Source organism: Lepeophtheirus salmonis, chromosome 1 (genome assembly GCF_016086655.4).
Source record: "Lepeophtheirus salmonis chromosome 1, UVic_Lsal_1.4, whole genome shotgun sequence".
NCBI lineage: Eukaryota > Metazoa > Arthropoda > Copepoda > Siphonostomatoida > Caligidae > Lepeophtheirus > Lepeophtheirus salmonis.
The window spans coordinates 26,293,174-26,581,531 of NC_052131.2; the positions used below are offsets into that span (position 1 = coordinate 26,293,174).

General features: G+C 31.1%; 3 protein-coding genes, 3 long non-coding RNA genes and 1 pseudogene across 12 annotated transcripts; 1 reads left to right on the plus strand and 6 right to left on the minus strand.

Annotated features, from left to right (window-relative positions):
- Positions 1-2,104: 2,104 nt before the first annotated feature.
- LOC139907610 (uncharacterized) lies at positions 2,105-3,610 on the minus strand. The gene is made up of 2 exons (XR_011784325.1): positions 2,819-3,610; positions 2,105-2,767 (listed from the first exon to the last, which is right to left on the minus strand). It is a non-coding gene; the product is annotated as an uncharacterized lncRNA (long non-coding RNA).
- Positions 3,611-11,315: 7,705 nt separating this feature from the next.
- On the plus strand, positions 11,316-20,782 carry LOC121121650 (integrator complex subunit 6 pseudogene; annotated as a pseudogene).
- A 7,199-nt stretch (positions 20,783-27,981) lies between these two features.
- LOC121121276 (neprilysin-1) lies at positions 27,982-34,861 on the minus strand. The gene is made up of 16 exons (XM_040716176.2): positions 34,726-34,861; positions 34,527-34,660; positions 34,321-34,452; positions 32,609-32,770; positions 32,453-32,533; positions 32,172-32,386; positions 31,917-32,117; positions 31,271-31,357; positions 31,073-31,211; positions 30,900-31,017; positions 30,298-30,493; positions 30,140-30,235; positions 29,984-30,090; positions 29,426-29,484; positions 29,291-29,342; positions 27,982-28,678 (listed from the first exon to the last, which is right to left on the minus strand). The coding sequence occupies exons 1-16, from the start codon at positions 34,737-34,739 to the stop codon at positions 28,129-28,131; spliced, it is 2,343 nt and encodes a 780-aa protein (XP_040572110.1). The 5' UTR covers positions 34,740-34,861; the 3' UTR covers positions 27,982-28,128.
- A 6,126-nt stretch (positions 34,862-40,987) lies between these two features.
- LOC121121287 (uncharacterized) lies at positions 40,988-42,239 on the minus strand. Its single transcript, XM_040716183.2, has 2 exons — positions 41,584-42,239; positions 40,988-41,504 (listed from the first exon to the last, which is right to left on the minus strand). The coding sequence occupies exons 1-2, from the start codon at positions 41,665-41,667 to the stop codon at positions 41,157-41,159; spliced, it is 432 nt and encodes a 143-aa protein (XP_040572117.1). The 5' UTR covers positions 41,668-42,239; the 3' UTR covers positions 40,988-41,156.
- A 1,389-nt stretch (positions 42,240-43,628) lies between these two features.
- Positions 43,629-45,219, minus strand: LOC121121304 (uncharacterized). Of its 2 annotated transcripts, none has more exons than XR_005865410.2 (3): positions 45,024-45,219; positions 44,573-44,963; positions 43,629-44,509 (listed from the first exon to the last, which is right to left on the minus strand). It is a non-coding gene; the product is annotated as an uncharacterized lncRNA (long non-coding RNA). The 2 variants fall into 2 exon arrangements; XR_011781244.1 differs by having other exon boundaries at positions 44,573-44,807; positions 44,872-45,219.
- Positions 45,220-74,259: 29,040 nt separating this feature from the next.
- On the minus strand, positions 74,260-74,731 carry LOC121121322 (uncharacterized). Its single transcript, XR_005865415.2, has 3 exons — positions 74,589-74,731; positions 74,417-74,529; positions 74,260-74,360 (listed from the first exon to the last, which is right to left on the minus strand). It is a non-coding gene; the product is annotated as an uncharacterized lncRNA (long non-coding RNA).
- Positions 74,732-76,351: 1,620 nt separating this feature from the next.
- LOC121121312 (diuretic hormone receptor) lies at positions 76,352-162,953 on the minus strand. Of its 6 annotated transcripts, none has more exons than XR_011781249.1 (13): positions 162,559-162,953; positions 131,920-132,112; positions 115,321-115,412; positions 115,145-115,252; positions 96,952-97,055; positions 91,526-91,617; positions 90,846-90,972; positions 88,070-88,308; positions 85,373-85,539; positions 77,809-77,921; positions 77,053-77,187; positions 76,790-76,891; positions 76,352-76,713 (listed from the first exon to the last, which is right to left on the minus strand). XR_011781249.1 is itself a non-coding variant. In XM_071890161.1 (13 exons), the coding sequence occupies exons 2-12, from the start codon at positions 132,036-132,038 to the stop codon at positions 76,856-76,858; spliced, it is 1,332 nt and encodes a 443-aa protein (XP_071746262.1). In that variant the 5' UTR covers positions 132,039-132,112; positions 162,559-162,953; the 3' UTR covers positions 76,352-76,713; positions 76,812-76,855. The 6 variants fall into 6 exon arrangements, 4 of the variants coding, with proteins under 4 accessions (XP_071746262.1, XP_071746257.1, XP_071746259.1 ...); XR_011781246.1 differs by having other exon boundaries at positions 76,790-77,008; XM_071890161.1 differs by having other exon boundaries at positions 76,812-76,891.
- Positions 162,954-288,358: the final 125,405 nt, after the last annotated feature.

Here is a 288,358-nt window from a genome sequence, read left to right on the forward strand (position 1 = left end):
GTATATTTAGGTAACAGAGGATTTAAGTTGAATGAACCTGACATGAGTCTGTTCAACAACTTATCTGACGATAACAACTCCAGCCTTAATTGATTCTTTACTATAGCCGCTTTTGTTGTTACAAGGGTACTATAGGAAAACGTGGGATGGGATGCTAAGTAATTAATTACCACATTCCCTGGCACGTTAGAGGGAGATTAATCCTCTCATAAATAAAACTTTTAAAAATGGTTAAATCCCAATGTATAAGTCCTCTTATTTGAGGAACGAACATAATAAAAAAAATAGGCGGGCATACATTTCAGCATGATTTTTTTCAACAGGGCTCTTTTGGGCGCACTTTTTACAGCACAGCTTCTTTTCAGCGTGCTGCTTTTCCGCATAGCTCTTTTTAGCGACATCAAAAGATTCCTTATTTACGTTGACTTTCTTGCATAAATGAATACATTAATACAATATTGATAACCTAAACTAAAGTTATATCTATTTTACATTACGTAATTTCCAAAATCTAGTCAAAGTATTCCAATTTTTTTTCCAATTTTAGCTAGAAAATAACAATATAATCCGTTTGAATTTATCAAAATTGCCGTTGTATTCCTAACATCAAAAGAAAAATAAACAAACAAAGTTAGATGGATCTTTCCTACGAAGCATTCGGTTATACTAGATTATCGTTTCCATTCTTAATAATTAATATAATTATTTTTGGAAATCTAGTCTTATGCCTTCTGATCATTGCTTCAACTTCATGTTCTGTTTAAGGGATCTTGTCTCCTTTAATGGATGGATCGTTTATTGTGCAGATACCCCTTCACATCAAGATCTTTGATAGTGACTTCTGATCTTGTAAATCATCGAACACATCAATTCCTCTAGATCTTGTAAGGAATCATCTTATACTTCTTTAAGAACTAAGGAGTTTCATAAACATACAGATTAATCGACTAAAAAACCCAGTGAGGACTACACACGGAATAATCATCCTCCATCCACAACTCATTCAATGAAATTATTGAGTCCATTCCTCCTTAAGTCAACTCTGATTCGTCTCTTACTCTAAGAAAACATTCATTGATAAGAGTCCTTCAGTGTCCTGAAATCATTCATATCTATCACATTGAAATAATTCCATTTATACGATGGAGTTTGTGATGTCCGGTCTATATGACTAATTATATAACCTGAACACTTCAAGGTCACCCTTGATTTCTTTATTACTTTTGAGTCTATTTTGTCATTGGAAAACATGTGAAATATAATTCCATTCCGTTATAGGTATTATTACATATAAATTGTTATTGGGAACTTTTAAGTGAATATGTATTTTTCAAAAAATATAAGTGACTTACGCATACTTCAATTGGAATATCTGAATGTCGTTGCAATTCCCGAACTTATTAAATTGGGAATCCTTTTCTAAACAGCTTCTCACCATATTGGAAAATTACTCCTACAAAGATCTAGGATCTCCACACTAAAACATTTACTATAGATAATAACTAAATAAAATATATTCCTCAAAATTTAATTCCCTATTTATGAGTTATCCGTTATTTTATTTTGTATATTATTGATTCCTTCAACTTTATTTTGATAGGAAAATACTATTTAATTATTGTGATTATAAACATACGAGTTATCAAAATTATTATTGGTATCAGTTGTAGAAATATTATATTGGTCTGTATATCAAACAATATGAGTATAGGTATGCTATAGAAAATTTTATTTCCTGAGTATCATTTAAATATTTGCAAAAATATATATCTCTAAAGAAATAGTAGTCAAAATCACAAACCCTACTTAAGATATCATATTCAGTTATGTTAGCAACATCATTATATTAAGCTCTATATTTATCATATTCAGCATAAATGACAAATTAAAATCTTATTATTGGTCTGTTTTTGACATGATCATTTCATGTTTATTACATAATATCCGAATATTTTTTGATTTTTGCTGATAGTTAAAGATTTGAGTTAGCACTATTTCATAATTATTCAAATTGAAAGCATAACAACAATTCAAAGTCTGAACCATGGAGACTATTTTTTTTGAAAAGCTAGGCATCCACCAAAGAGGATCCAGGCACTTGTGGCAGTCACCTCTACAGTGCCAACATCCATCAATCTGCAAATTATAAATGTACTCACGCGAGAAAATAGACTCCAAAACGTAGTTCTGCAACAATTATTATCAGGCTCTAATTCTTTAAGAAAGAAAAATCTATATAGGCGAATCACACTCGCACTAGAAAGATTAATTGAATTGAGGAATATATTACTAGTACTGGATTTTTTGCGAGGCTATGCATTTAATTTTAAAATGAATGTATAATAAATATAATTTAATATGTTTTTAATTTAAAAAAATAAGACTTTTGACATTCATTATATAATTAATTTTTGTGTTACTATAATATCATTTTGTAAATTAACTTTTGTTCTAATTTAGAAATGTAATTCTAAATCTATACCATTCCACAGCAAACATTTAATCCCAATTATTATTTTGACAATTTTCGGAATAGTTCATTTTTATACTAAGGAAGATAAATAAGTATATTGGGGCATTTAGGCTAAATTTACAATAAGAGCGCAAGGCTCTTGAGCACTTTTTTCAGAGAACAAGTTTAAGAAGTTTGTTTTGTATTAGAATATGCTTTTGACGAGTCTGTGTATGAGTATTCTTGAGTTATAAACAAATTCAACAAGAGTCAAAAGCATTCATTTTTCGACCATATTGTATCAATCACCAAATCCTAGAAGAGTCAGAATTAAAAAAAAAAATGAAGAGTTTAAGTATAATATACCGAAGTCAATAATCGAGATGAAAAGACTGAATGATACGATTGACTGAAGATAAAACTAAAGGAGTTTAGTGTTGGAGGAGATAATATAAGGCAAGTGTTACAGAATGAAGTACAGGGTCTCATCTTTTAACGTAACATCCCTTACATGCGGTGCACTCGAAAGATGTAAAATAATATAGAGTTTATTCTAATACACCATAGATCAACTAAATTCAGATAAGAGTTGAAGACGTCATGGATCTTCTTAGTCCACGGAGTTGACCATGGAGCCTTGTTCACTTCTTTTATTCCTTCAACACCTCACAAGGAGATTTGCCACAAACAAGACAGGAAGATAGATATAGAAACAATAAATATTATTCAATTGATGAATTAGGGTTCTTGGTTATGAGGATTTGCAATATTTACTAAGCTATTCTACTGAGGGTGGTAGATTAGGAAATACAGCACTTTTCAACTTGCCAAATAGTGAGGGAAAGACTGTTTCTCGTACAGGACTAATCTCTAGAACAAGATCTCCTCCACGAAGTATCAACTTCTTAGCATCTCACTTTGCGCTCCATTTCTCCTATTAAGATCTTGGGCGAGATTTAACTTCGAGCAGTCTCAGCACATTATAAGAGTAAAAGCTTTTCCGCTTTTCCAACACGTTGGTTCAACCCCCCTCTTTGGTCATTGCGTTGGGCAAGACTTCTCCGGTATAATAGGAGAGTCTATTTCAAGGCTCACTGCAGACATGCCATATACCAAGTAAATGGAATGCTACTCCGTATCTGATGACTCCATGCGTGCTTAGTTTCAGCATGTGGATAATATATTCTATTGTTATTGGACTACTAGTGATGACATGATCCTAACCTTTTGATTGAAAGTAATTCCAATATAATATAAATAAATGATACGCCAAAATGATACTACGCCAAATAGAAGCAAGCTAAAATGATCCGTGCTGAAAAGAGCCCCGCTAAAAAAATGCACGCCCAAAAAAGCGCGCCAAATGAGTGGACACGAAAAAAATAATATTAATTGCTCTAGAATCGAAACCTTGATTAAATAAAGGCCCCCCTAAATCAACCATGCTATCAAAATCCCTAATTCTGCGATGTTCTGAGTGTCAAGGCACAAGAGAATTCTCCTCGCCACCCCCAATCTTAGTGACTCACTCGACATCTCGTGCAACTGTAGGGACCATTTTGCCTCTGTTCACTCGGGAGTTATCAGAATTTCTAGGGGAGCAATATTGTTTTTTCTGTCTGCTAGTAGCTCTTGGAAGCAGTGCAACTGGAGGGAAGAAGTTAATCCTTCTTCTTCCACCTGATGGAAAACGCATCTAAATCCTCTGCATCTCTCATCCCAGATACGTAATTTGACTTTGTGTGGAAATCCTTTGACTCTAATAAATCCACTCCAGAAAATGTGGTTTTTATGTACCAAATACAGTATCATCGAATACAAGAGGAAAGCTGTGATTCCAACGATTTTGTTCTGGTAAAATGGATTATATAAAAAATGTGAATAAAATAACGAAAATTATGGACCTGCATGAGATCACTTATTCCATTGCCCATGAACTAAAAATCACCCAGAAAACCCTTTGGAACTATTAAAATCGGATAATTCTAACTATGTTAATTTTATTGTCAAATTAAAGCGAAAAATTGCTTATAACTTATTACTTCACATATTATATCCAGCAAAAATCATACTTAATTTACTATCTTACACGTTTTATTATAACCTATTATTATTCAATGATTGGTAGGAATCGTTTACAGCTTAAAATGAACTGATTCTTATTCAACCAATCAATATACAGAACAGTGATTAGGAGAATAGAAGAATAACATAGACAGATGATGACAATTACGCTGTATATTTTTATGTTAGCTAGCTAAAGCTCTTATATCTGACCCTTGACAATGTAATAGTTAATTTATTGTATATACTATACAAATAAAAGTGGATAACTATGAAATAACACATATTATTTAAAACATATTAGGGTCTGATATGTAATAAAACTGGGCATTAAAGGGATATATTTTTTATCGAAGGTGAAAGTTTAATTTATTTTATTTATCATCCCCATTTGGACATCCAAATACACAGTAATAGCTCAGCATTTTCTTTAATTCAAATGAATATACCCAGTGGTCCATTAAAATCTGAGCACTATTAATTTTAATTTTAATTAACAATATAATTTAGAAAAATTATACAAGAACTATCAATAGATTTGTTGGTTGAGCTCTCTAAATCATCATTAATCTAGCCACCCTTAGCGGCAATGGCAGCTTCAAAGTGGCGGTGAAAGATCTGACGCCTCCTGTGGATGTAGTCCTCTGACATGGGGTCCTACTGCTGACTCATAATATCTCCATCCTCAGTTTGACATTTTTGGCAGAGTACTTATTCCTCTCCAACTTTGAGGACTTGTTAGCGGCGTAGACAGTGGTCCTGATGACGCTTAATTGCTTGAGTTGCACAAATGGAAATTCATTGATAACGCTCAAGTGTCATTTTCTTGACTTGTATGTAAACTAGAAAACTCATATTTCTTTTATTTAGAAATGAATTGTTTATGCTTTAATATATCGAAATACGAGTGCGAATTAATTTCAATCACTCAACCTTCAGTAATTCTTGGATTAGTAAGTGCTCAAATTTCAATGGAACACCCGGTACATAACTTTTTTAATCAAAAGCACAGGGTGCATTCATTTGAACGGGAGCTATGTACTATTATTGTCTTAGACTATTTCAACCTCGAATATTTTAGATTAAATACATTTTGGCTAAAAGATATACCCCCCCCCCCATATGTGAGGTTTTTTTTTGGTTGAAAATGACATAATGTTTAATACTGTAAATCCATTAAATATTTGTTTTCTATGGGAAAAATTATGAAATTATGGCCCAAAATTCAAATGATGCATAAAATCAAAATCTTATTCTGTAATTAATTCGAACCACGGACAAAATATGCAATATATTAGTATTAAATATAACTACAAACACGACTTGGATTCGAATTGATGAAGTGCTAGCCACTCCTCCGTTATCAATTAATTATTCTTGGACATGATAAATTATTATTCATTCTTGAAAATACTTAAAGATTGATGAACAGGTATAATATGAGGCAAAATTCAACATTTGAAATAGCTCTGAATTTTTCAAATATTTTCCCCAAAAAAAACTTTTTAAGAATAACTATGAACGTTTTCGAAAAGCTGTGAATTTTTGATATTTTTTTTTCAAAAAAAAGTTTAATACTTGAATATTTTGCGGAAAAAAATGCACCTTTTGAAATTCAATTTTTGAACTTTTTTTCCAAAAAATTTAATTTTTCATTTATTTTTTCTAAAAAATCCACAAATCAAGCCTCCCTTCTTCCCCCCCAAAAATAATAAATATAACCCACCATCTGTACCTAATCTCTTTCTAAATATCTTAATTACGTAAAATAAAATTATTCGTGCATCGTTTTCTGTGTGTGTTTATATTCTATGTAAGTTAGGGTAAGAGAGAACGGTGACTTAACTATCCTATCACAATCAGACAAAAGATTGAAGATAATGAGCAAATCTTCTTCTTTTTCCCAATGTATCCAACTTCATCTCTATTGTGTGACTTAGTAGGTATGACAGTGTTTATAAGCCCCCACACAAAAGAAATATTACTACTCGTAAATACATATATTATGTATGTATTTACCATACAAGTACGGTTTTTTTCTTTTTCATTTATGGGGCCTAGATATATTTAAGTAAGTCAGGATTTATGGATTAGGTACATATAGTTATATTTACAAATTGTACATCCAGAAATATGTAAGGATATGTACATTAGAGCGGTTCGATTTTCAACTTTTTTCGAATTTTGATTACGGGTAATGTGGAAAAGGTGGTATATGGTATGCAAATGCCCTATGCAGAATTGCATTTTCCTAAGTGGGCATCTTTAGGTCCCACATCCTGATCAAATTATTTAAGAAAAGGGAGAAACTCTTTGCTTATTCCATTTAGATAAAAAAAACAAAAACATTTTGAGTTTTTTTTTGAATAAAATAACATTGTTAGAAATTAAAAAGTGTTGAAAAAGTTTTTTTATAAAATGTTCATATGGAACCAAACAAGAGAAAAAAGTTTGGGAAATTTGATGATCCACATATAGGGAGTATCCATTTGTTTACCTTCTCCGAAAGGAAAGATCAAATTTTTCTTTTGATATTCTTTCTTTTTCCTCCTATAGAGTAGCTTCAGACAAAAAACAAAACAAAACTTTATGAATGTTTTTTTATAGGTTAAAATAATGTCTATCATAATTAAAATGCGCAAAATAATGATTAATGTTATATTTTAATCTTTATTGACGAAATAAAGAACTTTTGCTCCTTTTAAACTTTGAACGAGATGTGATACCTTAAGACGTCATTGTAAGAAAAGGAAATTTTACATAAGCTATTTTCTAACCACATGACGACTTTTCGGAAATAGTCGTCATCGAAATTCGAAAAAAGCTGAAAATCCAAACGGTCTAATATGCATACTATGTATATTTGTAGATCCTGGTCATTGAGATGATGTTTCTATTTTGAAGAAAAGATAAATATATACTTCTTACTTATAGTCTCTGAATAAGGGAACATTGAGAATCAAATTAATTGTTCTCTTGATGTTTTTCATTTTAGATCCTACACATTATATATGTAGTACACATTTTGTCCGTTTCCAGATCTTTATTTACCTATTAAAGTAATATATTCAGTCTATATCTCTGGTTGCATAGCACATATAATTAGACCTGTACAAAATATAAAGTGTCGCTATACAAAAAAAACCCGAAAATGAACGTGATTACCGAAAGAGATAAAATGCATAGAGCGATGTTGTGAAGAAGAAGTTGACGCCGTCTTTACTGATACAAATTTTAGTGGTAATAAATAGGGCGATAGGGTGCATGGAAAATTGCCAGTTCGAATATTTCCCGTCATTCTACAATACCTCGGCCAAAAACATGTTTTGTGTAATGGCAGGACCACCATGCAAGTTAAAAATCACCACCGTTGCTTCAGAAAGCATTTAGTCTCCCTCTAAATACTTAAAATAAACCCCAGGCCCATGGACCGATATAAGCTAGGGCAAAGACACAAAGAAGGTTAATAACCATGGATCCGGGGTTCCTTTTGAAGTATTTGGAGTGGATTTTGTGAAGTGTTGGTGGTGATTTTTAACTGGTCCACAGGGCCTCTACAACAGATCCGGTTGTACAATTTCTACAGGTTACAGCTGAAACAGGGCTTATTGAAGTTATTAAGAAGCACTACTCCAGTAAGTCCTTGGGCCTCTTCTTGTCGCTCAAGCAGGCTGTGTCTCTTTTCGGACGAGAAGATCTCCGTGGAAGGCAAGGTGTAACATGAACAACAAGTAACTTGCGTATGATCCCGAGGACGTGATTCTTATAGACAAAAATAAGTAACTGGCATTGTGCACGTCTGGTTCGTCTTCATCCAGGAGAGGGTGAGGGGCGTGTCAAGCCACACTTAAAGCTGGGATTGTATAGCCTCTCAACTCCTACATCTGCAGCTTGAATAAATGTTCCCAACAAGAGTGATCGCCTTAACGTGGGCTCCCTGAGTCAACACAATCAATCTTCCTCTCCTCTTTCTTCACCTATTTTGGACAATCAATATAGGTTTAAAATTGGTTCAGAACCAACAATTCTCATAAAATGTGTCATGTAGGATTTAAATCCAATCATCTTTTGAGGGATGTCACACTTGGTAAATGAAATAACTTCTTTTCCATATAAGTCCTGCTTGAGAGGTTATTTAAAGCAAGGCCCTTAATAATGTCTTCCTTTTCCCACCGTGTCTTAGATTTTTCCTTAGCTATGAGCATGTTTGTTTGAGAAGGTGTGAACCATTTAAGGAGTTCTTTTCTCACGAGTTGTTTAATACTCTTTTTTGACTTGAATCTTACATTTGCCTTCTTTTACAGATTGAGGGATTCTGTAAGAGATTGCACCTGGTTCTGCAACACTTTGATTTTGTTTTTGAGCAGCTTACTCTGAAAATCCTTGATGGTCTGGGATCTGGTAGTTGCCATTTCAGGTTTAACTTCAACACTCTTGGTTTTGTCAAAAATTGAATCTTCTTTGGATTTAGTTTCAACTTCTCTCATGACTTGATGAAGTATTTCTCTCCTCTGTCTCTTAGCCAATCTTTCACATCTTTCATCCTCACGAGGATTAGGATCTCCATCATCCACCACAGAGTTGAACAGTTTCAAACTTGGAATGTCATCCTTCTTTGGTTTTTTCCCAGCGGCCTTTCCCAACAATTCATTCTTCAAGGCTCTCTCATAATTTTGATCAGTAAAATGACTGGAACAGACTTGGGGAAACCCAGGCATATTGTCATTCCTTCTGCAAACTTGTATCCATATGTCACGAAAATGAGAGTCCTTAGGGAATCCAAAGTATGTAATTCCATTTGGAGAATTGCATGAAGCAACGGCAGAAATAGTTTTTTATTCTTCCTTTCCATTTTTACTGGCATTGATTACATATGTTAATTAAATATATATTGTATAACTATTACTGCTATTGAAACGGCTTTGCCGTTTCGATGACGTAACTGATTTTTGCACGAACAAATGGCGCACAAACACGAACGACACATCATAACTATATTATCATTGTTCTGATGGTATTAAGATATTTTTGAAATCTGCAATCAAAACATTGTTTTTCTTTACTTTTATATTTTCAGTATTAATGGATTCAGCTATATTATTTGGGGATTCTCTTTCACTATCTAGCCAATTATTTAAAAAAATATCAAATAACCATAGGTATTTTTATGAAATCAAATTTTTTGAAAAAATTTCAAAATTTAAACTCCAAAAATCCAAAGATATCCACAAAAAAATTCACAATTATTCACAAAAAATTAAAATTTTTGTAAAATAATGTCAACTATTAAATGTATTTTTTAAATAATTCAAAACTATTATTCACGGAAGAAAGTTTCTAATTTTGAATTATTTGCAAAAATTTCAAATATTATTAAATTTTTAGCCTGGAAAAAAAATCTAATCATTAGAAACAAAATCAATGATGGGGTGATGGGGCCTGCAGCATCTCCAGTTCTCAAAATGGCCGACATTAACAATACTGACGTTACATGAATGTAAAGGTAAATATGACGAGGAACAAGAAATAATGTGACAAAACTAAAAAGTGTTGTAAGGGTGAATGTGCGCGCTATTGGTATCTCTTGATGGGTTGTCCTTTTCCTTGTAGAACCTAAATAGTTAACATAACCAATTAATGCTCAATACTTCAACTGTCACTCCCTGATATTGCTATTCATTACTTCATCTAATAAATTAAGTTGATATGATTAAAATCATGGGCTAATGCATATACATTTGAGTGGTTTAATTTTCAACTTTTTCCCAATTTCCATTACGAATACCAGATTATATATATATATTTTTATTTTTTTTTGGGGAGGGACTTGGTTTTTTGATTCTTTAAAAAAAAATCAATTAATTAAATTAAAAAAAAAATAATTGACATATTAAATTTTTTAAATGTTAATCTAAAAAAAAAATTCAATATATTTCAAAAGTCTACAGTTATTAAAAAAAACTACATTTTTTGGAACACAATTTTTTTTTAGAAATTTACAGCTGTTTAAAAGGAATAAAAACTTTTGGAAAAATAAATTAAATTCAAATATTTAATTTCTTAGTAAAAAAAAAAAAAAACTTAATTCAGGATGAGGACTACTGTCCCTCCAGTCCACATCCTACGTTTACCTATGCCATATTGCATTGTACTACGAGGTCATAATTTAAGTCGATTTAATTATGGAAAAAAAACAACTAACTGTTTACTTAATGAATATATATACTAAAAATACATGTTTAGTTATGTTGCATAAAATAACATTGTCGCATTTTCTTAACCTATAAAAAGTGTGTAAAAAGTTTTTTTTCTTAAGTTGTACTATGGAACAAAAAATGAAAAAAAATTAGTAACTAGATAATACACGTTACGGCTGCATTCTTTTTTTGTATATTTTCAGAAAAGAAATATCAAAATTATCTTTTATTAGTTGGAAAACAAAACCCCCCTAATATACATAATATTTAAATTAGAGTCGCAATACCTCGCTAAAACACAAATACCCCCATGTATTTCGTTGTCAGCAGTGGATTCTCTTGTCTCACTTGATACGTCATGGCTGTTTCATAATTTATTATTTTTTATAAATAAATAAAGTTGTAAGCCACTGTTTCCCAAAAGGACAGGAATAAATTTTTTTGTTGATCCTTCGCAGTCGTTGGAAATATTGCCCCATTTATTATTTTATTAAGAAATTTCGACTATAGTTTACTAATATAAATGTATATTTTTAATGTAATATTACGGAGCAATATTACATTTATAATACAGAATCGAATAAAATACTTTAGAGGATTTTAATATTATTAGATAAATATATGTCATTTATTTTAAGCCTTGTGAATATGACAAATGATAGTCTAGGAGTACTTAATAGATAGCTAGCATTTGCTATGATTGACATATTTGTCCAATTCCAGATTATTTCGAGCTCTTTTTTCTGGTTCTTTTTGGAGGAAAGGTTGTGTAAAGACGTGTTAGAGTCACGCATATGATATCATGTGTTTTAATAAGTGTAAAAAATGATAAGGCTCACCTGCTCTTATATTGACCCATGATGGCAGATGTTGCCAAAGTTGCAAACATGAATAAGGATAGATATACTCTCCTTGCAAATATGTGGAGTTGATTATATTCTAATAATAATAATCAATAACTTTCAATGGTAACTTGCTCGTGTAAATCATGTACGAAAGGGCTAGAAACGGCAGATATATGTATACAACCAATTAGTTATGGTTGTATACATATATAAATACATATTTTGCAGATGGAAATTACAGTTACATCATTAAAAAAGGAACAGCGGTTGATATCCTTCTTCTATTTTTTTCAAATGAATTTATGTTTATCCTTTATTAGCAGGCACGTCCACAGGTGGAGGCCCTGTGTCTGCCTCACTCAATTAAGGAGTTTTTGCTGTTTACTAGATAATTTAATTTTTGAAATTTTTCTCCAAAAAATTTAATTTTTGTGATAAGCTGAAAATGTTAGATTTTTTTTACAAAATATTCAATTTTTGAGAATATATATAGATTTTTGAATTTTTTTCCAAAATTTTTCTTTTTTTTTGCGAATAATTGTGGATTTTTGAAATTTTTCTGATAATTTTTTTTTGTGAACTATCCGAAAAGTTTTGAAATTTTTTTTATGAACAGCTGTCGATTTAAAAAAAAAAATCAAAATTTTTTATTTTTTGAGAATAACTATGGATTTTTAAAAAAAATTTGGATTTATTTTATTTTTTTAGAATAACTAGATTTTTAAATTTTTTTTTCCAAAAATTTAATTTTTTGTGGATAGATATGAAAGTAAAATTCTGGTCTCTAGGTATGAAGTGAAGCTTCCTATTGGTCTAGAGACTTTTAGCCGATAGACACTAGAGTTGATGAGATGCCGATAATTGTGTTTTTGGTTGATACTTTTGCATCAATAGAGCAGAAGGTGTTATGTCTCTGTTCGTTTTTCTCCTTGCTGGACGTGGTTAAAGGAGCCGTGGAGTTCTTTGTGAAGATGCGGTAAAAATGTTCCAATTCTCATGGGGATCGCTATATGTAACTCACGTTTCTAAGATTATGCCAGGAATATCAAAGCGGGCTGGAAAGAGAATTTTGAAACCTTAATGAGTGAATGAAAGAAATTGGAAGGGTCTAGGATGACAACAATGGGCTCAGTCTTGAAGTAGGTCTTCGACATTCTCAAAATGAACCTAATACAAACAGGGATAGATATGTTACTTGGAACCTGTCGTCCTCATTGTCATATCAGACAGAGGGGGGGAACTCACGACTCAAACACTGCTCATACAGAGCTCAACTTGCCTTTTCCTTGCGATCAAAGGTTGTATGCTCTTGTTAATAGTCTAATAGACGCTATGTGTGAAGTTACGGGTGGACGTTCCTATGTGGTTACTTCACATAGAGTTGAGTTCTTCACCAATGCATTGATAGTTAAGTTCAAAAACTGCTGTCTAGAATGGTTGTCCATTTCAAAAAATGGGTCCTGATCCATCTATTCTCAATAAACATATTGTTAATTATGCAAAAGTTTTAACTTCTTCTAATGAAAATAATAGTAATATTATCCCTTATACACCCAATCATATCTTATCTCCGTCGAATATTAATTGGCATAACTGTAGAAGGCTTATTTAATTTCCTAAATCTACACAAAAACGATTTACGCTTGGTTTTTGACCGTTTCCGGAGTCATTTTTTCCCGATAGAAATTCCCCTACGCTTATTAAAAATTCCGTGTATCCGAATGTTAAATTTACTTGTAGTAGCCAGGAACCCATGACAATCACCAAATTACCGTTCGATAAGTATGAAATTGAACCTAGTCCGCTAACCATATATATTCCGGTCAGAAACAGCCTAAAATATCTTGGCAAGTATTCATTCGGGGTTCTGGAAGGGAGTTATTCAAGATAAAGGATATCTTTTTGGTCATTTGAAAGCATCTACTAATTTATTGACTGCTAATTTATCAGTAACTACCCCATACTTCTACAATATTAGAATAGCTATTTTGTCATCATGGATCAAAACCTAGGAATGAGTGGAAACACGAGTTTCATAATTACATAATAACAATGCCTACTTACTATGCTGGATCACTGAGGAAAGCCCTCCTAAGGATGGGAGCAGGAAATCTCGCGATATCTCTTATACAAGATAGTTTAGATAATTGTTTAAGTATTAGAGTAACTACCTATCTCAAAAGACACAAAAATCAAGCTAAGTTAGAGTATGATAAAACCCTAAGTTCTTCTTCTCTTCCGAGAAAAGGAATCGTACCTCGATCCCCTTTGAGGAAAGAATTGTTGTTCTCTAGTTTCCCTCAATATAAAGTTGTTCACTCTCAAGCAATCGATAGATTTTCTGGTTATACTTTAGAATGCAAGGAGACTAAAACATGTCATTACAATAGTTGTATAAATTCATTGGGAAATAGAAAATGGGAAATTCAAAATGAGTTGATGATGACTCTAAACATTCATTACCAATTGGGATAATGGAAAATTATCAAGACTTTCTAAAACGTATGCCTATTCCACTTAGAGAAGTCGAACATAATCCAATTCGGCAACACAAGTCTGGAAATCCTTTTAAAATAAGCAAAACTATTATTTTAGATGAGGTATTTCATGAATTTGTTCCGAACAGAATGGAACTTCTGTTCATTCAGGAAGAATAAATCAATTAACTAATACGAAATGTTTAATTGATTTTAGCAATTCGCATATTCCTAAAAAGTTTAAAAAGGGGGCCCTTCCCCGAGATTTTATTTATCGAGTTCCTTCACATTCAGCCCTTCTCCCTACAAATGAATGATCCGAAATTTAGAGTTAGGAAATCAATCGCTCTGGATACAGGAAGTTTTAAGGGATTTAGTTTTTCCTACCAACTCTGCGATTAATTCTTTAGTTATTCCCTCAAATCATGTTTACAATACAACTGCTCCACAGATGGTTGTAAAACTACCCAAACATTCTGATCCACCTCAACTGTCAATGCCGGAAGATACTTTGATTGCATCAGTAATTCTAAAAGACGGTTTATGAACAGAAATTGAGCTCTCGTGTAATGCAATTGAAGGTTCCAAAGTAAGGTTTAAGATTAAAAAAGATTTTGGTGATACTCCTGATTCCAATATTTTTGAGAGTCCTGCAATAAACTAGATGTCGTGAGGAATTAAATAGCCCGTACGGCAGTGGTGAATCTCAATTATCTTGTTAGATCCTTTATTAGATTTAAATGAGGATGGAAAGCAATTAATTAGACTTAATATTCAAGAACTTTGGAACATCAAATTGAGAAATCAAAACATACATTGAATAATTTTATTCAGAAGTGAAGCGTCCTGATAAAAATCATGATGGGATTTATAGGGTACTTAAAAAAGAGCTGGATGGGCCATCACAAATATGAAAATATTATATTAAAAAAAATGATTGAAGAAGCATTTAGGTTTAAGAAGCAATACCTTGCAGAATATCTTTTGTTAAATGTGGATGAATTAGTTAGAACTTGAGATGTTATTTCATTAAATCAAGAGAATATGTTTATCATTGAAAAAATTTATAAGTATATTTATATTATGTAGGTATGGGAAATAACACGTGTTTTAAACTATAGAATGATAGATTGGGCATTATTCTTCTATTTAATTTCTGTCTATTGTTATTCATATTTTTGCAAGAAAATTTATTATGAAAGTTTAAAAGCAATGTGGATATTTGATTTTTTTTTTCAAAAAAATGATCAGAACATTGACAGTTGAATATAATTATAAATCAACTGGATCAAATAAAACATTCTGAATCATACCCATAGTGTCATATTTTATGCAATTGTTAAAATGAGCGAATTACTTCATATAATAAATATGGCTGCTTGTAAAAATTTTAGTACAGACAAAATAAGAAGGAGTTTATTGTATTGTATTATGGAACGGGGTTTCTGTCACCCTATTTACGGTTATGGTACACCATCACTCATAATTAATCTGGGTGACGGATGCTACAGGCCCTCTTCTCGATATGCGGCAAAAAATAAAGATAAGTCAAGGGGTTGACCTCCGGACTGTATGATGGACACACTCTCTTGTCCCAATTTTCGCAGTGTAAGCAAGAGCCTATCTTGATTAAATACGATGTTGACTTCCGAGAAATTTGCTCGGGCCCAAGGGAACAGGTTGGTCTTGAAAACGTTGATTTATATTGCTGATGTGAGCCATATCAAAGGCGTCCTTGATAGCATATTCAGTATTAATTAATTTTTTTTCCAAATATTATTTTTGATTTATTTTATCACCACCAGTTTCCCTCATGATCAGTTGTCTAACTATGTTTAAATTAAATTTTGACACTCCATACCAGTACTTTCTAGTACTTGTTCCTCTAGCAATACAATTTAGGGCTGATCTCTACTATTTGTGTCATTTCATTCAAAGGTCAGTAAAGTCTTTTTTATCGTTTGAGTATACCAAGTGGTTCGTTAATATACAATATGGTTTTATTCAAAAATAAAAATAAGGATTATTTTCTTCCGTATCATTTGAAAATGGAACTTATGTTAAACTTTTCAAATTCGGCAAGATGGTTTTAAAATTGGAACCTCTGAATTTTTTTGGAAATAGAGAACGTCGTAAAAAAACAAAAAAAACATATCAAGGTCACAAAATGTGTCTTTTTTCTGAAAATTGGCAACCACGAGTATCGAGATGTTGTTAAATTTTTGTTGTAAAAAATGACTGAAACTTTGATGAGCAACTGTTAACAGATGCTAGATTGATGTGACTATCTGTTCCAGTAATTTTGGACAACAAATATTTAATGACAGCTTGATACTCGATTTTATGCCTTTTTACAAAAACAGTCGTATTAACTCACTCAAACAACTGTTAGGTAACAACTGCACGACAAAAAATATCTGGCGCCCAGAAACTTTTTTTGTCGGCTGGAAGTATTGTTTAATTATTATTTGAAGTTATGATGTTATCTAATATATTTTACTTTTTAGAAGATGCTCATTCGAATAAGGAAGATGGAGTTTTGTTAGCCCACTAATTTGTTTATTCGAGTTCAAATATGATGATGTTTAGTTTGCGTTATTTTTTCATATATAATTTATGTAAATATATTTTTTTTAAATTAAACTATGGAGTCCAATTTCCAACCAGAGTCAATAATAGACTATTGCATCTTAAATTATACATTTACTATTCATTATTATGATAACAAGTAATAAATCATAAATTTGTAATTGAAAACTCTTCTTCTATTTGGTCTTTGCTAGGATATTCAAAAAGGAAAAATCTAGAAATAAAATACTTTATTCTTTCCCCCCAGCAATTTTAGTGTGTTTCATCAATCATCCCTCTGTTATATCCAGATATAAATATTATATGTCCACAAAAGAGGGAGCGGAGCGGGTTTTTGCGGTTCGTATTATTTATAATTAAGTGTGATAATTTTGGTAAGAATAGAAAAGCGTGCAAGGAGAAGAGAAGAAATACTTATGGCATCATTGATTAAATAATATACATCTTCTTCTGTCAATCTAGAACGTTATCATTTCCGTCTTTATTATTCAATATTAATATAATATTAGATGGTGATAGTCGATAGAGAACTGAATAAAATGCGTATTTGTTGTTTACGGCTACATATATTTAATTGGTAACAAAAACCTTCAGTCTTTCTTCAGTCTCTGAAATCGGAGACAAGAATGTTGCTAATACTTTTTTCAGCAAAATTTGTAATCATTGGATACCTTCCAAATTAATGAGATAAGGACAACCCAAAAATAACCATCTTAAGGAACAAACAAACCTGACATCATGGACCGCCGTCGAGTGTCTGTAGTTTCGTAATATTCATAATTGGAGTTAATTATATGACTTGTATACAGTTCCAAATTCCTTTTGTGAATGTGGATTTTACGGTGTTGTTCTACTTTGAACATTTTCAGGACTATAGTTCCATAATTAAAAAGACAGCACGAAAAAAATCTAAATCCTCGTCAGTGATATTCTATATATATCTATATTAACATAACTAATATATACATACAAAATAGGTTGAGTGATATTGAAATAACATAACATTCCGAGAATACAACTATATACATACATAAATATGCTTCATGCCCCTTTTCTTTTATGATAACAATTAATCTATTAACTTTAAGATAAATTTTATCATACATTATTTATATTTACATCAAATCTTACAGATCTATCAAGTTTAATAAACCTGCTGTTTCTTATAAGAATCTTGCCATTTTTCAGCCATATCTTTTAAGTTTTGACATTACTTTTTCAACAACATACTAACTCTGTTTTGTATTCTTACTTTTACTCCCATTTAAATAGTGTCTTGATTTCTTGTTTTTCGGCTGTGGTATAAATCTCGCTTTTTTATCATTTTGTTTCTCCTCTTCTCTCACTCTACATTGGTCAAGGATTTTGAATTTTCTAAGTTTGAAATAATTGTCAGCACAACGGATCGAATATTACTTCTGCTGCGCTTCTTCCATGGTCTTTTGGTGTGTTCTTCCATTCCAATATTGCTCTTGGAAACAATTTTTCGTTGATGTTCCCGGTCTTCTTAATAAGAGTCTTCATAGCTTTTACGCATACTATGAATTTTTTATGAATAGTAATATAAATATGAATAGTAAAATATTAGAAATTTTTCTTCCAAAAATTTATTATTTGAAATTTTTTTCTAAAACATTTCTTTTTTTGTAAACAACACAGGATGTTTGAAATTTTTTCCAAAAATAGTAATTTTAAGATTTTTTTTAATGCCAAAAACCAAGCCCGCCCCTGCCTAAAATATATATATAATCCTGTGGACGCCCTTGTTTAAGAATTGAGACCCAGATGAGATCAAGACTTCCAAAAATTAGTCTCGATATTCATCAGTAGTCTAGAGCAATATATTTACAAGTACGCAATTCTGTCATTCTCACTTGTCGATCCTTCAAGAGAAACAGGAAAGCCCCCTGGACGATTACTTCAGAGTAAATTAGTTATGATAAAAAAGAGGGAGTGCTCTAATCTTTTTTCTCCGCCACGTATTACGTTGCTCCAACAACTGATCGGTAAGAAGCTTCGTTACGCGTAACACGCAATCCATCTTTTAAATCATAAAAATGATGACATATTATTTAAGACATTACAAAAAATTTACCCTAATAATGGTCCAGAGGGTTTAAACTATATTAACATTGCAAAAGCTCAAGAAAAAGTTGCAATATACAGCTTCATTTAATAACTTAAAAGGACCTCCGAATTGACTTCCACGTTTTGGGACAAAAATGACTCCTGTAATTAATAGATAATTTTTATAACCTAAAAAAACTTGAATGTTTTTTATTCATTAGGGAAGAAAATATATAAAAAAAATGTTATAGAGAATCAGTTTTTATGAGATGAAGCAGTTTGTAGTCTCTATTAAATAGAGAATACAGGTTTTATGGCAATTTGAGGCAAAATTAAACCCTTCCAGCTAACAAAGAAGAAATTTAAAAACATTTGGAAGATGGAATAATTTTATATTCATTGTTGAAAAAAATTTATAAGTTGATTGACAGAATCAATTTTAATTACATGAAGAAGGTTTTAGTCGCTAATAAATAGTAAGACTATCTTTTTATCTCCAAAGTGGTTTGCACGTTTTTGGCTAAAAAAAACCTTTTAATTAATGGATAATTTTAATTTTATATGTAAGGATGATGGAACATTTTTCTATTCATTAGTGAAAAAAATATATAAATTGATAGACAGAATCAGTTTTTATGAGATGAAGAAGTTTGTAAGTGCTATAAATTATGAAAGGAGTGTCATGTTTGTGTTAACCCTTTACGTTTACTAAAACTCGTACAATTTACATCTGGGAAAGGGTAGGTTCCGTTATTGAAACTACGACAGTCCTAAATGAAGAAAGACATAATTTGAATGCCAAGATGATAATTAAACTCCGTGTGTCGTGTTTAAGACCGGATTAAGCCTGGCCTAACGCCAGTCTTAAGAAACCAGTTCCTAGTAGGTCCGATTCAAGGAAAAGATGGATTTAATTTTTGATCACGAATCTCCAGATTTTTCAGTGAAGATCCAATGCATTTTTGATATGTATGCAATAAGGACTTCTCTCCTTCTCTCTTTCTTTTTTTATTAATTATATTATCATGTTGATAGGATCTGTTCTATGTATATATGTAAAGTACCTTTTATCTGGTTGTATAAATAACCCGTCACCTTTCATATATGTAGAGTAGTATGCAGACCTGAATATTATATCTCCTCAAAAGCGTGAGCGGCTTTTACCAGTTGGTAATCCTTATAATACTAGAAGCTGTCATAATTATTTTTTTATTCTTGAGGAGAAACCATATCAAAATTTATAATCATGAATCATGTATAAATAAGTCACGTGTAACTATGAACTACTTATTGATTATTTTAAAAACGTGGAAAACTCCATCGTGATGAAGTTTGAGATAAAGTATTGACTTTAGATTTGGTTTAGTACGTACAATAATTCATTACATCTCCTGAGTTCAATAAAGATAGAAATAGTAAATAGAAAACGTAAATTCACTACTGCCAAGTTCCCCTCCCACCAGTACCTACCACCATACGTTAGGGATCTTGGCTTCTTGGCTTAAAGTAGTGAAATACTATTTCCATGCACTTAAATTCAGTCAAATAGTATATTAATGGTATGGATAAAAATAATGATGCAAAAAAAAAAAAAAAAAAAAGAAGGTAAAAGATGCTTTGAAGAATGAGTCCCTTGTCTTAGAAATAATGTTTATTCAAGACAATTTGCATCCAATACAAGTAGCCATTAAAGCATTGGAAAAGAGATTACCGCTACTCACAAGTGTAAATGTCGTTGAAAATCGATCCCTAGATATCACACTTGAACATTTAAAAGCTAAATGTCTGGAGGTAAAAGAGAAAAACAAAGGATACATGGAATTGAGAGAATTGGCACCTGTATGTATTTTTTAAAATTAAAGTAATAATTTTTAATTATTTGTTAATATTATATATATATAAAGGTTATGGAGTCATTCAACAATCTTCATAGTAAATTTCAATGTTCCATTTGATTATAATATTCTTGACGTGAGCATATGACAGACAAGATTTTTTGTCATATTTATGTACGACATCACGCGGAAACCCCCCTTGGAATCAAGTTTAAGGATAGAAGTGTTTTTGTATTTTAAAAATTTGATATCGTGATTGATGGTTTCTGGTGCAAATTTTCTAAATTTGATGTATCCTTATCGCCTGCAGACGTTATTTTGGAAAGGTTCAGGTGTAATATCGTGGCATATATTTTCTACGATAGTTACACTTGGGTGTAGCAATAATTTCTCTTTCTAAGCTTTATTGGTTACCAGGATAGGATTTAAATTGTGTTGAATAAACATTATTTTTAACAAAAGTAGATCGTTCTCCAAAAATCTTTTTTTTTTTAAATTGCATCATTGTTTCCATACATAGCATTAGTATACTCTTTAACTGAATTGAAGTACTTGGCGTAGTAGTCAGTTGTTTTAGAACATCTGAGTTGAAAAAAATATAATCACTTCAGAGATGATAGTGTTTGTATTTAAAAAAATAAAACAGGACATAGCGTTGCTATTCTGTTCAAACTATGAGCAAGACTAAAGATATGCCACATAATTGGAAAATGTTGTTTAAGGTTTACCGCTGCTTATATTTAATTGGTAACAAAAACCTTCAGTCTTTCTTCAGTCTCTGAAATCGGAGACAAGAATGTTGCTAATACTTTTTTCAGCAAAATTTGTAATCATTGGATACCTTCCAAATTAATGAGATAAGGACAACACAAAAATAACCATCTTAAGGAGCAAAAAACCTTGCAGTCATGAACCGCTGTTGAGTGTCTGTAGTTTCGTCCAATGCAAGAAATATATCCTTCCCCTCAAGTTTTTTTAAAATCTTGATCATCACTACTTTACTATGAGACTCCATTGACTAGGTGATGGAGAAGCGAGAGGGAATTAATTTTCCAGAGTAAATTTCCATAAACTTAACAAAATTTAGATGATTAACAATATAGCGTGAAATATTGCAGGACACAATCATTTTGGTTATAACTTCTGTAAAATTGGAATATTCATAATTGAAGTTAATTATACGACTTGTATAAAATTCCAAATTCCTTTTGTGAATGTGTGTTTTATTGTGTTGTTCTACTTTGAACATCTTCTGAACTATAATTACAAAGATGGCATGCCAAAAATTTAGAATCCTCGTCATAATTCCATATATTTTTACATAAATTATGAGTGATCAAATAATATTTATCAATTAATTTACCCTTTAAAAGTTATTATATAGATATTAAATACTTTTGAAATACAATATTGTTAATTAATTTTATATTTTAAACAAATTATACTTTCTTCAATGGAAAATGAACTAATATTTAACTTGTAAGTACATTGAAAAGTGCCTTTGAATAAAAACAATTGATTTTTGGTTTTTTTTTGAAAATATATGTATTAGTGGCATTATATGATAATATTTTTTTTTTCTCCATCGTAAAGGAAGATTACAAACTATCAAATTAACATAAAATAGCTTTCAAAATTACAAATAAAGTGTAATGGAGCAAATAAAAGTGAAAATGGACTATTAAAGATTTATTTTTCTAGTATTGATTAAAGTTTTCAAAAAAAATTTTAACCAGGCATTAGCACTTTCAATCTTTATTACTGTGCAATATGAAAGTAAATTGTCTTAATTTTTAACCTGTCCTTTTTTTCAATAACTATCATTATTTGTATAGAGAGAGTTGTATTCATAAACTCGATTTTCATATTTTACAAGTCCATTGCAGGTATTTAAAAATATCATCTTTTGCACAGTACTATATCCTGTAATTCATGAAAATGTCATTCAATTCTATTGATGATTAAGAAAGTTAAGGATACAAAAGCGTGCAAGGAAGAGGAAATAAATACTTATGGTCCATTGACTATAATAATAAATATCTTCCTCTATCAAGAACGTTATCAATTCCCACCTTCATTATTCAATATTAATATAATATTAGATAGTTTAGATAAAGAACTGAATAAAATGCATAAAATAACGTCTCCTTCGGTCTAGATTTCTGGAAATGGAGGCTCAGGAATTTGGAAATACTTACCGGACGAGAAACAGATGGCTTGTCAGATTTGTCTATATAAATGTCCCCCGTCCAGAATTAAACGCCACTCATTACCTCACCTCAAATCAGGAGCATGGATATTCATCTAAAAAATCAAGTTAATGATGAATACATCAAGTCAGACATCAACTCTGATCTCACAAAGATTGGATGTAATATACCCTTATCCATTGCTTATCATCCTATGTCTAAAAAATTTATAGAGAAATACACGGGTAAAACCATCCCTTTCTGAAGAACCATCATTAAATTAATGGAGGATGTTGGTAATGATGTCATTTATAGAAATACCTCCATTGTAAATTGTGAAGTTAAGATAACTTTCACCCTGTTTAGAGTCAGTCACACCAAATTACGAAGTGGAACTCTGAATTTTGTACTATGTAAGAGTAAGTATTTTTTTTTTTAAAATCTAATAATAAAATATGATTCTATTTTAGCTAAAATTATCAAGAATTATGATACACAGCTCATTAAATGGCAAAAACAAGTGCTTAAATGGTCATAGCAACAGGGGTAGTTACATTGGGTGTAGCCTTATAATTAGCAATTGTGTGTATCCTTCATGACAATAGTATGTTGTTACACAAGTATAAATAACGGGGGGAAATCTTTTTTGATGCCCTTAATAAGGAGTAATATCGCCGGACATTACTACATAATTAGCTTCTGCACTAAATCTTTACGATGGATTTAATTCCAACATTTCTTTTATTAGTATATTTATTGTCTAATTTTATGATTTTGACATTTAATTTATTATAAATAATTAGTTAGATCTCATCGGTAGAGATATATCTATCCTGTGCACAATTGTATATAGCAACTTCCACATGAAGAAAAGGGGTGATTATCTTTTTGATTAAACTCCACGTCTCGCTTGTGTTTTGCAACCCAAAGTTATGATATATTTAACTGGATTCCGATGTCAGAACAAGAAAATATTATTTGGATCAATCTATTATTTCAATATTCTGTATATATGATTTATTGTTATTAGTTATATGATTCCAATTGTTTAATTTTGTATATTTAACATAAATGTATGATGGTATATTTTTGATTATGTAGATTATATTTAATTAAAGCCTTCTTTTTTAAACTTGGAACTTCAAATATATTTCGAAATACTCTACTTTGTCGTTTCATTAGCTATTATTCTGAGAAAAAGGTTAATAATGAATTACAATTTCATGGAGTGTGACGTTATAAAATCTACAGTAAAGGATAAAAAACGTCTAAGTCAATTATACGTAGTCTATCTTCATTAAACATTTTGCTAATAAATACTTTCGTTATACCCTCAAAAGTCATAATAAAGCAGGCAGATGATAATCACATCAGTATTTGAAACAATAATACCAAAAGTTACAAATTCTACAGAATTATCAACTTTGGTAATCAATGCCTTTGGAGTAAAAATGGAAAGGAAGAATCAAAAACTATTTCTTCCGTTGCTTCATGCAATTCTCCAAATGGAATTACATACTTTGGATTCCCTAAGGATTCTCATTTTCGTGACATATGGATACAATTTTGCAGAAGGAATGACAATATGCCTCAGTTTCCCCAAGTCTGTTCCAGTCATTTTACTGATCAAAATTACGAAAGATCCTTGAAGAATGAATTGTTGGGAAAGGCCGCTGGGAAAAAACTAAGGAAGGATGACATTCCAAGTTTGAAACTGTTCAACTCTGTGGTGGATGATGGAGATCCTAATCCTCGTGAGGATGAAAGATGTGAAAGATTGGCTAAGAGATAGAGGAGAGAAATACTTCATCAAGTCATGAGAGAAGTTGAAACTAAATCCAAAGAAGATTCCATTTTTGACAAAACCAGGAGTGTTGAAGTTAAACCTGAAATGACAACTACCGGATCCCAGACCGTCAAGGATTTTCAGAAGTTGCTGAAAAAAAAAAATCAAAGTGTTGCAGAACCAGATGCAATCTCTTACAGAATCCCTCAATCTGTAAAAGAAGGCAAATGTAAGATTCAAGTCAAAAAAGAGTATTAAACAACTCGTGAGAAAAGAACTCCTTAAATGGTTCACACCTTCTCAAACAAACATGCTCATAGCTAAGGACAAATCTAAGACACGGTGGGAAAAGGAAGACATTATTAAGGGCCTTGCTTTAAATAACCTCTCAAGCAGGACTTATATGGAAAAGAAGTTATTTCATTTACCAAGTGTGACATCCTTCAAAAGATGGATTAAAGATTTTGAAACACTTCTGGAGTACAAAGAAATATATTAAAAGTTATTGAAAAACAAGTTGAACTCAGTAAGGAGCCAAACTATGAATATGGTGTCCTGTGTTTTGATGAAATGTCCAAAGAAGTGAGTATTTGTCAAAGAAATGAGTAAATATTTGATATCAAAGCAGAGTCTCTGGTACTCATTCCATTATCTTACTAAATGAAAACAGCAAATTTATTTATCATTGCAGATTTTTTTAATTTTACAGCTTAACTATTTTATCATGATAACAGCAACTACATACTTTAATATTACTACAGCCATGTAAAAAATAGAATAAGGTAACAATAGTTTTTTTATTGTATTTCATTATCTTCTCTTCTATTCAACTATTTCCTATTCAAATGCAAAACTTTTATTGTATTGAATTAGAATTTTTTTGTTCATCTTTCAGGTTTATCAGAACAAGAACATTTCATTCTATAAAGTACTTAAACTTTCTCAAAGAAGCTAAAGACTGCAAAATTAAAGCAAGACACACAAAGAAATTTACTCATTACTAAGTCCTACTCATATATCATTTAATTAACTCTCCTCTCAGCACATAACTAAATCTGACAAGTTATTTATTGTATTTAATTGTTCATACTATTATACCATTATATGTCTACAATTTTGTTGTAATTTGATTTTCATTTGTGAACGAACGTAAGTTTCTTTTTTTTTTTTAAATATGTATATTATATTAAATGATCGAAATTTGCCGTTTCGATGACGTCACAAAACAATTTTTTCCTTTTTGCGTTTTCAACGCTGCGAGAAGAGGTCCTGCTTAATACTGCTAAACTTATTAACTACTTTTTTAATAAAATAATGTATTACTTCTTAGCACAAACAATAATTCCTATTTGTACATTTTTTAACTTTTACTTCATAAGGATATCTTAACATGAAAATCCAGAACAGTCCGGAAGAGTTATCCAGACAGATTAATTTTTTGGTTAATATTTACTTTAATAAAACAGTGTTTGATACCTTATAACCCGTGATTTCTTCTGTTTTTAGATTTAAGAGCCCGCAATTAAAATGGGTGCTATTTTGATCTTTCAAAAAATTATTTAATATCTTGCTAAACAAATAACACTTACGTTAATTTAAAAAAAAAACAAAAAGAAAAAAATATATATTTAAACGTAAATTGTTCCGTTTTTAAAATTTTTTACGTATAAAAACCTGTGCTCCTAACTATTCTTCTAATAATAAATGTTAAGTATTATTTTTCGAAAAAAACGACAATTTTCAAAACTTTAAACAAAAAGTCCGAGGGTCTAGAGTGTATTTAGAACCCTGAAAAAAAAATTTTCTTTCTTCTCACATGTCGAAGTGTGGGAAAAAATAAGGAAACCTAACAAAACTTAATAAGGTGTTTTTTTAATAATTGTAATATAAATTATTTTTCTTTGTATATCTGGCGTTGTATATATCTGATTTGTTTAAATCAGATGGTGTAAGAAAGATAACATTTCTTATTAAATAATTTCTTGATACAGAGACCCTTTCCTCATTCTATGGGCTAAATAACACGAATAAATGAAGGGTTTAGTTAGCGATAGTTCCAAAACTTACATGTTGTTGCATACTGTTATCTATAATTATATTGCCCCATATCGGCTTTTCAAATTAAACCTATTAATTTACCATCCTCATATCGTAACAATAAATTTTGGCTACGTTAATTATAATTTACAGCACATCCAAAGGGTAAACAAGAATGATTTAGTCATAGAAATCGACTAAAAACTGTCAATTTATACAAATCAAATATTTTTTGAAATCGAAAAAAAAAAAAAATGATTAAATTGGAAAATCTTTTGGGAAGAACAATTTTTAAAACACCCTTCAAATATCTCAATATATCAACAACATATGTATCAAAAACAGAACAGTCTACTATACAAACTATGGGTGCCAGGATAATTTTATATTTAAATGTATAGGGTTTTTTTGGATAAAAAATTTAACAAAATGTCAAAAATCCCACAAAAAAATTCAAATATTTATTTTTTACTCTGCTTCATAATTTACCCTATTGACCTTTTTTTCAAGAAAATAAAATTAAAATTTTGTACCCCTATTTTCGGTTTTAATTTTTGATCCTTACCAAAGCAATTCCATTTTTATCCAGACTAAAACAGACCTACCAAACTACAAAAAGCTACAGAACTTTTATTCTACCCCCCTTGTATATATCCTCTGCAAATATATATTTATTTTTGATGATAGAACAAAATAATGACTCAAAAAAGATGCATTCCTTTGTCGAATAAATTAAGTAACATTTGATATCCACTACAAAATGGATTTAATACATAATCTTCAATAAAGATAAATTATTGTTTTTTACTCGAAAATCTAATATTTGAAATTTAATTTAATTTTTTTAATTCTTTGCAAAAATTTAATTATCTGTGAATAGCTATGGATTTTGGAATTTTTTCTCTATTTCTTTTCCAAAAATTATATATTTGAAATTTAATTTTCGTGAAATGCTTGGATTTTTTTGAGAAATAGGAATGGATTTTTGAAATTTTTGTTAAGAAATAGCTATATGTGAACTTATATATGTTTGAATTTCTTAGCTTTACCATTTCGTTGAAGTTTACAACAACCTGAGGAGTGAATTTACTTTTCTACTACTAGTAAGCTATCATTGCTATATACCCAACGGGATTGAACATTTGCGTATGCTCATAAAAGACGAAAAGTAACTCAGAATTTAAACAACACAACAAGTCCTCAAAGGGTTTAGTGGACTCGTAGTAGAATTCAGGATCAACATCGGAGTAAGTATTGCCTTTTTTTATAATTTCTCCCACTCCCCCTTCCTCACAGCTGCTTGTAGCTCATCCCATGAAACACAATGACAGCTATAGCTGATTTCATCATCAAAATTCTTCAAATTGTGTTGTCATGTTGATTCTCGTTTTTTAGTAACATAGCCAAAAGGCTTCTGAATAGCATTACTGCAATATGAACGGATTTGAAATATGAATAAATCTTTATTTTTATTTTTAAAAACAGAAGAAATAAAGAGCGATACAATTGTGATAGTGCTTATCACTCAACCTTTTAGACAAAATTATGTGTACATATTGTTAAGAATACTCTCCAATTACAAGACTTGTATTACCAAAGGACACAACTATTTTCTCCATTATTCATAGGATCACTCGGCTTACAGTTAAAGGCTTTGGAAAAAGACTTAGAGTTTGAAACGGGCCCCCAGGATCTAAACTTTCCAGGGGAATGAGGATCACTTAAAATTTGATTTTGTAGACTTGCTTTCGTCTTGACTTGACACCAAGTTTGAGAATAAGCGATAAAAAACATTTGCTCAGAAGTATATTTCTCCAATTCAGGGAGTTTTGGTTCATCATTATTCGAATTGACCCATTTTTTATAGGCTCGGAAAGATTCACGAAGTCCTCCATTATCCGCAATGTTTTCTCCTTGAGTTAAAACTCCATTCACATAAGTTTCTTCACTTATTTCTGGTACATTAAAGGCGCTATACTGCTCAATTATACATTCTTTTTCCTTCTGGAATGCTTCAAGCGAATTATCTGACCACCATTTCACTAAATTTCCATTATTATCATACTGACTTCCTTGATCATCGAAGCCGTGAGTAATTTCATGACCAATGACGACACCAATGCTACCAAAGTTCAAGTACCTGATGAAGAAGAAATATCATATTTAATATGGGGTATGTGTATATGGTTGAAATGGTTCCCAAAACTTTTGAAAGTTTTTTAATACTCCTTAATATGTATATATATATATCGATTTGTAAAGTGTCAAGAATATTTATCTGTCTGTTTTTGAAAAAGTTGATATATCATTTCGAATTTTTTTATCTGGTGTTCCAGGAAAAAATGAGCTGCAATAAGTTGAGAATCACTAAAAGTTTGAAAAGTGTTTAATCATTTAAAAATATTACATTATTATTAAATGATGTTAAAGTTTAAATAAAAAATATTTCGATATATATTTTCGTATGTATTGTGTATGTGAAATTACTCAATTTCTGCTAAAATAATTTTTTTATAGAATATTATGACGTCACATGGACTTTGTTAAAAAATAAGTTTTTTAAAACTACACATAATATCTCATATATATTGTCACTCAAAAACTTTTACTTATTGCAACTCAAGAGCTGTTTAAATATGGATATTTAAACTGTCAGATAAATTTTAGGAATATTAAGCAGCTTTTTATAGTTTTGAGACCGATTTTGAGTTAAAGTTATGATGGTAGAAGACTGTATATAGATATAACTTACATGGGATTGCTGGATTCGAAAAAAGGATACTGAAGGATTCCGGCCGGGAAGGCTTAAAAAAAATAAAATAATAATAATGGAAAAAGGGAGCACTTAAAGCAGCAGCATTGTTATACTTATATGAAATTTACTTACTGATAGAGTTCCTCATGGGTGAGTAGACAGCATTGACAACTGCGGGATGCAGAGGCCACCTAATATATAATTTCAAGACAATTATATTTATGAAGTTTTAATATACATTTATTGCAGTCAAAGGCGTCTCCAGGGAGTAGACTGGAGAAGCTGTACCCCCCCCCCAATTAAGGATATTCCCCCATTTAATTTTCCTAAAAATTTAATTCTTTGTAAACAGTTGTGATAATTTAAGTTTGACTAAATAGCTGTTAATTTTTGATTTTTTTTTCAAAACGTTTAAGATTTGAAATTCTTTTCCAAAAATTAAATTTTTCAACTTTTTTTCCAAAAAATATAAATTTCTCTGAATAATTATGCCTGTGTGTTGTTTTTTTTCCAAATTTTTAACCTGTTTGGGAAAAGCTTTTGCATTTGAAAATAAAATTTAAAACATTTTAATTTTTGTACTAAAAAAAAATAATCGAAAAACGAAGCCCCTCCCCCCTAAAACTGGATTGTATATATAATCCAGGGAACACCCCTTGGTATAGGTACAGAATCAAAGAATCCTCTTACGCATTTTTATCCGGTTTTGAGTTAATTTCAGAGAAGGAAGTCAAGGATTCGAATTGTCTAACTTTCTTTATGTTTTCTAAAAGGGTTTTTGGTTTTAATTCATCAAGCTAAGAAAGAAATATGGATAAGAAAAATCGATGCATAACCACGTCTTACCTCTTTGTACTTTTTTTCTATCTCTGATTCCGTTTTGAGCCAGTCTGGATATCCAAGGGACTGGACCATAGAATCCACCTTCTCCTTTGCTTTGTTCTGTAATGAAACTCATTATTAGATTCTTAACAAACACCTTTATAAACTTTAAAAAGAAAAACCTGGGTTCCTTTATCCATCCAGGAGGACTCCGCCACAAGTTCCTTAAATGAAGATTTTAAGCCCCCAACCATTTTTTCCACTTCGTTCTTGGAATCATCATCGAACTTCTTCCGAATATATTCATAGGCAACAGCAAAGCCGAGTCCACCCATTCCATCAAAGGGAGCAGCGACTCTTTTTGCACATATATTATCCCTTAAAAAAAAATCAAAACTTCGTGAATAGTTCATCTTCATATGTATTTATTTATGGAAATGGGTGCCCGCGTTGTCGGCATTAATAGAGGGGAATAGAAACAAAGAATGAAGGTAGAAGAAGAATTACTTAGAAAGAGATGTAGAAAGAGACAGAGGGCAAAGATAAGAAAGACGGCGAAAAAGAGATATATATATTAAGAGAGAAGGGAAAGTAGGTTTTATTTCGGTCAAAAACACCAAAAACACTTGATGGTCTCAGAGGGGGAAAAAATATATAAGGAACATGTTTGGTTATTTTGTATGTGTACTGGCTAAATTTCCGACTGTTTTTTATTCCATGTGTCATAACACCAAAAACAGACATTGAGATATCCATAAAACGTACAGAAGAAATATATCCTTACCTTAAAACTTCTTTTGTTATGCCCATAGCATCTTTTAAAAATGTTTTATAATGCTCTCTCATCTCATCTGGTCCATTGGGTAAGGTTTGAAGAAGTATTCTCCAGTGTATGTAATTATCTAAATTAGAAAACAATATGAATACATAGAATTTATCATTAGTTCAACCAATTACATATGATTTTATCATCTGTTTCATCCAAAAGTTCATTTAACTTTCCAAAATAATCAGGCTGTACCACAATGATTTGTTCATTTTCTGCAATTGGATTGTCACCCTTTAGAAGCTCATTGAAATAGTTTTTCCATTTAATCTTTTGAAAATATAAATCAATCAAAATTGTCATAAGACTTAGGGATTTTGAGATTTTACCTGGGTATATGATTTCATAATTTCCGCCAAACTCATTGGATTATACATAGCAGTAGAATTTCGACGTTGATCTTCTGGTACCATGATCTTGAAGGTTAAAAAATAATTTGTATTATTTGTTTATAGGTGGGTTCATGGCTTGCTGCGTTTGATATACATATTTAGCAGTTTTTCCGGGTAATTATTTTTTAAAAAGCTACTTTTCTTTTATGACTAAAAATCTCACTTTTTCGATTTTAAAGAAATATGACGTCATACAAAAGGGAGATATAATTTAGGGGTAAAAATATTTATTTTTGAAAGACTAAGTATTCAAATATTAAAAGTATCATGTTTCTTCGATAATTGGAAATTCCTTTTGCAACAGTCTGGGCATTTCTTCAAAGTTATTTTCTTTTCAACTTTATTTTCGTGGAAGCATCCATAATGAACGAATTACCTCTGAAGTGGTCCTCCTTTTTATGACGTCATTCAAAATTAATATTTAAAAAAGTGAGTCGCTGTTAAAAGTCTCTTGTCTATGTAACTAATGTTATGTTACTAAGGGGTTTTTTAATTTATAAAGAAACCCCTTAAAATAATAATGAATGAAAAGAGAAAAAACTGGCTCCTTATGTAGGTATATGTTATAAATTAAATTCCTTACCCCGGCAATTGATTTTTCAAATTGAAACATTGATTCTAAATCCTTATTCAATTTATCATCGTCGGGCTTATTAATGTCTAAGTATTTAAAAAGAGTCTTTGCCGTGCTGGATTGAAGAGTCCGGTATGCCTTTATGATTTCCTTATATTTTTCTGAATCTACAAAATTGATTCTTAAAAGTCCTAAACTTGCCTGATCCATCTGAAACATAGAATAATAATTGAAATTTTGACTTTTTTACTCGTTTGACATTACATATAATATATGTTTGGCAGTATTCTGAGCATCTAGATATACATAGCTTTGAATGAGGATACCCTCGTTGTAGTCATACAGCACTCTCCCTAATGCAAGTTCTTTTGATTTTTCTTCCGAATTCCATTGAGAGTTGAGAATAGGGTATCCTCCTAATGCTCCTTTATTTCCAAATATCGTTTTGTACTGTTTTTTTCCTTCATCATTTATAGAACCTTAATAAGTTTGATTGAAAGGTTTCGTTAAAAGAAAAAAAAATCAATAAAGTCAATTCTAATTACTCATGTCAATGCAGGACTTGTAATAGCTTCTAGCCTTCTTGACTACCTCAGGGACATCATCATTATTTGCCTCGAGAATTTCTATGAAAAATTGGTAAAAAAAAAAAAAAAGATTTATAAACAATGCTGTCTGTGTATTCCCATTCTTGAGATTACCTAGAGTGGTAGTCATAATATCATTACTCAAGTCCGCAAATATGCTCATATCTGATTGTCCATCTGGGTTTGTATTATCTTTTACATATTTTCCACACGTAAATTCGTAAAAATCCTCACATGGGGATACATTTACATCCATTTTACTTATGATACTTTTGGCTATGGATTGGAGAGTATTGGGAATAGTTAGAGAGAAGGTCTTGTAATGGGTTATTAGTAGAGGTGTAAATAAAAACTACATGCCTGTTTGCGTAAAATGATAATATCTACACTACACTATAGAAAGGGTATTATTTTCTTATTCGCTGTTCCTATCATGTGACTGCTCTACTCAAAATTGTTAAGAAAACAAAATTAAAAAAATAAATGCCATAAAAACGGCCGATTTTGATTGATTTCATATTATTTTCGCATTCCATGAGTTGGTTAAATTACGTGAAATATAGAGATACAATAATGTTCCTGGGATTTTTAAAAATCCCTTTTGAGTTTACGACTAAGTACTTAATAAATAATTTATAAACAATGTTATTAAAATAAGCTTGTATGCCCTATATTCAAATTAATTTATTTTTATTTGACTACTGTGAATAAATTTATATCAAATTCTTTCCTGAATATTATTGTAACCATATTTAAGCAACTTAACCAGGTTATTTCTAACTTTTATGTGAGATACTTATACAGAAACTTTGAGGAGATGGACGCTCGATTCTGGAATAATTTCTCCCATGAGCCCATAAAGTGTTTTGGCATATTAGTTTTGAGTACACGTACTCACTGGTTTCCCCCAAAATCCACCAATTTTTTTTAATCACTTTGCTACAATTGTGTGAGAACTCAACGATTTTCCATGGACAATTTTTTTTTCCAATTAAATTATTTATTAGGGATTCTAATGTAATGGTTGATGTAATGAATGGACAATATGGGAGGGGATGTTTCGCTTTGGTCTTTGATGAAGCTCTCCTAAGAGTTAAAATTATCTCAACCTAGTGGGTAAAATTCCAGCGATATAACTATTCCACTGAGGTCCATCCCGTACATTCATAACCTTCTTGAAACTGATGAAACGTTGAATGATGTAGTACTAAATGCATTGTTCATTTCCCGCAAAAATATTATATTTTTGCACAAATTTATAATTTTCTATCATATAATCAGATAATTAAAAATAGGGGAAACACACTCAATGACGTCATAAAACAGAGACGTCCGTAAAAGATACAAAAAATAAAGGAACTTTTGATTTTAACTAGAAAATATAACATTAAAAAAAATCAAAAACTAAATATTTGAAATTTTCAAAGATAAAATTTAATAAAATTTTATCTTTGAAATTTTATTCAAAAAAAAAAAAAAAAAAATCCCCCCCTCCCTATAAAACCCTGTAGACGCCTTTGTGAAGTATTTTCAAGTTCTTTAAGAACCGAAAAGTTGACCTCAATGGGACTGAACCACGTTCACTGTTGAGGAACGACACCACACCAATTACAGGCATGTAAATGACGTCAAAAGTAAAAGTGTTATGCTAGATATTAAGTTTTGTCACTTCTTCTTTTTAACCTCCAGCAGTACTCTTGCATAATGATTTAGAACTCTTGAGTGATGAAGTTATGAAGATTACGAAGTGATAATATGTTTGATTATTTTACGCACAATAGTATTTAGTTTATATTTACATCTCTATGTAGTTATCATTTTCTTACCTGAAGTTTTACAAACTTCTGTAGTGCATACTTCAGTTGTATCACCGTCTCCATCTCCGTCTCCATCTCCGTCTCCGTCTCCACCGTCTAATTCTTGTTCAATAGTTTTTAATCTTGTTTTAATTTCTTCTCCTAGTCAAATTAGAGAGTACATATAATATGATCCAAAATTTATATTTTTAAATGTAAGAACAAAGAATAATTACTAGCGTCTGAAGACAAGGATACTTCATCTGAAATTGTATTCTTATTGGTGATGGATATAGAAAGGGATGCTATGATCAAAACTCCAAAGGCTCCGAATAACAAAAGTAAAACTTTTGATGACTTAATGAATCCTCTGATATGCAAAAAAAAAAAAAAAAAATTAAAAAAATGAAGTTGTTGCAATAAATCTTAACTCACAAACCGCTCTCCATGTTGATTAAGAGACTTAACTTATCCCCTCTCAACTCTTGTTTAAGTCACAAGCAACTAACATAAAGAATCTTGGAATAATCTTTAATTACAACATTATCTTTATCCATACCTTGATAAGGATATGCTTACCCATTTATCTTTTTACATTAGAGCGGTTTGATGTTCAGCTTTTTTCAACTTTCGATTACGGGTAGTAAGGAAAAGTTGTCATATTGTATGAAAAATACCCATACAAATTTGAAGGAAGTTCCTGCAAGGCCATTTTTAAGTCGCATATCTCGATCAAATTATGAAAAAAGGTAATACTTTTTACTTAGTGAATTGAAATACTAAAAATACATTTTGAGCTATTTGGTATAAATTAGTTTTGATTGATACTTTTTCTAACATATAAAATATATTTTATAAGTTTTTTTATAAAATGTTCATATGGAGCAAAATAAGAGAAAAAAGTTTGGGAAATTTGATGATCCACATATAGGGCGCATCTATTTTTTTACAATCCCCGAAAGGAAAGATCAAATTTTTCTTTTGATATTCTTTCTTTTTTTATAGGTTAGAATAATATCATCTGTCATAGTTAAAATGCGCACAATAATGATTAATGCTGTATTTTAATCTTTATTGACGAAATAAAGAACTTTTGCTCCTTTTAATTTTAAAATTTGAACGAAATGTGATACCTTAAGACGTCACTCTAAGAAATCTATGAAATTTTCCATAAGTTATTTTCTAATCACATGACAACTTTTCCGAAATAGTCGTAATCGAAATTCGAAAAAAGGTAAAAACACACCGCCCTAATATACATATGTATGTTTATATGTAGAGTCAATATTGAACTTAACTCGTTGTTTCAGAAACTATAACCAAAGCTATAATATAATTTTGATAAACTACAATATTTCATTCCCTACTAAAGATTGTACTTAGTCAAGATAATTCACTATTTTTTTTTGTTAAATAATTATTTTAAAAGAAGAAATCAACAAGCTCCTCCTCAAATATATTTCATAATTAAATATTGAAGAAACTTCGAGTCAAATTAGTATTTATAGGGTTGTACATTCAAAGTATTTTTAGTCTGCAAGTTTCTGCTGTTGTTGTTGACGACCCTTTATTAGGATAAATATTCTTTCATTCTTGCAAAGGGAGCATTGAAGTATAGCATCAAACCAGGAGCGTGGTTGCTCATGACCCCCTGAGAGTATCACTGATGAGTTATGAGTGGTAATCCTAGTGGGAATCAGAGTGGGACTTGGATATATTTCCTTCTACTCTCATCTCTACTTATAGTTAAACGAATGAAACATCCTCAAGACGTCGACAAGGGGTGGATTGGAGGGGCTATAGATCTTTTCCTCCCCGAGTTACGGATTTTTTCTGTATAAGTATTTTTTTTTTGGGTGGTATCAAGTTTTTGTTTTGCCAAAATAGTGGTAAATGTATATTTGTCAAGGATTCCTATTCTTAGTACGTCGATTAAAACGATTATCTCTAAATTGGAGTCTGAAACCCAGAAGATTTTTGGGGAGCAAGTCAATATAAAAACAGAAGCTTTCATTGAGGCTCAACTCCCAAAAATTCAGTCTCCGTTGAATTTATTTTCGACTCGTGATATAACCTTGATAACAGACAAGTTTTTGGTATTTCAAGCACCGCACATTCCTGCATTGCTAGCATTCAATGGAATACCAGAAGGCTTGGTCTTTTCCAACCGTATTCTTGACGTTATAAACAAAGATATGTATGTTGATATTCTTGTGTCAGGAGATAAATCTAAGGAGGATGCTGAATGTTTGGTTCATGAGTTGAACAAGATTAATTTAAAGGGGAACTTTAAATTAAGAAAATGCTAAACTAACGTTCCTTCTGTTGTTGGGAATTTAGATAAAAAAGTTATTGAATAATGAAAAAAGGAGCTAGTTAGTAGAAAAACTAAGGCATTAAGTTATATATGGGACCCCAAGGGTGATTGCTTATCTATTTGTCTGAATTTATGGAAAGATGATACTTATCCTACAAAACGTATTGTTTTGTCTGTCTCAGTTAAATGTTTTAATCCACACGGATAATTTTCTCTCATATTTTTTCTGGAAGGTTAATTTTCAGGATGCTTGGAAGTTACAGTTGGGGTGGGATGAGGCCTTGCCAGATAAACTAGCATATAGGTGGAAGTGTTGGAGGGAAGATTAGCATATTTTAAAGAAATATTCGTTCTCGGTATCAGATGTAGGTGTGAGAGATAATTATGTTCAAAATGAATTTTGTATTTTTTGTGTCACATCCACTAAAGGATGAGGTGCAGTTTTGTATTTAAAATGTGTTTTTCTTGATCGTAAGATCAAAATCCACCTCTTCGTATTATGTACGTAAGTCAAACCTTTGAAGGATATGACTGACTATCACTCGAATGAAGCATCACGCCGCGTTATTAGCATTGTGCATGGTTACCCATTTTACTTCTATTACTCCAGCCACTATGGCTGTTCATCTTGATCTGTCTACTATTTATAACACACTCAATCTAAATTAAGCAGTCATCTTACTGTTCATGTGAAAGCTTTATATTCCTAAATTGCCTATAAAATATGCTTTTCCTCAATTTAATCGTAGACTCCCGAGCCCTTCCCTGATTAGGAGCCCTAAGAGGAATAAACTTAAACTCAGTGCCTTCATGACTTCATCCAAGTCGTAATTATCGTTGAGTATCCTACGAAATTTCTGCTATTATCACTTCAAATGATCTTAAAAATGTCCTTAAGACAGTTATGACTTTCTGCGAAAAGCAATAAAAAAAATTATGTGCTCAAGGATCTTGACCACTCATGATGCACATCACTAGTGGCCTTATTTACAAACAGACAAATATATGACTGGTTAATAACAGGTCATGGTGCTCTATGTTAGAATTGGTACGTCATAATCAAAAAATACACGAGAAAAAGCTGGTTCCCTAGAAGTCCTACATTCTGCTAAATTGCCCACCTTTTGTGGAATCGGAAGTGATAGAACAGTACGACATTTTATGCAGTTACGAAATTGAAAATAAACAGCCCTCCTACCTTTGATAATCCAAAAATGACTTCTTAAAGGAGCCAAAACTGTTGATGAGCTGGCGTAGAATAATTTTATGTGTTGATAGTTAGCTAATAGAAAACACAAGGGAGACTTATTCAATAAAATTAATGAATGGTTAGTATTAAAGGGAATATAAATAGCTGCATGTAATCTCCCACCGACACACATAATTTCTTGGTTATCATCCAAAACTGGATCTAATGAACAAATACTGTCCTTGGATGGCAGAGATTTACCAGACTTATCTGACTTGTATTCAACAGGAAAAAATTGTCTTTGTTGATGTCTAACCAAGAAAATCGTTGCCTTGTGTTATTCCAATGCTGTCAATGGGCCATCAACTTTTTGCCTTCAAAATTTCCACTGAATAAAACATATGATCTACGCAACAGATCTCGTAAGTTCATTATAGTGGGAAAATATTAAACTAATAGGCCTATTGCATCACAGTCGTCACTAATTGTACATAATAATAATAAAAACATTTATTGCTACACTTCAAATAAAACATGCAATAAGTACGGGCACATGTAAAAATAACTTTAACTTTTGGTGCCGTCGCAATAGTTTGCCAGATTAGGTATCTGTCCGTCCTGAACGAGTTATAGGGATGGGGCATTGTTCAGCCAGCCACCGATATCAGAATTCATTAAAAAACTGGAGAGGCTAGATGTCCTTGAAAAGGCTGAATATTGTCGCAAAGCTGTGTCCTCTCAATAATAAATTTAGGGCATTCATAAACAAGATGAAGTGGTTCTTCATCTCTTCAACCACATCCACGACATAGTGGGCTAACTTCATGGTGCATAAGATGATAGTGTCGGCGTAAATAATTGTGCCCTGAGCAAAACTAGATGGAAAACTTTTCGTTTTGAGATGACGCCATTTGTTAATGCTCTCATCGTAGGTATTGACGATGCAATGCCCACTGATAAACTGAACCAAGGAGTTCAGTTTTACTTTCGAAAAATCAAAGAAATACTTCCACCTCCCAAGTATAACTCTTGGGAGTATTGAACGGCTTTGACGGCGATAGTCAAGGTTCGACCAAAGTGTCTACCATTTGTCTATGTAATGGGTAGATACCTTCTCCCTAAGAGATTACGACGGGATTTCAACAATTCGAGTAAAAGTTTGATCCAGAGCTCTAGCTTTGGCTAGGGTATCAGCCACCTCATATCCATTGTCATTACTGTGACCTCTTACCAAGTAGAGGGAGAGAAGGACCTCACTAGCTTACGACCTTAAAAAGATTTTTCGTATCTCCGACAAGATAACTTTTTGTCTCTATCGCTCGCAATGCTGCAATTGCTGGTTGAGAGTATGAACAGATATAAAATCCTCTAGGCCCCCGTTTCTCACGATTGTCTTTAATCCAAGAAAGAGTATCTTTCATGGCAAGCGTCTTGGCATGGAAATTAGTATTTTGAGGAGTGAGGGTTATGGAGGTTTATCCCACAACTTGATCACCTTTAGTGATTACAAATTTTGAACCAAAGCCTGAGTCGCTCTTCGATCCATCTGAGAATATATGAGTTTGGTATGTAGATCAGCCATTCTTCTTTCGAAGTCATCTGTAACATTAAAAAAATTTAGGTTAAAAAAAAAAATTCCAAATATCTGGATGAGTAAAAAAAAGGAATGTCTTTTGATATGCCCAAAATCTTTCCATAGTTTTTGGTTTAAAGGGCACATGTCAATAAGTGTTTTGATTTCTTTTCCACCCTGCTGTTCTATTCCTGATATGCATTGAAATTAATTTCTTCTTTCATAGGCTCATCAAATGCCAAGTAAATGGGTTGCTTCCATTGATGCGAAAGATCATGAGCGAATACCACTTGCATTTGCTTAAATGGGCCGATTGCTACTTCTAAAGAATGACTATGTTTAATTGTTTCAGTAATTTTAAGTTAGTGAAAAGATGATATAGTTAAATCGAAATTGTTCATACATTTATTTGCAGAAAAGTTTTTTCATTACTTCAAGGCTGTTCCATAGGAATCCGATATCTAATTTGAAATCTTTAATCCAATTCGATAATGTAAAGGGAGTGGGCATACACTTGAGTTTTTTCTGCCTCAGAAACTTATAAGCCCTCAGATAATAAGTAGAAGGCTGTCTATGATTTCATCTTGAGAAAAATTTCCTGGGCGATTTGTCTTCCCCATCATGAAATTAACCTGAAATCTACTATGGCCTTTCTCTAAAAGGAAATCTTTTACTAATTTTTTTGTATTTATTTTTTTCCCTCTCTTTTCCTGCATCAAAATGTTTGAAGATTTTGAAGTTTTACTTCAGTAGTCCTTGATAAAAAAATAGATTTCTCAATTGTAGATTCAATATTTTTTTCTCCTTTGGTTCATCAATTAACTGTATGATTGTCTCTGGTTCTTCCAGAAAATTCTATTTCTGGATAAGATTCCATCTCTTTGAAGTTAATTGATTCTTCCATAGTGGGCGATTTGGTATTGTAATATACCACAGAATCTTGAAAAAATTCTAATGGATCACTTTTAAAAGACCTTTTAAAGAATTAATTGATGGTACAGCTTCAAGTTTTAGCCTCCTTTTCAATGATTTTTGTGAAGTCATTCCCTCTCTTTAACTTGAATAAGTAAATTTATCATCAGTAAAATGCTTGCACCAAATTCTTGATGTCTTTGGTTTATACGACTTTTTTAATTATTACAAATCAATCAAAGTCTGTCGAAGGTGATGATTGGATGGGAATAAATGGTAGGAAGTATCAATTGGATTTGGTTAATAAAGGATGGCACAAGATCTTGTCAAGTATTTCAGTCATTCCGTAAATGGATCAGATTTAGAATCATGAAGGGGATCTTCTGTCTCTAAGATACTTTTTGATAAGTTTGAGGGACTCATTATCACACTGTTTACTATACTATTTATTAAGTTCGGATATTTAATATTACAATTTAAGATTGAAATTTGCCAAGTGAAATTATATAAGTATAGATTTAGAATTAGATATATATATATATATATGACGTCATAGAATTAGGCGTGTGTATGAATAAAAATTTCATTAAAAACGCGTCTCTGACCTACTTTGTCTCTTAAGTATCTTGCATACACCTATTGATCTCCATTACCTCTCTCAACCTTTATTCCTTAAATAATCAAAAGAATTATTGACGTTTTAAAATAAAATTCTGTATCTTTTTTTATTTTTTTATGCACTACACTGTAAATTAATTCAGTAATACTGTAATTGATTACTCAAGTTTTGTCGGAGTTTCCAAGAAATAAATTATAATTAGGATACAACGTGCTAAAGTGAAAAAAGAAATTTCACAAGGAGTCATTTCGCCCATTTATCTAGGAATGGGAACTAGACCCGGATGTTTAAATATGTAGGAGGGATGTTTATAGCTTCCAGATCTTCGAGATGCTGCCCTTCTCACAGCCTCATTATTGTTGTAGTTTAGAATAATATCCACCGCCTCGGGTCGTTTGACAAGAGCTAAAAGTAGTCGATCGTCTAGTTTGATACGTCCATTTGTATCAATATCATTCCTGGAGGGAACGTAGTCTCCAGTCACTCGCAGATAGTTGACTAGAACATGGGTCAGTTCCGGATGTTGTACAAGGATTTGAATGACACGTGAGTCGATGCTCAGATTTGCCGAGGAAGAAGGAGAACTATAGATGGGCCTTGCTGCCTGAAGAAACGAGAGAAAAAGGATGTACAAATAGACATCAAAGAACTAATTTTACACTTTACTTTTCGTAAAACCTTACACCAAAGATCCCTGGAGAGTTCAATAGGAGGAATAAGGCCGTGGCTCCAGCCAAAAGGCGCCCTGCAATCCCTTTGTTATTCATAGCAGGCTTGTTTTAGCACCACTCTGTCATAGAAAGTGTAGTCGATGTTTGAGTGAAATTGAATTCTAAAGGAACTTGGAAAAGTAGAAATATTCACTCTTCTAATATATATTTGTTTGCGATTCTTCTAATTTTGAGTTAGTAAGTGACTGAATAACGTAATATAAGATGGAAAATTACTTCTTTAAAAAAATCTAATAAAAGAAATGAAAATAAGGGCTCCGAACGCTCCTTTCGCTTCAAGATATTTCTCTCCCGCCTATTATGTATATATATAAAATACATATCAGGACAATTAAGGATATGATGATGAAAACAGACTTATGTCTGTTTTCATTATGTACCTGGTTGTTATATAGTAGCATTTCTATTCTCATATATGTACCTATATACTACCTACATATAATTTTGAGCATGTCTTTAACCCTCAAAATATGCCTTTATAACCTGCTGCAACTGTCTTCTATACAATAAGGTTACACCATACACAGAATACAAAATTACTTTCTCAAAAGTTACTTGAAGACCTTGAAAAATCTTCCATATAAGTACATTAAGGTCAATTCTTAATATAATTTACTAGGTTTGGGAATCCATTTTTTGAGGGATCGAACGATTAATCCACCCCCCCCTCCTCCTAGTTTAGCCTGGAACAGTCATGTAGTAGTAAAATTCAGTTTCAATCACTCTCACTAAATGCAAATTAGTTTTGTTTCGTTAAGAATTGACTCGACTCCATCAATTAGGAATGGAGAAAAGGTACTAAATGAAGTAATGTTCGCCCTTTTATTAATTTATAGTCAGTGAATCACTTTCAGTGTGTACTGTGTGCCTTAATTACCCAATTTTTTCGTGAACTATTGCCGCGAATTTGTAGTTCCTTACTGATCACTAATTATCTAAAATAATAATTAACTATGTTATTGTGTATTTTGTTATAAAGTCGTATTATACATATGTCTGATTTGCCTCCTCAGAGTTTAAAAGAACTACAGAGGAAAAATTGATTCATTATAAAAATGAGTTGCAGCGCTACAAAGCTCAAAACATTGGTCCCCAAGGCTTAGTGATAAAAATCAAGTCAACATAGTTTTTTTTTTAAATATGGAAATCGTCTCAGTATTTGAGTCGATGTGAAAAATGCGCATATCAAAGGAATATCATATTTTGTTTTTTTCAACATCGGACTAGAAAAAATCCCTTTAGACCGAACCAGAAAATTCGGTCTCTAACCAAGTCACAACACTAATTCTTATACCACCATCCGTTGTCGCAAGTCCATTGGCTTATCATAACAGTAGTGCCAAAGGTGATGATGGTGCTGGAATGAAAGTGAGAGTAAAAAAAGGTAAATATGTAAGTATGTACGTCATTTATTCAAGAAACGATTTCTTTAAAATATACATATTAGTATTACTACATACACTGGAAAGACCGTACCAGCAGTAGGTTTACCCTCTGTGTCGTTGTTCCGCCTGTTAAAATGTATTAAGTACAACAAAGTAATTTTACGAGTAGGCAGAAATGAATAAAAAACAACAAAAAATTCTAAGAGTTTTAGCTGAAATGATAGCAGGTATTAGCTGTTAAAAACGAATGCAAGTTTGCCTGTTGATATAGAAGGTTTTCACTGACACCATAGTAGTCCATCTGACAGGAATTGCTTTTACTGCAAACCGTGAATTCCTGCTGAGTAGCAGGGCATTAAAAATTGCAGACCTGTATTACTTTCAGTTATTTTGAACTGCATCCGCACAGGTAGTTCCTGTATTTCTTACCAAATTTGGTTTTCCGCTGGACACTATATTTTATTAATTTACAAATACGTATATAAAAAACTATTTACAAATCCGGCCTGAAGCACCTCTCCAATTTATTAAATTCCTTAAGTAAGTTTATGACTTTTTTTTGATAATTTTACTTGCACAAAGTTTATATTCTTGGTAAAAAAACACAATGTATAAATTCTAACACACCTTTATTAGGGAGCATTTTTTGTACTCTGATTCTATCCTGAAAATAAAGACTACAAATTAAATATGCATATCACAAAAAACACACTGCAATTTGATTAAAACTTTCAATCCCACTCACTGGAGATCGCTGGCTCCCCCAAAACCATACAAAAGTTCGTGATTTGATTCCTTCCCACCCAATTTGGACTCCACAACCAGGCGTATTTCTTGTATTACATACTTCAGTGTGCTGCAATCTCTGAAATCATGTGTTATTATCTTTTGTTTACAACCTTCCTTGCAGATTGCCCGGTCGTCCTTGAAGAGCCTTTCTGTGAAAAGAACCGAGACGAGATACGGTATTTCAAGTACATGTGTTTTGGTGTAAGGATAGGATCCCAAACACGCTTGATGAAGTCTTGAACTTTTTCTGTTGTTTCACTTGCAGCCTCTTTAAATTTAAAGGGGTATCCGTCTTTTTTCCTTTTTGAATTAAAGGAGTATGGTTGGAGTTGATTCTTCAGCATCACTGATACAGGATGAACCCTCTTGCATTTAACACATCTTCTACTGTCACTAACCCAAAAATATTTTTCAGGTAGATATATGGTCATCAGCTCATTTCCTTCGATTGGAGCCCCTAAGCCTAGCCCATATGCTCTTCGGGATTCAATCGGAACGCTATTCATTACTCTTATTGGCGACCACTGTAAACGATCCGGGTACTTTTTACATTCAGTTTCTAGTGTCGCCCTCTTCCACGAGAGCTCTTGTTTATGTTTCTACAAGTCTTTGAACATCTTCGAAGCAAGCCTTTTCTGCAGATGATACATCTCGATGCACCTTCAGAAGGCCCACTTATCAAGCTTTACCAATCCATCGTAAGCCTATGTCAATATATCAACAGATTACAAAGAAGTCGTATTTGGAATGACAACTGGAATTTATACCTGAGGGGCAATGGTGTTTTATGCTGCTATATTAGTGGGGTTATCCCAATGAGATCACTGCGTTCCATCTTTTGACTAATGCCCAGTACATTTAATCCTGGTAGGTCTTCTCGAAGAACATCTGAACCAGAATATATTTAGATACAGAAATCTTGGTCTTATTCACAACAATTACTACTTGTCACAGTTAAAAATTGTCAGGATGCCTTTGTGACATTGACAAATAGCTACAGACCTTATAAAAAGTCCTGGAATGAAAAAGAGAAAACAAGGGGGGAATGTAAGCTTTATGTACTTACTGTTTCAGGATTCGTGTTTCGAGATTTGTACCAAAACTTGTTTGTACGTCATGATGTTGGGAAACATTTTTACTGGTTTCTCCCTTATGCCTCTTACATGAATAGTTAAGAAGGTTACAATACGTCTGTTTGATTATGTTAAATTATCTTACGTGCATGTATCTTGGGTAGTTATCTCTTTTGTTTTCTGACTTCTCCACTCGAGAGTAGAACTTCATTATGAGCAATAGCCTTCAAAACCTTAGTTACTGTCAGCATCCAGTCAGTATTTTGCCATCAAACACTAATGTGGACATGAATTCATCAAATCCACAAAGACCAATTGTAGTACCGATAGACATAATGAGGACTAAACGTTTGGTAACATAAATATTTTAATTGTAAAAAGGTCTAACAATTCACTTGGTTCCCGGATTTTATGGGGCCAGTGGACTATATGGAAACAGTTTTGTATCTATATATTTGCTGTCTCCATATGATCCAAAACTGGACTATATGGAGATAGCAGATTATAAAAGTACTTCAACTTGTTCGTACTCTTAGTAATATTAGCATGATATAGAAGAGCTATATAAGCAGATTCTGACCAACAGATTTGCATACTAGATTAATGATTTGATGAGTACAATTTGTGAAGGTATCAAAGTTGTAATTCAAATACTGACAATGTCCATCCAACACGATTTCCTAAATACGCCTAACTTGATACTCCTTCCTTAACCACAATACCGTGATCGTGCTTCCGTTTTTCCTACCACTACGAATGTAGAGTACACGACTGTGAAGAACTTTCTCCATATTGTCCACTGTCCCCATAAAGTCCCTGAGGGGACTTTATAGAGAAAGTGATTTGATTGGTTGTCCCCATATAGTCCACTGTTTCCATTTAATCCGACTACCAATTCACTTACCCTTCTGGTGGATGAACGACTGGTAGCGATTCCATGCTTATAACACACTTTACAAAGCTATATATAAATTATATATAGTGTGTATAATATAATATACAGAGCGTAAATCATGCTATACATTCACAATCTTTGTATATAGTATAAGAAGTGCGAAAAGAAACACAGAGTTTTATACATCATGACTGCATGCAGTTGTAGCTGCTCTGTGTAATGGTAATATAATACTACAGGAATTATATGCCTCTTCCCAATAACGACTTGTAACAACAACAAGTAAGACTGGCTGTGAGACCTACATTTGTTGATTCTTACATTTGTGTAGTTTTAACAAAATTGTTTGTTTATTCATTAATTTAGGGATTCAGAATTTAAATTTAATTTCTAGAATATAATTTTAATAATTTGTTGAGGTTGGATTTATTATTATAAATCTGCAGCTATTTTAAAAATTTGTGACTCCAAATCATATAAAAATATACATATTCGCTGTGTTTTGAACCGACTTCTTGAGAAAATACGTGTGACTCTTCTGACTCCCCACTCACTCATCAGCCGTAATTATTACTTTGTGGAAATTAAATATGACTAGTTTAGAAAACCCTTTAACATATATCTAATTTGATTTTGGGTGTATACATCAAGTCAATTTTTTAGACAAAAACAATGTTTGAAGATTTCAAATGTTATCTCTAAATGGAAGAGTTGCTTAAAATACCACGTGATATTGATTGTAAATTACAACTACGACATGTATGATATCTAAATAATTGTACAAAAATCATATAGGTTTACCAAGTGGAATATTTAACGAAAAAAACGTTTTCACCACACCAGGTTGCGTGATTGGAGCTTGTGCTCCTCTGAATAGTATTAGAATTTAAAAATTATTGACAGACGAGACATGATGACTGAAATAAAAAGTAAAGAAAAACTATTTATATTAATTATATTCAGGATTCACGTAACTTTGATAAAAAAATATAGAATTGATGTATTTTTGCTTTGAAATAACGTTTATAATTTTTTGGAAAAATAATTATAATTCTGATACAATGAACTATGGTTTAAACTAATAGTTTAATTATCTGATTTATTCTAAGGAAAAATACATAACACTGTCCGAAACGATGACTTGTATTATAATATATATATATATATCATATTTATAATCTTGGTCAAGAATGTGATAACAATGAACTGCACCAAAGATAAAAAAACGCATATACAGAATTTTAGACGAATCAGAATTAGAGATAAGAAAAAACATTCTTGATTGATATACATGATTTATCTTTCCCTAAGAGTATCTTTAGTACTACATAGTATAAATATTATAGAATGGGTAAATTAAGTGACTGAAGTCCAAATTTGTTTGACTACGCCATCTAGCGAACAAAAAAGAATGTTTTTTTTGTAAATAAATATAGATATCAACCTTGGATTATTATGTATTTTGTTGTCTGCTGTTTATTCCCTCGTCTGGCTTGATACGTCATAATTCATTCGTTTAGATTAATAAACGAGGTAATAAGTTATTCTATACTTATTCTCCGTTTTGATAAGAACATGAATACAATTTCTTGTTGATTCCTCGTCGTTTATGTAATATCAATGAATTCTTAGACTTCACAGAATATATATATCGGCCATATGAATAAATTTTGACTATCGTACACAAATACAAATGTATAACAACGATTTTAATGAAATATTACAAAGCAATATTTTAGTCACAGATAAAATAAAATACAATGTAGGTTTTATAATATGTAATTAATTTTAAAAATGGTAAAAAAATAAAATGACTTTGAGTAGATTAGAGTTAAGGATCAAAAACGGAGATATTCCTGCATAGATATGTCCTTGCTAGATATGAAGTGGAGTTTGTGTATATTATCCTCATTTTATAGATTCCCGTAGCTAATAAAACGCCATGACAGCTAAGTTGCTCTCCTCTCAAACACTCTTCGCATTGTCAGGCTTACCAGATGATCTTTGGTTTCTTCCCCCCCATATCTATCATGCCTGTACAGTGTACTGTACGTCTTTAATTTCCAAGAACTTTGCATATTATTTCAATCTTCAAACCTCAAAAATTATCTTTTTGAAAATAAAGAGGCTCTGTTTTTCAACTGTTACTTAAGTAATTTTCGTGCTTCCAAAATTTAATTTATCATTCTACCTATTCTTTTTGAAAAAGAAATAAAAAAAACTTTTTAAATCACATAATCCTTTTTTCTATGGGCTAACTGTTGAAATTTGAAGATTATAATAGAAAATAAATTATCTATTGGTCCTTTCCAAAATTACACCCGTAGTTTAATATAATGGGTAACCCTCCTTAGGGGTTATCTCCCAGATCCAGTTTAGAATTAATTGTTCTGGGTTTTTGCGATTATTCTCTTAGGAAATTCTTCATTTAATTATTTAATAATATAAGCTTTTGTTGATTATATATCATTCATTCAATTAAAACGTTAAATCCTAAACATAAAAGAATCAATCCGTTTAAAGTGATGACTAATGCAAATCTTGAAGAAAATGGGGTACATAACAAAAATCATATATCTGGTTCTAGGAAAGTGGGCGAATTTTTTTTTTGGTTTATGGACAATTTGTCGAATTTGTCATTTCGACGAAAGTCCATTTGGGACATTTGACATAAGTGATTGTATTACCTAATAGTATGATGAATTGGTATTATTCATATGCTATACATGGAGGGGGGGATCAAATTGTCGCCAAAATATTTTTCCACAAAAAACAACACAAAATATACATTTTTTAACTTTTTTATTGAAAATTAAAACTATGACGAGCATATAGGTATAGAGTATCCATTAATTCAATATAATCACCGTTGGCATCAATAACGGCCTCAATACGGCCTCTGAACCGGCCGCAGGCTCTTCTGACCATCTCACTGTCCGTGTTGACGAATACCTCCTTGATAGAGTCCATCAGGCTGGCCTTGGTGCTATGGGGATATCTGTTGGTATGTCTCTCGACATAGTCCCAGACAAAATAGTCGAAAGGATTAAGGTCGGGAGAGTTACACCCAGGGCCTGTCTCCGGCCTTCATGGACCTGGTAGGGTCATCTTCAACCATCTTCTTCACCTTGTCGACAAAGTCGGTGTCCCTGACCTTCCTGTCGGCGCCCTCTTGATGGTGGCATCAACATCCCAGGTGTCCTCTAGCTTCTTACGGATACGCTGAACAGTCTGTAAATTCACTCCTAAGGTTGGAGCAATCGTTGAATTGGAGATTTCACCTCCATTATTAACCAATGCCATGACTATGGCGGACCTCGAAAGCTCCTCGTTCCACTTATAGCTCTTTATCTCCTCATATGAAGACGGCATGATGCTAACTGAACTACGTATCGTCAGCTGACGAAAATAGCTTTCCTATTTGGTAACCGGTTTTTTATTTGATAATGTCGTCTTCAAGTTATCAAGGGTTAAAGTAGGCGACAATCTGATCCCCGCTCCCTGCATATATAATGTCAAAATAATGAGGTAAAAAAATCAACATTGCTACGTCAACAATTTGAAGAATGTTTTGGAGAAGAGAAAGAATAATGCTTATGACGTTTCATTAGATCAGCTTCAATCACTTGTGACATGAGGGGAAGGGGAAAAGGATATAAACAACGGCATTATCTAGAATTACTCAGATGTCGATCCCAATTCTACTCTGAGTTCAATAAAGACTTACAATTATAACTATGCAACAAATCCTCAGGGTTTTATGAACACAAACGAATGCCAATCAGGGTTTGAACATTATTGAATATATTTAGGAAAGGATGTTCACTTCTCAGAAATTAAATAATAATGAAAAACTTCGAAGGAAAATAAAATTAATTCTTCAGACTATCAATTTTTACTGATTTTTGTGATACAAGGAATTCAAAAGATCAGTACTAAAAAAAACAACAACAATCTAATTACACTATGCGCAATGATATATCTAGACGTCCGTCTTGAATGAAAACAAAGTACTTCCGAATTTCTCTCTGGCTTTAGGTAACACTTTCTTATCACAAATTTCAATTTAAACATTTGTATTTAGCCTCTCCTTCCTCTCAACAAAAATGGGAGGACATACTCCATAACACCCAAGACCTTGTTATCAGCTGGATTTTTTTGTACTGAAGACATGTCTTACTGAAGCTGAGACATAGTCAGGTTTTCTGGTTGTTACGTAGCGGTTGTTCTGCTTATTCACAGGGGCATCAACGCTTGAAAAAATTTTCATCAGAAAAGAGCAAAAATTTGCCATAATTTTTGTTGACCTTGAGAAAATATAGAATTACTTTGTTCTTTCCAACCATTTCCGTTTGCTCACTTCGGTGATAAAATTGCTTGTTGTGATCCTCCGTAATTTTGCACTGATGTCATTCCAGTTTGAGGATGAGAAGGAAAGGTCTATACAATTTTGTATATACATTGCTAATTACAAGATATCAATACTGACTTGTTATATCAATATCCTTATGACCTCCCTTCAGGGAGATCAATGACGTTCATATTGTAAATGTATATATCTTCAATTTGTTGTCATGTAAAAAACAATGGATTAGGAATCTTGCATACGGATCATACGGACACCTGAATGAAGTTATTGTGTAGGATGAATGCAATAATACATACATGTTAATTGCAATAGTGGTCTGTTATCAAGTATCAAGAAAAGTGTATCTATTTAATTGCATGTAAAACTAGAATAGGCACTCGGTAGATTGGTAAACCCCTGCCTAAAAAAATTGAATCATGAATCTTAATCCGTTTTAAAGTTATAGTCGATTATGCATTTTGTACGTTATGTCTTACCTCTCAAAATTTACTGTGACTTTATATAATCTTCGTACCAAGTTTAATTAAAATCGATCCGTGTCTTGTAATATTGGTGACTAACAAACAAATAATGTCAAAAACATAGCCTGTTTTTAGCTGCCTTGCAGAAGTAATAATCCACCTTCGATCATCAACAGATGCCCCATACACAAGAGCAATTTATTCTTTTATTCGGACTCAAAAAGTTTGGGTACAAACGAAAAATAAATCTACTTTATCCGAGCTTACTTGTACAATTTGTAAATTGGGAGATCAAAGATAAAGGAAGAATTTAAATCCATTATATTTCACCAATGTCTATGAATCAATGCCAGGATTGTATGTAAAAAGATCAGGAAGACTTTCATCCTGAGTCAACCTATTTCTTTCTTTCACAAAATGGCGGATAGGAACCTACTTGAGAGTTACAATTCCAAAGAAGGATTAAAGAGATTAAATTTTACTCTTTGTTCATTGCTCAGACCCGCGTTTACCATTTTATTGTGGGATACAACGGTATAACACTCCTAATATCTGTTACTATATGTTATAACACTTAAATAAGTCCAATTTTATGTTAGAATTGTAATTTTTTGGGAGAGTAATGGCCCTCATGTGCTCCCTGTCCCTAGGACTACCTTTGCTCCTCATTATGATTAACCTGAATCATTTCATTCAGCGATAAACGGTCTTCTCAATTACTAATAAAAAAGGAATTTTTATTTTATACTCGGTTAAAATAGGACTCGTATCGGTTGTTTAAGCGAATACATGCATACACTTTGGACTTGAATTTGGCTCTTGCTCCTCACTCATTCACTATGAAAAACCTTTATAGCATAACTATAACAGAGTAGAAAGTTAAATCGAGAATAAATTAATTCTTTTTGAAGAAATCAAGGAGGAAAATGTCAACTATGAAAAAATTCTAATCCGAAAAGATCTTGAAAGTCGACGATTTTTGTATGTTAATAACAATATCTTTGACCTTTTTAGGCAATTGGCTTCCATTTTTCAGTCAGGTAAAGAATAGGAGAGAAAACATAGGACCTCCAAGCTCAATAATGTGATGACGTGTATTAATTGCCTTAAATCCTAACTCTTTTGCGATTGAGTTATATTGGACCTTTTACATCTCTTTGCGTCATACTAAAACCCTCTTCCTAAGTTATCGGTGATAATTTCTCATACGACAAAGGAAAGGTTCAACAATACCCGTCAATAATGATAGATTTATGAAAAATACATTTGTAAAAAGCCAATATATGCTAGGAATTTCCGCATAAAGTAGTATCAAACACTGCAGATTTTATATAACACTGTTGAAGGAATTAATCTGACTCCTTGTATAGTTCTGTGTATTCCGTTCGTATCTTGTTTTTTTTTATTTTTTTTATTATGATAATGAATTATAAAAAATTAAGATATTGAGTTGAAGAAGAATTTTTGTAGTTGTTGATGGATTCACTCAGACAACACATTTATATTCCTACAATAAAAGTATATAATTTTGTTTAGGGGAGTTTCCCAAAAGTGTTCGACTTGAAACTTTTTTTTTTACTTGCAATTAAAAAGGTTGCTTAATCCAGCACACGTTGAATTGAGATATATCTACAATGTGTTTATATTTAATTACAGAGAATCATATAATACAATAAACTGGACAAAATTGAATTGAATAATAAGGTGAAAAATTTGAGTACTTTTAAAGTGAAATTTTTAATTAATTAGTTATAGTAAAAATGAAGGTTGAATATCCAGTAGAAGAGGTCAAAAACAATTATGCAGATTATGAAAACATTTTTACAATATACGTTTGCAATGTAAATTAATAGATATTTTTTCATTCGTGTTTTATACATGGAGAAACTTAGCTCAATGATCACTTCAATTATGAAAACGACAAACGGCATTGTGATTGAAAAGAAAAACCAATAGTCGATCATCTTCTTGAATGCTGTCAGTGGTAAATATGAATACACAGTTTGATAGAGTGCGTTCATAACGATCATGATTGTAAGAGTAATCATGATGATAACATCAAACCTGCCTGGTGGGAAGTAAAGAGTGATGATAATTAGAGCTTCCAAAAAAAGAGTTGGTCATATGTTGTCCAAAAGATATTATAAAACAATATCTTTAGTGTAATCTGAACAACTCCTACGCCATTATCTGTTGACTCAAACTTTAGACCAGAAAATTCATACTGCAATAAATGAATTGGCTCAAATCTTGTGGAAATGTTCACAATCAATTCAACCTTCATCTTGATGTCAAGAGGGATCACAATAAAGAGTTTACAGGTTTGTGTGTCAAATGGATAATTTCGGTAATTAAAAGTACAAAAAAATTCAAATTATTTTCGATGCGGTAAATCAAGTCTACATCTATGCCATTAAATTCTTTTTCATCTTCAACATCATCACAATCTTTCAAGTCATCGCAGACACTACTGAGGGGGGTACATTTGGGTATGTTACATGTAAATTGATTTACTGTACACTAAAAAAAATAGAAAAAAAATGAATAGGATTTTACGGGAAATTTATCTATAGGCAGTGCCAGTTTTATGGATGGGGTCTTAGGTCACGGGCGTCCTTGGTCATAAGTAACAATGGGATTTTTGGTAAGTGCAAAGAAAAATCTAGCGCGTGACTTACGGGTAAAGAAAAAACTAGGCATAGCGATTAAAAATGGAAAAACGGTTGTGCTCTTTCTTCCTTTTTGATCATTATTTAACACGGCGTTACATCACTAACAATAAATACCAGGTTTATTTATTTCACCTATCGATTCCCTCGTCTCACTTGATAGGTCATTGATATTTTATAATTTATAATTTTGATAAATAAACCAAGTACAAAATTTACTCTACTAATGATTCGTTTCCAAAAGGACATAAATATATAAAGGGTTCGGAAGCAAAACGTAGACTGTTAATAAATGCTAATTAAATCCTTTTTAAATAAGTAAACAAAACTGAACATTTCTCAAATCTTTCATCATGATTGAGCAAGAAGCAAAAAGACAGAGAATCTTAGACCTTCTGGATACCAAAATTGAGGTGGCAGAGATTATGGACATTGTGAAGTGCTCCATATATGAAAAAGGATGGAAAATACCTCTCAAGGAAAGAAGGAAGTGGGGGACACAACTTGAAAAATTATTCTGAGTTTTAGGGGGACCTGAAGAAGAACATTAAGGTGGACCCACAAAATCCATGAATCGCCTCTCTAACAAATTTGACGTGGACGAGGGAACAATCACGATGGCTGTGAAGTAGGACTTGGGGTTGTCCTCTTACACAAGGACCCCACACCACCTTTTGACGTACACTCTGAAAATAAGGAGACTGCAGAGGCGCAAAAAAAGTTCGTGCGTGTATCAAGGCAAATGGATCCACAGTAAAAAATTTATCTGACGAGTAGATTTTCACAGTGGACCAGGTCTACAGCCGTCGGAACCACCGTTGGCTTGGGGGATCAACAGGGGAGATTAGGGGGGTGTTCCATATTGCCATGGCTGACGGCCACCTACCCAGAGGACAACTATGTGTGTAACCAAGATGGTGCACCCTCACACAAATCGGCCAAATGTCAGCAGTTCTGCACTTTGGAGAGGGAGACTAACCCCACATCTCCCCGAACGTCGACTCCCTGAAGGCCGCCATTATGAAGGAGGGGAACAACTTGTCGGAGAAGTTCATCATCAAATCCTGCAAGGCTTTTCACGGCCGTATGGAGGCTGTGATTGCTGTTGAGGGCGGCCATATTGAGTGTACATGTTCAAAAAGGTCGTGTCTCAAAGTTTTGGTTAAAAAAAGCTCAAAATTATTTATCAAAAAATAAAATTATTCACATCTTTCTAAAATCAGTAATTCAGTCCACGTTTTGGCTCCAAACAAGGTTTATATATCGGCCAGTTTATTATTTCCATCAAGACGTTTTGTCTATCATATAGAATACAAATTTATAGCTAGGCTTGAAATAAAATATCAAAAAGCAATATTAGTTGAAAAAATTTAATTATCTAATTATATTTAAATAATTTTTTTTTTTTGATATTTCCTTAACCCCCCCAAATATAATCTCGCTCTTGGTTAAAGACGAAGAGTAATACTCAGAGTAGAATTAAGGATTGCATCAGAGCGATTCCTGACTACATATGTCCTTGCTAGTTACGGAGTTAGATTTGTGATTATTTTCTTCCGCTCATAGCTGCTTACAGCTGATATAATAAAACTTTATGACAGCTAAAGTGTTTTCCTCCCAAAAATTATTCAAATACTCAAATCTGTTGGTAATTTGGCCATTGTTTCCATCTATAGAATTATTATTGAATACATGTTGAGAGTTGCTCAGAGCTTAACAAAAACTAACTCATTAATCGTTAACATTAGGTGCCTGCCTTCTATAGTTTTGATAGTTTTCTATAGATATAAACCCATAGAGGTTTAGTAAATTCCAAAAATGCTGACTGGCAAATCATTTTTATCTAATGATTGTGACATAATGCCTTTTAGCACAAGTATGTAAATACATATTTAAAAAAAAATGTTTTTGAGTAATAATATTTTCTTGATTCCATCTAAATCGCATTTTCGTAATGTGTTAATGCTACTGCAAGTTTTGGGTCCCACTCTGTAGATGATCCCCCTTTTTGTACCCCCTGCTGCAAGACTTCTTATGCACGCACACGAGTTTGACTCTTGAACGCTTTTCTTTCGCTAAATTTAATATTCTTTAAGAGTGTACTATGATTAGAGATGTGAAAAGTCGTTGAAATCCTCGAGAGAGAACATTAGAAAAAAATATATATGTTGATAACCTGCAAGATATTAATTCTCTTATTAATTACTAATCCCCCAACCCCTTTACCAAGTGGCGAAATCAAGACACCGTAAACAGTATTTGTACAAAGTAGTTGTCTAACTCGTCGAACCTTCTTGTCCTCTCAGTACCTTAACTGACAAAACGCTATGAAAAAATTTGTAAAAACATATGAAACTTCTGGATTTTTATTATTACCTGCTATTAATTATTATTTGACAACATATATATTTAGAGACATACAGAAACAAATGTATATTAAATGTATACAAAATTTGCTTTAAATCATACAATATTCAACTGTGGAAAATTAATTTAAACAGCTTGATGAAAAATCTGTATCTTATTGTATAGCAACGGTAGTACCTGACATTGACCGTAGTCAGACAAGTTTTGCTTTAATAATATTGGATATAACTCCCTACGAAATCATTGGTGTTATTCTCTGTTTTCGTAAACAAACTCAAACGAAACTACTCAATACTTATACTTGTTCTCTCTTGAAGAAGGAAACAGAAGTTATAGGAGTTTGGTAAAAACAAATTATGATGGTATGGCTGATCAGTACTTTAGTCTCTATAGTGCTAACTAACAAAAAATCAAGGTTAATAGAAATACTTGGTAAGACCTTCATGTAATTCGGCTTGCTAGAATATTTAACCTGATGTGTTGTACAGACTGCGGGTCCAGACAGTCGGATTTTGACAAAACACACAACCGCTTATAGTCTATGACATCACTATTGCTAGAATTTTCAATTTAATGTATTGTACCGAGTGCTGGGAAAGAAAAACATATTTTGAGTTAACACACAACCACTCATCTACTATGACGACAATATTAAAAGCGTGGTGGAAGTCCAACATCAGTCGTATCACCTTATGGTATAACCTTGTATATTTTTTAACCTTGCAAAAAGGGTGCTCCCTGTAAGCTACATATAAAACAATTACAAGAGTTAATTCATTTTTACATACCAGTGTTTATATTTTATTCAAATCTCAACATATAAGACTGTAAGTACACATGAAATATAATTTAGGATTGGATTTGGGAATAGCTGCTTCTTATATGATTTTGGATGAAAAAAATGAATTACTACTACAGAAAATAGAATTTTCTACATTTAAAATAACATTACGGAAAATACCTTAATTCTATTTAAAAACATATATTCTTTTAAAGGGTGATGTTAGAGCACCCATGACTGATTAAATAATGAAGAAAAAATAGCAAATGCTCAACCATTTTTCCTTTTCTAACCCCTAAAATTGGTTTTTTCTTTACACACATCCCACCTATATTGATGACCTACAGGGGGTTCTTACTTATTGGGATTTTCGGAATGAGAAAAATCTGCATTATATCAAATCCACCCTACACGGGGACGTTTACTACTAAAATCCGTGGAATGGGAGAAGTTATTTTAAAAAGTCCACTTTTTACTTTTTTTTTTTTTTTTTTTTTGTATGGTTAGAACAATAAAAATAGTTTATTCATCATAAATTATTTAAAATAAGGGTTATACAAGACAGGATACTTTTAAAATATATATAGCAAAATTAAATCTTAATCGGGTATTTACTTGATTTTGAATCCGTTCATTTTAATGCTATAAAAATTACATACATGATCGGAACTTCCCCAATATTTATTCAGGAACCTTTTTAATTGCGAGTTTGTATGTTAAGTAATAATAAAAAATTTTAAGTCTATGTATCCAATAAAATACTTAGAGTACATTCCCCGTATGCAAAGTTGTACAAATATGAATATATAGGCATGTAATGAACGAACTCATCAACAACTACCTTAAAATTCTTGTTTACCTCAATTTAATGATTTAAAAAAATAATTATAATCATAATTTAAAAAAGGCGATATGGGGGGAATATACAGGAAGACTATACGGGGAGTCAGAATAATTCCAAACCCTGTATTATGCTAAATCCCCGGTTTTGGAAATGCATTCTAGAGGGACCTACTGACCATCCTTACCTTTATTGTATCACACAGCCTTTACTATAAAATAGAAAATAGGCCAAAAATTAGCAAAATAAGTCAATCATACCAAATCCTATTTATCTCCTTTGCGCTTCCAGTCAATCACTTTCGTATTATTTCTTCAAAAAATTTAATATGAATTGCATATATATATAATATTCAAGGTTGTGCAGGAAAACGTTGTATCGAGAGATGGGTTGTGAAATACGTCAATTACTTTATATTTTCAATGAATAATTCAAAAAATAATGCTTTCAAAACATGTAGTAGACAAGGTTTATGCCAAACTTTCTTCACTCTATATGGCCACGTTCATTATCAATCACAGCCTTTACACGTCACATGAAGGGCAAGTAGGAGTTGATAAAAAAATCATCTAACAAGTTGGCCCATGCAGCCAGTATAGTAGTCTAACATTTAAATATTAAAAAATTAGTCTTTTTGCCAATATGTATGGACAAATATATATCAAATGGTCTTTTTTCAAACTTTGGTTTGTAGCATTGGGATAAGTTTAAAATTTATTATTTCTTTTATATATAAAAGAAATAATTTACAATTGAGGAAGCCTATTACTGTGTCCCCCAACCATGATTATATTTTTTGTACCTAGATACTTCTTCTTTATCTTTCATGAATTATATTACAATATATTTATAAATATATTTTTTCATACATTATATTATTAATTTTTCAAAGTTATGGAATTGTAAACTTAATTCAAAGCATAGCAGAAATTTTATATACAAAGTCTAAAATATCAATAAATTTAGGAGTCTTCATACTTCTAAATTTATATAGCATGCTTGTTTTGTTTATAGTTGTAGAATAAATAATCTCTTGATGGGTGCCAATATAGATAAAACGAAAATGATTTGCCTCTAATGTAACTCTGTATTTATTATACAATATCTCTGACACTCGACTCCTTATCCGTTCAGTACCCTTACATTTTGAGAAAAAATGTTCCGGGATCTCTTTTTTAATTTTACCAAAAATATATTGTCTCTTCTCCAGACTTTTCCATAAAATATTTCCACAGGTTAAATTATTTTTATTGTTCTGTAAATGAACCAATGCGTGTAAAAGTGCAGTATTTTACAATTTATTGCATGCAATATCCCCCAAAAGTATTTTCGCCCATAGATAACCCTTTATTGTTTATTGATCTTATAAACGTGTTTTTGTAGATTCAAGGATCTGTAATCTTCGAAACAGTCAATTTCCCAATCCTTTGACCTAATCCTAATGACCTCTACCAACGAAGTTGGACGGAAGCTATGTTTTGCTTCTTTTTTTTTTAAGTCTCCAGGATTACCACCAAAGTTTCAAAACGATTTTGATCAAACTTGGTGCCAGGATTAGGTATGGTCATACCAAGAGTTCATATTATTTTGAGAAGTCAAGGTTACACAAAAGATAAAAGTTTCATAATCGACCATAAATTTGGAACAAATTTAGATTCATAATTAAATTTGATTGTAAGTGGAGTTTTTACGCTTTACCGAGTGCCCATTCTAGCTTAAAAATGTGTTTCGTGGGAAATTAGTAACTCTATTAGTTAGTTCCCAACAACTATGGGATGATTAATAGATCATTATTGATTAAAAAGTAAGTTAGAATATAATTGCTGTTAAACAAATGCTAATTCGATTTGAACACATCAACGTTGCTTAGAATACTTTTTTGCTGTGGATGATAAGAAAAACAACAGCTGTCCGCAAATAGTGGGCTGGAGAGCTGTAGCCCCAAAAAAAAAAAAAAGAAAGAAAATTAAGAATTTTTTCTTTTTACTAGAAAATTAAATATTCAAAAAAATATTTAAATAGTTCATTATTTGAAATTTAGTTGAATTTTTGAAATTTTTTATCGAAAAAATTTAGTTTTCTTTGACTTCCTATGGATTTTGTAAATTTTTCTACAAAATTTAATATTTTGAGAATAGTTTTGTTTAAAAATTTTGATCAAAAAATTAATTTTTATAGATAGCTGTGAATTTTTGAAATTTTTTTCCAAAAAAAATCAATTTTTCAATTTGTTTCTACAAAAAAACAAAAACAAAAAAAAACTCCAAAACCCAGCCTTCCGGCCCATTATAGTCTTAAAGACAACTCTGTGTTATTGATGTATCGGCAAATCAAAGAAAATTTCCCGGAAAAGAGAAATCCTAATACTTATATTAAATATTATGATAACAACAATGTTATCTTTTATTTAGGCAGGTAAAATATAGATAAGTAAATATATTCTAGAACATTTTTCTTCATACATATATATATAGGTTAATTTCGTCATATTGACAAACATACATATTATGTGGAAATTATATCATTCATTTGAGTCAATTTATGTACCTTTCGACATCAGTCCTCCTCCAAGGTACATATTACGAGTATATGTATTATAAATAATGCATTGAAGATTATTACTTTCAATCCCCTAATTGGATCATAATCCCCCTTTGAACTGCATTGATTCATTTGAAAATTTATATCTAATACAACCCAGGGCCTTCTAAACGGGATCGCCTGGAGGGGCTGTAGCCCCTTCCCCAAATAAAGGAATGTTTTCTTTTTACTGGAATTTTTTTCCCCAAAACTTAATTTTTTTGTCAATAGCTATGGATTTTTGATTTTTTTCGCATAAAATTTCAACTCCCCCCCCCCAAATAAAAGAATATATATTCCTTGGGACGCCCCTGCAAACTGATGCATAATGAGAATTGACATTTTTGTGAGGGAAAAAAGTGCGTTCGTTTAATAGCATGGGATGACTGGTGAGTAAATGTGAGATTTCTGTAAGAGAGCCAGGAGAAGGGGAGAGCAAGGAATGGGTACTACTCAATTAAGACCCTTTTTATTTTCAGCTGTCTGTTATATATTTTATGTTAGAATATGTATTACTGCGTTAATAACGAGAACCTTTTACATTTAAAATAACATTTGCGGAGGGAAAATATTATAAATATATATATTTTATTTTTAAAACACCTTACACCAAAGATAGCCAATAATACACATTTCAGTTACACCATGAAGTTATATTTTATAATAATAATAATAAAAAAAAGGAAAAAAGTACATGCAACAACTGTTTTTTCCTTTTCTTATTTGTAAAGGTTTTTTTTTCTATTACAAGCTTGGCAACTCTATACTTAATATATGCCCCACTGGTATTTAAAAGTATGGTATTTATAAATTGAACATGATAATCCTGACACTTTGAAAAATATTTTTTGGAGGAAAGGAGTCTAGTTGTCTTGACTTTTTATTAGATCAACTCCAAACAGTCGTAAGAGGAAGGAAATACAGCCAAACCCCACTACGTGTTTAGTAAGGTCATTTAGGATCGATTACTAAAGTATACGAAGAGTCCAACAAGGACTTATACTTATAACTCTTGAGGAACCCCTTATTGTTACTCTTCGTCTTTCAAGAGCAGAAGGACTAATTATTACTTATTACTTAGATGTTCTGTCTTGGATAAATAATTAATAATGATAATAGATTTTGAAAAGAAAGAATCATGTTCAGATTACCAACTAAAAAGATTCTCCCGCTTTATAGGACATGCTTTATAATCTCTAGTGAGTTGATATTTTTATAAGTAATAAAAGAGTACGAGGAGAAGGCTGATTAAAGAATAAACTGGTCTTGGTATTGTGGCGTATTTCGCCAAAAAAAAAAAAAAATACTTAGCAAATTATTAACTTTGCTTTGCTAGAGGGAGATCATTCAAGATCAAAGAATATGTGAACTCATATTCTTTGATCTCCATTGGGTCAGGACCTTTGAATGTTAGCATACAACATCAATTCAACCCTGGAGATTATATATATTCTATCTTCAGACACTCATTGTAATTTGGAACATGTGTCATTGAGCCAATCTTCAAGTGTCTGGTCTCAGTTAAACTATTTTTGACTGAAGTAACTTTGGAGCATTCATAAAACATATGAGAGGACTTCTCAGTTTCATTCTTGCCTAAGGAACACATTCTATCTTTAATTTGTCTAGGATTTGTTTGTAAATTGTAATATATTAGTGTTTTCTTCCCCCTTGTTCTCTTCTCTTATTTTCTTGTATATATATACAATATGTGTAAAGTACAGTCTTTTACCTCGTTTTAAGTATAAATAGTCGTGTATTTTATGTATTTGTCAGAGTAGGTTTATGTAATAATAATAATATAGATGTTCTTATAAAAAAGACTTGTATTATTCCTCCACGCCTTTCCTTCTACTCCCTTCTCTCGGTCGTCTTGGATCTCTCCACCTTATAAATAGTTTGTGTCTCCTCAACTTCGTCCAGACGCAACATAAATATGGATGAGGTTGCCATTTAGTCATTTTTGACGGGAATATTTTTTTAAATAATTCATAAGAAGATGGATTCTATAACATTCTCCAAGTTCAATCTTTTGATTTGTCTTTTGAAAAGTAGTATTGGATATTTGAATGGCTGTGGTGTTTATGACCGCTTAGATTTCGAAGTTTGTAATGACTTCCTGACGGAGTTTTCATTGGACTTGACAATAAATAATTTTTTTTTGATCCTGAGTGACAACATGAAGCTATCCCTTTGAGAACAGAAAAGTACACCCAAAAAATTTGTTATGGGTAGGTAACCAATCATTCTTCGGATCCATCATGAAATTATTATTTAATTTATAATCGTTTTCCTGTTTAGCAAACATATTTTATCTATATCAAATACACGTATATTTACATAGGGCATTAAATTTTTCTAATGAAGACAAATATATCCATGGACAAATAATTGAACAACAACTTATCAGTCAATATATTACTAAATAGTCTTGAAAGTTCGCACACTTTGAAATAGGGAGGGGAATGACCCATCATAAAACGTCATATTCAGGGCTTGTATATTGTATTTACGCCTTCAGCACGTAAAGTTGAAATAATTTATAGTTCAAAAATAGTTATTCCCAGTCATGGGTTAAACTATACAAATGGATGAAGCAGCCCAAAAAAAAAAAAAAATACATTAGTAGTCATAAAGAATACAGCAATGTGTACCAAATATATCATTGAAATTGATAACTCAACAACTTTTCTAGAAATCAGACCAATAATAAAGGCACACATCATTTGTAACACATTAACAGTTATAAAAACCTGAAAAAACTTATCTTTAATATATACTAAAAAATAAATATAATATTTATTTCAATTTTGATATAGGTATTTGATGAGTAATACAATCTTTCTTATCAAAGTTTTTCCACTCATTCATTTGCTGTAAATAAAAATCAAATTGAAGTTCTTAAATTTTTTTAGTATACTTTTTGAGATGATATTTATTTTCTGTGACAAAATGTGTCACTAATACAGACAGCGTTTTCCAAGAATTATTTGCTTATTTAAAAAGATATCATATTTTCAAAATCAACATACGCTGATGTAATGAATATTTGAGTTATATTCATTGAAAGTTGATATAGACTCCTGGCTATTAGGGAACAATATCTACCAGAACTATCGAAATAATTGCAACATATAGCTTATTTTATTTAACTTAATTATATTTTGGCACATCCCTGTAATTTTCTGCTGAAAATATATGAAAATCTTTCCGTGAGCGTCGTCTAACTTAATCATAAATGCAGCCTTCTTCAATCTCAATGACGGCCTCTAGGGGTTTCCTTTGGGCTCTACAGCTATTGATGATTATTTCCTCAGTTATTGCGGCCTACAACTTCTCGACTGAGGTCTTCAAAGAATACATTATTAAATTTTACTTTACAGGGCGAACAAGCTTTCTATGCCACCACATTGGCTTGCTTTGTTAGGCAAACGTAGGATTTTTTGAGCTGATTTTTTTTAAAAAATAGTTAGTTCAAACCTGCACCAGTTGGAAAAAAATAGAACCAATTGACGAGTTATTTGTCCCAAATGTTTAGAAAAGACACAAAGTCCTACTTGGAATCTGTACCAGGAGCGACGACATAAAAATAATTCGAACTCTACGACTCAGTGAGACGTTCGTACGCAAGGTTATGTGGGAATTTGAGCCCTTTAAAGGTCATGTGGAGGCAAAAAATCTCAAATGTCTCCAAGAAAGTTTTAATTCCTTTATTTAGCCTGACTTTTGACCGCCAAACTCTCCTGATCTGAATTCAATGAATTTTGATATGTGTAGGGAGCGTCGGAGGACAAATCAACCGACCCCCTGCAACGCCAAAGACGACCTTATCAATCGGATAAATAAGAAATTCCAGGCAAAGGCCTGCTCACGCTTTCGCCCTAGTATATGGACTGTAGTTGATGCTGGAGGTGGTTATAATAAAATAAGTCAAACTTTCAGAATCTGATTTTATTCATTTTGCGGCAGAGATAGTTTGCACATCCTGTATATATATGTATTATTACCCTGAAATATATAATAACATTTTTTTATAATTATATTTCCACAAAATTACTTTTATTTACTTCAAATATCACTGTTTATCATTGATGCTAAGTCTTATTATATTCAAAAATAGATTTGATGGAGTTGTATCAAGGTTTATTAGAAATTTGTCTATTTCATGTAACATAAGTATTCAAAAAAAAAAGAATCCAAGAATGGTTTCCTACAATTTAAACCGTGTGCTCTATAAAATTTTTGCGCTAACCTTTTAAAAAGGTCCCTATATTTTAAAATAATTGATTGAGATTAAATATTCATAAATTTGTCTAAATTAAATAATATTATATTATTAATGAGTATTTGTATTAAACAAGACAAATCTTAAACTCTTACATAATTTTATTTATATCAAACAAAACAAATATTAAGCTGTTACATAATGTGTATTTACTTCAAATTAAACAAATCTTTAGTTGTTATGTAGATATTTCCAAAATTAATAAAACATACATTTAAAGCAATTAATAGATAATTTCTTATTAAATACGTATTAATATGATTGGGAATTAATTTATTGTTCTTATCATATAAGGAATAAACAAGGGCCCTTCGACTAAAATCGATAGATATATTGATAGCAGTTATTTCTTATCATCATATCAATAAGTAGGTATAACTAACATATATTGCAAATTATTTACACAGCTGTGAATTAATAGCACACAAAATTAGTTAAAAATATGAGGATTTAATCTGTTAGTATAAACAAGTTTATAGATTGATAATGCAATCTTTATGTAAGGATCTGATTCATGAATACTTTGTCATTTAAAATAGAGAGATAAAGTTAAATAAATGAATCCAATGTAGTTTATTTTCAAGTAAATCGTTTGCCCACACGTCTTCTTGTTATTCAAATATCCCAATTTCAACTATCCGCTGGGGTTGTCCCCAATTTCAAGATAGAAAGAGATATTATCACTTCTTACAATGAGTCAAATAATCGACTTAATTATTTTTAATTTCGGAAATTGACTCAATGCAACCATGGCCAAAAAATAATAATAATAACTTCCAGCTAAGATTTTTACATAATACTCATTTTTTTTATATGACTGTTTTTTTTGGAAATATATTCAGTATACCTCAGGGAGCACAATAATTAATTATGTAAATCAGGTGTGTGTTTTTAACTGGCCCGTTAATTTGTAATTGGTAGTATCAAGAAGGAATTTTCTTTTCGTATGCCCTGAGAATTTGTTGAAGAGTTATAATTGTAAGTCCTTGTTGGACTTAGAGTATAATTTTGGGATTAAAATCGGAGTAATTCTAGCAAATATCCTTTTTTATCTCCTTTTCTCCTTCCTCTCTTGACTCTTCAACTGACTGTAACTCATCTAATTAAACGTCATGAACATGATTATTTCTCTTCTCCAAAACATTCTTCAAATTGTTTGGGTTAGCATGTTGGTTTTTGGTTTCTTTTTTAAACTGCTCATTTTACACAGGATTTTCATCATTGACTATAATATTCCCTATATAACCAGAGCCATTGTTAGTGAATATCTTTCTTTAGAGTGCAGCTAGTGAGCTGGATAAAAAAGAGACCCTATTTTTTTTTAATATAATTACATGATAAACAGGGGTTGAAGGGTTATCATAGTTACGTCATAAGATTTTATATATTTTTGTAACCATTCCATTTGCAATCCTAAATATCAATTAAAATGCTAAATATTCTTATAGGTGTATAAAACATATGACATGGAGAAAAATGAATCCTTATTTAATAACAATCTTAACAACATGTGCTTTGAGTTTCAACAAGATTTAATTTGTTATCTTTATAGATAAAACATTTCAATTTTTTTCTTTCTATATAATTTTCACTTCTTTATTGCGAATTTGGAGAATGAAATTAGTGTTAGTACCCATCAGTTTTTTTTATGTGGTTTCGTGTATTATAGAATTTTTTGTAGCTACCGTTGTATTTCTCACGGTGTTACCCCGTTAACACAAAAATACCCTATGTATTCCGTTGTCAGCAACTCTCTTCTGACCTGATACGTCATGGCTATTTCATAATTTATTATTTGTGATAAATAAACAAAGTAATAAATTATCAGGGGCTTCTTCAGGATTATATATGGGGAGGGCCTTCATTTTTATTATTTAAAAAAAAAAAAAAATTATAAAAAAATATTGTGAAAAAAATTTATGAGCATACATAAAAGTTGGGCGATAAAATGTAGATTCAAGGAAATTACAATCACTTTTATGAAATTCGGGGTGTATAATATCCCACTTCACTTATGGTCTGTAGGATTATATATTTATATATATTTATTTTTAATATGAAAATATGTTTTTTGGAAAAAAATTTAAAAAAAATTAAGTCAAGAATATTCCCTTTTTCATTACAAATTAAATAAAATCTACAGTTATTTACAAAAGAAATTCAATATTAAATTATTTGGAAAATAATTTAACAAATCTACAGCTACTCAACGAAAATTAAATTTTCTTGTGAAAAAAACAAAAATTCCTTATTTTTTTTTTTTTTTTTTTGGGGGGCTATCCTCTGCGGACACCCCTTTATGAAGAGTTAAAATATCAATATCAAACCCTTTAATGTTTTTAATCAATTTTTATTACCTCCGCCAACGAAGCAAAACAGAGGTTATGTTTTTGCCTCATTTTTTTTTGTTAGTTAGTTTTGATCTAACTTGGTAAAAATATTATATATCAGTCACAGTTAGAGGCCATTAAATTTTTAGAGGTGAAAGCCAAAAGGTAAGCAAACAACACTTAAAAAATACATAATCTACTCATACTTTTTCAACAAATTGATAATTCAATTTGATTTTAGGGGGAGGTTTTGCTCTCTCCCAAATATCCATTCTAATTATCTTTTATTTTCATCTATTGATATAGGGCTTTTAACGTGAAATAGGGCTCTAAATATTAATTTTACACTAAAACTTTGATTTTAGAAAAAATTCCAAGAGCTCTGATTTCCTTTGTATACATCGGATTTCACAACTGAGAATCGTAGTTTAAAATAAATTCATAATTCCATCAAACTTCCACTATTTTACCCGACCTATTCCATGCCGAGGAATATGCTGAGGTCCATGCTGGTTCTGAATAATCATACGGTTATGTATTCTCAAGACTTCTCTTCTCGTTTTATAGTAGGCAAATTCCGGACCATTATCGTCTGAGATTTCTTCAGGAACTCGTAATGTTGTAAAGAAAATTCTCAAACCTGTCAAAAATTCATTTACTCCTTTAGAATCAGATGAACCCGATACGTCTGTCCATCTCAACAATCTATCTGCGACCACAATGTAGTTGTTACCTCCGTCATCTCAAAAGTCGGGAACAATGCCTTCGAATGGTGTACCTGGGACAATGGAAAGTATAAGTGGACATCTAGGCTGTGAAGGTGCAATAGAGTTGCATGAATTACATAAGTTACTCATACACCTAATATAATTTGTTATTCATAGCCAAGGCACACCTGATGCCGTATGAACCACGTGTATTATCTTCAGCACTTCTTGCGATGTGGTTCTGGTACAATCACTTTGTCGTTGTACATAATCACGTCACAGATTTCATACAAAGACTTCCAAATAGGTTTGTATTCTATTCTATTCTTGAGCAGATCATCTTTCCGAACTCCATCCTCTATCATTATCAGCAATATATGAAAAACGATATTACATCTGCAATATGGACCAAAGCATATTGAAAATGTCAAACTTGGATATTAAGGTTCGCTGTTTAAGTTTAAACAAGGGCATATTTGAAATATCATCCAGAGTTCGATCTCCTAATAGCTTAACCAGTGGCTTATGGTACGTTGCAAGCACAAATTTGTCTTTACTCTCTATTGATATGCAAAGTAAATCAGCACAATCGATATTCATTTTTTCCTCATTCACTGCCATGATCTAGCACTTTTATAAGGTCTTGCAGCCGTAACCCAGTTTTTGAAAAAATCTTATCGTCCCCAAAGGCAAAGTTGAACCCCGTGTCAGCTATTGCATGGTCCACTCATTTATTTATACTACGAGGTGGGCTTTTAATGTATTACAATTAGAAATCTCCAGTATGAGAGCCTCTTCTTATATAATTCGAAATATTACATTTTTTGAAAAAGTTCCAAAATATTTTTTTTTTACAAACAAATCGACAACTAGAGTTTAAAAAAAAAAAAAATGAAAAAAATCATCCAAATTTAAGTATATTACTGGCATACGTTAACTGTTTCTGAGTTTTCATGTACGCATGATGGGTTTCCCCTGTTTTTCCCATTCCTTCTTCCCCCCTCCTCCCACACAACCCAACTAGCGTGCGCGTACGTACGTATATAGTGGTTGTATTTGGAAGGCTAAGTAGAAAAATAAATACAAAAAGAAAGACACACTTCAGCAGCCATAACCAAAGATGATAATCTTTTAAGAAAAACACGAGAAAAGGGAAAAAAAAGGGGGGGGGGGTAAGACATATGGTATCATTGTTTAAAATACTGATGTGATTATCAGCTGCCTGCTTTATTATAATTTTTGAGGGTATAACGAAAGTATCTATTAGGAAAATGTTTAATGAAGATATACTACGTATAATTGACTTAGACGTTTTTTATCCGTTACGGTAGATTTGAAAACGTCACATTCCATGAAATTGTAATTTATTATGAACCATATTCGCAGAATAATAACTAATGTAACAACAAAGTCGAGTATTTTGAAATATTTCTGCCAATACTTGCAGAAACTACTATGAGCCCCCACCATCCCCCAATTCTATCCCGAATGTTAGGAGTGTTTTGGGTACCGCCGGGTTACAAAACAGGAAACAACACACATTTGAAGCATATGGATTAGACTTTCGACCCAGTTCTAAGACTCCTCTACGTAGTTTATGATGACTCAAACTATGAGTATTATAATAATGGTAGAATCTTTATTTTCAGAGATATTTCGATGTAAAAAAGAATTAAAGTTATTTAAAATGATTAAATGCACTTTGAAGAGGTTGCGCGGTGTTACCAAAATAAGTTACGTAAATTTAAAATTATTAGATTGTATGCTATGAAACCAACTTAAACCAAACCGATCAAACCATGAGTTTAGGCATTAGTAAGAACAAATTACGAATTGTTTTGTGTCACAAGAATTCAAAGGTCTTCTTCAGGTCAAAGCTTCTGACCAATATTAAAACTCCTCCAAAAATGATCAAACTTTTATAAAAAAAATGTATTTCTACAACTTATTTTAAAAATTTGCTTGTTTGTTGTTCGTGAATTTTTAAAATAAGTAGTAGGAATAAAATTTTTTCTATAAAATTGAGGTCATCTAGCGTAGCAGATAGCACGTTTTGAGTATTTTCCTATATATTTATTCTTTCTTTTACTCCAGTATTATTTTTAAAAAAAACCCAATGAAACAATGAAGTATATATGAACATTTGGGCTATAAATTGTATTTTCTATTATAAACTTCTAACGGTTTTACATAAATAAATTCAAAAGTTAGTATAACTTTTAAAAAAGTCGATACAATGCATTAAATTATCTAGATGTACTCATCTTGAGCTAAGATTTTAAAGTCTGACGTTTGAACTTTTATAGATAATTTTGACCTTCAATTATTAGTAATCTTTGGTGTATTTTCAGTTCATCTGCTGTTACTCTGGCTGCTTGAGTAGTTGTTCCAACACATTTTAAAACGTTTTGTTAATGACAAGGGTTGTTATGTAGATCCAAATTTTCTCCTTCCACACAGTTCAGAAGTTCTTCATTCGTTATGTCAAAGGTTAATGGAGGCTCTGTTAGAAAACTTTTTGGAATTGTAGATAAGTTTATTAACTCCAAATAACTATTTGCATTTAAGTTCAAGGGATCCTTGGGTCGTATATATTGCTTTATTGATCTCGCATCGGTTCTTTTATTTCCTTTATGATGATGTTGACGACATTCCTTCTGATATATTTACCCAGATCAAATAGAACATTTAAAATTATATTTTCGGTTTATGGTAAGAATGAAATTACTTTGAATGAAGTTTCAGCAACAAATTTTTCCATTTTTGTTAGAGGTTTATTTGCTTGACTTGAAGCAAAGAAGAAGTGTTTAGAACCACACTTAATATGAGGATACTCCTTTATTTGAAAAATGGTGGAGTATTCAGATTAAGATTTATGACAAACAATCTCGTAAGTTATTTGGTGGATTTCTTGATTGGATGTAAATCCTCAAGAGAGATAATTTTGTATTGATCCACCTTGCATTGTAAACCGTCACTGGATTTTACAAAAAATAAGCTGGTAACCGAATCAGGTTCATTTTTGAACAATTAAGCCATGAATGTAATTTTGATGTATATTAATTTTAAATCAAAGTTTCAGAATGTAAATGTTTCAAGGATTTTACTAGATATTTTTTATTTATGCTATCTTACTTAGAAATCCAGATAATGGGTGTAATTGACCCAAAATCGAGTAAAAAAATAATTTTTTTTAATGAATATTTTTATCTCCGTTTTTGTATTTTTTAGAAATTATCCTTTTTTTAAATTAATGAAAAATATTTTTTCATTTAAAAGAGAATAAAATGTTATAATCCTTATTTCAAGAGATATTTCAATTTAAAAAAGAATTAAAATTATTTTTTATAATAAAATGCACATTCAGAAGGTTGCGTAATATTATGAAAATAAGTTGCCTGAAAATATAAGAATTAAATTATTTGCTATGAAACTAACATAAAATTCGAAAATTACTTGCTATAATTTAAATATATAATATATCATTCTCATTTCAAAATGCTTAATGTGGACCAGAAGAGTTTATTCAAATTTGAAAATATTTCATCCGGTGTATTTTTATTATAGGTAGAACATATTTATCATATCGCCAAGGCAATATTTTTACTTGGGAGGTCTATTAAACCCATGTGTACATCAAGTTTCCCTTATATATATCCCTACATATAATGAATTTTTCCAGAAAAATGGACTTTCAATGCATTCTTATACCAGGATCTCACGAGACATAATGTGAGCGTATAATATTTTAATATAAATTCTAAATAGATACATTAAATAGTGATGAACAAGATATCTAATTTAATAAAATCTAAAGGAACACAGCATTAACAGAAAACAAGTTTAGAAATAAATTATAATTGCCAATTGTTGTTATATTGTTTTAATTATCTTTTTTTATTATTTGACACTGATGAGTTTTACATCTTATCTTTATGAAAGATCCTCTCCAATGGTGATATATGTATGCAGTGAGTATCTTCCCATAAATTAGTCTAAACTAAAGAGCAAATAAAAGCTATGCTCCAAACAAGTTGGAAAACAGGAACACAAATTCAAACACAATTATATATATTTTATTTCTATTAATTTATAATGGAATATATGTATGTATATATCCTTCATCTGAGATAAAACTCTAAAAACTAAATAAATTCCGAATTTAATGACTACATCTTCTGTAGAAACCTTTTAGAGGTCCCAACAGTCTATGTCTCCTTTAGTCTGGGGACGCCATTTGCAGGGGTGAGTTGCACGAACTTTCCTTTTCTCTAAATTTATAAAGTACTTCTCTCATGTTTAAAAAGGTAAATTGAAGGCCAAGTAGCAGAGCTGTCAAAGCAAACCATTCTCAGAAGACTTCAATTATAAATCTTATCATTGGACATTATTTATTAATATAGAGTCATTCCATGTCAAATCAACGAAAATAAATAAAATTGCTATAGCTTATGGACAGCACGCTGGGGAGTTATTCTCTTGAACTTCATGTGTGTAGGGTTGCGCCCAGTGATTCCTAGAGAATGAAATATACTATATGTATATGGATTTCACCAAAAGATTCCACGGTTAGATGGAGTAATTGTAATAATTTGATGTTTACTTAAACTTAATCAGTGCAACTCCATCCAACCTATATAAGGAACATTAAAAAAAATTAAAAAAATGTCACCCAACCCCCTCAGATTTGGATGTTTTGGGCATACAAGCTTAAATTCATGAACACATTAAGTGTGCCAAATTCCAGTAAACAATTATGGTTTTTTTTTTAGATATATATACTCGTCTCAGACCAAAATTTTGAACTTAGCTTTAATGCCTTTTTACTGGACGCTATTTTTTCTTATATAATTTTTTATCCAAAAAGAACGAAAGGACAACAGTTCCAAGTCAAAAAGAAGAATCAACAATCTATTTTAAAGTTATGTCCAACTTTATAAACAAGTGATATACTCTAAAATACTAATATTCTTTTATAATTTGTTAACTTCTAATCTATAATATAAATTATTCTTATTGAGTTTTCTTTTTTCAGTCTATATAAATAATAAAATAAGTTTAAGATATAAAAATGTAAGAAAAATTCACCAAATTTCTGAAGAAAAATAACCTAACTTTGAGGGCCTATCCTGGGAGCTATGATAAAAAAACAAAAACAATTTTCAGTCCAGTGATACCTCTATCTATGTGTAACATCTAACAAATTAATATTCATAAGAGTTGGGAACTTTTTTTATTATTGTTGATCAAGTACATGCCCGTGTATTTCACTTTTTTTTTTCAATCAAAATTGGGTTCATAAGAAATTTAAATATTCTAATGCTTGCTTCATTTTTGTAATCCTCACACTTCAAAATAGTTAAGTACTATATTTCAATATTATTATAATAATATTATAATATATTTTGGATAAAAAAATTACAAGAAAAAGTAGCCCCGGAAAAAAAAACATTAAGTGACGTTGAAAATTTTGGTCTGATATGAGTATCTATATCTCACAAACTACAGAGAATTATGCGCTGAAATTTGGCAGACTTAATTAACTTATGAATTTGAGCTTGTCTGCCAACAATCATCCAAATCTGAGAGGGTCGAGGGATTTGATTCCCTCGTTGATTTGTAATGACCCTTAAATAATTTAACTCTAGCTATATATTTATTAATACATGAATATTTGATAGTTTCTAGCTAATAACTACTCTAGAAGGTAGAAATAATAACAAAATTATTTCTTCTAATGGACAAAAAAAGTAAATTTTGACTAATACATTTTTCAATTATTGATGATGTGAGACTTTGATGTGCTACTAGGTTTAATGTTTTAATCCAAGGTAACTTGAAATATAAGGTATGTCAATTACGTATATCAGGACTGATGTCTGTCTTCCACCACGCTTTTTCCTTTCTCTCCTGTGTCGATGGAGCGTGACGTCACAGCCAATATACTATTAAATTCATTCATTGAATTAAACCTATAATTATAAAATGATTGATCTAAATAATGAAGTCTTAAAAGCTTTTCACATAATCATTTGAAAAACATCGTAAACTTAGATCTTAATTTGTCACTTACCTTGAATTGATTATTAATTATATTGGGGAGTAATTTTTTGATATAAATGGACTACTGAGATGCTTTGAGTTGCCAGTCTCTTTATATCCTTGTAAACTTTACTATTATCTTGAAATTTATCATTTTTGGAATAATAAATTAAAATATTATGTATTTGAATTAGGGATGGGTTTCGGGTATTTTTTTTGGTGAACTGGTAATTGCAGGTAATGAATCTTTGAACCCGAGTAAACTCGGGTAATAATTCAAGTACTTAATAGAGTTTCATTGATACTTGAGTATTTTTTATTACCCGTGGGTAATCAATGAGAAAGTATTTTATCATTTATCTTGTTATATATTTTATAGCTATTTAATCATAAAATAAACAATAATACAAAATAGTTATACATTAAGCTTAATGAAGTAGTTGCCTTGTATTTGTGCCTCGTCTTGTCAATGTTAAAAATGTCTTAACTTTAATTCTAAAGTCATCCAATGCAGTATTATTCTTCATCTCCTCTTGAGCTACAAAACTAAGAGAGTGAGAAAAGCAAACTGACATGCTTGATGTTGGCATTTTTAACAACCCGAATTATAACATGTGCATTATAGGTTGGAATAGCAACAACTTTTTCCTTGATGGATAGCTCGTGGATAGTATTTTCAGGAGTGAATTTTTATGTTCATTATGGGCAGTCATAAATGAATGGCAAGCAAGGCATCTCTGCTGAAGACAAGACCGACTTTGATCTGGGTTTTGGCATACGATTGATGAAACGTGCGGTCAAAATAATATAGGCAGTATTGTTACAGGAAGTCCACAAATCCGTAGTGAGGGAAATCTGCAGTTGCTAATTCACCCATGAGAGAATTCTTCATTTTGTCCAACTTAAGAGGGAGCAATTTATTACTAAGTATCTTTCTGTTAGGCAAACGTATCCTGTATCAAGATTGGCGACCAAATTTCGGAATTCGGAATCTTTAACATAAGAGATAATCATTTCCAAAAAAAGATTGTTTAATTTCTTTTTCGAGGATTTGTGACACGGCACATGTATTCTGATACATTAGGATACTTGTTCGACTCTTTACTAAACTACACAAGATGAAGAGACTATAGATGTTCCACCATATTGGAGGTACTGCTCCCACAAGCTGTTATTATTATTATTATTTTTTTCAGATATTAGAAAACAACCTTTTTGTCAATTTTGTTTCTTGTAAAAAATCACTATACAATAGAAGATCCTGACTTCGGGGCTACTGCTCCAGGAAAATAACACCATTTGTTCTCGGTAGTTGACGGTTCATCTATGGATTTATATACGTCTATGAATAATTATTCAATAATAGAGAAGTAGACTGCTTACTTTCATTATCCTTTGATGATTGCATTAGGAGGCAGATGTTTAATATGAATAATCATCTGGACTCCATTCATAATAATCAAATAATTCTTCCATACTACTTCCAGGTCTATCCAGATCCAAGCCTTAGCAATCTGAAAAAGGATCACACTCTTTCTCACACTTCATCTCATAAAATAAAATATACATAGGGCAAACTTATTGTTATTGATGAAATGAAAATACATTGGTAGAAATATTTTTATGGACTACAACAAAAAATCAACATACCTTAGAGTTGTAGTCATATAATAAACGGCATCAAATATACAAGGCTGTGTTATTTCAATACAAATAGCTCTTCTTTGATTGTCCACTTTAGGATATGCTGCAGTTTTCAAACATAAATGGAGTTAAACAGGTACCCGCCTCAGGAAAGAAATACCCGGATTCTTTTAATGAACCATTAAAGAGTATTGATTCCGCCGAGTATCCCTTTTTACGGGTAAAATTAAGGTATATTATTCATTGATGTTCCGGGTACGAGTCCGCGGTAAGGGTATTACCCGTACCCATCCCTAATTTGAACGCTGCATGCTAAATTAATTTTTTTTAAGGAAGAGCCATTTTGTTCTAAAATATCTCTTGCATAGTTTGTACCTAATATAAATTAAAAATGTAGAGACTTTGATTTTTTTCTTATATGGTTGTTCTCTTACCTGAGGATTCAAATGGTGAGTTAACATCAAAACAATCTTCAACAAGAAAAAAGATATGTCCTATCATTATATTTATCCGTACAGCTAAATTCATTATACATATTTAGATCTATGATAGGCATTGTATTCAAGTTCCAGGGATGGCTGTTAATACCCAAGAGTAGGCATAATTATAGTTATGAACCCTCATTTGGTTTATGATAGATAATGATGCCCTTTCAAATCAAACCTTATCAAATATATTTAATTGTGATGATACATTTTTGTTGCACTTTGACTAACCAGAATAATTCAAGAATAGTAATTAACAATAATATGTACAAGAATCCAGACTCAATTGTCATCAAAAACAATTTCACTTACTGTTTTGTTGCCTGGTCATATTGTGTGAAATTGCAGTGACAAAAATCCATACCTCCTGTGTTCAGAAAGGTTTGGAGATTGAAAAATAAGATGAAAGTCTTTCTGTATAACGATAATATAATGGATGTACTGTTTAAATAAATCATGTTTCTTCCAATAGATGGCTTGCTTAATATATATCTCACTTTGTATAAATGTGATCCCTTTGTGCTTGATGGCGTTAAGCATATACAATTTTGTTTTAAAAAAACAACTTTAATATAGTTTTGTGGTTGTTTGCCTTAGTATTGATTAAGGAATCGTCAAAGTTGGACACCAGTAAAGAGAAGATACGCATTATTTTACATTTCATCTTCGAACAAGGCGAAAAGACAAGTCTGGCGGTTGAAAATGTGATTACTGTTTATAATTAAAGTCTTGATGCTGTAACAGCCAATCACAAGGTATTTTGGTTTCGTCGATTCCGTCCAATAAATTTGATGTCAAAGATGCAGCGATTGCTGGAAGGTCAAATTTCAAAAAAATAGATAAAATAATGGAAATGGTCGTGTCCGATCCTCATTTAATCACTGTTTTGACTGCCAATGAGATAATTATTAATGAAAAAATGAAAGTTAAAAAAACTTTTTTATTGCACTGCATATTTTCTAAGTAATAACATTGTTTTCCAATCCCTAACGGTATTTAAATTAAGAGGTACGGGGATAAATTATATCAGCAATCGCATCATTTATTTTCTTATACATACATATTTGGGTTTATTGTGCTCGTTTTATTGTTTATTGCAACATTTGAAACTTATAGGAGAATACATTGATAAATTATGAATAATAATAACAGAGGACAATTATGCAAACCTAAAAAAAATAATAATAATAAAATGTAGTGCCACAGTTGTATGGGATACGCCGCCATGTGTGATTCAACTCACTCTCTCTTGCTCTTCAAGGACTAGAAGATTTAATAATCTGGCTGTAGTTTACTTGCGTGTAGCTTTAAGGTTCGACCCACACCACTGATGTTCAAAGCTCCGTGTTTGGCACTTCCGTCAACCCCGTGGAAAAGGCCTGAAATGGATTGCATCACTAGGTACTCAATTATTATGAAATAATAAAAACAAAAGCAAAAAAAACCAACACAAACCAACAAAAACAGGATGAATTACGTTAGTGGGTAGTAATTAAATGCAGAGCATTTACGGATCAGCAACTACTTTACAAATGGCTCTACTTCTTGAATATTTTTCTGGTTGATGGAAGAAGGTTGTGTGAGTGAGTAAATGTGTGTTTGTGTGAGGAGGAACAACAGCAACAATAGGATGTGGAAGAGGAGGTTGAGTGATTTTGTATGTTTGAGACATGTCTGTCGATTAGTAAATACACAAACTTTTAATGCTTTCAACTCACTGTATATTGTGTCATAGCTATGGATTGGTTGGCTGTACGAGACCGCTCGGAGATAAATCGATCTCCACAAAACTTGCGAAGCTGCGAAATGACTTCCGAGTTGATGAGGCAAAATAGAGTTGCAACCACAGTGCCCTGAAATACAATGAATAAATAATATAAAAAGGAATTAAGTAGGGTTGGAGATATGAAAATTGTCAAAATCCCGGTGAGCCTTAAAACCCCAGATGAAAATATACCTTATAATATAAAAGTATAATAGTGGTCTTGTTCTACATTTGCATTTTCAAAATAGAGAAGACCATATCATCAATGTTTGTCAACGGTAGTGGTCCATGGTAGACTATTATTCGCTAAAAGCTTTCAATATTATTCAAAGCTATAATACTATGAGCTACAAACTGTCACACCACCTGATGGATAATATGTATTTTTTTGTAGTTAGGTCATGCCCGATTTAATTAGCAATGTGGATTCTACAAAAGGAATAGATCATTGCTTACTCATGAGGGAAAACGCAAACAAAACATTTGTGGTATAAAAAAAAGTGACATATTGCGCTAGCAAATTACTTTAACAAGCCAAAAAATCTACTGAAGCTAACAGCAAGCATTGCTACTTGATTTATAGCTTAAGGGATAAATATTTAACAAGAGCCTTACTAGCTTGCAAGTAACTAACATATACTTTTGTTTAAAATTTACGCAGGGAAGGAAATCACCTCTTTTCAATTCTCTACCTATGAATAATACTCACCTGAAAGGATATTGTGATGGCAGAGAGAAAGTCCAAAACGACCCTTTCACCTGGATCATCTGGTTTAAATGCTGATAAGAATTTGTGCAATCCAAAGAGTGGAATTAGTATTCCTACGATCGGAACATAAAGAAATAGAAACCAATTGATCAGAAAATTTATGCAGACATATTTATATTAAGTCTCAAAACCTCAAGACTATCTTCTAAAATTAGAAAAAAATATTGTTATCTTCTTAAAAAAACGTGTGTTGAATAGCAAAAAAAAAAATCGTTTTGAGTTTTTTTAAAACTATTTCTAGCAATGTGACGTATATGGAAAAATAACAAATAGTACCTTTTATAATATACAAAACAAACAGAAAACCCCAATATGAGACAGGTGTAACAAAAGACTTTAAAATATTCATTTTATATATTTTGCAAAATTTAGTTTAACACAAAAATAGTTTATATTAAAACATATTAGAAGATTAAAAGTGATACAATTTAATTAATTGGTAAAGAAATAATGCATGAGCTACTTTAATTTTACTACAGTATCAAAATAGAAATATTACACCCTGTGTTACAATTATAAGACTTAATGTGGCTTACCACATCTATCATGTGCGTACATACACGCAGTTTATTTATAAAAACTAACCATTATATAAACTTTAAGCCTCAACAGCTCTACCTTTCAACATTAAGAAATTGTGTTATTTAAAATGTTCCTTGTGTGTGGGAATAGAAATTGCTGCGTTGGTCATTTTCATGCTTTCAAAATTGAAATTTATCATAATATTTTTACTCCTACTAACAAAACATATATTAAATTGCAAAAACCTTTTCATTTTGAGAGGGAAGTTGTTGAAGTTTGAGCATTGCAATATGCTAAGTTTTAAGACAATATATTGTCTTAAGTACTACGAGTACAGGCATGATACATTGTTGTGATAACTGGTGGTCCACCTTTAGCGCTTGAGTTCAAAATTAGTCTATATGCATCACCCATTTGTTAAATTCGGAATAGGAGCTATACTTTTTTGATGGTAAAATATGCGTATAATCGTTTACCACTTAGTTCCCAAAATACTGCTATGGAGTCAAAAATAGAAGATTTCAAGCCAATTAAATTTTCAGAGGCAGAGTTCAAACACGCTGTTGTGATGATTTTGGTCAACAATGATCGGGATATTAGCAATACTGAGGTCTCAAAGATGACAGGGGATTAACGACAGAACTGTGCTCCCTTCCACACCTTCAAAGGGGTTCAGAGTTGTCTCTAGAAGCACTACTCTAACTGGGTGTCCAAAGATATTTGGCCTCCTGGCTCCTTCCACCTGAATCCGATGGGTTATTTTGTCTGAAGGTATCTTGAGTTCAAGGTCAATAGAGGTCACATATTATGACGAAGTCCTTGCTCGACTCCAGTGTTCTGGAATACAAAAATTTAGACTAGTTTCTACTTTCTAGGACGTGTGCGGTTCAAGATCCAAATCAAGGGTGTTATTAAAACCAAAGGCGGCTACATTCAGTGAGATATATTTTCAAGGATGGAATCTGTCTTTAGGTTTTTGTTCTATGAATAAGTCATGCAAAATGACTATTTAGACTAAATAGTAATATAAGTTAAATATATCAACAGTTATCATTGTTTGAGTTGTTTCAAAATACCAAACTTGGTTTAGGATTTCATCTGCACTAAGTGTCCACTTCTTAAGTTTCCCTTGCCTGAACAGATTTGATTATGTATATATATACAAGAACTTAGAGTTCATTCGTAGATATGACGTGTTTGTTGTTTTTGCAGCTAGCCACAAGTCTTTTGTGGTGTTAAAAAAAATAGCATTGGTCAACAAACTATTCATTCCACAATCGCGGAAAAGGTAGAATGCCCCTCCTGTATCCACGCCAGACATGCCACTATTAAGGTTGCAAACTTTTTAAACCTGGACATTTGTCTAGAATGTTGAGAAGGAAATGAAAGAGTCTGGAGGTGAGGATGAATCAGCAGGAAAAACCTGCTGATCACAAGATGAGGTAATATACATATATATATATATTTGAATTTGTTGGACCCGTTGTTTGGCTTCCAAACTCACCGGACCTCAATCAAATGGACTTCTTGGCGTGAGGTTGAGAATTTCCCAAAGGGTACTATCATCAAGAGCTGCTCCCGTTTTTAAGTCGAGGTGAGGCTTTTATTGACTCCTAAAATGATTATACTGAATAATAATAATTTTTTTACTCAACTTTCATTTGCCATTGGTTTTTATGAAAATGGGATAATTACTTTAGTAACGAATCTCTTTTTCAAAAAATCGTGTTGGTTTGTCGATGTTGGTCGCTTCCTGTATATATATTTAAATTAGATTGAAATAACACGGAAATGTATTTAATTTTTAATCTATGAGATAAAAACAAATCCCTCCCAGAAAATAAATAAAATTATTTATTAATACCCACCATCTTCAACCCACCATACTAAAATATATATACCTTACAAATCCCTCAAAAAACAAAACCAAAATTAAAGTTGATATTTTTTTCTTCCAGCATTTTTTCCCGTATTAATTTTTATTTGAACATTATTTATTATTTTACATACTGCTATTATTACAAACAATTTTTTTTTTCAGTGATTAATTACAATTTACTCCTACATCATCATTAATTTTCTTTAAAGTTAATTACTAAAGATGAAAAAGAGAGAGAAGGCGGGGAAAAGGTGCATGAGAAAGACAGAAATAGAGAGATAAGCACATAAGAAAATGTTTCTATGTCTTGAAAAGAACCCTCTTCCTTTTCAAATTAAGGATATCCACTTAATAAATAACTATATCCACACATAAATGACACGAAGTATTGAAGAATAGATAGGCTATTTCTAAGAAAAAGAAGTGGTTTGATGATTGAACGTGTTTCTTACTTGTAGCAATGTGTTTAAAGTAAAAAAGATTGATGAGTACGCCCAATTTTGTGACGTAATAAATATGCATCTTACAATTATAAGAGAAGGACTAGATATAATGTTAGTAATGCAAATTGATTGTATAATGGGTACGTTAAAAAAGAATTCGAAAATACAAATGGTAACCCTGACAATTTGAAGAATGTTTTGGAGGAGATAAGATACAAGCAGCTGTGACGAGGAAAGAGGGGTAGAAGGAAATAGACTTTCACAAGAATTACTTCAATTTGGATCTCCAATTCTACTCTGATTCCAACGAGAAGTTATATTAATAACTCTGCAACAAATCCTCGAGGTCACCACTTTCCGTCTTTAATGGGATCATGCAAATTTTCCATCAATTATGAATATAATTGAATGTAATAGAAAATGAAGTTAACTATCCAGGAAGTAAATAACAAGAAGTACTGGGGAAAAGAAAATCATTCCCCCTCCCCCAAAAAAGGCTATCTAAAAAAGTCCCATAATCTAAATTACTATATATTGGCTATTGCGTGTTCGATAGATAGGATTGTATAATATATGGCCTGCCAGTCTGCTTGTATCAAAGTAACCGAAAATAAACGTGGTTTTCCTGAAAATTTGAAAAATGTCTTATGAGAAGAGTAGTTTAGCTTTAATGACTGAGTCCAACAAGGATAAAACAGTTTGAGAGAAAAACTGATCATTCGTTTGATTGTTTTTACTTATGTATTTCATGAGCACACGCACATTATACTTAAATGTTCCCTCCTCAAAAATGGAAGGATAGTGATCATCAGGTATGCATGAAACATGTCCGATCGGTATATAAAAATAAAAGAAATTGAAAATGAAGGTGATCACCCTGATAATTTGAAAAATATGTGGGAGAAGAGCTGACTATCTGTCAGCAAGTTTTTTATTAGATCAACTAAAAGCAGTCGTGAGAGGAATGAAATACACACAGACCTCAATCTTTATATAGAAAGGACCTATAAGCTGGAACTATCCGATGGAAATACTCAATTCTACGCCAAGTCCAAACAGGATTTACACTTATACCTCCACAACCAATCCTCAATGTGATTCTCCGTCAATTATGAAAAAGGTATCTTCTGGAACTGGAATAAGCCTCTTCCACTTTAATGGAAGTAGTTGTGATGGAGGGTTCTTTGCAAGACATTGAATTTTCTCATTTATTTGTCTCTCTATTTTTGTCTTCCACATACACATTTTTCCTACCCTTTCTTTCTGTTTCATCTTTTATAATTAAATTATGCATCCCTGGTTATTTTTATTCTTCCATTTTTGAGGAGGGAACATCTAAGTGCATATAGTCCATATGCTCATGATTGATGTAAGTAAAAACTATAAAACAAATGATCATGTTTTTTTTTAAATTGTCTCTCCTTGTTGTCGCTGTCTTCAAATTCCCATATATTCAAAACCCTTAATGCTAGTACTTAACTTCTTCAATTTTGATACACACAGAAAAAAACACACAATGAATATCTATTTTTGTTCATCAGGAGCGTACGTTGGATTATATAAAAATATTTTTCTTTTCTTTTTCTTTTTAAGCTTAGGACTTGCCATTTTTATTGAAAAAAGTTTCATAAATTAAACAAATTAAATTGTTTGGATAAAAATTAGTTTTCTGTATATGTAATAAATACATCTTTTCACTTTTAATTTTAAGGCTAGAGAAAAGTGCATTTAAAAAAATATCCTTTTCGTGACACAGATAGACTGCGCACAGTGTACATATATATATACTGTACAGGGTACGGTCATTGATGCTGTTGGATCTTCCTTTATCTTGGCCTCCAGGACTTGAGAAATGTTTCATCTCGCTCCAAATTATTTCCTTCACTTCCAGACTTCCTTTATACTCCTTAGCCACTCGGATGTCTGGACTGTCCTCATAGTCACGGTGACAATGTCTGAAATTATTTTTGGATCAACATCTGAGTCGAGAATATCCGAAACCCTTTGCCTTTTTTATTCCTCTTCACTCATTTTACAACACATTTTGATCAAATCAGAACAGTGCACAAGAAAAACAACACATGTATCAAAACATTGCTTGAGATGTCACCTCAAACCTTCATTAGCACAAAAAAAAAAAAGGATTTGAACGACGCAGAAAAGTTTCACTGTCGCACTTTGTAGTTCTTATCTTTTTTTTTTTTTGGCAGTCAGACTGCAACTACTTTTGTACACCAATGATATATATATATCTCTCGTATTTTATTTCATTAGTGATAATAGTGTCATTGTTTTCATTTGAGATATATTAGTCTGTTATTTCCATATCCAAGTAACATTTATCATGAGTGCAAATTTTTGTCTTCTGCAACATATACATTTTAAGAAAATGTAAGAAGGTAAAGTCTAATTTTTCATTCTGTAGCATTTTGTTAATATATGTATGTACATACAATTTTATATTAGTAAATGAATAATTAATCATTCCAACATGGAGGATTCCTCTTTCTCTGTTTGTATTTTTACAAGTTTTTATTCTAGTTTTATTTATTTAAAAGAATATTCTTATTCTCCAACTTTTTTTTCTTTTGTCTTTTTGATAATATCTTGGCAAAAGACAAATAAAAGTAAGTATTATTACTTCTCCCTCTTAATTAAAAGATAATTGAAAATCTTTCATGTGAAGAAGGGGAGGAGCGTTCTCACAAGGGATGGGGATATAAAGATTTGTGTAAAAAATAACCTGCCAATATGCTGTGAAATAATTTGTAGAATTTCTTTGTAGGAGAGCAGCTTAGCTGTCAAGAAATTTCATTATATTAGCAACAAGCAGCAATGAGAGCAAGGGAATAAACAGCAGTGCTCAAAATCAAATGTTAGGAGTACAAAAGGAAAAACTGAGGCTCTTATCGGATTTCGTCTCAACTCCGTAAGCTTCTGTAGAAAGATGAATTCACAAAACATATTTAGTAGGATGGCATTCAAAAACTTTGATCGTTGTATGTATTTTGATTGAAATTTATTTCGTATTTGGAAAATAAATCGTCACTCGAGACCCAATTTTGGTGTACCATTTGTTCTCCAGGTTTGCAATGGACTGTTTAACAATCAAATCAACCACAATCATTTTACCTGACAATTAAATAAACATAAAATACCACTCCATAGAAAATTTTATTTGATTGGCCGAACATTTTGCACATTCCCCGTAACATATATATATATATTGGGCATCTTATTATTTATATAAATACATTTTTGCTATCATATAGAGATACAAATGTATAGCTACACATTGATTAAAGTATTACTAAGGAATACTATGATACAGAATCGAATAAAATACTATGTATAATTTTAGTTTTATTAAAGATATATAACATACTTGTATGTAGTTCATTTTTAAAATTGTGGAGGAATATTATGACCATGATAGTCTGGGAGTACTGCGGAGATAAAGAACAGTTATCTGAATAAGTCAATTGTTCTAATTTTTGGGGCTTTTTAGGTTTCTTTTTTTAAAATGAAAGGTTGAGTGATGCAATAAAAGGAAGGAAGTTTTATATTTCAACTATAGATCAGAAGAAGATAAGAATGAAAGTAATAAGGAAATAAATAAAATGTATTGTTTATAAGGACGAAGGCTTTTTTAAAGGAATCGAAATCTGGGATCATAAGTCTATTTTGAATGTACTCGTCGATACCTTTTCATAGGTGTATTATCTTAGTTAATGCTTCAAGAAATTTTAGAAACTTCATCAATAGAACGAAAGGAATTTTTAAAATTGTAAAGTTTGAATCTTTTAAATGTAAAAAAGACGACGAATAAGTCATGAGACAAAAATCATCAAATGTGTGCAACGAAAATTACTTAAAACCCTCAAAAGACACTTTTTTTTTTGAAAAAAAGGTTGAAAAACACATCCAATTTTGTGAGGTTATAAGAATAAGTATATGAGATTGACTATATATATCGGTCACTCAACGCAAGAATAAAGATAATGTATCCTCTTTGACTCAAGTTTACTAGGTGCTGTTGAAAAAAGGATGACTTATATACCTTACAGGGTTGTCCACCTTAGCCCCTCCTGAATATTTAAAAATTTTTTCTCAAAAAAGTTAACTCATATAACTTTTTTTTTCTCGATTAAATTAAATATCTAAACTAAAAAAAAAATAATTTTTTAAATAGTTGTGGATTTAAAAAAAAAAAAAATAATATTCTAAATATTTTCATAAAATATTTAATTTTTTGTAAATATCTGTAGATTTTTGATTTTTTTTTTGAAATAATTTGAAATTTTATCCCAAAAAAGTGAATTTTTAAATTTTTTTTCAAGAAAATTAATTTATAGAATTCCTTCCCCCCCAAAAAAAAAAAAAAATATATATATAATTCAGTGGATACCCTTGTTTTATATTATTTTTGAGTCAAACAATAACCCTCCAACAAAGCCACATGCTTAATGTCTATAATTTGTGAACACACAACACTTTGTGCTAAAATAGATGTTCCCTCCTCAGATATAAAATAATATTCATATATCTTCTTTGTAAACTAAAAATACTGTTAAGAGTGGCAACTTGATTATTTTTTTTTTTTTTTTGCATACGTTTAAGGTCAAATTTTATATAGCTCAAATGATAAAATTAAAATTACCTATAGCTTTGGCAGTTTTAACGATAGCGCTTGTGTCTGATATCTCTGTATGTAATTTGGAGACGAGTAAACTAATAATTATGATGAGAAATATGAAGTTGACAAAGATGGAGAGGATACAGGGTACTTTGTAGATCCAATTATAGGATATTTCCTCAATCCAACAGCTAGAACAAAAAAAAAGAGAGAGAGAGAGAGATCATGTAAAAGAACTTTAACATTTAGTAGAGCGCATAAATATTTTTAGTTTAGTATACATATTTGGGGATAGAAAAAACACTTGGAGTAGATTTATTAGTGCCCATCATTGCTTCTACCTTTTCCTCTTATGAATTGAGGAACTAAAAGTTGGGTATACACTGATATTTGTAGGTAATTGTACTATTAATATATAAGGAAGGGCAATGAAAGTTATAACAAACTCTATTTTCTTTCATATACCAAATATACAATCCTAAAATGTGCATAATCATTGCATCGTAAATGTAATATTATGGCAAACACATACAATAATTTTCAACACATTCTTAAAATCTATGACAACATTTGATTTTGAAAAGTAAAAGTAATATTTCTGTGATAATAAAGTCAATTTTTCATTGTTTTCCCAATGATTGATATCATTTCAATTATTGATTATTTTGCCATTCGTTGATATAATTTTATCTGAATTCAAAACTCAGTCAGATAAATTTGAGAAATTGCCACTGGAATTGCAATTTTTTAAACTTTCTTTATTATTTCATATAAAATATAAGTTTCAAGTTTTTGGGGCCCTCAAGAGTTTTTGCAAGATTTTTTTTCTGAATCTATAATAATGATAAATAATGTAAATTAAATTAATTTTTACTTTGCTGTAAAACATTGCAAGTAAATGATTCAACATCATAGGGATTCCCTAAAATCCCTGTTCTATTATACAAGAGTTTTAATTTCTAACTCAAACTCATTTCTTTTAACTGGAGGCATGAAAGGTCACACTTAATGCAATTTGTGTTAAAACTACTAAATGGTATTATTTTTAAATACAGTCAAACAATACAAGATATATGTGTGGCGATAACATAAAAGAAGGTAAGATTTTTTTTAGATGAAACAGAGAAATATAAGTTTTTTACTTCAATGAAAACCCGAAGAGAATTTTTCAAAGAGTCAAATACAATATTAAACCACTAAAAAACTGTTCAACAAGTTATTAATATGAATGATATTTGTTTAAATTTTTCCATGCGGTATTTGAACTTTAAATCGAATTTTTATATCACTCATATAATACATTTTAGTTGGTGAGGTATGTTCTTAACTAGATAACCCCTTTTTTCTTTTCATTATTCTCGCAACTCAATGAAAATTGAGTTTCACTCTTCTTAATAAAAAAATTTCACGTCATGACGTCTCAGTATCTTTTATGATCAGTGTTACCAAATAACCAATTTTTATTTTCAGATGACCATGTCAAAAACCGTGGCTCTTAAGGACTTTATCATTTTTTGGGATTAATATAAATTATAGTACTCATATTATACTGTCGTAATACATATTGAGAAAAAGTATCCCAGCTTGCGTTTATGTTATCGCCACACGTATGTAACACATGGGCTGAAAAGTCCCGAATTCACACATGGATGGCTCTATTTTTATAATTCACCTCATTTTATGATATTCCCAGCCTTCAAAAGAGAGCTGTCAAATTTCAAGAGAAACTTTTCCTTTGTTTGTGAGTTGTCGTGCTAAGAGTCAGCTGGATATGTTATTTTTGAAACAATGGATAAAAAATAGTTTCGTATTTTAACTATACACTTTTTAGTCATGGAAAAAATACTGTTCAATCTAAACAAATGATTGAAAAGTATAATGGCGACTCTTTATTCATAGAGTGAATAAAAAAAACTAATATAAATGAATAAATAATACTAATTATTTAAGAAAAGTAATTTTGAAAGAAAAAAACGTGTTTTCTTTGATAAGCCCGGGAGTTTTCAGCCCATATGCATTGTCTAAGTTGCACTAAATTTTGCCGTGCCTGAGTTAAACCAGCTCTGAGTAATTGAGGCAAACATGTTGTAACTGACTCGGGTCTTCCCTACTCATATTTACCCACATACATACATATATGGTTTTGGAAGGGGAAAAACATAATTCATATTTAGGTATAAAAAACCACATTTTCCTCTTGAGTAATTTTATTACTTTGTTGGTACATTTTTTGATGAAAAAAGTAACTAAATGGATCAATGTGAAAAAGTAAAGTAGAAAATCCCATTATTAGTAGTAGGGCTGTAAATTATAAGCATTTCAATGACTAAAAAAAACAAACAGAGTTGAACATAGTAAGCCTAACGATTTGAAGAATGTTTGAGAGTTGAACAAACATTTGTTTTTATTCAAGCTGTGACTAGGAATGAAAATAACACAATAATCCACTCCATAACTAGCAAGTAATTGTTGCCCCAATGTTGATCCTCAATTATATTCTGAGCCCAACAAAGGCTTCCTGACATCCGTCATTCATAAGCACACATACATACACTCGAGAGGTTACGCTTGATACTTAGGTAGAATTTCTCTCCTCAAGAGTGAAAGATTAATGAAAACAGCTTGAGAAAGGGTGGGTGGGGGAGAAATACTGCTCATTTTCCTTGTTAAAAAAATATATCACTCCAAAAATGCTTAGGATTTACAATCCTCTATGCTTACCTTCGCTCTGCAGCTAAGCCAGAATTGACCCCTCGAACAGAGGCATAAGTAAGGATGAGTAGAAAGGGTAGACCCCATCCCAGAGCCAATAGAAGCTTAAACACTTTATTCTCGGAGACAAAGGTGACTATGAGTATGATAAAGAGATAAAGACCCTCACCAAACATCCACATGTATGTGCAGACCATAAAATAATTCGTAAGAACGTGGAGGATTTTGCAAAAGAGAAAATGGTGGTCCTGGAAATATACAAACAAATTTGATATAAAGTAGAAACGTAAATTTAAAATATAGGCTATGAGCCCCTCTTTTCGATCTATCATATTTCTTTATATCTAGGCTTATTTGATTATCCTAGTTACCAAGCTGCAAAGTTCTAAGGGGTGAGGACAGGGGTGGGGGCACATGGAGGCATGCCAGTAGTCAGCCATATTGCTGCTACAAAAGTTTTAGTTCTTTTTGGCTGTAGGGCCAGTAATACATTCTTGACGTTGTAGGCAGTCAGGATGGAGATAACAACGGTCTTTGCATGTCGTCTTCTCAGTACTGACACCCGCTCATTGAAGACTACAGACGTCTTTTTGGTTGTTGTCCAAACTGATTTTTTTTTTTTTTGGTGCCCCTGATAATTTGAGGAATATTTTTGAGGAGAGTAGTTTAGCTGTCATCACGTTTTATTAGATGAGGTGCAAGGAAATCAACACAAATCTATCTTTCTATATAGTAAGGATATCGGCAAAAATTACTTCAATGTCCATCCTCAATTCTACTCTGAGTCCAACAAGGACTTACAATTTTTACATTCCAACGTGTCTTTGAAGAGTACATACACTCATCGTATTATGTACTTCGATGCTTTCCGGTAAATATGTGAGACTTACAACTAACTTTTTTGATCTTTTGTGTTTGTGTATCACAAAGGTATCTACACAGCATCAATATTGTCTATGTTTTTTTTTCTCATTTTGACTATAGATTAGTCCCCTAATCTTGCATCCCATTAGGATTCTGATATTGAAACAATCAACTTTACCAATGCATCCTAATTGACTCTTTTAATCTTTTCTCCTTCAAAAAAAAAGTGCGCCCCTTCCAAATTAAAGAATTTGTCCTTCTTTCTAAAATATTTAATACTTTTATTATTTATTCAATATTTAAATTGTAATTAAATTTTTTACATTTTTTCCCCACTTAATATTCTGTGAATAACCATGAAATTATCAATTTTTCTCACAAAATTAAAAATTTGAATTTTTTTATGTTGAAAATTTCATTTTTAGTGAATAGCTGTAAATTTTACAGTCTTTTTTCCATAAAAAATTAATATTTGATTTTTTTTTTCTTTAAATAAATTTTTTGTGAACAACTGCGGATTTTTGAAATTTTTTTCCAAATTTTTGTTTGTGTAATAGTTGTGGATTATATAATTTTTTTGAAAAAATTTAAGTTGTGAAACTTCTTTTCAAAATACTTAATTTTTGATTTTTTTTCTAAAAAAAATTCACAAACCAAGCCACTTCCTAAATATAATCCTGCAGACGCCCCTGAGATAGAAATATATCCTCGATTCTACTCCAAGTCCAACAAGGATCTACAATTATAATACTACCACAAATTTGTCTTTTATGAGCACACTGAACTGGTTAATCAGGTCTTGTATTATAGAAAAAGGGAATTGACTTCTCAGGACTTAAATGGTAATTACAACAACTTATCTAAGGGAGACAAACCCACAAAAAAGGCCGAGCTTGAATATACCTATACTAGTTTCTACATGTTGTACAAAAAAATTAATTTGATCTAATGATTTTTATTGATATTTGATTTTAAAAAATAATAGGAAATTGCAAAAATATAACAGATATATTTTACTGCTAATTAGAGTAAATATTCCATCATTGATTTTTTTAACGGGGGGGAAGAAATGCATTCATTGTAATTACAATTTATATGATAACCATCATTTAAACTGTTTGAAAAAAAATATAGTGTTTCCAGAGCAAATGCATTAATCGATAAATTTCATTCTTTTCATGTTTTTTTTGTCTGTAGTGTTTCAAGAATGTTCGCAGGTTTATATTGGGTAAGGGGGGAAGGATGGTTGTTGCTTTTGAAAAAATTAAAATTTTCCAATAAAAATTCAAAAATAATTATCCATTTATAAAATAAATTTTTTTTTGGAAAAAAATTAAATTTTTTGGATAAAATTTTAAAAATCTTTAACGATTTATAAGAAAAATTTTGAAAAATTTTTTTCAAATATTAAATTTTTTGTTCTGCTGGATAATTTCACCGAATAATCTTTTCTTTTAAATAATAAATTTTTCAAAAAAAAAAGATTCCCGCCAATTTTCCCGTTAAATTGATTTTATCCTGACTAAAAGAAAATTTCTAGTAAAAGCTAACATTTTTTAATTGGAGGGGACTACAGCCCCTCCATCCCACCCCCAACCTTTGTGTTTTATTTGTTCTCGCTTATACATACAAGAAAATGATTGCTCATCACATAATGAAAAAAGGGATTTTAACTAGAGAAAGAGAGGAAAAGGTAGAATTTGTGACCTTTTGTTTACTTTCTATGTGTTACTCTATCTTTTTATTTTTGTCATCTGACTTCTTTTATCTCTCTCTCTCTTTTTCATTCCCTAGAAAAGTATACACTTAGAGTTAATTAATTAATTCATATAATAGTCGCCAAAGGCAATTTTTCTTTTCTTGAGTTTTTTTTTCTCTCTCTTCCTTGTCTCTAGTCTTTCATTAAAATACTCTTACTTACCGACCAGGAGATGACAGAGCCCATTTGATAAATGACGGTTTGGTACCAAATGATCCAACATAGGTTATGGAATATGGAAGCGATAAAGAGGTGAGTATGGATACTGTTACGAATACAGCGAAGGGATCTGTGGAAAAATAGTAATTAAAGTCATTGGGTTTTAAAAGAACAGGGACGTCTAGAGGGGGTGGGCTGTCGCGGTCCACATTAAATTTAAGAGTTTTTGCTTTTTACTAGATTTATTTTTGGTTTGAAAATTGGGGTTGAAATTTATTTTTAAGATATTTTTTTTCTTATATAAAAGATGATTTGGGCAAATTATACAAAGGAGCAAAAAATTTAATATTTGAAGTTTTGGTTTCCAAAAGGAATCATATTTTACGAATAGCTCTGGATTTTTGAAATGTTATTTTCTAAATAACTTTATTTTTTGTATGGATTTTTGAATTTTTTTCCCCCACAAAATGTATAATTTAATTTTTGAAACTATTTTCAACAAATTATCGTTATGTTAACAGCTGTATGTTTTTCGAATTTGTTTCCAAAAAAATACTTTTTCTATGAATAGCTTAGAAATATAATATTATAAATTTTAATTTAAAAAAAAGTTCAAACCCAAGCAAACACCCCCCGCTAAAAAAACTTAACCTTGCGGACGCCCCTTAAGAGACTATAATTACCTGAAGAATAGAAAAATGGCTGTTGCAAAAAGGAGAAATCCTAGGGAAATGGAGTATCCCGTGACATAGAGTTTATTTATAATGTCATTATACTAGAGGAAGAAAGGAGATCAAAATTAGTGAGCATCAAAAATTAAACAAAGTTTTGTCTTCTGTTTTTGATTAATAGATTATAGATTAATAGTTCTTACTCTTATCTCATTTATGAACGTCTGTTCATTCCTTTAAATTTAAAAATAAAAAGTCTTCATAAAAACCTTAATTTAATACTGGCCTCAGGACTTAAGCAAAAAAATCAGTAGTCTATGTTGTCCATCAAAACAGAAACATTTTTATTTTTATTATTCCTTTAATTGGATAGTTGTACTCCTTTATTATAGGTAAGCAACATTACAATGACTCCATTTGACCTTGGAATTGTCTTTGAAGTCAATATATATATGATGTATATTTTCTTTTCTATGAGTGATCGTGAATCAAACTTACCCACATAGAGTTCAAGAGTATAATAACTGATTTTTTCTCAAAATTGAGTCAGGATTACATTTGTAATCTTAAATGAATCATCTTCAGTTTCTAATGAAAAGGTATTCTCAAGAATCCTTTACAAGTAGCACGAATTGCACTTAGAGTATCAAAAACATTGAAATAATTAAAATGGATGGATTTGATTTAAAAGGTCAAATGGGGGATAATCACGTTAGATAAATCAAATGAGGGTTTTAAACTTGGGTGTCTTAAAATCAGTCTAAATCAAATTTTAAATCAGGCCTTTTTTTTTTTTTTTGTTAATACCAATTAAATTCGAAATTGGTTCTTTAGAACCAATCAAGGCCAAAAAATTCAAGGAAATTAATCCAGATTGAAATCTATTTAAGGACCAAATAAGCTCGATCTACTAAAAACCATAGTGGTCTCAGACTGGTATAAATTTTTATACACTAATACAGATCATGAAAATTATCATATGGTACTTTTCTTGATTTTTACTGAAGATTGTTTCTGTCATAACTTAACATATACACTAGACAATTTTTATTAATGAATAAACCCTCTAACTCCCTTGTATAACGTGAATTCCTTCACAAAAAATGATATTAACATAGATTATTTCACTAATTATTTACTCAGGTTACATCATTTTTGAAGCAAGACACTTCTATGCTACGACAAAAGTATAATGCCGCATTGTTAATATAAGAAAAAAAATAGTTTTTGTAGTAAACATGTTCTTATGTTCAGTGTAGTGTTCCAAGGAGAAGACTTGGCCAAAATGAATGTTAGTGTCTATGCAGTGCACATAGAAGTCTACAAATATACAGGGATGCTTCTTAAAATTGCGAGGTTGTGTTGTTAATTTTGATTTTTCCCGAAAATACAAGTAAAACAAACGTTAAATTTTCATAATTGAACTAGAACATATGATTTTTCTAAAAATTTCAGAGGGAACATATTATAGCTCTACTAAAAACGGGGCACACTTCCAAGTTATTCTAGAAGATTGTCAAGGTTAATTGGAAAATTGTTTACAGGTCCCAAACTGGATTGGAAGATGGAATTGAGTCTGATAAGAGGTCAGGGAGTGGAACAACCAAAATTGTGAAAGCTTCAAGGTTGGTCAAAGCTGTCCGTGTAAAAAATCGGCAAAATCCACGTAGATCTATACAAAAGCTGGCCCAGGATCACAATGTAAGCTTCACCACTATGCCCAATATTATTAAAGATGACATTAGGTTCAAACCTTTAAAATTCAGTTTTGCTATTACAAAGAGAAATGATAGAATCAAAGTTTTGCTCAACTGGCATACAGTACATAAAAATGTCATCCTGATTTATTCTGACGAAAAGTTATTCACCATAACTCGGAAATTCAACAAGCAAAGTGACAGAGTCTTGACACAAACATATGACAGCATTTATTCCCGCCAAAAGTGTGCCTACAAATTGCAAAAACCAGAGTCAATCATGGTTTGAGGTGCTGTAGCTTTAAACAGGGTAAAATCCCCCTATATTCCGGATTCCTGATGAGGTAAAAATTAATCAATAAGTTTATTTAGACTTCTTAAAGACAAAAGTGAAGCCCTGGATTGAAACAGTATTTCAACGTCAATACGTTTTATTCACTCGGGGTTCAGCTCCAGCTCATGGTACCCACTCAGTTCAAAACTAGAGGAATAAAAAATCAGCTTTTTTTGTCTATGTGCCCTCCTTCTTGACTTAAATTAAATCCCCTGGACTTTTCCATTTAGGGGGGTGTTGGAAAGAGAGGTCAATGCTTATCCTTCAAGAAATAAGGACGTTCACATGGAAGCCCTAGAGAGGAAATTGAACCAAATTTTAGATGATGATTTAGATACGTGCCAGTTGTAATACAATTTGGAAGAGATTTGTTGCTATAAAAGGGCCAAATGGGGCCAAATTCAATAAATACTTGTAATAATGAAATTAAGATTTCAATAAAATTATCCTTGTAGTTTTTGATTAAGAGCAAATCATTTATGGGAAAATTGTAAAAAACAACCCTGTAAAAACAACTCGTTTCGAAAAAACAAAACAAAAACCTCTACTGGACCATTACGGGCAAATTTATTCTATTTTGCCCGTAATATGTAAGATCGATAAATTGCAGTAGGGATTAATAAAATTAAAAAGTAGAAACCAAATTACATGACTTGTTAAAATTCTCAAAAACTCAGAAATAAGGTATATTATTCTAAATATTATCGACGCAAAACCAAAAAATAAACAAACTTTGGAATTAAATCATCAGATAGGCCTCCCATTAATTTATTTGCATCATACAATAAGCCTTTTTATATTTAAAAATCCAACAACATCCCCCCCACGCCCCCCCCTCTCACCACCACTAGAAAAATAGGAGCTTTTCTAAAAAAAAAAAAAAAAAAAAACATTAAGTGATGAATGGAAGGAAATTGCCAATAAAAGGAAAGAAAATGCTACTATATATTAACAAAACGTCTTATATTTGAAAATGAAAGTTGTTTTAGTAGTTAGAAGATAAAACAAGTAGTTTTTCTAATTTAGTGTCCATAATATCTCATTTCTTAGAATTTTTCATGATAATAGCAAATTTATTGTCACCAATTTAGAGAAAAAGGTTGTAAAAACGATGAAATAACAAATTTTTGATTTATATTAGGGTCAGATATATACTAAAACTAGGCATTAATGGGATATACATTTGATCCGACAATAAGGATTATGTCTTTTTATTTGTTAATCTCATTTTGACTCTTAATAGTTCTCTGATTTACTTAAAATTAATGAGAAATCAGCTTTATAAAACTGACTTGTTTAGGCACTTTCCCCTCCCAAAATGACCGACATAAATAATGCTGACGTCACATGAAAAATTTTTATGTAAAGAAATTCACTTAAAAGTTGTGAGTAATGTATTTTATTTTAATTTTCGAAAGAGTATTTTCTTTATTCAGAGGATCTAATAATAGAGCGGAAATATGGATTTGAATTAAGTTTTATGGATACAAAAATCTTTCGTGGTTTATCAGGAAATTGTTTTATTTACTAATGCATATTTGTTTTAATTCATTTTCTTATATAGTTATGGAATTTTTCAGAAAATTATATACACATAATCTCAAGGGACCTTACAAAAATGGAAATACATAACTTTAAACGCTAAAATCGACCCTTTTAAACATATACTTGTTTACTAATCATGTTACTGTAATTAATTTAAAAAAAACAGTAGGTATACACTGGTGATCTGTATATATAAACTATTTTTGCCTCTTTTAAACATTCAAACGGATGCAACAAGCAAAACTAAGTGGTAAAATAAAGGCCACGTGATCAAAACTTCCCCAAATATAGTCATTTGCTGTCTGGCAGGAGACGATGAGGGTGTCATAAAGATTACTACTCTTTAACGATTTATTTAAATCGTTTTTATTTTTAAGTGATCCTGAAAAATGAATTTACTTATCTTGAGCTTTTGTTATTATTATTTAACTCCTGGTTAGTTAAAATGATTTTCTACTGTAGTTGAGTTATATTCAAACCCCTATTGGACATTCGTGTTTCCTCATAAAAACGGAGAGTAATCTTGAGGATTTGCGGGCGAGTTACAATAGTAAGTCTTTGTTGGACTCAAAGTAGAATTGGGGATGGACATCCGTCTCATTCTTACCAATCTACTTGTTTATTTCCTTCTTCCTCGCTACTACTAAATTGCTCTCCTTCGAAACATTCTTCAAATTGTTATGGTAATCATGTTGATTTTCGGTTTCTTTTTTTTAACATGCCCAAAATACACACGATTTTCATAACTATCTATAAATAACACCCCACCTCAATGAATGTTTAATTAGCTAAGACATAATGGTAAAGTAACATCGTCTGCAGTATCTCAAAAGCAACATCTTTTGGAAGAAAGTTTTCACGTGCCTAACTAAATCTCAAATATGTTCTCTCCCAACAATGAAAGTAATGATTAGAGTCTGTGGAAAAAAAAATATTTCATGAGCCAGGGAGTACTTTAGTTTGTTGACCTACCACTGACTATGGCTTACCTACATTGTCTATTAGCTAAACTTAATTAAATTTCACATTTACTATGTTTTATTGAATAAAAGAGAAACAAACGAAGACAGTGGCCCATGTATACATGCTTAATACTAAATGCAAAAGGCCTGCGATATTTCTTTAATACGACTCATTTGTTATTTCTTCAATTAAAACTCTGTATATGATATACATCAGGGAGAACAATAGCAGTTACATGGAGTCTAGTAATACAAAAGTTCACTTTTAGACCACGGGGCATGTTGTGTATCTGTTATACAACCCACTGCTCCACCTACAATTAGCTCGTTATCCCTTACAATTTAATAATTTTTGTCGGTCGAACCACAGAATCTAACAGACTAACTGTGCAGTATTATTGATAATGAAGAAAACACCCCGAAAATTGAGAAGATATGAGAAAGAGTAGCTTGAAATATCAAAAGAAATACCAAAATTTCCAATTATGAATAAGTATGAACAGGATCCCAAAATTTATTAAAAAAGGAAAGGAACAACCTAAACACAGATATTTAAATAATCAGTTTTTTTATACCATTTCTTTTGCAAAGTTTCAAATAAATAAAATTTGAAATTCGTTAAATGTAGTTGATACAATTATAATTATTTGAATATGTACTACAGATTTACATTTATATTATTTTATTTTTTCATGCAAGCTTTTCAGTTCTTTTTTTTATTAATTCTTTTTTAATTTGTAAAATCTCTAACTCACGTAAATCAATCAATAATTTACTACCTTTCAAAATATACACAGACATAAAATAAATCAAAAAATAGGTTAATGATAAATTATAAAGTCAATTATTATTATTTATGTGGGCATGTTCTGGGGAGTCTTAATGCTGTATGTGCCTTACCAAAAAGCTCTCCGAGTCTGGGCATGAGTCGTAGCGTGTAAAGGCCTTGGATGTAAGATTGTCGTACCATTTTCCATCCCAATTGCATTGTCTTGATGCAAAATCTATAAAAAAAGATGATATTTTATCAAGTAAGTTTAATATTAACATAACCAAATATATTATTCAAACTTAAAATCATTCCAAGAAAATAAAATTTACTCTATGTATATGGACTTCAAAGAAGATTCCTAGGTCAGATAGAGTAAATATAATACTATAATGTTTACTTATAATTAATCAGTGCAACTCCATCTGACCAATTAAAGGAACATTAAATAAATATTCAACTGTATTCTCAATATCTATTTACCTTACAGCTTTCAAATGATAGTACAAAAAAATCAAACAGATTTGTAAAATACTGACGGATATATCCTCCGTTTTGAAAATAAATTGATCCCTCTTTTCTCCTCTCTATTAATGTTTAATGTATGTAGATGACACCCTTGTGGTGCATAAATATGATTTATTTTGTCTTTGTTTGGTGGAAAAATGATTATACTTTAGAGATATATCACTTTATTTGTATTTTATTACAAGGAGTAGTATCCGGCATTACCCGGAGTAATTTGGTGTGAGTTAAACACAAATTTTGTTTTAATTTTATAGAAAATAACTCCAAAAGAAATCACAATGTTACTCTCCCTGTGCCTGTCCTCAAGAACGAAATAATAAAAATAAAACATCTATAAAAAAATTAATTTGGTGGAATGACTCATGAGAACTATTTATTAACTATAGCGCTCACTAAAAAAACAACAAAAAACATCCCTTGTTTCCTTTATGGTAAATACAAAGTGCCTCCAAGGATTACTTTATTTTTACATAGCAGAGTCTAAATCTTAACATATACTGAAAATGGATATGAGTTATGATTCAAGATGGTTGTTCTAAAAAAACGAGGAGAATGCGGTCGGTAGTGATGAAATATAGTTAAGACTATTGGTTAATATCAACCGCATGTTATGTGATTTTGGAGGGAAAAAATGAATTACTGCTATAGCATTTCAAATAGTATTAGTGTAACTGCCGGGATAATATTATAGTTATATTTAAATTCATATATGTTTATTTTATTATGCATTTTTAAATCAGTTTACGCAAATGCTAAATGATAATTTTTCTTATAGAGGGATATGTTAACACTCACAAGTTTCATTAAATAATGAAAAAAAAAAGAAAAAAGAGCACACGCATCAACTGTTTTTCCTTTTCTAATGGTTATACTTATTTTTTTTTCTTTGCACACATCCCCTCTTTAGTTATGATATACACAAGAGACTAATACAGAAAAATAAAAAGGGCGCGTCATATTTGATGCTATATGCACACGCCTGCAATATTGCATTAATACGACTACATAGTAATTCCTCAGATCAATATATATATATAAGATATTTTATCAGGAATCCTGATATACGAAGCGTGGTCAAAAAGTAAGGTGACTTTGTTCTTATTTATTCATCAAATATTAATGTTGTCCCCTCCAAAGTAATCCCTGTGAGATATAACGGGCTTGTACCATCGCTTTTTTCAATTCTCAAAAAACTTCTCATAAGCATTTTTTGCTGGAGCTCTTCCAAGGATGCAGTCTCTATCTCCTCACTCATTTTAAATCTATGACCTTTCTTAGGTATTTTCAATTTTGGGAACGAGAAAAAGTCACATGAGGCCAAATCCGGTGAATATGGTGGCTGACGTATGATTGTGGTGTTGTTTTGGCCAAAAAGTACGAGGATTATTTTAGTTGAAATTAAGCAGTTTCGGAACAAACTTTGGAGACAAAACGTTCTAAATAAATTAACGGGGTCGAGCCAACCGATATGTAAATATCCCAAGAAATTTATTTTATAATGAGTTGACAACTGTCAACTGAATTTTCTTAACTTTTCCAATGTTTTCCTCTGTTTTTCAGAGACTTGGGCGTTCAGAGCGAGGCTCGACAGTGGCATGTTCCCAGCCATCTTTGAAGAGTTTGTATCACTTGTCAACATTTTTTTATCCCAGAAAAATATGCGAAATACTTCTAAGCGATATGTCTTTCACCAACAAACTAAACAAATTATAAAGCTGAAACGTAAATAAATGTTCGTTGCGAATGGACTAACTTTAAAAAAAAAAATCGAGCATACCAAATTTACGTTGTCCAAGAAATTTGGAAAGTCAACTTACTTTTTGAACACACCTTGTACATTATACAGTGCACCCTGTGACTGTTTATCATAAAGATAGATATATACTTTGCTTTATTAATATAGATTAGTTTATTTATGAATGGTTGACTTTGTAATCATACAACTCTGTTAATATTCAGTCGAATTTCATTCAACAAGTAAATATGATGGAAAACTATTTTTAAAACTTTTAAAATATTTAAAAAACTATTGTGTATAGCTTTCATAAGTCGTAATAAGTGATTGATTTATTAACCACTATAATTTTCAATTGTTAAATAGACTGTTTAAATCAAATCAAAATCATAATGATGACAAAATCTTTAAAATACCGTGCACCAGGAAATTTATAAATATTTTTTTTGTTTTTGAGGAGAGTAACACCATTTTAGTTGAATAAAAAAATATCACTCTAGATGAATGTAATTTTTACAGCGCCATTTATGTGAGTAACATATAGTTACACATATTATAATGAAATGATAATTTTGAAAGGATTTAGTTGAAATGGTGTTTCTTTGTAACTTTATCAAGCCTGAAAAAAATCCGACATTGGGGCAGAAGTGTTCTTTCGTTATTAGTAGTTTGATAACATATCCATGGATAGGGGCGCCATGTTGCGTGTATGATTGTTTTTTAATTTGTTCATGCCTGACAACATGATTGGGGGGACACTTACAAGTTATATTTCTGGAGCATAAAAAAAAATTATATTCAAAAGTTGACATTGCAATTGTATGATATTGCAATATGTGGATTATTAATATAAATTAACCAATAGTACTTTTGTATCTAAAAATTGAATAAAACTATTTTCGAGTAAGAAAATTTTTCCAATAATGAAGTAAGTTTTTATTGTTTTTTGTAGATCAGCTAAAGAATTATTAATACATTAGCAATCAGTGAATAAGAATTTTTCAATATTCAAAACTCAGTTATTCATTATACATTTTTGATAAATTGTAATGTTTAGAACTAAGGGATCAGTTGCAAGATGTTTAGTGAGAATATTTTTTTCTTTAATATTATATACATACATTTACACCTCATTAGAAAACAGAAGCGCCCATTTTAGAGAGAGTCTAAACCATCAAGTTTTATAAGAATAGAAACCCTTTCTTCATTAATATGATTGAAAATAGGTAGAGTAGTTTTGATGTCAAAATGAGACTCACAAGTAAAAGGACTTTAGCTTAGAGTTTATTAACTCTAATGCCTCATTTTAAGGCCCAGAGTGCAGTAATTTATAACTATGTACAGAGTTATTTGCGTTCATAGAATTAAGTAAATTTCAAACTATAAAATGAATTGAAAATTCATTTGTGTTTTTTTTTGTAAATTATAATTTGAGACAGTTAACTGACTTTTAAAAATTGCACCATAAAGACCAAGGGGTTAAATTTCAATTATTATAATTTCTATAAAATATACAGTCATACCATTTTTTGGTAATATTTAATTTTGTTGGCAAAATCACGTTCCTCACTTGTCTAACACACAATTGCCACTGATTGCATTAAAAAACAAACACACTTTAGAATCTTGCCAACCCAACAACCCCGCCACTACTTCTACAGCCGGATTCTACCACACATTATAAAAAAAAAGGAAGTTACGTTACCGCACATAGACAGTAGCAAGTTCTAGATAATTATTCATCGAAAATATTATAAAGTCTATATTTCTTATTCAAACTCGAAGTTTTTACTATTGTTGCAACCGTCCCGAAGGACTATCCCAGACTACAGGAGTGGTTGCAATATTATTTTACTTTTCACATTAAAATGCAATGTTTGCAAAAACTAATGACTCGTCTAATATCTAAATATTAAAAAAAATAACTGACACATGTAAGTATGCTGTGTCAAATTTGGGACATCATTCTTGAAACAATCATGAGAAATACAGGCATGGTGTAGAGGAGTCTTTGATTTATGCATGCATTTTATGACTATGCTGTTCAATAAATTACTAAAATCCAACCTTTTATTATTATGTATTTCTTCATCCATAAAAATGAAACGAATTGAAAATACGATCTAATTATGGAATCTTTTCATGCTCACGTAATTATTTTTTGACTATAAAAAAATACATTTTGATATTCCTCTTTGGGGGAAACAAAACGAATCTTTAGGGGCTTGAATGAGTATTTTATTATTTTCTTGTGAAAAGCACATAGAATATATAGTAAAATTGTAATAAAAAATACCATTACCCTCTAATATAAATTGAATGTCTCTACTAAAACACCACAGTAATTATTCATTAATATATAAGGAAGCTCATTTAACGACTACTCACAAGATATCTCTTTGTTACAAAAATTTCATTTCAAAATATGTGTTTCCTTCTCACAGTATTTTGTTATCAGCAGTCGATTAACTCGTCTCACTTGATGGCTATTTCATAATTTATTATTTTTGATAAATAAGCCAAATAATAACGTAACCTATACTTATGCTCTTTTTTCCAAAAGGACAGAAAAACAATTTCTTGTTGATCCCTAATTCAGGTTGGGAAAAAAGTAATTTCGTATTTTCTGGCCTTTTTTTAAACTAAGTATGTCTTATTTTTATTGGTCACATAGGATCATCCAATTAAGCGTTGTAAGGTGGGACTGCATAATACAAACGCTTTTGCAACAGTATTGCGCTTGGTCGGATGAATCGTTAATAATCGTGCGTCGAGCATGGAGGTCTCAAAAGAAGAAATTCGCCATATTTTAATACCTGAAAAGGAAAAACAAGTCGAAAGGGACCAATAAAATTTGCAATGATTACGGGTTTGAAACTCTTTGAGTTCATGTTGGACAATTTTTTTCCCAACTCAATTCTGCACTTTACTCTGAACAAATCGATCTTTGGAAGCTGGTGATTGAACAGAAACAGTCAATATTGGTAAATAACAGACAATAATACACCATCAATACAGCACCAGGCTGCACATATCCTTGATGACGCTCCAGAAGCTCCGGGTCTCGGATAGACAGTTCTAATCCATCTACTCTACTTTTCGTACCTGGAACCAAGTGACTACAACCTGTTCTTGTCTATATCCAAAACCCTTGGATGTAAAAACTTGTTCTCAATAGAGGCTTGAGAAAATTGGTTGTGCGCGTTTTTTGCCAAAATGTTCAAGGGCTTCTACAAGCATAGCTTTATAAAGTTGTGCTCTTGTTGGCAACAAGTTATCTTAGAGAATGGAGCATATCCGGCTTAATTCGGATGATTGTAACCCTTTTTATAAAGCATTGAAATGAAGGAAAAGTACGAAATTACTTTTTCCCCAACATCTAGTACATATATATTGGCCTTCTTAATATTTATATGAAACAATTTTGGCTTAAATATATACAAATTAATATGCATAACTACGCTTTTAATATAATATTAAAAAGTATCGAATGAAATACCATATAGAATTTTAATAGGTATTATGAAAAGTATATATATAATTTATTTTAAAAATTGTCAATAATGTGTTAATCTATTGTACACCCATCATTCTAAGACAAATGTCACGTAAATGAACTCACCACAAAATCTATTTTTCGTTCATTTTTTTTTCTTTTTAAATGATCTGCAAAACGGGTATCCCACATTTATTATTTCGTCGGATGGTAAAATTTAAAAAAAGTATTTGCGTACCCTTTTTCATTCAAGTAATTTTCATGTAACTATTACTTTTTTTTTGTGAAATTTTTCTGTGTATGGCTACTTAATACTTATGTATGAATAAGTAATTATTAGAGATGACATGTTTATAATAATAATAATAAAAAGGTGCTAATAGAAAGCAGGAGCTAGACATATGGTACCTTAATTAAAACCGTTGTTAATATCTGCTGCCTCTTAGGTATATGATTTTGGGAGGAGGAAGGGAATTATTGTTATAAATTATGCTTCATTATTTATAAAAACATTCTTCCAGAAAATATGTTCCTATTGTATTTGAATTCATATATAAATATTTATTTTATTATGTATTCTTAAAACAATTTATACCAAGATAAATCATAATTCTTCTTTCAGAGGAAAATGCAAACAACCACGACAGTTTTTTCATGGCAAACTAATTACTCAACTCTTGTAATTACTAAACAAACCAAATATTTTAATATTTTAATGACACCATGTTGAAAACTGAGGAATACATCATTAGTATTACGTGGTGACATTGAATAAATAATCATTTATTAGCTGTGCTCTCACACATCTCATTAATGAAAAACCTTTATAATTAATTCCTGAACTTGTCAATAACTCATAAACTAATGGAATACTTTCATAAAAAGTGGGATAAAGGAAATATATGTCGAACTAGCAGAGAAAAAGAGCTTGTTTTGACTTTACACTGTATATTAAAAAGTAGTGATATGCCACGGTCAATTAGAACTCGATTTTTATTAAATAGACCCAAAAAACTCGGTTTGTGTATCTACACACCAGAATCTAATATTTGTTACGTTCAGATTTAAAAATTTACGCGTCCACACGAAGAAGAAAACATTCAAGCTGTGATAAAAAAGTAAGTAGACACTCTACCAAAAAGTACTCTGAGTATACGAAAACGCGTTGGCACAAGTGTATTGTATCTTAGGGGAACATCATAAATATTGATCTTTTTCCCCCCCCTAAAAAGATAACTTCACCTAACTTTTTGAACACACCTCCCTTAACTGTTCCCCATTTCTAATTCGATTGAATTTCTAATTAGATCACTCTCAGGATTAATATTGTTACTTTAAGTAGAATATGTGGTGGGACTTTCCAAATGATGGATCAGAATAATTTGTAGATATAAAATGACAATCCTTATTCAGAGAAGAATAGAAAGTATGTTCTCCGGATTCATTTTTGAGAAAAATCCAACATGATTGCTTTTATGTTGACGGGCCACATATTAATATTGAATCAATTCTATTAATACAATAAAGAAAAGAATCAAAGACATCTTAATGAAACATCAAATCAATAAATAGATGAAAAAAAGTCTCAAACTACCATTTTTCATTTCTTCCCGCCCCCTCCCCTTAGTACACACATACTAAAAAAATATAGAGATATTTTGATTGATATACAACAATAATTTGGAAACGAGTATATATTTTGTTTGAGATGGAGGAAGTTTCTCTGGCTTTCTTAAAGTTTTTTTTTCTTCATAAGATGATGGAGTAGATAAAGAGTCATAATATAAGACTTTGTACTCTACACTGTGTATGTATGTATATACATGTAAGTTGAAAGATAACTTCTGTATATTAACAATATTATATTATACATATGATAAAATGTGAATGTCTTTGTATGTCCTTCAACACAGCCGATCCAATTCATGGATTTTCCTGAAATTTTTCATTCAAGTTTTTATGGCTCCAGAAAAAGTTCCAGTAACATTTTTTGGGTCTTAAAGGCCACAGTCACCTTCAAATAACATTTTTTAGAACTTTACCTGTACAACCTGAAGGACGGGTGTATTTCGGAAATCAGAAGGGTTTATTTATGCGCAAGGAAGCGGCAGTGGAAGAACTTGGCCTACCTCAGGGACCACAACCCGTGAGCGGGGGTTTATTGTAGCATATTAGAATAGGTTCTCCGTGCTTAGAAATACGGCAGCAGTGCAGTTTAAACTACCTTGAATCCAAGTACTTTAACTGTATTACCTGAGAGGGTGTATTTTGGGATATTAGGAGGTTCCTTGATGCTCAGGGGAGGGAAAGCAGATAAATTTAACTTGCATCAGACCCAGCCACAACCCTTGGGCCGGGGAATATGAAAAAGGTACCTTGATGCCTAGAATTGTGGAAGCAAAAGAGTTTAAACTGTATCTTGGCCCAGTACTTCACCTTTATAATCAGATGGCTGGGGTGTATTTTGGGATGCTTGGAGGGTTTCTTGATGTTCAGGGAAGGGCTGCAAGACTGTTAGTTCGATATCTGATACAAAAAAAAAAAAACAGCTACTTCTTTATCGCGTGTACGAAGAGAGTCTACATCGTACCAACAAATTAGTCTACTCATACGCATAAAACCAAAATGATAGTGATTCTAAAAACTTTACAGTCTTGATTTTTTGATTTATATTAAGCAGAAGAGTTCTTAATTCATTTTAATTTCTTAATGTCCCGGGAAACATTGGACAAACTTATTCTGGTACATATGAAAATACACTTCAATCCACATAGAATGTAGTTATTTTCTTTATTAATAAATCAAAGTTTGTCTGTGAATAACTCATTTTAAAACTCAAAGCGTCATATTTAAAAAGAAAAGAAGGAGGGAGTACATTATTTTTTTAAAAATGAGGGGATTTTAGATGAGGCTAAGGAAAGAGTATGCGTAGCAAAATCTCAGCACTGAGATCCAGTATGAAATGAGCCATTCGCAATCTCCTCCTCTCTTTGTGGTCTATCAAAATATACTGGGCTAGTTTCAATAAGATCTTTTGTCATATTAGTTGGCATGTAGAAGTGATATGGAGATTTTTTTTGTTTTTTTTAAATTTCAAAATAATATATAACTTTTAGTGCCAATTGAATGAGATGATAATACTTCACTTTAGCTGCAATATCAATTTTAACGTTGCCATTTTTTTGTCTCAGCTTACCTTATCAATGAGGCAGGCTGAGACGGTTATGATTATCCATAACTAATTGTATTAATTGGTATAATTCAACAAAAGATAATATTTACTGTCAAACCTATTCTAACGGTCACCTGATTTCATCGTGTACTCGCAATAAGTTAATACGCAGAAATTTAATAACGTCGTAAAACTTTACTAAGTGTGTCCTTGTAATCCAAGGCCATCGGTAACACAAGTTATTACATGGAGGTTCATATATAAACCTCCATATAACATTTCTTTTTAAACTTATATAGACTCTTGTACAATTTACCGACTATGTATAGACTTATAATTAGTGATGTCAATCCGATGTAATTTTTAACTCGCCTATTTTTTTTTTTTTTTTGTAATTGGTAATCTGAAGAATCAATTTAGTTTTCCTTATCCGTTGTCATTATTACTGTTGAGTAGTCAACGTCCTTTCCTACTACATTCAATTAGATTCAAAACCGGATTGAACATTCGTGTGCACTCATAACAGAGGAAGAACAATCCTAAAGATTTGTTGAGTTATAATTATAAGTTCTTGGTTGACTCATAGTAGAATTGATGATGTATGTCGGAGTAAATCTTGCCCATGTCCTTGTTTGTTTCCTTTTTCCCCTCTCCCCAGATCACGGCTGAGTGTAGCTGATCAAATAAAGCATCATGACAGCTAAGCTTCTCTCCATCAAAATATTCTTCAAAATGTCAGAGTTTACAAATTGATTTTCGATTTCTTTCTTTTAACATGTCAAAATGCATCCAATTAGCATCACTGGCTCAGGAGCAGGTGAGCTCAACACCCTCAAAGCAGGCTCATGACTGCAAGGGAGGGGGAGAGACGTATAGAGGGGTGCTACACTCCCAAAGACTAAAATCAACTTGTCAAATTTGTCGAAAGGACAAAGATGAAGTAAAATTAGATTATTTACTTTTTACAATTTGAAAATAATAGCTTTCAAACTTGTTTTTTCTAAATTCAATACTCAAAGTTATCCTTCTGATATTGGGTTTCTTTTTATTTAACCACCCTCCTCCCTTTTAGCATTATTGTAAATACCAATAGCTATATTTCTTAATGTATCACCTTAAGAGCAAAATAGGAATGCTCTCATTATTTATTCCAGCTTCTAACGCATCAGCGAGCAAGGATCACAATAAATTATAGTGATCTCTGTTAGGATATATGTCGGAGTCAAAATAATGTCCAAACGACAATAATCTTGTTTGGTCCCAACTTTATTTTTTTTTTCCGTGTTTGACATTTTATTAGAATAGGTCTATTGTTGTCTACAATTAAAATTCGTTCCATAACTTAATTTTCGGTCCACAGTGCAAATTTTGACACACGGTTTCAGACTGTTTTCTTGCCCAAAATAATAGTATAAAACAAATAACTTTACAAAGACCGAACCGAAAAAATTTTTGGAACACTAATGTATACCTATATACATTCATATACAGGCAGACACTCTCTTCTAAAAAACAAAAAAAGGATCTTCTATTTGATCATTTTTGAAATTCAATTTATTTATTCCCCCTGTTTCTTTTCCATTTCTTTTCAAATTTATAGCCAAGTTATATTTTGATCGCATTTAAGCTCTGTTCCTCCTCTTTTTATTCCTTTTCATAAAATTATTAAAGTGAATTTGAGTTATATGTATATATTTATATATATATGTGGAAAATATGACCTAAGACGAGTATGAAGCTTTTTGTAGTTGTCAGTTTGTGTTTTTTTTTTTTTTTTTCAAAAGCTGTTATCACATTATCTCATTTTTTAGAATCTAGTTATTGAGTGCCTGTACTTGTGATTGACAAAGAATAACAATGAAGATTTGCTGAGAAGTTTGCGGGTCATAGAAACCCGTCACAATTTTCTAAATGCTTTCCAAATGAAACGATTTTATTCAAAATTGAACAAATAGATTACTCTGCTAGATACAATCAGGTTTCGATTGCAATATATGTAGAATAAGTCGTAGAAAGAAAGGTGGATATTTGGAAAACTTTGTAGAAAAACAACAACGTTTACTTCATACCACAGATATTCTACATCTAAGAATGAAGAAATAAAACGAAGAATTCCACTGTTTAAATAACTAATACAATAACATAATTCGTGAATTAACACTTTATTTTCTCCATCCATCTCTATATCTGGATATGAACAGTTACATTTAGAATATTTTTAATTCTATTTTGTGATATCATCATTTACATTTTAAATATTTTTATTGCCAATTTGTGGTATCACATAAACTATGTTACAGTTTAATAAATTTAGTTACATATTTATTTCTTACATGTTGGTAAATAGGCTGCTATATATATTTCTGGCCTAGGCTACACTAAGTGTTGCCAGGTGCAACTTGACATTTCCTTAGATAAGTTTGATATTTTTGTAGCATAATCGTAGTCAGAATGTTTTGACGTACGACCATCATTTATATTGTTTACAGTGATTTGAAAAAATTAATTTGGCAAAAAGATGGAATTAAGTCGTGAACATTTACGTGCAATCATTTTGCACAACTTTCGACGTGGATTATCACGACAAGAATGCATTGATGAACTTAAATCTTTGTACGGTGATGAAGCACCATCCTATATCACTGTGGAAAACTACTTTAATGAATTCAGTAGTGGCCAAAACTCGCTCAAAGTCTAATTAAGCTCGTCCAAAAACAGCCGCTGTGCCAGAGAATATTGATGCCGTGCATAAAGTGATAATTCCATATCGTTTTGTGACATACTGTGAGATAGAGGCATCCTTTGGCATTGCTTCGACCAGCATACATATGATATTGCATGTACACCTGGCCATAAAAAAGATTTGTTTTCGTTGGATCATGCACAATTTGACAATCGTTCAAAAGTAGGCTCGTATCGATTGATGCAAAGAAATGTGGACGAATCATAGATCTATGCGTATGAGCACGGAAAAAAAAAAAAACAATCAACCGTGTGGGTCTTCGAAGACGAGCCAAATCCAACGAAAGTTGTTTGTGGAAGAAGTACTTCGAAGCAAATAGTCGCCCATTTCTTCGGCAAAACGGTCCACTTGAGCATTGTAGCAGAATAAGCTTTGAGTGGTACATCCCAATTTGTTTGCCTGAAGACTTCGGAGAAATTAAAAAAACGAACAAGAGAAGACGAATCATTGTTTACCATGACAATACGAGCTCAACCCAGCGCCCTTTTCAAGGCTAAAACGTCAAATTGGGGAAGCATCCACCGTACAACCCTGACTTGGCATCCAATGACTTCTTTTTAAGCCCACACATCAAGAAAAAATATGCGTGGTCAACGATTTTTGCCAGCAGAAGATGTTGTTGAAACGTTTAAAAACCATGTCTTGGAGGTATCTCAATCGGAGGGAAAAAGAGCTTGGATAATTGGTTTGAGCGCATGCTACAGTGTATGAATCAAACTGGAGAATACATTGAAAACAATAAAACCATTTTTGATTCTTTTTATTATTCGGCCAGAAATATATAAAGCAGCCTACGTATAAATTTATTTGAAAAAAAAAATTAAAAATTAAAAAAAAAAAAATGTTATCGAGTTATACATGTAAGTCTTGTTGTAGAATTGAGTGGGTCTTCATTGGAGTAAATATATGTTACAAAATATCAAGTGGGATTTTTGTTTATTTCCTTCATCTCACAATTGATTGTAGTAGTTAATTTGATAAAACGGCATGACAGCTAAGCTGCTCTCCTCCAAGACATTCTCATAATGGTCAGGGTTACAATTATCGTTGTGACTGTCCTTAGTTATTATGGTAAGCAAGTCCAACCCCACTTGTCTATCTTTAAACAAGGTAAAAGCTATCGTTCGTGATGTCATAGTGGGTATTTTTCCTTTTTTTTAATTATTCCGTAGAAAAAAATTATATAACTGAATAAAAATGTTGTTTGTATTATATTGATAAAAGGGACATTTTTTGCAAGATATGTGCAATGATCATAGTACATAAGATTTATTTGGCTTAATAAACAACGACCTATTTAGGGAAAATTCCAGGGACAAATAGTCTTAAGAACTAATACCAAGGACTGACACTGGTCATAGGACCAATTGTTTTGGTCCTATGACTGGACTAAATACATAAAGACGGACACAACACTAGTTAAGATATTATTTTTCGGTTTCTTTTAATTTTACATAGCAGTAGCTCCTAATTTCTACAACTCTAATGCTACATTTATGTACCTATGGCTTGTCATTTTTTGGTTGTAGTCTTTGTTCTTCATGGTAAACACTTTTACTAATCAGCTGTGAACTTCCAAGTAACCAAATATAAAATCACCTTCCTCACTTCTCTCTATCTCTCTCTGTTGTTCCGTTAATGTAAGCTTATTAAGCATATTTTCTTTATGCAATGAACACTACCAAATGTATGTATGAGGAATGTTCATAAGTAAAAACAAACTGCATCGAAGTATAATTTAATTAGAGAATCCATTAGATAGAAATAGGTAGAGAGTGAGAAAGAAAGAAGGTAAAATATGAAAGGAGAAAGCGGCTAGTTGACATGAAGGTAAGTCGTCTGCTACTATTATATCAGCTTTTTCTTTGAAACAGGGGCGTTGTTAGGATATTTTATTTTGGGTGTTGACAATAGACTGTGCGAAGTAAAATCGTGGGCTTTACTTAAATAATTCTGGATTCATCTAGGGTGAATATTTTAAAATATTAGATTGTATTATCAAAAGTAAAGAATATTCCGATTAATATACAATAAAAAACTAAATTTGAAAACTTAAGACTTACCGGCAAGAAAGCTAAAAGGCAAAGGCTAGAGTATTTAAATGAATTTTTTGGAGAAGAACTATAGATTTTTGAATTTTTTTTCTCAAAATTTATATATTTTTTTGTGAATGGCTCTGGATTATTATTCAACTTTATTGCATAAAAATTAATATTTAAAAATTTTTTCCAATATTTTAATTTTTCTCACTTTTATCCAAAAAATTCCTAAAATTAACCTTAATTATTTCCATGAAAAGAAGTCGGCAATTACATTATTCAACCATTACAGGCGAAATATTAATTAATTTACGATCACCTTTAAGTATGAGGTTTTAATGTACCTTCACCATTTATTAATTAATTTTTGTTCATCTGTTGTCCAGAGTACTGTACTTAATATAATATAAAAAAGAAAGCTTTACTCATAAGTCTAGCTCGACCCCAGAGTGTTGTTCAACTCAAACATTATGGCTTACAGAAAAAGGTAAATATCTCGAAAATAGAAAGTCTACATATTCAATTAGAAATATTTTCTTGTAATAACTGATGTTTCTACAGATTCATTTTTTACATTTTAAAATTTACTGGTTAAAAATTTAACCACTCAACAGTAGGGTAAGCATAGTGATTTATAAAAATATATATTGTTTTCATAAGATATATATTAGCGTTAACGAAATTTATGACTAACTCAATTATATATATGCTGACTCAGATGACGAAAAACTAAACTTAGAGAAGGTACTCTAGATACATCCTCTACGTAGTGTTGGATTGGTCCTAGGACTGATTGCCAGAATCATATTTTTTTAACCAATAGATCATTCCTACGGTCTTTGCTGTCTTTATTGTTATTCTTATTCATAGGTAGGATTGAATAATATAAAAACGAAGCAAAATTAATAATGATAGCAACAACGTATAATAATAAGTTCTAGCCACACCTCCAACTGTGAACTTCAGGTTTAATGTCTCTTCAAAGAGATTATGTTCAACAACTGAAGGGACATAGTCAGTAAGACCGATAAGGACCGGTCCCATGACTGACAAATTTTATTAGAACCGGTCTGATAGGAACACATTCTTTTTTTTTTTTAGACCAATCCTACACTACCCCCATGTAATAAGAATGAAAAAATAATTGATCCTACTATTTAGCCAGTGACATTTAGAAAAATATTCCATATTCAAAGAAAAAAGGAAAATTGAGTTGAGAAGAAGTATGTGAACCTGACAGTTTCTGATAGCGTTCCTAAAATTAACAAGGCATATGAAGAGTCGGATGCAACAACAGCTGTCTATGAAGGTAATAATTAAATATAGGGTGGAATCATATACTTAACTGCCCAGTTGTGCTTCTCATGTTCTTGGTTGGCGAATCATGAAAGCTAGAACAAATGTAGCTTCCCTTGATTTTCATATTGTACAATAGCCCCTAATCAAACATGGATTGAATCCAATAATTTAAACTAAATTATTTCTCAAAATCATATAGGTATATTTTCCTGCATGTAAATACTTCTGATACAGCTGATGGGTTAATTCATTAACCAGCTCCTATCAGGGTCCCAGTGGTCTTTTAGATATAAAAATATAAATTCTTATTTGAATCACAAATAGATAAACAATTTGTCCGAAAAAGCAAAATAATTATAACCCTTATACCTCTTACAAACAAACTAAACATATTATGCTGCTGAAACAGTAAATATATGTTTGTGGTAATATACCAACATAAAAAAGTAAAAATATTGATCATACCCAATTTACGTTACCCGCGAAGTTTGAAATGTCACCTTAATTTTTGAACACACCTCCTATATATGAATTGTTTTTGCTATGACAAGTAAAGCTATTTCATACACTATCAAGCTCGACTGTCCAAAAGGAAAGTATTCATTTGAAAGGGAAAAAAACCCATATGGTATCCGAATTCCTCTTGTTGCAATCTATTAGTGGGGCATGCGTCTTGTTTACTTATATTAGTTTGTAAACAAAGTGATAGAGAGTAGTGTCGTCTTTTGGCAAAATTTTACAACCTCCTGCATAATATTGTTATTTTATAACAAAATTCATTTACGGATGTTTCTCACATAGACGGCGTTTTCAAAATTCTTCAACGCACGCACCCTTTTTATAAACAACAAACTGTCTCACCAACTTGGTCCATTAATTATATAAATTAATATAAAAATCCTATGATTAACTCTCTTTGAGTTCATGGTGTGTAGAGTTATCCACTTTAAATCCTACAAGAGTAAACACATGAAAACAGTTGAAGTGAAAATACTTGGTATTGAGTCGTGAAGATCCAATGATTAGGAGAAGAATAAGGTTGAGTCATTTAACCTCATGTAGTTTCCTTCAAATGTAATCATTTTGCTTAAAATTCTGAAGTTTGTACAATATCCCCCCTCCCTTATCAACTCATTAACATCGCAGAATCTAGGTGAAGTAATATGTCATGATGAATGTCTCTTACAACTGAACAACAGTTTTGAAATGAGAAACACAAATTTTTGAGCAAAACTTGAACTTTTAGACATGTTTTCTCTTTAACGTATCTATCTATACCACGTACAAAAATAGAAGAAAATGGAATTGTATGGAAAATTTTAACTTTTAAATTCAGGGATCATTGACAAGTAGCAGGAGTAGACAAATTAAGAATTGAAGAACAAAAATCGTACTTAGGAATTGGTAATGTATCATAAAGACCCGATTTTGATAATACATTTACAAATACGTACATAAGTATCCTCCTGAACAAGTTCAATGAATAAATAATGTAATTCAAATATTTACCTTCATCGATTGCTTTAATTACTTTTGTTCCTTGATAGCTTTTTTATACAAATAATAATCATTCTTAGATAAACAATGAATTAAGTAAGGACCATGTTATGTAGTTCCAGTGAAATTATTTTTAATGATTTAAAAAAATAATACTGATAAGGATAGAGTACACATTAGGGTTTACCTTCCAAGGTCCTGGGATTTCCATGGGGTTTAAGCCTAGGTGTAATTCCTCAAAAATCCGGCATTTATTTATTTCTTAATAAAGTCTTCTTTTAATCTTTTTAATTATATGTGCGTACAGAATTGACTTTTAGCCTATGGGGTCGGATTGTGTATTTGAAGATATTATACAAGTCCCAGCTCTACCGAAAAATAGCTCTTTTATAACTTATTATTCATGTTTATTTATATTGAAGGTCGGATCGGTTAACGAAAAAGGCTCCAAAAATTCTAACATAACCAACTATCTTAATATCCTTATAAATAAAGCAAAGTTGAATTACTTTGTATTTAGCATCAACACTTAATCCTTTAATCTAATAGGATGTTCCATTAATGGAATTAGGGAATTCCATTATGTGACCATGAGATACAATTTGAGTCCTCATTCAGTTGATACAATTTTATTGGATGTAGTGAATCACCTGTCTAATGCAAAAATGGAAAAGTGGGAAAGACCTTGAATAAAATTTAAAAAATAAATGTGACTTCAGATGAGGGAGCTCAAGCTCATCAAATGATGTTAAATTAGTTTTCTCAAGCTGTTATTATTATTATTATTTATTCTTGAGGAGAGAATGTCTAAGTATTGAGTGAGTAGGCACGTGTGAGTATCCCCATAAAAAACGGATGGCCACACCAAGGGTTTCTTAGGGTGTTATCTTCTACATTACTAAAGCAAAATGTGTATCAACGTCTAGTAACTCCAGAAAATGTCGGGTACTTCCACGAGTTAGTGATGAAGATAAAAATGAGAAAATATTTTAAGAAATAATTAAATTCCATACTATTTAACATTTACTAGGTAGCTTGATCCTTACATCTCCCTGAACTGAGAAATCCTCATAGTCATTACATCGACTAAGACTGTAAATTTTGCAAAGAAGTGAAGGTTTAATTACCTACGTCTCTGATAAGCATAATCTATATGTTGTTTATTTTCTCAAATTTTTATCTTATATTATTTAAATAATATATCTTATAGTTAAAACAACATTCTTCATAAAAATCTATTTTTCTTGTCATTTCAAATTGACACTTTTTTACAAGGTAGGAATGCACTTAATATATAGATATAGTTTCTTCATTTATTGAATTGAAATCTTTGCTTTAAGTCAATCATTACAATTCAAGTAAAATATACAAAGTGTGAACATTAGGGTTCGTCGTTTTGAGGGGGCTAGGCTCTACATTTTCGAATGTTGAGAAAGGTGTAATGGAAAAAGTTTTGCATTAATATAGAAATCATATCAATAGAATAAGAGCTCAAGAAAGTGGGTTTCAGAGATTCCCAATAAGTATATACTTTTAAATTGTGTATAATTGATTTTTTTGTGAATATGAATCACTGCATTCAACCTATTTTAAAAACAAAATCACATTACTTATTTTTATGAAGATTCAATGTACATTACGTATTGATATATTATGCCAGAAATAATTAAAGTACCATATCATTATTGTAGGGTAGTACCTTTTTTGGGGAATTTTTTTATATCTTATGTTATAAATATATATTTATAAGACTGTTTTTGGTGTGATATTTAAAAATACAACTGCAGATAATAAATATATATGCCCACTACTTACTTTTGGGTTGAAAATTCAAGTGCTCAAAGTTGGGACAGGGGAATAGGATATTTGAGCCGGGAAGAGTTGTGTTAATGCAAGACCATCCATCAAATACAATGGGACAACCTAACAAAATATAAATAGATCAATATTAGTAAGATAATTAGTTTTCTTTTATAATTGGGAGGATTTACCAAGATTTTCCGAGAAATTCTCTCTTTCTTCACAGTCTTGGGCAATCCCACAAAGATTGTCGACACATTTCTGATCTGGACACCGGAGAAGTCTGAAAATAAACGACACAATTAAGTAAAAAAATCATATTTAAATAGTGATTAATATGAAATATGTATAGTTTCTCAAAATCTGTTCCTAATGAGTTTATAATTAAATATGTATAACATATTTCATTTTTATTTCAAATAAAAATATATCAAAATAAAACAACTTGTAAAGTTCGGTCCTTTATGACGTCACTTCGCTTTATTTATTCTTTATTGAAGAAATTTTAGTAATGCCAGTCCAAAAGACCTAACTGCGTTAAGAACCAATCCAAGGACTCATTAGACTCGTCCTAAGAACTAGACTGGGCTAGACCAAATAAATAAGGGCCGACACATCACTATTCTAATAAGTGATAGCTTGGAAAGGGATTGTTGTCTTTCTGAAAAGTATCAAACTTGACGGAAACTTTTAATATAATTTTTTTGAAGAAAGATGACAGTATGATAGTAAACAAAAAAACAAAAAAAAAAACCAAGGAGCAAAATCCTTCCATAGAATTGAATTTTTAAAAAAGGTAGAACCTTCTACATTTAAAATAGGATTAGTGATGGAAAGTATTATAATTGTATTCTTCGACGAATTATCCTCAGTTTGAATCAACAAAATTATCTTATTAAAATAATAAGAAATGAATTAATTTAGACTCTATAAGTCGATTTAATCAAATATAGCGCCAGATACTTGGATGGGAAGTTCTTTTGGATCCACCCTACATTCCGGACCTTGCATCACTTGGGGTACAAATTTGGTATCTATAGAGTCTGGTGAAAATTGGTTGTCGGAGTTTTTTGGCAATAGATACAAGAGATTCAACAAGAAGAGCGTTCTCGTAGGCTTCTCGTGGGCAACAAGTTACACAAACAGAAAAGGCATATTTGGCTTAGATCAGATGATTGGAACACTTCTTGTAAAACATTTAAATAAACCAAAAAATACAAAATTACCTGTTTTTTTGTGTTTTTTTTTCTAAGTTAGGATATTATTGGTCAAAACGGCATAATACAATAAATATATATTGTTTTACTTTAATCCTGACTAATTAAACAATTTCTTTTATAAATCTTTGACCGATAGATATCTGGGACCCTGAAATGACATCCTAGAACAATGAAACTTTGCATATGTTACTTACTCCCTTACCACATGATGTTTTTTCAGGACTTGTAATGAAAATTTTGAAAAAATTAGACAAAAAAAGGTATATTATACAAGTTGCATCCAAGAAAAGAGATGGCAGATTTTAAAATGAAGCTTTTTATTCTACCTCTGACAAAGAAAATACAATGATTGAATTTTCTATAGATGTCTGAATTATGAAATGATAATTTTTTTTACTTTTCTGATGAAAAATACTAATTGAAAAATTATCTGTGATACATTCAATAATATGTTGTTGAAATTCCCATTATCATATAAGTTATAAAAATATTATATACTTTAATTTAATAGATCAGAATTTAAAAAAAATAGGATAAGAAATTACGATAATGATTTGTTGGAAAAGGCATTTGAAAAAGAAGATATAAGAAGATTGCACAAATTGCAACCAATAAAATGAGATGAAGCACTTTAAATGAGTAATTTATAATCTTACTTGTGATAAGGAATAGAATTCCACAATAATTGAATGTTCCATATTTTAATGATGTAATTTTGAACTTTTTATTAAAAAAATACTAATTTACAAGTAATCTGTGACACATTATAGAGGTTGCCTCGCTTAACATGATTCACTTTAATAAATAAAGCATATAAGTATTCTATTGTGACTTTTCACTTTAGCAAATAGGTCTGATACCTAACATGTCAAGACCATATACAAAAATTTGTACTGTGATTGATTGTATTTTGTCTGAAATACAAACGCAGAGTCTCTATTTTCACCTTCTCCACAAATTGAAAATCCGTTATATAAATTTTTAAAAGATTTTAGATGTTCTCTATCTATCAACTGTGTACAGGACTATTAATCATGATATTGCTATAACCCCAAATAGGATAAGAAAGAGGGCAGTGTGAACGAATGATGATGTTAAGTGTGTCAAGGAAGTAGTCGAGGAAAGAGATGATAAATCGTTTCTTGAAGAATTTGGCAAGCAATAACCATGTATTTATGTTAATGAAATATCGCAGGGGTTTTACATGTACCATCGAGCTTACGTTACATATTAAAAAGAAGAAGAAAAGGCAGTATATATATATATGATAGAGTTGTATAAGAACTATATGTTTAAACGAGGGAAAATTTGCAGGGGCTTAAGTCAACTTATATTTTATGCAACTATATACTATCAGTCGTTAGGATTTGGTAAATAAATCAATGGATAACTCATTCTTAAAACAAGCGTGTGTTGCTATAGCTCAAAAGAAAAGGAGAGTACGTACATATATATATTATTGAAGCAATGTTTATTGATACCTAATAAGTCTGAACATTTATGGATTCCCTGCAAGTATTTATTTAAGGCAATTTAAGAAGAAATAATTGCAACATATACAAGAAGGTTGTACAAGTTGCAAAACAAATCGGATGAAAAATGAAAATAAAAGATATACTGTGCTTATGATAGGAAGAATTTAATAATAGAATATTCTATGGATGTTGGCAATGTTAATGATGTAACTTTTAGATGATTGATCAAAAACTTACTGTCTATTAAGAACATATTTTAAGGCACAGTACAGAGTGCAACCTATATTGTAACAAACAACACGATTTGTTTTCAAATCGATTTTCTCCTAAACTAATAATCCCAATTTAATAAAAACCAATTCTAAAGGAAAACGGATTTAAAAAAGTATTATTATTCAATATAAACGCCTTTGGTGTCCATAACAGCCTTGACTGAACCAGCTGATTTGGGATATTCCAGAATTACTCCCAGATCCCGAAGATCAGCTCAGATTCCTTTTTGACTCTCCAGACAAAGGACCTTTCCAGGTTTAAGAAGTTTTTATTTTAAAAATTGTATCGTCTGGGACTAATAGCAACAAGAACATTCTGCCTTTTCTACAATGGTGAATAAAAACTCTGTTGATAGATAGCCTTTTTTTAAACAGACGACAAGAACTTCTGGCCAGCCTTCTAAGAGTAAAACTAAGGATTTGTTTGGTTTATAAGTGTAAGTCCTTGTTGAACTTAGAGTAGAATCGAGAATCAATACCTGAGTAATCTTTTCCTACATATGTGGTATGTCAACACAAAAGTAAGCTAGAAAGATTTTTCTCAAAATTGAGTTTGGATTACAACATTTGTATTTTTCAACGAATTATCGTCAAATTGCATCCACAAATTATTCTTGTTAATTCTTTGGAGACCCTGCAAATAAAATAATGAAAAATTGAGGGCGTTTGCCCGTTTTTTATCAACGTGTGAACTGTGAACGCATATACAGGTTGGACATTGTATCTTTTTTTGACGGCTAGCTAGAATTAGCTATATCAGCGGCGAAGTATTTATTCCAAAATTGTGGAAAAGGTAAAGTGTCCTCGTTGCGATCCGTGCCATTTGACGCAATGTTGAAATTGAAATTTGTTAAATTCTGGTTATTTCTTTTGTCTGGAGAGCAAGGAATGCACCAGAAGAATGTGGAGGTGGTTATGAATCAAGAAAAAAGTTTTTTGATCTCAGGATGAGGTCATACTCCCAGAGGGATGAGGATTTCATTCCAAATTTGCCATTGTTAAAACTTGAAGCTCACCGGACTTTTTGTTGTGAGTTATATCATGGTTACACACCAACAGATCTTCCTTCAACACAAAATTTGGGTTGATGTCTAGGATCCTGAGGAATTCGGGAATCTCTCAAAGGAGAGCTGAGGTCGTTTTTGATGTTAAAGGCGATTATATTGAATAATATATTTGTAATTATTATTCAACTTTCCTTTAGATATATTTTTTTTTTTCAAATTGTCTGGTTAGTTTAGGAGAAAATGCATTGAAACAAAAATGGAAGTTGTCTTTAGTGTTAAATAGAAGTTGCAACCTGTATGCCTAGTTTTTCTCCTATGAGATTAGATAACCTCATTATAAATAATGACTGATTAGAAAGTCACTTACAGATAGCAGTGCCACAAAACTTTCTGTTTTTTTCAAATTGGAAAATTGACTGACCTTTTATTCGTCGAGTGGAAAATAACCCTTCACTCAAGTCGAGCCAGCACAACACAAGAACATACTGAAATGTTTATTAAAATGACTGATGCTTTGATAAAATAAGGGATTATGAGACGTACGCATTGCAATTTGTACAATATAGTACATATTTGGAATACATATTGTGAAAATCATTTATATTATATAGATGAAATCTCTATGGATCCTAGATTTTATTTATGATAATATTTGTAAGAAAACCCATTTTCAAATGTACGATAAAAACAAGAGAAAAAAAGAAAAATGATAACTCTCCCATATTTATTTATAAATATTATACATACTAGGGTTTTTCTCTTGGGATTCTATTTTCTATGGGGTTTAAGACATACGGAAAATTCCCGTCAAACTGTGCATTTAATAATAATTAAATAAAACAATATGGCTTTAAAAGTCTTTCTAAATTATTTTCTAAATGATCATTATATACACCTTGATATGCTAATGCTGATCCATAGTCATAATTTAGTGTGTATTGATATAACAATTGTGAACAAAGTTTGATAAATATTTTCGTTACACACAATAAAAAATCCCTACAAATCAGCGTTAAAGCCTATATCAAGATATAGATGTTGTTCAAATCAAATTATGTACTGATTGGGAACCCAAAACTTGCAGTAGAATGATTTCATTACGAAAAACAGGATTTTTATAGACTCAAGAAAAAATAGCTAAAAAACTGATTTGTGATATGTTTAAATACTTTTTTTTGTTATTTTTGGCAGTGTCTTCTTTTATAAGCAATAACTACCTTGACACGCTGGCAAAAAATTTGGTAGCTCTTGACGATAAGTGTTGTGTCCATAGCGATTCATGAAGATAGCTCGGAGCAAATCCAAATTTTGATAAAATGTGGGGCAGACAATTTTCTTCACGACGCTCCAAATTGAAAAGATCAGCGGGGTTGAGTTCGGGGGTGATCAGGGACACATGGAGGCCGCCCAAAAGTCACCCTTATTGTTACTGTAGAAGTTTTGATTCTTTTTGGCTGTATGGGGCTATCTTGGACTTTATGATGCTGTAGGGAGTACGGAAGGGGATGTCAGGTGTCTCTGCAGCCTTGTCGGAACTGCTACCGGCGTGGAGAAGATCGCCCACACGTTGTCTTTTATTTTGTTGCTCCGACATTTTTCAACTTAAAAAAGATATGGGAATAAAACTAAACTGGTTTTTGGTTGTTTCAGCTGTCGTTTGGCTGGGTAATGAAATCTTGTAATTAAAAATAACGGAGATAAAATTGTAACTAAATGCTTCTACAAGTTTTGGATCCCCATTCTGCAAAGTAAATGTTACGAAATTCCAAAAATTGTAACCCGTTGGCTCTATCTATAAAAACCCCAGCACACATTATTACGGATAGGACTTTATTTAGTTTTAAATTTATTATTTCTTCTTAAACTAAAATATTTCCCAGTTCATGCCAAATTTTATTACATATATAATTACTAGAGCAATACTTTGATGTTCCCTTAAAAATGATAAAAAAAGCCTTATATTTTCAATTGCTTCATCTTTTTTTCTTTCTTGATAAAAATATATGAATTTTTGATTTAATAAAAATAATAGTAATCTTTTTTTTGTTTTTTAAAGTTTTTATTTTTGAAGATATATTATTAATAATATATATTTGCTTTAAAAAAGGATATAATGTACAAAAAAGCAAGACATATGAATATGTTATGTTTTTAGGGTCGGAAATAGAATGGGAAATTGTATATATATATCAATCAAAAATATCAGTCTATCTGTAACTGAAACGAAACAGGCACCACTTTAATCTTGTTTATTTGACTAACCTTTAAAAAAATGTTAGCGATACGGTACTTTACAACTACTTATATTAAGCGAAATTATTCTTCGACAGCTATCAATATTGTGAATGCTAATCGGTGTTATTTATTATTGGAAAATGCAGAAAAGCTCATCTTTTAACAAATTTATAAAAATATAATTTAATGAATATTAGTTTTATATAACCCATGTCTATCTTATATAAAGCTTTGTTTTTTAGAAAAATTAGGTACTTTAGGAATAATTTATTTCTACAGAAAATAAAATATAAAAACACTTGAAAATAGGTAAATTCTTTCTATTAAAGTAGATATATCTGTTATTATTTTATCGTACCGAACTGCGTACCGTAGAGGGTTTACCGCGGTTAATACCGAACTGTGAGTTTAGCGTACCGTACCACCCCTAATAAACAGGTAGGGCTGTTAATCTTAAGGAATTTGGGCATGTTAAATAACCCAATAATTTAACATGGTAACCAGTGGCGTTGCTAGCTTTCATCATTTTGTGGAGGCTTAGCCCCAAAAATTATCAACACTGAAACAAAGTTACTTGTATAAATAGGTTTACTATAACTATATTGATAAAAAATTTGGTAGGGACTCCTCCCCCGAAAAAGAGGTTAGGGCCTGACGGTAACCCTCACAAATTGAAGAATGTTTAGTAGAAAAACAGCTGACGTTTCAATAGATTAGCTGCGGTTAGATATGAGAGGAAGTAAATAAATACAAATCCCTCCTCTGTATACAGCAAAGACAAATCTAGGGAGGAATTACTCAGATATTGATTAATAGCTCTAATCTAAATACATAACAACAAATTATCAGCCTTAATCTCCGTTATTTCTGATCACACACACCCGTGGTTAAACCTTATACTTGCGAGTTATCTCCTCAATAGCGAAAAAATAACGATAAGAACTTCAGAAAGTAAAAAAAATACGTAGGCTTAAAATTGCTTGGGATTTACAATCCTATACAAAGGATACTGTAAAATATGACGTAAATACAGGCACGATTATTTTTTAAATGGCAAATTGAAGAGTGTTTTTTTTTCTCTAGAAATCTTTAGTTCTTGAATACAGAACTTTGCAGTATTAGATCATTGCTAGCGCATGTGGTCGTGAAAGACAGCAACTAATACTGAGGATTTGTTTGGCATAAATTATTGAAAGTCCTTGTTTAACGCGGAATAGAATCGAGGATCAATATTGGAGTAATCTATTCCTACATATGTCGCCTGTCAAGACAAATGTAAGCTAGAAAGGTTTTTCTCAAAATTGAGTATGGATTACATTTCTATTCTTCGACGAATTATCCTCAATTTCTTTCCACAAATTATTCTTGTTAATCTTTAGGAGTCGCCACAGATTTCAATAAACGTAGACAGAATTGATCGTCACAATAACAGAATGAGAAATTGATAGATTTTATATCAAAGACCAAATAGGGGCAATATAAGTATCTTTAAACAATTAAAGGTTTTAAATTATGCATAACATTATTGAATTTCTTATCTTATCTCTCAAATTTTATTCCAACTCTATAATTGACTCAAATATGTCCATGAAATAGTGGACTGTATGTATTTATGAAGTGAAACATTAATAAGGATTTCTCTTTTTCTTGATTTTTATTCAAGATTGTTTTTATGTTGACAAACTATGTAATTTCCCATTTAAAGCTATAGATTTCATAATATATATTTATACACTTTTTCTTAGAGCTTGTTTTTAGATCCTTTTAAACGTCCTCAAGCGTCTTTTGAATGATCCTCCTCAATAATGCAATACATTATCATATTATTAATTTTACATTCCCTTGCCAAACCTCCCAAAGTTCTTTTTGTAATCTCTTTCTCCACTAACTTCTTGACACACTTAATGATCTTATTCGTTCTCACTAGCCTCATCCCGTTTGTCTTTGGTGCTATAGCAGTCTCATGATAAATAGTCTTCTACACAGTTGATAAAAAACATCTGAAATCTTTATAAATTTCTATTATATATTTTCCATGTGAGAAAAAGGTAAAAATAGAGACTCTGTGCTTTTTCACACTTTTTGATACTGCTCTGACAAATTACAATCAATCACAGCACAAACTTTTATATATGTTCCTGACACGTTAAGGTAGCAGACCTATTTTCTATTGGGAAGAGTTGCTAGAGAAACTTTTACATACATATTTTATAGTTAATTTAAAAAGGGTTTCGTTTTGAGGGAGTCAACCTGTATGATTTATTACAGATTACTTGTCAATTATTATTTTTTTATTAAAAAGTTCGTTCAAAATTACATCATTAAAATATGGGCCATCCAATTATTGAAGAATTCTTCTCTTTATCACAAGTAAGATTATAAATTCCTTATTCAAAGTGCTTCGTCTCATTTTTTTTTTGGTGGCAATTTGTACAACCTGCTGATACAAGTTGAAATTTCTTCTTTTTTAAATGTGTTATAAGTAACACGGATCATTTTCCTTATCCAAATTAGTTAACGCGGTCATTTCATTTGTTATCTATTAAAATGAAGTAGTTACAATATAATTTTTTTGATATATATTAATGGGGATTAAAAGTACTTAATATATTTAAAATGTCTCACTGATTACTTGTCAATTAGTACTTTTCAGCACCAAAAGTCGAAAATTAATCCTTAAGTATTATATCCATTAATTAATCCTTTAATACTCTATCTACTAATTAAAAATTTGATCCCTATACTATCTTTGTTAGAAGTAGAAAAAAAATCATTTTAAAATGTTAAATTACACTTATCTGCTGCAACTTTGAGACTTTTATTGGCATTATATTCAAATTTGTGAGAGGAGTTAAGATACTCAAGAACTAAATCTATAGTTTAAAACAGAGCTGCTGAGTCAGTACTGAAACTGCTCGACTCCGACTCCAGTATTTTGAATGGTGTCAGGAAAAAATGGCAAGGGAAAATATAGCAACGGAAAAAATGTAAAGGATAAAATTGCCCGATAAAAAAAAAGGAAAATTATCTAAATGGAAAAAAGGGCAAGATCCTTTTAAACTGATTTAATATCTATCACCAATATAATATATAATAAGAGAAAAGAAAAATAAAGAAACACAACAGTGGTTGCAATGAAAAAAGTGCTAATCACTTAATTCTCCGTTGTTAATTATAATGTCTATAGAGATGATGGACTATTCATATTCGACAAGACTCTTGGATTGACGGGCAAGCATTTGCAAAATCCTAGACAAGAGCAGCGATTTCCACTTTGTTAAGAAGAGGTGGTTGGCTGTGGAGCGACAACCCACTTAGAGGATTCGGGCAGATAGTTAAAGGTGGAGTCGTTGGAGAGTGTGAGGAAAACTGTAAAGCTCAGTACAGTTGGAGCAATCTGAAATTGCAATAGAAGGATGGTCTTTGTCTCTTCATAACCCTCCTTTCTTGCCCAAAGAGAACTAAACCGATTGCATTACGTAGTTATCTAAAGGACTCGAATTCTCGAAGTTGTTTATCTAGGACTGTGAATTCATACTTCCAATATATCAAGCCTAGCATTATGAGAACCATAAAAAGTGACTTATAGGTTCTTTCAACGAATTGTTAAGTGTATCTTTCTAGTATGATACAATGACATTGAATGTATAACTAAGTTAGTAATAAATAATCAAGGTCTTCAGTGATATTTATCTTAATATATATAAATATTATAACTCTATACATTCATTCATTTCAACTTAGAATGAGAATAAAGCTACAACTGTATTAAGTTGTAAAACAAATATTAATGTAAAGTCCTTTGTCAATGTTTAATTCCATCAATTTATTTATTTATTGAATAAATGTAAATTCATATTTTATGACGACAGAAACGGCTCTAAAAAAATAAATTCGACACTCATGTCATTATCTAATTTGGTTAATTTAGGTACGTATAGATAGAGCCAACTCTACGGGAAGGTCTCAGGTCCTCAAAGGTTTCAGGTCCCTAATATTTCTCTTATCTATATTATATTTTAAAAGTTTGGCAATTGTGAAACTGTTGTGTCTAATTAACACAGGTTTACCTTTCAATTACAGATAAATCTAATCTTTTTTATTTGTTTTGATCGTGGTGGGTATTAGTCTACTTCTGGTGATCATACATACACTAACATTTTTTCAAAGGCCATTAAAAAGTTCGTTTTATGAATAAAATATATATCATCAAATTAGTAATTTCGATCGTTATTTTCGGCTTACGGATTTTTAAAAAATGAGTAACTTTCAAGTAATTTAGATCTTATTCCATAGGGAAAAATCATTTAAGTTACATCTATCAATTCGTGATAAAATAAATATGTTTACCTAGGATTATCACAGCATGAATATCAAATATTAGTCATTATTTTAATGTTGAAGCATATCAAACACAATAAACACAAACAATTGGATAAATGAAGCAACACATTGTTAATTAAGAAGTGTTTTTCATATGCTTAGATCGATCTTCATTAATTAAAGACAGAAATACTTCCTTGTTCTTTAAGAATAAGTACAAAGAAAGGATTCGATATACTTTATCCTCAACCGGAGATGCTTGAATTTCCATTTCTACGGGAATGATGGCAGATTGAAACATTATCATAAGAAGAAAATCAACCCAAGCTGAGCCTTAAAAGAGAAGAGTCTACTCCTTCCTTGGCTGGGAAATCTTGTCTAATATGAATAGTCCATCATGTCTAATGATATTATAATTAATAACGGAAAATTAACTGATTAGCACTCCTTCCATTGGAACCACTGTCGTGTTTGTTTCTTTTTCTTTTCTCTAATTATATATTATATTGGTGATAGATATTATGCCAGTTTAAAAGAATCTTGCCATTTTTTCCATTTACACACTTTTCCTTTTTTTTTATCTTTCCATTTTTTCCGCTGCCATTTTTTCCTAAAATCATTTTGGATGTCATTCACTCTGACTTCAAAGCACATTTTTGAATTATATGTTTTATAGCTTATATATGTACTATTGAGTTATTTGAGTCTATAGACTATAAATATAGACTTAACTTATAGTTATAGATAGTTATTAGTCATATGTAGTAAGTAATTATGCCACCTATAAAGAGAATATTTTGAAAATAAGATATTTAACTAGATGAACAAGAAATGATATGGATCAAAATAAATAAATTCTTCCAAAAAACTATAATTTTGGTTAACAACTGTGGATTTAATATCTATTGCTAATACATTCATAAGTTTATGAACATAATTTATGGACTCGTCACCGAATAACAACAATACAAACTACCTCTGACTGCAACGTTGTGTTTTACTCTGATGAAATTAACTATTCACAAGACTAAGTAATGAACTAGCATGGATAGTGGCTATGCTCCGCCCAACATAATAATTTAGACTTGAGAGATGTTCGGGAATATTGATTTTAAAGACTATAGAGCACGTTGGATATTTTTGAAGTAAACTTTTGAATAAACTATCTTGTGAGTTTCATAAATTAAAAGTACTTATTATATATAGGCATTTAAAAATAATTAACAAACACTCAACTAAAAAAATAAATTTTTTTGTAAATAACTATGGAGTCTTTAAAAATTTTCTCCAAACAATTTAGTATTTGATTTTTTTTTTTCTTAAATTTTATATATTAAATGTAATTTTCGATTTTTTTTGTGAACAACTGTGGATTTCTGAAATATTTTAAACAGATTTTGATTTTTGAAGTTTATTCCAATATAATTATTTTTTTTCGGAATAACTATGAACTTTTGAAATTTTTTTCTAATAAATTAAATTTTTTGTAAGGAGCTGTGGATTCTTGAATTTTTTTTCCAAAATATTTTTTTCTAAATATCTGTAGATATTTGATTCGATTTTTTATTTATTATTTGAGATTTAATTCTTTATATATTATTTGATATTTAATTTTGAAGTTTTTATTCCTAAAACAAATCTTTTTTTTTTTAGATTTTTGAAATTGAAATTTTTGTGAACTGCTGTGGATTTTTGATTTTTGAGAAAATGTACTATTTATGGCATTTTTTTCCCCCAAATTTATAAATCGAAAGTATTTCATTTTTCAAAAATTTCTTAAAAACCAAGCCCCCACCCCTCCCTAAATATAATCTTGTAGAAGTCCCTGCTACATATTTAATATTCTTGAATACATCAACTCATCCAAGAATTTTGAGTACAATGACAAAATTACCTGTAGATTCAATATTGTGCCGATTGTACATATATTTGATGAAAATAATATGGACACACCTTATTTTTGGTCAAGATTTTTTGTTACGTTAATACATCACATATTTTGAATCATGGTGATAGCAGTTCCAATTTTCTTACATATAAGATGTTATTTCAAGCTCCACCTTTTTCAACTACATACTTCATCAGGATAACATTTAATCATGATATGTTAATCGCAAGATTCAAATGTAATGTATTAAAAATATTATAATTCTGAAGAAGAAAAAAAAACAAAAAAACATTGGGAGTCGAAAACAGACATCCATAGAAATGTTCCATTCATCATCTTCTCAGAGAAGTTATATTTAGAAAAGCTGTTTATAGGCAATACATAAATGATCCTATAGGAACTGTCGACCCTTCAATTTACGAAATACATTTTATATTACATTAAATATATATTACTATTGGGTATCTGCCCGGAAATTATAGATCGATTTAAGACTGTAATAGTATTTGTAAGACCTAACTAATTCGCTCCCATCAAAAAATTTGGCCTGGATCGGATACCACGGTGTTCACTCACTAATACCGTACTGTCAGCTGTGTATGTTTCAGGTTCTTTTCCCCTTAATCACTGTTCCATACGTTGATTGGTTAAATTGCAATTAGGTTTTGTTACTCTGTGAGAAATCCCCAACAATTATTAAATTATAATCCCATAGCTTTTAAGAATTGACTAACTAACTAATTAACATAGTAGAGGAGATAGTAAAAATAATTAGGAAGGGTAATGGGCTAGTGTCACTGGCGGTAAGTCACACAGAAAAATTCCAAAAAGAAGCATTGATATCAAAAATACAGTCAATCATGTAGAGACAAATACTAATAAAAAGGCAATACCTCAAGGGATGGAGAATATCAATGATGGAGGATTTTGATGAAAATGGGATACTGATTAATAATGATGAAACCTTGACAATTTGAAAAGTTTTGGAGGAGGGAAAGAATAATGTTATTAACATTTCATTAGATGAGCTATTTTCAGCTTTGACAAGAGAGAGAGGAGAATAAGATATAAATAAAGACATTTGCTAGAATAACATCAATGCTGATTCCCAAATCTAAATCTGAGTCTAACAAGGATTTACACTTATAATTCTGCAACAAATCCTCAGGGTTACACTCCGTCTTTTATGAGTAGATGCGAATGTTCAATCAGGTTGGAATATAATTGTATCCATTTAGGAAAGGGTGATCACTTCTCGGGAATTAAATAATAATGACAACTGCTCCAAAAAAGAAAATTCATCATTTATATTACCAATTAAAAATTAATGGGGCAGCTAAAACACACACTGGATTTACATCACAACTGATTAAATATATATGAAGAAGTAATTGAGCAACGCCTTTGCCCAATCAAAGGAGGTAGCAATAGAAATAATGTTGAAATATGTGTATTATACTTTTTTTCATTTCGTTATAATTTTTCAAGATTTGAAAAAAAAAAAAAAAGGATGATTATCAACTGCTGATTTTGTACCCTTCTATTTTGAAGGAAATGTTGGGAGATAAAATTCAGGTCACATTTAAAATTGGGTCTAGAACAACATTGGCTTTGTAGATTAACTGTTGAGCACGTTATTTGTGCTTCCATATCGTGCAGGTAGATACAATGATGTATGATGAAAATTTGAAACGTTTCTTATGTGTACAAATTGAATAACTGGAACAGGGGACAAATAGGTACATTTATTGAGTGAGATCAAAAAAATCGTTCCACGATTTAAAAGATGATTAAATTTCGTTCCACGTTCTGAAATAGCGGTCTTGATAAAAATATTGGTTCTAAACGATCTTAAAAAATCCCCTACGACCAAATCGAAAAAAAAAATCTCAGATAGGGTCTTCAAACTATTATATAATACATGTTGAAACAGCAGAAAAATAATTGTAAATAATAAGCCTGATATTAACATAGAAAAGATCCTCAACATTTCATCACAGGCCTTCGCAGGAGGTGGGCTGAAGGGGCTGTAGGTCGCCCGAAATTAAGGATTTTTTCTTTTTACGAGAGAATTTAACTTTCAATCTTTTCTAAAAAATTTAATATTTCACATTTTTTTCTAAAACAAATTATTTTCTGTAAATATCAATGATTTTTTTTTAAATTTTATAATGGAACTTTTTTTTCTAAAAAGATTAATATTTGAAATTATTTTCCACAAATTTTTTTACAGTAGCAGCTAGCAGATTTTTAAATATTTTTTTAGAAATGCTCAGAATTTTTGAAATTTTTTTGTAGATCTCTGAACTTTAAAATATTTTTCCGAAAATATTTTTTTGAGATTATCTAAGGATTTATGATTTTTTTTTTTTCCTAAAAATTTTATACCTTGAAATTTGTTTTTCAAATAATTTCTTTAAATAAAATTTTTACTTTTTGAATATAAATAAAAATTTAAAAACCAAGCCATGTCCAAAGTATAATCCAATTATTGTCAAATTTGGAGTATTTATTCAAATTTTCGGTATGGGGGGTATGATACTTACATAAAGTTAAAGATCTTTATTTGATTTAATAGACTTTAAATACCTTGAATATGGCCTTTTTCAAATAATCATTAACGTATTTTTTACATAATTGAAATAATAGAAAATAAAAATAAAAGATAGAAAACTAATTAATTAAAGAATGCAAATGTAGTCATTTTAGAAGGAAAAAAACATCATCCAAGCATCTTTAAAATATTTGAAATATACATACACCACTTAAAAAGAAAAGTTTGTTTTGGTATTACCATGTTGTGAATTAATGGTTTTTTTAAAAATTTTAAATAATCCTTTAATTAGTCGGATGGAATTGCACCGATAAAGTATAAGCTACAATGACTCCATTTGACATAAGAATTGTATTTGAAGTCCAAGTACATAATGAATATTTCTTTCGCTAAGAATGACCGTGAATCTTCCTAGCTCATAAAGTTCAAGAAAATAATTTCTACTGAGTGCATTGTCTTCTGAGCAACTTCCCTAAATTATTAATCTTTAAATTAGTGTATACTTATAATACTTTTCAACAGTATTAATGGTAGAAGAACAGTATATGCTCAACTTATTATAATTTGATTCCTTGATTCCAAATTTGGCCGTATTTTTTCTCTGTTTGTCTCCTGGCCTTCAGAAAAAACCATAAGGTTTTGTTTGTTTTTTTGGCTTTTGTAAGCTTTAATTATTGGAGCTAGATATAAATTATGCGAATATAATTTTAAAAAGTATAACATTAAAGAATTCTAAAACAATTTTTAAAATATCTGTATCTGATTGGTGTTCGTCAATGGAGAAGAGTGCCTTTTTGGGGAGGAATCCCTAACAACAAAATCCCTGCAGAACGGCCCCTTGCCACAAGGATTTTATTTTGTGAGGATTTGCTCTGAGGACTCGCTTGAATGTCTGATATTTTTTGAATCCCACTCTCACTACAACGAGAAATCAGATTTTCCATGGTGCTTAAAACAATTTCAAATATTGCCACGCACGTCGCACAGTGCAAAGGGGACTGTTGCAAAAAGGAATTGACTCACCTTTTGGGGAGAGTCAAACTGTGTCGATAAGCGTGCAAGTCAACACAACACTATAAACAAAAATGATATTTAGCTGTTATTTTGTTCTTTTATGATTTCAATGAAATGTTTCCAGTGTTGTTTTAGAACTACATACCCCTTATTACTATCAAGTGATGTGCCGCTTGTTTTGGAGTTTATAAAAAAGACACTTAAAGAACAAGGAGGTATGCTCTCGTTCGCCAGAATACTCGTTACTCGTTTGAATACTTATTACTACCATGGGTATGAAACTTACAATTTTTGCTAAACTGATTATTTTTTGGGTTATAAGGACAAAAATTTATTAATTGAGTGAGGCTACAGTCCCTCTAGTCCAATACCTGCGGACGCAAATTACACAACATAACACTTTTTGAAGTCTAACAAATTTTGTTAGTCGAAAAATCATATTTTATATAGAATTATTGAAAATTTGTCATTTAAACCTTGATTTTACTTTCCCTAATTCGTAATAATAAGATTCACATTCTTAACCAGCTTTTTGAAGCAGCTTTCTTTCTCTTGTGGAGCAAAACTTTTTGTATCCGAAGGAAAAAATACATTGTGTGGATTTTCATTCTTTAACATTCTCAAAAAAGGAAAAAAGGGGAGAAGAATAGTTTTGAGGACCAACGAGTAAATACTCACATTTAAGAGTTTTTTTTGTGTGTGTCTTTTTTCTGTTTACTTCGTAAAACCAGAATACCAATTTAAATGTTTTTCTCGTGACACCACATCACTAGTCATATCATAGATAGAATATGAAACTTACTTGAGACCAAGACGAAAGTTGAGACACCAATCATTGTTACTAAGCTCACAGAGTTCCTCACATCCTCCGTCATCAATATTTGACGCTAATGAAGCTGAAGTATTTGTGTGGGTTGACATTGAAGAAGAAGGGAGAGATGAGAAGGAGGTCAGATGACAATGATGAAGGATAAAGAAAGAAAGTCCAACAAATCCTGAAATAAAAGTAATGCCTGTGTTATAAGTATGTAAAGAACAAAAATAGCAACAGATGAGGATAATATACGTAAAATAAAAAAAACAAGCAACAAACATAAATTTGTAATAATTAATAATTTAAACGTAATTGTAGTTTTTTTTAATTTCTTCATTTTTTGACATTAAAGAATGGGATTTTTATATCTTTTTTTTTAATGAATCTCTTGTAATTTTAAACGTCAATTAAAAAAAATAAAAATAAGTTTTCTTTTTTTCACAGGATAATAGAATGAGAAAGATAAAAAAAGGGATGTAAAGTGCTTTTCCTTTGAAGTATGTTGTATTTTTGCAAAAAAAATAATTAATGTATAATCTCTTTAGTAGTCGCTGTGCATAGTTTTATAAACCTGTATATATATATATGATGTTTGAGCAAAGCAAAAGCTAGGAGATCCATTTTCCCTCTTCGACCTATAAATTAGCGTTGTTGCAGTATGAAAATCTTAGCCTAGTCTAGAACTGTTTTAATTTGTCATTTGGTTTACAGAAATAAATTGTTTTGTATCACCCCCCTAAAAAGGTTTGTTTTCAGAACAAAAAATGTTAACACAGGAGCATAAAAGTCCCGCCAATAGATAGTGCTATTAAAAAAAAAAACAAAAATTCAAATTTGATTTTGAAGTGTAAAAGTAATCATTTTGTTATAACAAAGTCATTGTTTTCCTATAATTCATATGTGTCCAAAACACAAAATTGTATCATTTTTAAATACAGTTAAACAATAGTAGATCTATGTAAAACATGGAATGAAAAGTCCTGCACTTTGCACATGGATGTTGCTATTTTTATAATTCACCTTATTTTCAGATACTACAAGCCTTCAAAAGGCAGCTTTCAAAATTTCAAGAGAATCTATTCTTTAGTTTTTAAATTAATTTGATAAGTGTGACGCTACTTTTGTTGTTTTGAAAACAATGGATAAAAAATAACTTTGTGTTTTAATTTTAAACTGCTTCTTGATAGAAACAAATACAGTTCAGCTAATCAATTGCTTAAAAAAAAATTATGGAGCTATTAAGCGAATATTTTTTTATTTAAAGCTAATTTTGAACGAAAAAAACGTACTTTCATCGTTAAGGGCGGGACTTTTTAACTCGTGTGTTATTTTATGACCTTTTTTTTAGAATAGAAGTGTAATATAATCGGTGTAGTAATGTATATCTCGTGCTGTGTAAATGTTTTTGCGTTTTTAGCTAAATGGTGTTTAATGATAAAGTTTTCTACTAAAAAAAACTTATAAGACAGTTTTGTGATTGTTTAACTTAGTATTGTTTGAGCGTACATCAATGAGTGAGGCCAACTTAAAGAAAATACGTCATAATTTAGAGTTTTTCTATGAATAATGGGGGAACCCTAGCAAGGCGACTGAAAATAAAATTGTGTTTATAGTCATGATACTGTAAAAACTATTCATGTTCAATTTTGATCTTGTCGATTCCGCTTCGATAATTTTTATGTCAAGGATGTACCATGCTTTGGAAAGTCAATTGTCGAAAATGTGATAAATAATGAAAATTGTGGAATCTGACCGTCATGTAAACATTGCTTTTATTGCCCAACAGATAAACATTGATGGATTCTTTAAAATAATGGATTTCTTAAAATAAACCTATTATATTATATTTTGGCTTATAATTTCAATTTTGGTACATGGTTTCAGATGGAGTCTGCACAGTATAATAAACATTTAAAAAAATCAGTTCAGGTAATTTGGATTGCTACTGTTTTTATGGACAAGAAGTTCTCGTTTCCGTAATTTGATATTCTTTCAAATAGTGTTAATTTCCCCACACTTCGTTTAATTAGATTTTATCCATTGTTCTTCAAGGAACATAATATTTTTTTCAGCTTGTCATATGAAACATTAAAAAAAATGTCTAGTCTCATAATTGTCATCGAAAAACAGTGGTCTAGTCATAGCTGAAGAAGTTAACACTGTTTAGACTAAACTAGCTTGTTGATAGAGGGAGAACTATTAAGAGTTTAGTGAATAAATCCCCTATTCCCATAAACCATAAAATCAACAGTTCCCATGTATTTAGTTGTAGCCTCTAGATATTTAAAATCATTCACCAATTTAGTGTTTATCTTCTTTTGGAAGGAGAGTTTCTAGATACAAATAATGTAACGGCCTGAGAGTAGGTTGAGAGGTTCAATTTAAATTTTGATGGGAACCATTGTCAAAATTAAAAATCGGAAATGACACTAGATATTCCCAGACATTTGACTCTCTCAAGCATTCATCTATGATTGAAGACCACAGTCCACTCCAATAAAATTCGATCCAGTCTTATGTCTCTTGTTGCCAGTAAAAAATTTTAAAATCGATCTCTTTTGACATTATTGAAAATGTTTTTCCTTTTTTTTTTATTATTTACCTATATTTAATAATATAGTTAAGTAGCCTTATAACGTATTATTTTACTGAAAACAAGAATATTTTTTTGCAAAATATGTGCAATTTTTAGTTTGAACATTCTGTCAAAAAGTACTGGGAATTGTTAATTTAAGTGGTCCGTACTGAATGGATTTGAAAGCTTTTTTTTCTAGGTAGGCAGCACTGTTTTTCATTATAATACCAAGTCTATAGACTAGTTTGCTTGTTAAACCTGGATAAGTCAGTCTACCTCACTAGTGTTCTACGATGTTTACAATGAACCAAATTATTGAATAAAGAATTTGCTTTAAATTTTGTGTTGCGATCCAAATTTCAAATGCTGACGCGTCAAAAATGTTAAAAAAAGCTTTTGATGAATCAGTTTTCTCAAAAAACCCGTGCATTTTAGTAGTACAAAGCGTTCACGGATGGCCGTGAGATCTACCACTGAGCTGAAAATCTTCAACTTTTGTTGAAAAATTGTTATACCAGATTAAGAGAGTATTATCCGTCAAAAACGGTCAGACATATGGAAGAACAACTTGTGGATTTGACACGACATTAACGCACCATCGAAGAGCCACAATTGTGAGCAAATTCAAAGGCAAGCACGCAAAAAATACAATCAATCAACCACCATATTCACCTGATTTAGCTCTGTGTGACTTTTCGTTGTTCCCCAAACTTAAATTACCGCTCCGTGGAACCTGTTTCCTGTCTATTGATCCATAAAACAAAATTCATGGAAGGACCTAAAGGACATGCCAAAAAGTGCTTTTTAATTTTTTTTTTTCGAGTTCTGGAAACATTTTTGGCATATTTGTATTGCATCCAATGAAAATTACTTTGCAGAGACTAAATAAATTTGAATGATTCAATGTTTTATTTAACAATTCCCGGTACTTTTTTGACATAATGTAGTACAACATCACTTCGTAACATAAAAATATACATTGTATTTTGATGTTAAGTTGTTTTTACTACTTTTCGCTCTATCAGTGTTCTAATTGTGTTAAAATAGCCTTGAACAATCACTAACAAATTGCATAATAATTCCATAGTTTGAATTGATTGCCTATTAATTTTACCAACTGATTTTGGGAATGCTTTTGGAAAATAGGTTGCAAGGCTATTTAAAAGTAATCTCATAATATACATCTTATTAGTTTAATACGATCCATTTATATACATTTTCAGGGACAATTTAAGGATTGACAGTTGGATCTAAGAATGGACATCACTAAAGATATTTGATCAAAGTCAAAGCTATTTATAATTATACACTTTGAAGATACTTAAACTGATCAATTAATTAAACCATTAGCACAGAATACTCAAAATAATAAAAGAACAAATTGAGTAAGTAATTGAATTCCGTTGAATATGTAATTTCACCTACTCCACTTCAAAATCGATTTTCCTGCACCGTATTAACTTAGATAAACGAATAGATAAATAGAACAATGCACTTTCATTATTTGATTGCTATATTTAATGGCATTCAATTATTCATAATGAGAGCCCATCTTTTGATAACCTCTTCCCTACGGCGCCAGAAGATAAGGCAGGCTGGGAAGACTTAGTGCGGATCACGATTAGCATTGTACTGTTTTATTTATATTCCTGGTTGGATAGAGTACCCGAAGAACTTTGCAATAAAACAGTGTACTAGCCAACGTAAGGCCAAAAATGGTGAAAGATGCTTTGACCACAAAATGCAATCACTTTCGGGAGCGCGGACCTGCGGCCTGCAAATACCCAGACCATTTATATCTCTGGAGGAGGTTCGAGTATGAGTAAGAATCATTCTTCGGTGGAGGTCCTGAAGAAGTCTATATCTCGTTCAATGGAAAAACTGAATCTGCACAAGGTCACCCGGGCCTGCCAAAGCCTCCAATGCCGTGTGGCTTAGGTTATCAAGAGAGACAGACTTAATTATAAACAGTTATATTTTATTGAATGTAGCTTTCAAATACTAAAAAAATAAGGTTTTACCCCATCTAGTTCCATCGTTATTAGCCTTTCAAGATTTCCCCAATTTCTTTGAACCACCCTGAACATCCTAACTTGGTTAAATATAATGTTGTGTCAGTCCTTAAGACCGTTTCTTCGTACAGTCAATACTAGCACCGATTAAAAAAAAGAAATAAAATTGATTGGCGTCATCAAGGGCCGAACTTCACGAGCTCTAGGACTGAACTAGATAGAACTACAGCTTTCAGTTCTAAATAAGGACTGATACGACACTAATTTAATAAATTCCTCAAAATCTTTTAGGAAAATATGAATAATAGTGTATAAATATAATAATTTATTATATTTTACAATACTTCTTAGAATAATCTTGTCATGAAGTAGTTATTAGTTATTCAACATTTTAGGAATAGTAATGAAAAATATGAGTGTCCAGAGAGCTATCAAAAAAGGGGGTACAGTCTGGCAAAATTTTTGTTGACATATAGAAAACTAAATGGTGTGGATGGAGATAATTTGAGGTTTCTAAAAGACTATGTTCACTGCCACATATTACAAAAAAAAGTATCAAATGGCTCAAAGACAATTTTGACTATTTCATCTCACCGGATTTTTGGCCTCCAAACTCGCTGGATCCGAAGACAAACCAACCGTTCCCCCTACAACACCAAAGAAGATTTATCAGTCGGATCAAGAATGAATTTCAGGATTTGCCAAGGGTTGACCAATTGTCAAAGGCCTGATCACGTTTCCATCCTCGTATGGAGACTGTAATCGAGGCTGGAGATAATTTTATTAAATAAAATAAATGAAAGTTCATCAATTGTTCAGAACTTGGTTTTATTTTTTAATCTGAGGATTGGTTGGAGATAAAATTGCATTTAAAAAAAATCCTTTCCATGGCGTAGATAGATTGTACAACCTCAATATGCTTTGCAAGTAAAGAGCAGAACTTCTTATAACATGTATATACCCAGTTGTAAATTCTAATCATTTTCGGGCGTGTAAGATTATTTTTAGTTGGTAATCTGGGTAGTAGCTTTTATTTTCCAAAGCTTTTATCACTATCCATTAATTTTGGAATGGGAATATCTAAAAATAAATTGCGTGTACTCATCAAAGAGGGTGAGTAACAGTTATGATTTATTGGAGAATTATAAGAAAGTATGTCCTTGTTTAACTACTCAGAGTAGAATAATTGAGGATCAACATGTACTCTTGCTTGAAGTATTGGGCTTCTTTTCATTTTTTTTTATCATACCGACAGGTCATATATTTTTCAACTATAGCAATAAACGCCTTGTCCTCATTTACTATGAGAATATATGAATATTTAATGAATGAAATGGGCCAATAATAAAAATAATTTCTCTTAACGTCAAAATAAAGTGAAAGCAAGCAACCCTTAGACGTGTGCATGACATTTGCTTTTTTGTCCCTTGCCTAAAGTTACTTTAGTTACACATCAAATATTGACATTCATAAATGGGTTTTATAATGTGTTGTGTATACAAAGCGCTAAATAAACATTGAATCGGTTTCTTCTTCTTTTTGTGTGTGTGTGGGCCAATTTTTTTTTTTTCATTTATTTAATGCATGCATGCTCTTTTAGTATCCTTTATCAGGCTACTCTTATTGTGCCTTGAAAGGGATTCAATAAGTGACTGGAATAAAGAAAATGTCAAAAGCAAAAAAAAATGTAAAAAAGAATTTGCTCCAAATAAATAAAACTGTTGAAAGAAGCTATAAATTAAACTTGTCTTTATTTTTTTATTTTTTTTTACTTGTTACTATCTCTGCAAAAGCAATTTTGCACAATTTTTTATTTTTGCTCCCCCTTCCCTCCATCATCATTTTTAGCAATCTACTCATAGATATATTTATAAAATTATTAGCAATAAAAGGACCCCATATAATCCTAGGAAAGGGATCCTATAATGCAAAGTATCAATATGACGTCACAGTAACTACACTTAATGAACACATACACGAATTCTATCTTTATTTTTGTAGCCTTTTTTGAGGAGCTCTACTGGAGAAAGAGCACAAAATAGTGGTAGAACTCTATCCTTTTTGTGTTGAGTACTTCACACGTTGTTCCTATCATTAAAATTTAAAATTTTCCAAAAAAATAGGAAAAAAATTATCCTACCTGTCTGATGAGAGGGTTGAATCCATCAGTTATGAAGTAATATTTTTCCATTGTATTAATAAAATTTAATTTTAACATTTCGGTTAGCTTGACTTTAAGGCCGTCAATTCATTATTAATGAAACATTGTGGGTAGTTTTAAAAATATTTATTTGTGAAGTATGAAATTATTTCCAACGGATGTATCTACAGGGTTCGACTTTGGATATTGTCGTTACTTTTTCTAATTGAATTAAGATATTGAATATATTTATAAATAGAATGGATGGATTTTTAATGTCTTGGGTAATGATGGATTTTTCGAGTATGTATGTAATATAAATGATAACACATAGGCTGAAAAGTCCAGGGCATAAAAAAGAAAATACGTGATCCATTCTTTTGAAAATAACAAAAGTAACGTCACACTCAGCACAATAACCCACAAACTAAAATACAGTTTGCTATGATATGTTGACAGCTGTCCTTTGAGAGCACTAACAGAAAATTAGGCAAATGAAGAAAAATAATAATATTGCCATGTATGTGAAACGCTTGGGACTTTTTAGCCCAATTGTTACAACTGAAGCAAATGATATTTGAAACTATATTATGTCGAAGACTAGCAAAAATGGATTATTTCATCTTAAAATATAAAAAGAAATATGTACTTCAATGTACTTTTTATTATTACATATATAAACGTAATTTATGTACCTATGTATTTCCCAGGAAATGAGAAAACCTTCTTGATACTCATTCTACTCATTTATTTTAGTCAAGAACATCTTACTTTTCACGTAATATTTTTTGGTATTGCTTTCTTGCTTTTTGAGGACTAATGAGCTAAAATTGTTTAGAAATTTTAGATGGTTCAAAATTTAATATTCTTTTATTCACCTACTATTTAAGATTTTGAATTACTAGATGTCAAATTTAATTGTAGAAAAGTAGTATAAAAAGTGATACTTGTTGATTTCTTTTTAAGGCACATTTGAGCATCTATAAAAGAAATTAAAATGGGTTTAAAATCTTTTAAATATAATATTTATAATCAATTTAATAATTGCTCATTTGAATAAGATGTAAAGTAGTTTGATGATAAAGACTACTATTTATAACGATCATCTTCTTAAATATTTTAAAAAGCACTCCTTTAAATTATATTTTCTACAAAAAATGTTATTTCAAAGAATAACTCTACTCCATAATTCTTTGTAACCGTGAATCACATCGAATATAATTTGTGTCATACAAATATGGTTTTTCTGAGAAACTACATATATACTAAAAAGACCATTATTGAGTATACTATCATGCCCCTTGTCTCGCGTTTAAATTTTCAAATAAGGAAAACTCACAAATAAGAGCACCAATATATTAATGATTATGAAGAAATACTTTTTATAATCCATCTTTTTCCACATCCCTAAGTTCATAGCAAGACTTGTAAATTCTAAGCATAAACAGTAATTTTTTTAAAGTACGGAGTTCAAAAAAGCTGGACCTAACTATTTTTGTTAATATTGATAAAAGTGAAGAGCATGATAATTTAGAATAAGTATGGGTAGAACCAAGGAGTTCTAGAGACCTGCAATAATCAGGGAAAATGAATTTTTCCCCATGAGGGAAATATATAAGAGGTGATTGGTTGAAATTAGGGGGAAATACCTCTTTGCTGCAAGCTTTTTGAAAAAACAAAAAACAGATATCCAAAGTATCTTTCTTTCAGCTGTTTTCATACGATGAAAAATGTATGATTTAAAGTAGCTAACTTTATACGTATTATCCGCCTCTTTTATTTTTTTTAATGGTATCGTTTGTCCTATTAATTATTAATCTTTTTTTTCCCCTTTCTTTTCTTATGTTCAATTATTTTTTATAAAATGGCTAAAATATTCGGATGAATATAAAGAAACAGGAAAAAAAAAAGTATTAACGTGGAACTCTAGACACATACAATTTAGTTTGTTTTTCTTTCTTGTTTTCACATAAAGGAGTAAAAAAGTTTTCTTTCCATTAATTCAACAATAACTCTTTTATATTCTCTTTATGTGAGATTCATGAGTATCAGTGTGTCAGCAGAATTATTTAAATAAAAAATTGAATTTTGTTAACAGAAAAAAAATTCTAAAATCCAAAGCTATTGGCAGAAAATCAAACTATTTGGAAAAAAATTTCAAAAATCCACACCTCTTAAAAAACAGTATTTTTTTGTTAACAAAATTCAAATATTAATTTTTTTGAAAAAGAGTTTAAAAAATTTAGTTTTGTTTAGAAACATTTCAAAAATTCAAGACTTTTCACTGAAAATTACATTTTTCAGAGATAAATTTAAAAAATTGACACAAAAAAAAATGGAAAAATTAAATTAAATAAAAAAATCAAATATTCAATTTTCTAGTAAAATGGAAAAATAAAATAAAATTTAAAAAATTATTTTTTAAATTTTTCATAGTAGAACTAGAAAGACTTATGGGAAATAGTTGATATGCCTGTTGAAATAATAATTAATCAAAAACATGTACTACAAGAATATGTACAGTTCAAGTGTGATAAAACTGTGAAGCTTATCTACAAAAATCCCATCCCCTACAATAACATGAGTCATAAGATGTTAAGTACGCCAGTAGACAATTGTAAAACTCTTGTAATTCAAGGAAATACATTTTATTCCATTAATACGTTTGGAGCATCTGATGATACGACTGTAGAAAAAATGAGTTATCTGGTAACCCACTCAAAGACACATTTTCACGGTAAATAATGAGAAACCCTACTGTATATATTTATATATACAAGAAGTAGTATTTGAATACGAGCTCAAGAAAGTAGGGAGAGGGCAACAGATGTGAGACGGAGGGGGGTTGATGGTGGTTATTTACATAAAATAAAAATACTAAAATGGTTTGCTTTCTATTTATTTAATCTGCTATTCATATGCATTATTAGAATATTTAAAAGAGTAGGTTTTTAGTTTGCTTAGAAAAATAAAATACTCTTCAATAGACGAATAATAATAAAAAATAAATTTACTAAAATTTTTTGCATTCATAACGTTTGAAAATATATATATTCCATAGAGAGAAAAAAGAAGTAGGAGTTACGATAAGAGGTGAAATCACCAGCATGTCCCCTTTTCGAGTAAACATATTTTTTAACACGATCAAAATATTCTGCTTGGGAGATATTTTTTGTCCAAAAACAACACCACAATCATGCCTCAGCCACCATATGCAACGGATTTGGCCTCATGTGACTGTTTTTTCTTCCCAAAACTGAATAGACCTATGAAGGAGTGGAGATATACCCCGATTGAGGAGATAATGACTGCATTACTGTAAAAGATGAAGGCTATAGCAAAAAGTGTTAGTCGCCTTACTTTTTGAAAACACATTGTATTATTGTTGATTAACCAAATACTAAAAATTTAAAAAGACATGCATACAATGTCTCAGTGGTACAATTTGTAATAAAAAAAACACAATTTAGAATTAAAATTGAGCTTGTACCATACCAAAAATGGAGGCTTCAAACATTGACAGACTCTGTTTCTTAATTTTCCAAAGCAGAAAGGATCTTTGTGCAGAGCAAGCAGACCCGGAATATATTTGGAGGGAGAGCAAAATATCTAATTTTGACGACAAAGTAACTCAACCTTCTAATTTAACAATATTACACTCACATTTTGCCTAAAAAAGTAGTGGCTAACGGTTCTGTCACCACTGGTGGAGGCGGAAAATAGTATTCAACCAGAACCAAATAATCTACAGAGCGTCATTACGTGACGTCACAAGTTGGATGTGCTCCATTTTTGGGCCTAAACAACCAAGCTTTTATTCTATAAAATCCTTTACCACATTAATATTAAGGACAATAATGAACTATAGAATGAAATAATCAAGCATAATTTTTATTCCCACATGAGGGTAATATAGTTTTTTTACTCCATTACTCAATTTCTTTAACTATAGAAAAATAGAAAATAGAAAAAACAATCAAAGCTGCATACGTGATTATTTCATGTGTCTTGACTTTATTGGTTCAAACGTTAGGATAACATACAAGTCCACTTAATCTGTTCTTAATTAGTTACGAATGATCATATGCCTTCACAATTGTCGAATTAAAAGAATATCAATATTAATAATGGTTACATATTTTTGTTTTATGGTTATAATTTCATATTGTGCTTCATGGATGGATAGATTCTTAAGTATTCTTGATGTTATATGAATAAAGCATTAGTTCTAGAACATATCTTGATTTTCAAAGATCTTTGTCTAATACAATGGTAAATTATAGGAGTAACTTATTCTAATTGAGGTAATTAATAAATTTTAGGTCTACTTCCTAGTGTCAAATGAAATAAACTGTAGCCCCTCCCCAAAATTTAGAGATTTTTATTTTTTTTGTCGAGATGAAAAATTTTAACGCTAAATTAGGAGCAAAAATTAAATTTTTGTGAATTTAATATATGATATGCAATTATTGATTATTTTTGTACAAATTTGGATTTTATGGAAAATCAGCTGTCTAAATTTATTAACTTTTTTGTGATAGCTATAGATTTTTGAAATTTTTTACCAAAAAAATATATATTTGATTTTTTTTTTTTCAAAAATTACACTTTTTGTAAAAAGCTGTGGTCTTCAAATTTTTTATTTGAATTGCTATGAATTTTTGAATTTTGATTAGAAATTTTTTACTTTTTTCATTCTTTTCTGAAAAAATCCGCCCCCCCCCTCTGAAAATGTAATTCTGCAGACGCTTCTGCACTAGTTCGGGGGGACTTAATTATACAACAAGTTCTGGTGGGGTAACCCTAACAAAGTTAACCGACCTCTGGTTGATTTAGAAAAAATATATATATAAATCGGTCAGTCGAAAAATGTCAGTCCACAAACCTAATAATTGGTTTAATTGCTCTGGAAAAAATATCTTAATTCCAAACCGAAAATAAAATTTATTGCTGAACCGAGCCTCAACTCTAGTGTTAAGTTGTTTTTGTATTCTTAAAGTCATTTATAGGAAATTTGTGGATTTTTTATAGTAAAAATACCAACTAAAAGCCCCCAATTATGATGCAATTTTTGACGTCATTGGATCCAATATATCGTATGTATAATATACACAGTCTATTTTTGAGACTGCATATCCTTGCAAATATTTTTGTATTTGTTTAATTTAACACATTTTCATAAAAATAAACAGTTTTTTTTTGTATGAAATCATCATCATTATTCTATTTTGTTAATATAAACATATGAAGATGTATGTATTTTGGGAGGGGGTGGGCGGCTGGCCCCATTTTATATATAAAACACATCTAACATAATATAAACAATCTACTATATTTTATATTTATAATATAATATAAAAGTTCTGTTTTTACTTACTTACAAAAAAAAGAATTATTATTTTTCTATTTTCTAATTGCCAATGGCTTTTAGATCAAATGAAAAATATAAAAAAGGGGAGAAATAATAAAAGTTACTTGTAAAAGGGAAGATGAAGAATAAAGATATATTGTTCTACAAGTTTCCATGTACAAATATTGTTATTGCTATGTATAATAGTTTTCTGCCAACGAGTTCAATTGAAAAAGCAAGAGAAAATATATAAATTATACATACATATACAATGTATATAATAAAAAGAGTTTCCACAATCCCGATAAGTAAATTTAATTGACGCCTCTTCCTTTTATACAATAAAAAAGTGTCAAAATGTGCTTTTGTTAAATCATCATTTCTTTTGACGATTTTTTTTATTTGAAAATATAATTGATTATGTTCTATGGGCTTCTATGCCTCAAGAAGTATTGTTTGGATTACCGCTGCTGACAGATATAAAGTGGTAGTATATTAAATTGATATTGGAACTTGTACTTAGAGTCTCATTGCCTCATCAAAACATTAAGTCGCTGATAACGTAAACACTCCATTTTCTGTGTCTCTCCATCACTCTAAAGAAAATTGTTCTACAATAACAAGGTTATGATATTTATGAACAATTCCTGCAGACATCCATGTAAATGGATTTGAATTAGTCTTAACAAAACCTTTCTTCAATATGTTGGTATCTTGACAACATTAGATTAAGCTATAAACCAAGGTGGAAAGGCGAAGACAACGTGATCAATATTTGCCAAAGTTTTTGTCCAATAGAGGGCGTCGTATATACTCGAATATGAGTATTGTACATAATTATGCAACCTATTTCGCTATTAGGTTTACAGGTTTGGTCTTAACCAGCTCATTGGCTTAAAAGGGATAAAATGAGTTGTCGGAAAGTTAGCGCACATTATTTTTTTCCATTAGCTCTGCCTTAACTATGGCTCCACATGTACATTCACTCATAAACTTTCATTTTCATAATGTTGATTTCCATAATATTCTTTCTCATTTTCAACGATTTTCTTCGTAAACTCATGTTTTTTTTCAAATTTCTTAAATTGCCCTAAATTCGATTAAAAAATGAGCTAAACGAAGTTAGGCAGTTTTTATGGATTCATTGTAGTACAAAGATGTCTACTTATGCCTATTTAGTGCAACTTCATCCAACCAATAGGAGAATTTAATATATAGTAAATATTAGAGTTTATAACAGCTACTAGGTCAAATATCCTGAAAGATTCTATATTTTGAAGCCAAAGAGTAGTAACCTGAGGGATAGTTGACATCCACTGGTTATCCCAACTTGAGACATACATACGAGGTGTATTAAAAAAAATGTTGTTGTTTTTCAAATTTAGCAGAAAACGTATATTTGGTACGCTAAATGTATTATATTTTTTATCATATTTGAAAAAGAACAATTATTATTTGTTTAAAGCTGTATAATATGCATGGCTTGTTTGTTTGTTAATAGTTTGAAGTATTTTGTGTGTTTTGTTATTTTTTGTTATCCGTTCTGGGCTTTCCCATTTGGACGAATGGGCTTTGATTCTAATGGCATAACCATATACCCATTATTTGTTTTCAGTTATAACCCTTTTGAGCAAATCAGGATCATTATTGACGTCTAACAACAGCTCATAGACAATTATTTTTTATAAAAATTAAGTAGGTTAGATGCAAACTTCTCTGACACTCGTCTCATGCACAAAAAATTTGAAAAATTTCATGGCACGAGCCAACTGATATGTCAATATCCTCAAGAACTTCTTTGATAGTCATTCGACTATTTTTTAAAACAGTTTTCTTCACTCTTTCAACGCGATTGGGCGTCAGAGCTTGGAAGAGTTTGTAGCTCATATAAACATTTTTTTTACTCGGAATAGTTTCACCGTATGCCATTGTCAACATTTCAAGTCTCTTTAAAGCACTTGGTTTCATTTTTTACGCATAAATTAAATGCAAATTCTTTGATCCATGTTTTTTGATAGAAAAACATCACCGAACACACAAATTCCTTCTAACCATTATTTCTCTCACAAACAAACTAAACATATGATATAGCTTTAAACAATAATTTTATGTTCTTTTTCGAATGTCCTAATATCAAAAATAAAAAGTCTAGCATAACAAATATACATTTCCCGCGAAATTTGAAAAGTCTTACTCTTTGAACCCACTTCGTATATGTATACAAATGGAAGGTTCAAATTATTAGAAATTCTAAAAAGATCCCAAATCAAAGAAAATGTTATAATCTTCAAACCTCAACAATTTCCCCTCACAAAATTAAGGGGTATGTTGATATAAAATGTGTTCTCTTCTTAGTTGTGAAAATACAATGATTATATAAATTTTGAAGGCAAAGAAAGGACTAAAGTGGCTATTTCTCTCTACGAAAACAAGACACAGGGCCTCTTTATTTTGAAAAGTAGAATTTTGCTGGTTTGAAGGTATTCATTTGCACAGTTGGTTTAAATAAATTGCAAGCTTGACATACTTGTTTTACATACATATGTGGTAAATAGTGTTGCATTTCGGTCTTAAAATACTAGAACGCTCTGAGATCTGTATGATTATTAGTGGACCGAACTAATACGGTCCTTTAATGAGGTTCAGTCTGGACTGGTCTCAAAGAAAAATTTGGTCTAGATCACGGCGTTACCTTGCTAAAACAAAAGTAAACTGTGTATTTATTCGTCAGCTATACATTTTTCTGTTTCTCTTCTCCGAATCAGTGCTTTGAACAACAACGTTGATTGGTTGAATAAGAATGAACCATTCCTAATAGTTGTGAAGAATTGGCTAACTACCAACTGAATTTGTGTCTTTTTTCGTGTTCCTTTACGGAAGAAAAGCTGTGTGATACAATAAAAGTAACGACATGAGAACAGTCAGGAATCATAATTGGTCTTATCAATAAATCGGTCTTGGACCAAGTTGACACACTAGTAATAACACACCTTAAGAGATGTTATTTTAAGAAAATGGAAGATCCTACTGTTTTTTGTGTCTATTTAACCCACATAATTTCCAATTACATTATATAGTTTATAGATGTTTCTATGGTCATATATTAATTTTAATTGTTCCATTAAATAAATGACTCTTGCATCCTCGCTCTCCCCCCTATTTTTTCGTTTGTTATAAAAAATAATCAAATAAAATCCTTTGCTGTATTATTATTAAAATAATTATTTCCAATGTTTGAGAGTAGTTCCATGAGTAGTGATGAAAATCCTGCGCTCAATGTCCATGTTAAAAACCCTGACAAATTTAAATAATATTTTGGAGGAAACAGCTACAATCAGCTGTGTAGAGGAAGGGGAGGGAGAAGGAAATGAACATGCACAGTCCCAATAATTACGCCAATGTTGATCCTCAATTCTACTCTGAGTCCAACAAGGACTTACAGATTCTATGTACATAATAAATTCTGTAGGTTACTTTCCGTCTTTTATGAGCACATACTAATGTGAAATCAAGTATATAGTTGAAAAGAATGTTCACTCCTCAAGACTTCAATAATAATGACAAGAGCTAAGGAAAAGAAAATTAACAACAAGAAGGGAGAGGTGAAGGAGGAGGGGACACGAACTATACAAGAGCCTTGTTCTTAGACAGATGTACTTTTCATACCTAAAATATGTACTATGAAGCGGCAGCCGGATTTTTCTGGATGAATGTCTAAGCAGGCTTTTTTAATTTTCAAACCTGTTACCATTATTATTTAATTCTTCAAGAGAGAACATCGCAGTATAAAGTATGAAAATACTATTTAGTGCTTGTGCTCATGAAAGATGGGTTAGCTCTGTGGGATTCATAAGTGTATGCCCCTGTTATATTCAAAGTAGAGTTGAGTATCGACGTCAGAGTAACTCCAGGCTTTATCCTTACAAGATACAGAATGGAATTTTGTTTATTTCCTTCTTGGCTGTTTGCATATACTCTAACTAAATGGCATGATAGCTAAACTACTCTCTTCCTAAAAATATTCAAATTGCTAGGACTATCCCCTTCATTTTCGGTTTCTTATATTTTTACATGCCCAAAATCCTTACAATTTACAACTCTAGTTAGAAGTGTAATTCATTGGTGGACTTAGTATTGAGGATCGACCTTGGAGTAATTACACCTATATGACAATGCAAGATACGGAGTGGGATTTGTGGTAATTTCCTTACACTCATGGATACTTGCAGCTGTTATAGTAAAACCTCATGACATATAAGCTGTTTTCCTCCACAATATTTGTTTTTATTTTTACATACCGGGAGATAATACGTTATAAACCACTACTGATGTAGTGATCTACACAAAGCAGTTCTAAAGGTGAGTTCACTGATGCATTAGGGTGTACAAAATATACCCTAAAAAGCGGGGGTGGCTTTTTCTAGTTGGCAATCTCAACAGGCGTTTACATTTTCTAAAGCTTTTTTCATTAGTATGAACTCTTGAAGAAAGAGCCTCTAAGAATCAAGTAACAACCAGTGAGTATGCTCATGAAAGAGAGCGCTAATAATGAGGGCTTGCTTGTGATATAAATTCTTTTCAGAATTTCTAGATGAGTATTCTCTGAAGTTTCAGACCTAAAATAAGTCGTTTTTCAAATTACTTCAGTTTAACCCCGTAACATAGGACTCAACTTAGTCTCAAATGGCGGTACTCAGAATGCTCATCTCGGATCCTGTTCATACCCAAACAATAGAATTGATCATCAACGTTGGAGTAACTACTGCATATATCTCTTAGCTATATCCGGAGTGGAATTGTGCTTATTTTCTTTCTCATGCAGCTGCTTGCAACTTATATAATAAAAGCTGCCAGTACAGTTAACCTGCTCTTCTCCAAAATATTTTTCTAATTGTCAGGACAACCATTTTTATTTTTTATTGTTTTGGTTATACCAGAGGACAAATATTACATGTATCAATCGTCATACTCATTCAATTATAGAAATATAAATTATGGAAGTGTCTAGTATTTTTAAGAGGAGGAATAATAATATACATATTCTATAAATTAATTATAAAGCTGTCATTTACAAAACTAACCAAGACATGAATATATTATTACTAAGGGTTGGAAAGCAAGGTCTTTTAGCAAAAAATGTTGCGAACATGTTTTTAAAATGCAAAAATATGTGATGTAAAGTGCCAACTTTTATTATAGATTTTCTTTTTTGGTATTTCACATATTACATTTTGAATATTTACAACTTTTATTATAAATTAATTTTTCCTTTCCTTGGTAGAGTTCATCTTGCAAATTCAATTAAGAGGGTGAATTCTGGGAGATGTGTGTAGTTATTTATGGAATAAATCATGATACGCTCAACCCTGTAAGTATATATACATGGAAGTTTACGGACGTCATTTTGTTTTTCTCCCCCCGTCACACCTGAGTCATACATCCTTCATCTTATTTTTACTTTCTTCACATGTAACTATAAGTACGTTATTTTTATTTATATAGATTTATCATGGGGGGCAATTCTTTGAAAATAAATGTAGTGTTTTTATTAATAAATTAAAATAAATATTTTTGTAAAAATAATTGTAAAGATTAAAGTTATGATAAAAAATTTATGGAAGACTCTTCTTTGCTAAAATTTGTAGTTTTGTATTTTAAAAATGTAAAAAAATATATTTTGCCCTTATTTTACTCTAATAAATTATTGAATAAGAAAAAATGCCTGATTAGGGAAAAGGAGAAATACCATCTTTATTTCAGACAGTGGCGTTGTTTTACACATTTTGTTGGTTTGAGCCCTCCTAAAAGTATATGAAGCCCCACACACCCATTTTTATTTATATCATATCATATATATATTTATAATTTTTCTTTTGGTATTATCACGTATGGAATCCAAAACGGTTAAACAAATCAGTCTGAAATTTAGTAAGTAGACGTACAAAATAACCAAGGATGTTCTTATGATATTTTGTTGGCCTCCAAGGTCATTAAGAGCCTATTTTGACCAAAGAAACCCCTCTTTTTCTTTATTTCTTCCTACATCCCTCTCTCTGTCTCTTTTTTTTCTACCTTCATTCTGTGTTTCTATTCATCTCTGTAATGCGGGAACCATCTACTAGATTATATATATATATACAAGAAACATTTTTATATAAGTAATTATATAACAGTGTTGATAATTTTTTTGGGGAGAGCCCTCAAATGATCAAAGGTAGCAATGCCCCTGATTCTAGGTATCTAGATTTCCAAGGATCAGCGCTCTTATGTGGATAAAAATTGGATTTGGTTACAAATTATATACATGGTTTAGCTACTTTATAATAAAGTAGGGAGTCAGCAGGATTATGTGTATCATTATTATTATTTTTGTTGGGGGAGAGGGCTGTTTTTTATCCACGAATTCAATCGAACTATATTTTTGATAGAACAAAATCCTTAAAAATACTTTTTTAGAAAATAAATCTTTTAATAGATTAGGGCCCCTATTTTTTTTTAAATTTTATCAATTGGATGGAGAGGGAGCTACACCCCCCCCTTGAGGACGCACTACTGCAACGCATTGGTGAAGAGTGTAGTGAGGAGGGATTGAGTTGATTGGACAAACTAAGCAGAGCTAATACAGTCATAAAACTCCCTAAATATCTTTAGAAAGTTACGATAAAGGGGGTAAAATTCAATAATGTCTCTCGAAAAGTGAGATATTATTTTCCCCCAAATTGAGAAAATATGTTGTTTTTGATGAAAATCCAAAAATAGGATACGTAAATATATATTTTTTCTTCGCTCCGATGATTACATATTTACCTAGCTGCAAAGAAATCAATAATTGTAGCAAAACGTATAATGATTTGTTTTCGTGTTGTTTTTGGATTTTTTTGGAAGGTACACAAATTGGGCAATTTGTGTCCTTGTACTTTTATTTAGAAAGCAGTTGATATACTTAGTCTGCATGTACCTACTTAACATCATCCAAAAGACTGATCAACATAGATAGGCATGACAGAAAATAACATATCAGGGGCGTCTGGAGGATTATCAATATAAATATAAATTTTTTTTTGGATGTGGCTTGGCTTATAGAATTTTATAGAAAAAAATAAATAATATCCTAACCACATTTCTTCATAAAGAAAGTATTTAATCTTCCATAAATGGTCAGAGAGTTGGTTCCAAATACCCTATCCAAACCAACATTTCCAATTTAGAAGTCTTGAATAACTGGGTATCAGATGACACTAATAACACTCCATCATAATAAATTCTTAAGTTACTCGTGTCTAAAGAATTTTGAAAATTTGAATAAGGAACACATTAGTTTATTTAGATGTTTCGTCTCTCAATGCTACAAATATATACTTTTATTTTTGATTTACACTCAACAGGATTTAGACAACGTCTTAACCTCTAAATGAAATGTTTATTTATACCTAATCTGTGGAACTCCATCAATCACATTAAAGGAACATTTAAAATGAAAAATCCCAACAAATGTCTTTTCTCCCTAAAACCGGCTCTGGTCATAACGTTTCATTAGATTATCTGGAACTAGCTAAAAAGGAAATAAACACAAATCCTCCTCTATATCTAGCAATAACATATCATACTTTATACTTATATATGTTCTAAAGCCTATAATTAAAAAACAATGGGACCAGATTTAGAAAATAAAATATACTGCACTGATGACCAACTAGAAATAATCTTGCACGCGATAAAATTATTAAAGTATACAACTCTACATATACCTATTATAATAAGTTATTCTCCCCAGCCCCCTTCAAAATTGAGTGACCTTCTAATAATGTACATTTTTACTTTATCCACATAATTGGTTTTGAGATTGGGAAGAGTAGTAATGGATCTTATTTCTCAAACATCAAAAAAGCTACAGCCCCGAGATTAGAATAGTATAATATATTGTAGAATGGTCCAGGGTTGGAAGGAATCAAATATTTTTGTCATTTTTTCTTCAAATTATTGGATAAAAACAGTTTGTGAAGGGTTCAAGTTGTGTTTTTTTTAGGAACATACTTTTTGTAATATTACAATCATGACTAGTGTAGTAATTTTCCTTATATTAAAATTAATTTTATATGTTAGCCAAAGTAACAAAAAGATGAATTTAAATATTCAACCTAATTTTCTAAATCTCCAACTAACCCTCAATTCTTTTAACTATAACAACCGTTCTTGGTTAGTGTTGACGGACTTGATTTAAATCCCATTTTCAGATAAACATGTCATTTGCATAATTTCTAATATATTATAACAATCTATAAATATATGTTGGTACCCTGGGCTACATTACCACGTGTCTTAGATAACACAAATTTATACAGTTTGGCTAAAGGCAAAGAGTTTTTAAGTGCCCTGGTAAAACTATACAATAACTCTCCACTTTTTTCCGTAGATAAATAGAGGACATATCCGATTGTGAAAGAAAGTGTTAGAAATGAAATACTGTAATGAGTGACTACAAGTATCTTGGTAGAGTTGTTAATCCTAAGCATTATTGAGCGTCCAGATTTTTTCGTTGTTCGCAATCTTCACTCCTAATATTCGAGTATGGGTTGTTTTTTAAATAGATCAAGAATCCAAGCTCACTATGGTCAATTACTTAATAGTAGTGTTAGATTCGAGTAATACTCCAACTCGAAAAGAACTCGACTTAACTAAAGTCCGCAATTTTCAGAAATTTACTTCAACTACCCCGAAATATTTTCAAAAAAACTCGAACACAGATGATCAAAACCCAAAATATTCGCGTATCGATGAAACGATACAAAAAATCAGTGGAATCAATTTATCCAATTTCCCTACATTCAATTATCAAAAGTTCCGTTTATGTATTGAAACGGTGAAGAAAAAACGGCATTTCCAAACTTGTTATAGCAAGCCTATACATTTCAACAACTTCCATGCCAGCGAGAGGGTATTTTCTACCTCTGGGGAAATTATCCAGAAAAGAAGAAATATAACTGATAGTGATGTATATCACTATATATAGGGTACATAATTCGGCCAATGAAATTAATTTAGAATAAGCATTATTGTAGTTATATAACACGCTGTTATTTTAATGTATCACACTACATTTCATTAAAAAAAAAAAGTGGTAAGTGTTATCTAAGCCTTCCCAGCTATAGAATGATTGTTCAATCATTGTAAAGGAATCGTTCTCTGTTTAACAATAACTAATTGTAATTCAACCAATCAATGCTCACAAAACTGATTAAGAGAAACATTGACAGCTGAGACGAATTAGACTTTATATTTTTGTGTTAGCCAAGTAACGCTGCGGCAGATACAACTTTTTGAGATAATTTCCCAACATATTATGTGCATAAATAAATATTTCCCAACAAATCTACATCGTTTGATTAATATTTAATGAACTACCATGTTGGGTTGGTCAAATTTGCCTCTATATTTAATCACTCGAACTCGAAAATTATAACTCAAATCCAACAAAAACAAAATAATATTTAAATCAATTTTCCTCTTTATATCTTTCACCCATTACGATTCTCGCACATTATTGTGTGATACTAGTTACTTCAATGGTACATACAACATCCGTCCAACTCAAGGTATACAATACGTCATATATGTATGTGATGCAACAGCATAAACAAAATTAAATAAAAAATCAAGAAAAGGAAAAGATCCATTAATTTGTTTACTTCATACAATCAAACATCCAATATTTAATAAACATATATGATTCAATTTTGTGGGATGAATTAAGAGAAGAAAGAATTTTAGCTGTAGTTTAGAGTGTTTATTTGATTTAAGAGACTTTAATTGCCACCAAAATGACTCTTTCAAATAAAATCTATCAATTCCTCATTATTTTATTGTCACGATTCATTTTCGCTACATTGAATGCAATTTTACAAGGTAGCAAAAGGTTTAGTGAAAATAATTGTTAATAAAAATGGACAATAAATTGCCAGAGAGTACGATAACCATACTATATTTTTATAAAAGTTATTTTAGGTTACTTTTGGGTTGATGGGTCATATGTATTAAACATGAAAATAAAACGAAAAATTAAAGATTTTTTTTTTTACTTCAATAAAAGTATCAAGAAATATTTTTGTTCAAAGAACAAGAAACAAAATTTTCAATTATATACAAATATAGTTTATTTATATATAATGATTGAATGCATCCATTGAGAAAAAAAGAAAAATTGATTACTTTTTGCGAATTTTTCATTTAACGTTCTAAATCTATCGTTTATATATTTGTATTTTTTGTGTTCTTTAATAATTATTCAATTCGAAAATCCAAAGGAAACATTTATTTTTAAATCTTTATTTCACAAAGTTAATTTATAATAGGTAATAATATAATGAAAATAAATCCTTTTTTCAATTGATAAAAAAATGAAATTAATGTGTATCTCCTTAGCAATTGAACCAGTAGTGAGATGTCGGTATTGAAATCAAAGTTCTCGGAAACGAATGAATGAAACCAAAATTGCACAGGATTGGCTGTTATAGTATCAAAGCCATAAACACAATTCCCCTTTTTAGTCAATTTGAAATATTATCACAAAACGTTTAAAATTTCATTTAAGTTTTCAAATTTTTCCCCAAAATATTTAATTTTTTGTAAGGAGAAGTAGATTCTTTTTTTCCCAAAGGTAATAATTTTGTGTGAAGGGCAGTTAATTTTTTTGGAAAAAGTTCAAAAAATTAATTTTTCAATTTTTTTTAAGAGTAGTTGATTTTTTGAAATTTTTTCCACAAAAATTAATATTTAAAATTTTATTTAGGTTCTCAATTTTTTTCCAAAATATATAATTTTACAAGTATTTTTTTTTAACAAAAAAATTAATTATTTCATAAAGATTATATTTTTTTTTCCAAAATTTTGTTCGATTTTTTTAAATTTCAAAAAATTGAATATTTAAAATTGAATATAATTTTGCGGACTTTTTTGACAAAATTTAGTATTTTGTCAAAAGCTGTGAATTTTTGAATTTTTTTTCTTAAAAAAATTAATATTTTTAAATAGCTGTAGATTTTTGAATATTTTTTTTCAAAGAAAATGATGTAATTACCCAATATGTCATGTGTATTTATCATCCAAATAGTCACATACATCTTTTTTGTGGAAAGGTGTTTTTTTTATTTTTATGTGGGCTATTTTCATTTTATTTACTATTAGGGCTAAATAAATATATACTACAAAATAATAATAAAAACTTGATATAAATTATAAAAATAGACTAGAAGCCCCTAGCCATTCAAAAAGAACATATACCTACATATGTTAGACTAGTATCTGTAATATAATATATATATATTTACATATAACTAGATATATAAACATCATCTCATAAGAAAGAAAGACATTTATACAAATCCATGTATATCTATGTACATGGCACATACCATTGATAAATAATCAAATACTCATATTGAGAAATGTTCAGAGACCGTAATTGTTTTTCTTCCATTTTTATGATCATATACATAGAGTTATGGAGTTAACGGGCAAGGGTGTTCACAGGATTATATTTTTGGGTGGGAGGGGGTTTAGTTTTTATGGGAGTTTTCTGAAAATTGAAAAAAAAATGATAATTTCATAGCTATTCCCAAAAAAATACACAAACCCAAAACTATTCACAAAAAGTGTAATCTTTTGGAAAAAAAAAAAATCAAAAAACTATTAAATATTAAATTTTTTAATCTGCTGTATAAATTGCCCGAACTACAAATATAATTAATTATCTTAATAAGCAAAAATTCCTTAATTTGGGAGGGGTTACAGCCCTTCCTGCCTATCCCCTGCGGACACTCCTGTCAGGTGTATCAAAACTTTTTTCCCATTCGGAATGCCTAACTTAATCATATAATACTAGAAACATGTAAGCGAAGGCTCAAGCCTACCCGCTACAAATGGCCTGGAACAACTGATTCATTACTACAATGACATAATATAAGTTCATAAGGCCATAAGTCGACCATTTGTCTTCTTTTTTGTTTTTTTTTGAAGAAAACAACAACTATTTATTTGAATTAAATAGTAAAATATTGTATCTTTGATGTAAAAAATCAGGCCTGTGAATTACATGATTTACAGGTTTTTTTAAACTAATTAATTCAAGATAATGCAACTCAACTTAACTTGCATAAGTTAATAAGTTAAGTGATTTAACTTTTAACTTAACTTGTTGATCATTTAAACAGCGTTATTTTAACTTTAACTTAACTTGATTAATTTAATTTGTCAAAGTTACATTTATTTTGTTAATCTAGATTGAAATATTAAAAAACTGTCTTCAAGTAAACGTATCGACACTATTTGTTTTATCAAACTTTTCAACTGGGTCATTCCACATCAAATCCATCAAAAGGATATTTTCTCAGTATTGTACAAAATGTCGTTTTTATATTAAGTCCAATATTTTTATAATTATATAAATGGTTTAAAATTAGATAGAATGCCAAAAAAGTCTAAAATTTTATTTGTCTTTGACTTCCATTTTAGTAATAACTTGATATATATATTTTTTTTCTTAATCGTTCAATTGGAAGTGAAGAAAATTTCAGCCAGAAAGACCGACCAATAATCTTTATTATAAATTGACAAATCTCCCAACGGACTATCTTAAATAGTTATTTTTTAATATCGAAATTAATTTTTAATTAACCAAGGTTGGGTGAGTGGATGGATCTTAAATTACTCTAAAGTGAATTAACTTGAACTTAACTTGTAAAAAAAAAAAATCTAAAAAAAAAAAATAGTAGTTATTTTTCATAGAAATTGAAATTAACTTTAATTCAACTAGATTAAAAAAAAAAAAAATAAGAATTAACTTAATGTTAACTATTTAAAAGATAAGTTAGCTTGCCCCTCACTGACTTCATGATTATAATGTTTCTACACCTTTTTCTATTTTGTTCCTTCATTGCATACAGTTCAGGTTTATTAAAACTCAAAATGACATCCAACCTGGGCCTCACGGCAGAGAGACCTCCAGATCATGTACATATTGTCGCTAATCTCAGAGGCTTTCTGGCCTTAAGGTTGTGGTGGTGTTTGCCAAAGGCCTTGCCCTCCACATACATTCAGAAGGGAAAGCCCAACGGGTTCACATCTTGTGAGGATGGTGGCCAAATTGTATTGTCCCAAAAAACCATGTTCTGCTTTATAAAGAACAAGGTCACTTTATATGTTTGGAAGCTGGCCTTGGCCCATGGGATCAACTTGGACCTCAATTGGATGATGTAGTCGGCTGCTGAAAGCCTGTTCCCGGCCAGGAATCAAATCAAGTGGATCTGAGGTAATTTAATGCACAGATGATGACTATTTTAGGAGATGACCGACCACCTCTAGGCTTTTTCTCCGAAGATTCTTCATGATGTTTTTTTGTCATTGTACATGGTCTTGGGGGCAATAACAGTCTGCATGTCCTTTATTGTGACTTCCAACAGGAGAAAAGTTTCAACTTGTACGTGATTCACTTGCTCCATAGTTGTGAAATGGCAATATCGGAAGTTTTAAAATCTGTCATTGCAACATCTAGGTATTATTATTATAAGTTTTCATACACCTGGTACACTGATTATTAGAGTCGTTATAAATATGACTTGTACTATTTATATATGTTTTTTTTTTGGATGATTATAATCATAAATAATAACATAATTATGTGTTTTAATTATCATGTTCATTTACGTATATAAATTTAGGTATTTAGTTTTTTTTTTTAACAAACAAACAACATTACATTTATATCCTCCCTAAAAAATCCTTATTACTACTTACTTTATACTTCGATATTCTTCCATCAAGAATTGAAAAATAATTATAACAGCTTGAAAAAAAAACCAGAAAAATATGGTTATGTTTACCAATTGGAAAAAAATTTAGCAACTGTTGAGGTAATATTTTATACAACTCTAGTGATAAGGTATAACTAGAATTGGGTTTTTGACTCAATTTATTTAGAATTTTTTTTGTTGTATACCTATATCAAAAGAGGTAAGGTTTGTCCATGTGTCTGAAGATACCTCATTTTTATCAACGTGCTTGTTGTTGACAGCCTGAAGATTGCTTAATTTTTACTTCCTAAGGTCGTTATTATGATTATTTGATTCTTGAGGAGAGAAAATTTAAGTTTTGAGTAGCTACGTGTTAGTAAAAAAAAGATTAATATTAAGGATTTGTTGGGAAGTTCTCTTGTATGTTTATTATCTAATCAAAGTTTGTATGTTCATCGACGCCTAATAACTCAGTGATAAAGGTAATATTTAGAGTATGTATTGATATTCCATCCATTATAAATAAATACATAAGATAGATTTTTGATTATTATTGACAGGTGTACAAAATAAGAAAAAGAAAAAAAAATAGCCGGAAAAAGTGTTCCTCTGAAAGATAAGTATTTTATTAATTTTCTTAGAAATGATTCCCTCCTCAGCTCATCATTGTATGTAGGTAATGACAAATGAGATTTGATTTAAAAGTGTGATCCCCCTCTCAACGTTGTTTCTCTCTTTCCTTTAATTCTATTTCTAGCTCAATTCCGTCTCATTAATCATGCCTGTATAATGTATAGATTGAAGGTTTACAAGAAAATCTACTTATAAGAATCATTATAGATTGAAAAGCAATATTATTATAATATCGTACATATTATTTATTCTAAGACCTCTTATTTATGTACAATTATGACAATGTTGCATGAGTGGATATTTATGTATAATACTATTCATCGTACCACAGAGGATGGACTTGAGTATTTATTTCCAAAAAATTTATAAAAATTTGTTAACAGTTGAGTATTTATTTTTAAAAAAATCAGAATTTTTTTTTTATATATTTATAAATATAATCTTTCGGACGTCCCTGATCATACATGGTTTTATTGAGTCATATCCATAAATTAGAATAGTGCAAAGATAAATAAATAAATAAAATATCTCCTGTTAGGGGGAGGAGGAGGAGCTTAGTTGTCATGGCATCTATTAAATAAGGCAACATGGAGAAGGGGGATAATTTCATATACAAGATATTAGGCAATAATTACTATAATGTATATTCTTAATTATAATCTACGAGGGTGTCTTGAAAAGTTTACAACCTCAATAAAAGGTAGTCATATCTTTCTAGCATCTATTGACAGTTACTCAGGAAGTTATAGCCATTTTGGAGGCGTAGTTGTTATATAATAGTCGTTTGAGTTAGTTGATGAGAGTGTTTATGCGGAAAAAAAAATCTGTGTTTTTTTTTTCAAACATAGTCTCTATGTAACTCTACACACTTATCCCAGATAAGTAACACTGATAATTAATTTTTGGTCAAAATCTGGGGATTTTGATATTTTTTTTTCATAACATTTTATATTTTAAATTTAACTTTTTTTCTTTTAAATAATTTTTTCATTCTTTTTTTTTTTTGTGAATAGCTATGGATTTTTGAAATTTCATACAAAGCATTTTAATTTTTGGATTTTTTTCAAAACAATTCTAAAACAAAGCTCCTCCCAATATTTAATCATGTAGACGCCCCTGTAATTACTTACTTTTCATGCAGTAATATTGTTGTGAATTTTTAATTGATTTATGAGTAATAATTATATAATACTATTAGTAACTGTAAGATCGATTAATTTATTACAAAATGGTGGTATAATACGCCTAGTCTGTCTCTTTTGTTATTAAATTAACCTAATTAGACATTGTAATTCATTAGTAGTACGTGGAGAAAAATAAAAATGTATGAAGCCTCTTCTATTCATAATGGTGATACTCAAAGATATTTAGTTATACATTCTGAGAGGATAAACATATCACAAGTGTGTACTCAGAAATGTTTTGAGCATTATCCAGCCTAATACTCCATATTTTTCGATAAAAATATTTCTGTTTTTTTTTAAATATAATACTAAGCAAATTTCATTGATCTTGTAATAGAGGGGACCAAAAGTATGCAAACTCAAAACTGCATTTATATGAAGTTTATGAATAGAAATTGACTATATGATCGTCAGATACGGGACATTAAGTGAGCTAATTTACTGTCTCTCAGAGGTAATATATTTTTCTTAACATAATAATAATTGTGGTCTTGACCTTCACCGGAATTACACAAATTATATCTTATGTCCTCTAAGTAAGATGCTCAAGAATTTTTCATTGAATAATTCTGACATTTATTTTTGAAAAAACAAAATTTAGTCATTTCAACTTTAATTTGAATTTGATCCATGATTTGAATCCTTTTTGGTAATATAATCTTCCATTTACGTGCCACTTCGTAGCAATAACAGTCTCAAAAACTCTGGATTCATACAGTATGTAATTAACTCATTGGAATAACTCAAATAATTACACCTTCGGTATATTTTTACAATCCTATATATTGTTAGTGATGATAATCGTGTGTATTTCGGGCATGTTCAAAAAAGAAACATGGCAACCCTTACAATTTGAAGAATATTTTGGAGGAGATCAGCTATAATCAGGTGTGACAAGGGAGGAGTGGGAAAAGGAAATAAATAAGGACATTGGTAAGAATTACTTTGATGCCGATCCTTAATTCTACTCTAAGTCGAACAAGAAAATAAAATAATAATTCCTCAAACAATTCCTAGGGTTACTCTCCGTCATTAATGAGCAAACGCCGTAATGTTTAATCAGATTTTGAATATAACTGAATGTAACGGAAAAGGAAGTTTTCTCCTCCAGAGTTAAATAATAATGACAACAGCAAAGGAAAAGAAAACTCATTCTTCCGAATACCAATTTAAAACATAATGGGTCAACTAAAAACTATACCGGATTTTCATCACTACCTATAGTCCATGTCGTCTTCAGCTGAATAAATGATATAAAATTTTAATTATATATTATTGCCCAAATATCCTACACTGCTGAAATTTTTTTGATTCCTGAATGATTTTTTTATCGTTGTATGCTTTGCAGGCCCCAATAAGATTTTCAATCAGAGGTGGGGTTTTTGGACTCGAGCCTACTTGGAACTCGACTTGCACTCAAGTGAGTGCTATTGTTTACTAAACTCAATAGAAGTCTTGATAAGTATGGACTTATAATGAGCTCAAATAAATCTGAGTACTCGAACTAGACTCGCAAACTTGACTTCCCCTCTCTCAGAAAGTCAATGTTCGCGTTTGTAGAGCTTGTACATCCTATCATAGTTCAACATTCGCTATTCACAACGTCTATACATTAAAGGTAATCCACATGAAAATATTTTAAAATGTAAGTATATTGTAGGGATCAAGTATTGTAATTCAATCTTCATAAGATTTGAACTCATATGTTCGAGAGATATAGGTAAATATATAAATGTGTATATATTCTATTCTTCATAGGGTTCTAAGTACATGGGAGTAGTATTTCTCTCTCTATACGTTCTAGTAAGGCTTCATGGCCTTTGAAAAATGGAAAAAGGTTATTTATAGTAGTAAGTATTATTACATTTTATAGTACTTATAATGACAGAATGATGTCTTAATAAATAATTATATTACTACTCGAATATACATTATATTAATGATATAATATTAAACATTTTTCTGCCAAAAAAAACCCTTTGACACAAAAATAATATATTTTTATACTAGTCATGCCAAAAACTACGAATGTAAAACGAGAGCTAAAGGTAGGCACAAACTCTCTCACAAAGAAAGAAGCAATTATGTAGAATTTATTTATTTAAAAAAATATATAGTTATTATTATATTAATTGGTGCGTATTTGAGGAAAGAAGCTCATGCAATAGGCTCATTAAATCCATTGTACATTCTACCAAGGAGCAAAATTACCCTAGATATGAAACTACGACAATGAAACCTTATAACTAAGTTCATACATATATATCAAGACACTGAAGAAATAAAATAGAGCGAGAGAGATTACAAATAAAACTGTACCACCACAAATATTTTACCAAATTGCCAAATCATTTGATGTATATAAGAAGGAGTTATATATATATAACAATAAAGAGAGCAAAAACACTTGATTTCCAAGAAAAAAAAAGCAAAGGCTATTTACAATATACTCAATGATTTAACCGTTCTACAGTTGGACAGTTTTTGTACAAATTTTAGATTATAGACTTATAATATGTGTAAAAATGATCTTGAGGTTTACTTTAGCTATCCTTCTCCTAAACCCACTCATACCTATAATATGTAAATGAATATATAGGCCTAGAGCATTTTAAAAATAAAACATAGCAATATGATAGAACCAGAAGTGGATTTTTGGTGATTTTACTTCTGCGTTAATGAGTGAATCCCCAAAAGAGGATCATTGAATATCTATATTGAACAACATACATTCATGACGCCCACATTCTTATTTCCCTATTTCACTTTTTGTTTTGTTTTTAATATAAGTTTCGATGATATCAATGAATGACTCAATTATGTTCATGAAACTTTACATTATATATATATATACATACATCAATATTAATTGTTATTGTAAAAAAATCTATTGATCAACTTTTTTATTTTTTTTGCTATTTAATAGGTAATATGACAAATATAACTTACCTCAGGAAGAAATTATTTGAGGATGTAAATACTAAATAGATTCGCGAAGAGTGGAATCACTTTTCCGTGTATAATAATACAATATCAATTTTTTCCTTGCTCTAAAACACCAAATGGCTTTAAATGCCATTCAGTTCCATGGTATTACTATTAATATATACCTATGGACCAAGCAGCACTTTAATAAGAACTATAACTAACTAAAGTTTAAGGAATTTTTTTAAAGAAAAAAAAAAGGAGCGCTGGGAAAGAAGTCGAAGTGTCTTTATAGGAGTGTAGATTACTTTTTTTAAACAGCAGCAGAAGACGCATATAAGTGGGGAGGGGGAAAGTGGAGAGAACGAGAGTGAAGTACTCGGTAGTTGATTGTTGAAAGAGAAGTACGGACAAACTACTCAGAGAGTAGTACATACTACTCCATATATCTGAGTAAGAATCCGTCAGAGGGAAAAATATATAAATTACCTACCTGCTAAAAGGAATATAAAAGGACTCACACACCTGTCCCACCCGCATTGGACTCTATGTCCTTCAAATCAATGATCATAATGCCATTAATATATATATATATTAAGGGAATAAGGGCTGCATTAACTTATTTACATAAAAATTTGTAAGGAAGAATTGGGGTAGAAAATTATGCAATTTATTGATACAAAAATAATTATTAGGTGTAAATACTCGATAACCTTAAAGTTACCTATCAAAAACTATTATAATACTCTTAACTTGAAAACCCAAGTACATCTAAAATAGTTGTTAGCCTAAACAAATCCGTCGTCGTAATAGGAATCCCTGATTATTGATAAAGACTAGACATAGATTCGAGTTAAAATGTTCGAGTTAGGCGATTATATTCATATTTTACTTGGAGTTTCCAATATAGGGTTCGAGTTTGCTATTTAGTTCATAACATTAATCGGAGAACTGATGTTGGTTACTAATGACTCATTATAGTATATTTGGCCCCATCAGTATCATCTATCTTGAATAGTTATTTATAAATTTGTACAGGGGGTACACAGGATTTTATATGATCATGGTTTTTGGGAAGGGGCATGGTTTTGAAAAAAAATTATAAAATCCATGGTTATTCTCAAAAAATTTCAAAATTATTCTTTTTGGAAAAAAAAAATATCAAATATTAAATTTCAAATATTAAAACTTTCAAAATTCTATAGCTTTTCACAAAAAACTCGAAAAGATATTTCGATTTTCTATGGTTGGAATTCAAACTATGTCTAGTTTTCGGAAAGATATTTTGGTCGAGTTCGTATAATTTACAATAAAAATTCATTGAACTAATTTTGAGTATTATTGAAATCCAACTCTACCAAGGATTCTAGTGTAACTATCTTACATACTCCTCAGTTTATTTTATCCCTGATGGTTAAGGTTGATATTTTTAGTTGACGGTATTATGAGGGTTTTGAGATGTAACAGTCATCAATCTTAAGCCTAGTATCATTATTAGACATGGGAGAAACGCAAGCGTAAATTTAAAAAAAGTATAATATGTTGGTAACATTAAGAGAATACATATCGTCTGACTGAGATAACTACGTAAACGAAATGGCTCCTTGCTAACAAATATTTCAAATTTTTAAAATAGAGAGGGAGGGTCAATAAGAGGACAAATATCTTGATGATTACTAACATACATATTTTTTAATATTTATACTCTCAAGAATTTTGGCATTTCTAATCAATAAAATATATTTAATTTTATAGACTCTCTCAACCTTTCCCCCAACGATAATCAAAATAAATGAGGGTAAAAATAAATAAATTTTTTACAGGGAGACAGGGGGAACAAACTATTTAAAATTTTATCCAGCTTTATAAACAAGTGATAAATTCATACCTGCTTATATTTTTTGAAATTTGTCAACTTCTATCAATATCAATATATACTACAGTTTTCCTTTGTAGGTCTATTTAAATCATGAAATATCTTTAAGATATAAACAAGAACGTAAAATTGATCAAATTTCCTGGGAAAAGTAACCTAACTTTGAAATCCCACCCTGAGAGATATGATTAAAAAAATGTATTTTTGATGCTGTGATCCCTGTTGCCAAAGTTTCATTTTCATAAAAGCTGGGTCATTTTCTTTTATTCTTGATCAATTAGTTGTCAGACTATTTCAGATTTGTTTTTGTTTAAATCAAAATTAAGGTGATAAGACTTTGAAATTTTTAACTTTTGACCATATTTTCTAAATTTTCACTTTTCAAAATAGTCAAGTAACAAATTTCAAGAGGTCAGCTCTTTGGGATAAAAAAATCATTCAAAAACAGTTTCGTACATCAATAAAACATGAAAGCGATGCTGAAAATTTTGGTCCAAAAAGGGACTGGGACGAGAATCTATATCCCATGAACAAATAAATGTTATGTGTTGAAATTTAGCACACTTGATGTTGTCATGAATTTGAGCTTGTGTTTCAAAAATCATCTAAATCTGAAAGTGTCAGGTTATTTTTTTGATGATCTGACGTGGAATGACCCTAATTTATTAAACAGCTAGTCTCTAAAACTTACATTTTCAATTTTTTAAACTCTTCCGGTTTCCAACTCAAAAAACAAAAACAATAAAACGGGAGACTCTAAAAATATAACCAATTAGTAGAGTTGAATAGTAATTTGTAATGACAAAACTACCATTGAAAATTAGTAATGGAAAAACAGTTGTTGCTTCCCTTTTTGGGCATTATTTAATGGGTCTTTGTGGTGTTCAATTCTTTTTCTGAATGGAACAATCTTTCCTATTTTTAGTATTAACTGTTTAAAAAATTTATAATGTATATGAATTTAAATAACATTATATTATCACCTCCCCCAACCCCACTAATGCTTTTATAAATGAACTCTAGGGTTTCCCTATTTATATCAATATCTAATTTACTCCCTCTAAAATTATATAGTTTGGAGCTGATATTATCATACATCTTAATTAAGTATAAACATATCTCTTGCTCCCACACTCTTTTCGCAATCTTTTTTTCCTTACACACATTTTAAACTCTACGAATTAGAATCACTGGTTTCAAAGGATTTAAATGCTTGTTAAAATATACAAAATGTATAATTATACTCCACTTGGCTGTAATGAACATGATATTTATTACATCTCTCAACCTGTCCATCTAGAAAAAAAAACAAAAAACCCAAAAAACAAGGCTCTCAAGTCTCACCCATTTGGTATGATATTTACTCATTTCCATCCCTTGCCAGGCTCATACACAACATTTCATATTTCTCAAACATTTTGTACTCTATCATCAATCATGATAGAAAAAATAGCGGATTTAGAACTCCAATGATTCAAATGAAAGAATCCTGACCTCGTTATAGAGGCCATAAAATGAGCCACAATTGTAATTCAATGTTTTATCATCAGTCAAAGATATTTTTGTGTGTTTGTATTAATATTTTTCATTTTTAGAACTTATTTTATAAGATGATAGCCAAGATTTATGGCATCATACTAATGATGGCGCCATGGACAAACAACACAATGATATTATCTCAAAAATTGAGAGATGTGTTTTTTGTAAGAGCACGAGGAGAAGGCGGGAGCAAGACATATGGTTTTGTTGAATTAAGACCATTGTTAATACTAGATGAATATTGTAGTTATTATTTTTTATTTACTGGGGGGAGCAGAAAATGAATTACTACTTTAATGAATATAACCTTCTGCATTTAAAATATCCCGAGTGCAAAGTAAATATTATAATTATATTTAAATTAATTTATATTTATTTTAAATACATTTCAAAATCAATTTACACCACAGATAGGCAAGAATTCTTCTTTTAGGGGAAGACGCAAACACCACGAGGACTGATTAGATAATGAACAAAAAAGAAGAAGGAGCACACACATCAATCGATTTTCCTTTCTAATAGGTGAATTAGTTGTTTTTTTCTTTACGCAAATCCCTTCTTTACTTACAAGTATTTGCTATAATAACCGAGGATAGAGACACCACATGGCATTTATTGGTAGTTTGTATACTTATTTGTTTATTAGAACAACTTAGTACATCTGCACTCAATGTTATTGATATTATTTGTAGTTTGCTAATGCCGAATGAATTAAGGACACTAATTAGGGACATATATGATAGAAAATAATATAGTTTGCATCAAATTGAAAAAAAAGAGAAAATGTGTATGGAAGAAAAAAAAAAGGCTTAACTCTCCCCAAATTCAAAGCACATTTCCATTCAATGGAATACAATGTAATGTACCAAAGCCGATAAAATTCACTTTTTAGTTATTTACTTTTTGAGGAATAACGTTAAAGCATTCAGTTGATACTCAGGAATGATTCACACTAGCATAAAACACTAACAAAATGCTATAATATGTTGGCCCTTTTCCGGTAACATAGTATGTGTACTCTGAAAAATAGTAAACAACCGCCATATTAATCACATTTAATTAATAACATATTTTCTTTGTCAATAAACAACTTTCCCCTTGAACACTTTCAAAAAGCTTGTGACTTATGAACGTTGTCATATGAGGGAAAACACATTTCTCCTTTATTGAATTAACCTAGGCTGCATCTAGATTGCATTATGCAATCCTTCAAATTTCTCCCAATAACATACATTCTAGTGCATTTCCCCGGTACTATAGTGGTAACGAGATACCATTTAAACGGATGGAACGACGTTGCTTGATGGACTTTATATTCTATTGAACCCAATGTCTGTAGGTATGCGGAAGGTCGTTCGTAGAGAAAATAATACGCATTATATATATGGACTTCAAAGAAGATTTCTGGGTCAGATGGAGTAAATGAAACTCCATCTGACCAATTAAAGGAACAATAAAAAAAAGGTCCAATACTGTACGGATTTAGTACTTGCGATGGTTCTAGTTCCATCAAAATCAAATTTTTGGCCTTTCCTTCCCCAACAAATTGTGTGCGAATTTCTGAGCTAGCAAACAAAAATCCTTTGGACATTCATATCAGTTCATATCAATTAATTTTTACAAAAAAGTACCGAAATAGTTATTGATACCAGAGCCGGTACTTCTTTCATATTGGTCTTCAAAGACATATTTTACTCCAACTCATAGCTAAAACTATGGACTTCTACACATATGGAACACTCACGGATCCTAAATGATGAAAATATACAAGAAGAGATTAGTTAAGCAAGTGGAAAAATCCTAATCCCAAGAACATTTTTAGTACAAATTTTGTTGACTATGATAATACTTTTTTACTTACTTGGAGAGCTAAGAGCATTATTTATTACTCCAACACTAATTATACAATCTCTATAAACTGTCAAGTGGAGGAAAAATTGCATAGGTCACAAGGGTTAATTATTACTTGATTTCATCTGTAACAAGGTACTTAGATACAATGTATTGTATATCAAAGACAATGTTTTCACGAAAAAAAAAAAATATTGAGAAATGTGGACAATTTATGTGACGTAATTTGTATAAATCTTATAAAACTAAAAAAAGGAAAAATATAATCCATATAATTCTCATAGAGATAAATTACATAAAGTGAGCAATAGCAAGGGTAATTATTTGACGGCACAACAGCGGACGATAGAAAAAAGATAGTTGACTAAAACAATCGAAAACATAGTATTTTTGGCTACTAACTCCAACATTTTTAGCAAATGAAAGGTATAATTTGTATCTCATTGGTCATTACATGACGTCAACCCACACATCATTACTGCACACGTATATTATTTAAATAATATATAGGTATTTTAGGTAGTCCCACGTTTAACAACGCGACTATTGTGGTTTTTGCAAAATATTGGGGTTAAGAAAAATAATTAGGCCATTCAAACTATTTATGATCATCTCTTTGATTCATCTCCTATAGATAACCATATATGCACACTTATTAAATATATTTCAAAATACTAATGGAGGCATACAACTATACCATTTGGGAAAAGGTAAAAGTAAGAGGGTTCAAGGAACTAAAGTTTGGAGCGTACTCACAAATCTTATTCAATCTAAGAATAAATCATGATTGATTCTTGCATTGAATTATAGTCAGAATAATCTCCCAAATTCATTTATTATATATTGAAAGGCTAAATAAAATTATGTTTCACTTTAAAAATTGGAATAAAATATTAATATATGTATGTATAAAGAATATTTATTAATTAATTAATATATATAAATTATAGAGACAGAAATACATGTCTATGGTTTTGTTCATACATTATTATTTTTAAATAAACACTAAAACAAAAAATAATTTATGTGTCCTCTAAGTTTTTTAAGATACTTAACTATTACATTTCCATTGATTTGGTCAACTACTTATTTATATTATCGCTATGTATTTAATCTCTACGGGAATTATAATACTTGAAGCATATTTTTATTTTATTATGACTGAATGTTGCCCTCTAAACTCGTCCAATCTGAATCCGATTGATTTTATTTGTGTGTGGCACAATTGAACGACAAACAAATGGAACCCCAGCAATACCGAAGGCGAACTTATCAGTCATATAAAGAAGTAATACCAGGATTTACCAAGGGGCCAAGTAACTAAGGCCTGCTTGCACTTTTGGTTTCTTATGGAGACTCTCATTGAGACTGGAGGTGATTTTATTATCTAAAATAAATCAAAATCCATCAAGCTTTCAAAAGTTGGTTTTCTTTTTTTGATCTAATAACTGGTTGGAGAAAAAATTGAATTAGAAACAAGACAGAATTTTCAGCACAGACATCTTGTGTACCCTGTATATTACCCTTATGTAGGATGTGTTAGTATTTCAATTGCCTAGAATTTCATGATATCACCTTTGCAGTGCTATCAACGTACTCAACTTATTTATATTCTGCTTGGTGAGGTTGCAAATATTGACTGATATACCTACCTTATCTCTATGTATCCTGAACCATCATGGTACCTCAAAAGTTATATATCCCGGAGTTGGAACAAAAATAATCATGTGTCTGTCATTTCAATTTAAAAAAATGAACAGATGAATAGAAAGCAATTAACTAAGAGTCCCAAGAGGAAAATTTTATAGGTTACAAGGAGCAGCTTGATCTTTACATGTTTGATTCTGTGGATTTTAGAAGGTGATTTGCAGGGAATGGAAACCGGAGAGTGACTATAGAGGCACCTAGTCTCCATGTTCCTCATTAAACTCTTAAAACAATAAAAATCCTTTTTTGTTCAACTAGTGAATCATCTTTTTTAATAATTAAAAAACGTTGCACAGATCTTTATATTTGCATTTTTTTTTAAACAAAAATAAAAGAGAAATGGCGCCTCCTTATCATAATGGGCTGTTTTTTGTTTTTGTTTTTTTTGGTTCGGATTGAACCATTAGTCATTAAAACAATTAAGATAGAGGAACAATTTTTATCACCTGATAGGTGGAACATAAATCGTGTGGGCAGGATATTATAAGTAGCATTATATAGTTGGTCTAAAATGAAGACATACTTTATATTTTTGACAAATAGAAATATGAAATGTCTAGCTCATTGTTAGAACATTTAGCTTCTGTCGGGATGACATGGTTTTCTGCGTAAAAGGCAACAAAATTGTTTGTTCTGCACTTGGATCGGCACGGCAAGAAATATCTACTATATTTTTTTTTTGTTTTTTTACAAAATTATCCGTTCCTCATTCAATAGACCCGGAAGACTCCATTTACGGAGGAAATTACATGGCTGTGTGCTGTACATTTCTTTTGATGTGAACTACCTCCCAAATCCGAGAGGATTGAAATATATTGGGAAATTGCAAAGCAAAATTGATTTTGGGGGAATTTGCAATTTTGTTTTCTTTGTTCAACCTCTTTTAAATCACTTTTAAGTGGAAGGAGAAGATTTTCAGTCATTTACTCTCTTGGATTTTGATACAGATGACTCATAATTTCAAAATAGTCACATAAAATGTCAGTTTCTTTTTTCACATACTGACAGCTTATATGATTTAAAGCTCTAATTATAGTGAATAACTTTGGGTTAACCAATGAATTCGTTGAGGGAAATTTGAATTATCCTTCCTTCACGAAAATTGTTTCTCATTATTTTGAATTTAGTATCATTATCAAATTATATCTTTCTTTAATAAATTGGATGTTTATACCTTCAAGATAGTCGATAAATATTTACAATGATGTCACTGACTGGTATTTATGATAATGATGTCATTTAACAAATATTTTTCATCGGAACTGCGGTTGCTTAACATTTGAGTGCGTTCTTGTAATTGAGGAAGAGGTCAAAGAGAACTTCCACAATAAAGAATTGTCTAATATTTGGGTATATTTAGCAAAGAACCACCAGCTGAATCTTTTTCTTTCAGAAAGAGGAAAGCTTGAGATAATGAATAACGATTGCATTTTGATAGTAGTACCAACTATTATACATGCCGGATTTCTAAAAAATACTGCCAATGGATAAATGTGTTGTTTATATATTTTAGTTTGTAATTAAAGCAAAGAGAGTGGTGTCGTCTTCTGGCAAAATAATACAACTCACTGAATGAATATTATTTAATATAAAAGATACGTCATACTTACTCAAATATAGGGCTCTTTGAAAATTCTTCAAACCCTTTGCTAATAAAACTAGCTACAAACTGTAACACCACTTTGCAGATAAAATGTTTATATTTTAATTTGCTCATACCCTATTCACATTAGACATGATTGTTCCATAGAGCTACTTTACCACCCTTGTACAAAATTACATACTTTAAATGAAACTGATTTCACAAAAAAGATCAAAGATTCAACAAAAATAAATAAGGTTAAAATATTTCTCTACTAACTTTTGTTAGTAAATGATGTGTTTGAACGTGTCAAACTAACTAATTTTCACATCTTAATTCCCGAGCTTGTTTGTTTATTTAAATTTTATTTATACGAATTAATATTGATGAAGTAGGTATTATGTGCATATATAATAAATTATGACAATTGAGGGATGTCAAAAGAAGATGCGTGCAACCTTTGGTGCCTAGGCATGTGCAATCTATAATATACATTTGATGTTAAAAAAACAATTTATCATTGCATTTTAATGTTTCTATTTTCCCTTTTTTTACATCCTAAAAAGTATTAAGTTCATAAATGGTTTCTGTTTTTTCTTCTTCTAAGTATTTTATTTCAACCTCCCCCCCCTTTTTTTTATGTGCTTGGTTGCTTATACAACACATAAATATTTAAGCTTCGGTATATACAAAACTATAATTACTACATCATTGAACCAGAAAATAAAATTACTCTGCCCTACCTCTTTTTATCCACCTAGAGTGTACGAGATAAAATCGTGCACTGCTTGATAATGAACAAATAGGCTAAACTTTTCCAAGAAAGAAAAGGAGAGCCAGACGGAGATTTTTTCAGAGACTTCTTTATTGATATATCTATCTATTTTCAAGATGATTTCCTTTGGTTGCTACCATGGCCTCTAACCTGGGAGCAGAGCCACCACTGCAGCTCAACGGAGGCCTGAAGGTATCCAAATTTCGGTGAGTGTAGAATATGCGTTCTTTTTACTATACTCCAAATCGAGGGGGAACAGTCTGAGGAGGAGTGTGGCCAAACCAAACCAAGCATTACGCTTTAATCAAGTCCATAATTTCTGATCTTCTGGTGATTACAGTGTCCACGTCCTCCATGATTCTGATTTTACTATTGCATTAACGGACCTCTCTAGGCTAATGAACTGATACCACCATGTTTTAATCTTATATGCAAGACTTCGGGAGCACCCTACGACCATCATGATCTCCTGGACATGCATTGGGCTCTGACACTTTTCACGCCCATAATGACAACTATTGATTTTTGAAAATTTCATATTATTGTTTATGAACCGGAAAGGTCCTTACTTTTAATAACGCAACCTAGTATATGCAATATTCACCCTAAAGTAATACAAATTGGTTTAAAGGTTATTCCATGACTTTATCTGGTACACTGTATATAGCATATCAACACAACAAAAAGTTTGAGTGTGGATTACATTTGTATTCTTCCAAGAATCATAATTTATTCTTACAAATAAGTTATTCTTGTTAACCCTTTGGGTGTGCTGCGAATTGCAATAATTGAAAATAAATGAATGATAAATTGGCTTATTTTATTTGAAGGGAGACGTAGGGGGCCCAATTTAAGTCTCTTGAATGAAATAAAGATTCTAAAGTATTGTTAAAATACTTGACCCACTTAATTCATCCCACTAATTTAAATAATCTTAAAATTGACTCAAATATGTCCATGAAATACTAGGCTGTTTTTTCATATATAGGAAGGGAATAAATAAAAATTGGAACTTTTTTGTTGAAGATTTTGTTATGTTGACTCACCATAGTAGAAGATAGAGAGTTACTACTGCTCCATCTTCACTGAAATTGAGTACCAACCGTCACACGAGTGTCGACGAATCGTTGAAACCTCAGTGCCTTTTTGATGATCTAAACGTTAGCAATTTGGGAGAGAGGATTAAATTTTTTTAACTTTTCAAAACGTACCAAGGTCTAAATGAAACAAAATGATGCTTAAATACCTATTCAAACGTCTTGAACCGGTTGCAAAGTTTCGAAGCAGAGCATTTAAAACAGTTAATGAATAAATACATATTTTTAGGAATACCATTCTGCTCTCTTGAATATTTATCTGGCTTTAAATTGTAAAAAAAAAAAATAGACTGGAAACAAAAAAGATCTTCAATGCTTTTCTATTAGTATGATTTTATTCAAATAACTTTTTTTTTTCATTGTCATCAGTTGTCTTATTATAAAACAGCTAAGTTTTCTATTTTTAAATCCATTAAATAGATAAGTTTCCCCAAGATATTTGGAAAAATATGTCAATTTTATATATCTATCTTAATAAAGCAAAGTTGATCTCTCTGTCTGTTTGATTGATTGATTGTCAGAAAATAACGCTATTCAACAACGAGATTATTTTGAAAAAAAGAAAAGAAGAGTGAAGTATTTAATTCAAATGAAAACTACTGAATGTGATATGTAGTAAAATATAGCTAGAGCGGGTGTCGGTAAAGCACAGCCAGTGAGCGCTCTAGAGACTAAAATACTTCTTGCCCTCCTAGATCATGTAAGCTGTGGTAAAAAAGAAATCCATAAGAAATCAAGTTTTTTAATAGAATTAAAAAAATAGAAACCTTTATGTTTAATTCCTTGGGAATCAAAAGAGTGTTTGGCTTAGTTTTCGGTATTTTTTTTTTAATAATACCAAACTTTAAATTTGTATGAAAAAAAAATAAAAAAACAATCTACAGCTATTAAAAAAATATACATTTTTTGGAAAAAGATTTTAAAATATTATTTTTTTTCCAAAAAAACAATTCAAAAATCTACAACTATTCAAAAAATTCCAAATATCCGTATTTATTCTCAAATAATTAAGTTTAAAAAAAATCAAAATCCACAAAAGATTTCAATTACAAAAATTTTTGAAAAAAATCTCTAAATATAATTTTTTGGGGGAGGGAAGCTTGGCTTTTGTATTTATTTATTTTTTTCCAAAACTAAATTTTGTTGAAAAGCAATTTCAAAAATTAAAATGTTGGGGGAAAAAATTAAAAATTAAATATATAACATGAGACATAGCTGTTGACAAAAAATTAAATTTTTTAGAAAAAAGTTTCAAAAATTAAATTTCATGTATTACAGTTTTTTGAAAAAAAAATTCATAAATTCTCTCAATGTTTTTTAGTCATAGCTGTTGACAAAAAATTTAATTTTTTAGAAAAAAGTTTCAATAATTAAATGTCAAGTATTACAGTTTTTGGAAAAAAATTTCAAAAATTCACTCATATTTTTTTTTTATTATTATAAAGGATCATATCCGTGTTTCCAATTCTTTCTCGGGAAGGAAAATAATGGACCCAGTTTTGCGATATGATTCCAAGGATACCTCCTACATCTGATGCACCGTTAAATATATACTCGGATTCTAACTCTGCTCAAGTATCGTATGGAGTCTCTCCAAGTCCAAGTCGCTTCACTTCAACTCAAGAAACCTTGGGAAATTACCCACTTTTCAATTATCTATTATAACTCTTGAGTCTTGTTTGCTCCTATAGTCAACTAAGAACGTTAAATCCTCATCCAATACGATCCTATATTTCATAGAGATTCTTCCATGTTAAAATGTATATTACTCCAATAATATACAGGATAAATTATGAAGAGGAATTGTGTGGAAGTCTAGATCTTTCATTTAGGTACTTTAATAATCAATAGTTATCATTTCTATCCCGTTAGATGATATTGATGTTCTAGCCTTTTATATTCTTTGGTTTCATTTATCAATAATGATTATTAATTAATACACCACAGTCTCCTCTAGATATGTTCCCATTACCGTTCTTCATAATCCAAGTTATCCTTTTTTGTTGAGAAAGGCTTGATTCACTAACTTTGAAGATGTATGTTTGATTTAGTTTGACTTATTAAGTCCTTGGAATAAGTGACTCGCACCTCGATAGTCATAATGTTCTTAAAAGTACAAAAGGCATGGGTTTTCTAGGATTTAGCAACCAACCACTTTCAATTCATCACTCTGTTCCTAAATTTAATTTGTCAATGAGTAGATATTTTAAACTTTCATTTCTTATTGTATGATTGATAGTTTTATTAATCAATTAATTTCATACTATAATATACAATTCATATAGGAATTAATTTGATTAATTATTTGGAATATATATATATATATTTCCCTTTATTAGTATAGGGTAGTGACATAGACAAAAAATATATAAATAAACATTATAGTTTATAGTTAAACCCCTAAACTAAAAATATATGATTACTATAAACATGGTAAATCGATAATGTGTATAATTACATGCATTTTCTCTAAAGTATTGATAAAATATGTCAATTTTTATAAAACAAAACATTAAAATAATCCTAAACGGGCTGTAGGAACTCTTAATGAACTTATTCGTCAATCAACGCTGGATTTTCTGAAATACTCAAAAGATAGACATGTGAAACTACAAAAGGATGTAAATGAAGTTTTGGAAAGTAGTTCACTTTTCCTTAGGCCCTATACTGCTGGATTTGATCAATCCTCTCAGAATTTCTGAGATCTCAGAGGAAGAAATGGAGACAAAGGTGGAAAAAGAAAAATTGGGTTTCCAAGGAGACGGAAAGTAATTCCTGGGGCAGTTTTCAACTATGCAAACATTTAAGAGTATGTTGGTAAGTTTTTTCAATGATTAGGTCCTGATGGTGTGGGAGGGACTCTTTTTTAAGACTTTTAGAGAGGAAACTAAATGAGACTTATAAAATACTCTCAGGGGTAATTGCCAGGCAAATTGAATCAATTTTGAGGAAAAGAATTGGCCTACATCAGAAAGGTTTCCTAAAACATAAAAAAAAATGATATTTCTCGTAACATTCAATGTGTGATTGAGTCTGTTTATTATAGAAAGAAATTTGGTTCGGTAGTGGCAATTGATTTTCGAAAGGCTTTTGACTCTATCTTCCATCACCATATTTTGAAGTGAGTGACTAAGTTACTGCCTATAATTTTTTAACCCTATTAAGGCTCTCCTATGGAAGAAAACTTCCGTAATTAGATTAGATGGGCAAGGGAGTGACCCAATCCATCTTAAAAGAAGTTGTCGTCAAGGATGTCCAGTTGCCCCTCTTTTGTTTGTGGCTTTTATCGAAGAATTTGAAAGGAAGCTGAATTGGGAATTATCTGGCTTTGACGTAGTTTTTGGAGACTCCAGACACATACTAGACATTTATGGAGACAATATCACCTTATCAGTAGAAGGGAATTCGGAATCCCAACTGAGAAAGAGGATTGGTGTTCTTTTCTCTTTCATTTCTAGATTTATGAAAATATCGGGGTGGGAATTGCATGTTAGGAACACTGTAATCTTTCCTTTGGGCCTATGGAACCCTGAAGAAAATTCAGAAGTTGAGGGTTCTTGATCAAGGGTAAAATCAATGTTCCAAGGGAAGAGTGGGAGAGAAATTGAGTATCGGGTTCGAATATAAAAACTCTAAATTCCTTTATCAAGTTAAGAATACTACAATGGAGGAAATGATGTTACCAATTCCCTCCGTATTATATGTTGCAACTGCATCACCAGGAGTGGCGTTGTGGGCAGTGGAGAAAGAGGTGGAATGGCTCTGGATTTTATTCCATTTCAGTTATCTAGCGGCACCCAAGATACCAAGAAGTCAACTAGGCGGTAGACTTGTTCAGCTTGGGCATGTATTTCCAAAAATATAGGAGAAAGTTTTTATTGATATGTCATGCAACCCAGAAAAGGAGTGCCGATCAGTGATCTCAAATAGCTCAGCGTACAGATACATCGTGACTGGAACAGATCTATCAACCCCTGTAGTATGTGTATAGTCTACTTCTTTGGGGGCTTCTAAAAAATAATTTGGCGAGTATCTCTAACGTTTGACTCAAGCTCCACAGTAGACATCATAAGGAAAAATATTAGGAAGAAAGTTTTCTTTGGACCAAGGAAAACCCCTGCAAAACCGGAATTCCAAGCCATAAATAAAGAAATTATTACAATTCATGATATTAAATCTAATAATGAAACGGGACTTTTACATGGGAAATTTCGATATCCGCTACTTAGGTCGGCCAAACTACATCTCTGCCCAATACCATGGCATTTAAAGTTGACATAAAACCCTACAATTTTTCTGATGCAGTATTAGTATATAAAAATATATGGATCTACTAGATCTCCCGCCAATATCGGAGAAAATAATCATGCAATCGACATAAATTGCCATAGAAGAAAAGAAATTTACGACCCAGCTCCAAGTTTGAATGGGATGTATTTTCTTCTGTACACCTTGAAAGGATTGTGGGAGGATCTACAATTCAGTCCTACATGCTTTTGTAGAGTGTCAAGCGATATAAGAGATTTTGTGTTTATTAAGCCATAATTATAAGTTGTTGGGCTTGGAGGGTTTCCCTTCAAACATTGTCAAAGCCCATATTTTGTTCGGGATTCCTATACAAAGAAATTCCAGACCAGAAATTTGTGCAGTAAATTATACATTAGTAAGTTCTAAATCTCTGATATCAAGTCAACTTATATCCGGCAATGAACTACAATTAGGAGAAATTAGGAAAATAATTATTGCATCAGCAGAAAGATATGCCACCTTTTCCTTGCGTATTTCTAGGGAAAATTCCTTGGATAGGGACTTCGGTCGGTTAGATACTATCATAAACTAAAGACTATATTAGATAAATTCCAGAAAGTAAAGAATGAGATGAGCATCGTCTTTTGACATTATTATTATGAACGTTCTTTGGTTCTTTTTTTTTCTTTTCTATTTAAAGTTGTATACGTTATTCGGTTGTATGTGTATTTTTGATTTTAGAAAGTAATTTCTATCAATACGTGTTTGTTTCTAGCCATATCAATGTTTGCATTTTTTTTTTTTTTCAGTTAACATCTATTTGTTCCCAGTGAATTTTAATTAGTTTAAAATTTACTCGCCATTGAAGAAAATACATTTTTCCTTTATAATGACATTCCCAAATAATCAATAATTCCTATGTCTTATTTTTGTCACCTGTTCATTTCCTCCTTTTCTTTGTCCCTATTAATTTTTGTACTCTGAAAGTTGAATTGTTGAGATCGAATACGATTTTGTTAAGGGATAAATAATTCCCTACAATTAAATAAAGATTAGTCTCACAGTGATGGATAATTGTACTATATAATTCCAGGTCTTTTTTTTCCTTCTCTTTTTCGAAAAGAACAGATAAAGAAATTGAATTTATTGTTATGGAATGATATGTGTTTTATTAATTTGTATTTAAAACAATCTAATAATAGAAACATCACTCGAATCCCATTTATAATGCTTCTAAAAGCCAAATCCAGTCCTTCAGCCGTAGTCTGTTTATCCTTGATCTTCATCAACACCACATATAGAAACTACCATTCTCGTTCCTGACCTAATATATACTAGAAGTCTGATTTAAGTTATTGAACGCATGATTTTTTTTTTTTTTTAAATAAAAAGTGTCCATAGGGATTTCGATTGGCAGTTCGGCATAGTACAAAAGAATCTTCAATTTGCAACTATGGGAAAGGGTAAAAACAAATATACCGTAATTGCTTGAGGTACAAACGGCACAACCAAGGAATTCTGAGGGCATGGCCTTAATTTCAACCCAGTATACAGTCCGGCATGGGCTTTTGCTACATGTTTTTTGATTCAATCTGGCATGTACATGTATCAAATATCATCATGTCAGCATTCCTAAATTCGTTCCGTTTTAATTATCCATGAGTTGTATGCATCACGGCAACTTTTTTTTTAATACTTGCATACAAAAAGTAGGAAAGACTAAAATACATAAAAAATGAAACAAAATTAAAGGCAAAATTTTATAAAACTAGTCAAAACTATCACCATCATCCCTACTTCTTCCAACACAATGTTGGAAGTAAAAATGAAAGCCACATTTTTGAATGGGGCTTTCGACGACCACTTTTTCTTAATAGATTCTACTTTTATGTTTCGAAGAGGGGTCGAGTAGAGCTTCTAATCACGCTGAGCAAGTGTTTATTCCTGTACTGAGTGCCTTTTGCTCTCTCTTTCTCTATCTATCTATCTAGTCCCTTTATTCGACTTCCTCTTTTTTTCCTCTTCTTTTTTCTTCTTAGAGAGCTGACCAAAAAATTACTGCCGCCAAAGCTTATTATGGTTGTGTGCTTGGACCATACCTGTCTTGGAAGCCCTTGGCTACAATATACAATTTTTCCTTAAAATATGAGCTTGTTGAGAATTGGCAGTCTAGAAACTCGAGAACCACTTTAAGTTAATTTTTTTAATTAATTCTTTTGGAGATAAATTGCATTGAATTACGAACACCCGTTCATAAACGAATTAAACTCATTTTTCAAGGTCCTACTTTAGATTATTTTATCTCTGGTGTATTATCGTTTGAATGTCTATTAAAAGAAAGAAATTGATGTTTCAGCTTTTTATTACATCATCAGAGTTATTTATAATCATTTTTCTGGTTTTAATTGCCGATTCATTACACAGGGGAACACTGCTCATTTTGTACAAATGAATTCAAGCAAAAAAAAAAAAAAAAAAAAAATTATCTGTGAGCGCAGAATCCAAAACGAATCTCAGTTTTTTTAACAGTCATTTGAATTCTGAAATACGTGGATTATAGTAATTTCCGAATATTAATGTTCAGATTTCTTTTTTTTAAATATTTACTTAAAACATTTGCATCTCCAAGAACTTATGTTTTAATTTGTAGTTATACCATTTTTTACCAGGAAGTAGTCAACATTATCATCATTTTTTATTCCAATTTCAATGCCAATCCCATATCGTCATGTCTCGTAAAAGGAAGATCGAGGCAATCGAAGGAAATTGGAAACATATTGAGTGCAGAACACGATACAGAATCAATAGTAACACTTTTTTATAACAAAAAAACCTTATACATAAGTTTCAATTTTCTTACTTTTAATTTAGGGATTGTTTTAAGAGTAAAAAATTACTCTGAACGATAATAGTCCCAAATCACTATAACCCCAGATATTTCAAAATTCAGATGACTGGGAGGAAAAATGAGATCAATTTTTGATTCTGCACTAAGCAAGTTTTGTGTCCTCAAAATTGAGACTGAAATCTAAAACTATCTTTATATTCAATTCTCAACTTGTACTAATATAACAAATATGCTAGCTTAAATATATTAATAATGTTTTTGTTTTTTTGTTTTTTTTTTGTTATGAATCATTAAAAGTTGAAAATATGTAAGTACTATTTATCGTTATATTTTAGATTTTAAAAGTTTGGAAAATATTTAAGAAAGTAATATAGATATTCATAAAGTTAATATAGATATTTTTATAAATGTGCATTCATGAATCTTAATTAGGACTCCTTTATAATCTCATTCATTTTTAATATTTTTTTATTCTTATTAGTCAGATAGGATTAGTACACGTAAAAAGATGAGTTTGATTACATTTTCCGGTAATAAACAATACCTATTAGAAGTCACAATATCACCAGCTGTGGAAGAAATTATTTTGCTTGAACCTGTACTTGCGAAATATCATTAAGCTAACTTGGAAACATTGGAAAATTAATTTACTTTATACCTTCACTGTACCACTGGGTTTTTGTGAACTGGGATACAATTTATCTTTTTTGTATAAAAAATTTCATTAATTTATAAAATGATGCTTATGTGATAAAATCTTACCTACCTATCTAAATCTATTAATTAACAAAAAAGTAATAACCAAAATTTTATAATTTAAAAATAATTTATATGTGACCACAAATAGTCTTTCTACCAAGTTTAATCATAATTGATAAGTAACTTTTACCGTAATTCTGGTGATTAAAAACCTAACGAACTAAGTAAAAAAAAAAAAGTTAAAACCCTTATCTCTGTTCAGCTTCTTTACATAGGTAATAATTAATCAATATTGAGCGAATAGAGTTCCTAGCGCTATGCAACCATTAATTACTATAAGGACCAAAAAAATATTCTAGGGTTAAAATTAATCTGCACAGTATTGATTTTGCAAATGTGTACATATATTTATTTTGTGTGTGTGTGTGTGTGTCCATGTGTGAATAATTAAAGGCCTTGTTGAAGAGAAAAAAAGAGAAAAGTTAATCTGATCATGATTTAATATCATTTAACAGGCTCAACCATAATTTTATAACATTAAAGTATAAATATTATTATTTAAAGTTGTACAAAATATGACCTGATGATAGTATTATGTCAGTTTATATTTTAGACCACGGTCCAGTGGAGTCCCACTTGTTGCGCCTAAAAGAAGATAAATCGATCCATCGTTAAGTCAATGAGAGAGTGTTTCCTTTTTTTAATTATTCCGTTATATAATATAATACATTATATAAGAAGGTAATAATTTGTATTATAATAAAAAAATATTGGTGGAAAGATATGTGCAATCTTCATAATAAATATTTTTGATATCTTATTTGGCTTAATACACCATCGATATTTTTATGAAAAATTCCAAGGATAGGTAGTTAAAGAACGTTCTCAAGGACTAAAGGTCTTGAGGCCAGGTCCCAACATTAACAGTTCTAACAGAAGAAAATGTCCAGAAACTAGACTGGACCGACTTACATAAAGAAAGATAAATTGAATAATAATTGGGATAAACAACTTAGCTGCCTTGATATTTTATTGAATCAGCCAGAAACGACTGTGATATGGAGCAAATAAACAAAATTCAGTTCTGTATCTGGCAAAGATATCCTATATTGACTCTCAATTATACTCTGAGTCTAACAAGTACTTAGACTTAGAGTTCCCCAAGAAATAATCAGTTTTGCTCTACGACATTCATTAGATTACCCAACTTGAATGTTCTCTCTTCAAGTATTAAGAAATTGTAGTTACAGCTATGAAAAATAAAATTACATTTTCAGTTTGACAATTAAAAAAATCTTGCACGTGTTTTAGGCGATATTTTATGCAACTTGGCATTACATATTCTATAATAGCCAAATTTACTGTAGCTTATGACCACTTTATATTTGATACTCTAGACATTTTTTATGAATCCTTTAGAAATACAGTTGTAAAAGATTATCTTTCATGGAAGAAAGAACAAAGGATTATGATTTTGATCATGAAATAAATAAATGCATATTTAACGAACTAAAAACTTGAGAAATTTTTTTTATAGGACCACAGACGACATCCTATATTATATTATTTAAAAAATTTTCTAAAAGGGAAGGGTTTTACATAAAAAGCCTGATAATACTAAATTTCAGCGACTAACCTCTGGTCCAAACCAATTTCCAAAAATCCCTTCATTTCTTCCAACAAAACAATAAATAGAAGCTGTTATTGTCATGACAGCTAATTGCTCCTTTTCAAATACATTACTTAAGCTACTTTGTTGATTTTCGATTTATTTTTTGAAAATATATATCACCCTATTTTTTTAGGGTTAACCCATTCACACTTTTTCCCAGGCATATGGTCATTCATATATAAAATCTGTTCAATCACTCACTCGATAATTTCTTTCAATTCAAAAGTTTATTTTCCCCGTTAATTCATTTACTTTTTTTAAAGAAACGTCAACCACGTGATCAATTGTTGTAGAAACATATTTAGTAATTATTAAAAAATTTATGGGTGAGATGTACAATTTTTAATGTACAACAAAGGACAAAATTTAATCAGTTATTTTTTCCCCCTTAGTAGAATATATCTATGTAAAATTTATAGAGCCTGCGTTATAGAGTCATTAATGGGGCCATTTGGATACCCTTATTGGAAAAAAAGTATTTATTAGTCAACTAAATTAATCACGAACATGTAGTAAAAGTTAGCTTTGGAGAACAATAAAGTTAGATCGAAGAAAATAACTACTAAATTGACGCTGTTTAAATATTTTTACAATAAAGCGTTCAATTTTTTTTCTGTTCATGCCCTCATTAATGAACAGAAAATATGAAATGAGTTCTTAAATATTGAATAAAATTATATTTCGATGGATTAAGGAAAAGCTATATTGCCCTACTTTTGAGTTGTACTCTGCTTACAAAGTTGAACGGAGGTTAATTTTTTTTGCCTCTGTTTATTTGTCTGTTGCTCAACAGGACTATGAGAAAAGTACCAAACTTGGTACGAATACTATAGAAGCCATTAAATTTACAGAGGTCAAGGTCAAGATAGCACAAAACGTTACAAATACATAATCCACCATTACATTCGAAGATATTGAGGTACAGAGCTACAATTTGTATCATTATGAAGGTTAATAAAAATGGTTCATATTCCAAAAAAATCCAAGGTAAAGATTACGTTTAAAAGTTACTCAAAAGGTCAAAAACGCTTAATGGACCCTCATTTTTGCATAAATTAAGATACAAAGCTGAAATCATTTCTTTGTGGCACACAATATATAAAGTATGAATGGAATTCATAATAAATTGAATTAAATTCTTTGAATTTAACAAAATGACCATGGGCACAATTTTGCACTCTGCCGAGTGCACATTCTAGTTTCAAATGTAATATAATATGTTTTAGTGATGAGGCTCTAATATTTATTCAAAATGCAACAACTCCTATTAATAAATAATTAAATAAAAAACTAGGTACTTGCATAAATTGCTAGGTTTGTAATGCTTGTCAGGTTTTACCAGTGCTTCAAATGCAATTTATAAATAGGCAAAAATAAAAACATCTTACCAAATAGTTAATATGCATAAAATTTATAAATAATGTGCTACTTATTTTGTTGCATCATAATACACTTAGGTTTCTATCAGAGTATTAATGTTGGTTGATTATGCATAGATATGTACTTAAATATATTAAAATTGTTATTTACTTTAACCAAAAAAAAATAACAACATTGTATAAACATATTTAGGTACAGTCAAACCTGGTCTAACGTTCACCTAGTTTAAGCATGTCATTGGACAAAGTGGTCATATCTAAAGGACTCGAGGGAAAGAGCGGACACACAAAAATCTACAATAACAACAAAAATATAAGTGAAATATATAAGGTCTACAGCTATTGCATCAACTAGTAGTCATTCTCTCATGAATCATGATTAAAAATTGTTTTTTATAAAATAGTTGTTAATACTTTGTTTTCATACCTTTATAAAAGAATTCAATTAAAAATTTACTTTTTTTATATAAATATCAATCTAAAAAAGAACAAAATGTACTTTTTAAATATTAAATACTTAAATGAATTTTACACTATAGCCTTGTATAATATTTTTAGGAAATAAAACATTTAAATAATTAAATGTGGCCATTTGTTGCACAATTTCATGAGTACTTTCACTTATTTTTTTGTTTCGGTTTAACGGGATCTTTTTTTGTTTTTGTTTTTTATCTTAGAATGTACAAATAAACCGCCATTTTTGGATCGAATTCTCACTTTATAAGACGACACGTTTATGTCAAAAAGATCTACACCACCCATTAATTTATTGTAAATACTTATTGAGTTTGGCATTTCGACATTTATGTGCATTCTTTTGACCTTATCCCATCTCATGGTTTTTCGCAGTGGATGTTTATGATATTTATTTGAGGCTACCGTGACAGGCCTGTTGTCTTTCCATTTAACAAGTGAAATATTTTCCGTAAAAACTTCCTCCAAATAGCCTCGTTCCTTTTTCATCATGTTGACTTTTGACATCAATGGACTTTTCTGTTGCCTATCTTCTCTTAGAGTGCCTGTAGGACCGATTCCCATTTTTGTCAATTTTTTGAGAATGGAAGTAGTTGTAAATAGGTTATCAAAGACTACATGCCGCCCAGGCTGCAATTCCAACTATTTGACCATTTCCTTCATAACATTAGGGTCATGTCCGTGGTTCCTATCAACAAGTTTTGTTTTGATACTGCAATATGGTTCAGCGTTTAATAGAAATCCGCCAGATGAGGAACCAGTCCATATTTTAAATCCAAAACGTATTGGCTTCTCACGAATGAACTGCTTATCTCCATGCTTTCCATAATAAGGTATCATAATTTCATCGATACTGCAATGGTCGGGGACTTTTGTTTGCTTACAGACCTTGTTCAAATGTTGAAATAGAGGACGGACCTTTGTAAAATCGATCTTCACTTAGTTTCATATTGTCTTCAAAATGCAAGACGCACATAATTTGCTCAAAAGTGTTGCACCTCATTGATTGAGCGATTACATTATTCACACAATCGTATGATGTTTCCCAGTACATGAGAATTTATTTTATATTTTCTGGTGAAATGCATTCAGCTGAGAGATCCTTTTGAGCTCTATATAATTTACTCTGATACCAAATACTTTTTATTCAATCATCAGTCCAAAATAATTAGATGCATTGAACAGGGTCTGTAATCACTGGATACTCAATGTTTCTTTCTTTATAATCAGGAATTTTGAGTGTAAATTTGTTTTTTTTAATTCTGGATTACATGTAACTTCAATATCTGACTCATCCGAGTCACAGTCTGTCAAAGCATAGGGTTGTTCTTTTGGAGGTATAATTCCAGCTTATGCTATGAAATTGAATTTTCATTTCGTGTATTTATAGACGAGTGGCAAGATATCCTCCCTTAAAAACTTGCTTTATCATAAGTCAAAAAATAAAAACCAAATTAAGCAATTTATTGCTGTAGTCTCATTTTTATGGTATTCAAGAAAAGAAAAAGCTATGTTTTAAGATTTTTTATGTCTAAACAAACCAAATACATACCTTTATTTACAACTCCAATCAAAACAAAACTGTACTAGCTAGTGTTCAAAACTGTACTTACGAAACAATAGTATAGCTATGACAATGAAACTTATTACGTAGTTAACCAAATTTATTTAGAACATGTTAAAACTTAAACAAATAAAATTTTGTAGATGGAACTTCTTCTACGTCATTTTGAAATGACTGACAGAAAATCCTGCCACTCGCCTTTAATGGGTTAAGCCAATCAGCTACGAAGAGGAAAAAACACGCTCTTCTTCTTTTAATTGTCCACTCTTTCCCTTTAGTCTTTTACCCATATCAAAAGGACTTTAGGGAAACAGTAGTTAAGGGAAAAATACACCATTCAATCAGAAGACAGGTAAGACTATATTCCTAACACCGACCTATAATATCGTGGCTGCCTTTATGAAGAAACATGTTGGAGCTTCTAATTTTGAGCTTATCAGAATTGAGAACAACTAAATCATACCTTCCTTGCCTTGAGTGCCCACTCTTTACCTGGAGTTCTTTAGCCATATTTACTTCATAAATAACTATATTAATGGTAGTGATGCATAATATAGGTCCTGTAGGTATGTAGAAATAAGAGAAACAGAAAATTAATCAGGTCACAATCAATGTTAATAGAAATAAAATGTGAGACCATCCTGTAATCGGGCTTGCTAGAATTTTCAATCTGTGTATTGTACTCGCTGCTGGACAAGACATGCAGATTTTAACAAAACACGCAACCACTCATAGTCTATGACGTCATTATTAATAGAATTTTCAATTTAATGTATCGTACCGACTGCTGGGCAAGAAAAACAGATTCTGACAAAACACACAACCATTCATCTACTATGAAGTTAGTATTAAAAGCGTGTGGGAAGTCAAACATCAGTCGTACACGCGTTATGGCATAAGAAGTCATGAGAGGAATGAAATAAACACAAATCCCACTTTGTCGATTGCACGAAAGTAAAGCCTGGAATTACTGCCGTGTCAGTTCTACTCCAAAAGGAGGATGGTTTTAAAAAACTTATTATCGAACATTTCAAGATTATGTTACTGTAATTTGATTTGAATATATCCTAATAGTGATCTGAGAGGATGATTTAGTCTGTATTAGGAAATTACTAGTACAAATATGGGAAATATGTCCAACGACAGGAAAATATAATTATGTTTTGACCTCAGAGACTGTCCTGAAGCCTTTCATAAAATCAAAGATTTGAGTTTCTACTTAATTCCTTACTTAATTACTATTTAACCAATCTTACTTTTAAAATAATAGTCATATTGTTTTATCAGAGATCTTTCTTTTTTTTTTTTTTAAATAATATTTAATAATGAATGTATGTAGATTTTTGACTGATATTGTATTAAGGCATCACATGTTGTGTGTATACACAATTTTTAATCAAATCTAGTTTAAATGTGTCCTCAACTAGATTTTCCATGACCGAGCTGTCCTGTAGTTCAAGTATAGTACTCTATACCACCTTGGTGGTACATAAATATATATATTTGCCGGCACTCTAAGAAGAAGAAAGAAAATAAAAATAAGAATGATATGAGATGAGAGAGAATCACTCAATACAAGGATGAACACTTATTCAGCATTATGTGACGGTCAACCAAACCCCTTTCCTGTTAGATATATGAAGAAACTGTTGAAAAGAAAGTAGTTTTCGAAAGTGCCATTCAAAAATATGGCTTTCCTTCTCATTTCCAATATGATGATCTAAGTTGTAGTGATGATGGTGATAGTTTCGAGTAGTTTAATAAAATTTTCCCTTGAGTTGTTTTTTTTTCCATTTTTCATATTTTTTAAACTTCTCTTCTATTTGTTTACAAGTATTAAAAATATAAGAATTAGCTATGATGCATACAACAGAGAGTTAATTGAAGCAGTGGATCAGAACGAATTCTGGCATACGGGCATGCTGGATTAAGGTGGAAAACAGCCAGTAAAAAGCCATGTCCAACCGTATGCTGGGTTGCTATTAAAGCTAGGAGCCGGAATTCCTTGGTCCTCAATTATATTTACAGTGACTAGTAGCATTTGGAAAATTAAATGAATGAAAGGATGAAGTAACAGGTCAACTCTTTTATTTTATAAGAGGCTTCTATATCTGTGTATCAAATTAGGTGGATTCAACTCTATTAAGTATTCAGATGGTTGCTAATAATTGGCTGAGAACCACAAACATAATTTGTGACCTATTTCCTTTCTCTTTTAATAAGAGGAAAGGTTGTGAAAGTCAACAAAATTGTAATATTATTAGTTATTACTATGGATGATGTATTTTGTATGTATACAAACTCTTATATGTAATAAAATAATTTGACATAATACTCGGAAAGTAAATCGTAGTTGACATTATTATGGCAACAGATTGATAAATAATAAATGATCAAATCCACCTCTGATTACCTTTGCCAAAAGAGAAAGAACTGCGTGGGTGAGTACATACATACAGATACTTGAAGACTTTAAAAAACGATATAACTTAATATACTTATGTATGTATGTATCGCCCATATTCAATGTACAATTATACTTTCAATAATAAAAAATATATATTGATAAATAAAGAAGGAAAGATGTACATCAAGGGGAAACATAGTAAAAGCACGTTATTTCGAAATAAAAAAGAGAGTAAATTGAATTTATTTAATAAATTGTTCAAATCAATGTCCTATAGAGCAAATGTAATACTCAGTGATGGAGGGAGGAGTAAGCCTTCCTTTTGATGTGAATACTTGTACTTACATGGCGTATTTGTATATTAGTAGGGTTTGTGTGTCCACTTTTTTTTTAGAATTTTGATTACGACTAGTTGGGAAAAGTTGTTATGCGGTAAGGACACAACCCAAGGGAAATTTCATATTTTTACAATTAATAACTGGGGACAGTAGGTGTAATCTCCTCGAGAATGAATTAAATATAATATGGACTTGAGAATTTTAGTTAATATGATGTAATCATGGATGAACACTTTAGTCTTAAAAGCATTAATTTCATTTTAACATAGACGGAAAATGCACATGAATTATGAGATACAAAAGTGACCAATAACAAAATAAAAGAGAAATATTTTCCTTGCGATACAAAGACACGGTAGATTTATTTCATTAATACGACTACATTGCTATTTTTTAGATCAAAAATGTGTATATGATATAAATCAGGCTGGAGTATATACTATGCTCAGGCCAACAATATTTTACTGATATGACTACATTGCCTTTTCAATTTTTAAAATATGTTTATGAAATAATTCATGGAGCACTATATACAATGAATCCTCTGACTGTTTTCATATATTAATACATATACATTCATGCACACAGACAGAAAGACAAACTTTGCTTTAATAATATAGATGCCAACACAGCTATAAAAAAAGTGGAAGAACTTGGATGGAGTGAAATCTGTTTTCCCACACAATATGACACTGACCAAAAAGAACAAACTACTTTATCATTTTTCTTACAGCATGTTCTGCCCTTTGCAGAATTCCCATTTATTATATTCATATACAGGGTGCGTGGACAAAATCTGCCTCATTTTAAAGACGACATTTCTCCATCAGCTGATGTCTGATCCGTCTGTTTTTGGTGTTAAAACTTTTCCCGGGTCATAGGCTTCAGTTATTGTACACTACTTGTAGCGATAACATCCTTTTAAGTGACCAAGAAAAGTCATTATGTTCAATGAGAGAGATCGTTTGTGCACTGCTATTCAGATTATCCTTAGTGATCACATGAAATTAAGCAATGCTGACATATCTGGCCTTCTGTCAATGCCAGTTAGAGCGGTCAGAAGTCTCAAGAAGCAGCTGGAGGAGTCTTTGGACCCGATGGACGTTGTTGACAGGAAGAAGAAGGAGGACAAGAGCACCAGGATTGTCCGGGACGTCACCTTCATCAACAAGGTCAGAGGCATCATCGACGAGGACCCCTGCGTTCCATGAGAGCCATAGCGAGGGACCTGGGCGTGGCCGAGTGGACCATGAGGGCTTGTGTGAAGGAGGACTTAAAGTACAAGTCCTACAGGCGTCAGACAGCCCAACTTCTGACTAAAAGACCAAGGGTTGCGGCTGCTCAAAAGCTTCAGGCTGCTGAACATCTTGAAGAAACAAAAATTGTGTTCAGGATCAAATCCACAACTCCCAGAACCATCACTGGATTGCCGTGAACAATAGTGACGTCCCCAGGGTCATGAAGATCAAGTTTTCGGCCACTGTCATGGTCTTTGGGGTCGTGTCAAGTGAGGGTGATGGCATGCCACCTCACATCTTCGAGACAGGCCTCAGGGTGAACACGGACATCTACCTGCAGGTCCTGGAGGATTTTGTGTGACCGTGGATCAAGTCTGTTGTCAGCGACAGGCCGTGGATGTGGCAGCAGGACTCGGCTCCGGCCCACAAAGCTAAGCGGATGCAAGAATGGCTGAAAAGCAATGTTTTTGCGTTCGTACCCTTCTCCTCTTGGCCTCCCTCATCGCCGGATTTGAACCCGTTGGAGTACTTTGTCTGGTCCTACGTGGAGAACATGACCAACCGCTCCTCCCATAACACCAAGTAGTCTCTCATCACCTGCATCAAGGAGAAATTCAGTGAGATAGAAGCAGCGCAGATCCAAAACGCATATTCTAGGTTTCGTAGCGGCATTGAGCGGGGTTTGCCCTCAGACGGCGGCTACATTGAATAAATAGCTGCTCTATATCCTAATAGAGATATTCGTTTTTGATTTTATCAATAAAATATTTATTGTATATATAAAATAAGCTTGTATTTCTTGTTTTTTAGAAGCGCCAGATTTTGTCCACGCACCCTCTGTATACATATATGAATTCATCGAAATAGAGCCTTAGATAGATTCATCACTTACGCCATAATTTACATCGTAATTGAAGGTGACACCATCTTGAGCACTCAAATTTGATATGTTTACAAACTAAAGTGGACAAATTTTCTATAAACTTTGATAAAACTCCATCAAACGGTTTATAAATAAAAAAACGACTTAACACATGTATTAAAAACTACTTGATTGCAAGATACACCCTGATATTTGAATTAAATTAAAATAATGGTTACTGAAAATCCGTACACATGCTTAGACTTGTATATACACTTTTTATTTATCGACGAGGGACGAAAGATGTAGAATAATTAGATAAAAATATTTTATTTTTTAGTTAAATTTTTATCTACAGTGTGGAAATGAGGATATTTTCGTTTTTGTTTTTTTTTAAACTTTGACCAATATTTCCACAGGATCTAAAGTTGAAATGAAAGAAAGAAATTTTGCATCGGTTATTATTGTCTCATCATATTATTTTTTTTGCGCTATCTGTAATCTAAATTCGAGAAAAGTAGAGGGACAAGCCTCCCTAATATGCAGGAGTTGCTACCTAGCGGTGGCTATAATATTTTATCATCATTAATTTGGAAGGAGAAAAGAAGGATAAAAAGGGAGGATGAGACTCTCAAATCTATTCAAAGGATGACTATGAAAAATAAATGTGGATTTATCTTTGAAAAAAAAAAAAGAAGTATATTAACATCATCATCATATTTTTATATTTTCATTTCAACACATTATTAACTCATATTATTGCTGTTGAGGGGGAGGGGATTGGGAGGAGCGGAGAGGAGGATTTGGGGAAAGAAAGATGAGTTTTACTTAGATACATCTATTTATCCATCTGTCTACAATAATAATTAGAATAGATATGTACATCAACACTCAATATAACTACGTAATTTTGTACGTCTGTATTTACCTACTACACCATCAATATTTACCTCATTCTGATGATGAAGTAGAAAATATCATAATTGTATCTAATTAGTAGTATTTGTATTTTTTTTACCACGGTCTTAAGTAATCATTTCTTATTTAAATGTTCCTTCAATTGGTTGGATTAAGTTGCACCGATTAAATATAACAAATGGGATGAAAAGACCCAGGCTTCCAACGACTCGATAGCTTTTTTGGTGGAGTCAGAAAATTTTGTACCGATTCCAGCTAGATAATTTATGTACATAAAAAATATTTCTATATTCAGGGTTACGTTGAGTGTTCGTAAAGTGTTTTTCTTAATTGTTATACATAATAAGGATAAAGTAGTATTAATTTATGAAACTTGAAAATTAACTCTTTAACATGTTTAATCCAGAAATTTCGAACGTACTCAGTCCTTTGTAAGTAAAGAGACAGTTTCTGACGGTTGAACTTCTTTACCATTACCATTAAAATGAGGATGAGAGCCAGTCAAAACTTATCTAGGAACTCTTTCTAAAGATACAAGGATACTACTGAGGCTAGGAGATGACTAGGTGGATTCTTCTTGACAAACAAACGTCTCTCATAAACATACGAGATTGATATAAAGTATTTTGGCAAAATGATTAATTAAATCAAACCTTTGGCCATAATGTAAGGAAATTAAAGAGTTCTCTTAGCCGCATAGAAAACTAGTGATGATTGTTTATGACAACATTTCATGAAAATGTGTGCACCCTCTATGTATAAAGTACTTCTGTATTAGCGTGTAAAACGGTGATGAAATATTTCTGAAGATATAATAAGCCCAACCTCCGCATTTAGCAATGATAAATATATGCAGGAATTCATCCGATGTGAATCCTTAATTCTACTCGGACTAGAACAAGGAATAACCCTTACAGGTTGACAACATATCTTCAGTGTTTCCTTTCGTTTATCACACTCTAGTAATTACTTTATACTTATATGTTATCTCTTCTAATATTAAAAGAATAATATGAAACGCTTTGGAAAATGAAAAACAACTATTCAGGTACAACTACAAAAGTTGGTCTTTCCTCCATGATTATATAATTACATTTTTAATGCCGTATATAGTGAATTGGTTCATAAAACCAGATACACTCCTGCAGAGTCAAAATAAAAAGTGAAGGAGAACTTGACAGAAAACAGACGAAGCAACTTTAAAAAACAGGAACCTTTAAGAAAATGAAATGATTGAGAGTATATCAGAAGGACAGAGTAGACTTGGATGGATACAAAAATTGACGGAGACAGTTTCCAAATGGCAATGCCGAATGTGAAGCAAAATTTTCTTTTTACTTTTGTCAGATAAAGAAGCAGTCAAATTCAGCCGCACATAGGAAAAAAATTACCAAGCAAGACTCCATCAAAAGCATATAAATCAGGCCTAAACATGACCAAGGCGATGATTACAAAGAGATTAGAGATAATTATTTTTTTATACACATTCCGCTTGTAGTATATATGCTACAAACAATATGGAAAATTGGGCATTTTGTATAATGGCCGGGCAAAAAACAAAATGCCCGTCAGAGCGGGCAATGTTCAAAATGCCCGAGCAATTCAGAAAATTTCCTACAGGGTCGGCAATGGTAATTTTAACTTTATTTACATTTTCAGCAGCAAGAAAGGATTTAATAAAAATTTACATAAAAATTTATGATCCTATTTGTATATTTCAAATAAATTTTATTAGTTTCTTCAAATAGACATAAACAATAAAATTATATAAAATATACTTTTCAACATCAAATGTAATAACTTCAAAATATCATATTTTGGAACATACTTAATATTACCTAAATATTTTTGCTTGATATATACTAAACATAAAAACATTCACCAAATAAACTACATTTGCAGTATGTGCTGCTATTATGGCATTTGCTTTTACAGAGGTGTCCCATTTTTTGCAAATGTACTTATTTGTTTTGATTCAGTGTAATTGCACTACTTAAAGCCTTGTTCATTTCAATTTTAGACGAAAAATAAATAAAGGCCAAATTTAATTTTTCAAGGTTAAAATGCTTAAAAAAAGCTAAACTGACAAACCTGTTAGAGTTTTAGAAAAAAATAGATACTGTCAAACATTTTTCAATGTTTTTACGTAATATGAGCGTTCTACGCAGTTTGTTGATATTCCAATAATTTCGACCAAAAAATAATACTTGAAGTGAGAATGAGTAGTGGTCCTCAACTAAACATTTGGCGGGCCGCAATGTTGTCACTTATCCATAGATTGCAGAGGATTCTCAAATTGCTTTCAATGAAAGATTAACTGAGTCCAATCCTTAATGATCAAATTGTTTGTAAAGAATTGTTTGATAAGCAAATTACTCATGATAATGTTACCTGATAATATAATTGAAGTTAAAATTACCATTCACCACTCTATTGGAAATGTTATAGATTGCCTGGGCATTCTCACATTGTCTGCTCTCACGGGCATTTTGGGCATTGCCTGGGAATTTTGCAAAATGTCCGATTTTTCATTTTGCTAAAGTGACCACAATAAACTAAACTTACAATGCCCCAAAAATACCTTTCTTATCAAAAATGCTTTGTACCACATTAAGAGAAAGAACTCGAGAAATATTTTTTCCGTACTAAATATACTCTCTTAATTGACCTAAAAATTAATTAAGAAACTATTACTCTTGTCGGTCTGTGTTATGTACTGGTCAACAAAGGGGAGCCAACTTGTGTCAAAATTTACATCATTGTGACAAGTTCATGAAATAAATACAAAAGCTCTCTTTGATGTTGTTACTCTTGTAATAGAAGATTCGAAATTGGAGAGATAAAACTCTGTTGGCCTATGCACCGACGGAGGACGTATAATGATTGGTCAATATAACTCTCTTCAAGCTGGTTTAAAGAAATCCTTTTCTCAAACGGTGTATCTCTGTTACTCCTGTCATAGTGCAGGTTTAGGAGTTAAAGAAGCTGTCAAAATGAATCTGCCTACACCATCGGATTTTCTTCTCCAATAACTTAGGAAGGGGTTTACTATGAGCTCATTCAAGCAAGAGGCATATTATCTGATTGCTAAGTTGATAGGATATGAAAGAATTCCAAGTTTGTAGTGTGAAATGGATCCATGAAATCCTCCAAGGGAAAAAAATATATATATATAATACATATATTAACTAATTAACTACTAACTAATTCTAATTTTAAAAAATTATGGTCACCCTCGTAATTTGTGTAGTTGAAGGTAATAACAAATTGATAAAACAAAGTTTGTATCCCTGAATTTATGACTTAATGAAAAACAGTTGTTTTCGATCTAAGAAATAACAACTTAGTTGTACTAATAAAATCTTGCAACTGTTTTATATGTAACATTGAGTATGTACAGCTAAGGGTCAACTAGGTAGCGCTCTAAAGACTATAGAGCTTCCTAGCTCACCCGTCATAACGTCATATAATTGTTTTTTCCTTAGTTGTTATTATTATTCTTTTATTATTGAGGAGAGAACATATAAGTATAGAGTAAGTAGGTTTGAGTGTACCCATAAAAACGGAGAGTAAGAATGAGGATTTTTTGAGTAATTTTATCCATTTTGGTATATTTGAAAGTTTGTCTCTTCAACGACGCCGAATAACTATGGGCAATGCTGAGTACTAACACTTGTAAAAAAATAATAAAATGATATTTGGTCCCAGTTTGTAAATGCATAACTTTTTTCAGTTCCAATGTGTATTTATCGATATGTTCTATCGTAACATATAATAAAATAGCTAATAAGAATTTATTGAATGACTTGTCATCACTAAGAGGTTTATATATTAATAATTTCCCACATTTCTTTTTCATATACATATATAGTATGCATGCAAGGGTAGAGAAGACAATGGGACAATGCACCACAATCTAACTTGGCTTAGATTCGCCAAAATTCAACACAACATAGCTATTATTGTCGGCTATTGTTTAAATCTAATTAAAGCTTATTAAAGTCCGTAATTTCTTCACAATTAACATTTGAATGCAATTAATCAATTGTTGCCACTGTCCCCATAGCCAGGGAAGGTTGGAACAGTTCAAAAGTATCGAATTAGAGTTATAAGTTAAAATAACTATACATATATTTTTTTTTTTTTCATAAAATATAATAGGTGTAGTTAAAAGAAATCCAATATTTTTCCAATGGATGGCTTTAGTTCTGTGTATCTCGCGTTGTGCAAGAACGAACGGTTTACGGTAGATGGAGTTAGAAATAAAAAAAATCGAACTAAAAAATTTGATGATTGTTTGAGTGTGTATCTTAAGAAGACACAAACAAAAAAAAATACTTAATATTTTACAGTTTTTCTTCCAACAAGATGCAAACACAAACAAGATGGCTGATAATGTATATTGTGTTTACGATCTGATATTGTAACAGCCAAGGTTAATAGAAATACAAGGTTAGACCATCATGTAATCGGGCTTGCTATAATTTTTCTATTTGATGTATCATAACAACTGCTGGGCAAGAAAGACAGATTTTGGCAAAATACGCAACCACTTATACATTATATACACTCATTCACTAAGAAATGAATGTTTATTGAAAAAAAAAATATATATAATAAAAATAATGTTTTTATACTTTTTTTCTCTTTTTATTCTTTAATTTCGAACAGCAATAATAATTGAATACTTTATTATATTTTAAACTTCAAAGACTAAAAAAGTAAAAAAAAAAAAAACAATAAAAAGGAAGCAATATGGTTGAGCTTTGATTTAACAAAGCTAGTGGATATTTATAAAATAAATAATATTAAATTAATAAAATAAAAAAGTCAAGCAAAATACATTAAAGAACAGTCAGTATGTTTTTACTAAGGAAGGTGGGGAACAGCTACTGGTCTGCTTATGGTTATAAATTGATATTATGAAATTCAGCTTCATATTTTCATTCAGTGCCGGGTTCATCATTATGAGCCAGTCGCTCTCCGAGATCATCACTCAAAAAGTGCTGAACACTAAATCTTCTGCTACACTAATGAGGGGGAACACCCTATGGCAACTATAGAATAGATGGCGAGAGGACTCAACTTCAATTTTATAAAAGGTACACTTTTTTTCAAGTGGGTTCGAGGTCCTATTATATTGTAAATTAGGACATTGTAGCTAATTTATAGAAAAGCCACATTTGTTCCGTGATACCTAACTGATCCAGGCGTCTTTATATTAAATATCTTGGGCCATTCTCAAGGTCTCTTATTAAGGTCGGAATTCCATAGAGCACCATTTTTCACCAGAAGTATCTGAAAGTTTTTCGGTTTTTTTTCTTCTTCTGGACTCATACGAGTTCTTTCGTTCAGTACGGAGAAATAATTTATTTTTTATCATTAGAGACTTTTTACTACACTTAATATTCAGACTTTTCATCATGTTGAAATGTTATTAAATTTTTATGCATTATAAGAGATTAAGATAAAAAAAGATTTAAATAATAATATATTAGTAACAAGTATTATAGAACCGATAAATGCCTTCTCATAGCCCTTTTTATCACCCTACTATGCCTAAAAAACTTGCTTGCTGTGAATTCGAATATAGGAAATAATATGCTAATTCCTATAACCTCAAATGTATTTTGAATGAGTAGGCATTAAATTTGGTTAAAGTTATATCCACTGATAGCAAAAAAATCAATAATTCAAATTATCTATAACTTTGAGCAAAAATAAATATTTTTAGAACTCAAAATCAGTTTTTACGCAATATCATGCAAAAATAATTGACAAAGAGTAATGCCCCCCCCCCTCCCAATAATCTGTATTATATTAGACCATTCCTGGGATAAAATAGATTTTGCTACAAATTTATAGAAATCAAATAAAAAGGAAAAAAATCAATAATATGAATCATGTTGAAAATATATTGATTTACCATTATTTTTGTGTATCCATGCTTCTTGCGTAGAAATAATTTTGAGTTGAACGTATTTATTGTTCTCAAGATAAGTTATAACATTTTTTTTCTCCCAGCCTATATTGGACAATATGGATGTTTGAACAACTCCAAAGTATTACTTTAAATTTTTCATGAGTAGACGAACTAGTGATTACCTAATGCTTAGATATTCTCTCTTCAAGAATAAAATAATAATGAAACCAACTTTGGAAAATAAATTGTTACCATGTCACTTTTCAGTTATATTTCCTACAACTCTGTTACAACTATATTAAAGCATAAAAAATTAGTTACAAAATAAAGAACAAATCTGAGCTCTCTCGCTTACGTACAAGTCGAGAAAATGACACTTGAATGTGATTTAGCGTCTACACCTTCAGCAAGTCTGAAGCGTTGGAAAGGAAGGAGGATCTATCAAAAAGGGGAAACGGGACAAAGAGGAGTTCATAAAACAGCCCAGGTTCATCCCCTCAAGTTCATGAAGGTCCATGCAGGAGACTTTGTTGATTCACACCAGACTCACCAGAGAGCCTTCAAAAAAGTGGGGGAAAGAACCTGATGAGGGTGGAAATGTCACTTTTGATAGCAACAATGAAACAAACCCATATCCTCTTTTACAATACTCTTTTGAATATTACTTTTGAACTCTTTTCTGACACTTTGTCAAGGGAGTGACCAACAGTGTCTGTCATACAAATACAGAGGCCTTCAATGCCACTGCCAACCAGCACTAGGACGCAGATGACTACATATGCAACGGGTGTGAGGCCTTTTGCCGCGACCTGGAAGCCGTCATTACCGCTAAGGGCGGCTTCATAACTAATTAAGAGAACTGAGAAACTTATATATTTTGTTGAAATTATATTGTTAATTAATAAATTATATACTGTTGAAGTTTTTATGTTCAAAGTGGACATATTTTATTTTATTTTACCACTTAGAAATATTGGAGAGATAGAAAAAATAGCCCTTGGCTCGTCTAAAAAAAAAGAAGTAAAAAAAAGTATTGCATATCCCATATATAGAGTATTCTTTGCATAGTTATAACGATTTTGCAGCTACAGGTACAAAGTGTTTATCAGTATTGAATGTCAAATATATATAAATGATGGTCCAATATATTTGGATGATTTATTGTATTTACACATCAACAATCTTTCTATTGAAGTTAACAGTGTAAATATTCTAAAGTAGTCATATTTGGTGATAAGCTGGGAAGTTTACTCATTTCTCAGACAGAGCTGTGAAATAATGACAATGTAATCATTAATTTATTGACCTTTGTAATTGCTAGAGCTAAAAAAATTTTAATATAAAAACTTAGTTTTTAAATCAAAAAAGGAAAAACGGATTTTTATGTGCTTTTTCGGATTGTTTGTCCGTTATTTAATAGCTCAAGTGGATGTTAAATTCCCCCACTGAAGTAAGCATTCTCGCCTATTTTTGGTCTCCATTGATAAAAAATACATAGGAAAATAAACATAATTTTTTGCTTACACCAATGCTATTATTCGTTTCCTCTCGCAGATAAACACTTATGACTTATTTGGGAGTTATCATACTCTTATATTATTAAAGAAAAATCCTTCTATCGCAATAATCAAGGGTTCTTATTACAACGACATATATGCTTAGTCTAAATGTAGGGAACCCCTAAAAGCATTTTATTTTCAGTTGTCACTATTAAGATATTTAACGGTAAGGGATTGGGTGCTATTATTGTGTCAATCGTTTGTAAGTGGTTATTTAACTAGTTGATATTGTGTGTGCGAATTAAAGTATTTATGTATAGAATGATTTGTTAGTTGGATCTTACTTGTAGTAGAACTAAGCCCAATAAAGCCAAATTCTAGGCTACAATCAGGTTAATAGAAATATAAGGTTAGACCATCATGTAATTGGGCTTGCTAGAATTTTCAATCTGATGTATTGTACCGACTGAAGGGTAAGACTCACAGATTTGGACAAAACACGCAACCCCTCATAGTATATGACGTCACCGTTAGTAGAATTTTCAATTTAATGTATCGTACCAACTGCTGGGCAAGAAAAACAGATTTTGACAAAACACACAACCCCTCACAACCTATGACGTCAATATTAAAAAGTGTGGGGGAAGTCAAACATCAGTCGTATGGTATAACCTTGTGTTTATATTTTCCTTGGTAACAGCCAATCATATACAATACGACCTATTTAATAAAGAAGAAAGGCATCAGTTTAAAAAAAAAAAAGGATTTTTTACTTTTAAAAGATAGTTTCTTCATGATAATCATGTCAAATTTATTCATGTATGAACCTACATAAAATAAGTGGTTGGTACAATTATTTTGCTGATTTATACAATCGTCGGAAATGATCTTTGAGCCTCACATATGTACTTCTCATTGGATCAGGTTCAACTCATTCAATTTATGAGAATTCCTATGTTGTGACAAGAGCTTGCAAAATTTGGAAACCTAGTTTATCTTTGATTCTTGGAGCTGTTGTTGATGTTTCAACTATAAGATATACTTCGTTATCTATATATTATCTCTAAACCTTTCCTTTTCTATAAAGAAACAATAAAAAGGCACAGAATCGGTTGCTAAGAGTTAACCAATTCGACCCAGCTTCAAAATGACTAAACCATAAGTATTGGTATCCCAACAATAATTGATTTTTTATCTTCGTGTCGCTAGCAGGAAAATCCACAGGAATACATTGGTTGGCTTTTAGAATTTTTTTGAAAAAATTTCAAAAATATCCACCACCTCTTCACAAAAATTCAAAAGTCCAGCTTTTCTCAAAAAATTAAATTGTTTTGGAAAAAGTTTCAAATTTAAGTTTCAAATATAAAATTTCTTGAAAAATAATTCCAAAAATCCAGATAAAATTTATAAAATTAATTTTAAAATATACAACTTTTTGAACAAAAACTTCAAAAATCCAGATAAAGTTTCAAGAATTATATCTAAAATATAAAATTTTTTGGAAAAAAAATTTCAAATGTTAAATTTGGAGGGACAAATTTCAAAAATCTATAGCTATTTTAAATTTATATATTTTCAGAAATATTTTAATTTTCTAGTAAGAATAAAAAATTTCTTAATTTGGGGGCTACATCCTCCAGAGGAAGGTAAAACTCCTCTCAATGCTCGTACAGTCCCCCCCAAGAAAAAAATTATCACATAATAACAGATATTTTAACCCTCCAGTAGTGAAAATCTTTTATATAACGCAGTAATGAAGTGGTTCAACAAAACTAAAATAAAACATATTTAATGACATAATAAACAGTTTAAGGAATATAAAAATTACATAATTTACATTTTGTATTATTTTTGCAAATATTGCATCCATTTCGTACTCATAAACATCAATTAAAGGGATAAAGATACTTGTTGAAACCCAAACTTATGTTTCTCACGTTATTTTAAAACAAGGTTAATTTTTGTCTCATTATTTTACATTCCTACAAGGTTTAATTTGTTATTTTTACGATAACAAAATTAAACTATTATTACTGATAAGATTTGATGAGGTTGTTTATTCATAATAATAGCAACAATTTAACTTTTTTTTAGTTAGTATGGAACACTTCATTCCTCACATTGAGATAAAAAATGAAAATCAAATACAAGGGAACGACTTCTAAGAAGGTTCAATTAATTAATTTGAATAAACCTCGATTAAAAGTTTCCAAATGCACAAAAATACCCTAAACAAGGCAATATGAAGATATATCAATAATTGCATATGGGCTGCATTAATGTTTCATGAGAATATTGAAAAGTGTTGAGGATAAAATGTTGATTTAAATGAATAAAACATATTTTTATAAATATTGGGATGTACTAGCCCAATTTACTAGTCGTGGGTTCTTTAATTATTAAAATATATGTACATATAACAAATTGCAACTTAAGTGCAAAAATAATATATTTCCAATTTAGATATCATGATTAAACTGCATTTGTCTTTGTACACTTTATATATAGAGTAGTTATTTTATTTATATTTATGATATTAGGAGCTAGTCATCTACATTTATAAAGCAATTTTTTTCTTTATGCATGTATGTGTATATTTTCCATAAAGTCATTAATGAGTGTAGTCTAAAAAATAACAATGACATCGAGGGTACGCGTAATATTAATATAGAAAAGAGAAGGATAAGTAGAGTTTTATGAAGACAGTATGTATCTATAATGAACACCCAGTGCTCCGCCTTAAATAAAATTAAGCTATGTATCTCAATTTGTTTCAAAGTTAAGGTCATTTATGCATTTCTAACGTTTGGTGTTACCTGTACCTTTGATCCCTACCTCTCAAAAGCTAATGAAAACTTATTCTAATCATATATTTGTACCAAGTTTGATCAAATTCGATCTGTAACTTTTGCTGCAAACCTGATGACTGACAAAAAAACAAAGGCAACAAGATAAACTCCATTTAATTTCGTTTGCGGAGGTAAAACTAATGAATCCTCTCAGGTATTAAAATATGAATTCAGGACTCATTATAACAACGAGTATATTTGCCAAAAAAAAAAAAAAATAGATTCGGTCCATAAGATTTGCGAAAAGTAAAAAAACTGAATAAGTAATATTTTAAAATGTCATCAATGGTTTGGTAAAGGAATCCTAATATTTTACTCTCTTTGGGACAAAATTAACAGTATGGAGTATTTTGGATCATCCTGGAGAAAGATATCCTGCCAAGAGATGATTAATATTTCACAGAAGAGGCTTAAACCTTTCAACAAAATGGGGCTCCCTACTACACGGCAACAATGATGCAAAGATCGTACATGATCAGAGATGTTCAAAAAGCTTTTATAAAAGAGGATTTTTACAGTTTGTTACCTGATTCAGGGAGAGTACTCCATGTCTTAATATATTTTTTATTATTTTCCAAATCTGTTATTATTATAGTTTTATTCTATTTCATCTTCACTACGCCATCACAATCTCAATGGAGTCCCAAAGTAAATTAATGTTGTGAAAGATTAAGGAATACCTTGTGGGAAAGTACATATCGTCGTTGACAAGACTAATGGTAGATACCGACACGTCTTATTCCCCCAGAGACATGGGGCATGAAGACTTGTACTCAAAAACTGAAAAACTTGGAAAATGAGGATTCCGAACAAGACAAACCCGAGGCATAAGGACTTGGACTTGACTTGAACATCAGAAAAAGTTTACTCAAATACAGCTATTCTTGGATTTTTCTTTTTTTCTTTAATTATATTTAGTATTTACTATTTAGAATGAGAAATTAATAATTATTTATGGAATATGAGGAGGAACTAGAGGAAGATGCAAAATAATTTTGGGGAATTATTAATATAGGTAGATACGAGTATGTATAATATTAAATATATATCTTAATATTTGGTTTCTTATATTGGCTGTACTATGTAAGCTCTATTGATGATAACATGGACGAAAATTGTAGCGGCCTGATTCATCAGTACATATTTAAGTTTAATATTTTTCTTACATTGGACAAGACTACAGATAGATCCGGACGTAACTTATTTCCCCAAGTACCCGGAGCTTGATAACCTGGGGTAGGAACTAGAAAGTCCCCAAGCACGATAATTTGGACTTTACATGAACACTGAAAAGGTTGACTCAAATACAGCTCTGATTTTTGGATCTTGCTTTTATACAATAAGCTGCACCATTGATAATGAAAACCTTTAGTTTTTCATAACAGAAATCGGAGCCCAAAACGTTGTTACAATTTATTAATTCAAAACTTGTAATTGTTCTATTGTCAGCCTCCATAACATATTCCAAATTTATTAAATAAGTTCAAACCTATCAACACTACAATCATGGATCGTAGTTTTGCCTAAGCCAAGAATATTATCATTTTTTATAACTTATTTCTTAATCTTTGACAACTATACGACTTTTATTATGCTGTTGAAATATTAATTTTCTAAAGGTTTGGCTACCAAAATCACAAGGGCCACCTGACAAAATTTTGGAAGCCTTGTCATAAATCTAGACTTTAGCACCTTCATTTTTGGCAAAAAAGGAGATTAAAACTATTATACCATATAAAAAATAAAGTTGAATGTTATTTATTTAAAAAAAAAAAATATTAAAGTTATAATTAGGAGGCTAATACGATTTCAATATTTAGAGGACATGCAGTTTAGTATTGTATTATATCAAAGATCCATATTTTCAACTCTTTCCATATTATTATTAAGAGAAATGCCGTTTTAGGATCGAGGAATGTATCATTTTTTTCAAATTTGAACATTTTTTAAGTCATTCAACATTGATAAAACTGAGTAAGATAATGGATTAATATTGTTACCATTCTTTGTTATGCAACATTAGTTGTGAAATTATGATAAAAAGTCTTTCTTGGACTAAGACTAGAGTTTAAGAACGACTTAGAAGTAGTTTCTGCCAAGTTTTTATTATATACGGAGAAAAAATTTTGTCAACTTATTTTCCAACCCTCTCAGGGCTTCTCACAGCTATAAAACGTCACGATAGTTGAGCTGCTCTTCTCGAAAACATTTTTGAAATTGCCAACATTCCCATCGAGTTGAAACCACGTGGTTCCTTTGTATAACAGACTCAAGACTGTAATATCTGCAAGAGCAACGATCTTGAACGATTTTTATTTTTATATGACCTTTTTATAATAGGCAAGGGAAAAAGTCATTTTGTTTTTTTTCACTTTATTTCAATGCTTTAAACGATGTTTTACAATCATCCAATTTTACCCCAGTATGCCCTGTTCTGTTCGATAATGAGTTGCCAACGATAATTTAACTTCATAATGCCCTTTCCCGTACAAATTCTTATTCCTATTGGTACAAAATTCGGTTAACCAATTTTCAGAGGCATCTATATTTAGTTAGTGCAAATTCCTCTGAAGTAAACAAACAAAATATCTTCGTGTTTTCCATTATTTTTTCCCCATCAAGGCAAAGAGTATATCCTCTCCAGCATCCCCCATTGCACACTCCATATTATAAGCAATGGCTTCGTTTGACTCATTCACATGTAAAGAACATACATATTCAGACTTAGGGGTTGAATCAATACCAATCGATTCAGACGAACTTGTTGGATCATGTGAAGAAAGAAATAGAAAATTCATAATGTATATTTTATTCGACCATCCTTCAAATAGATATTTCACCAATGTAAAACTTTATTTACTCCAGGTATTATAAAATGCTATGTACTTGAAGGTTCAGTGAACAAATTGAATACTTTTAGACAGTTATACTTTCTACGGTTTGTGAATTCTTAATCTTAAATAGTAGTTGAAAAAATTAATATAAAATACTTTAAATGATTGAGTAAACGTTGTTAATCCCAGAATGTGTTCATAGCTCAGAAACTAAATGAAGTAACACTCAAAAAAAGTTGGATACTGGAATTACATAATGTATATAGAATTTTCATTGAAAGTATACCAAATATATGATAGACATAAGATTTTACAGTGATATTTCAGTCTCTTGGGAAGAGAAACACCCCAAGAAAGTAACTGAGGAATATTAAGTTTTCTTAGAGTCGCCCAGACTGTTAAAGAAACTGGAAGAAAAAAGCAACATTTACAGGCAGGTTCTACCTTTTTTACCCACTCTCACCCTCAACTGTAGATTTTTTTTTTTTTTTAATTGCAAAAACATATGGTAGGTAGCTTTCTGATTTTTCTTTGTTACCAACTGTTAATTATCATTTACATAGAGAATAGTTCTTAATTATTACATACATTGATCATTTTATCACAACAAGTATCAATGACAGAGTATAAAATGACACAAATTCTAAACGAAGGGTTTTTTTTTCCCTAATGTTTCTTAATTTGGTCAAACAAGTTTAACAAATTAAGCATAAGTAAATAGTATAATTCTAGTATCACAATTACTCCATCCCAGCTAGCATTTGTATTTGAAGTCCTTATATATAAGCGATCGAGTATTCAAATCTACGGACATTAAGTACATGAGAATATGTATTCATTTCTATAAATTCATAAAAAAAAATTCAAATCCTATGTAACAGGTATAGAAGGGATCTGTACAAAGAAAAAAATAAGTTTACCAACCAGAAAAGGAAAAATGGTTGTTTGTCTTTTATCTCTGAAGTAAGCATTATCGCTGGAGTTGTCTTGTTTGTACTAAAATAGCTACATCTATAAATTAAAAAAGAAAGCCGATTGTTGTGTGTAAGCTTTCTTTTTTTTTGTTCATTATATAATTGGTAGTCGTGGTCTTCTTCCGCCTTTGAAGTAAGCATTATAGTCTATCTTTGATATAAATTGTTTTAAAGATGCATAACATTATAAATAAATATGACTTTAAATTTAATTATAATATTTTCCCTAAAATGATGATACTTTCAATGTTCCCCTACGTCATATATGGGCAACTGATAGTAACAAAGGTCTCAATTAATGTGTATACTATGTCTCGCTCCCACCTTCTCCGCGCACACATACAAAAATCCCATATTTGTTACCCTTTTTTTCTTTTTTTTTTTGAGTTTATCTTAAGTAGAGTCCATTACTTTAAATACTTCTACATGAGTCAAATCCAGAAAATTAATGAAAATAAAAATTAATTGATTTAAAAAATCAAGTCACGTAACAACATAACATCACGAAATATGCTCTAAGCATTGAATCAGTTCATATGTATACAAATTCAGACTCAGGGGTTAAATCAATAACTATCGATTCAGAAGAACTTTTTAGATCATTTGGGGATTTTTCAAAGACCGAACCGAAACAAAATTATTCGTCAACTCTGCATCACCAATTTTTTATCCTATTTATTTATTTAGTTAACATTTTTGCAGTCTTTGTAATGTTTAATCTATATTGTATGTACGTATTGATAGCAGCCTATGTTTGCCTACAATAAACAAACTGATTTCTACACTAAAAAGTACTAGATACACTCATACTCGTACAAGCAATATAATAGGTAGAATCTAAATAAGCACAGACTTTATGCAGTGCCATCTATCTTATGGGAGATATAATGATAATGTTTCCAAGGATATGTAGATATATGAATGTATAAATTTAAACAAAAAATGAAGTTGTGTATAGTATATATACAACATATACAAATGTTCTCTTCTTCTACTTTTTCTTCATCGATAAAAAAAGAATAAATATAAATGTTTATATCTTAATGTAAATATTAAGAAAAGAAGAAACAGGTAGATATTTTTATTATTATTATTGTAGGTAGGTACAATGTACAAAAAATAAAAGCAGCTAAAAAAATCGTATAGGAAACAATAAGGATCTTAAATATATATATATATATAAACCAGTACGAGAGACTGGTGCAGTTATGGTCGTGAATTAACTAAAATATAATCAACTTGGGTGCAAAAAAGACAAAAACAAAATGTGAGACCCGGACAATTTGAAAAATGTTTGGAAGAAGAGCAGTTTAGTTGTTATGACTTCTTGCTAGATTCCCTAACATCAGCTATGAGAGGAAGGAAATAATCACAAACCCAACTCCGCATCTTACAATGATATAAACTCCATTTTCGATCCTCTGTTCTACTCCGAGTTTAACAAGTGCTTACACTGATAACTACTACCTTGTGTTAACTTGGCAACCCAAACAGTTTGAAGAATGCTTGAGAGGAGAGCAGCCTATCTGTCATGAAGTTTGATTGGATTTGCTTCAATCAGAACATAGATGAAGGAAATTAAAGCAAGTCCACTCACTCTCTATATAGCAATGCTATAAGGACAAGAAGTACTCCGTTTCGATCTTCGATAATAGGGTTTGGTTTTTTTTGCAATGCTGATACCACCTTTGGAGAATTAAAAACTCTACTTTAATTTTCTACTGCAAAAGATATCACACGTGTTCTAGGTCGTATTTTTAAGTAAAATAACTAAACATTTTATGATGATTAACTTTCAATGTGTTGTAGTAGATATAATAAAGTGGAAGTATCCATCTATATCTATAATTGTTTTGTTTTTTAATCTCCTCATTTATCTTCCTACGCTCTAACTTCGTCTAAAATTACTATCCCTAGACAACAACTTTCTTTCTTATACTTAATCTGCTCAGTTTCACCATGAAGCAGCAAGAGGATAAACGTCAAGTCATTGAAGAATTGTTTGAGGCCGGAAATGATGCTACGGCAATCATAAAAGTAAAAAAAAAATACCCCCGAAGCACTTTCTATGGCGTCTGCAAGCGATTGAAGGCGGGTCTTTCCCAATTTTCATGTGTTACACAAAAGCCAAAAAGCAAACTCAATATATCCATTCAAGCCAATACTGGGATCTTGATGGCTACTCATGCTTGGAAGAGCTCCATCAGTAGAAGGACGGTGTTAGGACAATCAAGGATGACCTTGTTATGAAGTCCTAAAAGGTATCAGCTTCTTACCACGTAGATGTAGGACATCAGGTTGTAAAAAAACAAGCAACCCGCCAAATTTGTATATCAATCTAGGCATCATAAAGCTATTCAGTAAGTAGTTACACTTCACCTTGGACGCTACCTACAACTCAAAGAATGACCAATGGGCAGCAGAGGAGAGAGGTAATATTCCTCCTGTGATGAAGATCAAGTTCCCATCCAAAACAATGGTGTTTGGTTGATCACTGGTGACGGCCTGCTCAGCTTGAATATCCAGTTCACAGTTGGTCATCAATACCGAGGGTAATCATATTGTAGGATACAACATTTAATTCTTCAATTTAAATTTCAGTTTTTATAAATTTTGTCTTAAAATGCCATCTACTATTATTTAATTGAAAATATTGTGTTGATACGTTTGGCCATGCCTGTATTGTAGATCGTAGATATGTGTAACACATCGGATAAATTCCCTCTCAGAACCCTCTTCAGAGTCTTATTCTGGCTAAAAGAACGTGTTTGGTAATGCTATGTGTATTTAAATATATTTCATTAAAGTATCTCGGTTTGTTTATTTGTGTGTCGGATGAGGAATCAACTTTTGAACAACAAACTCGTATTAAAAATTATTAAAGACTGAACATAGATATGAAAAAGCAACGAGTGTGTGTAGCTAAAAGCACTCCACGGAGCTATCCAGAGACCAAAGTAAACGTTAGCTCATCATGGCATATTAAAAAAAAATTAAAAGCTGTTATTAAAATGGAGAGTATACTCAGGATTTGTTAGAGAACTAGAGTTCTGTTTTATATGAATGCGAAAAAGTTTGTTTGTTCATCGACGCTTGATTACTCTGGAATTTTGAGTAGGGTAAAGAATAATACATGTACAATGAGAGGAAAATTACAACTTTCCCTTTGGTTAGTTAGATTTACAATATCTCCAATTTTTCATGACTCAATTAGTTTGGAATTTTAATAAAATTAAATTTACTGATAGCGAAAGAATCAATAATTTAAACTATATAATTTAAAATAATAAAAATAAAAAGCTTACTGCATCAAAGTATAAAAAAATTATATACTGACCGAAAAACTATTCTTATCTTTTGAAATCATTTTTTTATCCAATAATGCACAATGCAACAAAATGTAAATCTTGGAATACACGACTAGTAAGACCCACATGTATGATTAAGCCATAGAACAAGATAATCATCTTTAAAATTCTCAATTACAGTAGATTTGGCCTTCAATGCTTTTTTTAAATCAAATTTTAGGAGTTTAATTTCGATACAAATCCAAATATCGAAAGGGAATAGTAAAGGATAAAAAACATATCAGCATTCAAAAGATTAAATATTTATTAAGTTCTCTTAAATACAATTGCTACAAAATGGATATAATCATACAAAAATAAAATAAAGGGTCACATATGCATATTTTTTAAACTACATTATTTTATTGTTAAAACTGAAGAATAAAACTTATATTACAATTTACAAAAGATTTGGCTTCAAAAAAGTGGGAATTTGATTGAAATTTTCAGTCCACCTTTTAATTTTCTTATAGAATATTTAATAAAATTGTATGTGAAGATACAATAAATTATAGTTTATATTTTAAATGTTGGAATATTTTTGATCAAATAAAATATATACTTGACAGATATGTGCGCCCTGTGTGAAACCATAAGAATTACATATTCAACGTTTAAATGTTTTTGACTGGAAATAAAAATAGTTTCAAGAATATTATCTTGAAGCTTATGTGGAATGCTTTGAGAGTGAGGAACTCTTGTCCAAAGTCAGTCTACTATTTTGTGCTAGTTATACCTTTGGCTGAGACGTACTCCTCCACGAAGTTTACAATAGTAATGTTCCTTTAATATGTCAAATAGGAAGAACTTAGATGAACATTGGCCCTGTTTTTGTCTAATTTGAGGAATGGATATGGCCGCCAGCTCCATTTAAGTTCAAATAGTAAGAAAAATCAAGTTTCGAGTTCTGGAGCCATATTTCTTTTATTTTACGAAAGCAAGTTTGGTCATCATTAAATTCAACTTTTAGAACAGGAAAAGATCTTAATTTTGTTTTTATAATTTTATTCATATCGGGCCTCAGTCTAGAGATATGGAGGCAAAGAGGGAAAAAGTTGCAGCCCTTTGAGGAGCCAATTTGTCAATCTCAAAGATCATGGACAAGGAGAAGTGCTCCAGAACTTTTATTTATAAAGTCAAGGCTTTGGTCAAGTCTGGAAATGGCCTTCAGAGGAAAAAGGTAGTGGTGGACACAATAGGAAGTGGACAGAACCTAAGTTGACCATCAAGACCAGAATCCACGAGAACCCCGAAATATCAACCTGGGAAAGGCCACAGGTTGTCCAAGACGAATACAATTGATGGAGTAAGGGACTTAGGGCTCAAAAGCTACAAGAGAAGGCATTGACAGCTCATTGCCAAGGCCATTATGGCAATGAGAGTGACCAAAAGAAAAAGAATTCTGAACTGGATAAAGAAAAATTCTAACGTTGTGCACATCTTAAGTGATGAAAAGTTTGGACTGTTGACCAGGCCAGAAATGCAGAAAACGATTGTTATTTTGCCACAAGTCCCGAAGAGGTTCCCCCTATCAATTTACAAAGCACCTGTAATGATGTGGGTGTGGCAGCATCTGATGGCAAGGCAATTCCTCCGTACTTGTTCCCAAAGGGTCTCAAAATCAACACAAATGAGTATTTGAAGGTCATGAAAGAGGTCATAAAGCCTTGGCTGGACCAAAGCAATCCTCAAGGAATTTTTGTTAGGCAACAAGATTCAGCGACACCCCACAATACTGATAAAACTCAAAAGTAGGGTGAGATGAATTCAAACGATTTTTGGGCTTGGTCAATACGGCCAACTTCTTCTCCAGATTTTTTGCCTTTGGACTATGGGATCGAGGGGAATAGGAAGAAAAAAGCATGTTGCACTAATCCAGCAAGTGTTGAAGTTCTAAAGGCCTCTGATGAAGGCGTATCGGCTAACATGTCAACGGAGTATGCCACCAGGGTATGTTCCAGCTTCAGACCTAGGGTGAAGGTCATGGTTGCAATTGATGAGGGTCATTTTGAAATATATATCTGATTGAATAAAAAAATCAACCTTCTACTCCTTACAGATCTTGCATAAACCGTATACATTTGAACACGATTTGCTCGACCGCACTGTAATTTATTTTCCCATCTATATAAATAGTTCTTTTCAAAAAAGGACATTGAATCAAAATTATTATCAAAAACTGATTATTATTTTTTTTTTTTTAAATCTTTAAAGACCAAACCTACAAAAAAAATTTCAAAAGTAATGTTGAATAGTGTTATATCAAGTGATGTATATCGTGTGTATTTTTTAGTTGCCCAGATGTTTTGGAATTAATATTCTAAAGAATAAATATTCTTTCCATCAACTGTTATAATTATTATTTAACTCCTGAGTAGTGAACTTTCTTTCCCATTAGATTTAATTATATTATTACATTCTTGATTGAACATTAGTGTGGGCTTATCCAAAACGGAGATTAATTTGATTTTTTGTAGAACTATAATTGTAAGTCCTTCTTGGGCTCAGAGTAGAACTAACAAGGTCGTCCACAGGATTATATTTGGAGAGAAAATTCATATTTTCGAAAAATTAATTTTTTTTGAAAAAAATTTCAAATATTTTCGAAAAAGCTTTCAAAATTAAAGTTACTCTCAAAAAATTAATTTTTTGGAAAAAAAGTTTCAAAAATTCACACCTATTCAAAAAAAAATTTCAAAAATGCACACCTATTCACAATAAATTCAAAAGTCCAATGCTGATCAGAAAAAGTTATATTTTGAAGAATTAAATTTGAAAAGTCCATTATTATACGCAGAAAAAAGAATTTTTTGTGGAAAAAAAATTTGAAAAATTAATTTAAATTTCAAATATTCTATTGTTATAATTTTTTTTTTTTTCAATATTAAATTTTCTTTTAAAAAGTAAACATTCCTTAATTTGGGGAGAGGCTATTGCCCCTCCAGCTTTCCTTGCGGATGCCTCTGATTTAGGATAGGCATTTCAGTCATTCTTGCCATTGTCCTTGTATATTTTCTTCTTCCATCGTCATAGCTGTTTGTAGCTAATAGTAATTGAAACGTCATGAGCATGAGTCTTTCTCTCCCCCAAAACATTCTTTAAATTGTCAGGTTACAATATTGATTTGCGGTTTCTTAGTTGACCAAAACTATCAATTTTTCCCCACAATTGTAGTCGTAATTTTCTGACAATAAGTTTTTGCTGTTAGAGAAAATTGGTATATTATAAGTTACAACTATGTTTGGTTTACCCTATACATAAAAAGGGTTTTTTGATGGCTAAAAAATGGAAAAAATAGAGGGGGATGGAAACATATCAACATATTATATGTACATATAATAAATAATAGTAGATATACTATACATAGCTAGAAAGAAAGGGAAAGAGATTCAGCTGATGGCTTGCAAAAAAAAAATGGAAGAAAAGTTGGGGGGGGGGAAAAAAAAAGAAGAAGAAAAAGGAAAAAAAAAAAGAAGAAGACAAAAAAAGCTTTCATATTTTGACAATTTTGAATATGTATGTTATAAATATTATTATTTATTCGTTTTTTATATTCTTTTGTAGTCATTATTATTCTGTGAATAATGATTATACATTTTTGTAAAATGGGTTTTATAATAATAATAATCATTGTATGAAGGGGTAAAAAAAGAAGAAGAAAAAAGACTCTAAAGTCGAGAACAATGCACTAAGGACACAGAATGGTTTTATTAAATGATAATACCTGTTTTATATCTGTATATTATATATAGTTATTATACGTAATCAAATGGGAAAAACAACAGTATTTGATTTGTTACCCAGTATATTTTTTTTTAATATGTATTTTAGTTGTGTGTTATATAAGGGGTATTATAATATCACAAAAGTATCCTTACAACCATTTTATTCCATTCGCTGTTCGTCTGTTGATTTGCCTACTCCTTATTATTTCCCCTTGTTAGCCTTCTGAACAACGTTAATTGGTTCAACAATTCGAATCAGCTCTTGTTATTTATATATAATTGACTAACGACTAACAAGTGATTTGGAGCTCTTTTCCTATTTATTTTTGTAAAAGAAAAGGTTGGTAGATACAATATGGATAACACAGTGTTTTAAGTGGAAGATATAGAGCGTCGACAAACATACAAATTGTTCTTTGATAAAATAAAAATAACCCGCCAAGAAATCATTTGTGTTACTCCCTGTTGTTTGCGAACCCACGAACTTCTCAAGTCTGAAGTAATGGTCATAATTTATTACAACTTTAGATAATACAAAAATACTGCTCAGATTGCCAAAATCCAGAAAACTCACACGCTAAAAAATGCTCGAGTTTACAACCCTGTAAATATTTATTTCTTAGATCAAGTAGAACACTCAAAAATGAGCTATTGATAAAAAACGGATCTGTATATAGAAAAACTGAATATCATTCTTTTTTTTCGTTCGTTATTCAATAGGTCATTGGTATGTAAATTTCTCTAAAGTAAGTGTTATTATATATCTGTGGTGTTAATTGGTTTAAAAATGCATACACAATAGATTTACCTATTTACAATTTTTTCCCTTCACTAATGCTGTTGTAAATTTTGAAGGTTCTTCTTTTTATAGAAATAATTCATTTTCTCCCCCCAAAATCATATCATAGGCATCTATGGAGTGCTAAGAAAACGCGGGCGTGAGACGTATGGTACTTTTGATTAAAATATATTTTTGGAGGATAGAATATCATGTGATTCTGTTATTTTCATTTGGAAATCTTCTATATTTTAAGTAACACTTGAAAAGGCTATATAAAAAGTACTCAAAATTTTCAAATTCAGGAATACTTGGATTACGTCGTGAAAATCCTCAAAAAAACTTTCATATTTATATAGTATCTTTAAAATTTATTCCCATAAAGTCGTATATTATGTTTTAGAATGAGTAATCAAAAACTAATGGTTAACACTTTATACATAGCCGTAGATTACTAGTAAATTGATAAGTAAAAGTATTGTATAGTATACATATATGTGATATTAAGCTAAAAAAGTATGGGTAAAATAAAATAAAAACTGAAAAAACTATTTACTACTATAATGAAATATCAATAAAAAGTTTTAATAGAAGTTAATCAAACAAATTAATCATGACAAATGACACGACATAGAATTTATTAATATTAAATATTATAAATGTATTCAACAAATTAATAGCCACAAATGTAATTTATATAAATACAAATTTAAAATTATTAATAGAAATAAAATCTTATCATACGTCAAATATACAAAAATAAAACCTTATAATTATTTGAAATTAATTGCACATCTACATGTTCAAATCCATGGATTATTCAAATGTTTCTCCGAAGAAACGGATGTTAGACAGACACCTTGCACACCATTTGAAGCTAAAGCCACCTTTCATACTATTTAGGGAGTTGTTCTTTGTGATTCGTAAGTACGGATACAACTGAACTTACAACTACAAAAATCATCACCTGTATTTTTGACGAGACAAAAATACGGAAAAAATGGAGAGAATCAAGGCAAATTTAAAAGGAGAAATGATACGATGTATAAGTTATTATTATAAAATAAAACAAATATATTCACCAAATTATTAATACATAATACATATAAAAAATGAAATGAGACATTTTATACAGAAATAATAAATATACTTATTAGCAGAATAGAATATGCATTGGAAATGCAGATAAAACTTTATCTTTAAGAGTCTAGAATTATCTTCTGCTCGTTTTCCAATGACAAAAAAGGCATACAAGTAATAAAGATTCCAGATTATCCGTATAGATTATACATCACAAACGCTACCTTAAAATGAAATGTGATTGAAATAAGTTTTTTCTGTGTTATATACATCAAGAGACGGAAGGACTCTTATCAATGGAATATTTTTCTTAGAGTAAGGGACGAAGCACAGTTTACTTAAGAGAAAAATTACTTCAGAACTTCAATGAATAGATGGAGGATGTCAGAAGTGACTATCACAGACCTTGATGAGAAGGGGCATCTACACAATGAACGCTCCTTCCATGAAAGAAAATGAGATCCACCAATTGAGGCACACAGAAACGAATTCCCTTGAACAGATCTATAAGAGAGGATCAGAAGGCTTGTGGCAAGGATATCCAAATGGAAAAATATGATTCCTTAGGAAAAATAATAGATGTAAATCCAATTAATTGTAATCCAGGCGGAGGGGGAGCTTTATTAAAGCATTTGACTAATAAAATTAATTATATTTAATATTGCTCTAGGGTAAGCGACAAACTCGTCTTTATGAGAGAGAGAGAGAGATGTTCTACAACAATTATTAAAATCAATGAGTGAAAAATAAAAAAGAAGAAAGATAACACGAACCAACCGTTTTCGTTTACTAATCTCAAAACAGTAATTTATTTGATCAAATGCACCCAGCCTTACATATTTGTGGGGCTCCTTCTTCTTCCACTAATGCAATAATAACTGTCTTCTCTTCATAGTAGCTAGCCTGGCACAAGTTTCATCAGATCAGCTACAAGCAGCTGTAACGATAGGGGAGAAGAAAAGAAACAAGGACATTTGCAAGAATTAATCTGATGTCGATTCTCTGAGTCCATCAAAGACTCAAAATCATAGCTCTGGAACATCGCCCGCATATTACTATTTGTTTTTCATAGCATCATGCATATGTTCAATCCAGTCTTTAATTAATGGATCATATGATTCCACATGTATCTAGTAAAAACAGACATTCACTCCTCAGAAATAAAAAATAATGATAACAGCTTAGAAAAAGAGAAAAACTATTTTCAGGTTGCTAACTCTAAGGAAACTTGCAATTTAAACAGTGCTTAAAATTATCATCACTGAGCATGGCACTTCTAAACTTTCTGTAAAAGTAGAGCAATAAAAATTTGCATAATATATATGTCAATATATGATGTCCTTCCTTTAATACTTTCTAGAATAACACTTTATCGATCCAAAAGTTCTCATAAGGCAACTAAATATGTATGTTTACCAACACTTATTATATTATGTTATATTTATATATTATATTTAGTTGTTTGAGTAAATGATTTTAAATTAATGTACTTATCTTGGAGTGGCCCACTTTCAGCTAAAAATTTGATTATCCCCTTCAAAAGGACCTTTTCGTTGGGGACAAATCAAAATCAGTCTTTGCGATATATTATTAGGCTTCTTGGGTCATTTTTAGTGGAATTAAGGGTATTTTAATAGAAAAAAAATAGGATTTCTTCAGTATAAATGGGTCGTTTATAGCCTTTTTGTAACATCGTCCCAAAAAAAGATTATTCCATGAGTCCAAAATTGTACAATTAATAGTATTTAGTTATCATTTGGTTTATCAGATAAAAATATTGTTTACATTCCCTGTAATAATTAAATGGTGCTTAATATGGTAGTATTCCCCGCTTTTATCAAGCATAAGATGGTAAAATTTAAACCAAGTTGAAAAAAGTAAGAAAATCTAATTATTTAAAATCCTTGGATTATTGTAAATCGACTCGAATGGTGAGTCGATTTTCAAATCCACCTGACATATTAATTGAGTTGTTTTCACTTTTTTACTAAACCTCGTCAAATGTTACTATTAAGTTACAAGGGATTTTCTAATCAATTTCTAATTAAGTTCTGCTAATATCTGAGGATTTTTCAAGGTTTCATAACAAATTAATCTCTTCAAGAATTGTATTCAATCTTATATCTACCTTCAAACCATTTCTAGTCCCTCCATACCGTCTAGCTGCTGACTGAGAGCACGTTCATGATGTTAAAGGGTGAACGGTGACGACTAGAACGGCAAACTTCTTTCTGTTGATTTTCATTTAAGAGTATATAATCTGAGCTAAACAGCTAACTTTCCTTCTACAACTCCCACACCAAAAAGTTCGAAGAGGATGTTTACAAAAAATTGTTTTAGACACCCCTTGACCAATGGGCAGAGCATTAGTCCACTCAATAGATCTTGAGCGCCTTCCCGCTCGGTGACTAATTTTATGATCACGTTCTCGCTCCTGCTTGGTTCTCAAGTTTTTTAAGTTATGCTTGTATGAGATCATGAGATCTTATGTCAATGTACTAAAAATAAATAAAAGAGAATATTATTTTAGGAGGGAAAATTCGATTTCAAAAAAGAAAGATTTATCTTCCGAAGAAATCTCCAAACACAAAGGAACTGGCAGTCTCCTTGAGGGAACTAATGTCTGAGTCTTTTTAGAATGGCTAGCTACATGGGAAGCAAACTGATTAACTGAAGAATGGGAGAGCCACAGATAAAGCATAGGAAAAAAGATTATAGCTTATCCTGAAAGATATCTTCAACTGTGTCTTGTTGCAATCAGTTAAATTATTCTGTAACTTGCAAATTTTTTGATGTTATGTCATAAGATGCAGAAAATGAAAAAGTAATCTAAATGAGCAAAAATTCGATCGATTTTATCGATCTTTTAAGGTGTCCAGGGCGCTCCCGCTCAAGAATTTTTGAGCACGGATCCCTTATGCATTGCTAATGGGAAGAGGGAAACTTTGTTGAAGAGAGTTAAATGATTGATCTTCCCTAGCAGAAAATATATTTGTGCAAGAGAATAAAAAATATAATGCGCCAAATCGCCAATGGATTTATTCATTTCAACTCTCCTTCCAAAGACTCAAAGGAAATGTACAATTCCACCATTTACGCATTCCCGGATTGACCATCAATAAGGATTTTAAAAACTTTGGCTATTTTAGACATGAAAGGCACGAATGAAAAGTTCAAACAATTAACTATATTATTTGGAACAGCAACCAATGTTCAGACAAAAGTAAGCCCCTAAATTATGCTCTTTTAAATGCAAAAGTGCTAGTTTCCCACCAATTAACCAATGAAAAAGAAATTTATAACAAGTACGTAAGACCAATTTTGATTTCTTCTCCCTCCCGGTATGTAGTGCTTAATATGAAGATTCCACATCTTGGCAACAATGATTGGTCAAAGGCAGGCGATATCATTCGCTTCCTTCATACCGACTCTCCAATCCATTTAAAAACCATACGTAAGATTGTAAGAAGATACAAGAGGTTTAAATGCTGCAAAATTAGCTCTTAGTTTACGTTGTTTGTTGTTTTTACTTATTTTGATTCAAGTATGTCGTATATTTTTCTAGTTTTACAACTTTAGTTTTTTTATATTGACGTGTGATTATAAATATTTACATTTTTATTATGATGTCTTTTGTCCGAAGGTTTAAATTTAAACTATAATGTGTATTTATATTGTATAACAACATATATATAAACACAAAACGAGACATATATGTATAATATCTGGTTTTGGGGAATGGGAGGATTATACAATGAAATACATCACAAAGCAAGACACAACAAACGAGTGATTAATCAAATCGGATGCTGACGTACGTAACGGCGTAATTATTCATGTTGCCTTCCCTTCAAAATTTAAGGACCAATAAATAATTATCATTCTCTCTTATCACAAATACAGAAGAAGAACTAAGAACTACCAACCAGGAGAAGGGGGGAGCTAAAAAAACAAACAGGGATCTCATAAAAAATTCTAAGAAAGAAGCAGAAATAAAAGTGAGTTATTTATGAGTTACATATACTAGTAGTAATACAATTACATACCCATAGCCCATATATTCTATGTATGGCATGTGAAGGTATGTTTTATTTAAGGGGACTTTCAGACATAGAGACAAATTCCATTAGGGTTTTTGTAAAGAAAAAAAATCTAACAAAAAATAAAAATAGCATCAACAAAAAACTACTTTTGTCCAGGCTTTTATAATAATTATGAGCCCATTAAATATTTAATATACATATTCTTCGTAATACAGCAACACTTCTTGCAAGATAGCAATCAAATTGAATAGTTATCATAAAATATTTTGTTTAATATCTTCAAGGAACTGTGAGTCACAAAATTCCTAATTTATACAAAAAAATAAAGAAATGGACTGGTTTCAAAGATTTGGACATTATCTATGTGCAGTAGGGATAGTACGGGTGTAGGAATCCCACAAGCTGCAACAGATAAATAAAAACTATTTTATTTAAATGAATTGACCGGGATCCCTTCCGTTTCTGCGAATAATTAAATGTATCCAGTAAAATGAAATTCGTATTCAGTTGAACTTTTTTTTTTGTTGTAATATAAAAAGCTAAACTTATTCATAAAAATCACTTTGTTTTATATCTAATATATTCCTAAGATTCAAGGCTTCACTTCTAGGGGCGATAAACGTTGTGCGTCACTGACTATAGTAAGAAAATAGACGAAAAAAATTAAAAATTACTTTAAAAAGTAGAAAATTCAGCTAATCTATTATTTTTTATAGTATGTAAGTTTGTTTATAATAATTATCATTGTTTGTTCTCATGAGTTCTTCATCTGACAAGTATTGTTTGGTTTGAGGTGCTGAGACTATTGTCTCCCACATTCAATTATATTCATAAAATGATTTCAGCTATTGTTTATATCATGAGGAACCATGAATTGCCTATGGGGGTCATATGATATTTTTGTATTTAAGACTAGGTTCGATGAAAATTTACAGAATAACTCGTATAGACAAACAAAAAATCCCAATATACCTAGTATAATTTATGTTTAAAAGTAGAGTTAAATTTGAGGTATACTCGACAGAAGTAAATACAATTTTTTGTGTGAATTTCTCAAACTCGTACAAAATATCTTTTAAAGAACTCAACATAGTTTGAACTCAAACCACGCATACTCCAAATATTTATAAAAGTCTCAATCATCAAGTATCTAATTATTTATTTTCGATATCAAAGAATATCTAATTATTCCTGCGAACTACAAATTTATAAATAACTATCAAAGTGAAAAAATCTTCCGTACTTATATCAGACACGATCAAATTTCCGGATAGTCGTACTATCTTAGTTACAAGATGTAATTCTGTAATTCCCTAATTCTGTGCAGATGTTTGATTTCAGACTCAAAAATTATAATAACTAGATTTGTATGGAACTGTTGACCTCAGTGCGTATGATTCTATGTGATATTAGGGTGTCCACAGGATTATATTAGGTTGGGGGGGGGGGAATTTTAAGAAAAATATGAAAAATAACAATTTTTGAAAAAAAAAAATAATGAAAAAGTAAGTTTTTCTGAGAGAAAAATTTGAGAAATTAAATTTTTTTGGAAATTTAATTTCAAAAAATCCATAGTATTTTCAAAAAATTAAATTTACTCTTGAAAAATTGATTGATTACGTTTCGTTTCTGCAAATATTTTCAAACATCAATTTGATCCAAAATGTTCTATTGCGTCAACTCCTGTGGTACCAAACATGGAGCTTCATATTAGGACCAGCCTTATGAAAATAGTTCCAAACGCTTTTCTGGTTAATTTTCATGTTCTGGGCAATGAAATAGGTATTCATATGCCGGTTCAACAAGACGATTTCCATTATTTTACCGATATTTTCGATAATTGGCCTACCAGAGCGTGCAAAATCTTCGAGGTCCATATTACCAGAACAGAATCGTTGGAACCACTGCTTTGATGAGGCATTCCATACTTTATTGGGTTCATAAGCAGTACAATTTTTTTGGCCGCTTGCTCCGCCTTTTAACCTTGGTCGTAGGGATATAGAATGTATCAAATTTTCTATCTTTTTAACTTCCATTTGGGAATACTGTAACACATAACTGCCTTCACCAAATTCAAAACTGTAAATGAACTTTTCTTAAATGTACGCTGAACCTTTAAGCAACCTTAAGCTTTTTTTTTTTTTTTTTTTTTTTTTTTTGTGGTACAATGTATTAATGTGAGATATAGCTCACAAAAGACATCTAGCAAAGACAGTCCGAACTTTTTACTCAACCGAATATATCACAAAATAGCTATCATTTAGCTTAAGAAAACTTGTGTTATAACTTTTTTGATTTATGTTGTTATAAAAAAATATATTTTATCGAACGTACACTTTTGTATGAAAATATAATAAATCTACCAAAGTACATTATAAATGAAGTTATGATTATTATAAATCACACAATTACTCATAATTATATGCATTTTCAATACTACAGTTTTTTTTTAAATTATAAGGGTTTTACCATAAGATGGCAAAAATTTTTATAAATAAATGACTACAATCCTTGACCAAATTAAAATCATGGTTCACTTTTTTATTTCATAAATATAGATATATATAAATAACACATGGACTAAAAAAATTCCCAGGCTTCACACATTGACTTTATTTTTAGATATGGTGTATTTATTAAATATTATTAGGTATAGAATTTTTTAGCTTTAAAATAAGAATTTTTTAAACTATTTTGACATTTAAACAGACAAAAAAGATATTTATTAATAATTAATAGTTGAGCAGAATATCTTTAAAAACTACTATGTGGTAGTGTAGTGTGCCTCCTGGTGAGAAAGAGTCCATAATTTTAATCAAAGTGGACATGTAACTTTTTATTCTGGGCGGAATAATCCTGTTCGTGGGCCTTGCTACGTAGAGCATTTCCTGGACCTTGTAATAATCTTCTGTATTTTGAGACACTCATCATATGAGGGAGACGTGACAACAAGCCACTTTAGCTGGGTGTGTATCACTACTTCGTCTCCTTCTTACAAGCTCAAATGATTATTATTCTTTCATTCTTCAAGAAAGAACATCTATATGTGTGAGTATGCTTCGAGATTTCTTTATGATTTATCTTATATATTATTTTCCTTATGATTTTAGGCAAAGTTTGTCTCTTAGTCGATACCAAATAACTAGTATATATGTATAAAACAGGTGCACTAAAATGAAATCAATGATTTTCTACGCACAGATGGCTTTAGTAATGTGTATCTCGCATTGTATAAGTGGGATGGGTATAAGATAATATTTCGTACTTACAAACCTTCTTAGAGAGTTTTGTGATGATTTGAATCGGTATTCTTTGAGTGTAGGTCAAAGATGGAAACTAGCAAAGAGAAAATAATCCATATTTTAAATTGGGTTTTCTTCGATAAAGGCGATGAGGCCAGGCAGATGGCAGACAATGTCAATATTGTTTTGGTCATTTTTCTGTAACAGCCAATCACGCGTAATTATTATGTCTAAGAGCAGCATAGAATTGTTGGAAAAGTGGATATAAAAATGGAAGTTGTCTGACCGTTACGTATGTACTACCTTGATTCCTAATTAAACAAACAATTATGGAATATTAATAGATTTCTTGTTAATACACCATATATTTTCCTCATTATTTTGTCTGAATTACTTGACAAACTCAATATTCTCCCCTCTATCAAAATCAATAAAACCATAAAACAATATAAGTTAAGTTGTAGGTATATAATCATTGAGATGAAGTTATTTTATTTTGCATGATGATGTCATCAATCAGGGTTTTTTGGTTTTTTCTTCATATTTTAAAACAAAAATGAAACATAGTCCCTTATGATTAGGACTGCCACAAGCCTTTATAGTGTGAAGGATTCTTGCATTGCTTCTCATTTATTTATCAAAATGCATTTAATCTACGTATTAGAGTTTGTTACTTTTTTTGCAACTCACAAATATTTATCCTGTGCATTCATTATTCCAACTGTCAAATAGTTATTTACTATTTCAATATAAAAGTAAATACTCGTATCTAGATATTTGCTATAAAGAAACTCAACCAAGTTCTTCGTGTATACTCTGTCTCCTAGATACCTTCCAAATAAATAAATAAACTAAATAAATTAAGAGATATAGATATATTTATTATTCATAATGAAAATTATGAGAAAGGTTGATTGCACCACACAACCTCCTTACTACTATATATATTTCTTACCGTATGTCCCTTCAAGTGTTGACCTCTCTAGTTCAATCAACAATCAAAAAACAAAAACTAAATTTGACTCATGCCAATTTTGAGTGTTTTTAAGACCATTTTAATCTAAACAAAATCTATTTTTTGTATCAAAAATTGTTTGTTTTTAGGCCTCCTATAAGAAATGTTCTGAATTTTCAAAGGTTTCCTTGTTTGATGAAAAATAACGTTCCTAGATTTTATTCAACAACCCCTAATACCATATATATATCCTGCAGGTATGTAAAATAAGGGAAACAGAAAAATAACATCGTCACCCTAACAATTTGAAGAATGTTTGGGAGGAGAGTAGCTTAGTTGTCATGGTGTTTTATTAGAGCAGCTGCATGCAGCTATGAGAAGAAGGAAATTACCACCAATTTCAATTTGTATATAGCAAAAGTATATCTATAGACTAGAACTACTCCAATATCCAACTAGAAATTACAAAAATAACTCCCAAACAAGGCCTCATTGTTACGCTTCGTCTTTCATGAGCCTACGCACTATTTATCACATAGATCTTCTGTCATCAAGAATTATATAATGATGAGAAAATACATTAAGATGTGTGAAGACCTCAGATACAAGTCTGATAAGTAACTCTAAATATCAAATGAAGGTACAAAATGTTTAAGGGTCACCTTTCAAAATAAGAAATTATAGATTCTATTGATGAAATTGCAAAATTAAATAAAACCCCTGCAGCATCGGGTTTTATCTTTTAACTTTATATAAAAATATGTGCATATATCTGTTATCACACTCCAATTTTTATCTTGTTTTATAAAAATGTTCTAAGTATTGGTTTTTCGTCGACTTTGCTTCATATGGACACATCTTCTTGTCTTCCAAACAAAAAAAGGAGACTAAATTTCTTCAAAATATAATACCTCTTGTTATGTGAAATTGCTTGTACTTTTTTTTTTTCTGGTACCTAATAGTATAAACAAAGTTAAAAGCAAAAAAATTGATGGATCACAATATGGATTTATAAAAAACCAGATCATGGACATTATTCTTTTTACAATATCAAAACTAAACTCCTGTTTAGTCTAATAGGGACTTAACAATGATAGCAGTGGATTTTACTAAGGGCGTTCGTCAGACCCTTTTCCCCCAATATATTTTAATTTATGACTTGATGGGGCAATACAAAACATATACCGCTGAGAATGAATAAAATACTTTCAGTTGCCTTAACTCGAATTTAATAGGCTTTGTTATGCCTTTGCGAGTTAACAATGATATTTTGCAGGAGTCCTATAAAATAATAAAATCCCTCAAAAAAACATTTGGGGTACTATTTTCATACTATAAACTATCTGGTATGCTGTTGAATGAACAGAAAACTGAATTATATTCCTTATAACGAGTTACTTGGAAAGGTTTAGCCTCATTTTAAATTTAAATCCAAACTTCAACCTAGATAGGTGAAGGAAGTTGCAAAATGATTGGAAATAGATTTGAAAGAGAAATGTTTATTTTTAATTTGTGAGTATCCTAAAGACTAAAGTACTCTTCATTAATTCAACCATTCTTTTTTTTCTCAAACTCTTATTATTATTTTTGAGGTCAAATAAATGAATTCCTGAAGTAGTTACGTGCAAGCTACTCATTTAAAACGGAGACTTACATTCACAATTTCTGGGGGACTTTTTTTCTCTATTATTAAGTCAAATTTGTTTTTGTATCCCTTAAAAAATTAGTTCTAAAATTAAAAATAAAAGTTTTGGTTCTTTTAAAAAACAAAATAGTTATTAAATTTGTCAAATAGTCAATAAGAAAAAACGTAAATAAACCAAACACACTTTCGGCTCCCCGGATGACGTCACCATTATATGAATTGCCCTTCAAGCTTTATTGAGGAACCGAGTCAAAACAGTTGAAATTTAGATGATAACAATTTAAGAACCAATAACCCTTGGATCCCAGAACTGCATAGTACCCGGTTCCGCTCTATAACTATTCTACATTCATGATATTTATGTACATACATATATATGCCAACAACCTATGGCGAAAAATAATCAAATCATCTCCTTTTTTTTGTCTATTCCCTAAAGGGATTGTTTTGGATTTTATTTATATGTATATTTTGATACTCTTGATTCCTTTGAGACTCCCTTATTTCTATCCTTGCCTAGTTATTATCTATATAATAAGGGGCTAAAGCAAACACCACCTCGACCAAACAAATACATACATACAAACATGAAAGAAAAGTAAGGACGGCTTTTACTTGTAAATGCCATAAAAAGATATAAAATCATCTAATATCAAAAGTCACGCAAGTACACAAAAAAAAACAATCTCTTTATATAAATAATATTTATTATATTTACTTGAACTACATATGGTACCTACTAGGATTTCATTCTCAGGATCCCATTTTTGCAGGTTTTCCCATATTACATACATAAATTTTAAATATAAATAAACATTGTATATTAAAATTAGTTCCCAAAGACATATTTAGTTACAAAAGTTCAAGGCCATCTTTTACAAAAAAGTCTTCTTGCTCAAGCCACACTTTCCTGAGTTCTCTCAATCATTTTTTATATTTATCCTACACCAGAATTCTTTCACTAAGTATAAAAAGTTAGAAGTTACTTCCTACATTGAGTTAGTCCCCCCAAATGCCCTTAGTCCGGTTATTGTTGAGTCATGGAAACAACTATCAGCTAGTTTAATACAAGTTCACTCAATAATCCTTGATCTTATCCGTTACTTTGTGAGCATATTTGATCGGTAGAAGTATTTCTTTTGTTGTGATTAAAATTCGCTGACATTGCAACTCCAATTCTATTCCCATTGGAATATGGATTTTCGATATAATTCATATATTTCTTTAACATTATTCTAAAACATTGTTTGTTGCAGAAATGTCCATCTGTTATAACTGAGACGACCTCAAACCCTATACCATTTTAAGAACTGAGGGGAATTGTCTCTGTATGAGCTCGTAGGATCTCTGAGAAACAGGAATAATATTGATGAAGAAGCACAGTAATGTTTTTGTAGGCTCCATATTTTCCTAATCCGTGATTCCGCCTTTGGAGTATTCAGTTTGCTGCATTACATAAACTTCATCTATGAGAATGGACCCTTTGTTATCGTTCCATTTTAATCATCTGAGCCTTGTTTGGAGATATTTGTACGATATCGACTCCGTTCCCGTTTTTACATTCAAATATGACGACATACTTTTTATGTAACGCGTAGTTGGTAATGCGAGGAGTCCTTCTAGGGCTATGTATTTATTAAATGTACTAGAAATATTTTCCCACACAGAAGCTACCGCCAATAGGAGTTAAAATATTAAAAGACTGCTCTTTCAAAAACATAATTGGTTTTGAAGTCTTATCTTCAATATCTGGAAGAACATTCAAAATGGCCAGTATATTTTTTTATTCCCTCCAATGCTTTGAAATCTGAAGTATTTGGAAGACTCTTGAGAGTGGCTAAAATGATCACAACCTCAGAACAGGTAAAAATACTATTAGAAGCTAATAAATGGCTGATAATATGGGAGAGTTGAAGCTTCCCTTCTTTATAGATTTCAATGGTTAAATCAGAGGTTATATTTAAAGTAAAGTTAAACGTTGGAGTAAAAATAATAATATTAGCAACTTGAGGAAAAATACGAATCTGACTTGATGAGCTATGGAGTACTTCAACTCATTGCTTAACCTCATCTCGAGTCACATTCGTTTTTTCAACATATTGTACTTGCCATTATTTTTTATTCTTTAATATGAGTTGACCGAAATTCCGGCATTCTTCAGAGCTTTTAGGCGTCGACAAACAAACAAAGTTAGTTTTAACGTTATAAATGATACATCCATAAGCTATCCTCAGCGTTACTCCCTATTTCTCATGAATACCGACCCACGCAGTTATTCAATATTAAGTTGTTCCTTCCTCAAGAATAAAATATTAAAAATACAGCTCAAAATTCAATTTTAATATGATGTGATGAGCCAAGGAGTACTTTAGGTCGTTGCTAAACTTCATCAAAAGTCACATTAATTTTTTTACGTAAATTACTTCCCATAATTTTTTTCTTTTTTAATATGAGTTGAACTAAACGCAGGCAAGCATTCATACATTTTTACAAAGGTTTTTTATACAATTCTATATAATTATCTCCTCTTTTTTTAAATATGTCGTCTAGCTAAATTGTATTTTTTTTTTATTGTAGATACTTGATTTTTAAATTGATTCTGCCGAAAAAGCTTGATATGCAGTATTTTCTTCGGTATCAGAATTCTAAAAGTACTCAAAATTGTAAATTGTATTAATTAAACATTAATTAAAACCTGCATATGCATATTTTGAAAAAAAATATGTACTTTTTATTCCTTATTTAAACATAATTCGGCTCAAAAAACATAAAATGCGTTATTTTCTTCTGTAGAATAGTTCTAAACGTAATGGAAATGAAAAAATAACGGAAATCTGGACTTGAGTACTAAATGATATACATAAATACATAATGATTGTGAAGGAAATACCACTTTTACAAAAACCAAAATGGAATATTTCTGTTAACAAGAGCTCCTTGTAATATAATAAATAATATTTATCTGTTACACCATATCTATACTTAAAATAAGCCCATACAAACAATACATATATTGTTATTGCTTTAACAAGCTCTCAGTCTCAAGATGAATAAATCAACTTCCCAAAAAGCTCTCCCTGAATCTTACTTACAAATTATCTTCAAATTATATTTACGAATAATTCGTATTGACCCCTTGGATAAGCCACAAAATTGACATATTTTTTATCCATATTCAGACAAACATAAATTGATTACATCTATTAAAGATTCTAAACTATAGCTAAAATTCTTGGGTATTTGAACTCATCCTACTCATTCCTATAAAAATACACAATTATAGACTCAAATATGCCTATGAAATATTGGCTTTTCATTTGTCTGTGAAGAAAAAATAAAGGGGATTTTCTCCATTTATTAATTTTTTCTCCAAATTGTTTGTATGTTAATTTCATAAAATAATTTATTTTCAACATATAAAAAAAAATCTTGCGAATTTTTCCGATACTAAAAAACAAAGGAATCCCGAGAGACAATCCCTTGTGCGTATGTATTCTTTTATAAAAGAATGGTACAAAAGTTCAATTAATTACAAATAAAAATTGTAAGGAGGAATAGAATGAATAAAATAAATAATATACTCGTGCATAGAAGGAGAAGAAGAAGGGGGAAACCAATAATTTGATTATAAAAGCAGAATGCAATCAATTAAAAGCGGATATGTACTATAATGGGAATGAGGCCTTTGGGGAAATCATTCAAATGTTGTATATAATTACAATTAAAAGCTTTATGAACATATTACAATCCTAATTTGAAGGATCAGGATAATGTCTAAGGAAACGGCAGTCTTGAAAAAAGGGTGAGTCTACACACCGCAGCATTAACAAGCTTTATTTGTAAGATATGCTTGCCTACGACCAAGTAATGACTCTTTCTACCATTAGATAACCTCAGTTTTTATATATATGATGTCTGCATTCGACAGGTTATGATATTATAAAAGTAAAAATCAAAAAATGAGTCAATATGGATACATATAGCACAAATATTCGGGTAAACCCCCGTTAATAAATAAAAATCCGAATACTTTTTCATATTTTCACCCACGCATACTCGTATTTTGTAGTTGAAGTTTGGGATACGATTCCATGGGACACATCTCTACTACAACAGCTGTGGATGATTAGCTAAAGATGAATCCCTGATGTTATACCTTGTTTTATTTCTTTGTTCCGAAGAAAGGTTGCGAGTAACAGTAAAGATAGCATTCAGAGTATTGACAGGCAAATCAAAAGCTAATTTATAGACACAATGATACTATTGTGACATACCTCTCAAAAAAAAGAGTGAATAAATACAAAAATATACTTATTTAATCTACTTATGACGATATGTTTACAATTTGATTGCAATTTATAATTGCTTCATTACATTCAGCTTGATGATATCTATTAAAAATACATTATTACCTATTTATATATTAGATCGGTTTGATTTTCAACTTTTTTTAAAATTTCAATTATGGCTAGAGTAGAAAGTTATCATATAGTATTGGGGGGCATAGAAATAGAAATATAAGGACTTACTAATTCAATCATTAATGAAGGTTGAGTAATTGAAATTAATTCATATTTCGATATATTAAAGCATAAACAATTAGTTACAAAACACAACAAACCTGAGCTCTTTAGCTTATTCCCAAGTCGAGAAAATGATGCTTGGGACCTAATCCTTCCTTTCGTGCACTAGAAACAGTTAGCCGTCTCCAGGTCAACCGCCTACACCGTCATCAAATCCAAAACGTTGGAGAGGAAGAAAGGCTCTGTAAAAAAGGCCAAATTAGACCCGGAGGAGTTAAAGAAAACAGCCCTGGCCAATCCCCTCAAGCCCATGCGGACCCATGCAAGAGGTCTTGTGGTTTCACACCAGACTATCAAGATAACTATAAAAAAAAGTGGGTGGAAAGAGACTTACAAGAGGGGAGAGGCCACTTTTGACACCAGCAATAAAAGAAAACCATCTCCTCCGTTACCAGACTTCTTTGAATGAGTTTTATACGAGTCTTTCGAGTTCTCTAGAACTCTTTTTTGACACTTTTGACCCACCTTACAACACCCAGATACCAACACCCTCAACCTCATATTTTTGGTGCATGTAGAGTATCCGTCATCCAAACACTTAGGCCTTCCAAGCTACTGAGATCCAGAACTGGGACGCCATGAGAGAGGACTACATCTGTAGCAGGTGACAGGTTTTCTCCGCCTGGTAGCCATCATTGCCGTTAAGGGCGGCTACATTAATGATTAAGTGAGCTAGTATTAATTTTAGTGAAATTCTATAGCTATATAATAGATTATATCTCTATGAAGTTTAAATTACAAAGTGTTCAGATTTTTATGGACCACTCGGTATGAAAATGACCATTACCCTACATCGGGCCTGGGTAATTTTTTTAGCGTTACCACAAAAGAACTTGTATTTATGTCATCTTATATACAAATAAAAATTTTACTCCTGAATATTTATGATCACATCAACTCTTGCTTACTTCAATCTAAAAAGATGATCCATGACGGTAATTAGGTCATTTTATCATTTAAACATGAGATAACATTTGAGTATTCAGTGAGTTGATACAATTTGAATGAAAGGAGTGATGGGACAATTAACCGGGATAGGGTGTTTTTTCTGGAATTGGAATCAGCATTAGGAAAGTAATGTTTAATTTAAAATTCCAATTTCTATTTGTTATTATTTATTTCTAGTATTTATCTATTTATTACTTTTCTTCTAAGGTATTAAAAAAATAGGACCACCAAAATATTTAGGAATTTTTGCTTGCTACTAGAAAATTTTATTTTCTAAATATTTTCCAAAACATTTAATTTTCTGTGAATAACTATGTATTTTTGTATTTTATTTCCAAAAAGTTTAGTACATATATTTTTTAAATGATTTTATATTCAAAATTCACTTAAAGAAATTACACTTCTTTAAAAATGTAGCATTGAGTGTGTAGAAAAAGTACACTGTATACAGTGATCCCTGATGTAAATACTATGTATATATATATTTTTGATCTAAGAAATAACCATTTAGTCATATTAATGAAATCCTTCAGGCGCTTTGCATGTAGTATCAATAGTGTGTTGTTATAGAGACAAAAGTACTCTTTTGCTCATTAGTGATCATATCATATTATTTTTTTCTCAAACTCTTACAATTTTTATTTCATTATTGAGAAGGGGTCACAAATGAATTGATATATGAATTGAGTTGTTACCTGACTTTTTGCAGAGTTATCTTCTATATTATAAAAACAAAATTTGAAGTCCCGGTCTCGGTTCTTTCATTTCAACAGTTTCAGTTTTATCCGTCTTTGGTCTCGGTTCAGTTTTATACAGGCTCAGTTTGGTCACAGGCACTTATACAAGAGGCGTTGCTAGAAAATTCGGGCCCAGGAAATGATATCAGATACAGATAGGGCAACAGCTATCTTATACGCAGAGTGCATAGTGCCCCAAGTTCAAGCAGGTGCCCTGAAAACTAAGGTTGCTTATGACAATAGTTCTCAAAGTGGGGGCCGTGAGGGGAGGCTAGGGGGGAGCAGAAATATGGAGGATTGATTTCAGTCTACACATACATAGTACACATGTTTCGTATAAAGGGGCCCTCAGCTTAAAATTTAGGGATGCAGGGGGTTCTTGGCATAGTAAAGTTTTGGAAACCCTGGATTATGAAATGTTATACATATGATATTATAGGGACCCGACAAGGTTAGTAGCGAATCTACCCCACCCTTTTCCCGTTTTATTTACAAATTCTGGTGCTTAAAACCACTTTTACGGATCCACATGAAGCTCTTAGTTATTGGCAACTCAGATGCAACTTTATCGACCTGACGACTTAAAAAAATGGAAAATGCTGCAATTACATAAAAAAACTCTGAAAAATGTCATATTAAATAAAGCTAATTTATTTTTTATAACATATATTGTATTTTCTTTATTTATTCTATATAGGAACAAAAGCACCAGAACCGAGACCGATAAGCAAGATAATGTTGTTACGGTTCAACTTCGTCAGTTTTGGTTCTAGCGATTCAAGAGCCGCTTTTAGCCGACGTATAATTAATACAGGCAATGCCAGGTACTACCTTTAGTTCATCTATAAATATAACATTTTGAGTGAGCCAATTCTTCCCTACTGAGGAACTAACCTCCATTAAATAAAAGTTTGGAAGTGTAAAGGGTTTTCAGTAGGCTTATTAATTTGATATCATTCAAATATTATCGTTTATCATTGGCATCAAATATTATATGCGTGGATTAAGGACAGTATTCAATACATTTGAAAGCTACCCCGCCCTTTCCAATGTCAATTAATGAAGTTTCATTAACATTTATAGAGCGGGTTTATTGACGTCATAAATTGCATCAAATCTTGGCTGCTCATATTTGATATTTTTATTACTGATTATGTACAAGTGTCCAATAAATCTCGATTAAATTCCATGAAATGACATTAAGAATAAAAAAATACATAACAATTGCATGTAATACTACTTAATATTTGAATTTAATCAAAGTAATATTTACTTAAAATCCGATCATTTTACAATTACTAATTTATCGATCGATAAGGGACGAGAAAAGTAGGGACATTTAAAGAAAAATTTCTATAGTACAACGATGAAACATTATATTTTAAATATATACTAACACGAACACGATATCTTAAAGATAGTCAATGAAAAATAGGTTATTTATGTTCAAATTTTAAACTAAAACGATTTACTATAAAATATAATTATTTAATAGGTAAATTTTCTATAGTAAAACCTCTTTCTATACAATATCTTTTGTTGTCTTCTGTATATAAGTTGTAGATATAGTCAAAAATACCCATTCCGTTGACACTCTTGAAAATGCAACATATAATTGACCATGTGAAAATACTGATTTTGGTAAATATGTATAAAACAATTTTTTCAAATGTTTGACCTTGATATTTATTTATTGTCATTGCTATTGCTGACTTGCAACATTCCTTCTTGAACCATAATCAAGATTGAAGATACATACCAAGATTAACTTGCTAATCTGCTCCTTCTTATGTAGCACTCAAACACATAATTCCCCATTTTTTTTATTCGCATATAATATACATTCTCCCTTTTTCTCTTTGTACATAAATTTTTTTTTTGGATGCATTTTCGAATCTACAACACATACCTCAAAAATACTTTGAGACACGGGGAATCAATTTTGTTATATGAAAAAAAAAAAATCAACTGATTAACGAACAAACAAACTTGCCCTCCAGAGCGCAAGAATTTGGTCTGATCAGAATGAAACAAAGCCTTACTTGGAACCACTTGCAGACGCCCCAGCACTATTTGGGGTAAATTAATTTTGCAGCAAGTTCTTTATTTAATACTTTTCAAGCACTTGTGGGTTTTTGAAATTTTTGCAAAAAAAAAAATCCGTTTTTTATGAGTAGCTGGAATTTTTTGTTTTGGATTTTTTATTTAAAAATTCTTACTTTATACCCCTAAAATATATACATATATAATGAAAAAAACTTCAAAAATCTCAGCTACGGATAAAAAATTAATCTATTTTCGCAAAAAATTGTCAAAAACCCACAAGTGTTTACAAAATAGTAAATTTTTTTGAAAAATTAAATATCATATATTAAAATATATATATAAAAAAAAATATCGAATAATAAATTTTTTGAAAAAAAATTTCTGTTAGTCAATTTTTTGAAAAGTATTTCAATTATTAGTTTGGTGGAAATAGAAAAATAAGTAATAATAAAAAAATTGCCGTCCAAACCAAAAACAATTGTAGTGAAAAGCCCACCCCCTGCGGACACCCTTGTTGTGGGATGTTGTTTATTTAATTTTACACAAGGAAGTAATACTCACATTACCCCAAAATCTTCTAAATTAACCCATTTGCGCTAATTTAACCCTCTTCCCCGACCAATGCATTAGAGGTATTCATTTTTTTGTCAGTAAGATTTCAGTCCTTTTATAAGTTGGTCCATTTTGATATCCAATAGTTCATCAACATATTTTTATTGTTATAAAACTTGGTTGCATAGGGTCTGAAATGACCAATATCAACAATACTGACGTCACATCAAAACAATTTATTAGAAATGTGACCCTTCTATTAAATAATTATATAAACTTTCAGCCAACAACATGGTGTCGCTTTGACTTATGACGCGATCTGTTACTTTACTTCAATGGTGTTTGCCTCTTTGTTTATTTCCCCAAGAGATCCGTCAGTTTATTTTTAATCTTATCAGAAGATTTTTTAATCATATCAGCATTACACCTCTAAAATCTATTAAATAAATTTATATGCATCCATCAGATTTATGAGCCATAATCCAAAACGCAATTGTCTTCAAGACGATTTTCGATCAAATTCCTCCTGAAAAGAACTGAGACCTGGATTGAGTTAGAGACCTGATTTTTTTTTCTTTATACATTTCAGAATAATAGTTACCTTGAGATAATGTTGGGCCGGTTCATTATCAGTTTGAGTCGATCACGTGATCGAGTCACTCGGTCAGTCCAAAAAGATTAACCTAAAATATGAGCCTAGTTACGTACCTCGGTCCTGGATCGGTCTGCAACTGAAGACCTATACCACACAAAATAGAAGCTTTTAAAATTATACAGCCGATATAAGGTTTATGAAGACACTGATTTTTTGATTTGCTGGTAAAGTACTAGTAGCTGGTAGGAACTGAATATTTTAACAAAGTATGTTAATAGTATCTAAACAAAAGGTTGCGTGTTCAGTAGTTCATGTTGTATGATCCATTTTTCCTTTGAACAGGGTAAGATTTGGCTAAATTTAGCTGTAAATTGGGAAAGATAGCGGAGAGAGAAATCTGAAGAATCATAGCTATAAAACAGAAAGGTAAAATAAACCTGTTAGTTTGAGGAGATTACGTCCCAAAATTGCCCCCTCCCTCTTAAGATGTTACTTTTGAGAGCCATTGCTTTATCGTTCTCTCTTCGGTTCATATACTATTTTGTTTCCCTCTGCAGGGGGAATCCTTTTTGGAAATAATCAAAGATACAATCATTACATTTTCCTCTCAGCTGTTTAATCAATTTTCATAATTTGACTCTTGAATGATTTAAAGCAGTTATATCCAAGTACCATGCATCAAAATATTCATGGCATAGGATTTGGAAGTTGAATATTATTTTGGAGGAAAGTAATTTTCTATTATTAAACATTACATAAGTGTTACAATTATCCGATTTAAACCAAGTATACCCGTTGCTGTTCAATAACTTGTTGCCAACGAGAATCTAAATCTATAATACCCTTTTCTTAGATGCCCTTGTCCCTATTGGCAAAAGGCTTGGACAACACATTTTCACAGGCCTCTAATATACAAGCGGGTCCGCCATAGACAAGAACAGGTAGTTGTCCCTTGGTACCAGGTCTGGACTGTATGGTGGATGCACCAGAACTTTCCATCCCAGCTCCAGGAGCTTCTGGCGCGTCATCAAAGATATGTGCTGCCTAGTCTTGTCTTAATGAAATACGATTCTTCTCCTATTGGAGATTCTTTTTGGATATAGCCTTCTACAAATGGTTCAAAACGGTTTTATTATCTATGTTCAGCTCCTCGCCGATGCTATAGCCATTAACAAAACAGTGTATCACAATATTTTCCATATATTATTTAATTACACCACTTGCCTTTATTTTATCTACATTTTCGACGATAGGCCTGACAGTGCTTGGTGCGTCCTTCTCCTCCCCTACATCAGAGCGAAATTGCTCCAACTAATATTGCGTATAACGAGACGAAAGAATATTGGTCCCCTATACAAAACAAATTTTCTCTGGCGGTTTCGACGCTTTCTTAGCTTTCAGGTAGTAAAAACGTAAAATATGTTCCTTCAAGACCTCCATACTCGACGCACGATAGTTATTAACAGTTGTCAACAACAAAAATGCAGTAGATAAGCTACCATGTGTTTTTTTAAAATGTAGTTTGTCCCTTTTGAAAATCAAAGTTGAGAGTGTATAAAAAAGCTAACACTGTGTATCAACGTATATTATAATTAGAGTTGAGATTTTTGTAAGGAAAAAAAGAACACTAGGAGAAGATAAGAGAAAGATACCCCAGAACTAAAATAGTAATAATACATGGAAAATATTAGAATAATATTTCAATTTGTTGAAATTTATTTTATGATTCATTTTTAAAAACAATTTAGACGAAAGACAGTCGAGAATGCTTACTTCATAGGGCCAGGTTAACACCACCACGGCTTTGTAAATAATGAACAAGAAAGAATAAAGAGCAATATTATCAGCTGTTTTTAGTGCTCTAATTTTTGAAGGTAGTTTGTTCTCTACAAGCATGTCAGCTCTAATTATAATATAACTATTACTTAATTGCATCACACACCCTACCCTCCGAAAAGTAACAGGTCCAAAATCAGTTGGTGGTAGCTTGAAGTATAAAGCTATTTTTCAATAAAAGTTGAAATTGCTAACAGCTTATAAAGGGCTATTTCTAACAGTGCACATTGTTCAGAAAAAAAGCCAGAAACATCGACAGCTGACAACAAAATACACTATATACTTTTGTGTTAGTGAGGCAACCGATTGAGTGAGAGCGATACAGAAAGAAGGAAAATAAAAAAAGTAAAGACAAAGAGTGAGAAGGAAGAGAAAGGGATATTCAATTTAATTAATCATTAGAATAATAATACGAAAAACAGTGCTTTTTAATTAATTTTAAGACTTTAAGTACTTATTATAAGTACTTTATTTCAATATACATTCATATACTCTAAAGGGGAAAAACTATGTTTGTTTTATATATATATGTGGTGTCACTATACCAATATTTTTGACCGGTTCCGAACAGCAAAATCGGTATCTTGATAACTTTTTGTGCTCAAAAAGTCATTTGCCCAGGATCACAATTTAAGCAGAACCACTATTATCAAGATTGAAGAAAAGGTGAGATTTGAATTCAACCTTACAAAATTCAGTATAGTCATCTTTTGTCAAAGGGTGTCATTACAAAGAGAAATGATAGAATCTAAGTTTTGGCTCAACTAGCATGCAGTACATAAGAATGACATCATGCTTTATTTATGTATTGTAAGTTGGAAAATCAACAAACAAAATGACAGAGTCTTGACAAAAACATATGACGTCATTGATTCCATCCATCCAAAAATGTATCTATAAAGTGCAAAAACAAGATTTGATCATTGTTTGGTGCGCTTTATGTACCTGTATTCTGGAAATGGGGTAAAAATTTAAAGAAATTTTATTTATACTTTTTTGAAGACATAAATTAAGCCCTGGATTGAAGCAGCCTTTCCACGTCAAGAAGTTGGCTTCACTCAGGATTCAGCTCTAGCTCGTACAGCTCACTCAGTTAAAAACTGCTGTGAAAAAAACAACTCAGTATTTTTGTGACAAGTCTATGTGGCCTCCTTCTTCACCTGATTTAGTACCCTAGACTTTTCCATTACGGGAATGTTGGAAAATACGCTTATCCTTCAAGAAATGAGACGCTCTCATTAGGGTGTCACATTAATGTTTTTTTTTAGCTATGCAAATACAAGAGGTGCCCACTTTTGCTTTAAGCATAAAATAACTCTCAAATTTCCTTTATGTATTATTTTAGGGATATGGTTTAAATCTGTGAAGACGTAAATTTTTAAAAAACTTTGAAGAGCCCTCCAAATGATGATTTATGATTTTTTTGATACCTCTTGTGTTTGCATAGCTCAAAAAAATACCTTAAATGGACACTTTAGCTCTCATGGCATCCCTTGAGAGGAAATGGAACCAAATTTCAGATGATGTAGTACGTGCTAGCTGTAATACGGTTTGGAAGAGATTGGTTGCTGTAAAAAGGGCAAAGGTGGCCAAATTGAATAAGTTCAATTTTCAATATTTTATTCTCAAATTAAATGTTTGAAAAACACTTCAATAAAATTGGACAAAATTTATGGATAATTTTAAAAAACAACTCTGTATATGATCATATTACTGTTTTGCACCCTTTTGAGGTGCTGTAAATTGCACTCCAAGTAGCCAAGATTGATTTCACAATAAAATAATAAGAAATTTACAAATATTATTCTATGGGGTAAAAATTTTTGAGAGTTGGGGTTAGGTTCTAAATTATGTTTAAAATTCTGAAGTATTTGGAATCATTCAACTAATTCCTATAAAAAGCCAATTATTGACACAAAAATGTCTATGAAATTTTGGCCTTTAGATGTCTCTGAAGTAAAAATATCAATTTGGATTTTCTCCATTTCTTGATTTTTTTTTTTACTGGACGCACCACATATATGTATGTATTATTTAATAACTGATAAATATTGGATGTTTCATGGTCATGACAATAAGTAGTATTGAGTAACTTAGCAGTTACCACGAGGCTTGTGTAAATATTTGATAGTAATATTTTTTTTTTATAACAAGTACACAATTTACCGGGTGAAACTGAAAATTGAACCATTTTACAATTTTAAATTAATTGCTCATTTATAATAATATTCATACTATAAAAAAAATTAATAACGAGTTATATTAAAGGATAATATTTAAGTTCATATAAAAGGATAACCTAGTATTAAGACATTCATTCTTGTTACCATCAGCTCTAGCTATCCTCTTTCGAAAAGCAATACAATTCCTGCGTGTGTAGTTAAAATTAATTCTAATCCAGGCCTATTTTACATCTGCATTCATGACCACAACAATCCCATATCGCTTCTTACATGTTTCATTTCAACATGCAGCGGGAATGAATAACCAAAAGGGTTTGCACAGGGCTGTAGCATAACCAATTTGTTTCCGCCCAGAAATTAATCTTTTGGCCGGAAATGATGTGGTTATTTTGGCCATGCGTGCAGAAGCTCCACTTTGTTGAAATGCTATATTTATTACCTTTTGAGAAATGTTTCCCTTTCCATGGAAACAGTTCGTCATGAAGGATTCGATGAGTATTCGGGCTGAATCCCCCAGGGAACCACGTGAGGGATGCTAAAATCCCATCTAATGCCACAATGCCCAAAGCAATGGCTAAAGCAGAAATTATTTTGGTAATGATGATCCTCTCAGCCTTTTATGTTTCCCAAAGCTTGCAAGGCGATCATTATCTTCAACATTAAAGTTTCAAGTTTTACCCTTCAAATTTTTCAACGGTTTTATTCAATACAGTTTGAGAGATTTCAAGATCCTAAGACTAATTTCAGGGCATCCGCAGGATTATAAATGAAGGAACACGCCACGTAGAATGACTAACTAAAACTGAATATATTTTTAAAAAGTTCTCAAATAGCATATAAAAGAGGTATCTACCTGTCTTGTCTAAAAAGCCCTATAATACTCCCTCAAGAGTTTGTGTTAGTCACAACCCATTCATTTCTGTGTCCTATATATATGTATATATAATTTTTTTTAAATGAAAACTTTTATTTACAACATCAAATTTAGGGAAAATTAATTTCAAATATCAAATTTCTTTTAGAAAAATGTGATAAATCCATAGCTATTTATATAAAATTAAATTTTTTGGAAAAAAGTAGAAAAGATTAAATTTTTTGGAGAAAAAAAATACATATTTTAAATTTTCTTGTCAAAAATAAAAATTCCTTAGTTTAAGGTGGGGATATCGCTCCTCCAACCCACCCACTGCAGACTCCCTGGATTTTGAACTGACTTAGTTTTGGGTTCATATATGTTCTCCAAGAGTTAAGACCTTACAAAATAGAGTGACTCTACGGAAGATACTTCTAATTTAAGCATCAATCTCAGGAGATGCTCGAATGAAGAATTCTTTATTCTGCAGGAACATATCATTCAAATTCATCCGAGTTATCACTGTTTTAACTTTGTATGACGGGATTGTACTGAAAAATACATATTATGTCATGTTATAAGCAATGTATGTATTTATAAAATTGGTCTAGACCGATTTTTTTGAGATCAAAATAGGCCGAATTTTTCTTGTGGACCGATCTAGACTGAACTTTTCCCTTGGACATATCTAGACACATTTTTTCTTTGGGACTCATCTGGACCGAACTTTTCTTTTGGACCAATCTAGACCAATTTTATCTGTGAGACCAATGGAGACCAAACAAAAGAATAACGGTCTCAGACGAGTCTAGGACCAATACCCCATACTATTACGTCACTTAAAATCAACCGAATTTGGAATCATTTGAGGAGTGTGCATTTCAATTTTGCACCCTTTACATGGTCTACAGTTATATTACCTTTCAAACAAAAAAAGAGGGGGGAAGGAAGGAAGAAAAATTGTGAAAAGAATATAAGAAGCTAAGGGGAGGTTGTAGAGCAATTTTCGAGTTTCTTGTAACAAAACAGTAAAAACACAATATATTTTATAGAAAAAGGTTTTTTTGTTTTGTTTTCTTTGGAAGAAGAAAAGAAAGTAATAAATAAAAATGTACATATTCTATGTACATTTTTACGAATCTGGTCGACTCTAGTGGTGTCATTAGTTTTTATTCTCAAGGAAACTTTCTATATATTATGTTCATAGAACTTTTACTTGTTTAACAGATTTTTTTCTTTCTAAGAAGCTGTTGAAGCATAAGTCTCAGTCACTCATCATCAAGAAAAGTAAAAATGCATGCATTTAATAAAATGTTTCTTTACAAATTTAGTTGCGAAAAATATGACCTCAACTTTTTTTATATTCATTTTAGGTTGGTAATCTGAAAGGTACCGTTTATTTTCATAAGCTATAATAATTAGCATTTATTTATTGAATTGAACAGTACTAAATATAAAGTAATGGGTCAACTCTTGAAACACACTATGAGTAACACTGAGAATTGGTACAGGAGTTATGAGTAGCCATGAAAATTGTGTGTATTTTGGGCATGTTTACAAAAAAGAAACTTTAAATCAACCTATATAACCCTGACAATTGGGAAAACGTTTTAAGAGAGGTGAGCTTAGACCAGCTACAATCAGTCTTAACAAGGAAGAAGGGGGGGGGTAAGGAAATGAACAAGGACATTGTCTAGAATTTACTTACTCCGACGTCAATCTTCAATTATACTCTGTGTCCAATAAGGACTTACAATTATAACTCCTCAAAAAATAATCAAATAACCAATTCCATAATAGCGGGTCAGCTTAAAAATACGCACGAGTTACATCACTAGCTTTATGTGTAAGTCCTCGTTGGACTCTAAGTAGATTTGATGATCGACATCGGAGTAATTCCTGTCTACATATTCACTTACTTAATAAAGACTGAGCTTTTCTCTCTCTCGCATTTGAGTAACCTCTACAGCTATTCCAAACCGTTTTTCTTAACCAAAATTCTATATTTATACACGGGCTACGAGCTTTCAATTTTATATGATCCAGAATTTCAAAAGTTTTATTCAAGTTCACTCAAGTTATATAGGTTGATGAATATAATCCTGATATATAAAATCAAATGTAAACATAGGGAAACTTTTTATAAAATAAGAAAAGAAATCAAAAATATATTTCCTAGAAAAATGTTTCTAGATTGCTGAAGGGTATCAAACTTCCATGTACATCCCATAACGAGTATTTATATTATTCGTTGTGTATATTTTAGAATTGATGTAGCTATGTATCAATTCATTTATCAAATAGCATCAATATTAATCATTAGTAAAAGGGTACAACCTACAAAGATAGGCTGTCAGAAACCCCTTCCAAAGTATAATACAATGAATTCTGCCATACTTCGCCTCTGTAGCTTTCTTTTAAAAGAGGCTGTATTTATTATTGACAGTTAATCGCTCAATTTCAAAAATTTCATAACATAAAAACTTGGGACATAAATAAAAGAATTTATATTTACTCTCAAAATAATGATCTAGTTTCGACTTTTTATAATATCCTCATCAAGGACCTTCAGGATTGTATTTAACCCTGTTACAGGCAATAGGGTCCAAAAATTTAACACTACATATAAGTATCATTTTTCAATCTACATGAAACATTTATTAGTTATTTTCTGTCGTCTGGAGTACTTTAATCATTTGAAAAAGAAAAGCATAAATTATTTTGGGGGGTATTAGATTACTCAAGAGTCTAGCTCGAATCGAGAGTTTTGATCATTTCAAAATTAAGGCTTCCAGGAAAATGACAATATCTTTTAAAGGTTAATTTTTACATATTAAATTCCAATTGGAAATATTTTGTGTCCTTTTGGAAACGAAGCAAATGTAGAGAATAACTTATTCCTTCGTTATTTATAAAAAATAATAAATTATGAAATAGCCATGACGTGTCATGTGAGAGGCGGGAATCTACAGCTGACAATAAAAAACATAGGGCATATTTGAGTTAGAGAGGTAAGGCCGTATTGTATAAGCAAGAAGGATGTACTTACAAATCATCGATACCCATTATACAAAAACCAATTTTATTCATATATATGTATTTTAATCAATAATAATCCAATTTAATGTATGTAATAAATGTGAGGCCTGAGACGTACAAGGAAAGGAACATTAGATAAGAAAAACGACAATTTAATTTATCAAAGTCAAAAACTTTGATAAATTTAACGAGAAATGAAAGTTTTTTGTCTCTATGTACATACTCATTAATTTATTTGCCATCGTTATAAACCTAATAATATATAATTTGCTGTAATCTTTTGCAAAAAGTAATTCCACAAGTTTTCCGTAGTGATAAATCATTCTCATGTCAATAGACATGTCCACTTTAAATTAATCCAATATCAGATTGGTTTTTTTTTTGTGGGTAGACAATTTTAATTAACAAAAATATAATTTCAAGATATCAAATTTAAAAATATGATCATTGATTGCACTACACAAAAGTGAAGAAGTCCTCATTATTTGTAAGTAAGCAATTGATTTTTTTACTGCATATTCTTTCTCCATATTAGTTGAGTTTTTAAAATAAATACATTACTCGTGTGTAAAAGTATATTACGTAGTTTTCACCTTTGAAGAGTATTTTATAATTTAAAGCTATTATCAAAATTCTTAAATTCTGAAGGAGACAAGCCCCGAGTATTGAGTGTGTCAGTTCCTGAAATACTGCGTTTAACAATGATGGTTTGTAAGGAAGTTTGAGGCTCAAATTCTTGTTAAACTCAGAGTAGAATAGTAACAGAATTAATTAATGCTAATATGAGTTGGTATGAGACAAGGATTATAAATTGGTGCGGTTTGCTCAAATCTGGTAACAGGGGCGTCCGCAAGGGATGGGAGGAAGAAGAAATTTGTGATCTTTACAATAATTTAATATTTTATTTTTAAAATATTTTTTCCAAAACATTACAGCTATCATTGTTTTTTTTTTTTTTCAAAAAGATTAATTTTCTGTAAATGACTACCAATAAAACGTCAAACAGCTTTTCTTCTCTATAATATTTTTCTAATTTTTAGATTTATCATGTTATTTTCTAGGTTTCTCACACATATTTTGTAATTAAAATTTACAACTCTAAAAATAGTACTTAGAGAAAAATACAAGATTGCTAATTTACTACTGAATAAATAAATATAGAGGCTATATTTTCTTACATCTTTTTGTAAGAGTAAAGTTTGAGAGATGGAATCAAAATTGCTGTATGTGAATTTCTGAATCATTCAACAAATTATTTATTTTAAAGGAATTGTCGATAAAAGATCCCAAATACTGTGCAAGCATTAATTTATATTAATGTATGAATATATTATCTATATTTATGTAGGCACCCTTATAAAATAAAGTCTTTTTTTTAAAGACGAAGGAAATATGGATGAAATTGATTGGATTTAATATTTTGCATTTTTATAGAATGGTTAATTTATTATTAATGAAGGATTTAAAAATTGCCTAATCTAGATGGTAGTCTTGTTTGGTATACCGGAGAACTGGTACCAGATGATTAAAAAATGTTTAATGCCATAGACTACATTAGCCGGCAATAGTCATTATTATCAATCAAGCCTTATCTTTCTAAAGCAATGTTGCAAAATACATAAATAAGATTGTGGATTTTTATTATGTATAAGTAGATTTTGCGCCTCCTCTAATTATTGATTATATAATAGTGTATAGGTACTTAGGTGGGTCGTACTTTTTATTTTTTAGAAAATCAAAAAACGATAGTGTTTTCTAGTCTATCTTTTTATGTAGATTTCAAAAAGATAAGATAACCTCAAGGTTAATAGAAATCGTTTGAAAATACTTGAGTACTTGAAAATATAGAAAAAAAAACGCATTTTCTCTCGTTTTCAAAGTGAAATTGATGGAGCTTAGGGTTATCCCAAGGTTAATAGAAATACAAGGTTATACCATAAGACGTGTACGACTGATGTTGGACTTCCACCACGCTTTTAATATTGACGTTATAGTGTATGAGTAGTAGCTTGTTTCGTTCAAATCTGTTTTTCTTGCGCAGAAGTCGGTACGATTCATTAAATATAAAATTAATGCAAAGGTGACGTCATAGACTATGAGTGGTTGTGTGTTTTGTCAAAATCTGCCTGTTTTGCCCAGCAGTCGGTAATACAATACATCAGATTGAAAATTCTAGCAAGCTCGATTACATGATGGTCCAACCTTGTATTTCTATTAACCTTGGGATAACCCTAAGCTCCATCAATTTCACTTTGAAAACGAGAGAAAATGCGTTTTTTTCTATATTTTCAAGTACTGGCTTTTTTTAATATAATTTAAGGTTATTCATATCAAGGGAATGTATATATATATATATATATACATTGTTCTTGATGTGAAGAGCTCAAATTTGAAGAAATTTGAATCATTTAATCATTTTAACCTAGTTATTTGTGCACATTAAAATAGATAAATAAGCAGTAATTTCAATACTGTCTTGTTTGGAGAATACTTGGAATCATATACTTGTATTTATTATCTTTATTATGCCTAACTGCTGATGTTATAATTTATTAATGTGCTTATTAAGATTCTAAAAATACAATAAGGGAAATAAATATCAAAATTCAGATTAGTTTTTTAACAAAAAATTTGATCCATCAAATGATGAAAATATTTAAATTATGTACATCTTATCAACGAAAGAGTTTTAATGTTTTCTTTTAGTATATATTTCTTATAACTTGCTTAATTTTAGAAGGTAATAGAAGTCTTGCTCGGTGCCATTCTTTGACATCTCTCTCCTGCTTGCTTCCTTTTTCCTAATTACTCCATCCCTCGTTTCTTGTGAGAAGTACTGTGATGAAGCTGCTGTGAGCATTTTAAAAACCCTCCCATAACTTTGTATGGGGCATGGGCATTTCAATACTTTCATTAGTGCTTGGATAGTATTCTAACACTCGTAAGTTGTGAAGGAGAAATTCAGAGGGGGCTCTGACTCTCTTTCTGTCCAGTTGATCAAGTTATTGATGCTAGAAGCCTCATTGTTTGTAGCAGGTGTTTTTCTGATGCTAACAGATAGGCTACCCGGTTGTCCGTTTGCTCTACTCTTCCCCTGATAGCCAGGATTATTATCTCCTTCTAGACATCAAAGCAAACTAGAGCATGTAAGATATTTTAACTATGATTATACAAACAGACCTTTTCCCTTTTGGCATCACAAGTTTATTCATATATTTTTTTTGGAACTGGACACTATTAATTTGAAATATGACGTGCTTTGAAAATTCGATCTAATAGTAATTTCCTTTAAAATTGATCCAAGATGGATAATACACAGGAGTTATAAACTTAACTATGAATAGCAGATTTTGTAGATTTTTCTCCTTCAGTCCATCCTTTGATACTCAGATTCTTAAAATTATGTTAGCACTGGAGAGCCAGCGGCTGTCCTAACAGGTCTGATTGTACACACTATCATTTAACCATAGTGTTAATTGGTAGACAAATATTGAATAACTCATCACAAAGTTTGATCCAACCCATAAATGAATGTTCACTGCCAATTGCTACCGTCAATACATTAGTCACTCTCGATTCTTCCATCAAAGATAATACAAGAGATTGGCTCCTCCTCTCTACACCTCTTCTCAAACTTGTATCTCATCTCTTTCATCAACTTCTCCTCAGCTCTTCTAATCTAATTTTTGCCAATGATTTACGTTAACGTTTCATTAAACTAATTCATGAATGTGTTATTATGTTTATTTACTAAGATACATAAAGTCGATGTAAATTATGTAGAAATAGATTTTGGCTACGAATTTATAAAATATTTAATGTTAGCTTTAACTACCAATAAAGCTAAATTATGACTTTGATATCTACTCCTCTATGTATGGCATTATCAAAACGTACACAGACTTAACTTAATGTTAACTTATTATTAAAGTGTCTTAATATTTGAACTCTTCCAATCAAGGACAATGTATATACACTCCCTTCATATGAAAATCTTTAAATTACATAAAGAAAGCCTACACTGGAAAATATAAAAAAAAACCGCAAGTAAAATTGATTGGTATTGATGACATTTTTGAAATCTAGATGAAAAACACAGTAAAAAAACACTACTGGTTTTGATTTTGGAAGAAATGAAAAGTACGATCTAGCGTAGTAGGTACAAAGGATTATTTATTATTCTATTTGGATAAATATATTTTATGTATGTATTCTGTACACCGTTGCTGTAGGTCCTTTACTTACGTTGTCAATTGTTAATAACTTTATAACTGAGAGAACTTACTTCTTCTTTTGAATAAGTCATGAAGTACTCCCTCTATTAATTAGATCCATGTGTATTATGCAACATTGAGAGGAAGATTTCATGCTAACCAAATATACAATAGTTGGCCTAAAGTATTCCTAAATATTTCAATTTTTTTAAATCTAGTGCGTTAATCTTGCTTATCTCTAATTTTTGCCTGAAAGTACTCTCCGTAGACAACAACTCTAGTTTAAATACTTTTTTTTGAAAGCCTAATAGGCATAACTTTATTTACAATTCTGATAAACAAAAAAACAAAACATTCTAACTGAATATAAACACACTCCTTACACATAACTAATATGAGTTAAAGAAAAAACAACGATAATTTTCATAGTTTTTTTTCTTCTTTTTTCATCCATACTATACCCAAAAGTCCAGATTATCGAACATTGCGGGAAAAACTGGCTTAGACATCGAGCTCTTTCTCTATTACACCTTACAAATTTGTTGGTATGGGGTTCATGTTACATCTGCAATTATAACTTGCACTTTACTGATAATGGCATTCACCTTAAAAGTCCTGGGTTTATTCGAATCGGTGGCCACTACCCAAGCAGTTTCTGACGTCGAGACTTGAAGTTTTTCTTTTATTTTACTTGACACATCCTTATTAAAGGATTCACCCTATTACACTCGTAAAAAATATGTACTGACGTTTGTATTTTCTCGCTACAGAATGTGCAGTTCATAATCTCATCCTCGCTATTCGACTTATTCGTATAAATTGATGAGGTTGTAGTCTGTAGTGGAGCTATTTTTGCTTTGATGAAGTAAAAGAGTTTTTCATTCGTATTTTTGTATCAAAGTCAACCCTCGGGAGACCTAGTCTGTCCAACCGTTTGTTACCGGCTTTTCTGCTGAGGTTTCTCCCCAACCTAGTATTTTCATTCTTGTTCTTTTATTTTTTTTATTGCTTCCAGAGCTATGAATAAAAGGAGTTTGTTGTCCAAAACCCCTAGTTCTTTTGTCCTTGAGGACAAACGAAGTAGTCCTCTAGTGAGCTATAAAGTTCGGAAGGGTAACTCATCTTTCATTCCAAAGCCAGAATTCTCCAGTGGTAGTATATGAAGGAGTGAATAGTATTCATTCCTTGTATCCAGTCGTGGGTTTTAGTTCAGGGATTCTTCTTGGCCTAGGATCTTGCTAACATGTACAAAAGTTTTTGACCACCATTTAGATATTCTTTTCCAGTACCAACTAAGCTTGGTCGTCACTTGAAGAAGGTATAATGGCCCTTTCAATATGTTTTCCTTGAAAGTACATCCTCCTGTTTCTTTGTACATTGAAATAATTAATATCACCCGAAAATCTTTACTTGTACGAATTCTTTTGAGCCAGCTAATGGTCAAGGTTCTCCAAAAACAAAAAACCTGGTTGAAAAGTTTCTAAGCTCCACTTTGAGGTTGAAGCAATCAATTTCGATTCCGAAATATACTTTCTTCGTCCTTCCCATAGAAACTGCTCTTTCTTTGCCGTGATTATATTGCAAATGCTTTCTGTGAAAGGGGAATATTGCAAAAGATGCATAATTTTTCTTAGAATTTTTTGGTTCCATATGTATATTTATCAAGTTTGTTTATCATAAATGGGACTAACCCCTCGACTGCTTTGGTAATCATGCTTACCATTTATCCCCATTTTCGTGTAATGCTTCTTCCTCCCTATGGCAGGAAACTATAATACCCAACAGTGATACAGAGTCAAGGTAATTATACGAAGGAAACTCCTCGATAAGTTCATTTTCAAAAGATGTAAGGACTTGTGTCTTTAAAGCAGTTTTTACTTCCTCCCGTGAACGAGCAATAAACACAGAGGCGGCCTCAGCGAATAGCATTATCCTCAATGACTTCATTCCTATTTTAAGACCTTTGATTAATGTGTTAGAAATTCATTTTTCATATTGCAGATTAATGGGCATAATGAGCACTAAAGGCGAAAGTGTGTCACCCTGCTTGAATCCTCTATTTATTTTTACTTTTTTTCTTATTGCCAGGCAGATCGAGAATTGAGAAAGATAATCTAAGAATTGTTGCTACTTTTGAAATGTAATTTGTAGGTAAACCAGCCTTGCATAATTGTTTTACAATAAATTATACGGCTGATAGAGTAAAAAGTCTTCTCGAAATCAACAAGTGGCATTGCAAATTATTTATTAGTTTTTCTAATCACTTCTATTGCATCTTGAAGAAATCTTTGTATATCCTCTGTGAGTCTTTTTTCCATGGAACCCTTTGGAGAAGTAGTCACTAAATATGATAAAACTTTCTTTAGACAACTGGTCAAGATAACCATTAGAATTTTGTAAGTTGTATCAAGTAGTGTAATGGGTCTATAGTTATCAATTCACAAGGGATCTTTACCTTTTTTTTTTTAATGAGAGTTATAATACTATTATTCATAAATTTGGGTCACGTTTCTTCGTAGAGGACTGGTATAACACAACCAATAAAAATATATTGATCAGTTATGACGGTGAAATGAGTCAGCTTTTTAGGAAGACACGTGATTTTTTAATGCAATATTAAAATACACTTGCATTCGTTCAGTAAATACTGGGTCTGCATTCCTTGCCGGCTCCAAGTTGTAATACAAATACAATTTATTTTATCAAAAAATTCCTTTTCATTTACTCTATACTTGAAACTATTTGGACCACCAGCCGAAATTAGTTCATGGAACTGTTTCAATTTTAAAGTATCTTATACAAAATTGTACATTTATACGGTTTTTTTAGTAAATTACTAGGTTTCTTTATCCCTCTCCTTTTTTGAAATATATGTGCCTGAGTTGGTATTTTGGCTACTTTTGTGAGCTTTCCTTTTAATTAGTACTCCTTGACTAGTACTACCAATCAGTAAGAGTGTAATTTTTTTAATGAAAATTCATACAATAGTATTATCGTCCGAACATATTAAAAATTGCAACGAAATTGCACACAATCATATTGCTTTACGATGATATTGCCCACAATGTTTTTGTCTCACTATGACAATTACCATTACCAGGCAACAATATTGCCCCAACATTTTTGTCTGCAAACTTATTACCACAATCGTTTTACAATAAACCAAAGAGACGTTCCTTTTAACCTACCGGTGCAGAAAAGGCAAAATGAGGACAAAAGGAAGTATAAAAAAAAAGAATATATATAAATAGCTTTGAAAATGAGAATGAGTTATTATGAGTTCTGTTCTTAATATCTTTTATATATATACCTATATATATTTACCTAATAAGAATAATATATCAATTAATATTTAATATAATACTCGGGAGAAATATATCCACGTCCTATTGAAAAAAACATCAGCCAGATAATCTTGTTGATAATCCTTAACAATCTTCTTTAATATTGTTAATTAATTTATAGGTTAAGGTGGTCATGGAATCAATGAGTAGAGATGAATGTGTGAATTGAATTTTGAATTCATCTCAATCTTCGAAAAAGTTCAAAATAACCTTAACAAAATTGTACTGTCTTCAATTTGATTTACACTTCCATACATTCTCACTGACTCCATGTCCACCCTGCACTAATGAATTCAACCCTAATGATAGATCATTCAAGTTCATTCCATTAGTTTTACTCAAAACACAACTAAGAGACCCAAATTAGCAGTAGAAAAAATGTAGAACGGACTGAGTGGACACCTATAAATAGATAATATGAACTCAATATATTTCGTTTATATTTTTTGAAAATCTCTTGAATTTTTATTTTTATTTTGAATAAGTTGATATTTTTTGGGAGCTCTCACCCATTTTTTGGTAATAAATAATAATTTAAAAAAAAATCATATTAATATCAACAAACCATTGCACCTTAATCCAAAAAAGAGGACAGATGGAGTTTGACTCAATACATGCAACTCAACTTGATCTAACAATAAAAGACTCAAAACTAAATTTGTACTCTATATCTCAACTCGTGATTAGACTTTGACTCAATAACTATATTTTTTGAAAGTCAAGAAAAGCCTTGAATCTATTGAACTTATGTTATAATTATGGACTTGAAATGTCTTAAAAAGACATCTGAGATCTCGAGCTGGACAAGAGAATAAATATTCAAGAACTTGGTCTTGCAGTATGAGTGCCTTTTCTAAACACGTAACACAAAGTACTAATAAAGATTAAGCATTATCCGTCAATGTTATGTGAAAAGTTGTTGGACAAAAGCGTAGATGCGTCTGCAGAGCGTAAACTAAAGGGGTAATACTGCTAATTTATTTATTTATTCTAAAATCCAGAGATATTAACAAAAAAATAGATCCTCTACAAGTAGTTGAAGAGTGTCTCCTGACTCACCTATATAAAGTATGCATTACCTTTTTTTAAATATTTTTTTTTTTAATTTCAAATATGAAATCATTATGTAAATATTAATGTCCTATTACTCGAAAAAAAAATAATTTAAGAATTCCATATGAATACTTTTGATTTGTTATTGCAATCATTAGATATAAGGCTATATTGTAATTTAAGTGATTAACTGAAAAATATAAATTTTCTATTGCTCTTAGTCTCAAATGACTTCGGACGTCCTTTTTTTTTGTAAAATTAGTTTCTACTAAATTTTCATTATAATATTTTTTTATTTGACACAATTGTTTGATTTATTTTTCCTACGAAAAGGTCATCAAGGTTAAGGTCATAAAAAAAACTTTTTATTTTTGTTAATCTAAGTAAAGAAATGTATTTGCAAATTTTTGTAGATATAAGTATCCGCTCATTGGCTTCAATACACATAAACACAAACAGATAGGCAAAAAGGCTATATTTCATTTTAAAAACTTTTATCGTTCTTTTATACACGTAAATATGATTTATCAAATACATTTATGAAACCTTTTGATAGAAGTTTAACTTGACTAAACTTGTTATTTTCACTAAAAAGCTGTAATGTGTAGTGCATGGATGATATTAAAACAAAATCACGTTTCTTTCCAAAAATATGTAAAATTTCAAAACTTTAGGGTCGTTGAGCTATCTCTAAATATTTAAATATTCTAATATTTAAAATTAAACGTGTTCAAATTTTAATAAACTATTCGGTATATATACAGAGTACGGCAGGGAAATGTTCTTCGAACAAGAAGCAAAAACAAAACCTTCATTTTTTTTATTAGAAAAGAATAATGCAAAATATTATTGAATAAACTTTTAGCAATCAATCTTGGCAACAATGATTCAAAATGGCCACTTCCAGCCTCTATCACAGACTCCACAGGTTGGAATTTTTCGAGGGTTGCATAATCAGTGGACATGTTGGCTCATTGCTTCTTGAGGCTTGCCTTGAGCTCTTGCACATTTCTTTGGAATATCTTCCCAACCTTGCTCTCTAAAACCATCCACATACTAAAGTCGAGGGGATTAAGATCAACACTGGAAGAGAAGGTCTTGTCCCCGAAGTTAGCAGAGTGCTCCCTACAGATGTTCTGTATCTTCAAAGGGGTATGGCGGGGGGAACCTTCGTGGGTCCACACATAGTTGTTCTCGCTTGTGATGTCATCTGAAACCTTAATTAGCAAAAAATAATTAATTTTAATGACACAGATAATTTCCTTGTCGTACTCTGTAGAATAACAGGTGATATTACATTAATAGCTACCCGTATACCTTCAAGTGAAGAAAGAAAAAGTGAAAGAACGTCTTCTAATTCACCAAACCTTTTTATTAAAATTGCAAAATTTCATTCCAAGAAAGTACATTTTTAAAATTACAAAAAGTTGCATTTATTCTTCAGGATGTTTAAGGAACACAAAAAAAAAAGAACTGTGAATAAAAGTTATTTTAAACAGATTTGAATCAATTTTATTACATTTGGGCTACAAAAAAACCGGGTTCAATAACAAAGGGCTAAAAGTCATGTTTTTACGCGCGTGTATATATATATTTGAATAAGAAGAGTAGTGTTTCCTTTGTGTCTCCTGTCATCTTTGCATAATGAGGAGTCAAGGTAAGACTGATGTGAAGATCCGGTGGTGATTACAAGTGACCTAGCACCTACACTACTGTACTTCCTCTCAGATTAATTATATTTGTATTAATTAGCATAATATGTGTCATTTATTGAGAAGGAAATTAGGGTCCAAGACTACTCTACCTTGTATAATAATATAGGCATTAAGTATGGAGCTTATGTATGTACATAGGTCGTACCTCTCTTCAAATATTATGTAGCTCCAATGACAGAAATTAAACAAATACATAGGTACTCATACGTACAGGGTGTGCATGCCATCTTTGCCGCCAAAATGATGATTTTTTTTCGAACACAAATTTTCTCTCCAACCAGTTATCAAATTTAAAAAAAAATAAACTAGATTCTGAAAGTTTGATAGACTCTGATTTAATTATTTCATAAAATCACCTCCAGCCTCAATTATAGTCTCTATACGAGACCGAAAGCGCAATCAAACGTTCACCACTTGGTCCTTTGGCAAATCCTGGAGTTAATTATTGATGTTAATGATAAATTTGTATTTGGTGTTGCAGGAAGTTCGATTGGTTTGTCGTTCGATCGTCCCCCACACACAAAAAAAAATCCATCGTTTTCAGATCGGGTGATTTTGGAGGCCAAAAGTGATGAAGCAGTCAAAAATATCATGGAGTTTTTTTAGGTATAGCAGGGAGCCTAGTCCTGCTACAACATGTAATTCCATCCTAACTTGCGAGAGAACGTCTCACTGAGTTCCAAATTTCGAACTATTGTTTTTAGTGATGGAATTCTGGATCTTTCGACTTCCAAACGGCTTTTTAGATTTTTTTTTGTTATATTACAATTACAGAAGCGTTCGAAAGGGGGTGGGCTGGAGAGTATGTAGCCCCTTAAAAATCTAAATTTAAAAAAAAATTTATGGCCAGCAATGGATTTTTTAAATTAATAAATAACTGCAGATTCTTCTTTGAAAAATTTAATTTTATCAGAACAAATGTGATTTTTTGAAAAAAAAATTAGAAAAAGCTGAATAAGTGAAATTTAATTACTGAATTATTTTTTGGATTTTTTTCAAAAAATTCATCCCCCCTCCCCCTGCCGCAGGATAATATATATATAAAAATTCATTTGCTGCATAATTTGCCGAATGACCCTTGTTTTAGAAAAGAAATCCTTTCAAAAAAAAATTCTCCTATTTTGCTCCAAATTTTGTCATAATAACAATTTTTTATAATAAAAAACAAAAAATCATTCATATAATGGTCATCTCCCTCTGCGGACGCTCTAAGTCGTCTCTTAATTGGTAGGGCGCCTTCTTCGTTCGTTCACTTCTAAGAGCCGGCTCATAGAGCCGCTACGTTCGCGAACGACATATCACTTATTGTTATGCAATCGCTTTTGTCACGGATTCCTTCTCAAATTGATTTCATTTTTTCCCAAGCAGTGCCAATTTGTACAAGCTATTCAACAAAAAACAGCTCTTTAAGTCCATCGTTTGCCCAATAGAACGTACCAAAGTGGCAGCATATATAGCTTGCACACCCTGTACATACTACTTATAAATCAGATCCTGAGAGAATGTCAACAAAAAACAAAATTTGTTATTTTTTTCGAACAAAATTATTAAACAAATATATAATTATCCCTGCATATTTGAGACCTGATAAGGCCTTTCATCATCCTCTATCCTATATTTACATTTCTTAATATGTACACATGTTTATACAGAATTTCTTATCAGCCTTAATTTACTTTTAATGAATGGCTCTTTAAAGAGATATGTAATATTTTAAAAGGATAAATACTAAATTTTTATACAGAAGTGGCTCTCAATCTGTGCTATAAGTAGAGTTGTAAAAAATATGACACTTGATTTTATACTTTTGTTCTGTTATTGTTTTGTTTTTTTTATTATGGAAATAATTTGCCATCGTGAGATCAACCGTGATGTTACTTCGTTAACACATAAATTAGGTATGCTACATAAAATTCAAAATTTTCTTTTGAACCTGTTTTATCTAGTAGATAATGGTAAAAAATACATTTTGATACCAAAATCATGTCTCTAGCTTCAATATTAAGGTCATCAATTTTTACTTCGGAATTTCATCCCTTTTTTTTCTACAGTTTAAATTATAACCTACACTATATATTTTTGTTTTAGTAGGTAAGACCGTCCAAATTATTCTATTTTTGTTTGCTTTCGTCAGCTATCGATTGATCTGCTTCTTTTCACCTTATCACTGTTATAAACAACGTTGATAAATCATTGTTAAGTAGAGAAGAATTACCAATAATCATATGTTAGATAATCCTTCCATAGCGGTACAAAATTGGCTATCTGTTACCAACTGATTTTGGACCTGTTTTTTCTTTCTTTTTCATTGGAAGTTTGCAAGGTACAAAAAAGGTAACGACGTGTTGGAGATACCAATGTGAAATATATATTTTTTTTTTTTCATATAAATAATCAATTTTCCCTTTTTTTCCATATTAAATATTTTGATTTATACAACTATTCCCTACTAGTACTTGCTTTTTGGTGTTTATCCACCCAAGGCACGTAAAAATGTAGATAATATCTTATGAGCATCATATTTTTGTTCCACCTTCTATGTAAATCATAGTTTATAGTATACTAGTGGTAGTACCATGCATTGTCTTGAGTAATTAGGCGTCCACCAACAGACACACTTTGCTGTATTATTGAAGAACAGAACTTCGCAAAAAAATCCTTAATCTTACTCTCCGTTTTTCATGAGCAAACCCACACGTAGCTACTCAATACTTAGATGTTCTTTCCTCAAGAATTAAAGAACAATAATCAGAGCTTCAAAGAAATATTTTAAAATATGACGTGATGAGTAGGACTGGGCATCGAGTGAGTCTGTGTAAAAAGTGGGAGCAAGCCATATGTTACAACTGATTAAAAGTTACGATTTTGGAGGATAGAATATCACGTGATGCTAGTATAAAAATTAGAATCTTCTATATCATATTACACCAGAAGAGTGAATATAAAAAGTAGTTGAAATTTTCAAATTCAGGAATACCTTATTTACTTCTTGAAAATCATACAAAAACTTCCAAATTTCAATATTAGAGATTCATTAATAAAAGTCGCTAATATGATATGTCACACAATGAGTAGTCAAAAACTTCTGATTATCACTTAACCCGTAGCTAAGATTAAGTTTAAACATTCCGTCTCCAGCCTCTCCAGTTTTTTAATAAATTCTGATATCGGGGACAGTCCAAACAATGCCCATCTCTAGAATACGTTCAGGACGTACTACAGTAGGATACTTAATTTGGCAAACTATTGTGAGGACACCAATAGTTAAAGTTATTTTTACTTACATCTGCCCGTACCGATTGTATGTTTTATATGAAGTGTAGCAATAAATGTTTTTTTTTTAAATTAATTTCTAGTAAATTTTTAAATTAAAGTATTATAACGTGTATTTGTGATATTAAGCTAAAGAAGTATGTGTAAAATAAAAAACGATTAATAATAATGAAAAAAATTAATTAAAAAATTTTAATAGTAGCTATACACAGAAAGTGAAACAAATTAATAATAACAAACGACACTAAATAATACAAATGGATTCAACAAATTATTAGGGGCAAAGGATACGAAATTGAAGTTATTAACACTAAATATTAAATGTGGATTTAACAAATTATTACGGGCAAATGAAACGAAATTGAAGTTATTAAAATTATATATTACAAATAGATTCAACGAATTATTAGGGACAAATGTAAATGATTAATTTACAAAAATAATTAGACATTTTTATATAAAAAAAAGTATACTAATTATGAGTAGAAATAAAATCCGTCTTTTTTCTATCATACATCAATTTCCATGTAGAATCCTAATTTTTCATCATCTTAGTAATTTGTAAAGCTAAGAAAAGAAGAAGTAAATTAATATGTTCAGTATTAAAACGACTTATAACTACTTGTCTTAAATAAATCGTACTTCAACATATTGGAGACCCCAGTTCTTAATCCGAAGTAACTCACGTTAGACAAACTATTTGTACGCCATTTGAAGCTAAGACCCCCTTTGAGACCATTCATGCTGTTGTTGTTGACCATATTACTGTATTTAAGGGAAAATGTAATTTATTCTAAAAAAAAGTTGCATGATAAATACTCTTACGAATTTAATATTTCAATATTCCATTTTATTATTACCTTGTTGTTGACACTTTTTACTGATCAAGAGGTTCTTACTTTTTTTATGAATAGCTCTCAATACGCTGAAAATCCTCTCTAAGTGTCAATTTACAATAGGTGTGTTTCTGTAAATTGTCTCCTTAGAATTTGCTAGGTCTTGCAAATCATTGTACGCTGGATTTTTATCCAAAATATATTTAATTTAGTTTTGAATGGCTTTAGCTTGATATAGCCGTGTAAATGTTCGACAATAGTCAAGCTAACAAGTAAAGGGGAGTCTTCCTTCTAACTCGATAATGGCCTCGGTAATTGAGATAAGATTATGATTAATTATTGACAACTCCTCATAAATAAACTCATCATTTATAAACTCCATAGTTTGAACGACCTGAGGTTTTTTTTTCATTGAGGTTGTTTAAATGTTCCGTGATTACTTCGAGTTATTGAAGTAGTAATCAACTGCTTTGAAACAAGTTCCCTAGCGTGTGACGATAGGTGCTGGAGGTAAGGGAATTTGGTAAGAAGCAGTAAATTTCTGTTTCCTTAGCCCGGCATTCAAAAATATTTTTTTTTTTCTGAAATGAGCTTGCATGTCTTTGGGAATTCTTTACGTACCAATTCAGCTACGTTATGGAGTCCATGAGCCACAAAAATAATATGTTTCAATTGTTTCTTTTGAGGCCTTCGCTCACTTTTTTACGCTCCATCCGTGATGAAAACTTTTGACTCATTTTGATCAAAGTATTCAACTAACGCTTGGATTGTAGTTGAATACTCTGAAAGACAAAATTTGTAACATTAACTGTATTATCACATTTATGTCTATCATGTTGATAAGATAAGGACTACCCAAGGAACGGCCATCCAATGTACCTATCAATCATTTTTCAAAAAAAAGCAAACATTAATACTTATGTTCTTAATCTTATGGCTGATAACCAAAATGAGTTGCACTAAATGGAAATTGTTTGAGATTGTGCGGAGAGATTGAGTTACTCCGTAGCAGGTAGTGTTTTAGTAAGAATTTTTTGGTCTAAACAAATATGAAAACTAAAGAACATACTGTGAAAATAATTTGGTTAATTTTTTTGTATTATTTAAAAAAAAGATGTGTATGGGTATACCGGGTACGGCAAAAAAATCTTTAAACTTCATTTTTGCTACATAAAACAAGTTTTTTTTTATGTGGTAAAATTATTCAGGTCAAATACTAAAAAAATGAAATACACAAAACAAAAAAAACTAGATCCTCTTAAGTGTCTTAGAAGCAGAGAAAATGCAACCTGAACGTGACCAACAAATTTCGGTATGTGCACTTTCGGACGTTGGAAAGAAACCAATGGAGATTGGAAAGCAGTTGGGGATCTCCAACATGAACCCGGACATGGACGTGTAATTACAGGAAATTATTTTATTGATAGACTTCAGTTAGATACATTAGCTACAGTTCTTTAGTGTTGTGAATACACCCAATTTTTAGCTCTCAATCATTTTCTTAAATTTTTAACCTCGAAGTAATCTTCTTCATGTTCATCGGAAACTTGAGTTTTAGTTTTATATTTATCACTTTTTCATGGCAAATCAATAAAATTATTTGCACCTAGCTTAGTATTCAGTGAGATATTAGTGTTAAAAGTAACAGGGAGTCAAGTTGCCTCAGAACTTTCGTGGTCAACAAAAATAATGGTGGCATAAAAAAATAGAAGCAGTCATTGATCGTTCCCGGTTGTCTTTAGTTTCATCAACAGCTATGAAAATATCCTCATCTCCAATTTTCCCTTTAATTTTGGAGATTAAATCCTCGTTGATAACCTTCATTAATCTATGTAGAGTAATTCTACTAAGAGACGGTTCTATCGGCGTATTTCTTCATAAGCTTTGAGAAAATGGAGTTCTCCACGGTGAAAAATGGTATATTATAGGAAACTAGGATCTTTAAGAGGTCGGTGTTAAAGTTGTCAGAATCATCATGAGTTAAATGTTGTTCGTATACATTCATATTCTTAATGTGTGGAAGAGGGCATTAAGTGTCGTTTGACTCTGGATAGGGGGCTGTGAGAGTACTTACATCGGCATATTCGACAAAATGTTTTTTTGTCGTCGGGCTCCAAATTTCATGGCCTCCATTAATTTCAATCCAGGCATTGGGAGAATTTTTTTTCGGTATTTCACCAATTTTATTGTACAAACTCAAAATTCGAGAAAAAATGAATAAATAAGAAAAAAGGGAAATTCTACAAACATTTTTCCTTTTCTTATCTCAAATTAGTAATTTGAACAAACAGGCCAGCTTTAGTGATGAACAAGGGAGTACTAATAGTCTCTAGACCGCTAACTGGTGGTACTTTACATAGACACGCTCGTTCATAAATCTTTTCTTTTTTTTTTAAATATATATGTAATTCCCTATTATTATCTTTTTTTATATAAAGTCGTTGTTAAGTCCTCATCCAACACACAAATAAGTAAACAGACATTTGGAATTTACTTCTTTATTAATATATATTCTTCTTATATCTTTTTTTTTTTTTTTGGGGGAGGGGAAATATTACTTGATAAATTTCTTAATTACTAAGAAATTCTGTAACTAATTATCGTAGTTTCACAAAGTGATTTGTATACGTTTTTACTATTAATCTATCCCAAATATGATAAAAATTTATATCTTTTCTACTTATTTTATTTAATACTCCCCTTTGGTTAGTTTCTCATATACTGGGTCTGGGAAATAATATGAAACTTGGAGAACTTATGAAACACATCATAATCATTGAGATAAAAAACATCTGATCCCAGTATTTTTTAGAGTGTTTCTGAGATCATTGGTATTAAGGGTTTCGCCCAAGACAGGCCTTGGTCTCGAACTGAAGCCTGTTGTATGTTAAAACAGGTTACTTTATGGGGCTCACAAGTCAATTTTTTATAGTGAGGAAGACTTTGATATGGCTAGGTGAGAGGGTAGCCACCTGGTGCTAACTAGGTGGCCATCAGAAAAATTCCCCTACATTAAAAATTAATTTTATTAACACATCCATGTAGCTAGTCGAATAGAGTCGATAACCAGTGACCCAAATCAAATAAGTCGGTATACAGATCAACCAGATAGTCAGCTGTTCTACCACTTTCATAATTCTGTTTGATACCGGCCGCTTCATAGTATTGTTGATAGAAGAATTAACACTTGCCTAGAAATCATTTTTGTTGTCTTTTCTACTTTTAAAGATATGAATGTATTTATCAGGTTCAAAGACAATTTTCTCTTAATTCGTAGTGTTATAAAATAAAAATGTAAACTGTATTTCGATGTCAGTGGGCGATTCTCTCTTCCCTCTAATCAGTGTTCTAAAGAACGTCGATTGTTGTAATTTGTGTTACCTCTTCACAACTTGTAAACATCTACTATATATAATTATATATAGATTCCATAGTTGGAAAGGATTGGCTAACTACAGATTCAAAGACTGTTTTTCTATTTATTGTTGAGGAAGGATAGGTTACAATACACATTGCTAATGACGAAGTATATAACAAGTAATTTTTATGTACCTTTTGTCTATTTATCTTACTAATTTACCAAAATAAATTTAAACAAATAATTTCAAGTGAATCTTGTAGAAGATATTGTGGACGGATGCAAATGGCCTTTTTTCTTGAACATAAAAAAACTTTAGTTTGCAGGATTATATATGTTTGTCTTTTTTTTTTTTTTTTGGGGGGCTTTGTTTTTGGAATTTTTTGGAAAAAAACCCCGAAAAATTACTCTCTTTAATTCAATGTGTGTACTTTCGCGCCCAGGTGATTCCTAGATTTATGGATTTCACCAAAATATTCCTAAGTTAGACGGAGTAAATGTAATAATATAATATTTACTCATACTTAATCAGTGCAACTCCATCCAACCAATTAAAGGAACATTTAAAAAAAAAACCAACAAAATATTTTTTTGGAAAAAAAAAATTCAAAAAACTACAATTCCTTTTCGAAAAAAGTTTAAAAAAATCATTAATATTTACAAAAAATTAATTTTTTTTTTTAAATAAATTAAAAAAATTAATTACAAAAATTAAATTTTTTCGAAAAAATTTCAAATATTTAATTTTTTGGAAATTATTTTAAAAAGCAAAAATCACCTCTCTTTTTTTTTTTTTGTGGGATGGGGGCTGACAGCTTAGCCAGCCTCCCCCCATGCAAACGCCCCTACAGTCATAAACTTTACATCAGAACTGTGTTATAATTATATCATTACTAATTAATTGTGCAACTTTTTGTTTTAGAAATGGGATCCAAAACTTTTTGTTAAGGGGTAAAAGTATTTTTTGGGTGAGATTACTTTTCTACTACTGCCATTAGCTTTTCATCGTTTTTGCTTTAAATTTTTTATTTGGTTTATTTGTGATTTTGTCGACAGTTTATATAATTTTATCGAAATTCAAAACTCACTTAGGGACCAGAAATTTGAGATATTGTGACACTAAGTACAAAAGGGGATAGTTGCAAGAAATGCTGGAATTTTAAATATATTGTCCTTACTTGTTTATCAAAACTAATAAAAAAAAATTATCCCCATGGTATTTACAATAATATCAACTCGTGCTTCCTTCAGTCTCCAAAGGGGAATTAGGGCAGTTTATTATGTGATCATGAGATATTATTTGATGCCAATTGACTTAATTGAGTAAAACATCTGTTTTTTATCAAAAATCTTAGTTAATCGTCTGGAAAAAGTCTTACAAAAGTATAATTGATTCAACTTAACTGTCATCTAGGGAGTAAAAAATAATATATGGATATTGAATGGAGTATATTTCATATTTTTTAACTAAGAAATAACAATATTAAATAATTTTTTGTCACAAAAGACTCTAAAAGGGACGCCATCAACTACGATGGATCATGTAATAAAAAAAATGCTGCAAACTTGGAAAAAATGATAAAAGATTATTATCTGGGCCTTCACTTAAATCAGTTAACCGCAAAAATGACTTTCTCACGTAATAACAAAGTCCTCAATGCGCATTAAAGGACGTCACGACTAAATTCAGGTTACTTCATCTATCGCTTTAACTCTCACAGAATTCAAAGTACTCCCAGGATACATTTCGAACCCCTCTCCACTCTATGCCTCTTTCCTTTACTCAAGTAGAACATACAAGTCAAGTTGGAAATTGAATATATCTCTCAATTTAGATGCATCAACTCTAAATGAAATAGAAAATATCATTGATAAAACAATTAAAAAACTTGATCAAGGTCAATATACCCCTTCTATGGCTTTACAAAAAATTGAGTTCTCTTCTAAATTATTATTGTAGAAGAAAAGAATGGAAGAAGCAGCAGTCAGAATACAAGTTTAAAAAAACTACAACTCTTAAAAGACACTCGATACACATATGATATCAATGTGGAATATGAAATGAATTCAATATGAGAATACCAAACAAGAGGGTCTTTCTTTAGAATGCGTAGCAAACGTATAGAGTGCAACATTGAAGGAAAAATTCAAATTAAACCATTTGAGAGCTCTAAACAAATACATTAAAAAATTAAAGCCCTTCGTTTTTCTTCCGGAAAAATAACTACTGACCCTGAACGAATTGCACAAGAAACCCATTCATTTTATACTGCTCTGTTTAAGTGTAATAAATGGCCTCTTTTTTCGAGATGCATTGAACACAAACCAAGAACAAGTGGAAGAACAAAGGAGAGACCTATTCCAAAAACAATTATGGAGCAACTCAAACTCCCCATCTCACGAAATGAAATAAATAAATTTATTGTAGAGTACAATACAAAGTTTAAATCTCGTGGGCCTTCGGGTCTCCCTTTTGAATTTTATCAAACATTCAATAAGCCATTATCCGAAGTCTTCGAAAAAGTCTACGATGCAATTTTCAAAATGGAGTTGTGCCCCAGTTCATGAACACTAGTTTCATTACGCTTATTCACAAAAAGAGGAAAGATCCTCTCAACCTCGTCAATTACAGACCTATCACACTTCTTGACACATCGTACAAGATCCTCACTGGAATCCTTAGCAAGAGAACTAACTTAAATCTCCGTCTTATCATACCTTCAGAAAGACTGGATATCAGAAAAAGTTCCACGGTCCATTCAAGAGGCTATCAAAATAGCCAAGTCAAACGGAACAAACTTTGCTGCCTTGCTAATCGATTTCGAAAAAGCCAATGATTTGATTAGTCACGAATTTATAATAAGCCAATTATACAGTAGTGGTCTTCTTCCTACATTCATCAATATGATATCTTGTGTCCTTAGAGACTCTTTTTTCAAGACTTGACCAATAATCAAATGAGAAGGGAAATTTTTTAATAGAGAGAGGATGCAAACAAGGCGTTCCCTTCGCTTCTTCGATGTTTCTGATTGTCATTAACGATCTCTATTGATGAATTGATTCGAACCATCTCGTGAAAGGCCCAAAAATTAACGATAGATCATTTAAGACTATTTTATTTGCAGATGCTCTCACAATTTTTACAACAGGATCACAAAGTGGCATACAAATCTCGCTAATAAATGTTCTAGATGAACTTACTGAATTTGAAGGTACATCAGGATTGAAATTAAATATAACTGAAACAGAATTAGTCGCCTTTCTAAAATACAAGCTTGAAACGTCATTTCCCGACTTTCGGTACGCAACCTCAAGTACTCTCCTTCACGTTGTGGTCTCTCCGATATCCCAAGAACATGCCATTAAAAAGAATTACGAAAAAATTGTGGAGACAGTGACCAAGGGGGTCAACAGATATATCTCACTGAAAATTAGAAAAACTCCGAATCTAGGACAAATAGATCGATCCCAAAATTGTCCATCTCCTGAGATACAAGCTATTTTCCAAACAAACATGCAAGATAATAGACTATTTCAAGAAATACCTTGTCTAGGGAGACTTACAACAGTATATCTCTAACGACCACCTTATTACCTCACTCAACAGCTGGGCCTTGGGTTCAGTCGATACAGAAGTACTTTGGGAAAACTTCAACCATAGCTAATGAAAAAGACACATGAAAAGCAAAGACGTTTGGCCAGAAGAAATCAAATGCGTGTTCAAAAGAGTAACTGGAAAGGAATTCTCTGACAGAATACTTTCTGGACCGAACTAAGTTTTTCAAATAATAAAGACCTTGGGTAATTACTGGTATTCAAACAATGGTAGTTTTTTTGGGAAAGATCAGTCGTTGATACTCTCATTGCTTTAGGTCCTAATGAACCACTCAACTTTAACCCACGCCTTAGAATTGTCGATCAGAACTATATAGAACATTCCGTAACTTCTTCAGGTGAGCTGAAAATATTTTCAGGAAATATTGCAAACTAGATTCATCACGCAGGGGCCACTTCCATGACTCGTGCTGCTAATTTCTTACAACAAAGCTCACCAATCACCATTTTCATAGGGATTTGTTCAGTGGGAGGAAAAAAGATTATGAACGAAACAAAAAAAAAATCACAAGCAAGCTGGATGGTGGCAAAACGCTGGAAGAAACTTAATATGGAAGGAGAAGCAATCAAGTCAAGAGTAATACACTCAAAGCCCTTTAAATATGGTCACAGAAGTGGTTTCGCTACAGTCTGGCGACATCCTAGATATACACCAGCAAGTCAAATAAAAAAGAACGTGGATTTCTGTAAAGAAGCGATAGGATTTTCCTTCCCAACTATTTTATTTCGGTGATCGAGTGAGACTTCTATTGTTGATAGTGGAGAATCTAATTACCGACAGGTTTAACATTACTCTAAAGGCGTCAGACTGGTCCATTGCTTTTAAATTGAGAGGAGAGAATGACTTTAAAGTCGAAGCAATAGTTGCAAAGACATTCAGGATTATTTACGCTTGTAGAACAAAAAAGGCTCCTCGTCCTGCAGGTTTAAACAAAATAATCGCAAAAAGTATTGAAGCAATGGACTTTTAAACAGCACACATTTTATATTTTAGTTTATAAAGGGGATTGTTAACCCATCCTTTTAATAACCTAAGGATCTTAGATGTTTTTTTAAATAACTTTAAATAAATATTTTTATATTGATTTGTTTTTATTATTTAAACAAATAAAAATAAGATAAATAATAATACTTTTTTGCAAAAAAAATTGAAAAATTAAATTTTTTTGATATAAAATTTCAAAAATCAAAACAAATACTTGTTCACTAAAAAATTGAACATCTTGGAAAAAATTTCAAAAATTAAATTTTAAATAATAAATTTTTTGTAGCAAAAAATTGATAAAACCAAAGTTATTCCAAGAAAAAAAATATACTTTTTCTTTTTAATTCAAAAATCCACAACGATTTAATATTTGGGGGGAAAATTTCAAAAATTCAACTTCAAATACAATATTTTATGGTCAAAAACTAAAATTTCTTAGTTTGGGGAGGGCTGCAGCCGCTCCAGCTAACCCCTTGCTGACACCCCTAGTTTTGTCTTTATAAGTTGCCAATATATATTTTCTTTTCTTTTTGTTTTTAATTGCGAGGATTTAGGCATTTTTTTTTTCCGTCTTTGGTCATAACGTTATATTAATTTTTTTTCAGTCTATTATTAATATTCTTTCATTACTTGAGGAAAGAATATTTATCATCTAAGTATTGAGTAACAACGTGGGAGTGTGCTCATGAAAAATGGATAGCAATACTTGAAGATTTCTTGAGCAGTTATCTTCTATATTATTGAAGCAAAGTGTGTTTGTATGATGACAACTAATAACTCTAGACAGTGTCGGGTATTAACGCAAGTAATTTTATTTAATTAAGCTTCACATCAATCATTTTTTATCTAGAATAGGGTCATAATGTATTTTTTTAAAGTGAAATTCTCCCATCTATAATATAATTCAACATATTATATCTTAATCGACTTCATAATATAACACATTTAATTGTCATAACTCAACATCATGAAAATTCTTGTTATTTATGGCATTATGCAATGGTATTTAAATGCAATTTGGAGAAAAACTATGTACTTGTATTACCCTTGCATTTATTCAAATACTAGAAAACTTGTGTAGTTATGTGAAGTTAAATTTTGGATATTCTTAGTCATACTATCTCGGAATAAATGAGTCAAAAACAAAAAGTGATGCAATTGTCCCTTATCTTTTGTAAGTGGAAAAATAATTGGTCGCACTACTAAAAAGTAATATGTATCCAATGATCATAATTTCAGTGTGCAAGGTAAAATTGTGGACTTGACTTTAAAATAACCTGGATTAATTTGGTACAAATATTTTAAAATACTAGGTTGTTTTATTAAAAGTAAGGGCTATTCCGGTTAATAAACAATATATTTTTTCTTCTTCAAAAATCAGCTGTTAAAATACGAAAAGTAGTGTCTTGTTTACATTATTAAAAGCATGCTTAAAATCTTGAAAGGTTCCTTGGCAGTGGTAAACAACGTATAATTTGAATCCTGTAGGAGTTAGACACTGCGATCACCAGAAGTCGGACCAAATCGATGAGGCAGCATGTCAAGTCTATCAGTGTTAGTGATTGGACTGTGATGAGGGTTATGAAGGATTTGGGGAAGGCCTGTTCTTTAAGAACGACATCAGAAACTGCTTTCAACAGCAACCAATGCCAACAGGGTCAAGAAAGGGCAAAAATTGTGGACTTGGTTAAAACATTATGGTTGGTTTGGCCATACTCCTCCCTGGGCTGCCCTCCCCCCTGGACTATGCAATTTGGATTGTAGTCAAGAAGATAGCCTGTACTACACTCAACGAAATTTGGATGACCTTAAGGCATCTGTTGAACAGCTGTGGGCGGACATGTCTGAGGCTTTGATCAAAAAGGGCTGCTCTCAGGTTAGAGGCCATGGTAGCAGCCAAAAGAAATCATCTTGAAAATAGACAGATTTATCCATAAAGAAGTCTTTGAAAAAACCTAGATGTGAGCCTCCTTTCCTTCTTGCAAAAGTATAGCCTATTTGTTCGATATCAAACAGTCCACGATTTTATATCGTACACTGAAGGAGAAAATGGGCAACAACTCTTTATATATTTAAAAAAATTATATCACAGGGTAGACTAGAAGGCTAGCTAGTACATATTAGGGAGAGAGCATTTATCAATTAGATCCTAATGAGGTTTTAATTATTGACATAAGGTTAATGTTGTTGTTTGTATGACGTAATCCCAGAAATCAATGAAGCAGAGTAATGTAGTATATATATGTATATATGATAGTAGACGTTTTAAAAGATTATGTAAGTTTTATACGGTTGTCCGCATACCCTTCTCTCATCTCATAAACGTTTTATTTATCTTCATTCTATGAAACCAAATATAAAAAATAACTAGCAAACTGGTTCTATTTGAATGCTATAAAAACACACAATTAAGTCTGTATTTAATCGAGTTTATGACACTTTTTATGAATATGTACCTTTAAGATAGCCCACTCTATGAAACGCTTAAAATCTACATTGTACAAAAGGCTATTTATTAAGGAAATCTAGTTACTAGTTACTTGATGATTCATGGTCACACTACTTCTTTGATTCCCTATATAATATATCGGTCACAGGGTGTTCCATAATTAAAGTCCCATTGACTTCATCATTGTTAGATTAAGAGTATTAATAGTGTATAGGGATTTCCTTACCCAAGTCAGAAATATTGCCGATAGCAGAATAGGACTCAGCCAAAACAGAAAAACAAATTCAAAACAATTTTGTGCCTAGAGATTTTCTTACCAAAGTTGGATTTGATACTTGTGAACGTGGAGCCCTTTCCTGCACAGAATGCAAATGAAGTGCAAGAATGTTGCAAAAACAATTTGGAGCACTTTGGCCACAAAAAATAGCGGCATCTCTCGACCCCTGATTTTGACTCCCATTAATTTTTCAATGTGGCAGGTTATGTTCGAAGGGATGCCAACTCTGTTTCAATGGCTCAGAAATGACTTGCTGAAGACAATCCGCATTTTATGAACAATTGACCGTATTCATCATAAAACAAATTACAGACCGGCATTCATCTATCAAAAAAATGTTGATATTTCGAAGGGCTACTGACACTGAGTGAGGGTGTGGGGGCCCAAGTTTTTTCTAGATGATATATTTTTGAAGTTTATATTATATGGAATTATTAGAAAAGTGATATAACCCACAGAACCAAAAATCCAATCGATCCTTATTCTTCCCTCTCCATATCCAACACCGTGTGGACGGCCATGAAATGAAAATCTCATTTTATCAAATAGGCACATAAACATTTATAAGTTTTTTTGTTGTTCAGCTCAGGATTCCCTTTTAAAAGTTAGATAACCTTCAACTGATGATTAATCAATATTTCCAAAAAATCAAACATTCGTCACGACCTTTGACTGAATGTCAGTAATCATGTATTTGGCCAATTGTAAAGATGAGGAACCCAAAAGTTTGAATTGCGCCGCAGGTACGTAAAAATTTATATAATCAAGAAAAAATACCTTGTTATGCAATAACAGTCTCGACACCCTGAACAACAGATTTGAGACTCTTGTTAATGAAGGCCGTGCCCATAGCGTTTAAAAACTCTTGTCAATGAAGGCTGCATGATGACAACTTGGAGTTAGTCTAAATTTGGATAAGAGGTTCGGCAGACCTTTTTCTTCTAGACGTCCCAAACTGCAAATTCCAGGAGCTTGAGGTCAGGGCTAGAGGAGGGTCACATGGAGTCTGGCCAAAATTCCTCCATATTGTTACTGCGGAAGTTGGCTATATGGGTCTGTAATGGAATTATTGATTTTATAATAAGTCTGGATGGAGTGGTCAAGGTTATCTGCAGCCTTTTCGGTAGTAACACCAATGTAGAGGAGATCGCAAATGCGTTCCTTTTTATCTATTGCTACGCAATTCTTAAACCTTGACACATGGAATTAAAAACAAAATTTGTTTGTGTCTGTTTCAGCTGTCCTTTGGTTGTGTAATGAAACAACGTAGTTCAAAATAATGTAAATAAAATTGTAACCAAACGAGTTTTGATTCTCGAATCTGTAAAACAATGTCAACCCTGTCAAAAGGTATAAATAATAAAACACACCATAATCTCTAAGTAATTTAATTTAGTATATGGGACTCTAAATCTGTACCACCCAGTATATTATACATCAGATGATCAATAATGTGTGACGTCATGTTATGAGCATCCCATTCCCGTAATTATTTTTATGAATTTATATAAGTAGGTGAGTAGTTAATTTAATTTTGCATTACTATAAATCTAGAATTTTGTCTATTTTTGAAGTAATGAACTGCAATAACAAATGAACCGTGAGGTTGATTATGCACAACGAATATAGATTAGAGTGGGTCGAAAATCAAAATTTTAGAAATCAGTGATTGGGAAATTTGTAATACTATGACAGACTGTGCTATACAGTCGGGGGTCTGCAGGGGAAGGGCTGACCCCCCCCCCTCAAATAAAGAAATGTTTGCTTATTAATAAAAATTTAATATTTAAACTTTTTTTTTAATTTTTCAAAATTTTTTCGCAAAAATATAATTTTCTTTGAATAGCTATGGATTATTGAAATTTTTGTTAAGAATTTTTTTGTGAATGCAGTGAGTTTTTGAACTTTTTTTTTTTTTTTTGAGAATGGCTATGCATTTTGAATTTTTTTCTTGAAATATAATTTTTGAAATTGTTTTTTTGAAAAAAAAAATATTTTTGTACTAACAAATGTAGATTTTGAAAACAAAAATTAAGAAAAAATACGGATTTTGAAATTTTTTCAAAAAAATTAGCTTTTGAAATTAAATTTTTAATTTGAAAAAAAAGATTGGATTTTTTTTTTTTGGGGGGGATGCCTAAAACTAAGCCCTCCTCTCAAATTTAATTCTGCAGATGCCTCCCTCTGTATAGCAAATTTCCGGAGAATTGAATTTATTTCGTAGGTTATCCAATTTAGTTGAAGCTTTTCTCTGGGATATTTTGTTGGCATATATAAATATTATGGTTGGTACGCTACAGGATTATACTTCAGCTCAGTTCGGTACGTTTTAACCTCGCTGCAGTACGTATATATATAATCATTCATCACATTTTAAATATTTTGATATTATACATATTTATATATATATACTTTAAATTAATAGATTTAAATAGTCAGATAAGATTTAAATCCATAATCAAGCTTTTATAGATGAAAGAAATTATGTATTTCTTTGTACAGTACACAAAATGACATATATCAAAATTCTAGGTGACAAAAACTCAGTGAATTACTTAAAATATTTTTCCAATGTTTCCGTGTTAGCAACACAACTACAGGTACATCTGTATGGAGGAAAGTAATGTTTTCAACAAGTAGCAGAATTCCAATTGGAATTGGCAATTTCCGTAAAATAAGAACGAGTTCATATTTTTGCAAAAAGAAAAAATATATATATAGAGATTCATGAATAATAATAACCCGTATATTTTATATCAACTTTTTTTAGAGAAGTTTAGTGGTATTTAGAATAATTAATTTCAATAGAAAAAACAATCATTTATAAAAATAAAAAAACATTTTACTATTTTAGTGTTCAGAACTGAGTACCCTGAAAGGTGTTCCATGGTTGGGGGTAGCGTATCCTCCAAAACCTAATAAATATTTATCATTATGGAAACTTCCCTGGTATTATTAGCCTACAATATATTCAAATAGCTCAAGTTTCGTTTTTTTTGTACCAATAGTTTAGGTCCAGCAGATAAAATTTTGCATGAAGAGCATGACAGTCATGTTCTATTTTGTTCTAAAATAATTGGGTCTAACACCATCCCTACAAATACTTCCAATTAGTGGCCAGCTGGTTATTCTAAAATTTGATGTCAAGACCAAACGTTGAACATACAAAACTTCGAACGGGCAAAACATAGAACGTACAAAAAGTAGAAGATTTCTTAATTCTGTAACAAAGAAAATGCAAAAACAGAAAGATTTGGTGAAGGGCTTTTAATTTTTGTTTCTAATGGCTCTGGCCCTACAAGCTCTAATTTTATCACGTTGCCAATAGATGGTATTGCAATGTTCTTTGTATGGTATTATGATAACCCATCATGGAAAAGTATTTTTCTACCTTTATGAGTCTTAATAATATCCATGAATTTTGAAGTCTCAATACAATAAGATTGAAAACTATCTGCAACTGAGTCGATTAACAAACGAAAAATGTTCATATAATTTACTACAAAATATAGTTTAGGTAATAAGGGAATTTTTAAAGTATATACATTTACATTAATTGGTTGCAATTTTATCATGGCCAGAGATTTATTCGTTTTTGCATTTTTTTTGTTTCAAGATACCCTTGTAAAAATTGTTTCTTCAAGGATTAGTATTTTCGACTTTATGTCCAAACACACAAAAATTGATGGGAACTGCTAAGCAGTGCATTAAATGCTTCATAATATTATAGTGACGTCATCAGGGGTATCCGTAAGATGTTTTGTGGGGGTGGGAGGGATGTGACTAAGATCGTTCGTCGTTCCAAATCTTAAGTGTGTCTGTGTTGTTGTTGTTAATCTGCTTCAAACTTTAAATATTAGAATTTTAATTTATGTTATGCCTATTCTGAGTGAGTAAATAAAAGCATTATATTTTTCCTTGTCTCTTACCAGGGGCGTCCGTGGGGCTGCAGGTGAGAAAATAGAAGAAATATGTGCCTCATTACAAAGAAATATTTGTAATGAGGGTCAAAAATTCACATTCGTGGGGGGTCATCGATTATAGATGTAACCTTCACAAATGATTATATGCTTCCTCATATATCATGATAGAGAGTTTCGAATAAGCCAACTATGTCGGACCATAAATATATTATGTTCCGAATGAAATTAGAAATGGAGCCGGTCCAAATAAGAAAGGAGTTTGAAATGTTCTGAATTTTCGAAGAATCTACAACCTTTAAGAACAACAACTCGTACAGGTTTTATGGACGAAATTTCTTCAGAAGAAATAGAAAAACTTGCATACGAAGTTATCAAGTCTATTAAAATAACCCTTGACACAGTGTCACCTCTGAGAATAAAGTCCTAGAGTAAGACTGTTCCTTGGTGGACGAAGGAATTGAGTAATTTGAAGAAGACTGTCAAGAAGGCGGACATACAAGTACGCAAAACACAGAGTTCCAAGGATAGAATTGCTTATTATGGAAGTAGGTGAGAATATACATAGGTGAGTAATAGACTTGGAGAGGTGTCATCACCATATAAAGAGATGTACTAAATTGGATTCACAACAGTCTATAATGGCGACAATTAAGCGACAAAATGGAAAAAATAAACCAAGATTGAGCATCTTACAAAATGAAGCAAGAAACTTTTCCATTCAAGAAAACTTAAAGAAACTAATCTCAATGTATTTTAGCAATGCTATTCTTTATAAACAAGGCCAGAAAGAAAATGTGAATGAAGGGACTGAGACAAATAGGAATACTCATGCTATATAGGTAAATGATATAAATAATTCACTTGTGTAGGAAATATTTAGCTCATTCAAAAAATTTAAAAACCTAGACCTGATGGCTTAGCCCCATTGATTTTTAAAAATGTATCAGGGGAATGCTATAACAGGATAGCTTTTATATTTAAGTTATCCCTTAAATTTTCTTATGTTCCTAAGATATGGAGGGAATCTAGGGTCATTTTCTTACCCAATCCCCAGTAAAGATGAGTATACACATCCAAAAGCATACAGACCAATTACCCTAGCAAACAAAATATAGTTATAGGACTAGAGAGGGTGGTGTATTGGCATATCAAATCGTTGAAGCTGAAAGTACAATTAACTAATCAGTTTGGTTTCCCCAGTTTGGCCTACAAATTCGGCAATTGGTAAAGTGGTTGAATGGTAGAAAGTGCCGTTTTAAATAAGAAGCATGCCATAATCGTTTTCAATCGTTTTCTTCGTCATCGAGGGAGCATTTGACAACCTTCCTTACGATGCTATAGAAAATCTTTGGAAAATAATGGTATTGACCCATACATCATTAAATGGTACAAACATTACTTGCTAAACAGAGAAATCACATGTTCTCAATAGGGAGTAAGTTTCTTCTTCAATCCAACAAAAGGATATCCTCAAGGGGGAAATCTATCGCCATTCGTATGGAACTGTGCCATTTAGCACATTATTCAGCTTAGACCAGGCCCATTACTTACTATTGGTTCTGCAGATGGCATTGCCTTGGTGATAACTGGGATTGATTTGATTTCAATGGCTGATATAATTCAAAATCGAATAAGCAAGATCAACTTTGGCATATCTCAAACGGATCTCAAGTTTAGTGGGTCAAAGACTAAGGGGATGTTAGATACCTATGCACATAGAGTAAGTTTTCCTGAGATCAAAATAAATGATTCAGCGATAGAGGGGGGGTGGATCAATACAAATAATACCTTGGTGTTATAATTTTTCAACGACTGGGATGGGGTCCTCATGTTGTTAATATCGTCAAAAAAACTAAATAGGTATTGTTTACTGCAAGAAACTTGGTTGGTTACCAATGGGCCTACGGCCTATATACGTCAAATGGATTCGAGAGGTATTCTTGGAATCAGTGGTATGTTATGGGGCAGCAATATGGGTACCTTGGATCATAGAGAAACAGGGAAACATCACTAAGTTTCGAAGAGTCAATAGACTAACCTGTATCTTGATGTGTAGAGCGATGCAATCGACACCAACAAAAGCAATGGAGATTATTTTTAATATGGAACCTTTACACCTTAGTATTAAAAGACATGCAATGACAACCAGACTAAGAATTAGGGGATGATGTTGCAATCACATGGGTTCCCACAGTCAAGAACAATAGGAGTACAAACCATTCTCCAACAAGATTTAGATAAAATACTCCACAAATTTGATACACCATGGGGAAAAATAATAATCATACACCTTATAACTATCCTTCTTTTGGGACTATGAAGGAAGGGGCAACTGTAAATCCTAGAAGTGTAAATGTGTTTACTGATGGATCAAAAATTGAAGATAAGGTTGGGTATGGCTGGTGTATTTTGTGTTTCAGGTGGAGTTGGAAGGAATTTTTCAAGCAATGCAACTACTGGGGTATATGATATACGCACGGGTTGCTGCATTAAATTGGAACTTGCATGACCTTGGAGTGGCTTTGTCACCGCATATGCTCCAGCAGTAAGAATAGGAAAAAAAAATATCCATTATTTTTTGGGAAAAGTGTCTTTTAAGCAAGGTTATTTAGCAAATTAATTTAATTTAATTTCTGAAATTGTTAATACAAGGTGAGATATGTATTTAGTCAGAGAATTATGTTTCTAGAGTACATTAAAGATTATTCTTATGCATATTTTCATAATTTGTATCCAATAAGTTAAGTAAATCAGCAGGGGCCACAGGATTTTTTTTTTTAGGGGGGATCGTTTTTTCGATTTTTTTTTTCTTGAAAAAAAATCCACAGCTGTTTACAAAAAATTAAGTTTTTGTCAAATTTTTTCGAAAAAAAAATCCAAAGTCCTCAGTTGTTAACTAAAAAATTCAACTTTGGGTAAATAATTTTAAAAATCCATAGCCCTTTACGGATAGTGAAATTTTTGGAAAAAATATTATAATTTTTCTTTAAAAGATTCACAGTTGTTACAAAAAAAGAATTTTTTGGGAAAAAATATGAAAAACTAGTCAACAAACAATTAATTCTTGAAAAATGTTGATCAAAAATTATCAACTATTCACAAAAAATTAAATTTTGTGTCAAATAATTCAAAAATAAAATTTCAAAAATCCACAAGTGTCACAGAAAATTAAATTCTCGGGGAAAAATATTAAGTATTTAATTGTTTATATTGTATCACGACAAGCAGTCGTGATGATGACGTAACATGGATTACTTTTCTTAGAAGATAACGAAGGTCATCAATTTCCCTTTTGCCCAATACTTCATCTTTAAAAACTTTTTAATTGCATTATTTAATTGATTAACTTAACTCCACTGCCTATGCTCATATGCGAAAAATAAATTATTCAATAATATATTTTGAATTTAGAAGTACTAGTTACTTGAAAAATAATATACACTTAGGTCTTACAGTAGGCATTGAATCAGGTGTAGAACATATAGGGGACAAATGTCCTTTCTCTCCTTCATTAAAATAGTTGTAGCAAAACTTAAAATTTCATATTATATTTTGAATCATTGTGGAAAAAACAGAGGTTGTTAAGTTAAAGCAATTTTTTGCATGAATAATATTTAGGAAATTATTGAGACTGTTGTTCCTGTAATTAATGTAAAGTGTTTAAATTTCAAATATCAACTGATTATATTCTAGAATAAAATAAGAAAAAGGAGAAGTGATCAACTTGATCAAATCAAACTTCAACATGAATATTACTTGAATTATTGATTATTTTAACAATAGTCGATACAGTATTAACAAATTCAGAGCTAACTGATCAAAGAGAAATTTAAGATATTGTCACGGTCATCAGAGGCGTACGCAGAATTATATATTGAAGGAAGCTTAGTTGTTAGAATTTTATTGAAAAAAAAATTTCAAATTCCTCAGCCACTCACAAAAAATAAATTTTTAGGGAAAAAATTTCAAATATCCATAGCTATTAACAAAAAATTAGATTTTTGAAAAAAAAAAATTAATAAACCAACAATTATTTTTAAAAAAATCAAAAATTCACAGTTCCTTATTTTCAGAAAATCCATAGTTGTTTACAAATATTTTTACAAAATCTAGTGTTATTATAAAAATTAAACTTTTTGGAAAAAAATTTGAGTAATACACTGCTGTTCAAAAAAGATTAATTTTTTGGAGAAAAATTGAAATACTAAATTTTTAATAAAAAATTTGTATATTATATTAAATAAAATAATCAAGTCAAATGTTTTGTATTAAAAGGGATTAATTCCTTTTTCGTAGGGGGGGCTACAGCTCCTTCGACCCACCCGCTAAGAACGCTAGTGGTCATTCAGTCAAAAAATTCCTCTTATTGCTGGTTTTTCTTTAGTATTGGAGTAGTTCCCGGCATTCCATAATTAGACATCGGCTCAATGACAAATTACACTTATCAATGCAATAATACTTATATAAATTCAAATGACGTGTTAGTGACTGTTGGAAAATATGTAGCGACTCCGACCACAAAAATAATTTTAATTTTTTAAATCTAAACTTATTTTTAATATAAGAATAGCCCCTCCAGCCCACACCCTGCGTACGCCCCTGCTTAATTTTTGCAAGGTAAAATGATTTATTTCTCTAAAAAATATTGTATAACTCTAAAAATAAACTATTGCAACTGTCCGAAAAGCTTAAAACCAGAGTAGTGAGACGTGCTTGTTTTTCCTCACGCTAGGTGTTGGTTTTTATATCACCACATATCCCGCAGGCACCTTTATCCTTTACCTTAAATGCCGCATACAACTTTTTTTCCCCTGTGCAGAATTCAAACTGTTAATTCAGTCAAAAGTTTGCATTCAAGGAGGTTGCAAATATTAATCACGTTGTCTTCGTTTCCCCCACTTTTCTTTGAAAGTGCCTGTCTACAGGCAGAGTTATAGCGTTATACGACATCCTATGGCATTTTTGAAGAAATTACACAATGTAATCATCTTTAAATATATTCAAACAGACACACGAAGGTATGTTGCTGAGCGTCTGTAGGGAGTGAGGTGTAGCCTTCTCCAAATTAAGGATTTTTACAAGATAATTTAATATTTTTGTTTTTTTTGTGAATAGCTGTTGATTTTTGAAAAGAATTTAATCTTTTAATTATTTTTCAATTTTTTTTTTTTCAATTTTTCTAAATCTTTTTTCTAGAAAAATCCAAAAACCAAGCTCCTTCTCTAAAAAAATATATAATCCTGCAGTAGTCCCTGTATTGTGTTAAATTATGGGGCGACTAAATTGAACTAACTCTGAACAATTTAATCATAAGTAATCCATCTCCCATCTCGTCTACCTACTTTTTTCATAAAGAAAAATAAAGCCTTTTGAATAGTACATCCATTTTCTTCCAGTTTTCATTTTTAATTTAAATTTCTACTGAAATATGTGAGTCACAAATTTTTGACTCAAATCAAAAATTTATCAATTGCTTTTATCAAGCTATTTGGACAAACGCTACGAAAAGTTTTTAAGGCCATTTCTTGTTTATCCATTTGTATTTTTCATTGCTATAATTGTAAATTTTTAGATCGTCTTGTATGTAAAAATACCATCCTAATTGACATCGTAACGTCATTGTTATTTTTTCATTCTTGAGCAAAGGCGACCTCAGGATAATAGTTTGGAAAAATAATTGAAAAGTCAATTTTTTATTAAATTTGTTAGGAAGAAATATAAAAATTAAATTCAAATGAAATATTTTTATAAAAATTTCAATTATTATTTTTCTTTCTTTTAAATTGAAATTGAAAATATGAAACTTTTGCTACAAAATTTCGAAAATTAAATTTTAAATAGCAAAGTTTTGTGAAAAAAACAATCAAAAATTATATATTCCAGTAAAAACAAAAATACCTTAATTTTAGAATTTACAACCCCTCAGGGCACCCCTTACAGACAACCCTGATTAGGAGACAACGGTGTCACTCAAAGGGAGAGTGCTCCTAAAACTGTAAAACAGATGAGTCATAAGCATAGATAAAAATAATTAATAATGGAATAGGCTTTTAGTAAATATCATTATTCTTGTTCTTTACAATGATATATATTTTTTGTAGGTACTTTCTTTGACTATGATTACCTAGATTTGTATTGCTGGTTGTATGTGTTAAAATTGAATTAAAAAGGTAACTTACCTTGAAAAGGTCATAAAAAGGTCACATAGGTAAGGGTAACTAAAAATATAAACTTTTTCGTATTGCAAATTTTCATATTTATCAGTCCAATAGTTGGCTTGCAATGGTCGGAAAAAATTAAAAAGATGTAATGAGCTAAATTTCAATTAACTTTAATTGAACGTTTGTTTGAACATATCTTTATTTTTTGTAAATATATTTATTTGTAAATTTAGTCATTTCAATGTATTGTTTTTACAAAAAGTATTTAATTTGAGGTAAATTCGGGCCAATAGTCAGTTTTTTCTTTAAAAATGTAAATTGTCAAAACTTGAAGCTCATACAGCTAACTCTAAAAATTCAAAAAAACTCTTAAATGTTTTTGTTACAATTAAGAACCATTTTTTTTAACCTAAGCCAAAACAGTTGACTTTGTTTTCACCATAGAGAGGAGGGGGAGGGACACATAGTCAATCGGTGGACTAAGCTATGCAGTGGGAGGAGATCTCCTCACATTAAGTCAAGCATTAAAAAAAATTATTTACTAGAACCATTACAGTATAATTTTCAGGATGAACGTATTAGATATCAAGAAGATGAATTTCTATGTCATCAAATCCATTAACTCCTGAATCAGATCTCCTGATCTTTTTATTTTAACCCTGTGTTAGTAAACCGGGGCATTGCACACCCCTAAGTTTTACCCTAAAAATGATCCTTTGAATCGACATATTATAGTCAATACTTTTCTGTATACTCTTGAAACAATCAAACAGATTTTATAAAACAATTTGTTAAAAAATTAGATTTGATTTTAGGACGAGGTTTTGTGCTCTATATATACATATCATCCCACCAATACGATGTATTAAAGAATGAAAAAAGAAATACAAAATATATTCTTTGCTCTGCAAAGTAATTTTCATATTATTAAAAGGTTGCAAGGATTAACTTTCAACTATCCACTATTGCTGTCTCTAATTTCGAGATAAAAAGAGAAAGTATGACGTGTACAATGTACAAAGAGGGATATTTCATACCACTCTAACCATAGTATTCCAATAGGATATTAATAGAGGTTGCAATATTGAATTACAAGTTACAACAGCTACAAAAAGGTGGAGGCCTGGGTTTATTCACATGCGTTACCTCACTAGCACACAAATACCCTTTTTCAGTATTATTTTCGCTCGTCTCATTTGATACATCGTGACTATTTCATAATGTATTCGTCTTGATAAATAAACAAAATGCTCCGTTTCGGAAAGGGCAGGAATACAATTTCTTCTTGATCCCTCCTAGTCGTTGTATATATAAATAATGTATAAGTACAATTGGCTATTCTATTATTTCTATGAATAAATTTAGTATTTTCCTTATACAAATAGAAATGTATAGCTATGCTTTACATAAATAATACAGTATCGAATAAACTAATAGTATGTAGTAGTTTAATATTATGAATAAATATAATTCATTTTAATAATTGTGGAGAAAAAACATGACAATAATAGTCAGGGATGAATTAAGAGATCAATGACCCTTGGTATGCTTGACTTATTTGGCTAACTACCAGAGGATTTCGGGATTTTTTTCTGTTTCTTTTTGGATGAAGGAATACGTGAAAGTGACGACGTGTACTATTGCAGAATATAGTTTACTTTGTAACCTACCTAGATATTAAATATACGAATCCTTCATATGGATGAGAATAAAAAACATAAATGAAATTGTAATTCAATTTCATGTCCACTTATTGTATAGAATGTATTTAAATATAACTTATTATGTACAATCTACATTTTCCCGGGTTTTAAACCTGTGAGAAATTTTGATCATTTCCGTTATTTAAATAACGTTGAAATTATTATTTAATTACTGAGGAGTGGACTGCCTTTTCTACTACATGTATCATAGATCAGGGCCGTCCGCAGGGAGTGGACTGGAGGAGCTGTAGCCCTCCCCAAATTTAAGAATTTTTGTTTTTTACAAGAAAACTTAATTTTTGAATTTTTATTCCAAAAATTAAATTTTTCGTGAATAGCTGTAGATTTTTGAAATTTTTTTCAAGAAATTTAATTTCAGACATTTTCGTTTTTTAATGTAACTTCTTTGTGAATAGTTATGGAGTTTTTTCCAAAAAAAATCGTAATTGAATATTTTTTTTTCACAATATATGTGGAATTTTAATTTTTTTGCAAAATAATTTAATTTTTCAAACAATTTTGAATATTAATTTTTATGTGAATTGCTGTGAATTTTTGACATTTTTTTCAACAAAATTTAATATTTGAAATTTTTTGTAAACAGTCTAATCATAAATACATTTTAAATTGTTGACTATTAGTTTATAATGTATGTATATTGCGTAAAACTTTGGTTTTTCTAATTTGAGGAATCTCCTCGTTATTAAGTAAGACGTGATTCAACTTTCTACAGCCCATCCCAGTCTACATAAAGTGAATGTGTTGAGTTTATCTTTCAGAATTGATAAATTATACCTTTTTAATTCATCTTAATAGTATTTCAGTCAGTCTAAGGATATTTTGAATAGAGTGAGGTTTTCGATATTACATTTTAAATTTAAAATTAGAGAAATGTTGTGACTATGTTTGTTGACGGCAATTCCATTCTTATTGATTTTGTAACCGACAAAACCTTTTTTGAAATTTCTCTAGACTTAATGTGATTCCAAATTCCTTACATCTGTTTAGAACTCTTCTTACTCAATTAATATGATTCTCTAGATCTTCGTCATCAACGAGGATGTCATCGACTACTTGTCAGACCGGCTGTTATACACGTCTCCCGTAGAAATAAATCCGATAGGAGCTCCCTTAAAGTAACATCTTCCGTATGGAGTAATAAAAGTTGTGAATTTCTGGTTTTTCTCTTCTAGGGGCATTTGCCAATAACCATGCACTGCGTTAAATTTTGTGAAAAACTAGGATTTCGGGTTGATTTCAGAAACGGCTTCCTTTGGAGTTTTCCTAGGATGAACCAATCTCTTAACCAGTCAGTTTAACTTGGTTAAGTCAACTGTTAATCACACTTTACCATTCTGTTTAGGTAAAATAACTATGGGGTGGCACCAATCTGTTATTTCATCTTCTACTTTCACGATCCCATCCTTTTTGACCATATCATCCAGCATATTTTTCTCCTATCCACGATAGCAAAAAGGTATTTGTCCGGCACTACACAGTGCAAATGGCATCGTATTTTAGAACAGTTTTATTTTCATTTGTGGAAATTCATTTCTTTTCATTTATGTTCAAATGAGAGTACACTTGAAAATTCCTCTAATAACTAATTTTCCATTTCTTTAATTTTACTGTACATTATTGTTCCTACACTCTTGATGCGTGATCAATCCATTCTTTTTTTAGTTGTTGTGGGAAGTCAGGATGGAGAACACCAAGATGGGTACATGCATTCTGAGAGTTGAAAAATTCGATCTCTGGGATGTTCCCTGTAACATATACAGTCTCCCTATAGGTGCGACTTCCAAGTTTCATGATAAGTTGTACAACACCAAGAACATGCAATGAAGATCCATTCACTCCAACAATCCTTGGATGAAAAGTAGACCCATTGCGCTCAAATTTGATTTTTTTTAAAATACTTTAGATCCAGCAATAGAAACCACTCCTCCACTATAACACGTGACTACAACTTCATCTTCATGATTTCCATAAGCATCCATTATCTCAATTGGTATTTTATTAGTTTTTAATTTCTGAATAGAATTTATTAACCTGACAATATCCCCGGGTTTTTTTTTATGAATTCTGGTGAACAACAAGTCCCAAATATAGAAATTTGTTCTTCCCTTGTTTTTTTACAAACGAACGTAATTATTTCAAGTCTGCAATCCCTTAAAGAAGTCAGAATATCTGATTCCATCTCCAATTTGGTTTTGTGGCTGTGTGTGAATTTTAGGAGAATCGTGTCTGGGGGAATCGGTCGTTATCCCAGGTGAGTTGCTCTCTAAATATTCATCTATTTGAGCTTCAATACTAATTAATCTATCTTTTATGTTAATAGACTGTTTGACTTCAAGTTCGTATTCCGGAGAAGATTCCTCAAGAAGCACACACAATTATTCTGTTTTCTCCTTAAATTTCTAGGAAACTTCCCGTATTATTTCCAATGTCTTCTTAATTTTAAAAGTATTCGGGACATCCTCCTCCATGAGCTTTTCGATCTTCTTTATTTGTGCGGCAAACGATCTTATTTGTGCACCTCTAGATCTTCGAAGATCGATTAATGGAGATGTTTGATATATTTTGGTCATCTTTGGAATAAGGAGACGAGTCTATCTTCACCTAGGAGTTCTTCCGTACCTTTAGTCTCACGTTGCCTAGGACTTTTTCTTCTTTTTATTTAAATCTTTAGAGTTCGATTAGGACTACCAACTGCGCCATTTGTTATCCGATCCTATCTTGGATATATTCTTGAAATAATCACGGAATAAATACCAGAGACTTGTACAAAGGTACGCGCATATTACACCTCTATCTATAAACTCGGTAAGAAGCCACTCACAATAACATTAACAGACTACATAGATATATATATATACAACAACATATCTTGTCCTAAAGCATCTTGAGTAAGACTAACTATGAAAGTCTAGACACATGGAATAATAACTCATGCACAATGTTATCAGGGTAGTTGATTTGTAACTCATTTAGCTGGGAAAAAAATCATTTATACTACAGCTCGAAAGTTTAGCAAATCTATGTAATATTTTATCCAATTTTTAGTGATGTCAGAAATATAAATGAAAAATTAGAGTTTTTATTTCATGCATATGAAATCTACTAAATTCAAATTTTAAATTAAGCTGTCTAACGCAATTTAACTGTCAAGAATGGAGAAACATGGTTGATTCTTTCTTTTGTAGAGGCTGTTCGAATTTTCCAATACTTTCTAGAAGGCGTGATTTTTTTTTTTTTTTTTTGGAGTAGCTTCAATTGTTCAGCTGAAACATTAAAAAAGGATGTATTAAGGTGTCCTATAAAATTTAAACCCCTCAATATATGAACCATTAAATTTATTTAATTGATTCTTTTTTTTTTTTTCCCCAACAGCAAGGTCTTTATTTGGTTAATATTTTTCATGTACAAAAATAAAAAATAAACACATAAAAGGAAATTTGCGTTTGTTAAAAAAACATCATTTAACATTTTAGTTAAAAATTAATTTCCCTCTAAAAGACCTACAAAATCAAAAACAATTAAATAATCAAACTAACAAAGAATACGTCTCACATAAACATAATCAAATACTGTAACACAATGTAGTTAATAAATAATACAACAACAAAAAAAAACAGCAAAACAACCCACATAAATAAAACAGGAAAAGAAACACCCAACTTAATCCGTATTTTCATTCCTATACCTCTTATATCGGGCCGTGCAGAATTATTTACCGATTTTTGTTCAGAACATATTGCAGACATAATGACATTTCGAATGACTTGATTCGTGATTCCTATCATGAAATGTAAGTACGTCCTCACTGATGGCAATAGTTTCCAGCTCTCTCGGTTGTTTTTGGAGGTTCTTAAAGAATGGCTTCTTATTTGCATTTTGGCGTATGACATCAATTGTACTATTGCAATCAAACAAAGGTGATTTACTCCATATAATTTTTTGTGCAGCTGCCCAGTCCATGGAGTGCAATGCCACTGCATCGATGGAATAATCTGTACCAAACATCAACAGCTTATAGACTGATGACTCTGTGATGAATCTCCACCATTCCAACTGAGGTTTGGACGTGAGGTCTATGAAAATCTTTATATAAATCTTTGGTAAAATATTTGAAAGTAGTGCTAGTCCTCCTCCTAGTTGAGACCGAGGTCTCTTCAGGGCAGGTACGTATCTTTTATCAAATAATCTATACAGCCACCCTTCCTCTTCCTTTAAGAGCCTCTCACCTACCGATGGTAGAGCTGTGGCCACCTAAATCATTTGAGCAATTAATTTGGTGTTGTATAGGTCTACTCTCTTTTGCAAGTTAAATCCTCTCCAGGCCTGACACCACTTATGGGGTTGAGAGTTTAGCTTCAAAAAGTTAGATAAAGAAGGTTCATTTCTCTCCCATTCTATTCCTAAAATATTTACTCTTTCAACTACTTTACATCCTCCAATCATTATGGGAGGCCCAGCGCACCATCTACCAATAGGGAGAATGGAAGTATTTTCCGCATTGATTTTCCTCCCCGAAAATAGAGAAAATTTATCAAAATAGGAGAGTAAAATCCCGATTCTTTTCATTACTTGTCTGTCCGAATTTCCCTCTACCATCAGTGTAAGATCATCTGCCTAAAGGTCAATTAAATGTTTTTAACTTCCTATGGAAACACCAAAACATTCTTTTACCCTTTGTTGTTGAATCTAGCTCATTCTTAGGCGGTTTTGCTTAAAACTACCTGGCAACATTGCTCATGAAGCTTTTTTTTTTTTTTTTCAACAATCACTCCCTTTATATTCCCATCATGTGAGAATAAACATTTTGAGTGATTATTCCAGATCTTTAAAACTCCATTTTTCTACTTAAAGTATATAGAGAAAACCTGACATTTCACAGTACAGTGTATGTAACCAAAATGTGAACAAATATTACGACAACAATATTTGATTTTATATCTCAAGAACAATAAGAGATTGAAACTAGAAATTTCATTTAATAAATTGTCATATAATTAACTTATAATTTATTTTATATGATCCCCATTACCTACCATAACAGTCTTCAAACGCGTCCCAAAGACAAAGCAATTCTTCTTGATGTAGACTTCATCCATTTTGTCCCAGATTGTAATAATGGAAGCCTTCAAGTCGTCATCAGCATTTCTATGGGAGGTTCGACAGGATTCCTTCTCTCCAGCGCTTCATATGCTGTAATCCAATGGATTCAGATCTGGTGATGATGGGGCTGCATGGATACAGGCCAAAAATCACTCAAATTAGACTTAAGCTAAACGTTGGACTTTATACCTAAAATTTGACCCAGTTGTTTCAAATCTGTCCTTAACTAGATACACAGTCGAGGAAACGCATCCCAACTGGAAGGCAATGTTTCTGGTACAATGTACTTATTATTTACACAAGTAATTTTAAATATTTTTCCCGAGATCTGCTCAAGGACACTTTCCCGGGAAACTAACAAACATTATATGTATTTGTAAGATATATACATACATGTAAATCCGGTATGTTTTTAGCTGGCCCGTTGATTTTTAATTAGTACTTTAAAGAACGAATTTTATATTCCTTAACAGTTGTCATTATTATTTAATTCCTGAGTAGTGAACATCCTTTTCTAAATATATTCAATTATATTCAAAACCTGATGGAATTTTCATGTGTGCTCATAAAAGACGGAGCATAACCTTGTGGATTTGTTGCGGATTCGAAGTCTTTGTTGGACTTTGAGTAGAATTGTGGATTAAAATCGGAGTAATTTTAGGAAAAGTCCTATTTTATATCCTTCTTTCCTTCCTCTCTTGTGACATCTGATTGGAGTTGATCTAATGAAACGTCATGAGCATTATTATTTCTCTGTTCCATAACATTCTTCAAATTGTTAGGGTTAACATGTTGATTTTCGGTTTCTTTTTTTTTTAACATGCCGATTCCACACCGGATTAACGCCTTTGGGCATATATTTCATCAGATATGTTCTTCTGAACTTTTCAGGCGTGCCCAACAGAAACACGGGCGTTTATGGATCGTGACGTCATTGGATTTAAAATATCAATTATAGTATGCTACTAGTAGGCTGAGGTTTTGCAAGAATTATGGGATGAAAGGGTTTATATATTCATCTGTAGATGAGTAATCAATTAATTATTATCATAATTCACAATAGTGTCGACAAGGGATTATATACCTTTGACCACACTTAATAACGAGTCAGACCCTTGCTGAGCAGAAGCAGTAATTTCTTCATCCTAAGATTATTGAGAGTTCTGAGGATTTTCAAGCCTTGATGATTTATATAAGTTTATATAGGTAATTGACCAATTTATGAGCTTTAATCTCCTTTTAAACTTTATTTATACCTAGTTGTTTGTGCATATTAAAATTTTTGTTAATAAAAAAGGATCAAATTAACTTTAAGTAGTTTTATTAATATTATTTCCAAACAAAGAAAGGCATACACAGTTTTATGAATTAAAGGATTTTTATCAAAACAAAAAAAACAAAAAATATGGGACCATTTATTTTATTTTATACAAATGACATTCTTTTTTTGATAATTTATACTTATATTCAGGGCCTTAGTTAGTTAGTTAAGAATATATTGCTGTTAACCATAGTACATACATACATTATAAAAATATACAGATATGCATACAATCCAAAACTATAGAAAGATATGGTAAAGAACACAACCACACGAAGGGGTGTATGTGCTACTACAACAGTAGTTGATCTAAAGTCCTACTTAATTTTATGGTTATTATCAATAATTTGTTTAATATTTTTGTACATTTAATTAATTTACGAAGATCTTCATCCTCTTGATATAAGAGCAGCTGTTCATTTTTTTTTATCTTTCGTTTTGGTTTGGCAGCCAAATCGAAGAATATATCTATTTGGCACTGCGTTTTGGCATCACAATTTTTTATCTGGCATTCCGTGGTCCTCAGTAGCAGTTTCTCTGACACTGTCAGTTTCCTTGGCCTTTGTAGTATCTTTACAGTTATTTTTATCAGTGCCAGCATCAACACAGACATTTACAACTACTTGCACAATCATAAACAATGGTAGTTGTTTATGATTGATTAGACTTATCAACACAGGGTTTATAATTTTCATCTTGGTCTATCACCTTTTCCACAGTTTCCTCACTTTATGGAGTTACGGGTGCTTTCCCAGGCTCCTGAAAGCACCCCTTTCCTACGGAAGCCACTTTAGGGTGATGTTAATAGCTTGCAGATCGTCAAATGCTGCTTGATCCACATTAAGGTGTGGGACTTTTCCTAACTGTGTTATTTCAGAATTGGTGAGTTCCACCATACCTCTAACACGAAGGGAGTTACAATGATCTGAGCTAGTATCTCATCATAAATGTTTCCTGTGACCCCTCTGATGAATCCAGTAAGCCTTTTCTTGGCATTTTTTTCCTCTCGCATTTTCTCCACCTCTCCCCACGAGCCTGGTAAGAGAGGTGTATCGTTCAAGATAACCCTTCGGACCTGTTGTTCCATAGCGTAAATACTGACATAGATCACCCCTCTTTTGTTAGTGTAGCAGCTACCTTCATAGTCAGGTAATGGTTTTGTGGAGGACTCTGTGGTGGATACGATAGGTATATAGTATGTGTCAAGTATTTTTATCACTTTGTTCCATTCAACAAGGGAGATGTGATCACCATTTTCCTTACAATGGTGATTTCTGTGGCCTCCTTGGCAATTTATGAATATAGAATTTTACGTTTAGCCTTCGATTGCTGAAACTTTTGTTGCTCAGCAGACTCCTGCTTTGAGTTTTGATGCCTTTTGGATGGAGGAATTTCGTTAGAATGACCGTCCCTCTCTCGTTTCTTACTCGTTTTACTCGTTGCACTTTCTGATTATTATTTTTCATGGAGTTAGGCTTTTTGACTCTAAGTTTGCTATTTTTGTTTTGAGGTTCTTTGGAACCTTGTTTTTCCCATCGTGGGACGGGCTCTTACTCTTTTACCCCACTTGTCGTAAAAAGGATCACATTTAGTCTTGAAACCGATTTCAGGATATTTCAAACAAAAAACTTCTGGGCCATGTATCTCATGATATAACCTCCTCCTTGAAGTCTACAGTAATAGGCTGAGGAGGAAGAATTTGACGAGCCTTCCAATTCCAGATCTGGGATTTAAAGCAAACTCGACAGCTAAAAGTAAAGCATCTTCATATTCATCCTAATCAATTTCCGTTTCTTTAATTTCCTTGTTCAAACGACTAATAAAGTTATCCATTTATGAGATTTCTACCTTTTCTAATCGAACTGATGTTGACCCAATATGATGTTGTTTGGCTTTGCCAAGAACAACTAGTCTTAGGCTGATGATGCAATCAACACCATTTGGATTGTTGTTGGATACTCCCAAGCGTAAGAAAATGTTTTCTAGACAATCTTGATTTAACCTAAAATAAAGTATGCACTTGATTCCAGATGCTTTCTTCAGTTCATTGAACAAGATTCCACGATGGAAATGAATAATTTGATTTCCTTTACCAATTTTCCGGAAACATTTAATTGTCTCTTTCATCTTTTTATGAGCCTCTTCCTGTTAATTCATATGATTACCAAATCCACACAAGTTTATTTTGAAGTCATAAGGCTTCCTACTAATGAGGCGTCGAATCATGAATCTACTATTTAGATAAAATCCACTTGAGGCTTCTTATCAGGAAATAGATATTGGAGAGCAGAGGCAGTGAGTGGTATGGCTCAATAGTAGTGTTGCTAGATAAACACGCTGTCTTTAACTTTTTTGGTTTTCTAAATGAATATCCTTAATCTTATAAGCAATTATTAGTTCGATGGAATGTTTTGCCATCAATGCAGAAAATCATTTTTCGTGATTGTAGATTCGTTTGGTAAGATAAATCCTTTATCCCTCAGATGGTTCCTCAATAGCTTGATGAGGTGAGGTGTATCATACCCAACGTAAATCTTTTTGGATGTGTTGAATGGATTCCAAATAATAAGTAGATTCTTCGGATATTCTCAATATTTTTTGCTATCCTGCATTTGATATTTATAGGCTTTTCCTCCAGTCATTGATCTCAAAATGAGAGACCTCTAAATATCTTCTTCCGTCTAGTTTTCAGGTCTGATGTTAACATTTTTATTCATTAAACATTGACTGGACTTAGTGAAAGTATTTTACTTAATTTACATTTATAGAATTTACATTCAATTCTTTTCGATGCACTTTTTCGTCAAATTGATTCCTTGAAGTGATTTTTTTCTTTTTCCTTCCCTCATTGAAGTAGCTGTTCATTATACATATCTGTCTGTCCTGACACATTTATACTTTGTTGGGATATTTCATTCTCTTGAATAGTACCCACTGAGACATCCAAAGAAGGCTTTAAATATTCAAATAATACCCCCATAGCATCAGAGCATTCTTCAGGTGGCTTATCAACTTTCAAACTTCCTAGTTTTGGAGTAGTGAGAAGTTCATTGACATTTTTTTTGTGTTCCTGGAGGAGAGCCTAGGATAAATATAAGGTTGGTCATGAATATGTATAAAATAGATTTGCTTAATT

Excerpts from the sequence above, each read along its gene's own strand:
- LOC121121276 (XM_040716176.2), bottom strand. Across the intron at positions 34,453-34,526 it reads ATCCTTGTCTTCAGACGCTA|GAGAAGAAATTAAAACAAGA; the intron begins GTAATTATTCTT and ends TAATTTGACTAG. Across the intron at positions 31,358-31,916 it reads TTGAAAAATCAATTGCCGGG|ATCATGGTACCAGAAGATCA; the intron begins GTAAGGAATTTA and ends TTAACCTTCAAG.
- LOC121121287 (XM_040716183.2), bottom strand. The coding sequence starts at position 41,667 with ATGAATAACAAAGGGATTGCAGGGCGCCTTTTGGCTGGAGCCACGGCC. Across the intron at positions 41,505-41,583 it reads ACTCTCCAGGGATCTTTGGT|GCAGCAAGGCCCATCTATAG; the intron begins GTAAGGTTTTAC and ends TCGTTTCTTCAG.
- LOC121121312 (XM_071890156.1), bottom strand. The coding sequence starts at position 132,038 with ATGTCAACCCACACAAATACTTCAGCTTCATTAGCGTCAAATATTGAT. Across the intron at positions 90,973-91,525 it reads GCCATTTTTCTATTCTTCAG|ATCCCTTCGCTGTATTCGTA; the intron begins GTAATTATAGTC and ends ATTTTTCCACAG. Across the intron at positions 77,188-77,808 it reads CCATCACAATATCCTTTCAG|GGCACTGTGGTTGCAACTCT; the intron begins GTGAGTATTATT and ends ATTGTATTTCAG.